General features: G+C 45.0%; 5 protein-coding genes across 9 annotated transcripts; 2 read left to right on the top strand and 3 right to left on the bottom strand.

The window, feature by feature from the left end:
* Positions 1-20,261: 20,261 nt before the first annotated feature.
* Positions 20,262-66,941, bottom strand: KIF9 (kinesin family member 9; the record flags this gene model as incomplete). Of its 3 annotated transcripts, XM_082847267.1 has the most annotated exons (21): positions 65,693-65,744; positions 62,222-62,319; positions 60,387-60,552; positions 58,195-58,301; positions 56,136-56,360; positions 49,675-49,758; positions 49,472-49,564; positions 48,557-48,704; positions 47,409-47,473; positions 45,305-45,382; positions 39,881-39,949; positions 38,938-39,042; positions 37,297-37,352; positions 36,426-36,516; positions 35,806-35,939; positions 34,052-34,243; positions 32,766-32,980; positions 29,630-29,806; positions 29,086-29,201; positions 28,569-28,673; positions 20,262-20,312 (listed from the first exon to the last, which is right to left on the bottom strand). In XM_082847267.1, exons 1-21 carry the CDS (start codon positions 65,727-65,729, stop codon positions 20,262-20,264), a joined length of 2,412 nt encoding a protein of 803 aa, XP_082703393.1. In that variant the 5' UTR covers positions 65,730-65,744. The 3 variants fall into 3 exon arrangements, with proteins under 3 accessions (XP_082703393.1, XP_082703394.1, XP_082703395.1); XM_082847268.1 differs by lacking the exon at positions 34,052-34,243 and having other exon boundaries at positions 65,711-65,744; XM_082847269.1 differs by lacking the exons at positions 20,262-20,312; positions 28,569-28,673; positions 29,086-29,201; ... (14 more) ...; positions 58,195-58,301; positions 65,693-65,744 and adding an exon at positions 66,899-66,941 and having other exon boundaries at positions 60,370-60,552.
* Positions 66,942-67,225: 284 nt separating this feature from the next.
* Positions 67,226-118,663, top strand: KLHL18 (kelch like family member 18). Its single transcript, XM_082847382.1, has 10 exons — positions 67,226-67,503; positions 98,137-98,267; positions 101,397-101,537; positions 106,011-106,209; positions 108,412-108,572; positions 110,032-110,168; positions 111,726-111,963; positions 115,549-115,653; positions 117,256-117,367; positions 118,103-118,663. Exons 1-10 carry the CDS (start codon positions 67,375-67,377, stop codon positions 118,487-118,489), a joined length of 1,740 nt encoding a protein of 579 aa, XP_082703508.1. The 5' UTR covers positions 67,226-67,374; the 3' UTR covers positions 118,490-118,663.
* Positions 118,664-139,800: 21,137 nt separating this feature from the next.
* On the bottom strand, positions 139,801-142,631 carry LOC309967602 (15 kDa protein B-like; the record flags this gene model as incomplete). Its single annotated transcript, XM_082848382.1, has 4 exons — positions 139,801-139,904; positions 140,577-140,682; positions 141,652-141,756; positions 142,452-142,631. The coding sequence occupies 4 exons, from the start codon at positions 142,629-142,631 to the stop codon at positions 139,801-139,803; spliced, it is 495 nt and encodes a 164-aa protein (XP_082704508.1).
* A 14,769-nt stretch (positions 142,632-157,400) lies between these two features.
* PTPN23 (protein tyrosine phosphatase non-receptor type 23) lies at positions 157,401-198,795 on the top strand. The gene is made up of 25 exons (XM_082847274.1): positions 157,401-157,535; positions 165,247-165,321; positions 190,032-190,159; positions 190,397-190,473; positions 191,091-191,140; positions 191,294-191,425; positions 191,668-191,748; positions 191,843-191,974; positions 192,059-192,106; positions 192,528-192,584; positions 192,712-192,770; positions 192,952-193,031; positions 193,146-193,260; positions 193,355-193,420; positions 193,792-193,937; positions 194,245-194,556; positions 194,637-194,791; positions 194,893-195,044; positions 195,132-195,311; positions 195,410-197,150; positions 197,227-197,411; positions 197,505-197,609; positions 197,685-197,823; positions 197,911-198,024; positions 198,105-198,795. The coding sequence occupies exons 1-25, from the start codon at positions 157,452-157,454 to the stop codon at positions 198,582-198,584; spliced, it is 4,893 nt and encodes a 1,630-aa protein (XP_082703400.1). The 5' UTR covers positions 157,401-157,451; the 3' UTR covers positions 198,585-198,795.
* A 337-nt stretch (positions 198,796-199,132) lies between these two features.
* On the bottom strand, positions 199,133-287,612 carry SCAP (SREBF chaperone). 3 transcript variants are annotated; one of them, XM_082847246.1, is made up of 23 exons: positions 287,552-287,612; positions 237,620-237,843; positions 223,918-224,047; positions 212,874-213,031; positions 211,834-212,054; positions 211,543-211,648; positions 210,549-210,721; positions 210,025-210,151; positions 208,478-208,590; positions 207,365-207,459; positions 205,657-205,755; positions 205,277-205,495; positions 204,175-204,551; positions 203,447-203,635; positions 203,159-203,360; positions 202,955-203,070; positions 202,347-202,872; positions 202,183-202,268; positions 200,542-200,624; positions 200,269-200,435; positions 200,007-200,087; positions 199,611-199,817; positions 199,133-199,528 (listed from the first exon to the last, which is right to left on the bottom strand). In XM_082847246.1, exons 2-23 carry the CDS (start codon positions 237,739-237,741, stop codon positions 199,283-199,285), a joined length of 3,843 nt encoding a protein of 1,280 aa, XP_082703372.1. In that variant the 5' UTR covers positions 237,742-237,843; positions 287,552-287,612; the 3' UTR covers positions 199,133-199,282. The 3 variants fall into 3 exon arrangements, with proteins under 3 accessions (XP_082703372.1, XP_082703373.1, XP_082703371.1); XM_082847247.1 differs by having other exon boundaries at positions 202,347-202,869; XM_082847245.1 differs by having other exon boundaries at positions 202,183-202,872.
* Between the last annotated feature and the right edge of the window lie 746 nt (positions 287,613-288,358).

Genomic DNA, 288,358 nt, shown 5'->3' with positions numbered 1-288,358 from the left:
TCTTTTCTTTTTTTTTTTTTTTCCGGTACGCGGGCCTCTCATTGTTGTGGCCTCTCCCGTTGCGGAGCACAGGCTCCGGACGCGCAGGCTCAGCGGCTGTGGCTCACGGGCCCAGCCACTCCGCGGCATGTGGGATCTTCCCAGACCGGGGCACGAACCCGTGTCCCCTGCATCGGCAGGCGGACTCTCAACCACTGGGCCACCAGGGAATCCCTGTATGTGTATATTTGTATATTATATATGTATATACCTATATTAACATTCATGAGTAGTTCACACTGAATCCGCTAGTTCTAATCCAATACCGCAGAGTTCTTCCAGTTTTCTTCATTTCCATATTTGTTACTCCCTTCTTTGCAATGAGAAACCTGGCTTACATATTCTGTGATATACATATATGTTTATATATTTTATATAAATAGATAGTTATAGCTGTGTCTGTATCTATACACTATATACTATATTAGTCTATATATATTTATGTATAGTAGGATTGGACTTTCCACCATCTCTGTGACTATCAGAGACAGACTGTCTTCTTTCCTCATGTTCTAACTGGGACCCCAAGCGGTCAAGGAACATTCCCAAGATCATTCTATTAGTGATGGACACAGGCCTTGCTGAACACAGGCCTCCCCACGCCCTGATGGGTTTGATTGTTTCCTGTGATTCCACAGCAAGCATAGACCTGACTCCGAGTAGGAGGATGTCTTAGGTTGGCTGCCCTTGAAACAGACTCTGAGCTGCAGAGAGTTTGTTCCACAAACTTGTACAGCAAGTCTGTTAGAGAACATGCTCAGTAGACACAACTGTAAGGGGCAAAGGAGACAGAACTGGGCAGAAGGAGAAGTCAACCAAGGTTGGAAATGAGACCTCAGATCACCCTACAAGCAGATCTGGAGCTGGGGTAGCCCCCGAAGTTGACTCAAGTTGTGAGATGAGGAGCTGGCTTTTTTATCTCCACATCAGCCCACCATTGGCTATGGACTGGCCCCTGGAACGGGGCATAGCCTGCATGGCCAGTTCCCTGTAGCTGAGGGCAGTTTCCAGTGAGAAGTGCAGCTATGAACTGTCAACAATTAATACAGCAGCTGAGGGATGGGTGCGTCAGCTCTGAAGAGGGGATGGGATAGAGCCCCACAGAATCTACTAGAGGGAAAGAAGTCTAGCCTGCAGGCAGTGATGTCAGACAAGTATTCAGCATCGCACAGGAGGTGGAGCTCAAGGAGCAGAATTAGAACAGGCAAGGACAGCTGGCATTTTGGCACTAGAAACGGGTCCTGGGAACAGCTTACTGGGCATGAAGAGAGCACGTGGTGTGAGAAGGTTCTGAGCTGGACCTTTTACGTCAGGCCTGTGTGTTTAGGGGCTGAATGGTCCAAGTAAAAAGAAATCGCAGGATCTCTCTGAGTTGCTTCCTTTCAGTTCATCAACTTCAAGTGGCAGTTGTGATTTAGTTATGTGTTGCTTTCCTCCTTGAGTATTGAACTTAAGACAGTTGATAAATTGACCTCATAAAAAAATATAAGCTCAAGGGGAATTCCCTGGCTGTCCAGTAGTTAAGACTTGGGCTTGGGACTTCCCTGGTGGTGCAGTGGTTAAGAATCCATCTGCCAATGCAGGGAACACAGGTTTGATCCCTGGTCCGGGAAGATCCCACATGCCACGGAGCAACTACGCCTGCATGCCACAATTACTGAGCCTGTGCTCCTAGAGTCCATGCTCCACAACAAGAGAAGCCCCCGCTCGCCGCAACAAGAGAAAGCCTGCACGCAGTAACCAAAACCCAACACAGCCAAAAAAAAAAAAAGACTCGGGCTTTAACTGCCGTGGACCCAAGTTCAATCCCTGGTTGGGGAACTAAGGTCCCACAAGCTGTGCAGTGTGGCAAAAAAATTCTGATTTTTACAATGGAGTCTTAGTCTGAGACTGGTTATGATCCTTGGATACTTCTACCAGCCACTTAAAGACAACATAAAATTGTGTTGATGCTACTCTGAGGTCAGCTCAGCCCACAGGTAAGTCCTAGAAGGAGGTACTTTTCTGTTCTAGTCAGGAGTCTTTGTCTTCTGTGGGATTTGTGCCTATTCTCCCCATATCACATGGGGTTCACTTCCTTCTTGTGCTGAATCCACTTGTGTCTAATCCATTGACTATTCTCTCAGCCCCTCTCTGCATTAACTCTGTTCCATGGGAGAGCCCAGAGAACACTCCTTTTATCAAAGCAGTCAAGAATGCACTAGTAGGGACTTCCCTGGTGGCTCAGTGGTTAAGACTCCGCACTCCCAATGCAGGGGGCCCGGATTCAATGCCTGGTCAGGGAACTAGATCCCACATACATGCTGCAGCTAAGAGTTCTCATGCCACAACTAAGGAACCGGTGGGCTGCAACTAAGGAGCCCACCTGCCGCAACTAAGACGCAGCACAACCAAATTAATCAATCAATCAATTAATTAATTTTTTTAAAAAAGAAAAGAATGCACTGGTGAGGGTCTTCCCTGGTGGTCCAGTGGTTAAGACTCTGTGCTTCCAATGCAGGGGGTGTGGGTATGATCCCTGGTCAGGGAACTAAAAATCCGATATGTCTCGCAGAGTGGCCAAAAAAAAAAAAAAAAAATGCACTGGTGAGAGAGACACCAGCATCAAGGAAAAACAGTGGTGACTGGTATATGGAGGCTGGGGCTAACAGTAGGAGATGCTCTTAGACTATCAGCTTCATCATAGGTTGCAAAGATAATAGAGGTCAAGTGGTATAGCACTTAACTCTAAGAAGAAAAGTGAGCACAATTATTTTAATTAAAGAAATGCAGAAAGCTCTACAACTGGTTAATAGAAATGGGGTATAGTCATCATCTTACTTCATCTTCCCAGCAGCCCAGTGAAGCCATTTTACAGAGAAGCAAATCAATGCTGGGAAGGACCAATACCTTTGCCCAAGATCCACTGAAAGAGGCAGACCTGGACTCAACTGCATGGCCACCTGTCACCCAAGTCCAAGCATTAGCATCACACCATGCTGCTTATGGAAGAAGTGTGAGACACAGTTCCAACCCCTCCAGTAGCTAACAGGTCTCTGGGAGACAGGATCAGTATGAACAGATTCAGAGGAGGAACAGAGATAATGTTTGTTTAAACTTGATTCTATGGGATTTTCATCAGCACTCGGAGGTTGGCACTTACCGCACGGACCTACTGTATGGAGCAGGTGGATTGGTCAGCACAAGGGGGTGCTGTGGTGCATCGCTCAAATTCCCCTTCTGGACCCAAGGTACTTATCTCACTAGCTGCCTGTGGGTTCTAATCACAGGACATAGAGCTTCTGAAATTCCATACCATGCTCAATGCTTGGCTTCATCATAGCACTAGTGCTCCTTTAAAATTGTGTGGTGGATCATCTTCTAACCTTGAACACTGACTGTAAACTCATTTTCTTCCTTTACTTTCTCAGAGAATTGCAGGTCAGCTACTTGCAAAAGTTCCTTTATCTTTGCCCTGGCATCTGCTTTGTTTCCCTTCAGGAAGCTCTCCTGCTCTGTGTCTGAACTGTAACCCAGAGTCATGATAAATACATTTATAGCATGTGCTATACTGAAAAAAACCCCAACAAATTAGCTTCCTCAAAAAATTAGACATAGAATTACCAAATAATTCAGCACTTTCACTTCTGGGTACATACCCACAAGAATTGAAAGCAGGAAATCAAACAGATATTTGTACACCAATGTTCATAGCAGCATTATTCACAATAGCCAAAAAGTGGAAACAACCCAAATATCTATGAATGGATGAATAAATAAACAAAATATGGTTGGGATATTAATCAGCTATAAAAAGGAATGAAGTTCTGATAATGCTACAAATGGATGAACCGTGAACATATTATGCTAAGTGAAATTAGACACAAAATGACAAATATTATATGATTGCACTTATATGAGGTACCTTTAATAGACAAATTCATAGAGAAAAAAGTAGAATAGTGGTTTTACAATAGCCAAGACATGGAAACAACCTAAATGTCCATTGACAGATAACTAGATAAAGAAGATGTGGTATATATACACAATGGAATATTAGTCATTAAAAAGAATGAAATAATGCCATTTGCAGCAACATGGATGACTTAGAGATTATCATACTAAGCGAAGTATGTCAGAAAGAGAAAGACAAATACCATATGATATCACTTATGCATGGAATCTAAAATACAACACAAATGAACACATCTACAAAACAAAAACAGACTCACAGATATAGAGAACAGACTTGTGGTTGCCAAGGTGGGTGGGAGGGAAGGGCTGGGAGTTTGGGATTAGTAGATGCAAACTATTGTATATAGGATGGGTAAACAACAAGGTCCTACTGTATAGCACAGGGAACTATATTCAATATCCTGTGAGAAACCATAGTAGAAAAGAGTATGAAAAAGAAAAAAAAAATATATATATATATATAACTGAGTCACTTTGCTGTACAGCAGAAATTAAACATAACATTGTAAATCAACTATACTTCAATAATTTTTTTTTTTTAAGTAGAATTGTGGTTACCAGGGCCTGGGGGAGAGGTGAGTGGAAGTTACTGTTTAATGGGTGCACAGTTTCAGTTTGAGATGATGAAAAAGTTCTGGAGATGGATAGTGGTGATGGTTGCATAACAATGTGAATGTATTTAATGCCACTGAACTATACACCTAAATACAGCACATGCTATAAATGTATTTTCTTCATAACCTTGGAACTGCAACTTTAGTTCATTTACAAGATAGAAAATGTCAGCTATATAATCCAGTTGCTAACACCAATCTTCTCTGTCATTAAATCAGATCAGATTTACCTATTGTCAGAAAACATCTGTTTATTTTTTACATCAAATAAATGTGTTAATACTTATTTCAAGGAACATGACAGTAACCACTAGGAAATAAATAAATCTTATAAATCAGATTATTAAAATCTATCTAGTTTAAAGTGATATAGTTCTTGGGCTTCCCTGGTGGCGCAGTGGGCTTCCCTGGTGGCACAGTGGGCTTCCCTGGTGGCGCAGTGGGCTTCCCTGGTGGCACAGTGGTTAAGAATGTGCCTGCCAATGCAGGGGACACGGGTTTCAGCCCTGGTCCAGGAAGATCCCCCATGCCACGGAGCAGCTAAGCCCGTGTGCCACAACTACTGAAGCCCACGCGCCTAGAGTCTGTGCTCCACAACAAGAGAAGCCACCGCAATGAGAAGGCCATGCACCACAACGAAGAGTAGCCCCCGCTCGCCGCAACTAGAGAAAGCCCCCGTGCAGCAACGAAGACCCAATGCAGCCAAAAATAAATAAATAAATAAATAAAATAAAGTGATATAGATCTAATATAATTAAGTTATCCATTTTATAATCTTACTAAAAATAAGATAATACATCAATATATTGTTTCTTACTAATTTCTAATAATGCAATGTAATGTGTAGCTAAAATTATACATTACTTGTAAAACAAGGAGTATGATAAATGCATGGTTTCCCTGGGTAAAGAGTACATATGTGTATGTGGATGTGATTCAAATTCTAGTGTTTAGCTTTTTAAAAAAATTAATAAAAATCAAGTATAAAAACAGTAAATAACTCCATTATAGGAAATCTTTTCCTATTTAATGAAAGAGAAAAGTATTTACTGCTAAACACTAATTAAACTAGCACGTAATTTCATTTTTTTTTTTTTTGGTCAATAGAAAGTAGACAATATTTAACAATTTTTAGGGAGTTCCCTTGCTGTCCAGTGGTAGCACTCGGTGCTTTCACTGCCGTGGCCAGGGTTCAATCCCTGGTCAGGGAAATAAGATCCCGCAAGCTACATGACGTGGCCGGAACAAAACCAATTTTTTTTTTTTTTTTTTTGCGGTACGCGGGCCTCTCACTGTTGTGGCCTCTCCCGTTGCGGAGCACAGGCTCCGGACGCGCAGGCTCAGTGGCCATGGCTCACGGGCCCAGCTGCTTCGCGGTATGTGGGATCTTCCCAGACCGGGGCACGAACCCGCATCCCCTGCATCGGCAGGCGGACTCTCAACCACTGCGCCACCAGGGAAGCCCCAAAACCAATTTTTAAAACAATAAGGATTTACCATTATAACAAATACTTCATGATATGATTTTTTTTTTTTTTTGGCTGCGTTTTGGGTCTTCATTGCTGCGCGGGGGCTTTCTCTAGTTGCGGCGAGCGGGGGCTACTTTCGCCACGGTGCTCGGGCTTCTCATTGAGGTGGCTTCTCTTGTTGCAGAGCACGGGATCTAGGCGAACGGGCTTCAGTAGTTGTGGCTCACGGGCTCAGTAGTTGTGGCTCGCGGGCTCCAGAGCGCAGGCTCAGTAGCTGTGGCACACGGGCTTAGTTGCTCCGTGGCATATGGGATCTTCCCAGACCAGAGCTCAAACCCGTGTGCCCTGCATTGGCAGGTGGATTCTCAACCACTGTGCCACCAGGGAAGCCAATCATGATATGATTTGATAAAAATGATTTTAACTACCTAATCAAGTAATGCACAACAAATCTAAAATAAATCAGATAAAAGTTTTATCCCAGATATCTGGAAAGATTTAGTAGTCCCATGAAAACATTCCAGGTATATTTAAAAGAATCACTGTCAATAGTCTGTACTTTTTTCTTTCCGAGAATGATCATTTAAAGACCTGCTTACATTGTATACATATAGAAAGACATTTTTGGCATTCAGGACAGAATTTCTTTCTTATTTCTTATATTTCTTTCTAGCTTTTTAAAAATTGAAGTATAGTTTATCTACAAAATCTTGTTAATTTCAGGTGTACAACACAGTGATTCTGTTTTACATATATATATTCCTTTTCAGATTCTTTTCCCTTACAGGTTATTACAAAATATTGAGTATAGTTCCCTGTGCTGTGCAGAAGGTCCTTGTTGGTTATTTTATATATAGTAGTGTGTATATGTCAATCCCAATCTCCCATTTTATCCCTCCGTCACCCTCCTTTCCCCTTTGGTAACCATAAGTTGGTTTTCTATGTCTGTGAGTCTCTTTCTGTTTTGTAAATAAGTTCACTTGTATCTTTTTTTTTTTTGGCCAAGCCACGTGGCATGTGTGATCCTAGTTCCCCGACCAGGGATTGAACCTGTGCCCCCTGCATTGGAAACTTGGAGTCTTAACCACTGGACCGCAAGGGAAGTCCCTGTATCATATTTTAGATTTCACATGTAAGTGATGTCATATGATATTTATCTTTCTCTTTCTGACTTACTTCACTTAGTATGATAATCTCTAGGTCCATCCAATGTTTCTGCAAATGGCTTTATTTCATTCTTTTTTATGGCTGATACTCTTGCCTTTTTTGTTCTGCTCTCAAGTGATTATCTAACAAGAGCTAGGCATTCTTGGGCAATAGTCAGGGGATAGAAGAGGCAAAATTATTGAATAAAAATTGTCAATACTCCCACTGCCTCTATCATTTATCTGAATTCAAAACTTGGGGCAGAATGCCCTGGTCTTAATTTAACTTTACCCTTAACAGAAATGAGCCCAAGACAGGGAGAGACAGCAAGCCCTCTCCAAGAGTAAAGAAGGGTAATGCCTTTTTCTTATAAAGGGACAGAGGGCTATTGGTGATCCAGGCCTAGACTTGGGCCAACCAATGTTAGAAAATTTATGGGCAATGAAGAACTGGAAACATGTATCAAAGCCCTAAGAAGGCCTTCTCATGCCCCAGTGGAATCAGATCCTGGTTTGAAGACCACACACACATCTTGGTCATAGTGGAGCTGGTGAAGTGATATTGCCTCTTCACTCTACCAGATTCAGAAGCACTTGGAGGTAAATCCCTCGGCCAGAAAAGGGAGGGACTATGACCTTTTAATGAGTAATTAATAATAATACCTTAACTTATTCATAGGTTTTCATGAATATACTGTTACTTTTTATTATTTATGCTTAGTGCTCACACACACTGGTTTTCATGTTTTCTTGACATTAAAATTGACAAGAGATATCTTTTAATTCTTTTAATAGTTAGCCAAAATTTGATTTTCTCTTCAGAACTTTTTTGTTTGAAGATCTGTAATCATTTTGTGACTTTGTTTAAGTTCCTATATTGAGATCACCCCAGAACACTTTTTAAAGGAGCAATCTACCTAAACTGTTACACTTGGGAAATGGCTCAAGAGAAGCTAATTTATCAACATAATGAAATACCATGCAGTCAACAGAAATGGCAATGTTGAAGGCAAATGATGTGGTTGTGTACAATAGCATTTTAAAAAATTTTATTGGAGCATAATAGATTTACAATGTTGTATTAGTTTTAGGTGTACCACATAGTGATTTAGTTATACATATACATATATTCATTCTTTTTCATATTTTTTCCCATATAAGTTATTACAGAATATTGAGTATAGTTCCCCATGCTATACAGTAAGTCCTTATTGGTTATCTATTTTATATATAGTAGAGTGTGTATGTTAATTCCAAGCTTACAAAGCATCTTAAATGCAGAAACTAGAACACTGATATCAGTGAGTCAGGTTATGTTGGTTCAGAGCTGAATTGGAGAAATTTAACATATTAAGTGGAAGATATATGAGAAATTTTTGCCCTTAAATCATTTTCTTAATGTGGTCAAAATATGTGTTGTACAATAAAAATATGCAGTGAATGTTGAGAGCAGTGATCACTGTTAATGAGTAAACAAAAGTGTTCCTTGCAAATTAATTAGTAAGTAAAAGAACTTTCAAAGGGCAACGAGCTTAAGTTACAAAAGGGAGAGTTGGTTATAGAAAAACCTATTTGGCAAAAGGCTGCCAAAGAGACCCTAAAACATCTCTCCAGGGGGTAAATTCAAGAAAGGCCAAAGTAATAGGCTTATGGGGTAATGAACAAATCTGCAGAATGAAGGTCCAAGGACCTGTTGCTATTGATAAGCTTGAATATTTTGACATCCCCTCTCAAAGCAAGAAAACTAGCCAAGGCAAAGGGAAATGTAGTGTGTATAAACTCAACAACCACATATCAAATATGTGTAAACCTCTGCCTCTGTGTTTCAGCATTTGCCCCCCTCTCAAGTTTCTCCTCTTTCCTCTTTCCCTCCTTCCTGGGATCCTGGGTAAGGAAGCTTGAATGGGGGAGTGGTTGGTCCTTGCTCATTAACCTATTTATCCCACTTGGATTTTGCCTCTGCTCTGTCAGCTCACTGGGATGTGCTGGCCAGTGAAGCTTACCTCAAGCTCCACTGCCTGGGAGTCTTCCTCAGCCACAGTTACTCTACAGCTCAGTTGCCTTGTTGGTTCTGATGTCATGTTGAATGTAGCACCATGTTGAATAGAGTACCACTGTGTGGTAGGGCCCTTTGGATGCAGCACTATGTTGGTGGTGGCAGCATGTTAGAGGAATTCCATGTTGGATAGAGTGCCACATTGGCAGCAGTGCCATGTTGGCTGTAGCACCATGTTGGCAGTGGCACCAAGTAGACGGGGGCATGTTGGTGGGCCATCTGTGATTACTGAGTGCTGCATGGGCTCTCTAAATGACTGCTCCAGGAAATCCAGAACAAGCTGTCTACTCTGGGATTTCTCATCCCACCCCAAAACTGTGGGTCCTTAATACACATACTGTCCTTGGAAGTTCAATCCTGAGAGAAGTGTGGAACTAGAGCCCCATCTCTGACTTCTTCCTGTCTTCCAAAAAATCGAAAGAAAGTAAAAATCACCCATCATTCCACCCTACATAGATAGCTGCTGATGATATTTGCATAATAATATTTTTATTTGTGTGTACATTTGAATGAAATGGTACACGTTATACATAATGTTTTATAATATTTTTATTTAGTAGTATATTTGTCAGTCTTCACTGTGTGTGTGTATGTGTGTGAGATCTTATTTATTTATTTTAATTTTTCTTGAAATGTAATTGATTTACAATGTTGTGTTAGTTTCACGTGTAAAGCAAAGTGATTCACATATATATATGTGTATATATATATATTCTTTTTTAGATTCTTTTTCATTATAGTTTATTACAAGATATTGAGTATAGTTCCCTGTGCCATACAGTCCTTGTTTTTTATCTATTTTACATACATATAGTGGTGTGTATACTTTATACTCTTTTTTTTTTTTTTTTTTTTTTTGTCGTACGCGGGCCTCTCACTGTTGGGGCCCCTCCCATTGCGGAGCACAGGCTCTGGACGCGTAGGCTCAGCGGCCATGGCTCACGGGCCCAGCCGCTCCGCGGCATGTGGGATCTTTCCAGACTGGGGCACGAACCCGTGTCCCCTGCATCGGCATGCGGACTCTCAACCACTGCAGAAGCCTCCTGGTGTGTATATTTTAATCCCAAACTCCAAATTTATCCCTCCCCTGCCTTTCCCCTTTGGTAACCATAAGTTTGTTTTCTATGTTTGTGAGTCTATTTCTGTTTTGTAATCTTTATTTTTAATGGTTGTATACGCTTCCATAGTATAAATGTACAACTCATTTAATCAATTCCCTATTCATTTTGGGTGCTAACAATTGTTCACTCTTATATAAACAGTGGTGTATATCCTTGCAGAGAAATCTCTGTTCATCACCACGATGTTTTCATTAGTAAATTTCGTAGAATTAGAATTTCTGGGTCAAGGGATAAACTAAAGTGATGCATGCTCACTGTAAAAATTCAAACAATACAGAAGTTTATATTGCTAATAGGTGTATACACGTTCAGCCTTTTTTCTCTGCAAGTCCACACACATATGTATGCACACACACAGACACACATTTATAAAAGGTAAAATGGTATCATACTATGCATATTGTTCCACAGCTTGCTCTTCTATAAGAACTAGAGTAGATCATGAACATCCTCCTAGTCTATAAGTTTACCTCATTTTAAGTTGCAGAGTATTCCAGAATAAAGGTATATTTTGTAAGCCATTCCCCAGTGGACAGACATTTAAGTTGCTTACAGTTTTTCTCTCTTATAAATTGTGTGGCAGTAAATATTCTTGTTTGTATAACTTCGCACATTGTGTGAGTAATTCTTTAGGATAAATTTCTAGAAGTGGATTTCTGGGTCAAAATGTGTTAGGAACATACTGAAGTTCAGTCTCAGCCTTGGTATTCTACCAAAATTTGATATTTGCGTTTGGTTTTAGCCAAATAGCAAAATGCCTATCTTGTGATCACTTCTGACTTTCCTGACCTCGTCATCAGTGATCACATGGTAGCCCCGGACATCAACAAGTCCATCTAGTCAACCAAGCTCCTGCTTCGGTTATTGACTGTGGTAGGTAGAATAATGCCCCTCCCCCAAAGATGTCCATTTCTCTCTTTTTTTTTAAATTTATTTTATTTATTTATTTATTTACTTATTTATTTTTGGCTGCATTGGGTCTTCATTGCTGTGCACTGGCTTTCTCTAGTTGTGGCGAGCGGGGGCTACTCTTCATTGCGGTGCGAGGACTTCTCATTGCGGTGGCTTCTCTTGTTGCAGAGCATGGGCTCTAGGTGCTCGGGCTTCAGTAGTTGTGGCTCGTGGGCTCTATAGCACAGGCTCATTAGTTGTGGCACACGAACTTAGTTGCTCCGCGGCATGTGGGATCTTCCCGGACCAGGGCTCGAACCCCTGTCCCCTGCATTGGCAGGCAGATTCTTAGCCACTGTGCCACCAGGGAAGTCCAAGATGTCCATTTCTAATACCTGAAACAGTGAATATGTTAGGTTACATGGCCAAGGGGGATCAAAGGTGCAGACAGAATCAAGTTTACTGATCAACTGATTTTAAAATAGATTATCCTGGATTATCCAGATGGGTACAAGATAACCACGAAGGTCCTTAAAAGTGAAAGAAGGAAGCTGAAAAGAAGGGTCAGAGGGAGACGAGACTATGGAAGAACAGTCAGAGAGATGGCTTTGTAGATGGAGGAAAGGGGCCATGAGCCAAGGAATGTAGGCAGCTTCTAGAAACTGGAAAAGACAAGGAAATGGATTCTTCCCTATTGTCACCTTGATTTTAGCCCAACATCAGACTTCAAACTATAAAATAATAAATTTGTATTGTTTCAAGCTACTAAATTCGTGGTAATTTGTTACAGCAGCAATAGAAAACTAATACCGTGATCAAGAGATTTCTGGTCTAACAGAGCTAATCTGGTTAAGTAAGTATTTATAGGATGGAAAATCAATGAAGAAAATGTTTCATGAGTGTCCTTGACAATGGAACACACATGGTAAAGCTTGTGAGTGGTTTTGGAATCAGAGGCATACAGTGCTTTGTCTATACCTTTCAGATGTTTCTTCAGACAGTCCCTTTAGTGCAGCAGGATGTGTTGGTCAAAGACAGAGAATGGGCTGCTTTCATCATTTTTCTTCAGGCAAAGACATTACCTGACTTAAGTGTCAGAGATTTGGGAACTGTCTTGTCATACATATACAAGTTGAAATGGCAGCCATTAGGTGTTTAAGTACAACTATAACAAGAAGACTTATCACTATTTTTCAATAATAATACCAACACAGTAGGACTTACTAACAACCAGTTTTTGCTTACAATAAAAATAGTTTGCAGGAACCTGATAAAGAGAACTGAAACCAATTTAATTTCCTCTCTCTGGATTAAAAAAAGTACTGGGTCCAGGCATACTTTCCTGTCATTACACACTGAGAACAAGCAAAAATAACTTAGCTATTTGTTCCAACAAATACTTGCTCCTAGAGGACTATGAACTAACAAAAAGAGCTTACTTATCAAAACTAGCATTTTACTCATCAACACTTGCTTAAAGACTGCTGCCTCACTGTGCCTGCCAATCCAAAATTATTGTTATAAATTCTGCCTAATCTCGATCAGTTTCCTGCTTTGCAAGACCCTCCTTTAAACTACCCAGTTTGGGCCCTAAAGCCCTGTAAACATCCTTCCCTGACTTTCCCCTTCTGAGAAATGTTTATGACTTTGTCAATTTGGCATTCTCTTTAATGCTGTAAGTTTATTAAATTTAACTTAACTTGAACAGGTTTTCAGGGGGTCTTTTGGAGAGTCTTTTCCCGATAGAAGTAACCTTGAGAGTGCTAGTATACTTTCCATGAACCCTACTCTAAAGATTCTCCTATATTCTCACTCCAGGGAAGATACTGAAGTTGGTGTGTATGCAGTGGAAGCTGAGTATCACATGGATATTCATAAACAGTTTTATTTCCTTAAACGCAAGTCACCTTGCTCCACAGCAACAGTTCTAGGTCCAAAGTCAAAGGAATCTATTTATTAGAAATAAAAATATGTAAGTGAAAGTAGCAATGTTACATCTACTACTTAGTAGGTGTTTTCTTCAAGTAAAGCAAAACTCTTCAGTATGTGTGTTTGCTTCAGTGAAATTGTATCATCAACTTAGCCTCAAGTCCAGGAATTGAAGAAGAAGGAGATAAATCTTTACCCAGTCAGCTCACTATTAGAGAGGAAGGAAGCTTTAATAACTTGATGACAACATCACTGTCAGTTGAACACTTTACTGCAGAACCTACGGAAATAAATCTGGCTCCTCCACTCACCTTTGCTGACTATACTGAAAACGAATGACTGTTTAGTATCACAGAAGTACACGTAACAATCGAGCAGCCCATGTTACTTGGAAATTATGGTGCCCATAAGTATTAAAATGTAAAACTTAAAAAATTTGGCTACTAAAATAAAATAATTATAATTATTTATAAAAATAAATAATAATTACTATAAATAATAATTTTGAAATAATTTTGAAATAATTCTAATTAAAATTTGTATTTGAACAAAATGTGTTTATGGTATACCTCTGTTATACACAATTAAAATTGTTAAAGGTATCACCAAATTTTTATCCAAGAAGTTTGTACTAATGTAAAAAGTATGTACCAATATACATTTTTAAGGCTCTGGAGATGGACTACCTAATTGTCCTCCAGAAAACATGAGCCAGTTGATTCTGCAACACTGAAGAAGAATGTCCATTTATCTGTTGTTCAAGGAGAATTTTTCAAAAAAGTTATAATCGTGAACAGGAATAAATAATGGGCATTTATGAATTGCAAAGTCTTCATAGACATTAACTTGCCTGGTCCTTTTAGCATCCACGTAGTAGGGCGGGCAGTAACAGCTGCTGCCTCCATTTTACAAAGGCAGAGATTGAGCCTCAGAGAAGTGGCACCTAAGGTCACAGACTCTGAGTGGTAGCATGTGGACTTGGCATGGGGTTCTCAGACCCTGTGTTCCATTTTCATGTACCTGGCCACATATGTGACCACATTCTCTATGCTCTCAGCGTCTTTGGGAGCCTTCCAGTTCCTCCTTCAGACCCTCTCACCTTCTGCAGGAGAAGGCCAGGCACAGCCCTATAGCAAAGACAGTTTCTTCCACCCTTGCCATCTCCGCCCTTGCCATCATTCCCAAATTTAAGAACAATTCTTGTCCACTTGGGACTACCCTGGTGGTCCAGTGGGTAAGACTCCATGCTCCCAATGCAGAGGGCCTGGGTTCAATCCCTGGTCATGGAACTAGATCCTGCATGCATGCCGCAACTAAGAAGTCCACATGCTGCAACTAAAAGATCCCTCATGCTGCAACGAAGATCCCGCGTGCCTCAACTAAGACCCGGTGCAACCAAAATAAATAAATAATAATAATAATAAAAGAACAATACTTGTCTACTCCACACACACTCAACTCTAGCATCCTAATGCTTTTTACAGCTTTTCTGGACAGAGCAGATTCTCCTTCAAGGGGTGTATAATAGGAAAATCCCACTTGTTTCTAAAAAGCCATTTAGTTATCAAATCACACAATCATGGCTGGCCTTTGAGGTAAGCCCCTTCCCTGCATGCAATACTCCCTCTTTTTTCTTCCAGCCGTTGCTGATACATTTCTGCAAATAGGGTGCCTCTCCCTTTATTGTTGGAAAGCTGAGCTGGTAAAAATGTCTTTCATCTGCTCATATAAAAATATCTTTCTAAATTAAATGTTATTTTTGTTAAGAAAAGCAAATTATATTTAACAGAAAAATTTAAAAATATTTTAAAATTTAAGGGAAAAAATCACTTCCAGTTTCATCCAGAAATAACCACTTTTGACATTTTAGTCTTTTTTTATTCATATATATGTGTGAATATCTCTGTATATGATATAATTTTCAACTGATATGTTAAGTAACTTTTCCACAACTGCTTTTATAGAATCACAGAATCTAGATTTAGAAGAAAACTCAAGGCCTTCAAGATCTTTCTTCCTGGTTTGAGGGCTTTGATTGGGTCTGCCTAGACACTGCTTGTATCCTCCAGGGACTGGAAGCCCAGTTTGTACTAAGAAAATCCATTTCTGGGTTGGAAAATTCTCATTCCGTTTTTGTCTCCTGAAATGACAGAATATGAATATGAATATGTCCTATTTGGATTTCTCTTCTCAGATTGAATATCCCTGGTTTCCATGATTATTCCTTGCTTGACAGAATTTTCAGAGCCACTCATGATGCTGGTCACCCTCCCCAGGGGAGTCTGTTCAGTTATAACACTGCCTCCAGTCCCTGACATGAAGTCCCAAGTGCAGCCTGGCAGATGTGGTGTGCAGTGGGGCTGCTGCTTCCCTAACCCCAGACACTTGACCTCCAGTAACACTGCTCAGGATGGCACTATATTTTTAGCAGCTACTTTTACTGTAAGCTTTTGGGTTGGTCTTAAAAAGCCATCAGTCAGGATTAATTGGAGAAAGATAATGCCAGTCAGAATGCTGCCTTTTCAAATCCAAAATCTATTTTGGGGAGTGGAAAGGGAGCCTAACATTGGTTGGTGTGTTGGGGGGTGTGTGTGTGTGTGTGCGCGCGCGCACGTGCACGTGTGTGTGTGCATGTGTGTTTGTTCACCATCTATCAGATGTAATGCTGAACACATTCATATCTTTATTATTATTATAGTTATTGTTACTGTCATGGCAGTTTCAGTTGGTTGAGGTCCTACTGTGCACTAGACATACATTAATTTCATTTCATAGAGCCCCAGGATAATTAATTGTTGTTTTACACATGAGGAAAGGAAGGCAGGGAAATTGGACAACTTGTTCCAAGGTCCCACACCAGTAAGATGTTTACGCCCATGTTCTACCCCTATATCGTATTGCCTCAGAAAAGTGCAACCACTGATCAACAGTCAAGTTCAGAGTGAGACTCCCTGGAATTCCCTGGCAGTGCAGTGGCTAAAGACTATGTGCTTTCACTGCAGAGATCCTGCAAGCTGATAAATGATCAGATTTTTAATATAGTTCAAAGGTTAAAGTCCACTGAATTTCTTGACAGATTCAATGTGGGGTGTAAGAGGAGTGAAAAACAAAACTAAGGATTTTAGCCTGAGCAATAGGGCTGAGATAAAGAAGGCTGTGGGTGGAGCATGTTTTGGGGTGGCATTTGAGCATTTAGGGTTTTGTTTTGTTTTTTTTAAATAAATAAATTTATTTATTAATTTTGGCTGTGTTGGGTTGTAGCTGCGTGTGGGCTTTTCTCCAGCTGGAGCGAACGGGGGCTACTCTTCGTTGTGGTGTGCGGGCTTCTCATTGCGGTGGCTTCTCTTGTTGCAGAGCATGGGCTCTAGGTGTGTGGGCTTCAGTAGTTGTGGCACATGGGCTCAGTAGTTGTGGCTTGTGGGCTCTAGAGCGCAGGCTCAGTAGTTGTGGCTCATGGGCTTAGTTGCTCCACAGCATGTGGAATCTTCCTGGACCAGGGCTCGAACCCGCGTCCCCTGCATTGGCAGGCGGATTCTTAACCACTGTGCCACCAGGGAAGTCCGAGCATTTAGTTTTAAACATGCTGATTTGTAAATATCTTAATAGACACTCAAGTGGAGATGCCAAGTTAGCAGTTAGCTATACAGGTATACCTTGTTTTATTACATTTTGCTTTTTGCACTTTGCAGATACTGAGCTTTTTACAAATTAAAGATTTATGGCAACGCTGCATTGAGCAAATCTATTGGTGTAATTTTTCTAACAGCATTTGCTCAACTTGCGTCTCTGTGTCACATTTTGGTAATTCTCACAATATTTAAAAATTTTTCGTTATTATTATACTTGTTATGGTGATCTGTGATCAGTGATCTTTGATGTTACTGTTGTGAAAGATTATAACTCACTGAAGGCTCAGATGATGGTTTGCATTTTTTAGTAATAAAATATTTTTAATTAAGGTATGTACATTTGATAGACATAATGCTATTATACACTTATCAGACTACAGTGTAAACATAACTTTTATATGCACTGTGAAACTAAAAAATTCATATGACTCGCTTTATTGAGATATTCACTTTATTGCAGTGGTCTGGAATCAAACCCACAGTATCTCCAAGGTATGCCTGTACAGTTTTGGAGATCAGGAGTGCAGCCTAAGCTAGACATATAAAATTGAGAGTTGGCACATGGATGATGTTTAAAGCCACAAGGCTGGATGAGATCACCAAGAGAGTGATCTCCCTATTATCTCCTCTGGATCTGTGATTAGATGCTTCCTAAATCTTCTCATTCTCTCCACCATGACTCATCGTGCTTTCAATTTTCTTTCTCTTCCTCCCTTTACGCTACAAGTCCCAGCAGTTTCTTCAGATCCAACATCCAGGTCATTAATTCTCTCTTTCACTGTTTCTAGTCTGTCATTTTAACTTTTAGAACTACATTTTCTTCATTCCTAGAAATTCTTTTTAAAAAAATATGCACTCTATTTTAATAGCCTTTATCATATGTTTGACACATACTTTGTCTTTATTTAAAACATAACATATATATTGTATAATCTTTATCCAGTAATTTGTTATCTGAAGTTCTAATGACTCTGAAACTGATTCTCTTTACACTGTGCCTCCATCATGATACATTGTTTCCATGTATGCCACATGTGCACACGTGCATGCATGTGCATGTGTGTGTCTGTGTGTGTGTTTAATCTTTGGTGCTCATGTTTACTAGGGCTTTGTGGGAATGCTGTGTAGCTGGATAAAGGGCCTGAACACTAGATTTTAATTCATTCTACTAGGTGTTTCAACCTTGGGAAAAAATTTTTTTTCTGTCTAAAAACAAACATTTAGATCTCCAGTTTTATTGAAGCCTTGGGCTACTTTTTATGCTAATTCTTCAGCCTGGTGGTTCCTGGACCACACAGTGTAAATTTGAATCCCAAACCTGTGCATCGTTGCAAATTCTCACAGGACCTGTTCTCCCTCATCCCTGGGGATAGTTTCCTTGTTATTTCTCCATGTCAGTGGGGAAATTTTTTTAGCTCACCTCTTCATCAGGTGCTACCTTTATGCAAGGGGTCCCATTTCCATCTTCCTATGAGGCATGGGCCATAGTCTTATGTCTCACACTTATGTGGGCATTAACACTCAAAACCAACCGTCCACTCACACACCTTCTACCAGCCATAGCCGGTTCACACACTGACCACTCCAGTTTTCAATTCTCCAGCTCCTGGCAGTTTCCTTTCTTTCCTGCAAATTTAGCTTTGCATTTAAAAGAATGTTATACTTTAGACAGTATCTCTTTTTGTAGCCAGAGTGTTTTCAGGTTACTTTATCTGTCACATTGATGGAACTGGAAGTCCCTTTAGGGGTGATTGTGATGGTCAGATTAGCTCAGCAGGAACTATTTTCTAGAACAACAGGCATATTTGAGTGGATATCATGCCCCCTAGCTCCCTGTCATGTTGGAAGCATCTGCTCCTGTGAGGAGTTTGCATGGAGGGTGATCTACAGAGCACCATTTGGCTTATTCCTGTGGCTCTGCCCACGCTGACGATTACTTGTTTCAGTTTGTGCCAGAACTGACCGAGGCGTATGTGGTGACGAATGAGCTAGAGACACATGGGACCAACTGCCATGACAGAGGCCCAGCCTGCCCTGGCCTGCAGGCCCCAGGACTGGCTGTCCAGGAATTCTGTGCAGGGATGACCAGCATGCCACATGCCATTCTAGCCAGTGACAGGGAATGAAGGGAAGGGGGACTGGTTATACCACAAATGGCTGCTTCCTGTGGCTCCAGCAGGATGATGTACTCCTGTTTACTATGTTCTATTTCCTGAGCTGCTCCAAAGATGCAGGAACCCCAAACAAGTGCTGGTAAGGGCAAGGGCAGCCAAGAAGGGAAAGAATCTGAACTCTCTAGGGCCTCCAACTCATCAGCTGGGATGATGAGCAGAGCCTGGCCATATCTGCCTGTTTGGCCACATTTAAAGGAAACATGAGGACTGACCAACAAGGCTGTGTGTACACCATAAGTGCTGATCAGTGACAGCCCCCCACGTGTCATGAAAGGGAATGAAGTCAGGGGACTTCAAAGCTGCTCCAGGAAGCCTTGGCATAGAAGGAGTCTCTGAAAGCTGTTTCAGGACCGTTGTGTATCTGCCAGTCAGTGAAGGAGAAAGGGGGTGGATAGGAGAGAGGGCAGAGACCTTAAGGAGAGCCTTCAGCTTTCTCTCTTCAACAAAACCCCCATCTGGCTGCTCACTGATGGGCTGAAGAACAGAACCATAGGGTCTTTGATTGAAAAGATGCCATTTAGTTCAACCTTCCAGCTAGTGCAGGTTCTGCAATCTCCTTGCCAGACAGCCTCCCACCAGGGGGTTCTCACTGCTAACTTCATGGTAGGAATGATCTCATTTTAAGCTTCTTCTTATTTTGAGGTAAAAATCTGCCTTTCAGTCATTTCCACCTACACCCCATCCTCTCCTGGTTGCTGAGGAAGAAGCACCTCCTGCCTTCACTGGCTCAGGAACACAGAGAGGATTCCCTGCGAGAACCTACAGTCTCACCGATGAGAACCAGGGCTCCTCGGACCCAGCTCATCCCCAGGATGGCCATCCAGGAAAGGAAAGAGGCTGACCGTGGGACAAAGGCCTGCCAGAGGGAGACTGGCTGAGCTACTTCTTCACTTTCTTACTGGAGACTCAGTTAGGACCCCACCTGTACATAGGGAAGACATCCTCCCAGATAGGAAATAAAATAAAGTTCTTGGATGAGCACTGAAAGCCGAACTAGAAAGTAATTTTATCCTGTCCCTGCATATAAGACAGTGAATCGAAACCAAAAGTGTTCTGTGAAGATATTCGAAGGTGTCCTTTGAAGGCTGTTCCTCCTGGCAGGTAGGCCATTGTGTGTTCTCTGGGCTGCGCCCAGCCTAGGAGCAGAGGGATTGGAGTCTGGGCAGGTGCTTTGGCAGTGCCTCTAGAATAGGCAGGAGTAGCTGGGGGTTTCGTCCTTCAACGCACTGTCAGTGAGTCCCTATTTTCTATGTGTCTGCTGGAGGCCCATCATGGTTTTCAAATAATTGTGCTAGACACAGAAAAGGGGAGAAAACAGAAGTTGATTAGGACATGCGGACCTAACAAGGACTCAGAAGCCACACCACTTATATCCACCCCATCATTCTTCCTGCAAATATCACTGTTTGAGGACAAGGATTCCCTTTGACTAGCCCCAGTTCTGTGAGAAATAATGTTCCATTCAATCCCTCTCATTCTTTCATCCTAAAGAAAGTGTGTAAAACTGTTTTTAAATGTTTAAAAGGAGACAGGCATGTTTCAAGGGCCCACTTGAAAGTTTCTGACAAGAAGTAGGTTCAAAAAAAGAAAAGAAAAGGGCTCTCTCTCCAGAGGGATGGGGGCCCATGTATTCCGAAGGGCCTTCCCTCTGCAAATCAACTAGATGTTCATGAATCCTACCCTTTTAATGAACTGCTAGCCTCTTGGAAAGCATGTGGAAAAAGTAAGCTGAAACAGAATCAGTGGGCAGGGCAGTGAGCAAGCAAATGCTAAAACCACCATGGAATTTGGAGGTGAATCCTAGATTCCCCACATGGTGAATCTGAACTGAAACTGAAGCTCCCACATGAAGCTGGAATTATTTTACCCCAATTTTTTATTGTGGTAAAATACACACAACATACAAATTTCCATATTAACTATGTTTAAGTGTACAATTTAGTGGTATTAAATACACTGATAATGTTGTGCAACCATCACTACCATCTATCTCCATAACTCTTTTCATCATCCCAAACTGAAATTCCATATGCTTTGAACAATAACTCCCCGTTCCCCTCTCCCTGCAGACCCTGAAAATCACCACTATACTTTCAATCTTTATGATTTTTTTAAGTCAGTCATTTAATTTTTAAATTATTTTAAGTTTTATTGGAGTGTAGTTGATTTACAATGTTGTGTTAGTTTCAGGTGTACAGCAAAGTGATTCAATTATACATATACATATATTCATTCTTTTTTAGATTCTTTTCACATATAGGTTATCCCAGAATATAGGTTGTCCCAGAATATTGAATAGACTTCCCTGTGCTATATAGTAGGTCTCTGTTGGTTATCTATCTTATATATTGTAGTGTTGTCTGTTAATCCCAAGCTCCTGATTTATCCCTCCCTGCCACATTTCCCCTTTGGCAACCATAAGTTTGTTTTCAATATCTGTAAGTCTGTTTCTATTTTGTAAATAAGTTCATTTGTATCATTTTAAAAAATTAGATTCCACATATGAGTGACATCATATGATATTTGTCTTTCTCTGTCTGACTTACTTCACTTAGTATGATAATCTCTAGGTCACACCATGTTGCTGCAAATGGCATTATTTCATTCTTTTTTATGGCTGAGTAGTATTCCATTGTATATATGTACCACATCTTTATCCATTCCTCTGCCGATGTACATTTAGGTTGCTTCCATATCTTGGCTATTGTAAATAGTGCTGCAATGAACATTGAGGTGCATGTATATTTTCGGATTTTGGTTTTCTCTGGGTATATGCCCAGGAGTGGGATTGCTGGGTCATATAGTAGTTCTATTTTTAGTTTTTTAAGGAACCGCCATACTGTTCTGTATAGTGGTTGTACCAATTTACATTCCCACCCACAGTGTAGGAGGGTTCCGACTTCTCCACACCCTCTCCAGCATTTATTTATTTATTCATTTTTATTTATTTATATTTTTTTGGTGTGTTAGTTTCTGCTTTATGACAAAGTGAATCAGCTATACATATACATATATCCCCATATCTCCTCCCTCTTGCGTTTCCCTCCCATTCCCTATCCCACCCCTCTAGGTGGTCACAAAGCACCGAGCTGATCTCCCTGTGCTACGCAGCTGCTTCCCACTAGCTATCTGTTTTACATTTGGTAGTATGTATATGTCCACCAGCATTTATTTATTTATTTATTTATTTTTAGCATTTATTTTTTGTGGACTTTTTTCCCCCCAGATTTATTGAGATGTAACTGCCATATAATATAATATTGCATAAGTTTAAGGTGTACAGTGTGTTGATTTGACACACTTATATATTGTAAAGTGACTGCAACCATAGCATTAGCTAACACCTCCATTATATCATATAAGTACTATTTCTTTTTTGTGGTAAGAACATTTAAGATCTACTCTCATAGCAACTTTCAAGTATATACTACAGCATTATTAACTATAATTACCATGCTATACATTAGATCCCCAGAACTTATTCATCTTATGACTGGAAGTTTGTGTCCTTTGACCAACATCTCCCCATTCCCCACCCCCACCCCCAGCCCCTGGTAACCACCATTCTAATCTCTGTTTCTATGAGTTCAGCATTTTGTTTGTGGACTTTCTGATCATCGCCATTCTCACCAGTGTGAGGGGATACCTCATTGTACTGATAGTTTTTGTTTGTTTGTTTTATTTAGTTAGTTATTTTGCCCAAGCAGTGCAGCATGTGGGATCTTAGTTCCCTAGCCAAGGATCGAACCTGCATCCCCTGTGTTGGAAGCAGGGAGTCTTAACCAGCGCCACGGGAGTCCCCTCATTGAGGTTTTGATTTGCATTTCTCTAATAATTAGTTATGTTGAGCATCTTTTCATGTGCTTTTTGGCCATCTGTATGTCTTCTTTGGAGAGACGTCTATTTAGATCTTCTGCCCATTTTTGTATTGGGTTGTCTGTTTTTTTGATATTGAGCTGCATGAGCTGGTTGTGTATTTTGGAGATTAATCCCTTGTTGGTTGCCTGACTTGCAAATATTTTCTCCCATTCTGAGGGTTGTCTTTTTGCTTTGTTTATGGTTTCCGTGCAAAAGCTTTTAAGTTTAATTAGATCCCATTTGTTTATTTTTGTGTTTATTTTCATTACTCTAGGAGGTGGATCAAAAAAGATCTTGCTTCAGTTTATGTCAAAGAGTGTTCTTCCTATGTTTTCCTCTGAGAGTTTTATAGTGTCCAGCCTTACATTTAGGTCTCCAATCCATTTTGAGTTTATTTTTGTGTATGGTGTTAGGGAATGTTCTAATTTCATTCTTTTACATGTAGCTGTACAGTTTTCCCAGCACCACTTATTCTCTAGTAGGTCTGTGTCTTTATTCCCGTCTTACCCCTAGCTTCTTCACGACCTTTTTTTTTTTTCTTAGATTCCATATATATGTGTTAGCATACGGTATTTGGTTTTCTTTCTGACTTACTTCACTCTGTATGACAGACTCTAGGTCCATCCACCTCACTACAAATAACAAAAATTTGTTTCTTTTTATGGCTGAGTAATATTCCATTGTATATATGTGCCACATCTTCTTTATCCATTCATCCGATGATGGACACATAGGTTGCTTCCATGTCCTGGCTATTGTAAATAGAGCTGCAATGAACATTTTGGTACATGACTCTTTTTGAATTATGGTTTTCTCAGGGTATATGCCCAGTAGTGGGATGGCTGGATCATATGGTAGTTTTATTTTTAGTTTTTTAAGGAACCTCCATACTGTTCTCCATAGTGGCTGTATCAATTTACATTCCCACCAACAGTGCAAGAGGGTTCCCTTTTCTCCACACCCTCTCTAGCAGTTATTGTTTCTAGATTTTTTGATGATGGCCATTCTGACTGGTGTGAGATGATATCTCATTGTAGTTTTGATTTGCATTTCTCTAATGATTAATGATGTTGAGCATTCTTTCATGTGTTTGTTGGCAATCTGTATATCTTCTTTGGAGAAATGTCTATTTAGGTCTTCTGCCCATTTTAGGATTGGGTTGTTTGTTTTTTTGTTATTGAGCTGCATGAGCTGCTTGTAAATCTTGGAGATTAATCCTTTGTCAGTTGCTTCATTTGCAAATATTTTCTCCCATTCTGAGGGTTGTCTTTTGGTCATGTTTGTGGTTTCCTTTGCTGTGCAAAAGGTTTTAAGTCTCGTTCGATTCCATTTGTTTATTTTTGTTTTTATTTCCATTTCTCTAGGAGGTGGGTCAAAAAGGATCTTGCTGTGATTTATGTCATAGAGTGTTCTGCCTATGTTTTCCTCTAAGAGTTTGATAGTGTCTGGCCTTACATTTAGGTTTTTAATCCATTTTGAGTTTATTTTTGTGTATGGTGTTAGGGAGTGTTCTAATTTCATACTTTTACACGTACCTGTCCAGTTTTCCCAGCACCACTTATTGAAGAGGCTGTTTATTCTCCACTCTATATTCCTGCCTCCTTTATCAAAGATAAGGTGACCATATGTGCCTGGGTTTATCTCTGGGCTTTCTATACTGTTCCATTGATCTATATTTCTGTTTTTGTGCCAGTACCATACTGTCTTGATTACTGTAGCTTTGTAGTATAGTCTGAAGTCAGGCAGCCTGATTTCTCCAGCTCCGTTTTTCTTTCTCAAGACTGCTTTGGCTATTCGGGGTCTTTTGTGTTTCCATACAAATTGTAAAATTTTTTGTTCTAATTCTGTGAAAAATGCCATTGGTAATTCGATAGGGATTGCACTGAATCTGTAGAATGCTTTGGGTAGTATAGTCATTTTCACAATATTGACTCTTCCAATCCAAGAACATGGTATATCACTCCATCTGTTTGTGTCATGTTTGATTTCTTTCATCAGTATCTTATCATTTTCTGAGTACAGGTCTTTTGCCTCCTTAGGTAGGTTTATTCCTAGGTATTTTATTCTTTTTGTTGTAATGGTAAACGGGATTGTTTCCTTAATTACTCTTTCTGATCTTTTGTTTTTACTGTATAGAAATGCAACAGATTTCTGTGTATTAATTTTGTATCCTGCAACTTTACCAGATTCATTGATGAACTCTAGTAGTTTTCTGGTAGCATCTTCAGAATTTTCTATGTATAGTCTATCTTTATGATTTCTGACTACTCTAAGTACCTCATGTAAGTGGAACCATACAGTTATTTGTCTTTCTGTGACTGGTTTATTTCACATAGTGGCTGTACCATTTTACATTCCCACCAACAGCACACAAGGGTTCCAATTACTCCACATCCTTGCCAACACTTGTTATTTTCTTTTTTTTTTTATTAGTAGCCATCCTAACGCGTGTAAGGTGGTATCTCATTGTAGTTTTGATTTGCATTTCTCTAATGATTAGTAATGTTGAACATCTTTTCATGTGTTTACTGTCCATCTGTATATCTTCTTTGGAGAAATGTCTATTCAAATCCTTTGCCCATTTTTGAATTGGATTTTGTTTTCTGGTTGTTGAGTTTTAGGAATTCTCTGTATATTCTGGATATTAATCCCTTATCAGGCTGGAATTCTTGAAGGAGTTTAAAAAGGTCCTGGGTTGGTAATGCCGCATGGCAAAAGCAGGTGCAAACTCTTTCAGGAGGAAAGTAATTTCAGCTTATACATTCAGGACTCTTAGAGCTTAAGTTCAATCACATTTATGGTCAATTGAATTTCAACAAGGGTGCCAGACAATTCAACGGAGAAAGAATCAATTTTTCAACAATTGGTACTGGGAAAACTGGATATCCACATGGAAAAGAATAAAGTTGGACCCCTGCCTCATATCATATGCCCCCTCCTCTGAGCCCAGAAGGGGTAGGCCTCTCTGTGGTCAGACAAGGAAGCTCCTGCATAGTAGTCACAGTCAAACAATGTCCGAGGCTGGGCTGCCTATGCCTACTTGACCCCACTCCATTCTCTCCCATAGAGCCCTGCTCTCCTACAGGTCTGGGCTTCCTTGATCCAGGGCTGATCTGGGCTTCCCTTCAGGGGCCAGAGTTAATAAAGCTTGATGGCCACAGCATAAGGCTAAATGGATGCCTGGATAAAGCCATCCTCTCTCCTGCTGAAGGAGTGGGCCCAGGCAACTGGGATGGGCAGGTGACCCTTCCCCAAGCCACAGCTGATTGAACCAAGAATGCACACTTAAACCAAGAAGAGTCAGTTAGGCTTCTCCCTCCAGAGAGACACAAAGTAAGTAGTCAGGTGATATTGGGCACTGGGGCTGTGAAGTCTTGGAAAATAAGGGCATGCCAGGGCCAAGGCTGGAGCTAGAAATTGAGAGGTGGGGAGGGGAGAACAGATAGATGAAGGATCAAACCTCAGGGAGAAGCTAAGGTCAGATCTGGAAGGAGAAAGGCCTGGAGGGAGAGGAGCCTGGGCCCTGCTTCCTACCGATGAGTTCTATGGCCTGCTAATCAAAGTGTGGTCTTGGACTAGCTGCATGGGCACCATCTGGGTACTTATTAAAAGTGCAGACTCTCAGATTCACCCTGGACCTGCTGCATCAGAATCTGCATTCTAACAAGACTCCTGGTGATGTATGTACACAGCGCAGGGTGAGAGGTGCTACTATGGAACCTTCAGAATCTGTGTTAACAAACCCCTTCACTCAAGCTTCTTTGAGTGGGCTTTAGCTCCTCACAGCCATCAAAGGTCAGTGAAGGTATCAGTTTAACTATAAATGTAAAGAATGAACTCAATCAGGAGAAGGGCTTTCTAACTATAACACAAAATCCAGAAGCCAAGAAAGAGAAGACTGATACACTTGATTTCATAAAAATCAGCAAAATAACTACAAAAAAGCCATAAGTAAAGCCAAAAGACAAATAGGGGGAAATATTTGCAACTCATATCATAAAGAGCTAATCTCCCCCAATGTATCAAGAGTTCCTATAAATTAATAAGAAAAAGACCAACAACCAATAGAAAAATGGGCAAAAATATCAACAGGCAGTTTATAGGAAAAGAAATTAAAATGGCCCTTAAACATATGAAAAGAAGCTTGACTTTACTGATAATAAGAGAAATACAAATCAAGGCTAGACTGAGAGACCATTTTTCACCTTTCAGATTGGAAAAACCCAAAAAGCAGGATACTGCATCTTGCGGGGAGGCTGTGGGGAACTAGCATCCTGTATATGCTGCTGGGGGCTGGGGGGTGGGGGGTGGGTGATGGATTCAGCTCTAGGCAGGCAATTCGGCACCATCTATCAAAAGTACAAATGTCGGGCTTCCCTGGTGGCGCAGTGGTTGAGAATCTGCCTGCCTATGCAGGGGACACGGGTTCGAGCCCTGGTCTGGGAGGATCCCACATGCCGCGTAGCAACTAGGCCCGTGAGCCACAACTACTGAGCCTGCGTGTCTGGAGCCTGTGCTCCGCAACAAGAGAGGCCGCGATGGTGAGAGGCCCGCACACCGCGATGAAGAGTGGCCCCCGCTTGCCACAACTAGAGAAAGCCCTCGCACAGAAACGAAAACCCAACACAGCCAAAAATAAATAAATTAATAATAATAAAAAAAAAAAGTACAAATGTCCTTTTGGCCAAGAAATTCACTCCTACAAACTTGCCTTTCACTCCTGCGTGAATTCACATTTGTACAAGGTTAATTATCACAGCAATGTTTGTCATAGTAAAGAAGTGGAACCTCCTAAAATCCCTCAATATGAGATGCATTAAATGCATTCTGATAGATCCTTGCAACGGAGTACTACTATGCAGCTGTGAAAAAGAACACAGCAGCACCAACAGGTTGAAAGGGGACGGTCTTCAGGATAGACTGTTAAGTGGAAAAAGCGAGATGCAGACAATGTGCAGGAGGAACACTAGAAATAAGTGACAGCGGTTCCTTAGTTCCCACAGAGGGGACTGGTGGGAGCTGGACTGATGGGGGACTGGGTATTAGTATTTTCATGCTTTTTAATGCTTCAATTGTATCATCCTATTGAAAATGTAAATGAGTACCACAAAAATATTTTTAAAACAATGAGCTCACTTGGGCAGTAACCCCATGTGCAGCTGCCACCTGCCGTATAAGAACTGCCTCTGGGCACAGAAAAGCGCACAGCATACAGGCCTCCTGTGTTCTGGCTCCAGGCTGAGCCTCAGCACAGCGGAGACCCTTTGTTCCAGCCCGCTCAGTGAGGAGAGTACCAGGCCATGTCTAGCTTTGCCTTGGCTGCCTGTGGTCCTCTGGTCCCCTGCCACCTGTGCACAGTGGCCTCCACGGGAGAGGTTCTCCCCAACAGGAAGTGGCCTCAGGGGAGCCCCAGGCCCTGTCCTGGCATGTTATTCACACATGGGCTGTCTTAGCACTCACCAGCCATGTCCAGGCCTGGCCAAAGTCTGTGGGACCCCTATTGGTTCCAGCCCAGCCCCAGGACTCTGGAGTTGGCAGAAGATACCCACTGACTCTGGGTGACTCTGGATTTCCCTGGGCTGGCGTATTCCTCCTCGGCCTCTCTACAGTGGGGAGTGTAATCCTGGGTGTCCTAGTAATGAGGTCCCTGAGGCCTTGCCTTCCTGGAGACATGAATCCCCCAAGTTACCTTCTGTTCTGTCTTGACTTTGGCATTGTAGAAGGATACAGAATCAGGGCCCTCTGGCAGCATCGTCTGCTGCAGCCGGCTGAACCTGTCCTGGTCATCTTCTCCCTACAAGAGTCCCAACACAGCACAGTCCCTTAGCCTGGCGTTGTCAGGATCCACTCTGACAGGGCCTGTGGTGGGCATTAGGGCAGCCTCTCGCTGGGTCTGCAGACCTCCACCCAGGATAGCTCACAATCCCCCAGCCTCATGTTTTCCAGTGTCATCACGGACACCCTGTAACCACCACCAGGGCAAGATGAGCCACTCAAGAAGGGGAGCAGCAGCATGTGGTGGTTTCTCTGTCCTCATCCTTGATAACAGGGGAGAGACCTGTACCTGCCCACCTGCCTGGGCCAGCTGTAGGAGAGGCTGGGAGCAGCCGGTACACTGCCAAGCTTGTGGAGAGAACAGAGGACAAGGGGCACTGCCCACTGCCCTGTGCTCGTCACCATCCCCACCCCTGCCCTGTGCCACTCACCAGAGACACAATCCTGCTGAGAGGCATCATGCCTGGCCGGATGCTGCCACCTGGCTTCAGTGCCGCCTGCAGGTCCTCAGGGACAAAGAAGGACTCATTGTACCAGATGTCAAATTCTGTAGGGAGACAGGGAGATGGCACTGTGAGGGTGGGGAGTCCCTGAGGAAGCAGGTCAAGGCTGTGTGTGTCTGTCTGTCTTGTGCTTGTCACAGCTCACCCTCTCTTCACTTCCTGCTCCAGGGCCTCACCCTTTCCCATCTCCATCTCCTGCCCTCAGAATCCTGGAAACACACATCTAAAGCCCCGTCCAGGGACTTCCCTGGCAGTCCAGTGGTTAAGACTCCACTGCAGGCTTTGATCCCTGCAGCGGGAACTAGGGGAACTACGATCCCGCATGGCCCAGGGCATAGCCAAAAAAAAGTCCTGTCCAGCCCCTGCCTCTGCCAGAGAAAAGTTCTGAAGCCACTTCTAGAACTCAGACGGTAGCCCTGCCCTGTGCCTCCTGGAACCCCAGGTGGCCAGCCAACCTTCCCAAACGGCACACCCATGAGCAGGCGATGTCGACACTGATCCACCAGGCGCTGGCAGTACTGGATCTCAGCCCTGAGGTCCTGTAGGTCCTGATACTCTGTCCGGTACTGCTTCTTGAGGTCTTTAAGCTTCAAGATCAGCAGGAATTCCTCCTCATCAATGATCATCAGCCCCTTGTTCTCATACTCACCTGCAGGGGGAAGGAAGAGGTTAGGGAATGAGGTGCCCACCTGAGGTGGTCAGAAAGAGGGGAGAGTGCTGGCAAAGCATGAAGACAGGACCTGGGAAGGGCTGGGGTGCAGCATGGAGGTGGACAAGGCATGAGAAGGCCAGGCTACTAGGATATGTCTCACAGGGAGAGGGGGCTCAGGTCAGAGGACCACACTGGCATTTTTAGGACAAACAGGAGGGGTAGGCAGAGGAAAGGGTAGAGATGGCCCACGTTCCACGATTATTTTGATCTTAAACCCCACTAGCCAAAGATATCCAGTAAATACCTCTATTATACAGGTGTTTACCTTTTTTTATAAATTATGTAAACAAGCTGCCGCCACTGGCTAGTACCACAAGGCAGTTGGGCAGGGTTCCTTATTAATAACAGTAGATGTAAACCCACATTTCAAATTGTCTTCTTGACGATTTCAGCATTCGCCAGCTACCTTCTTGTCAGAGAACATCAGACATCTTGTCGGATGGCTGTCAGAGGGCTCCAGGAGGAGAGGGGTCAGTCATGCTATTAGTCATCTCCTCTACTCACTGTCTCTTTGTATGGACCTTTTCAGGTCTGTCAGTTTGAAAGGTTGTTAGGTTAAGACAAAATAACGATATCTGTGGAGCCACTCACCTGGCTGTCTACTGCTCACAGCACCTTGAAAGTTCAGCAAAGGCATCGTGTCAACACCCAGCCCGAGGACCCTTGGAGAATGAGTCCTGTTTGTGACTGAGGTGTGTGGCCAGGGTGCACGAGGCAGTCCCCAGGCACCGGAGGAAAGCATTAGCACTTCCGCTGATGTTTACAGGGGAGAAGTGAGGCACATTAAGTGTCACTGACACCATTCATGGAGAGGCAAGGGTTCCAATTCAAGGTGTTTGCAGTGGGGTGGGGTGGGGGGGAGTGGTGTCCAGGGTAGCCCTCACCTTCAGTGCAGAGCAACCTGGTTTGCATGCTGTGGGCCTGATGTGGTCACTTTGATACAGACAAATCCGTCAGTCACAGAGTAGAGTCTTTACAGTACTCTGTTGACATGGGGAGTGACAACATCTTTTGTGCTACCCAGAGGTTCTCTGATTATCTCCACAGAAAACACTTATGAGAGCTGAACTTAAGATGATTTTTCTTTTTTTTCTTTTTTTTTCACAAAAGACTAATTAATGTCTCAAATTCAGTGACTGTTCTGGGCTGATAAGTGGCTGTCAGTCAAGGTACCTAGAAAATATTTTTAAAAATGAATTTACTCGATCTGTTCCCTTAAGATAAAGGTATTTTACTTGCTATTTTAACAACCAATGGGAAGAACAACTGCTTTCGGGGGGAAAGAGCAAAAATGTTTTTTGATACTGATGGAAGTTTAAATATTTTAACATATTGTTTATTTCTTCTTCAACCCATCCTTTAAAAATGTCCATTTTCAGGTATATTGAGGAGTAAGTGATATATCAGCATATATATTATTTAAAATATGTAAATATATAATAAGGGGTTGCATATTCAAAGGAGGTGTGGGGGGACTTCCCTGGTGGCACAGTGGTTAAGACTCCACGTTCCCAATGCAGGGGACCCGGGTTCCATCCCTGGTCAGGGAACTAGATCCCAAATGCGTGCTGCAACTAAGAGTTCGCATGCCACAACTAAGGAGCCCTGGAGCTGCAACTAAGGAGCCCACCTGCCACAGCTAAAAACTGGTGTGGCCAAATAAATAAATATTAAAAAAAAAAAAAAGTGTAGGTAGAAGGCACAAAGAAGTGCTTGTTCGTCCTGCAAGGCCTTCACTCTAGAGGTTCTGGGTGGGGGCATGTCTGGAGCCATCATCACCCACCTTCCCCTCTGGAACAGTGTGTTAACGCTTGGTCCATAGGGTATGAGCAAAGTAGCCCCAAGAATTTGGAAATAAAGTTGCCCTCTGAGAAATAAGCGAGTAAAATGCAACCTCTGTGAGTGAGATGATCCCCCTGACCTGCAGAAAACCAAGTGCCACCTGGAGATGCCCAGGTGATCAGTGAGATCATTCAAGAAGGCTGGCCTAGCATAGGGTTGTGATTTAGCAAGGGAAAGCCCAATAACCGGTGGTGTGCCCTGCCTGTGAACAAGAGTGTGGCCTCTGAACCACCAGCCTTAGTGTTGGGATGGTTACTCATTAAAATGCAGGTTCTGGGCCCTGCTCCAGATTTCCTGAGTCAGAGCCACTGATTGCAGCCTAGGAATCTGTACTTGACCAGCCCTTCCAAATGAGTCCTCTGCTTACTCAAGCTTGAGGGTTCTTGGTGCCCATTGAAGGTATGGGCAGTGTCTGCCACTGGGACAAGGGCACCAGGTCAGGGTAACCGGGTGAGCACTCTCCCCACTCCCCACACAGGGGTCCCTGCTCGTTGAGCCTGAGGGCTTCCCACACCACCTGCCTTAAGAGACAAGACTTTGCTAGGCCAGTTTGTTGCGGGGTTGGCATGAGGAATGGTCTTAGTGACAGTGAATCACTTGGCCCCTGGTATCCACATTCTCATTCCCTCCTCAGCTTCTCATGTCTTGACCAGCACCCCTACCCCAATCAGACCACTGTGGTCAGTGAGGAGACAACACCAGGACCCATGGACCTTGTGGCGGTCGCCAGCCACCCATCTCCCTGGGGAAGTGTCTACAAGACCAACATTCTGTCCCTCCATGGGCAGAAGCACATATCAGATGGAAGGTCCAGCACTTAGATCTGAGATAATGCAAGAAAGGGGACGTGCAGGCAGAAGCTAGCTGACAGGGAAGGACTCTGTGGTTCCCCAGGGCTGACTAGAGCCAAGTGATGACCCAGGGATGAAGCCTGCACCCCAACATCCCCTGCTGGCCCCCTTCCAACTCAGTCCTCCAGTGCCCAAGGCTGCCCCATCCCGAGCAGGATGACTCAGATCCCACTGTCCCCCAACTATCTTCCCATCACCTTTACCTTGCTTCTCTCGTAGTGACTTGTGGAAATTTAGTGCCTCCTTGGTCATGTCGATCTCCCGCTTGATGGCATTGATGCGCTGTGTGGTCTCGCTGGCCCTTTTCCTCCGCTCGTTCAAAATGGATTTGTTTTCTTTGAAGATGCGGTTGATCTCACTACCCCGTTCGTTCTTAAAGTCCTCAAAGGCCACAGGCTTGGCGGGTGGGGTGCTGGGCCTGAAGATGGAGGGGAAGGAGGAGGGAGAAATGGTGCAGCTGTCTTGGAGCCACCAGGCACTTCACCTTTCTTCCCTGGGGCTTCCGTAAGCAGGTCAGAATTCCTGGGCACCACCTACCCCAGATGGGAGCTAAACTGTGTAGGAATCATTCTCTCGTCTCTGTTTTACTGAGCACACAAGGGCACGTGACTATTGCAGAAAATGAGGAAAGTAAGGAAAAGTTACACCAAAAAACCCCCCAAATACCACTCATTACCTATTGGCAACCACACTTTGGTGTATCTCCTTCATTTCTTTGATAACTGTTTTAATATTTGGAGTCATGCAATATGTATAATTTTACATCTTACTTTTTTCACAGAAGCATTCTTTCATGCTATTAAAAACTCTTTGAGAACTCTAGTTAATAAGATATAAGATGAAGTGTTACTATGGTAACATTAATGGTAGAATCAAGAGGGTGTTCACTATACAATTCTTCCAACTTCTCTGAATGTTTGGAAGTGTTCACAGGCTGGGGAAAAATTCTTCATGTACATCTTTGTACATTTCAAGGGCAGAGAAAATGATTCACTTAGTGCCCTTTCCCTAATGTCAACTATTGAAGGTGTTACCAAAATTTTTTTCTTTTGCTTTTTAAATTAATGACACAATCTTTTTGTATAAATCTTTGTCTACATCTCTAATTACTTCCTCGGGATAGATTCCTAAAAACTCAATCACTGACTCACCACAGAGAGGAACTGGGTGGCTGGAGGAATGGTCTCATACCTGAGAATTTTGTATCTTTTGAATATATTACTTATTCAAAATATGCAAATTTAATTATTCAAATAATTGCTATTTGGAGGGTCTAAAATGATTCCGTGTATAATTGTGTATCTTGGATGACTCCTGAGGTTGAACCATTTTGCACGTGTATAAGCCATCATATTTCTTCTTTTTTGGACTGTGCTCCTAGTCTTTGCCTATTACCCCCATTTTATTTCTCTTCTATCTGCAGGTGCTCTTTCCTTGTCATATGCTGATTTTGTATGATCTGGTGCAGGAGTTACTGTTAGATGGTCACCTGGGTGGGCGTAATTCCTCCTTTGGGGATTCCGAGGCAAGGGGCTCAATACTGGAGGTCTCCCGGTCCTGCAGAAGCATGTCTTTGACATCTCCATCCTTGGAGGATGGGGTCAACTGGGTCTTGGAGGTGGAAGCATCCAACTCCTTGCCACTCACAGGGCTGCTGGCACCCTCCTTTCTTGCCAAGGAGCTGGAAGGAGAAGGCAGGGAGACCCAAGGCTCAGTGTCTCTGATGCTGAGGGGAGTAATCTTGCTCAGCACTCATACACCAGAAGCCCCAGCCCACTCAGCTCCTATCTTGAACATAAACCCAGGCCAAAGGGCAAAGAGTACAACCCTAAGCCATGCAGATGGGGAGGAAGAGGAGAGAATTTCTCTCCCTTTTGTCAGAACAAGAAGTCCTCCTTCCAGCAGTCTCAGCAGGAGACACCTGGGAAAAATGGGCAGTCTCCAGTTTGGAAGCATATGGACATTTGGGGTGGGCCACAGGCTCTAAGGAGCATCATGGCTGCTGAGGTATTAGTCACACAGGCATCCCTGGGAAGGAGTAGCAGAGCCCCCACCCAGGGTGCGTCTGTCTGCAGACCAACAGTAAAGAGAGACACGTCTGACCCGCTGCTCTGATCAGTCCCCGACTTGCTCTCCCACCTCTGTCAGTGCCCACACCAGCTCCCCGGAAAGTAGCCATCCTCCCTCTCCAACTGATGGCACCCGGGGTCCTCCCTCCCAGAGAGGTACATGTGAGCAGGACTGAACTAAAGAGAGGATATACATGGCTCCTTCCACTGTTTCCTTCTCTTTTCTTCTTCTTGCAACAGGTGTGGCTTGGGGGAACCAAGCCTCGATCCATTTGTTACTGCACTAATTACCCAACGGCAGAACAGAGAGGGTGGGGGTGTGACCTCCCTTCCTGAAGAGGCAGGAGGAGGCCAGGGCATCCTCCTACCCGACTCCAATACTGCATGTGACAGTTTTCTACAATCAGCTCTGGCCCGTGTCCTTTTACAAGTGATAATGGTAACAACATATTTGTATTGAGGTCTTCCAGGGACAGGAATTGCATTTACTCACTTATCCTCAAAACCACCCCGGTGACTGATGCTATTATTGTTATAATACCCATTTTAGGGATGAGGAAACAGAGGCAGAGAGGCTCTTACACCTCACTGGGGTGACCCCCGTGGGTGAAAGAACTACTGAGCAGGGAGGTGAGCCCAGGCATTACCTCCAGAACGTGTGCTTTGTCCACCACGACACAGCAGTTCCCAGGGAGGCTGGTTCATTAAGGGAACCTTGACACCCTGCATCTACAAATGAGTCTTGCCTGAAAGGTGAGCTGGAGTTTTTAGGTGATGTGCGTGCCAATTAGCCGGGTCACAGAAGGAACCTGGTGGTGGGAGCTGGGTTTCCACATGAAGTACCGGAGGGCGAGTGCCAGCCTGGCTTCTCACTTCCACTCTACCACACCTTAGCAATGTGACCTTGGAATGAATTCCCCTCTCTGAGCCTTGGTTTCCTCATTAGTTAAAATGGAGACATGAACTCCCACCTCGTGGAACTGCTGTGAGGATGACAGGTGACCAGCCCCAGCCTGGGCCCCACAGATGCTGCTAGTATTGGCAGGAGAGGTCTCCATTGTGACTACCCCATAACTAAGATACCGAGGGAAGGGAGGGACAGCTCATGTCCTCCCTTTCACCAGCCAAGGAGGGCCAGGTGCTGATCAGCTGGAGCAGCAGGAAGGTCACTCACCCGAGCTGCTCTTTGAACGTCTTCTTGGACTTGGATTTCTTCCCGGGTCTGGTAGAGAAAGGGGCGACTCCGAGTCCGAAGCCTTGTCCGTCAGGCTCGCCCACTAGGTGGCCGTCATCATCCACGAGCCCTGCCTGGACAGAGGCCAGTTGCAGGTCTATGGTTAGATTAAGGGTTCAGGCTCCCTGGGGAACCAGGTGTATATGGACCAAAGGTGGACATGTTCATCCCACACACCGAGATGTGGCTCCTGCTGATGTCACTTCAGGCTGTCCCCAGCAGAGCTGTCTTTGACCACCCCACCCAATGTCCACTTCCTACATCAACTCCTCTCATGGTCTGGTGTCTCATTCCATACGCTGAGGCTCTTGGGGCCCGTTTCCAACCTAACTCTGGGAATTGGTCTTGTTTACTACTAGCCACATCTCCATTTTATGGAGAACATTTTGAACTCATATGCGGTTTACTCCTGCCTGGGTCACCCCATGCTCATGCTGGTGTTACCTTTATCTGTCGCAACCCTAGATCTGCTTTAATGAAAGACACTCACTGTCTCTGGAAAGATCTGGGGATGGAAAAATCTGATGTGAGTCTTGTCGGCAAGAGGCAATTGTGCTTACCTTCTGGACAGCAGAGATGGCTTCGAAGTCATTCTTGTCTATGAGGGTGTACTTCCTGCGCAAAGTGGATTCCACTTCCTGTTCCTGTTGGCTTGGGAGAGAGAGTGAAAGAACCCATCACAGCTGGGGCCATGCTGAACCCACTGGGCAAGCACCAACTACTGGAGTTAGAAGTTGTTTGTGTGTGGCCCCTGCGGCAGAGCCACATCCTCATCATGAACCAGATCAGACCAAAAACGCTCATTCCCCTGCTCTCCACTCCCCAGTGTGTGTACCCACTGTCCAGCCCCCAAATCTGCAGGGGCCATCTTATGTGCCAAGCACAACTGCTCTAAGATGACCTTTAACAAGGACTGTAAGCCTACCTCGGCACCATGCTTCCCCACCTGTCTGTCTCTAACAGGCCCTTCAAAATCACATACCCAGCTTCTGTGATACCATCCAGCATCAGGCAGTCAGGCTACAGGTATGTCTGTACCCAAATAAACCACAAATCCCTCCTGAGGTGGGGAGGCGGGTGTGGGGAGTATCAAAGTGTCCTGCTCCGGCCATCTTCAGGGCTGGCACTCCACAAGGACCTCCTGTCCAATTAATAAACTCAGGAAACCAGGGACCGCCTCGTCTCTGAGTAGCCCTTGAATGGAGGGTTGTCCTCCCCACTTCCCCCAGGGGAAGGGCAGGGCAGGAGGATATAAGAGCTCAGGGGCAGAGGCTGTCGGGGACACCCAGGGCCTGCCATACCCAGAGACCTCAGATCTGGCTCCTCACACACCAGAGAGAAGGCAGTGCACTTGGAGACCGGCATCCATACCATGGGAAATGAAAATGGCAACCTGACGTAGCAGTGGGGTGGATGGGGTGGGCCCCTTACCTCAGAACCACCCGGAACTGGTTGAACACCTCCTGGATCTGTCTGAGGTTGATTATCTGGAGGGAAGAGAACAAGGCAGAGGTTAGACCAAGGGCACCACGGGACCAAGGCTTTGTCTGTGTTAGTAGAGAAACCAGGACCCCTTGGCTAACCCGTGGACCATCTGTCTCAAGAATGGGACATCTGGGACTTCCCTGGTAGCACAGCGGTTAAGAATCCGCCTGCCAATGCAGGGGACACGGGTTTGATCCCTGGTCTGGGAAGATCCCACAGGCCACAGAGCAACTAGGCCTGTGCGCCACAACTACTGAGCCTGCACTCTAGAGCCTGCGAGCCACAACTATTGAAGCCCATGTGCCACAACTACTGAGCCTGCACTCTAGAGCCTGCGAGCCACAACTGCTGAAGCCCACGCGCCTAGAGCCCGTGCTCCTCAACAAGAGAAGCCACCGCAATGAGAAGCCCGCACACCATGACGAAGAGTAGCCCCCGCTCACTGCAACTCGAGAGAGCCTGTGCGCAGTGACAAAGACCCAACGCAGTGAAAAGTTAAAAAAAAAAAAAAAAAGAATTGGACATCTGCCAGTACCCTCTCAGGAAAGTGGCAGGCCAGCCCTCCTCAAGAACAGAGAAACACCTGATTAGTAGTTTTAAAACTATTTACCGCGACTATAATAATCACCTTTTCTGAGTGAAGACCTCTATAAAATTAAAATGACTCTAGTTCTTGAGAATACTAAGAAAACATTTAAATACAATTTATTGTCCTCAGCTCTCTCCTGCTTCCAAAAGGTTCCATTACGAACCTTTCTGTGTGGGCACAGACACACTCACCTGTGGCTGGAGGAAGGCCATCAGCCTCCCTCTTGGGCCTATAGCCCACCAGCATTACCCGCGACGCCTTGGTCAGTCTGGGGCTGCCCTTACTAGGAAGACCAGAGCAGCCTGCCTCTCAGTTGTCCCAGGCTTGCCTCTGGCAGCTGCTCACAGTAACAGGTCGGGCGAGGTTCTGCCCATGAGCTCCCTGATGAGAGGTCTGCCAGCCTGTGTTATAAAAACAATGCATCTCTCCCTGTGTGGCTGCTGTCTCCTCCTCCTTGGCCCACTCCAGCATGGGCCCTGGGGGGTCTGCCTTGTAGACAACCAGCATGATCATCATCCCTTAATGCCCTCACTCTGCCTGGCACAGTGAAGCCCCTGAGGTGCTGCATCTCAGTTCATCCCAGCTCGGTTTCCCTCCCCACCACACCGTACAGGTGAGGCCACCAGAGTACACAAGCTTGAGCATTTTCCTGAGGCCACTCAGCAAGGAGATAGCTGAGCTGAGATTCGATCCAGGGTAGCCTAGCTCCAGGGTCCACACTTGTGCCCCCAGCGATGGACCACCTCCTGTGTATTCAAGGCTGTTTAAGGCTGTCAGCCACTCTGTGGGTCACCCACAGCCCTGCAACCCTAAACATGGATGCCAAGGCCCTGAGGTGGGCTAAAGGGCCCTGAGGCCAGGAGTCCAGCACCACCTACCCTACACCCCCTGTACCCTCTCAGTGTGAGGTTCCAAGGCTAGTACAGCACGCATCGGGGTGTGGCCAGGAGATGGAGGCCCGGGCCAGCTGGACACGGTGGTCCTGAGGGGCTCCTTACATCAATCTCGTCCAGCGTTCCCTCCAGGTACCTCCGCACCTGGGAGTTGATCTCGGCAATTTGAATTTCATCCATGGGGTCATAGTTAACAAGGGTACGGTTGGCCTTGGAGGAGGAAAAGGAACATGTTGTTAAGCTCCAAGCACCCAAGCCCAAGCGGGGTGGCAGGGACCATTCTGAGAACCATAGTGGGGAGGTTGGGCACAGACCCTGGCTGCCCAAGCCAGCTCCATTCCCTTCATCACCACGTCCTGGCAAGGAGGGCCTGACTCACAGGCCAGGTGTTCAGGTCATCAAGGGACAACCAGGTAGGGCGGGGAAGGAAAGGCTGCCCAACAGGGGGCCTGCTACTCCAAACAAGGGGATTCTGCTGACTGAGTCTCAGCAGACTCTGTTGGATGAGGGCCACAGGAGGGAGGGGGCAGCCTCTGCCTTGAGGCTCCTCTGGACCATGAGCATTAGCTCAGACAGGCTACTGGAGGACTCCTGCCCCCACCCCCTACCTTCATGGCTCCCTGCTGCTATCCCCACCCGACCATCCAGCCTTGGTCAGGGGCCACCTCTCCTGACCTTGACCCATCATGCTGTCTGCCCCTGTACCCCTGCCAGGCCTCTGGCCCCTGCCCCTCATCCCCCCACCTACTGCCTGACCATCTGACACCCCTGTCCACATCTTCTTGTTTGTCCAGTGTCCCTGCCTACCAGACATTTCTGGTCCCCCAGCACTTCTGCCCCACCCCGGAGTCTCTCTACTCGGCCCCTGACGCATCTGGCCCCCTGTCCACCCAGTCCCTCTGCCCACCGAACTGGCTCTGCTCATCCAGCATCCCTGCCCTGACCCTTTGCCCCCTCCCAACCTAGCCCTTCTGCCCACCTGGTACCCTGACCCTAGTCCCTCTAGCATTCTGGCAACCATGCCCCACCACCACCTCTAGCCCCTTACCAGGCTGTCATGGATAGCTAGTTCCTGCTTGAGCAGTGCCAGCTCCTTCTCCAGGTTCTTGACCATTCGCTGCCAGGGAAACATATTGTGGGGTGGGGGTGGGGTGAGGGGGAAAGCAGGGAGGACGGTCAGAGAAGCCACCCTGCCTCTTCCATATCAAGCCTATAATTCCCCACCCGTGCCTGGACATCCTGGCTCTTCCAGGTAATCCATGGGGCATGATCTCAGCATCCGGATGATTCCCTCCCCACTCCCCAACTGGGTAACTTTAGGGTTTGAGGGGGTCTCAGCAGTCCTCTGGCCTCTGCCTCTTACTGCAGAGGAGACTGAGAACAGAGTGAGCACAGGCACCCCTAGGGCCACCTCAAACCCTGACTCCCAGGAGCTCCAGTCCAACAGGGTAATGGCCCTCTCAGTGCAGCCCATGCCTCCAGGATGCATTGACCCTCATCCTTCCCAACCACTACACAAAGCATTACCATTCCCCACTGATAATCAGGTGTGCCACCTCCAATTTATTGCTGCTACAAAAAATGCTGCAAAACATCTTTGCACTTACATCTTTGTGTACGAGAACACAGTGATGTATGAGCTCTATGTGATCTGTCCCATTACTTCTTTCCTCCTCTTTCCCTCCTGCTCACTCCATTCCCACCAAATGGGCACATTCCTGCCTCTGCATTGTCTGTCCCCTCTGCCTGGGACACTCTTCTCGCAGGTATTTCCATGGCTCACCTCCCTCAAGTCTTTGTTCAAAAGCTTCTAAATTAGGCGCATCTATATCACCTCATGTAAAACTGCAATCCCCTCCCCACCCTCACACCACTCTTTTTTAAAATCTTGCTCTACTTTTCTTTCATAGAACATACCCTAGAGCAGTGTTGTCTAATAGAACTTGCTGTAATGATGAAAATGTTCTGTGTTTGTGCTGCAAGCCACATAAAGCTATTGAACACTTAAAATGTGACTGGTGGGACCAAGGAAGTGAAATTTTAATTTTATTTAATTTTACTGATTTCAGGGGACTTCCCTGGTGGTCCAGTGGTTAAGACTCCGCACTTCCACTGCAGTGGGCACGAGTTCGATCCCTGGTTGGGGAATTAGGATCCCGCATGCCGTGTAGCACAGCCAAAAAACAAATTTTTTTTTTACTGATTTCAGTAGCCACATGTGAGTAGTGGCTATTGTATTGGACAGTGAAGCTCTACAACTTACCTATTTTGGTTTTAAGAAAAATTATATATATTTAAGGTGTACAACATGATGTTTTTGGTTTTTTTTTGCGGTACGCGGGCCTCTCACTGTTGTGGCCTCTCCCGTTGCAGAGCACAGGCTCTGGATGTGCAGGCTCAGCGGCCATGGCTCACGGGCCCAGCCGCTTCACGGCATGTGGGATCTTCCCGGACCGGGGCCCGAACCCGTGTCCCCTGCATCGGCAGGTGGACTCTCAACCATTGCGCCACCAGGGAAGCCCCAACATGATGTTTTGATATACGTGTACACAGTGAAATGATTACTACAGTCAAGCTAATTAACATATCCACTAGTTACCATTTTTTGTGTGTGTGGTATGAGCATCTGAGATCTACTTTCATAGCAAATTTTCAGTACACAATACACTACTATTAATTATAGTCACCATGCTGTACATTAGGTCCCCAGAACTAATTCATCTTAGAACTAAAAATATGTACCCTTTGACCAACATCTCCCCATTTTTCAGCCTGCCCCTACCCCACTCCTGGTAATCACTGCTCTACTTTCTGCTTCTACGAATTTGACTTTGTTAGGTTCCACATATAAATGAGATCATGCAGTATTTTTCTTTCTGTGTCTGGCTTATTTCACTTAGCATAATGTCCTCTAGGTTCATCCATGTTGTCTTAAATAAGCAAATCTAGAAATGACTGATTTCTTATGTTTAGTATATCTATCTCTCCCACCCCCGGCAGACTGTCAGCTCTTCAAAGACAGAGATTTGTGTTTCTGTTGGTACACTGATACGTCCCAAGTGCTTCAAAAAGTGCCTGGCACATAGTAAGTACTCCAGAAATTTTAGCTGAGTGAATAAATGATACATTTCTAGAAGCAGAATTGCTTAGTCATTTTACATTTGATAGATACTGTCCTAGTGTTTTTCATATAAGAAGCAGAAGGGACTTCATGCTGAGAACCTTCACTGTGAACAACAGGGTTTCCTTTAGTTGTCAAAAAATGGCCACTGGAGGGAGCCCCTGATAGCTGGTTCTCAGCACTGGTGACCAAAGCTGTGATCAGTCTGTAGCAAGGGGTCCTGGTGTCCTGGTGGCTCAGTGGCAAATCAGGGCACAAAGCCTGAACTCAACACACATGACCAGCGTCCAGATTCTGACTCTGCCCCTCTGGGCATCCTCAAGATGGTCCTTCAGGTGGACTCCCTGTGAGGTGAACGGGAGAGGACTGGTGGCCGGCCCCTACTCATCTCCATCCCCTCCTCTCAGCTGAGGGATCTCAGCTCTAGAAAATGCACTATGCCCAGCTAGGAAAAGTCAGGCTGAGCTGCTGGGGACCTCCAGCTGGATGACTCTGTCCAGTGTGGCATGAGGAGCCAAGTTAGACCTCTGGGCCAATCCGGTGATGGTGGAAATGAGCCATCTGCTCCCATGGGTCACCAGCCTCTATGCTGCACCCTGAGAGTATGGAAGCCACTTCTCCTACTGCCTGTCAGGCTTAGTGGCCTCTAACTTGCCCTCTTCTACTGACTGGAAAGAAGCTGCTTGGAAATAGGGCTGAAGCAGAAGACTCCACAGAATAGGGTCTGACAGCACCTCCTGGCTGACCAACTCCCTTATAAGAAACAGGGGCATTTTCTGGATGGAAAAAAAAAATGCCTCAGAGACAGCACAAACCCATGTAAGTTCCTTGCTGGTTAGGTGTTTCCATCATAAATGTAATGAGGATCATTCAGAGAGTTCTGCTTAAGTCCACGCCAGGCTGTGAGCAGCTATCAGCCTAAGAAGTTTCCCTATTTTGACCCCACGGCAGCGTGCAGGTGTGCTTCCTCTTGGCAGAGTAGGGTACCCCAAGTCTCTCTGCTGTCTGTTTATGCCCATGGCTCACAACCCTTACACCACCTCACAGAATCACAGAATGACATAGTGGGAGGGTTGCTGGAAGTCATCAGTCCAACCTCCTAGTTCACAGATGAATATCCTGAGGCTCAGAGCCTGAGCAACTCACCACAGAGAGCTGGTAGCAGAGGTGGATCAGGAACTCAATCTCCCACCTTCCAGCCAGCCCCACCCACCAAGGAAACGTTACAGAAGCTATTCCACCCCCTTGAAAACAGGTATCAGTACTGAAGGTGGTGCTGGAAACAACCTGGGAATACTGGCTACAGTCTAGGAAAGGCAACAACCAAAATAATTTTCCAGGTCTCTCTCGAAAACTCATACATATAAAGGAAAATGTTTATCATAAAGATTATAAACACATTTGCATTTGGTGACATGGCAACTTGGCTGTCCAGGAACAACAGTGCAGATTTCAGAATAGGAATTACATTAAAATGAAAGTCCTCGCTGCCAGGTGCAACGCCCACTCAGCCAGGTTCACAGGTGGTAATGTGGTAGTCCTAAGCTAAGAGAGCACCAAATAAGAAAATAAGAAAAATAAATAAGAAAAGCATAAAAAATAATGCCATGAAACCTTGGGAAGACCACCCTAAAATCTGACTTTAACAGCATGCCACCATATTGGCTTCAGGTGTTTTTGTTTTTGTTTTTTTAAGAAATAAAACATTTCAGATAAATGTGAAGCCCCTGGCTACCCCACTCCAAATCCATTCCCCACCCTGACATCCAGAAGGAACCTCTGCTCAGTTTGGTCTTTTCACTCCCATACATTTTTTCTTTGTACACACATCTATCCACTAATGATTATCAGCATTGCTTTCTATGTTCTTATACTTGGTATAAACGAGAGATGCCACCATTCAATCCCCAAGTTGTTTTCTCACTAGAGATTATCCATGCTCACAGCTCACTCACTCCCTCCCTGTGCAACCTACTTAGCTACTCTTCTGTTAAAGGCTATTCATCATGTTCCTAACTTTTCACCATTACAACAAGCAGTGCAGCACCATCTTCTATAAGTCTCTTTATGTGCATATGTGAGAATGCTGCTAGACTATATACCTAGAAGTGATACTGCTGGTCTGCAGAAGTGACTATAGTGCTAGCTAACATTTCCTGAGCATTTACTCCATGACAGCACTGTGCTAAAAGATTCCTACCCATTATCTTGTTCTTCACATCTCTTTGAGAGTGAACTCTGTTACTCCTGCCTTAGAAAGAATAAGTATCTCGCTGAGGTTATACAGCTGACGAAGGAAAGAGCAGGCTGCTGAACCAGGATAGCCCAACGCAGGGGCCAGCGCTCTTAACTACTGTGCCCGTCATTCTCCAAGTGTGGTCCCAGAATAGCAGCAGCAGCAGCACCGGGGACACTCATGAGAAACTTGAATCCTCAGCCCCCACCGCAGACCGATGGAAGCAGGAACTCTGGGAACGGGTGCAGTGACCTGTGGTTCAATGAGACCGCAGGGTGATTCTGATACCCACTCAAGTTTTGAGAACCACTGCTCTAAGCTCTACTTCCTCCTCAACCTCCAAACCATGGGTTAGATCCACAGAGCCCCCGGACTGTTATTTTCCTTCAGGATTTAGAATCTAGAAAGTTTAGCTGGTTTGTCATGGGTTTAGGGCATGTATATGCTCCTGTCTCCAGTAACTACGATTGCATAAGCACCTTAAAGGAAAACCAAATTATTGGTAAATGTGTTTTTACTTTACTAGATGGTGCCAAAATGCTCTCCAAAGTGGCTGTCCATTACACTTAGACCAAAAGTAAATAAGCATTGCTGTTTCTGCACATATTCACCATTGTTTCTACATTGTCAGAAAATTTCTAATTTTTGCTAGTCTGAGGGTGGAATTCCACTAAGGTTTTAACTTGCATTTCCCTGGCTAATGGTGAGGCTGATCATTCTTCTGATTGGTCAGCTGTTTGCTGAGAGGGATCGCTCAGGCTGGGAAGAAAGAGGTTCTGTAGTGACCTAACCAGATGAGTCTGAGAGATGGTCTACACTGATTTAGCTCAGAAACAATTAGCTCTAAGGACTCTCATGCAGAAGCCCAGGGGCACTCAGAGGCCTTGAAGCCCCACATATGAATTGGGTGGGGGGCCTGACCTAGCCCTTTCACCTTTGCGGCAGCCCCCAAGGGACTCTAAACACTGGCCTATCCCAGAGCAGAAAGGGACTGACCCAGGATCACATGCGTATCTTTGGTCAAGGCAGGAAGGGAAGCCAGGCTCTTGTGACCCAGGCAGCAAACCCATACACCTTCCCCACAGCAAGATACCTGCCTACAAGCCCCTTAGTACCTCAGCGTCATACTTTTCGTTGATGGCAGGCTCAGTGGTGACCAGCTTCATCCTGCTGGCAAACCGCAGTGAAGACAGCTGAAAAACAGATCAGACAGACCTCTATGTTCTTGGTCAATTACTTGTGAGTAGAGATATGTGCAAAACAGGTTAAAGGATTCCACTAGAAAACAAGTCTCCCTGCAGAGAGGAATGCTCCATGGGCCCATGGAGTGACGTCTGGGGGTCCTGCCCGAGTCCCTCTGGGGGCACAGCCAGCCAGGGGTAATTATGGCTGGGGGCCCATGGGGTGGCCACAGAAGCGGGCACTTGGGAAACAGCCCCACTGTGCTGATGTTCCATGAGGAGTGGAGGGCTACGCCCTGGCAGTCAGGAGCAGCCAGTGGCACATGAGCTGCCAGTGAGCCCTGACATCCCAGCCTCATACTGTGCTGGGCTGACTCGGAGCCCTGAAACAGGGAAGCCAACTTGGAGGGGGGATGGGTAACCCAGAAGTAGCCTGAGGAAGGCCTGAAAGGGCTCTTCCATTGGACAGTCTTGCCTAGTAGTTAAGAGATCTGCCACCAAACAACTGACTGCACAACCTCAGACAGGTCTTGTAACTTCTCTGTAAAGTTGGGAAGACCTGCCTCATAGGGTCACTGGGAGACTTAGTGCTGAGGTATGTAATGTGCTCTGGACAGAACTGGCTCACAGAGAGCCCTCAGGAAGAGACCCCTGTCATTTTAGTTGGAGTTGCTTCTGTGTGAGGGTGAAATCAGACTCTCCTGCTGTAAGCACAGCAGCAAGTGTGGCCACGACTCCCTCATACACACATGCGTGGTCAATGCATTAAGCAACACGAATCATGATAGGAACAGTTTTAAAGTTTTAAAGCATTTGGAGAAGAGAATCATGAGCTTCTGCACCCCCAATATGCCTTTGTCCCAACCCCCGATACTCTTCCAGCAGCTCCTTAGGGCTCCTGTGGGCTCAGTCCTAATCAGAGATCCCAGGTGGTGTGGGCACAAGCCTCGGGGGACAGCAGGTACCAGGAGAGCTGCTTCCTGTGTGACCATCTCAGGGGTGGGGATAAGGGGAGAAAGGGTCTTCCACAGTCTTGGAGGACGTATTTCTTAACCAGGCAGCCAGGAGGCCCAGTATTCATGACTCCTCTTGGGGTTCACTCATGCTTTGTTATGCTGTGAGACCAGTAGGTGCCTGAAGCCTTCCTCTGGGGATGCTGTCTGCACATCAGCTGGAGGTCCCCTCCCTGGCCTCCCAAGTCCCAGGGCACTGGGTATGTGGCCGGAGAACTCCCCCTGGAAGCTGGGATGGTCCCTAATGCACCAAGCTGGGAGGCCCTGCAGAAGCATCTTGCCCTGCAATGTCCCTGGAAATGACCTGTTTCACCTAGTGGATTCTCCAGATGACTGAAGCTTGCCCCAAACATCCACATTTGACCAAAATGTCTAGGGAGAGATTTCCAAACCTATCTTATTTAGGATGGGTAGGGAGGAGAGGCGGGGAGCCCCAGCCTGGGTGCCTAGCTATGTGGACTCACCTGTGTCACTGGCTCACTTCGTATTCCTGCCTCTGGTTCTCATAAGCTTCTTACCTCCCCGGGCCACCTGTTTCCTGCTGCTGGATTAATCTCCCCGAGTCACAACTCTGGCCACAGCCCTCTCCTACTAAAACCCTGTGACAGTCCCTGCCACCTGGAGTAGAATAGCCAAGGCCTCAGCGTGGCCGCCAGGGCCCATCCAGCCGCTGCACCTTCTTCTTCTTCCTCTCCTTCCCGAGCTCCTCGCTGCAGCGGCAAAATACTCCTGGCATGGGCCAGAAAACACAGTCCTTGCCCCACAAAGCTGGCTCTCAGCCTTCTCTTCTCACATAGGCCCCCACACTGAGCTTGCCACCTGCCTTGCCTCTTCCTTGACATGGCTTCTGCCCCTTGGTACTTGGTATTTGGATCCTGGCTGGGCCCCCTTCAGCAATTTTGGCTCAGACTCATCCCTGGATCCCTCCACCCTTGACCATGTCTATAGCTACTGTGTCAGTTTACCCAGCCCTGGCATGCATGAGGAGGGATTCCATCCCGGTTGCACTGGCTGTCTTTACATACCGTCTCTTCTAACTGGGAGGCTTCTCCGTAGATGTTTGTCACAAGGATCATATTGCAATTTCCCCCTGCAGAAAGCAGGACACAGAAGGGCCATGAACCATGTGGGTTTTCTGCCAAGAGATTCCTTTGAGGGTGGGAGGTGGCGGGGGTGGGAGGGCTCTGAACATTTGTGTCCCTTCAAAATTCATATATTGAAGTCCTAACCCTCAATGTGATGGTATTTGGAGGTGGTGCCTGCAGGAAGTAATTAAGTACATGAGGTCATGAGGGTGGAGCCCCATGATGGGATTAGTGCCCTTGTAAGAAAGGAAAAAGAGACCAGAGCCCTGTCTCCCTTTCTGATCTCTTTCTTTTCTTTCTCTCTCTCTCTCTTTGCCATGTGAAGACACAACAAGAAAGTGGCCATCTACAGGCCAGGAAGAGAGTTTTCACCAGGAGCCATTCCTGCCAGACCTTGACCTGGGACTTCCAGGTTCCAGGACTGTGAGAAATAGGTGTCTGTTGTTTAAGGCACCCAGTCCGTGATAGCTGCCTGAGACAGGGTCAGAGAGGACACATTCAAGCATGCATGAGGCTGGGAGGCAAGGGGAAGAAGAAGAGAAGCAGGAGAGGCTGTCAAATGTACCTAAAAGAGAAGCTGGGGGAAAAGCAGAGGAGAGAAGACCTGGAGTAGGGCAGAGGCCTCTAGGCCAGGGCTTTGCTTATGGCGGGGTTGGGGGGGAGCACTCAGTTAATAATCACACACCAACCACTGTGCCATTGGGCCCAATGCAAAAGCCTGGGAACACAAGGATGACAAGACACAGCCCCAGCTCCTCAGTCAGGGAAGGGAAGACGTCACCGGAGAAGCCCTCCACCTTGGTCTTCAGGGTGATGAAGGATTCTGCCAGCTGGTTCAGGGATGAGGGGAAATGAGAAGGTACTTCCGGTAGAGGCAAAAGCTTAAGCAAAGGTTCTGAGGAGTGAAGAGAATGACATGGGGGACATGAGAGGTCACTGTGCTTGATTCTGCCTTTCCAGGTGTGCGTGAGGTCACTGTGAAAAGGCTGCAGGTAAGTCCATGCCACCAGGAGGGAGCAATTCCATTATCACCAGTAACAGATATGCCAGGCCTGTCCGTCCCCACTGTGCACCAACCATACCCTCACCTAAGGAATCCTTCAGGGCGTGGGTGAGCTTGCACTGCCGGAAGGGGATGTGGTCTCGCTTCTGGTCCCCGAGGGCAATGATGGCCTGCTCCAGGAATGACAGCGACTTGTTGATGTAGGTGGCTTCCTTCAGGACTCGGCCCTCAGACTACAAACCAAAGGTCAGTTCCTCATCAGACCAAGTGGAGAGGCTGCCCCACAAAGAACACTGCAGGTCTGTGGCCAGGCCAGAGCCTCCTTCCCAGAACCAGGTCTTCTCTCCCTGTCATGGGATTGTATTGTATCCGCCTTGGGCTAATGGGAACACTCACAGGAACACTCGTGCAAATATTCTTATGAATGAATGCTCATGTGAATATGAATACTTATGTGAATATTTATATGAATACTCTCTTAAGAGTCACACTATTATGAATACACATGGGAATATTTGTGCAGATACTTGAGCAAATAATCCTGGGAATATACATTCATTCAATACACAGATACAAACATTCATACGAACGCAGGTAGGAATGCTCATCTGAATGCTCTTGTGAATACTTACGTTAATACGCTCACATGAATATTTATGTGAGATGAAAAATTCATGCAAATATTCATTGTGTGAACACTCACACTGATACATAGAGAGACGCTAATATGAGCATGGAGCATTGACTGAGCACTGACTGAGTGCCAGGTACTTTGCTAAGAATTTAGGAGCCATCATCTCATTTAATGTTTACAAAAATCCTGCCAGGTAGAAACTGCCTCTCTGTTTCACCTCTGCTAGTTCTGTCCCTCCAGCTCCACTGCGCCTAGCTCGGGATGGTGCTCACGAATGCCCAATGAGGGACGGCCCAGGTGCACAGAAACTAAGCCGGAAACAGAGCTGTGGCTTCTTGAGGAAGAACTTCCTGCTCCCCCACTTACCCTAGACTTCCCCAGCCTCTCCGAGCCTGCTAGATCCACCAAGTTAATTTTGGAAGTGATGTACTTTGCGTCTGATAAGGTCCGCGAATGGGCCTATGAAACACCCAAAAAGAGGTTAAACTGTCACAGGGAGAAGGTTCTTACTGAGCAGGCCCCATGGGAATCGACCGCCCCTCTCGGCTCTTCAAAGAGCTTGCACTTACCTCCACGTAGATTGTGAAAATGCAGTGTGACCTAGATGAGTTCTTGTTCATTGTGTGGGAGGCTATAATCCTGTTGGTCTCTCCCTGAAGAAGACGGAAAACACAGACAACGTTTTGAAATATAAAATAACACGGCATTTGGATCATTTTTCAATTATGCAGAAATGATATTTATATCACTGCAATCAGCCAGGCCTCCCAGGGAAATCTCATTTATAAACTAGGAGAATAGAAGACAAATTGGAGTCCAGACCTATACTTTCACTCACTGCTAGAGATGTGTGAATTTGTATAATAGCTTTCTTTCCTTTTTTTTTGGCCACGCCATGCAGCTTGCGGGATCTTAGTTCCCCGACCAGGGACTGAACCCGCGCCCTTGTGAGTGAAAGCTCCAAGTCCTCACCACTGGACCACCAGGGAATTCCCTGTATAATAGCTTTCTGAAAAGCAAAGCAGCAATAAGAATTAAGAGCCTTAGGGGCTTCCCTGGTGGCGCAGTTGTTGAGAGTCCGCCTGCCGATGCAGGGGACACGGGTTCGGGCCCCGGTCCGGGAAGATCCTACGTGCCGCGGAGCAGCTGGGCCCGTGAGCCACGGCCGCTGAGCCTGCGCGTCTGGAGCCTGTGCTCCGCAGCAGGAGAGGCCACAACAGTGAGAGGCCCGCATACCGTAAAAGAATTAAAAGCCTTAAAAATGTTCATGAATATTGAATCATAACCAACCTACATATCCAACAATTAGGGAATGGTCTAGCTGTACAATGGAATGTTATGCAGCCAGGAGAATGCTGACAAATAGTTTGTTGTTGTTGTTGTTTTTAATAAATTTATTTATTTATTTATTTTCAGCTGTGTTGGGTTTTCGTTGCTGCACACAGGCTTTCTCTAGCTGTGGTGAGTGGGGGCTACTCTTCTTTGTGGTGTGCAGACTTCTCATTGCGGTGGCTTCTCTTGTTGCGGAACATGGGCCCTAGGGGAAGTGGGCTTCAGTAGTTGTGGCTCGCAGGCTCTAGAGCGCAGGCTCAGTAGTTGTGGTGCACGGGCTTAGTTGCTCCACGGCATGTGGGATCTTCCTGGACCAGGGATCAAACCCGTGTCCCCTGCCTTCGCAGGCAGATTCTTAAACACTGCGCCACCAGGGGAGCCCTCTTCAAAAATTTAAAAATAGAATTACCATATGATCCAGCAATCCCACTTCAGAGTATTTATAAAATAAATCACGGGGATGTAATGTACAGCATGGTGACTATTAATAATACTGTACTGCATATTTGAAAGGTTGAAAGTTGCAAAGAGAGTAGATCTTAGAAGTTCTCATCACACAGAAAAAATGTGTAACTATATACGGTGATGGATGTTAACTAGAGTTACTATGGTGATCATTTTGCAATATATACAAATATTGAATTATTATGTTGTACACCTGAAACTAATATAATGTTACAAGCCAATTATACCTCAATTTAAAAAAATGCCTGATCCCATCTGATTCTCATAACAATGTTTTGGGGTAGGTTTAAAAACAGTGTCTCCACTTTTATAGATTAGCAAACTGCAGCTTGAAGAGATTAATGATTTGCTCGACATTAAGGCTTCATAGATTGAAAGAAACCTGAATTTGAGCCCAAGTCCCCAATTCTAAGTTCTACACCTTTTGCACTGTATTACAGCCCAAAACATCAAGGGGGCCTTCCAGGAATACAATGGACTAAATATTCAGAAAACTTCCTACTGCAAAACACCTAAAGATGATAGAATATTTAAAAATTCCTTTTGAATGCATGGCTGAGACTGCAAGAAAGTAAGGCCAGTACCCAGGGCCAGACACAAAGCAGGAGCAGGAATCCAGGAACTGCAAGCTAGAACCAATGCTCTTATTGCCCTGAGGCACCTGCAGACGGATGTGCTGTAAGATAGCCCTTGCTGGATTTCTTGGTGATTCTGTGAGCAATGAAATTGACATGTTATAAAGATAGAGAATACCTCCTTTTGCTCCCAAAGCCATTTGCTCTTCACATTCTGAGGGTGGTAGACCCAGAGCCACTTGTATCTTCCCTCACCTCCCTACACTCCCATCCCCCCACCCAAGCCATCTGTTACATTCAAAGGGTGATAAGATCTTTCTCCTTCAGAACCAAAAGCTTAACTTCCAGGTAGAGACCTTGCCCTCCTTTCCTAAGAGAGGATTTACTTACATTTCAAAAAAAAAGCACATGCTCTCTCATCCTCCCTTTCTGTCTCTAGCTGCACGCCCCCCACCTCTGCCCCATCCCTCGCGCTTCAATCTCTATCCTAACAGAGGGGAAGAGGAGTAAATGTACCAGCTCCTATATAAGCTCTGAGATTCATAACTTTGGAATTCCTCTCCAATAGTACAGACACCCTCTCCCCTCTGTAGGGCTTCCCTGGTGGTGCAGGGGTTAGGAATCCGCCTGCCAATGCAGGGAACACGGGTTCGAGCCCTGGTCCAGGAAGATCCCACATGCTGCCAAGCAACTAAGCCCGTGCACCACAACTACTGACCCTGAGCTCTAGAGCCCGCGAGTCACAACTACTGAGCCCGCGTGCCACAACTACTGAAGCCTGCGTGCCTACAGCCCCTGCTCCACAACAAGAGAAGCCACTGCAATGAGAAGCCTGCACACCGCAACGAACAGTAGCCCCCGCTCGCTGCAACTAGAGAAATCCTGCGCACAGCAACGAAGACCCAACTCAGCCAAAAATAAATAAATAAAATAAATTAAAAAAAATCTTTTTAAATCTGATTTAAAGAGACCCTGTATTGGTAATGTTCCCTAGGCTCCTGAAAGAAAAAACTATTCTCTAAAGTAATATAGTCTCAACCCAAGCCTCAAAAAAGAACCACTGATAAAGGGCCAAGGGAGTAGAGCTTATAATCAAATTACAAAATATACTTGTTATGGTAAGGTAACATTTTATTTTGATTCATAGAACGTTTGGAAGAAATATACAGGGAGGTCCTCTCTACCTTCTACTCAGCCTCTCCCTATGATTAACATCTTGTAAAACAGTAGTACAATGTCAAAACCAAGAAATTGACACTGGTATAATCCACAGAGCTTATTCAGACTTCACCAGTTATACAACTTATTTGTGTAAGCTATACAACTTATACAACTTATTGGTATGTCTGTATGTGTGTGCATTAACTAACTATGCAAGTTGTTATTTCTAGGAAAAACGAGAGAGAAAATATAAATATGAACGAATATATAACTTCCAAACTAGTAAAGAGGGAAACAAATATAATAAAAAAATATCCAATGAAAAAGAAGGCAAAACAGTTAAGAAAAATAAATGGGAAAAAGAACACACAGTCAAACGACAGATTTAAACCCCAATATTTCAGAAACTACGTTAAGTGCAAATGGAATGAAATGCTTCAGTTAAAAGATAAAGACTGGGGCTTCCCTGGTGGCACAGTGGTTGAGAGTCCGCCTGCCGATACAGGGGACACAGGTTCGTGCCCCCGTCTGGGAAGATCCCACATGCCGCAGAGCGGCTGGGCCCGTGAGCCGTGGCTGCTGAGCCTGCGCGTCCGGAGCCTGTGCTCCGCAATGGGAGAGGCCACAACAGTGAGAGGCCCGCGTACCGCAAAAAAAAAAAAAAAAAAAAAAAAAAGATAAAGACTGTCAGAGTACATTTTTAAAAATCCTCTCATATGCTCTTTACACGAAAAGCCAAAACAAGAAATTTATACACATTCAACTAACCTAAACGTAAGAATTTTTGTTCATCAAATAACACATCAAGAGAAAAAAAAAGTCACAGGAAATAGAAAACATTGTAATACACACAACTGAAAAAAGAACTAGTTTTCAGAATATATGAAGAATTTATACAAACAAATAAGAGAGAAAAAAAGACATCTGTAAAGAAAATAAACAAAAGACATGAACAGGGAAATCCAAATGGTCAATAAACACAAAGTAAGGTCCTTAATCTCACTGGTAATCAGGTAAATGTAAACCAGTGAGTGGGACCACAGTGGGAAACACTATACACCAGCCAGATTGGTCAAGATTTTAGGGTCAGAATAATGGGAATTCTGATAACGTGTTGTGGGAGTATACCATTATGGAAAATAGTTGGTATCATTTAAGAAAGCTTAAGACACACTCTGTATGACTCAGCAATTACAGTTCTTGATTTTACCTAGAGAAATTCATGCTTATGTGCCCCAGATATACATACAAGAATGTTGCTAGTTCTTGTTCCTAGTGGCCATGTCTGAAATACACCCAATCTAGGAAAACCCAACTGTCCACCAGAAGTAGAATGGATAACTAAATTGCAGTATATTCACACAATGTAATATGATGAAAGTGAAAAATATACAGTAACATCAGATGAATTACACATAAAAAGTAGATAAAAGGTAAAAGAAATAAGACAGAATTCATCCTACATGATTCCTTGTATATAAATTTCCAAAATAGTAACTTATGCTGCTTGAGAATACATAGGTAGGATGCTCCAGGTGGTAAAGCTATAAACAAGACCAAGGAAATGATTACCATACAAGTCAGGAGAGTGCTTACTTCTAAGGGTATGAATAAATAATTATTCATGATTAAAAAAACTCTTGGGCTTCCCTGGTGGCGCAGTGGTTGAGAGTCCGCCTGCCGATGCAGGGGACACGGGTTCGTGCCCCGGTCTGGGAAGATCCCACATGCCGCGGAGCGGCTGGGCCCGTGAGCCATGGCCGCTGAGCCTGCACGTCCGGAGCCTGTGCTCCGCGGCGGGAGAGGCCACAGCAGTGAGAGGCCTGCGTACCGCAAAAAAAAAAAAACCTCTTCACAAACTTGGACGTTCTTTCAACTTAAGCCACCAAAAACCTACGGCAAACATCATTCTTCATGGTGAAATGTCAGGAGCAACAATAAGACGAGAATGCCTCATTGCTGCCACCTGGGAGGCTCTTTCTAATGTGTACATGCAAGGGATCCAGGTTTATATCACCCCTGAGGACACCTAAATGACGTTTTAAAAAGAAGTTTTATTTGACATAAATAAATAAATATAAATATATAAATAAATAAATAAATAAATATATATATATTTTAGGCTGTACCTCGTGGCATGTGGGATCTTAGTTCCCCAACCAGGGATTGAATCCATGCCCCCTGCATTGGGAGTGTGGAGGCTTAGCCACTGGACCACCAGGGAAGTCCCCGACATATATTTTAAATACCATAAGACTCACTGTTTAAAAAAAAAAAGACTCATTGTTTTAAGTATACAATTCAATGATTTTTTTTTTTTTTTTTCGGTACGCGGACTTCTCACTGTTGTGGCCTCTCCCGTTGCGGAGCACTGGCTCCGGACGCACAGGCTCAGCGGCCATGGCTCACGGGCCTAGCTGCTCCGCGGCATGTGGGATCTTCCCGGACCGGGGCACGAACCCGTGTTCCCTCCATCGGCAGGCGGACTCTCAACCACTGCGCCACCAGGGAAGCCCTCAATGATTTTTAAAATCAGTAAAATTACAGGGTTGTGCAACCATCACCACAATTCTATTTTTAAAATATATCACTCCAAAAAGTTCTCTCAGGCCCATTTGCAGTCACTTCCTGTCCCCTCCCCCAGGCAACTACTAATCTGCTTTCTGTCTCTATAGATGTGGTTATCTGGACATTTCAAATGAATGGAATCATACAACAGGTAACTTTTTTATTTCTTTTACTTAGCATTTTTTTTGAGATTCATCCAAGCTGTAGCATGTATCAGTGCTCCATTTCTTTTTATTGCTAAACAGTTTTCCATTGTATGGATGTACCACAGTTTGTTCAAGCATTCTCCATTGATGAATATATTGGTTATTTCCAGTCTTTGGCTATTATGAATAGTCTTAATATGAATATTTGTGTTCAAGTTTTTGTGTGCACATTTCATTTCTCTTGGGTAGATTTCTAGGAGTAGAAGTGCTAGGTCCTATGATAAAATTAATGTTTAACTTTTTAGGAAACTGCCAAAATGGTTGCACTATTTTACATTTCACTAGCAATGCATAGAGTTTTAATCTACATGATTTTTAAAAGAATAACATATCCCGGGGAATTTTTTCATTGATTTGTAAGAGCTTTTATATACCAAGGACATTAATTCTTATTTTTTCTATACCACAAATGCCTGTGATTTAATGTTAACTTAAAAAAAAGGACAATTTCAACTAAGTAAAGAAAAAACTTCACAAGAAAAAAGACTAGAAGGAAATAAGCCAAAATACACATTATTGTTGCCATATGTAGAAAACAGATGAGTGAATTCTTCTTTTGCTTCTGTATATTTCATTACTATCTGAACTTGCTAAACAAGCATATATTAATTTTCATTCTGGTTATCAAAGTAAGTAAAAAACTAAGGAAGGAGGAAAAGAAAAATAAAGGAAAGGAGGGAGGAAAGGTAAGGAGGAAGGAACCCGTAGACTTGATCATCTCACCTCAAAAAGGAGGCTGAACGCATCCTCCTCCTGACTTGTGAGGTGGACTGACAAGCCCTTAATGAAGACCCCCTGAGGACTTTCCACAATGGTCATAGGTGTGACCGAGGGTCCAACGTAAGGCAGAGTGGACAGGAGATCAAACAGGCTCTCATTATAGATTTCCAGGTAGGAAACACGCACAGTGATGGCCTGTGTGGGGCGTTCTTCGATCATCTTAAAAACCTAGATGGGAGATTGGACAGCAGTCACTGAGAGCAGAACTCCAACGGCCAGCCAGTGCTAGGGGAGTTCTTACCTTAGGAGGGAATCCTTGCCCTAGAAGAATTTACAGTCTAGTTGGTGTGATGGTCATCAGCAACAACAATTATTAGTAGTTGCAGTCTATTGGGCAGTATTTATTATCATCTTGTAGTTTTTTTGAGGCCTGACTTATAGATTGGCTAATACTTGTACAGTCTCAAGAAGTAGAGGCATGATGAACAGAAAGGACTCTGGAGTGAAGATCTCTTGTTTTGTGGGGTTTCACCACATATAAGCTTCTTTCACATCCATTTTTTAATTCTACCCTCATGATGCCACTGCGACTGAAGCAGGGCAGGGGCAATACCCATCTATGGTGGCTCAGCTATTAGGGGAAGAAGTCAAGCCAGAACTCAGCCTTCTGGACTCCTAATATCCTCCCCAGTGCTTATCAGCAGGTGACTTTGGGCTGGTCTTTTCCCCTCTCTAGACCTTAACTTTCTTATCTGTTAAATGGGGAGTTGGGCTGGATGATCCCTGAAGTCCCCATCTTGCTCTAACAGGCTAGATTTGTGCTGTCCAATATGCTAGACACTAGCCACAGGTGGCTGCTGAGCGCTTGAAATCTGGCTCGTGCAAATGAGGAACTGGATTTTAAATTTTATTTAATTTTAACTAAAAATTTAACACTGATACTAAATTCAGTTATTGGTAAACTTTTAAGTATGTTTGGAACAACTTGGGTTTATAAATCTACCTTTTCAACTGTAAATTTCATGAACTGTAAATACAGAGCAACTCTTTCTGATGAATATTTAGTGTCTTAAATAGAAATGGGTTGTAAATGTAAAATACATACCAGATTTCAAAGACTCAGTATAAAGAAAAATAATGTAAACTATCTCAATAATTTTCATATTGATTACATGTGGAAATGCTATTTTGGCTATATTGAGTTAAATAAAATATATTATTATATATTATTTAAAAATAATTTCCCTTGTTTTACTTTTTTAAATGTGGCTATTGGAAAACCTAAAATTGCATATGTGACTTACATTATATTTCTATTGGGCAGCGCTGGGCTAGACTATAAAGTCTAAGATGCTGAGATACTGAAGCGTTGACAGTGGGATGTTAAGGATATTGCTTCAAGAAATTATCGCATGGATGGTCATACACTAGAGGGACACCTACACTTCTTACAGCACAGGGCTATAAAACCTCAAGATGCTTTTTAGGGAAAAGTCCTTTGCCTCCCACCTTCAAAAAGAGGGTCCTCACAGAACGCAGGCTAGCAGACTCTGAAGGAAGGCCCATTTGTCCTGTCTTCAGTCACACTTCCCAGACCCCCAAGGCTGACTCGGTCCTGAAAGCTCATGTCATGCCCTGCTTCTTCCCTTTGCTCTTTCTGGGGCTGTGGTGGTGCAAGAAACCAGAGCAGGCCAGTAAGGAAGCTCTGCAAGGGTTCATATCTCCTTCATTAAAACCAGGAAGGAACAGGATTAGGACCTCCGAATCCTCAATTACAGGGTCATAGACCATCAGAGCAGCAAGAAGCCAGTCAGCACATCTGACTCCCTCTTTAACAAATGAGGAAACAGGCTCAGCATGGGCGTAGGTCAGAGCCTGGAACCTAAACTCTTGGTTTACACACACACACACACACACCCCCCCCACCTGTCTCCCCTACAGGCTGTCTCCCCTACAGGCTGCAACTCCTTTGAGGCTGGACCCCACTGTCTCCAGGAGCTCACCTGGGATGGGCAGCATGTATGGTAGAAAGAGGCATCCCACCCACAGGCCCACTCTCTACCTGTTGTAGGGCACGAGGGAGGATCCCCCGGTGCTTGTAATTCTCAGTTGCCCCCGTCATGGTGTATGTCTTGCCAGCTCCCGTCTGCCCATAACACATGATGGTGCCTGCAAACATTTCAAAACACGTCTTGGTGACAACCAGAAAAACAGCTCCAAGGATAGCTCTCCCATCCCCCAGCATGCCCAGTGCCAGGCAGAACCCTAGTGTGAAGGTGGCCATCAGGAACAGCCAAGGACAGCAGGAATTCCTGCCATGGAGGGTGGGTGAGCAGGGAAACAGGGATATAAATGGTCAAAACACAGACAGCTGCTCTGAATCTGTGGTCCATGTAGTGCTCTACTGCTTCCTCTCCCAAGAGGGGATCTGATCCTAGGGCTTCTGAGGAGAGCAGGGAATTCCAGGGAACAGAGGAACTGGGAATTTTCCTAGAAAGATGAGGGAGATAAGAGCATTGAACTCAGCCCTTCTTTAGCAAGATCATGAACAGCCAGGCTCTCAGGGCTTGGCCTCCCTGCAGGACAGCCCAGGCAGGAGGAAAGAAGGGCTTTCAAAATCCCCAGGAAGAGATGGGAGTCAGAAGGGCATTTTCTGTTAGCGGTGGGAATTCTTTGTAGACTGCAAGTTCCCACTGGACTAAAGGGCTGCTAGTTGGTCCCAGGCCACTTTCAGAAATGGAACACCATGACCAAGCCCTGATCTGTCACATTGCCCTTTCTGGGAAGACTTTCACTTGCACCTCTCTCGTGCTTTAGGTCTACCATCACCAGGCTCTGGAACACAAACCAGTCACCCTGGGCTCTGGTTCCCATCTGCTCTTCTTCCTGGCTTGAGCAGCCTGAGCCAGACCCAACCCAAAGGCTGCTTCTGGGCATTTACAAAGCAGATCTGCCCGGGCAATGCTGGGCCGTGGAAATCAGTGTTTGCCTTTGCCACGTGAATGCTCTAGTTCCTGGGATTGGTAGGTTTTACACAAGGGGTCTTAATTCAGCATCTGAGCTGGAGTCAGAAGCAGTGTCTATTAATCCTGCAGAAATGTGCAGGAAGGAGTCAGTTCAGCTGGGACTCAGAGCCCATTTGTGGCTCCACAGCACTCAGAGCCCACGACTCTTAGCCTCCCCGGGCCTTAGCTCCTTTGTCTCTACTTCCTCAGGGCCACATCCCCTCAGGACCGATGGGGACCATAGCTATATATCACACACAGGATACATTACAATGTTTAGGCATCTACACTCAACGGACTTTTAAGCAGAACGCCTAAAACTTGCAAACAGGGAACATTCTAGTCAGGAGCCACCAGACGGGCAAAGTCTACAGACTGTGATATATTTTTTTCTATGGATTTTTTTTCTTTTTTTGGTCACGCCGCGTGGCATACGGGATCTTAGTTCCCCGATCAAGGATCAAACCCGCCCTCCCTACAGTGGAAGCACAGAGTCTTAACCACTGGACCGCCAGGGAAGTCCCTCTATGGATATTTTAATCTTTTTAAGATTTTAAGGGACTTCCCTGGTGGTCCAGCGGCTAAGACTCTGTGCTCCCAATGCAGGGGGGGCAGGTTTGATGCCTGGTCAGGGAACTAGATCCCACATGCCGCAACTAAGACCTGGCGCAGCCAAATAAATAAATATTTTTTAAAAAAGATTTTGAAACAGTCTTAGAGTGAACTAGTTTGTAAAAATTTCCCAATAAATTTTAATTTGTTAAAAAAGCTTTTTAGTTAAGCTTTTAAGAAAGTCAAACTGTACTCGTCTTTAGTGATATATGTAAATAATACTATACTACAATAGAATAGATTGATTGTGCTGGTAGAATGAATGGAAATATCTCCTAGCAGGTAGCCAAGAGAAAAATGTTTTGACTCCATCAAATGTATCATAAAGACATGTTCAAAACTAATATTCAGGGGATTTGAAACAGGATAATAGTTGAATCCCCATGACCTATAGAGAGTCAGGGTCATTTAATCTTCCTATGAAGGTAGGATCCCAGGACCATGGATCAAGCCATGCCCACAGTATCACCAAGCAAATAAGTTTCCCACCATAAGAACATGGAGACAGACAAATAATCAAACAAAAGTTAGTAAGTGAAGTTGTATTTTATTCACCACAAAATACTTGTACCTCTTCCTGGGTGAGCGGAGGTTCCACAGGTTCTTATGTAAAACAACAGTTAATTAACTAAATTACCATTATAGCCATTGAGGGCTTGAGAAACCACATCCTTTGCGACTGTCTCATAAACCAAGTCCTGGGACGCATCATGGAGAACTCCATCCAGCTTGAATGACCAGTCTGTCTGCTGGTTATTGACAACTCCTCTCCGAGTATCTTTTTTTAAGTGAATATTAATGGTCTAGGAAGAGAGAGAGATACTTGTTAAGAAACTGGTATAAAAAAGTCACTGATAGCCAAGGCCTGACCTGGAGGAAACAGAGGAGGTGAACTTTAGGAAGAACAGGGACTTGCACATATTCTGGACGACCTTTGGGAGGTGGGAAGGAAGGCACTGCAGGGAGGCCACACATCCTCAAGGTGGAAGGATCAGGAGACTGGAGCACTTGCTGGTTTCAGCACATCTCACCCTAGTGTTCAGGGTGCTGTCTGTCTTGATTCCCCCATTTCTGATATGGGGTCAAGCATATTTATCACATATCAATATTTATCACATTAAACAAGCTTTAGATAAATTCAATAAGCACAGGGAGGCCTTGAATTAGGCCAGAGAGAAGAGCGGGCTTGGTGACGGAGGCCTGGGCTTGAGCCCCATCTCCCTGGTGACTGGCGGTGAGGCCTCCCTCAGCACTGTGGTGAGCACTTACTTCCACACACACGCTATGGGCTAATGTGAGCAATGATGAAATGATAGCCACAGAAAAGGCTCTGGACTCCTCAGACACAGTTACTCACTGGTATTAAATTGAGGGTGACTACCTACTTGTAATCAGCAGATTTTTAGATGCAAAGATTTCTAAAAAATTTTTTTAAAGTTTTAGATCCCTCCATAGCAAGCCACTGTGGCAGCAGCTAGTTTAGAAACATATTGGGTTAGGTCAATGGTAGATTCCAATCTTCGAAATGGGGACTTCTAATGTAAACAGATTCTCACTGGAATCTTATACTGGCTGCCCTAGTCCAGAAGCCAAGACACAGCCACATGCAGAAAAACTAAGATCAACAGAGAAAGGCTTGGTCTATTCATACATTAAATGCTCTGTGCTTCAGTCGTCACTGAATCCGTGTCCATCAGCGTGCACTTCACAGCGCTGCATGTGAGTTTCTTTCTGACTGCTAGGACTTTCGAACCTTGAGAAGTTGGCCTTTGAATTCCTCTCTTAATGTCTCCATGCTACCCATAGTAGATCCACAAATATTTGCTGAATGAAAACATCCCATAGTCTCGAGGTGTCCTAAGCCTGTCACAGCCTTCAGAAGAGTTGTCAGGACAGTGGTGGGGACAGGGGGATGGATAGATCTTTCCAGTTCTCTCCATAAGAGTTTCTCCCTCCCTTTGGTAAGTTTAATAATAATCATCTGAAGACATTCCTATTGTACTTCCTGGGAGATCTGATCACCAGAAAGTTTTATGAGTGTGGACAAATGTCAGCTTCCTGTGTCAGATATAAGGACAAAGGTAAACTTTTTTTTTAACTTTTTATTTTATATTGGAGTATAGTTGATTAACAATGTTGTGTTAGTTTCAGGTGTACAGCAAAGTGATTCAGTTATACATCTATCTATTCTTTTTCAAATTCTTTTCCCATTTTGAGATTGACATGTATACACTGCTGTATCTAAAATGGATAACCAACAAGGACCTACTCCCATTAAAAATGGGAGTTTCATGAGTTTCCTCATCAACAGCATTGTGGGGGAGTGCTTTGGCCTTGAATGACTCTAGATTCCATCTGAACTTTTACCAATTCTGTCTTGGTCCTTAAAAGGTTGCTTGGAAACCTTAGAGGTTGTAGTGAGGAGGGACAGAGAGATGCCCAGGCAGGTGAAGGCAAACACACTGTACTTACTTTGTTGTCATCTCCATATTTGATCATTTCATGAGCAAAGTCATCAGTAGGTTTGACACGGACAAACGCATGAACTTTTTTCCTAGTACCCATTCTAGCTAAAAAGAAGAAAATAGCAAAATTTTCAGTAGTCATCCTCCAACAACCATTAGAATGGAGGTGTCATTCATCAAGATCAGAAAACATGATGTGCAGTCCATGTTTTCCTCTCCCACTGAGAGCCAGTCTTCCTTTTGCCCCCCAGCATTTCAGTGATCCGTCCACAGGATGCTGTTCAACAAGTCCGTGTACTTCCTACTTTACAGGGTGCCTCACCACTCTCCACCAAAAACCCCCTAAGAGACTGAAATACAAAGCAAAAAGAATGCTCCCTTTAGTGGCCTAATTTTATTTTTATTTTTTATTTTTATTTATTTATTTGGTTGGTTGCATTGGGTCTTCATTGCTGTGCATGGGCTTTCTCTAGTTGCATCAAGCGGGGGCTAGTTTTCGTTGTGGGGTGCGGGCTTCTCATTGCGTTGGCTTCTCTTGTTGCAGAGCATGGGCTCTAGGTGCATGGGCTTCAGTAGTTGTGGCACATGGGCTCAGTAGTTATGGCTCACAGGCTCTAGAGCGCAGGCTCAGTAGTTGTGGCCCACAGGCCTAGTTGCTCTGCAGCATGTGGGATTTTCCTGGACAAGGGATTGAACCTGTGTCCTCTGCATTGGCAGGCAGGTTCTTAACCACTGCACCACCAGGGAAGTCCCTAGTGGCCTAATTTTAGATGTGGTTTCTACAAATGCTCCGTATCAGAGTTTACCTACACTTTGCCTTATTCATTATATTTTCCTCTAAAATACTGACTATGAAATGCATTAGAACTAATTTTCTTTTTTTCATTAATATACCTAACTTCAGATGTAGCACCTCCTTCTCTACCTCCATTAGACTAACTTAGATCAGAAAAAGATTCCCTGGAAGTACATTTAATGTAGCCCATAGTCTAATATTCTTTCTTCTCTGCCACTCCATTGAGAGAAAAATCTCAGTCCCTTACCTCCTCTGCCTCTCCTAAAACGTAATTATGTATATTCTCATCATTTTCTTTCAGGCAGGCACACATATATTTGTATTCCTTCATTTATACTATCACAAGTAATTACCATGTATAATAAAATGTTAAAATAAACATTGAATGTAGCTTCACCGAATAGGTTGAAAGCTTATAGTTATAAATGACAGAGAGGAAGATTTAGGTAAATTAACGTCTTATTATGTGGAGTTTTCTTATAGTGGGAAAGACTTTCTCAAAGTAAGGACCATAAACACTACAAACAGTCAAGCAAGATGCCAACTAGCAGAGATGCTACAAAAGGGATTGTTTGTATTACAGGGAGAGTTAATTGATCTCTAATATCCTGTCCAACTAAAGTATTTCATAAACATTTTTAAAAATTGAATTGTACAGGAATTCCCTGGTGGTGCAGTGGTTAAGAATCCACCTGCCAACGCAGGGGACATGGGTTCAATCCCTGGTCCGGGAAGATCCCACATGCCCCAGAGCAACTAAGCCATGCGCCACAACTACTGAGCCTGCAAGCCACAACTACTGAGCCTGTGTGCCACAACTACTGAAGTCCGTGCGCCTAGAGCCCGTGCTCCACAAGAGAAGACACTGCAATGAGAACCCCGCACACCGCAACAAAAGAGTAGCCCCTCTCGCCGCAACTAGAGAAAGCCCGCGCGCAGCAATGAAGACCCAACGCAGCCAAAAATAATAAATAAATAAATTTATTTTTTAAAAAACCAAAACTGGGCTTCCCTGGTGGCGCAGTGGTTGAGAGTCTGCCTGCCGATGCAGGGGACATGGGTTTGTGCCCAGGTCCGGGAAGATCCCACATGCCGCGGAGCGGCTAGGCCCATGAGCCATGGCCGCTGAGCCTGCGTGTCCAGAGCCTGTGCTCCGCAACAGGAGAGGCCACAACAGTGAGAGGGCTGCATACCACAAAAACAAAACAAAACAAAACAAAAAAACCCCAAAACTCATTTAGAGTTAATGCTCCACAAAGTAAAAAACAGACTTTGAATAGAGACAATGCCTGAGGGTCAGGATGTGTGCTGCATCGTGCACTTCTCTTTTGATGTCCCTGACAGGGTTGGGCCAGTTCCATAAGAAATGAGGCATTTGCCCCTAAAATAACCTGTACTTTCATGGGGTAGGACAGAGGACTTGAGGCTAAAGAAAACTCCTGGATACTTCTGAAAAAGACAACCAGCAAAGGAATTGCTGAATTTATGAAGAGGTAGGAAAACATGAGGGATAGGGAGCTGACTCAATTTCATCTTCAAATTGGTAAATAGCAATATCATCACCGTTGTTCAGGAAAAAATAGTTTGTTTGTGCTACTGCAAAGTGTTCTAACAAATAAACTGATCAGATGGTCAATATTTTTAAAAAGCTAATTTTCAAGACCTTGACTGTTAAAAAATTAATGTCCCTCCACATTTCTAGACACAACTTGTGGTGACCACTTGATTTCCTCATACAATTATCTTAGCTATCATCAAGTGGCATTAAGTATCTCTATAGAAGCAAATTAAATAGAGACAGGCCCTGCTCTTTCAGTTTACAGTTTCCATGAAGTGGGCAAAATAAAACTCTAACCCCTATTACAAACCCTTCAGATGTCACATTAAATAAGCAAACTACTTTCACACCTGCCTACTGTAGAGTGTGAGTCCACTTCCCACATTCCTCAAGTAATTATTTCATGGAAGTCTTTTCCTGGCCACTGTGGGTGGGATCACTCAGATCTTTTAATTTTTAGAAAGTGAATCTGTAAGGTATTCAGGTGAGTAAGGATAATGGCTTGTCCAATTTCAGGTCTAAGATTTTTGTTTGCAAAATTGAGCTCTAGAAATAAAAAGCCACAAATAGCTCTAACAGGACTCCCAAACTGAGGAAACTTAAGAGATGATCTCATCTCCAAGTTCACTTTGATCTAGGCTTTTGGGAAGTGGAGAGTGGAGAGAGGTGTGCTGACTCAAGCAAACACTTACACTCAATTTCTAAAGTTCTGGGAACCATTCCCCATACCAGTCCGATGGCCCATCCTCCTGCCCAGGAAAGTTAAGATGCTGCCCAGGGTGCCCTCTGAAAGGGACCATGAAGAAGTAGGGGGTTGCTCAAGCCTCCCTCCTGGCAGCCCCTACCCACAGACAGCCCAAGGGCAGCACAGGCCAGCTTCAAGCATTACCCTCCCCTCAGAGCCTGCCCCTTTTCTGCCCAGCAATTTGCCAACATGCACAAGTAGTCATTCTATCTGTGCTTCCCAATTCTCCCCATGCTCACGCCCATGGCTCCAGGCACGCCAGGAGCCATATCCACCTGACACAAGCCTTCTCTATTAACTACATCCCTCCTGCAAATCCACTACCCAGCAGCCCCTCAACACCCAGTCATTTGGAGACCCCATGCCAACTTGCACTTACTGAAATAATCCTTGTTACCGTTCTTACGCCACATCATTTGAGTGGGTTTCAGATCCCAAATTAAGTTACAAGCGGTTTGAGGGACAGGACTGTGCCTTTTATTTCTTTTGAGTCCCCCCTCAAAGTCCGGAACAGTGCCCAGCACAGAGTAGGTGCTTAAGAAATGGTGATTGGTGGTGATGGTCATGACTGGAAGTCAGAGGGTGGCGGAATCTCCATATGTGGGTCCATCTTCGGTCACAACTGAGAGAGTCCCAAAGGGCACATGATGTCACTCACCTCCCTCACCACCTCCAACCCTGAGCCCACAGCCCTTCCAGGAGGACACTGGGTTTCCAGGCCCACTTGCAATAAGCCAACTTCAGCCCCTCACCACGCTCTCCCTTTTAGTAGGGTCCTTCTCTCTCAGGACCTTGTGGGGAATGCCTCTCCCCTCGTGGACACCACCCTTAGATATTTCTGGTGTAAATAAGTGAACCTTTGAGTGGCCACCAAGAGCCCTCTCTGCTGAAAGGCTCACAGTTTCCTCATTTGTTTTAGGGGTGGGAATGAACAGGTTGCCACCAAGCACCCCTGAAAGCTCAACAAAAGGAGAGGACCAGGTGGGTCCCTATCTTCCAGTGTTCCTGTCCAGAACAGAGGCTCTCAAGAGAACACTCATAGCCACCAGCAAGGTAGCAGCATCTGAACCCCCCAAAAGAGGGTCCAAACGCACCTGGCCTTGGACTAAACAAAAGACTCGGACCCAGGCCAAACTGGTCTTTCTCCTTTTTCTAACCCAACATGCTGGACCCCTGTGTGGTGTCTGGGAGGCAGTGGGCCTTGGGACCATTCCTGTGCCTCTCTGGAGCGATTTCCGCATTTGTAAAGCGAAGGGCCGGGATGGCAATCCCGAAGCCCCCTCCAGTTAGAAAACTGAATACATAAGAGTCCAGAAGACCAGAGATCTCTGAACCTCAGGGGCGACGTAGGACCCTCGTGGGGCCAGGGAACGTTAGATCCGAAAACCCTAAGCCGCAGCAAGGCTTAAAGGGTCCCCTCGACGCCTCACCCTCCTCCGCCCGGGTTTCACAGATCAGCGAGCCAAAGCTGGGGTACTCCCGGGTGGAGCGGTGTTCAAATTCCAGCAGCTGCCCGCCGCCCGGGCGGACACCCCCTTTCCGGCCTTCCTTCTCTCCACCCGGACCGCGCGTGACCCCTGCTTACCGCTCCGGAGGCTGGAGCCCTTCCGCAGCCCGACCACTGCATTAGCAGCTACAGAAGAAACCCGGCAAGCTCGGCTGCCGGGCTGTGTACACAGTCGCCGTGGCAACAGGCTGCTTCCGGAGATTCCGGAAGTAGGGGGTGGTGGCGGAAATGAAGTCCGCGGTCCTCTGTTGAGATACAAGTAAGGCCAGGGCCGAATTAGGAGGACGGGAGATGGGACCGATTAATCTAAAAAGACTGCGGCAGCTGCAGGCGCGAAGCCAGGGTAGGGGTAGCGGGGGAACGAAGGATGCGCAAGAACCAGGAAACGGGGCAGCCGGGCTTCCGGCGCACAGCAGTTTGAGACTACGGCGGCCGCGCAGCTCCGTCTAACTCCAGCCTTGCGCTCCGAGCTGCCGTCCACAGGCGCCCTCGCCCCGCCCAGCTTAGGTTCGAGCCAGCCGGCCAGGCCTGCGCAGTCGCGGCGGCCGGGGAAGATGGTGGAGGACGGCGCGGAGGAGCTGGAGGATCTGGTGCACTTCTCCGTGTCCGAGTTGCCTAGTCGCGGCTACGGCGTCATGGAGGAGATCCGGCGGCAGGGCAAGCTGTGCGACGTGACGCTCAAGGTCCCGGGTGCTGGGCGGCGCGGGGCTGAGGGCCAGGGGACCGAATGGGGAGGGAAGAGAGGCGGGGGATAAGGGAAGAGAGGTCTACAGCTCAGCGGGGTGGGGAAAGGAGGTTGGAGGGAGAGCGAGTAGGGGAGAGAGGGGTGCTGACTGGGAGAGGGGGATTGGGGCTGAGTGGGGAGACGGACAAGGACAGCCTCTCAGCCCTTAGAAAGAAAGGCTGAGAGGTGCGCCGCTGAGGCCCTCAGAGTGGAGACATTGGGGTGCCCGCCTCCCTTTTCTGTCACTCAGACGAGAGAAAATGGACTTGCAGCTCCTCTATGGACGAAGGGGCTGTGGCTCTCCCTACATTTTGATGGGCACTACGGAAGCCCCTTTTCTTGCCACTACAGACGTTTCTTTGTGCCCCTCGAAGTTAGCTGCGCTGTGGTAGAGGCGTGGGCTTTTCCTGAGGAGTCATTGCTTGCCCTTGACTGATAGATTACTACCTTGTCTCTTAAGAGCTTTTAAAATCGCATCTGGAAATCTTTTGAGGTGGGCAACCACTCTGCCTCGCACTAGAAGGCACACTACCACCACCAGCAGCACCACAAAGGTCTCGGAGAATGGGCCGATGGGCTGCGTGGGGAGAGGGCTCTCTTAACCACCTGTTCCCTATTGGCATTCTGGGCGCAAGAGCCAGGCTTCCTCCCGTGCTTTGCATCCATTCCTGCTAGAGAGGCATGCTGTGCTGCTCCTTGGCCAAGCTGTTGAGCCAGGTGGGGCTCTCCAGGCGGGGAGATGCTGCTGCAAACCCTGTTCCCTGTTGGGCTTAGGCTAGAAGGCTGTCAGCATCTGTGAAGGACCCTGTTTAAAAAATAAAACTATGCAGAGATCTGTTTGCTCTTCTTATTTTCGACAGCGTTAAGGAAACGTCCTCTTCCACATATTTGAGTCAGACCTCTGGAGACAGTAAAGTAGAATGGTTAAGAGTGTGGCTTTGAGAATGGTATATAGTTCAACCAAAGACTAAAAAAAAAAAGTGTGGCTTTGGAGACAGAAGGATTTGGATTAAAATCCTTGGGAAAGTTACTTAATCAGTCTAAGCATCAGCTTTCCCAATGTAAAAATGGATGATTCCTAATTCTTAGTATTCATACGAGGATTAAATGAGAAAATTTGTGGTATTCTTTGCATAATGCCTGGCCTAAGGTTTTCATCACTCTAAACCCCTCCTGAAGGAGAATTAGTTTTCCAGTAGAGGAGTGAAGTGGACTGAGGGGGGAGAGCATCTTTAGTGGGGAACCAAAGGGTTTGAGAAAAATGAGCTGGAAGGAAGCAGAGAAAGTAAATATAAATGAGAGATTTTTGTCCACGGTGATTACATGGTAGTAGATGTCGAGGCTACTAGAGATTTGTAAACAAAAGAATGATCTGGTTGTGGCAGTAACACTTGGGGTGAGTAGAGACTAGTGAAAAGCAGTAATGGGGGCGAATTTTTGGATTAAGATTTAGGCTGTAAGGGTAAGCCAGGGAAAGCTTATAAGACACAGAGAAGCAAATAGGGAATGTTAGAGTGAGATGGTCACACTACGTAAGTTAAATCATTGCATTTTGCCTCTGCACTTAATGCACATCTCAAGTATAGCAACCCCGTAGCATAAAAATGCTTGTGTTTTTTTCCATTGAAATACTTTTTGTTCACTCAAAGGGACAAGTAAATTATCAGAAGTGATTCCAGCTGAGAATGTCTGTCTAAATTGCTATATTAGTTTCAAGGATCTGGGACATAAGGACCAGTATAAAGGCATAGGCTAGAGCTGGACAGGACTGTAGAAAGCTCTGCTTCATTGGTTTTCTGACTGTTCTGTGGAGCCTGAGGAGTAGTTCAATGCCCTGTGATGGTAGGGCCCAGAGAGAGGCCAAGCAAACCAAGCTCTGCCTCATTTCACTCCCCTTCCCTAGAGCTGCTCTGTGAAATCTGTTTCAGTCTTTTTTTTCTTTAGTTAATTAATTAATTAATTAATATTTGGCTGCGCCAGGTCTTAGTTGCGGCATGTGGGATCTAGTTCCCTGACCAGGGATGGAACCTGGGCCCTCTGCACTGGCAGCGCAGAGTCTCAACCACTGGACCATCAGGGAAGTCCCTCGGTTTCTATTTTTCAAGATAGAGTCTTTCCTGAAACTTCTGGTGATTCCAGACTTTCTTCCAAATAAATAGAAACTGAAAAGCTGGTTGGAAGCTTTTTGGCGTAGGATGGGTTTATTGATTAGTGGGCCTCCCAGTGGGGCAGTGGTTCTCAAACTTTAGCAGACATTAGAATCACCTGGCAGCCTTGTTAAAAAACAGTTGTTCAGGCATTGTTCACCCCAGAATTTCTTATTCAGTAGGTCTGGAATGGACCTGAGAATTCACATTTCTGATAACTTCTGCAGTGATACTATTCCTGGTCTCAGGCCACATTCTGAGAGCCACACCTGTAAGGTGGTGGACCTGTCCTTTTCTATGGGATATGTTCAGAGTCCATGGATCTTCCTTCAGGCTTCTGCCTACATGGAGTAAGCCTGGCTGTTATCATTCTAGGAGCTGATGGTGGGAGGGGACTGCGAGCTCTTGCTTCTGTATGCAGACTTTCCCTTAATCCCCCTGAATAGTACCACTTCATGTCTTCCTTGGTGCTCTGGTTACTCAAGTCTGGAGTCTCTGGTTCATCCTGTCCAGAGAATAAACCTCCAGACTTCTGCTGGGGCAGTGATGGGGCACTTGCCTGGGGCAGGGAACCAGTACTGCCTGTTTACAGCCTTCCTTATGTTCACACCTTCAGAGGAAACCTGTATCTTCAACAGTTGAGTTTTGGAGGGTGCTCTGGAGTGACTTGCCATCTAGAGCACTCAGTATTCTCCATATAAGTCAGTTACTATCCATTTGTCTGCTTTTCATCTTCCAAAATATGGTGACATTTCTAATCTGCTCTCTCAGCTTCTTTGTACTTGGGAGCTTTGCTATTCCTTGATTGTCAGTCTGAGAGGTAGCACAACACAGACTGGAGCTAGATCGCCTGGGTTTGAATACTGGCTCTGCCACTTATTAGCAGTGAAAACTTGGACAAGTTCCTTAAATGCTGGTGATTCAGTTCCTTCATCTATATAATGGGGATCATCACCTACCTAGTAAGAGTGTTGAGGATTCCACTAGTTAATGCACTTAAAACAATCATGTAGCAAATATTCAGTAAGTAGAAGATATTTATGAATAATAACTTAATGGGATTTCCTATTAAGGGGAAGTGAAGATAAATGCGTGTGTTCTCCCTGCCATTTTGAATTCGTTTTAGACTCGGTTTAATTCTAGATGGTTTTATCTAAACATTATGTTCATTGCCTTAAAAGCATTTGCAAAGCACTGATCTACTTCCATAGCTTGCATTTTGCAGATGAGGACCAAGCCTAGAGGAAGAGGGGACTCATCCAAGGTCACAGATTAAATTGGGCAGAGCTAGAACTAGAGACTAGACTCCTGGTGTCCAGACTCCAGGTCAGGTGTTCCTTCCTGCTCTCCTGTTGCCTCTTCTATCAGTGACAGTGACTGAACTGATTTCAGCTGCTACCATTTGAATTAATCTACCTCAGGTAAATTGTACTCATCCTTAACAACATGTCACCTTTTCTGTCTTTCCAAGTTTTAGGGAGAGTGTGACAGCATTAGCAAGCATGCCACTTTCTCAAAATTCACTGCCAACTCTTGAACCTTGCTTAATTTTCTTTTTGGAAATATTTGAAATTTAAATTCCTTAGGTGCCTGTTGGATAGTTAAGTAGAGGCATAACAGAAAAGAGTAATATTGATATATTGGATTTTTTAAAATCACATTTTATATCTATGGTGACTCGAACTTCTTTGAGAAACTGAAAGCACTGAACTCTCTCCCCAGAAAAATGCACATACTTACATATGTGCAAACTTTTGCATTCAGTCATAAGAGCAGTTCCCCTGGAGCCCATCTTTGGATCTTGGGTCATGAATAGAACTGAGTATTATTCTTTCATCAGGAAAAGCCCATGTCTTTCTCCTTGGCAAATCATTTTATGTTAAAGGTTAGAAGGATAGTAGTGCAAGACTTCTTGGCAGCCTGTAACATAAGACTTAGTCTGGGTAGAGAGGTTTGCAGTCACAGAGGCTCTTATCTCCTCTTCCCAACAGTTGGTTTCATCCCCTTTCCTCTGGGCTACCAGGAGCCCAGTGCTCAGGCCGCATCCGTCATGTTCATCTGGGTCCAGCAAATTGGGCAGACTCCCCAGATGCAATGCGTGTTCTCCACAATCTCTTATTGATGAGATTTAGACTCAGCAGATTCCTATATTTCTATTCTTTCCTCACATACTCCTTTCTTTTTCTTTATTTGTGAGAGCAGAATGGGATCATCGCATATACATACTATTCGCTGACCCATAAGCTTAGAAGAGACAGGAACCTCCTCTACACACACACACACACACACACACACGCACACGCGCACACACACACACACACACACACACTCTGTTTTGCAACCACTAATAAAGGGTTCCTCAAAGATCTGCTGGCATCAGTCTTGCCAGCATTTTCCCAAGGCCCTTGCTAAAGTTTTGAACCCAGATCTGAGAATTTAGCCTTCAGAAGGAAATATCTTTTCCATGGGTGAAAGGCACAGTATTAGAATATTTCCTTTTGCCCCACTGAATCCAGGTACACAATTTTCACTGAAACTGACTTCAAGAGCCTCACATTCGAGTGTGGAGTCTTGCTTAATTTGCTGTCATGCTGATTTTGTGATGAAAGAGTAGGTGGAGAAGGGTATCAGGAAGTGAGGCAAGGACTTGTTGATGCATGCCATTTTTATGTTATGTGTAGTGTGGTGAGTTACACGGGTGTAATTATAGAGCTAGAATAATCATATTAAAAGGAGCCATTGAGGTCTTCTATCAAAGCCATCCGTCTTACAGGTGAAAAAACACTGAGGCTTAGTGATATTAAGGGATTGCCCAAGGCCCAGAGCTACATTATCTGAGATCCAACACAGCTGTTTGGTGGAAGCGTTGCTTTTACATCCTCTGTCAGATTACTCACCTGCCCTGCTAATGGTGTAAAGCAGAGCAGGGAACAAACACCATCTGCAGTGTCATCTGCGAGCATGGAGGACAGTGATGTGTATGGCCAGATGCAACACCACTGTTCTATTTCAGGAGAGAAGACAGATGCAGGCTTTTTCTGCTAGTTTTCTGGACATATGAATTTTTGACTGTTTCGATTTGGAAATGACACTGTATTGGGAGATATTGTGCCTCTGAATATTGCTCATTCCCGGGGCTTTCTACTGTTCTACTGTCTCTTTTCAGGTAATTGTGTTTCATTTTCAGCCTTGCCTCTTTTTCTTTTTTTTTTTTTTTTTGCGGTATGCGGGCCTCTCACTGTGTGGTCTTTCCCATTGTGGAGCACTGGTTCCGGACGCGCAGGCTCAGCGGCCATGGCTCACGGGCCTAGCCGCTCCACGGCATGTGGGATCTTCCCGGACCGGGGCACGAACTTGCTTCCCCTGCATAGGCAGGCGGACTCTCAACCACTGCGCCACCAGGGAAGCCCTGGCCTTGCCTCTTTTTAATGAGTAATTAAAACTAAGGGCAAGAATGTGCTCCTTTAGAGCACGTGCGCACATATCACAATGTGCACTTGTGATATGAATTCATATTCATCAAAACATCAGTTTTTGCTCTTTTTTCTGTGAGTTATGTTGTAGGTGATGCTGTTAAATTTGGACACCAATTAGATGAATGAGAGAGTTTGATGTTTCCTGACACGTAGGTGGGGAAAGAGGGTTGGAGATTGTATGGTTAGGGCACTCAAGATGGCTGTTCTCTTGCTCTCTGTATATCCCCTGCCCGGCCAGTGCCTGCTTCACCTGTACCCTACTCGTATGACTGACCTTCCTACACTCTTTTCCCCACCCCAGCTGGTGATTGTTCTTATCAAAGGAGCCGGGAGGGGTGTGCCCCTCTGCTGGTTTCCGTAGTAACTAATGAGCCCACCAGACGTCAATTCCCCTATAACTAGTAATCTCCCCTTCCATGTGGGAGTGAAGACCGCCACCCTGTCCTGCCCGCTGTCTGCCGCACACGGTGGGGTGTCGCTCCAGGACCTTGCTTCAGACATGTAAGGTCCCCCATCCATTACACCATTGATGTCTCTCTTGCTGCAGACTCCGGGCTCGCTCTTTGGTCTTAAAGCTGGACAAGAGCAGGCCATGTTGCCTGCTGTGTGCAGCCCAACAGAGGTATCTTGGAAAATCAGTTACTAGCTGAGCAACATTCATGGCATTCATCCTGAGGCTTCTGGAGGCTTGGCCGGCCAGTTGGGTGAATTTAAGAAGCCTGTGTTTGGGGATGCTTCTTACTGCAGGTGGTTCCTCTATTGTTTTGTGCATGAGATTCCATTGTTTGCCCCTTGGCCATGCCTGGTTCAGCTTGTGGGCTGGTTGATGGAAAATGAGACCACATTGTTTTTCCGAAGATGTGTTCCTGTAGCCCCTCCTGAATTACAAGTATGGCATCTACCTTCCTACTTTTGGTTTGTTGACTGTTGGCACTCACATTGCCTCCTTGGCATAGAAACCAGCCAGCTTCCCCACCATCAGTTTAGGCCTTTTCTACCCAAACAGCTGATCACATCATTACTTGTTTCTAGGTGGGGAGAAGAGAGAATGAACCAAGATGTGTGAACCAGGAGTTGGCAAGCATTTTCTGTAAAGAGCCAGATAGTAAATATTTTAGGATTTGTGGGTCATACAGTTTCAGTTGCAGCTACTCAACTCTGGTGTTATAGCACTAGAGCAGCTGTACACAGTACATAAACGAATGGGTCTGGCTGTGTTCCAGTAAAATTTTATTTACAAAAACAGGTGTGGGCCAGACCCGTTGCCTTACCCATATTGTATACTGATATGGTCTTTGTAAAGTTTAAGGTTTTTGGAGTAGATTACACTTGCTTTATTGCCCCGGCGTATACTTCAGAAATCGGAAGCATCTCTTGTTAAAGAGTACAGGTGAACCAGAAGTGAAAAACTTTCTTTTTCCAGCTTACCGCAGGTGATCATGGGACTGTCCTGGTCGGTGACTGAATAACTGACATAGGAGAAGTCACTGTTATATTTTGCATCTCATCTTTAAAGTCTTGTAGCTCTGCTGAAGCTTGAAGCAGACTATTCCAAAGCATTAACTAAAGACACCGTGCTCCCTTTCTGTCTTAGTTGAAGCTGAGGATGCTTAGCTGCTTGCACAATGGCAGGCCAGAGGAGACCGTGATGGCTCCTGTGTTCCAGTGGACCTGAGCGGCTGTGTGCAGGGCCGTGAAGGTAAGGGCCAGAGTTTGGGCTTTTGCAGGCAAAGTAGATCAGTAGTTCAGGTATGGCCCAACATGTCTGGGCAGTGTGCTGCATATCTGATGAGAACACAAAAATGCTTTTTAGAAAATAAGCTCAAGAACAGATATTTGTGCAGGCATGTTCATAGCATTGCTGTTCACAATATGCAAAAGATGGAAGCAGCCCAATGGTAGGCTGTGTCAGTGGTTGAATGGATAAAATGTGGTACATTTTGTTCCATATATACAATGGAATAATGTTCCATATATACACTGGAATATTATTCAGCCTTAAAAAGGAAGGAAATTCTGACACATACTGCAACATGGATGAACCTTAAAGACATTGTTCTAAGTTTTGAAATAAGCCAGTCACAGAAGGACAAATATCATATGATTCTTCTTAAATGAGGTAACTAGAGAAGTCAAATTCATAAAAATAAAAAGTAGAATGGAGATTTCGCAGTGCTTGGGAGAAGGAGGGAATCGGGAGTTAGTGTTTAATGGGTACAGAATCTCAGTTTAGGAAGATGAAGAAGTTCTGGGGATGGATGGTGGTAATGGTTGTACAACAGCGTGAATGTACTTAATGCCACTGAACTGTACACTTAAAAATGGTTTAAATGGTAAATTTTATGTATATTTTACTACAATTAAAAAAGGAGAAGCTGAAGAAGACTTGTTAGCAAGTGGGCAAATGAGATTGCTCATAGTGCTTTGTAATTGGAGAGACACTAAAAACAGAATTTGTCTCTATCCAGATCCACTGATCAAAAACATTTCATACTAAACCTTTCTTCTTTAGCTTTTGCAGTAAGCTGCTTCAGCTGTTAAGAGCCACATTTTATTAGCTCAGCCCTGTGACTGCACTTCAAGTGGTCACTTAAAAGGAATTGACTTCTAAGAGATACACATTTAAGTGATGCACACATGTTATAAGCTTATTTTTCCTGTACTGATTTGTAAAATCTAAATGTCATATAACCTTTAACAGAGCTATCCTGAGGATCAGCGAAACATACTATGCCATCCTGTCTTCCACTGAAGGTTTGTTGGCATAGTTTACAAGTTAAAAATGACTTTCAGGTCTTTGCTCCAACCGCTGATTTTGGTCCTAAACACTAGACCTGCATTTCCATTTGTCCTATTGATCCTTATGCTCATTAAGTCTAAAATGAAGCCTCTTTCCCTTCTCAACAATCTCTTCTTTTGTTCCCTTTGTGTAAGGATGGCACACCATCCATCTAGTCATGTAGGATTGAAACTCTAGGATTGGCTTTGGCTTGTCCCCTCTCTTTTAGGTGTATTTGTGGCATTTATCATAATGACAGTTACATAATTATTTACAGTATTGTAACTCTGTGAGAGCAGGGGCTGTGACTGAATCATTTACTGAGGTGTCTGCATAACAGGTGCTCAGTAACCCACTGTCCTAATTCAGACCCTCTTCACCTTTTACCTAACCTGGGGTTTCTTTAGCTCTAGCAACTTGCTGAGAATTCTTATAAACCCTTTAGGGGATGATTCTGGTATAGCTAAGGGATTGTTTTTCAGCTCTGATCATGTCATTCTCCTGCTCTGAGTGACTTCCCTTTCATTCTCATTCAGCAGTGTATCAGCAGATATGTCAGCGCCTTCCATGAGCCAAGTACTGTCCTAAGTGCTGGGGCTGCAGCAGCGAGCAGAGTAGGCAGAACCTCTGTGAGTGTGAGCTTACCTTCCAGCCTGGGGGTGTCGGGGACAGGACGACACAATAAACAAATGAATAGATATAAAATGTCCAGTGGTGGTGCGTACTGTGGAGAAAAATAAAGGATAATAAGGGGACTGAGTGCTGTTTTCTCAGAGGGACCAGAGCCAGTCTCTCTAAGTAGAGACCTGAAGGAAGGGAAGGAGGGATCCATGAGTGTATCTGAGGGAAGAGTATTCTAGGCAGAGGGAATAATCAGCACAGCTGAAGCAGGAGCATAGTTGGCATTTTGGGGAAATAGCAGGCAGCTGGTGTGATAAGAATAGCATGACCCAGGAGAAAAGTGGAAGGACACAAGGTCGGAGAGGTAGCCCCCAGGCCCAGCATAATTCCTTGCACAGTACAGTACAGCTCAGTAGATACTTGTTGAATGAGTGAGTGAGTGAATGAATGAATGAAGCTAGACAGTATTTATTTATTTTTGAATGAGTAAATGAAGAATCAGGGCAGGGCAGGGTGAGTCTTAGAGGTGTATCTAAGAGAGGTAGGATGCATTTTCCATAGTTCATGAAGCAAGCACAGAATATCGTTTCCACTTTTCCCTTCTTGTCTGTTCAGGAGAGATAATGGTAATGGCCAGAGCAAGAGAGACCAATTCTGGCTTGTTGTTGAAGGAACGTCTGTTCTTCCACACCACAGAGAAAATCAGAGGTTAGAAACTTGTCAGGGGAGCAGGAAGTAGAACAGAGCTGCTCAGCTCTTGGTGGTTTTCAAAGGTGGTCCTACCCATGTTGGGTAAAGCTTGCCTTTTTTTTTTTTTTTTTTTTTGCGTTATGCGGGCCTCTCAGTGTTGTGGCCTCTCCCATTGCGGAGCACAGGCTCCGGACGCGCAGGCTCAGCAGCCATGGCTCACGGGCCCAGCCGATCCGCGGCATGTGGGATCTTCCTGGACCGGGGCACGAACCCGTATCCCCTGCATCGGCAGGCGGGCTCCCAACCACTGCGCCACCAGGGAAGCCCAAGCTTGCCTTTTTTTCCACATGTCCATAGGCTATCACTTTAAGTCAGCAAGACATCTGGGAAGAGCCATGGGGTAGTGGCAGTGCAGGAGCAGCAGCCGCTGGCTGGTTTTCTCTAGGATTAATGGAAGGACTGCTGATTTAACTGAATCTCTGATTATTCTAAGCTGCTCACAGAAATCTGTCACTGCCTTCTGTGAGGTATAAGATGGAGAAGCTTAAGGATGTTCTGTTGGTGTCGACTGCCACTCTGGATGAATTTTCTAGGATCTCCACCTGTGTTATTTTTTATAAATTAATTTATTTTTGGCTGTGTTAGGTCTTCGTTGCTGTGCGCGGGCTTTCTCTAGTTGTGATGAGCGGGGGTTACTCTTTGTTGCAGTGTGCGGGTTTCTCATTGTGGTGGCTTCTCTTGTTGTGGAGCACGGGCTTTAGGTGCGCGGGCTTCAGTAGCTGTGGCATGTGGGCTCAGTAGTTGTGGCTCACAGGCTCTAGAGCACAGGCTCAGTAGTTGTGGCACACGGGCTTAGTTGCTCCGCGGCATGTGGGATCTTCCCAGAACAGAGCTCGAACCCATGTCCCCTGGATTGGCAGGCAGATTCTTAACCACTGCGCCACCAGGGAAGCCCTCCACCTGTGTTCTTGATAGTCCAGTTCCTTCAGACTTGGCCCCTCTCTGCCTTTCTCCCCTAGTTGCCCACAGTCTCCGCCTGCTGGCTGTCTCTAAGGACCTAAGTTCTCCAACTTCTGGGGCTCTGCTCTAGTATTCCTTTGGCTTGGAGTACCCACTCACCTCGGCCAGCAGAGTCCTACCCATGCTTCAAAGCTCCTTTTGTAGCTTTCTTAAGGGGAGAGAAGCGGCCAAACACACTCCTTCCTCTATTCTCCTAAAGCACTTTGCATTTGTGTCTGTTCAGCATTGTCTTGTGGTTGAAAGTTTGCTTGCCTGACTCCCTGCCAACCTGTGTTTCTGTTGGGCAGAGACCCGTGCCATCTTCTTTCTTTTGCCCTATCACAGTGGAGAGTTGTTGTGTGAAATCCCGTCTCTCTGAAGACAGTTTGCTCATATTCCTCCAGGTGCAGTTAATCTCTCCCTCTCCCACTTTAACCCCTCGTTACTCAGAGTATTGTCATTGCACCAGCACTGCCTGAGAGCCTGTGAGAAATGTAGGATGTCGGACCTACTAAGCTAGAATCTGGTGATTCTTACGTCCTGTGCACCTGAAAGTTTGAGAAACATTGCCTTAACACTTTGCACCTACCCCCCTTAGCATACTGAGCAGAATGTAGGTGTGTTAGAGAGTCTTTCTCCACCTCTAGATGTTGAGCTTTGGAAGCATGTGAAGCATCCATTAGTTAACACAGTACTTGGCATGTTTCAGGTGTTGAAAAGTGTTTGCTGAATTACCCTCAAGGGCCCCTGGCATTATGTTCGAGACGCTCCTTCAGTCAACATATTGTTGAAGTGCATTTAGCTGTGCATGGTGCTTTGCTAGGTACGTGAGGCACCCTGCTATGAGTAGGAGTCAGCCCCTATCTTTGGCATTTAAAGATTGGTAAGAGAGAGAGCTACCCATCAGTTAACTATGAGACAAGGCAGAGTGTGATAAATTCCGTAACTGCCCCGGTATCACCAGAGGCCTGAGGGAACACCAGAGAGACGGCAGTTGTTTCCAGTTTAGAGGGTTTGTGATGGTTTCATGGAGAGGTTGGTGTCTGATTGGTACCTTGCAAGATGAATAGGACTTTGACAGACAGATATGGTAGGAAGAGGCATTCCATGCTGGGGAGAGCCTGTTCAAGGGCCCAGGCATGAAAGTGCATATGCAGGATGTTTCTTGAACAGGTAAGACATGGAGGAGCAAGGTGGAAGGTGTGATTGGGGAGGTGGGTTGAATGCAGACTGAACTCCTTGAATTCTCATGGTCAGGAGTCTGAACTGGTAAGAAACATTTGCAAATCACATGTGGTTGGTACAGTTAGATGTTGAGTGGTTTCTGATGACTCCTCCCTCCTGTCTCCTACTTACCTCCCATTCTACCTTGCTGGACGTGGGTGAGCCAGGGGAGGGTTTGGAAGATGTGCGGACAGGCCTGAGTGTTTAGCCAGCTCTTTACTGGCTCTTTCCGTGGGACCATAGCCCCAGGTCTTTTTTTAGTGCTAGCTGGTCAGCCACTTCCTCCCTCACCCCCTTCCTGAATCACTTACCCTATGGGGCCCCCTAAAGCAGAGACACACAAGCTCCATTACAGAGGGTTTCACACAGTGTGCTTTAAATGTCATCCAAACCCCAGACCAAACCAATTCCGTATGTGTCATTGTACTTGTCATCTGTTTCCCGGCCCCATGGGTTTGTGAGGACTAAACATTTCTGTGTAGAGTAGGATGGATGAGCATCCCTCTGACCGTGTTCTGGGCTGGCAGGCAAGCTATCCAGCATTCAAGATGAAGTGACACCCCCCCACACCCCATTTCATTACATGCCACCTTGTTAGACATGCACCTGAACTAGGCAACTGTGGAGTGGCTTATTTCTTCCAGGGTTGAGAATGCACTGTTAGTTTGGAAGGCAAGCCCTCCACCAGTTGGCCCCAAGCCTTATCATCTTTTTCTTGAGGCTTTTACTTCAACTAATAACTTTTCAGATAAGGTTAGAGAGTAACACTCTTTACGCTTTCTGTAGTTAAGGGCCAGTGCCTTCCTCCCACTAGTTCTACCAGCCCTGAGCCAGAAGACCAGGATTCAAAAGAAGAGGTGAAACTCATGGAAGTTTTGTTATTTTTATCTCATATGAAGGACTGAGAGCTACCTTTTAGATGAAATCGTTTTAGGATTCATTAAGAAGACTTGAGAATGAGGCGTTAAGTGCTAGGATACAATCCTTTCTTTCCATAGGAAGAATATTCAGCCTTGATGCGGAGACATTCATTAGGAACAACATAGTGTGGTATCTTGTGTGCTAGAGGCTTGTACCAGGTGCTACAGGAAGGGGAGAGCTGACTGCCTGGAAGTCAGGTTAGTCCCTCAGGAGGGAGCATTTGAGCTGGATCTTCAAGGATGAGGAATAATTCACCAGGCAGAAAAGTAAGGGATAAGGATCCAAGCAGAGGGAATAGAGCGATGTAAGGGAATTGGCAGAGGCTAGGAAGAGAGGCATGGTGGGGAATAAAACTGGTTAGGGTCAGTTGGCGCCAGTTTAGAATTTGGATCTGACTCAGGCAGTAGGGAGCTCAACAAAATGGAGACTGACACGACCAGACTCAATTATAAATCGAGTGGATTCATTCAGAAACTTCATTCATTCAACATATACTGAGTGTTAATTGCTAGACTATTCCAGGAAACATGAAAGATTGCTCCCTTGGTGGGACTCATGTTTTAGGAGGGTAGGTAAGTTCGTTTTGTCAGGCAACCGCCGTTTGCTCGTCAAGGTTACCAGTGACCTCCACTTCCACGATGTAGAGCTATTCCATGACCACAGAGATCTCCCTTGTGCTACCCCTTTATCATCAGGCCCATCTCCCTCCCACCCACCATCTCTAATCGCTAGCAACCACTAATTTGTTCTCCATCTCTGATTTCAAGAGTGTTATATAAATGGAAACAGAGTATTTGACCTTTGAGATTGGCTTTTTTCACTCAGCGTAATGCATTTGAGGGCCATCCAAGTTGTTGTGTCGATAGTTTTTTCCTTTATAGTTCTGAGTAGTGGTCCATGGTATGGATGCACCACGTTTTGTTTAACCACTCACCCACTGAAGAACATTTAGGTTCTTTCCAGTTTGGGCGTATTACGAATAAAGGTGCTGTGAACATTCATTTACAGGATTTTGTATGAATGTAGGTATTCATTTCTCTGGGATAAATGCCCAAGACTACAACTGCTGTGCCACATGGTAAATTCATTTTCAGTTTTAGAAGAAGTCACCAAACTGCTTTCCAGAGTAGCTGTACCATTTTACATTCCTATCAGCATATGTGAGTGCAATGGTTAGTTTTGTGTGTCAGCTTGACTGGGCTTTGGTGCCCAGTTCTTTGATCAAACACCAGTCTAGATGTTGCTGTGAACATATTTTTTAGATGTGACTAACATTTAAATAGTAGACTTAGAGTAAAGCAAGTGACCATCCTTAATGTGATGGGCCTCATCCAATCAGTCTAAGGTCTTAAGAGCAAAAACTGAGGTTTCCCAAAGAAGAAACAGTTCTTCCAGGTTGCAAGATAGAAACCCTGCCTTTATTTCCCACTTGCTGGCAGATTTCAGTGGATTTTTGTATAAACTGAGGTTTATGTCAAAGTTCCTTTTTTTGCTTAAAGACGTCCAATTGCTCCAGTCTTATTTGCTGAAAAGACTGTCTTTCCTCCATTCAAGGTACACAAATGGTTGTGTACCTTTGTCGAAAACCAGTTGGCTGTACCTGTGTGGGGCTACTTCTGGGTTCTCTGTTCTGTTTCATTGGTCAGTGTCCCTATTCCTGCACCAGTACAGCACAGTTTTGCTTATTCTAGCCATCTGTGTAATAAATCGTGAAATGGGTAGTTACTCCTCCCACTGTACTATTTTATTTTACCTTTTTCCCCCATTGTAACTGTTTTCAATTGTACAATTCAGTGGCATTAAATGTATTTACAATGTTGTATAGCCATCACTGCTATCTATTTATAAAAACTTTTTCATCACCCAAAGCAGAACTCTATAAACATTAAGCAATAATGCCTCAATGCCCCTTATCCCAGCCCCTGGTAGCCTTTGTTTTATATTTTGTCCCTATGATTTTCCCTATTCTAGACCCTTCATATAACTGGAATCATAAAATATTGTCCTTTTGTCCCTGGTTTATTTGGCTTAGTATAATGTTTTCAGGGTTCATCTATGTTGTAGTATGTATTAGAATATCATTCCTTTTTTAAAAAATAGTCTTTTGTTTTGTTAGAGCAGCTTTAGGTTCACAGCAATAATGAACAGAACACAGAGATTTCCCATACACTCCCCGTTCCCACTGCACACACAGCCTCCCCCACTATCAGTATCCTGCACCGGAGTGGTACATTTGTTACAATCGATAAACCTATATCGAGACATCATTATCACCCAAAGTCCATAATTTACATTAGGGCGCACTTTTGTGATAAATGTGTCATACATTTATCAAAAACCATATTCTGTGCCTAAAAATCTGCCCTAAATATCATCTGTGCTCCACCTATTAATCCCTCCCTAACCCCTGGCAACCAGTGATCCTTGTACTGTCGCCATACTTGTGCCTTTTCCAGAATGTCATGTAGTTGGAATCATACAGTATGTAACTTTTTAAGATTGGCTACCTTCACTTAAATATGCATTTAAGGTTCCTCCCTGTCTTTTCATGGCTTGATAGCTCATTTCCTTTTTTTTAAAATTTATTTATTTATTTATTTTTGGCTGCATTGGGTCTTTGTTGCTGCGCGCAGGCTTTCTCTAGTTGCAGCGAGCAGGGGCTACTCTTCATTGTGGTGCGTGGGCTTCTCATTGCAGTGGCTTCTTTTGTTTCAGAGCACGGGGTCTAGGCGCGTGGGCTCAGTAGTTGTGGCTCGCGGGCTCTAGAGCGCAGGCTCAGTAGTTGTGGCACATGGGCTTCGTTGCTCCGTGGCATGTGGGATCTTCCTGGACTAGGGCTCGAACCCGTGTCCCCTGCATTGGCAGGCGGATTCTCAACCACTGCACCACCAGGGAAGTCCCAGCTCATTTCTTTTTAATGCTGAAAAATATTCCATTGACCTGATGTGCCACAGTTTATTTATCCACTCACCTACTGAAGGATATCTTGTTTGATTCCAGGTTTTAGCAGTTATGAATAAAGTTGCTATAAACATTTATGTGCAGATTTTTATGTGGACATACATTTTTAACTCCTTTGGGAAAATCCCAGGGAGTGTGATTGCTGGATTATATGATAAGAATATGTTGAGTTTTGTCAGAAGGTGCCAAACTGTCTTCCAAAGTGGCTGTACCATTTTACATTCCCACCAGCGATGAATGAGAGTTTCTGTTGCTCCACATCCTTGTCAGCATTTGGTGTTGTCAGTGCTCTGGATTTTGGCCATTCTAGTAGATGTGTATTTTTACCTCTTTGTTTTAATTTGCGTTTCCCTGATGACGTGGTGTGGAGTATCTTAATATGCTTCTTTAATATGCTTATTTGTCAACTGTGTATCTTCTTTGGTGAGATTTCTGTTAGTCTTTTGCCCATTTTTAAATTCAGATGTTTTCTTATTGTTGGATTTTAAGAATTTTTTGCATATTTTGAATAATAGTCCTTTATCAGACATGTGTTTTACAAATATTTTCTTCCAATCTGTGGCTTCTTTCTTGATTTCATTCTTTTTAAGGCTGAATGATAATCTGTTGTATGTATATACCATGTTTTGTTTATCCGTTCATCTGTTGATGGGCACTTGGGTTGTTTCCATCTTTTGGCTACTGTGAATAATGGTGCTATGAACATGGGTGTACAAATACCTCTTTGAGACTCTGCTTTCAGTTCTTTTGGGTACATACCTAGGAGTGGAATTGCTGTGTCATATTGTTATTCTGTGTTTAACTTTTTGAGAAACCACCAAACTGTTTTGCACAGTGGCTACACCATTTTGCATCTCACCAGCAGTGCACAAGGGTTCCAATATCACCACATCTTCACCAGCACTTGTTATTTTCTGTTTGGTTTTTCTTTTTTTTTTTTCCCTTGATAATAGCTGTCCTCTCGAGTGTGGTGTGAAGTGGTGTCTCATTGTGGTTTTGATTTGTATTTCCCAGATGATTAATGATGTTAAACATCTTTTCATGTGCTTATTGGCCATTTGCACTTAATTTTTGTTAAAAATTGTTTTAGCTGTTTTAGTTCCTTTGCCTTTCCATATAAATTTGAGAATAATCTTTATATCTATAAAAATAATCTTGCTGGAATTTTGATAGGAATTGCATTAAATCTGTACACCAGTTTGCGGAGAATTGACATCTTTTTTGTGTTGAGTCTTGTAATCCTTGGACACCGTATGTCTCTCCATTTATTTAGATCTTTGATGTCTTTCATCAGTATTTTGTAGCATGTAAGTCCTCTAAATCAGCTTGTTGGATTTACACTGAAGTATTTAATTTTTTGAACAATTATATAATTATATTTCAAATTCTGGTTCACACGCGTTAATAGATAGTATGTGGAAATACAGTTGACTTTCTGTGTCAATATTGTGTCCTGTAGCCTTATGTACTGTGACCTTGCTGAACTCACTCATTAGTTCTAGGTTAGTTCTGTGTGGGGTTTGGTGTTTCTGTGTGGGGTGGGGGTTGGTAGATTGCTTTGGATTTTGGACATAAACTGTCGTGTCATTGGCAGATAGGGATAGTATTATTTCTTATTTTCTGATGTGTATTCCTTTTATTTCATTTTGTTACCTTACTGCACTGGCTGGAACTTGCAGGACTATGTTAAGTAGCAGTGGTAGGAGTAGACATTCTTGCCTTTTTCTTCATCTTAGGGGAGGGCATTCAGTCTTTTACCAGTAAGTATGAAGTTAGCTAAAGTTTTTTTGTAGACATTCTTTATCAAGTTGAGGAAATTACCCTCTACTACTCCTAGTGTTTATCATGAATAGGTGTTGAATTTTGTAATATGCTTTTTCTGCGTTGATTGAGAGGATCATGTGACTTCTTTTTCTTTTAACCTGTTATTATGGTGGGTTATATTGATTAATTTTTGAATATTGAACCTGCCTTGGATCCCTGAAATAAACCCTACTTGGTCACAGTATATAGTTCTTTTCATATATTGCTGAATTCTATTTGCTAATATTTTGTTAAGGGTTTCTGCATCTATATTCATGAGGGATATTGGTCTGTAGTTTTCTCTTTTTTTGTACGGTCTTTGTCTAGTTTGGGTATTAGGCTAATACTGGCTTCATAAAATAAATTTGAGTTGTCCCCTCCTCTTCTATTTTCTGGAAGAGATTGTTTAGAATTGGTATTAGTTCTTTTTTAAATGTTTGGTGGAATTCTCTAGTGAAACCACCTGAGCCTGGAGACCTTCTTTTCGGGGGTTTTAAAATTACAAAATCGATTTCTTTATTAGCTATAGGGCTATTAAAATGATCAGGGTCTCATTTTGGAGGGGGAAGGCGAGGGGGAGTATGAGCTACGAGTAACATTTCTTCAGAATCTACTGTTCACACTTACAGAGGAGGACACTAAGTAGCCCTAGCTCCTGTCCATCTGACCTCAGGCAGGTCACATACCCCAGTTATGATGGGGATTCGGATGCTGGGTTTGGCTATCCCTATCTAACGTTATGATATTTTTCTCAGAAGATAACTGCTAGGAATTCGAAAAATGAGTCATCCATGCAACAGGTATCTGTTGCCCATTTCTGCATCCCCCGCAGTGTTCCCAGTCAGTAAAACACTGTGTTTGCTTTATGCCTATGATGCCTGTAGCAGATGCTGTCACCCTGGTGTTTTCACACATGGGGTCCTTTAAGACCTAACTGTTGAGCAGAGTGGGGGCCTTGAGGCACCACCAGGGTGCAATCAGAGCCGAAACCACCTTTAGTTAGAGCCCATCTATTAAGATCAGGAAGGAAGGTCCCCCTTTCCTGCATTTCCCCAGGGCTTTCTCCAGACCACAGTGCTCAGAGCTCTGGCTCTTAATGGCAGAACTAGCCTCAGTAGTCTAGACCAATCATTTATTGGCTTATGTAATCAAACAGGAGAACAGATAGGGTTGATGGTGGGCCTGGGGGACTGAAATGCTGCTAAGACTCGTCCCCTCTGTGGTCAGCATCCTTCTCCCACTGCAGACTGCTTCATCACACATGGAAGGGGATGGAGTACCTGATAGCTCCTTGTTACCTGGAGGGATTGTCCCTCTTCCTTCTTCCTTATTTGAAAAATCTTGAGGAAGGGTCTAATTGGTAGGGCTTAGGTCATATTTTGTATAGTGTGGTGGGAATGAAGATAGAAGACATTCCCAGAAGAAGGTAAGGCACACTGAATAGAGCTGACATGAGATAGAGTCCATAGCTAGTCATGTTTGTTTGGAAGGTTTTTAGTGGCATGTATTGAAGCTACAGGTGTTTTCTGTTAACCTTCAGGTAACCTAAAACTGTTAATAGATCATCATCATCATACTATTATAGATCATTCATGGTTAATATATTATTATAGCAGTATTAATACATAATTAATAGCTATATTTATACTACATAGCTATATAGAGATCATATGATATCTAATTGATAGTAAATAATAATAATAGATTGTTGTACTAGCCCTCAAGTGTTGTGGTTATTTGAAGATTTACTGTGCCTACTTATATATGTAAGAAAATTTTGAAGGAAATGAGTAGAAAAAAAGTCACAGTGCCTCCTTCTCAGTCTTCCATATCCTTTTCTAAACTTAACTGAAAGAACCTGCAGTCCATTTTGACTATAACTTTTAGTGAAACTGCCTTTTTGTCTACAGGGTTAATTTATTTTCACAGGGAATTGTTGATTTTTCTGGGCAGCTATTAAGGATAGAGTTGGTATTTTAATTTCAATAAATATTTACTGAACTGTTAAGGGGATGTACAAGACCCTTATTACCTCAAAGAGTTTGAAGTCCACTGGAGTAGGTAAGAACAGAAAAGTACAGTTCTTGAGACTGAAGCTTCCCATCTCTGACATGGAGTAGCCTTACTTGTCTCACCTGTTAAGATTTTGGTTGCCGTGGAGAGGTGGGCTGAGCTGGCTTTGTGCTGGGTGGTCGCTGAATAACGTGGAGGATTGGTTGATACCTGAGGTTGGAAGGCAGATGCTTCAAGGCATCTCCATGCAGTCCACCTCCTATGTATCTGATGGACAAGGCTGCATTATTTGCTGAGGCTAATTAGCATTGAAACTCCATGGGGGTGGGGGGTTGGAGAAAGAATAATTGTATAACTATGATTAAGTTATATTGTATTATATAATTATGATTGGATTATACAATAAGTTATATTGATTTTATAACTATGTAACTATTGTATAACTATATAACTATACAATAAGTTATATTGATTGTATAACTATGATTTGGGCTTCCCTGGTGGCGCAGTGGTTGAGAGTCTGCCTGCCGATGCAGGGGACACGCGTTCGTGCCCCGGTCCAGGAAGATCCCACATGCTGCGGAGCAGCTGGGCCCGTGAGCCATGACCGCTGAGCCTGCGCGTCCAGAGCCTGTGCTCCGCAAGGGGAGAGGCCATAACAGTGAGAGGCCCACGTACCGAAAAAAAAAAAAAAAAAGAAACTCAAGTTTTAGGGACTTCCCTGGTGGTCCAGTGGTAAAGAATCCGCCTTCCAATGCAGGGGACCTCGGGTTCGATCCCTGGTCGGGGAACTAAGATCCCACATGCCCTGGGGCAACTCAGCCTGCACACCATTGCATGCCTCAACGAGAGAGAGAAAACCCACAGGCCACAACTAGAGAGAAGCCCACGTGCCGCAACGAAGAGACCACTTGCTGCAGCAAAAGATCCTGCATGCCTCAACAAAGATCCCGCATGTTGCAACTAAGACCCAATGCAGCCAAAAAAATAAAGAAAATAAATAATAATTTTTTTTAAAAAAGAAAGAAACCGAAGTTTTAAAAAAAAGGCATTTGGTGGTTACAGGCTATTCATGACTCCAGAGTGAATGCCTTAGCTCACTTCCTTTTGAAAAGGAGCAAGTGTTGTATAAGACACTTTATCTCAGTGTTGGATTCCACAAAGTGCAGACAGATCATACTGGTTTGGCAGGGGAGTCTGTGAATACCAGCAGAAAATCAGGTGTGATGGGGGTGGGGGGTCTTAGATAAGTGATCAGCATCTTCTTCTTTCTAGAGAATGTGTTCACATCCCTCTTCATAATATTTCTTCCCTGTGACTCTAGAGCGGAGGTCAGCAAACTTTTTGTATAAAGAAGCAGATAGTAAATATTTTTGGCTTTGCAGGCCGTTGGTCACTATCACAGCTGCTCAGTTTTGCCATTGTATGGGCATGTCTGTGTTCCAATTAAACTTTATATATGGACACTGAAATTTGGATTTTATACAATTTTCGCATGTCATGAAATATTAGGGTTGATTTTTTTCAATCATTTAAAAATGTAAAAACTACACTTAGCTCATGGGTCACACAAAAAACCAAGAGGCAGGAAGGCCAGATTTTGGCCCATAACCATGGTTTGCCGACCCTTTCTCTAAAGGTCTTAAAAATGAATTCTGTAGAGTTCTCAATTTAAGGACATTTTTTAAATTTAACAAGCACTTACTTAGCACTTAATATGTGCTACGCACTGTTTTAAATGCCCTGCATTAAATGCTAATTTAATCTTCACAGTAACCTCATGAGGGAGGTACTGTTTACCCCATTTTTGCAGATTTTGTGAATTGAGGCACAGTGAAGCTAAGTAGCCCAGAGTTACGCTGCTAGTAAATGGCAAAACCTAGATTTGAACCCAGGCAATTTAGTTCCAGAGTATGTTCTTATCTACCATGATATACTTACTGTCTCTCTTAATTATCGACTTTATAGCCCAAAGGAATTTTAGAGATTAACCCATCGCTACTCATTTTTACAGACTCATTCTTACACACAAGATTCATAGCCTTTATGATTCAAATGTGTGCCTTAGTAAAATTATGGATTACTATTTATGCACTTTCAGCATCTCGTGACTGCCTAAATGCTTAGTCTTAAACCCCACTGATCCCAAGGGTATTCTGTCTGCGCAGGCAGGGCACTTAACTGTTCACTTATTGTTTAATTTATGTTCATTGTGGGCTCCTTGAAGGTAGGAGCAATAGTATCAAAATGTTTTCCATCAAAGAGAAATCAATTCTGGGTATATCTTTTGCTTTCTTTGGGAACACCTGTCTCAGATTACTTCCAACTCAGATTTTGTCCTGCTGCTTTTCCTGCTTGAATAAGCAACCGGTTGAATCTTGCGCCTCGCCTGCCTGTGATAGGGAACAGAATTTGTGGTGTCATGCTACACTATCCCTGTTGATCCAAAGATACCACCAGGGCAGGGTCAGGAATGGAAGATTTCCCAGTCTTTCCAAGGAAGAAAATGGGAGGAGGAGGAGGGGTGTGTGTGTGTGTGTGTGTGTGTGTGTGTGTGTGTGTGTGTGTGTGTGTGTGTGTGTGTGTGTGTGTGTGTGTGTGTTTTAAACCAAGTCAGAACTTAGGTAGACATGAGGTGCTCAGGATTTCTGGTTCCTTTTGCTCAGTCAAGGTCTCAGACACTACTAACTAGAAGGGACCTCCAAGAACCTATGGTGCAGGGGTTTCTGTGCTACAGGGATTCTGCAGAGTTATTGCAGGGGACCCTCAAATCTATATGTGTACCAATCTGTGGGCCAGATAAATTATATCGTTTAGGTGTATGTACAGTTACTTTTCAAATGCATGTAGATTCCATCATGATTAAAAAGAAAGCTTTACTGAATTCGTGATAGGCTACTGTTAACACAACTACTACCTTTTGAGAACCCTGATCCAGTCAAAGCCCTTTATTTACAGATGAAGAAACTGAGGCTCAGGGGTAAAGGGAAGAGATTTGCCTGGGTCATACAGAAAAGGAACAGCTGGCCTTGACATCGGTGCAGTTTATATGTATCATATGGCTTGTGCTCTCTGTCTCCTCTGGCATGGGCACAGGTAGAGACTGGCAAGTATTTTGACCTTTGACGCCATGCTGAACTTTCTAATAATGCCTAACAGAGTGGTTGATTGTGATATTTTTTCCAGTATTTTTGGTGCTGCTTTTAAGAAGTTTTTTTAAACTAGTATATTCCTTGCTGTGCGCCATGTAAGTAATAATCCTATATTCCAACCTGGAAACCTGAGGTATGGTAAAATTAGGCAGCTTGCTTGTATCTGTAGTAGAGCTGGCCCTAAAACTCAGAGATTTAATCTCTCTACCAGGGTTCTATTAATCAGACTGAACTTGAGAGGAGTTCAGATATTTATATCTTGGTCTTTCATGGCTGTTGCTCTCAGCTGGGTGCAACAAAAAACTTTTAAATCTCTGTTAAGTGCCTGACGCTGTGCTGGGTGTTTTCACATGTATTGTATATAACTTAATTTAACGAGACCAAAGTTGCAATGCTGAGGCCCCTCTCAGAACAAGCTAAGTAGCACTCTGCTCCAAAGCCCATCCATCCAGGCATTTATTTATTTATCTGTTCACCATTATGGAGCACTTCTGTTGTTTGCAAAAGTGCCCTTGAATTATTCCCATTGGTGCCCAGGCTAGGACAAATCAGCACAGATCCATCCCTCCAAACAAGACCCAGGATTGACAGCAACATTAGCTTGGTCTGCACAGGACAATACTTTTTTCCCATTGGAGCTTCAGGAATTTGGAGTGTCCCTGGTCATTTGGTCAAATGATGTTCATATCAACCATTCTTAAATTAGATCTTCTCAGATACACTTGAGAAGTCAGATGAATAGGAATGGTCTCACTTTTTTAGTTGGGAAGCCAAACTTGGAGGGGACGCGTCTGAGGTAACATAACTGGTGAGGGCCTTCTAACTCCAATGTTGATGCCACACCACCTGTCTGGTGGACCACCACTGCTCAGGAAAAGGCTCTGTGTCCACTCTTTGTAGAAGCTAAGTGGCAAGAATGCTCAGTCTTTGCTGCAGTTTTAGTGGAAGTGGTTTGGGCGTTCCAGTTTGAATTGATTTTTTTTTTCTTAGAAGCAAATTTGGCAGTATTGTATATACCTAGGAAATCTTGTGATTGCCCCTAATTTGCTCCACAGATGCTGGTCATTGCAAATCATCCCACAGTGATTAAGTGGCTGGCGCTGATACACACGTAGTAAGTGGTCCTGTGAGCACGGGCAGTAGAGGTGTGTTGTGTACCTAATATCTTGATCCCACCTGGGTAACTTCCACATGTGTGTTCGTGAGTTTAGCTCTTTCAGTTCAGAGTGTTTCATGATACCATAGATTCGTTTCTTTCCTTCCCTCCTATCTCGTACTTTGCACCTGGGTCTTCCCAATACTTTACTATCTGATTCCATTTAATTCACTAACATTTAATTAAATTCATTTAATTTACTGTCTGATTCAATTCCATTGCTAATACTTTATGATTATAATATTGTTTTATTAATATTTGTAATATTGTTTGTTTAAAGGTAGGTATAGCAAAATGTGATTAAAGGTAGAGATACATGCCAAATAGCCTTAACTTTTCTGACCAATCAATTATATGTTGCTTATGATTATTTTTTCCTAAATTCTGTAGCAACAGTTCACATTTCTTTGCCACCTTAGGGATGGAAAAGGGAGGAGATTTGCAGTAACAGTGTGTAATTGAAGATCAGTGGAGAAAGTAGCCTTTGCATGGACCTGTGTAATTCAAGATGTTAAAATAGGGAACACACTGTACTCCTGTATAAGCTGTAGTTTACAATATTAGATTTATCATTTGGATTTCCCATTTGTCCCTTTTTTTTTTTTAGGGAACTTTTTATTTTGAGATAATTGTAGATTCACATGCAGTTAAGAAATATTAACAGTGAGATTCCCATGTACCCTTTGCCCAGTTTCCCTCAGTTGTAATATCTTGCAAAATTATAGTACAGCATCACAAGCAGAATATTGACATTGACACAATCAGCTACTCTTATTCAGATTTGCCCAGTTTTACTTTCATTCACCTGTGTGTATTTAATTCTGTATACTTTTATTATGTGTGTTAGTTTATTTTTTAATTCTAAAAATTTCCCAGTTGGCTGAGAACTTGAGCTGGGAGGGGTGTGTTATTTACTGGGTCCCTCTCAAACTCCACCAGTAAACAACTCAAATATAATTTTCTTTCACATAATAGCTACTTAACTGGGGCACGTTAATTCTAAATCTTGGTTTCCTCATCTATAAAATGGAATTCACAATAGCTACTTAATGCAGAGGGTTGCTGTGAGGACTAAAATGAGAAAATATGTGTAATGGGTATTTAGCAAAAGGAACTTCATAAATGATCATCTCATTTTCTTTTTTTTAACTAAGAGTACAGTGAGAGTATTTGGGTTTTTTTTTAAGCTTTTCACAAAAGTGTATTATCCTAGGATTGTAGAATTGGAAGGTCCCTTAATAGTTTTAGAATCAGTGAAGGACTTCCCTAAACGTTCTTAGGTAATAAGCTGTTATTCTTTGTGATAAACTAAAATGTGCCTCCTTGTACCTTGCAGATCTGCCCTCATCCACGTGATAGCCCTTCTAGTCTTTGAGGACAGCTATAGTCATCCCTAAATTACCTATCCTTTAGCCATTCCTCGTAAGATGTAGCTTCCAGACCCTTTCCCATCTTGGTCTCACTCTTCTAGATAAAGACAAATTAGTTGTTCCCCTTAACTGAACAGAGAATTCAGATGTAATCTGCCTAGCATATCCCAAGATAGGCCTGTCTTCTCTTTAGCTGAGCTTTTTTGGGAAATCAGGTCACCTAGTTCGTGCACATACAGCTTGTTCTTTTGTCTTCTGTTTACTTTGTAGATGGAAAATAAATGCATAGCAGTGTAACACAGCAAACTGAATGCATATTTTGCCCTCATTTCCTCCTGTAATCCCATTAAAATGATAGTAAGAGGGAAAAGAGAGATCGGCAAATGAGAGGTCAACAGAATGTTGAAGCCAGGAAGCAAGTGTGATTAACTTAGTGGGCCAGAGGAACTGAAGGTGCCTGCTTTGGCAGGGAGTGGTGGGGGGGAACTAACAAAGAGGATTTGTAATGCAGAGCCCTGGAATAGCTCCAGAATCGGAGAAACCAAATATTGAAAACAGGAAGATTAGTCGAAAGTCTATGTGAAAAGCATTTAGATGCCTACAACACCTCCTCTACTCTCTCAGGAGATAGATATTTTAGTCTTAGATATTGAACCAGAGACACACCAAGCACAGAAGATGAGATGGAATATGGAGCAGAACTGAAAATAGGGGCTTTAAGACAAAGTTCTATATAGTGATTAATAGGACCATTCCCCTTTCTCAGTTTTCAGAGTATCTGCAGGCAGGTGCTGTCATGCAAGAGACTGAAAGATCCTCCTCTGATAAATTTAATCCCAGAGAAAAAGTCTTAGCGATACTGTCTACTTTTGGGGATCCTCAATAAAATAACAGATTCTTCTTGCCTGATCACCGTAATGTGAAGCCCATAAGTTGGCAAGCTTAGCTCCCCTACACAGAGCTTTCAAACAGCTTCTAAAAGTATGAGCAGATAGCCAAGTGTCATGAGACATTTAAAGAACGTAAAAGACAGAGTCCAGGGGACCTCCCTGGCGGTCCAGTGATTAAGACTGCACTTCCAATGCAGAGGGCGCGGGTTCCATCCCTGTTTGGGGAACTGGGATCCCACATGCCGCATGGCCAAAAAATAAAATAAAATAAAAAGTACTGTTCTGAAACTCTAAACAGTTCCTTGGGGAAAAAAAGTCCAAATCAAATGGAGGTGAAAAAAAACTCAGGAAACAGTAAAATCAGGGAGGAGAAGAAGGAAAGATTTTAACTATAATATCTTGAGAGAGATTAGAGAAAATATTGCATGCATAAAAGATGAACTAGATTCTTTAAAAAAAAAAAAAAAGAACCTCCAGAAGACAAGACCTCTTAGAAATTAAAAATATGATGACTTCCCCGGCAGTCCAGTGGTGAGACTCTGTGCTCCCAATGTTGGGGGCACAGGTTCGACCCCTGGTCGAGGAACTAGGATCCCACATGCCACATGTCATGCCACCCCCCAAAAAAAAGGAATTAAAAATATGATAGCAAGTATGAAAAATACAACACAGAAATATTGAAAGGTAATGTTAAAGACAATTCCCAGAAGATAAACCAAATGAAAGAGATGGAAAATTGGGGAGAACAGATAAAATAAATTATAGAGGATCATTCCAAGAGGTCTAACACCTGACGAATGGAAATTCGAGAAGAAATAAACAGTAGAGAGGAGGAAATTATCAAAGAAATGGTATGAAAAGATGTTTTCAGAACTAAAATCGTATCTATAGATTGATACAGCACAGTGAATGAAAGAAAACCAACTCCAACTTACAGCCCTGTGAAATTGCAGATCTCTGAGGATAAAGAGAAAGTCCCAAAAGCCTCTAGAGAGAATAGTCATATAATGTTAGTATTCAAAATGGCATTAGCTTGCTCAAAAGCCACAAACTAGGGCTTCCCTGGTGGTGCAGTGGTTGAGAGTTCGCCTGCCGATGCAGGGAACACAGGTTCATGCCCCGTGAGCCATGGCTGCTGAGCCTGTGCGTCCGGAGCCTGTGCTCCGCCACGGGAGAGGCCACAACAGTGAGAGGCCCGCGTACAGCAAAAAAAAAAAAAAGCCACAAACTAGAAGACAATGGAACAATACCTTCAAAATTCTGACAGAGGTGAATTCCCTGGCGGTCCAGTGGTTAGGACTCCTTGCTTTCACTGCCGAGAGCGTGGGTTCAATTCAGGGTTGGGGAACTAAGATCCCGCAAGCCACATGGCATGGCAAAAAACCAAAAAATTCTGATAGAAAAAAAATATTCTCAACCTAGAATTTTATAGCCAGCTAAACTATCACCCAAGTTTAAGGATAATAAAGACATTTTCAGACATTTTGTGCACATGCCCTCTGATATTGTGATATAATAAGATATATGTTTTTGGTCTTTGTCCCTGGTTCCTGGCACAGAGCTCCTAAAATCATTATAACTTCCTGAGTAGTAGGGGTAATAAGACCATCTTTTGTTGTAATATTTGCCCTTTGTTCTCAGTTCCTGACACAAGAGCTTCTAAAAACCTTGGAATTTTCTGAGTGATAGGGGTAAGAGGAGAAGTCAGCTAAGTTTACACTAATGAGGTAACTCTTTGTGGGCCCCTAGATAGCTTCAGGTTGGAGTCTGGTTGCCAGAAGAACCAACCATGTAATCAGAGGGTTGGAACTTTCAGCACCACCTCTCTGCCTCTGGGGAGGGGAGAGGGGCTGGAGATTGAGTTGATCACCAATGAGTTAATCAGTCATGCCTACAGAAAAATCCCATTCTAGCAAATTATCAAACCTGAAGAGGAGGTTTTGGGGACACCTCCACCACCCTGACCTTCTAGCTGATGGATCAGAAGTATGAGTGGCCCAGCTAGCATCTGAAGCAGGGGCAGTCTGGTGGGATTGAGTCCTTAACCTGTGGGGTCTGCACTAGCTCTATGTAGTTAGTGTCAGATTTGAATTAAATTGTAGGATACCAATTAGTGTCTGGAAAGTTGGAGAATTGGTTGGTGTGAGAACAAAGCCCACACATATCGTGAAAGAAGTGCTGTGAGTTAAAAACAGTTTATAGTACACCCTTTCTTAGGAAGCTCTGCTAGAAGACACTTTTCACCAGAACAAGGGAATAACAAAGAAGAGGACTAAATGGGATCCAGGAAACAGGAGTTCCAGTATAGGCAAGGGGAAAGGAATTCCCAGAAAGACAGCGTTCCAGTATGGATGTCACAAGAACAAACTGATAGGGTACCTGATGGAACATATTAAAGGGAGTTTTACACTTTATTATTATCTTCAGGGAAAACAGAAATTATACCAACAAAGAAATGTAATCATAGTATACATCCTGGCTTGTCTACAAATAGTATTCACATAGATCTAATAATGCAATTCTTAATGTTAATTTGACCAAAATTTGGCATAATTCTATGGGAAAATGGAGATAGTATGTGAAGTAGTATGTGAAGAGAGCATGTCAGAGCAAAATCCTAATCTTCCATCATAAGAATTAAATATGTAACGTAATAGTTATATTTTGCCACATAACAAATTACCCCAAAACTTAGTGACTTAAAATAACAGATATTTATTATCTCACAGTTTCTGTGAGTCAGGAATTCAGAAGCAGGATTTGAGAAGCTCTCATGAGGTTACAGTCCAGGTGTCACCTTGGGCTGCAGTCAGCTGGGCCTCTCAGGATATGTTGTTATCTGGCTTCCCTGAGAGCATGTGATCCAGGAGAGACAATTAGAGGAATTTGCAGTGTGTTTTATGACCTAGCCTTAACGTGACATCCCATCATCACTTCTGCTACGTTCCATCAGTCACACAGACCAGCCCTGAGACATTGTGGGAGGGACCTGCACAACATGAATACCAGAAGGCAGGGATGAGTTGGGAGCTATTTGGAGGCTGACTACCACAAGTAATAACTAAAAGTGAAAATTCAAGAAATAATATTAGAGGCATATTACTTAGAAAGATAGAGATAAATACCAGAAGAAAGTGGCTGCCCCGGGAGCAGAAATCAGGGAACCAGAAACTTCTGGTTTTCATTATAAGCCTTGTAGAACAACTTTAAGAAATATTTGCATTTATTACTGTGATTTTTTTTTTTTAATTATGAAAAACCCTCAAAGCATGCAGCCATTTAATGTCCCCAACACTGGTAGTAGGACAACACATGGATTATATGAGGAACTCCTAGAATCTGAATCTAGTAAGGATCCTTTGGTATTTGGATGGTTGTGTGCTTGATCTTGAAGGACAGTTTACAGATAATAAACCTAAAGTTCAGTGAAAAAGAGGACATAGTGAGAGAACCTGAGCTAGAATCCTTGAATAAATACGACACAAAGAGATGAGCATCAGATAGTGAGATGGCTCTGGCATTTCACTAATGTGGAACTTAGGTGAAGGGGAGGAAAAAAAAGATTGTTTGCTCTTTCTGAAGAGTAGAAAATTCTGAAGTGGAAATGTTTATGTGTCTTGGAGCTATAAATGGCAAAGTTAAAGGGAGTATCCTTTTGGCAGATAGTTGGAAAGCACTTTACGGAACTCCCCAGGCTAAGGATGTGTTCCTGAGCATTTGGTACAAGTTAGAGAGAGAGTCTGCCTCTGTCCACATGAGCCCTACAGGCCATGCAGAGCACTGGCCAGTCCACAGCCCCAGTCCTTCCAGCTGCTGCTGCCAGGGTCATGTTCCTTAGAGGACTCTGGGCTCCTTGTGGTCTACCACAGCCTGGTTGGTGCCCAGGGACCCCCTAACATCTGTGCCCACAATGCCTCCTCTGTCCTTGATCCCCACATGCACCCCCTATTCAAGCTTGTTTCTCCTCATCTCTTCCTGTCACTGTTTACTCTTCTGGAGGAGCCTACTGTTAGGTGCTTCAGCGTTCCTGGCCACTTTGTCTCTTGCATCTGCCATCTAATAAAATTGGAATCAGGATAAAGTGTTCGAGAAATCAGGTCTTTGAGTTGGTGGGGGGAGTTTGGAGGGGTGCAGTGAAGATTGCCATATAAATAAAGACTTTTAACCATTTTAATGCCTTATGAAAATGTGTTGTCTACATTCTCCTACTATAACCGTGTATGTTGAGTTTAAAATACTTCAAGGTCTCCATGAAAAGCCTCAGCTATCACATCCTGGGATGCCTTCAGTACCACTCCAGTGGGCAGACAGTTGAGCTGTGGAAGGGGCATGGTGGGTTTTTGTACTTGCATTCCTCAATATCTGTCTTTGTATTTTACTTTGCCTGCAGATTGGGGACCACAAATTCAGTGCTCACCGGATCGTCTTAGCAGCCTCAATCCCGTATTTCCACGCTATGTTTACAAATGACATGATGGAGTGCAAGCAGGATGAGATTGTAATGCAAGGAATGGACCCAAGGTACTAAATTCCTCCATCAGGTTTCACAACCTGCTTTCTAGGTGCAGTTTCAGCCTTGTGTTTGGTGCCCTTTGAGGGCCTTCCAGCAGGACCCAGTATCAAGCACAGCTCCACACACACAGTAGGTGACCAGTAAACAAGCTAGAACCTCAGCCAGTGGCCTGAGACAGGGTTAAAATTAGGAGAGTTTTGATGTGTTTTAACTCAATGAGAGTAACACGTCTCATAGGAACTAGAGTCCAAGATACGTTTTTAAAACTAGGACTGGGTACAAAGTTGGTGGTATATTATTCTCTTCACTTTTCTGTGCTAACCTTTCTAGCTGGCAGACTAGTCTTTCAAATAAGTGTCTTCATTCATTACCCTTCCCATCAGTCCAGAACAGTGTTGTCCACTGTTGTCCAACTTCCTGCCTCGATGGAGATGTTCTGTTTGTCCTCTCCAAATTGGTAGCCACTAACACATGTAGCTGTTGAGCACTTGAAATGTGACTAGTGGGACTGAGGGACTGAATTTTAAATATTATTTAATTTTAATTCATTTCAATTTAATTTTAGGGGAATTCCCTGGCAGTCCAGTTGTTAGGACTCCATGCTTTCACTGCCGAGGGCCTGGGTTCAATCCCTGGTCAGAGAACTAAGATCCTGTAAGCCACGCAGTGTGGCCAATAAATAAATAAATAAATAAGTAAATAATACATAATAATAAATTTAGTTTTAATTAGCCACGTGTGTCTACTGGCTGTTAATGTGATGACGCAGGTCGAGAAGGTAGCAGAAATCATGGTTATTGGATGGGTGAGAAAACTGAAGCCCGGGACTTCCCTGGTGGAGCAGTGGTTAAGAATCCGCCTGCCAATGCAGGGGACACAAGTTTGAGCCCTGGTCTGGGAAGATCCCACATGCCGCAGAGCAACTAAGCCCATGCACCACATCTACTGAGCCCGCACTCTAGAGCCCACAAGCCACAACTGCTGAGCTCGCGTGCCACAGCTGCTGAAAGCCGTGCGCTCTAGGGCCCATGCTCCGCAACAAGAGAAACCACGGCAATGAGAAGCCTGCGCACCGCAACGAAGAGTAACCCCCACACGCTGCAACTAGAAAAAGCCTACGCGCAGCAATGAAGACCCAATGCAGCGAAAAAAATAAATAAGTAAAATTAAAAAAAGGAGAAAACTGAAGTCCAAGGAGGTCAAGCCCAGAGTTTATCCCTCTAAACGTCTTTCAGTGTTCCAGAAAGCCCTCCATAATGGAATCATTGGCTCCAAATGTCAGTAGTGCTGAGGTTGAGCAGTTCTGCCCTAGATGAGTTTTAGGGTCAGGAGGCAGTACTATAAACCCTGAAATTGCATCATTTACACACTTACTTAAAGTTATCCTTACATCTAGACCGTCTTTACAGAAATACTTTCCTGACTTCTGTATGAAGGCTTTATATAAACGTATTCCACAGTATGCCTTTTGGGGCCTTGAAAGGAAAAAGGCATATTTATATGACTTAAAAGATTTTACTGCAAGTCTGTGAACTGAGGCTGTGTGTTTATAACCTAGGCTACATCCAAGGGTCCACTGTGCACCTACTATGTACCTGGCATTGTTCTGGGGTCTGGGCATGCAGAGCAAACAGGACACGCAAGATGATTCTTGTTGGGAGAGAGACAATAAATAAACCGATGACTCCAAAATATTAGCCAGTAAGCTGTCATTTGTTGCCTAACGTCTTAATCTCCCCATGGTGAAAACTTGAAGGAAAGGAGCTAGGAAACTGTATGGTACCTTCCGGTTGATTGAAGGTGATTTGCTCCAGTACATGGAGAGGATCTGTATACCCACTGCAAGGGTGCAATCTCAGGCCAGCTACTTGTAATGAAAGACATAGAAGTGTGTCTATATCCAAGGGCAGTTGTACACTCTCATCTCTGAGGTCTGTGTCTGACAGAGCCATGCTAATCACCATGCACCGTCCAAGTGCTTCATTTAACAGATAGACTGAGAACCTGTGATCTGTGCTGCTGTAGGTACTGAGGTATAGCAGAGGAAATAGAAAGCACCTCTTATTATTCCAGCTTGCTAGTAGTGGCCATCTGGCAGTAAACAAATACATACATGATATGGCTGGGAAGTGAAAGTGATGTGAAAAAGGTAAAGCAGAATAAAGGCTAGCGAATGATGGTGAGGGTCTGTGCTATTTCAGGGTGATCAGGAAAGCCCTCTGTGATGAGGTGATATTTGAGCCAAGACCTTAGTTGGAGTGAGGGAGCAAGACATCTGGGGGAGGAGCCGTTCAAACAGAGGGAGTAGCCAGTGCAAAGGCCCTGAAGTGAGAGTGTGTTCAGCATATTGGAATGGAGTGAGGGGGAAAGAGTGGAAGGTGATGAGGTCAGAGAGATGGAAAGGGGCCAGACCACATACAGCCCTATAGACAGAATTTGGATTTCATTCTTGGTGTGAATTGGAAGGCAGAAAAAAATGTTGGAAACCTCAGGCTGGAAACTTATCCCAAAGAAATAATCCAAAAATGTTATTTATAAAAGCTATTATGCTTTACCAATAAAGGAAATAAATTATAGCACATTTACATGTTGGATTACTTTATAGCAGCCGTTGAAAATGTCAAACATGGGGAGTTCCCTGGCGATCTAGTGGTTAGGACTCAGTGTTCCCACTGCCATGGCCCACGTTCAATCCCCGGTCAGGGGGAACTGAGATCCCACAAACCGCGTGGCATGGCCAAAAAAAAAAAGAAAGTTGAACATGAAGTCAGTGTAGAAACATGGGTAAGGGCTTCATAAGTATTACATGATTATATCCATACAACTTAAGCATGCAGGCAAATAGGAAATGGAAATTAATCTAGAAAAATGACTACAGTTGACTCAGTAGTGAGATTCTGGGTCATTGCTTTGTCTTCTATAATAAAATCATTTGGGCAGTAAAGACAACCTAAGAAGTAGAATGATAGCTATGGTGAAGTAATTATTCCATTCAGGTAGATTCTCAAAGGGCATGGGCTAAATGTATTTGAGAGCAGGGCCCATCCGTTCCTCAGGTAACAATGTCAGCTTACTTAGGGCCTGAGTATCCTGTGGGCCGAACACCATCTCTGAAGAGCATCTTTCCTCTCCTCTAGCGCCCTGGAAGCTCTGATCAACTTTGCCTACAACGGTCATCTTGCCATTGACCAGCAAAACGTCCAGTCGTTGCTGATGGGGGCGAGTTTCCTGCAGTTGCAGAGCATCAAAGACGCCTGCTGCACATTCCTCCGAGAACGGTGAGGTGATGTGATGGGCCTGGCCTGTGTCGGGGAGCAGACCGTGTCATTTCTGGGATCCCCTGCCAGTTTGATGAGTCTTTGGGGGCATGGAGAGTCTCATGAAGGGAGTGAGATGGGAAGATAACTCTGAGGAAATGCCCTTTCTTGAAATCAGCATCAAGCAGTACCCAGTTCTTTGGGATGAACCTTTCAGGAACATGATTTATGGAGCCTTGCCTGTATTCTCCCTTGGTCTGACATGCATCTCTTCTTCTGGTCCTCTCTGTCCAATCTAACCAGCCACCACCATATTTATTCAGTGCTCCCTAATTGTTCCATAGCTGTCTCCCTCTTTGTTTAGATCCTTCTCCCTCCTTGAATTTCTTGGCCTTCCTTTTTCCTTCTGCTCTGTAAGAGCCCACCCAAATTTCACCTCCTGGAATTCTCTGTCCCCTTCAGTCCCCTGGGAGCAATCATTATATGCTCCTTTAGAGTAAGGACCATGGATTATACCCCTACCTATGTCTAGTACTTGGCCATGACCTTTTGAGGACTGAGCAAATAAGAAGGCTCTTCCTCCCCCTCAAGAGGCAGAGCTCGTAGTCACAAGGTAAAAGCTGCCTTTAACCACTAGAGGCTTGGGGGTGAGGGTTAGTGCTGGGCTACACACAGGCAGGGAGAAACCAGAACAGTGCCCCTCTGTGGTCTCTCCAAAGCCTGGCTCCGCCTGATCTCCTCTGATCACAAGGCCCCTGGCCTGAAGACCAGCATTCCTCTGCCTCAGACCTGGCCTCCTGAACCTCATCCCCTCTTAGAGCCAACCTCTCCCTCCCCCATTTCTGTTCCACCAGCTCAACTCACTTAGCAGCTCTGTGGACCCTGCCTGAGGTCCACATCCTGCCTATGTGGTGCTCACGGGCATCAGTGAGCACTGCTGTGTGTGCAGATGGCCTTAACGACCGTGGTAATGATGCTAACACGCAGGGGCACTCTGTGCTGGTTTCGTTGGGAGGTAGGTGGTCCTGTTCGGGTTTTGCAGCTGGAGACCACTTAGTGAGTGCAGCCCCAGAGCCCGGCTTGACCTGCCCTAGGATGCCTTCTGGGTCAGCCTAGAGAGCTGCGTGTGATGGGCTGTAGGGCACACACTGTCTGTCCTACTCATTTGCGAGCTTAAGGACACAGACTGGACTTGGTTCATCTCTGTATTCCCACAGAATTTGGAGAATGACTAAGTAAGGCCCTGTGGAAAGGGTGAAGTTGGCCATTCTCACAAGGGGACAACAGCTCCACCTAGGGGCTTTTGAGTTCCTCACTGTCAACACTGGATCCAGGCTCTATTATAAAGTAGTGTCATGTAAAAAGATGCTTAGAAAAGTGATTTTTAGACCAGTGCAGTTTTTACATGCACCAGTGACATATTAGGAAAAGGTACTTAAAGCACAAAGCCTGATGTTTTGAGTCTGTCCTTGACATTTTTCTGTTCAGCACTGGGAGCCCCCTTCTGAAGCCTAAACTCACACCTTATTCCTGTTTCTATTCTCTGCCACAGGCCCCAGAGGTTTGGCCTTTCTGTTTTCTTTTCAATAGCTACCATCACTGCCTGTGTTCCTGGGGGTGGTTCTCCCTGAGCCTGGCTGCAGAGTGTGATGGAGTCTCCCAGCTGCCCCCTTCCTGTGTGTTCTTGAAGACAAGCATGTGGGCCCTTCAGTTTCAAGGTTTGATTACTAAAGACTTGAGGGAAACCATCCTGAGCGGTTGTGAAAAGGACAGGGCATGACTGAGCACAGAAAAGCTGCAAAGCCGTCAGAATTCTTAGAGCAGTAGTTCCTGAAGCCATTTTGCCTGTTAGATATTCAGCCTGCTGATTTTTTTTTTTTCTTTTTTCCCATGAGGTTGGGGGTTGATTTTTTTTCTGTGGCTCCTTTTCCAGCCTTCAGATGAATGGACCTCCTTGTTTTTAGGTGAGGATTGGAGGTGTGTATTTTCCAAAATTCTTCTCTCAGAACTGGATCAGAACATCAGATGCATCAATGAACCAAGCCAATAACTTATTTAATTCAAGTCACTGCTTCCTACCTCCGATAAAGCATTACATCTTATCGTGGTCAAGCTGTGTCAGCAAGGAAGGAGGTTGTGAAGTGGCTATTGACAGATACGGGTCTCTATCTGCCCTTTGGGTTATTGTCCCTCTTGTCTTCCTCCTTCTCCTGAATGGTCCCCTCTCCTGCATGGCAGCTCTCCCTCCTTTTTCCCCACCAGCTGGCTTACAGACAGGCTCCCCACATCCTACCCTCTTAGATGTGAAAGCCCACTTCAGTGGAAAGTGTGTTTTGTGCTCAATTATTCCAAGCCAGTCAAAGACAACCAAAGGTGAGGCGCAGGAATCCTAACCTGGGAGGGAAAGGATGGAAATGTGTGCCAGTCAGCAAAGTGGATCATCCTTTCCCGCGTCTTTGGACTCTATCCAGTTCCTTGTCCGTGGTATTTGAACCCTCCTCTTGACTTGATGTCAGAGTAGTAGGAATGAGTGAAGCACATGCTGTAGAGGCCCAGGGAGGGTCTGTCCTCGTATCTGATCTGCCATACGTGCTTTTAACAAGTCTCAACCAGGAGAAAGGCTAACGTTACTTGACAGATGACTGAGCTGACATTCTGACCCTGAGTCCCGTATTTCTCCCTGGGCCATGCTGCTTGCCCAGGGGTGCTCAGTGCTTATGTTTCCTTGGCCTTTGGAAATGGCCTAGGTTTCCAAAACAATGGACAGAGACAGTTTAGGCTGGAATGAAACAACAGCTATGCAGAATTTAGACTAGTCATAAAGCCAGGCTCCTGAGATGCTCTGCCCTTTCAGTCCCTGACAGGTCTGCTACTGGCAGTGGGCAATGGTGAATATTGATTAGTAAGTATAGCTTACTATAACCCTTAAATCAATATGGGGGAGAGGGGGAAGAGAAAGCGTTCTCACAAAGAGTAAACCTGGGCAATTTTAATCTAATATGTACCATCTCCCATCACAAGATTGTCAGTCACAAAATCAAAATAAGAAAAGCCATATCCCCCATGGTCCACTGCTGGAAGGACATTGGGATTTTGGAACCACATTGGGCTCATTTGGAATTTTCTCAGGTGTACTAGTAGTAAGAAAAACAAACATAATATAAATTAAACCAGAAGCTAACTTCATACCAAGCACCATGTCGGATGCGTTTCCTACATTCCTACTTAGTCATGGCCACAGCCCTAGGAGGTGAGTAGCTGTTGTCATCACCTTTTTCTAGGCGAGGCTATTACTGACACTTGAGGAGCCTAAGGAATCCACCCAAGTTGCCCAGTGTGGCAGGGTCAGAATTTACCCTGGGTTTCCCTGGCCCTGATGAGTGCAGGTCTGTCTCGGGACTGTGGGAATGTGCACAAAAGGCCAGAGTTCAATCTCAGCACCACCGCTTGCTTGTAGAGGGACGATGAGCACATTTCTTAGTTTCTCCGAGCCTCAGTTTTCCACCTAAAAATGAGAGCAATTACTATTGTGGAGTGTTGTTTAAAAGATCCTGGAGAATGTGTCTAGAAACCCTGGCAAAGTACTTGACTCACTGATGGTGCCATATAAGTGATAGCTGCCGCTGTTGACTGAACAGTCAGGCCCATAGAGCCTCTTTTTGTTTAAAAAAAAAGGAAAGAAAAAAGTGTAAGGGTCCTGATATTAAAGAAGTCATTTCTCCATGTGGTTTAAACTCTGATTCTACATCTTCAGGGCCTTCCCGGTGACCAGAGGCGGACATTCAATCAAGAATGTCAACCACTGAAAGAAAGCAAAGTTTTCCAGTATGTGCTCTATTCTTCTCTCCTGAGAGCTGCTTCCCAGGACTTCCCAGAGAACTCACTTCACATAGACACACGGAGCACTAGGCCCAAGAGGCAGGCTCCTTTGAGGATAATCTGCCGTTTTTTTTGTTTTTTGGTTTTTTTTTTTTTGGCAGCGTTGGGTCTTTGTTGCTGCGTGCAGGCTTTCTCTAGTTGCGGCGAGCAGGGGCTACTCTTCGTTGTGGTGTGCAGACTTCTCATTGTGGTGGCTTCTCTTGTTGAGGAGCACAGGCTCTAGGCGTGCGGGCTTCAATAGTTGTGGTGCGTGGGCTTCAGTAGTTCTGGCTTGCAGGCTATAGAGTGCAGACTCAGTAGTTGTGGCGCACAGGCTTAGCTGCTCTGTGGCATGTGGGATCTTCCCGGACCAGGGCTTGAACCCGTGTCCCCTGCGTTGGCAGGCGGATTCTTAACCACCGCGCCACCAGGAAAGGCCCTGCCTTGTTTTTATACCTTTACAAGTTGAGTCCCAGAGAAGCTCACCTGATGTCACACAGGGGGTTTCCACTAAAGCTGAGGACAGAACTTGTTTTTTTTTCCATTCTGTAACTCTACCCAGAACCAACTTGAGAATGATCAAAGATAACATTCTTCCTCTAACTCTTTTCTTTTTATCTTCTCTTACGCCAAAAGGCTTCACCCCAAAAACTGCCTGGGTGTACGCCAGTTTGCTGAGACCATGATGTGTGCCGTGCTATACGACGCGGCCAACAGCTTCATCCACCAGCACTTTGTGGAGGTGTCCATGTCGGAAGAGTTCCTGGCCCTGCCCCTGGAAGACGTGCTTGAGCTGGTGTCTCGGGATGAGCTGAACGTGAAATCAGAGGAGCAGGTCTGTAGAGCAGTCCAGAGGTGACATGGGGGCTGCTGCTCTTTCTAACCTTTGTTTTCTATTTTACTTTTTTCAAAATGTAGATCATGGTGTGTGTGCAGCTGTTGTTTATTATGGGTTTGCTTTATCATACTGTATGCATTTTTCTTGAAAACTTTTTATACATTTTAGTGTCTAAATAATATTCAGCTGATTTTTATCAACCCTGTGACCCTCATTCTTCAATGTTCAGGTTATTTCCAAAATTTACTTTTAGAAATAATGTTTCTGTGAACCAGAAATGAGCATAGATAACTTTCTGAAAGAGTCTTACTTTAAAGGAGAGTAGAGCGTGGGGGCAGTTGCTGGGCGGGGGACATGAAGTCAAGAGGCTTTTGTTTTTTTTAAGATGAGAAAAATTACAGTACAGTTGGACTGCTGATGGAAATTTTCTGGAAGAGAGGGAAGAATTGGTAATGTAGGAGAAAAGGGAGAATGGTGTCCTGGGGTAAGTGAGAAGAGACAGAGTGTAGGGCACGGGGTGTGTGTTTGAGAGGAGCTTAGGCTGTTCACATCCACGGCCACAAGAGGGAGAAAGAGAGCACATGCCCAGCACAGAGGGAGGATGGGTGGGAAGGGAGATGCCAGGAGTTTTTATTCACACTCTCTTCTTGTTTGTTTCTGTGTTCTCAGCTGAGAGTGAGGATGAGGGAGGAATGTTAGACGTTTGAGGAGAGATGAAAAGGTATGAACCAGTCCTCTAGGAAAGGGGGAGAGTAAATGGACGAAGCTCGGGAAATGGAGAGGGCTGGATAGGAAGCAGGACCAGATGAGATTTTCAGTCACAAGTTCAGTATGAGCTGGTCAGCCCTGTTGTGTGTTTTCTATCAGCTGCATATACTGGTGCAGGGTAGGGGGTGAATTGGATATAAAGAGCTGGCCTTCACCAGGGTACAGATTTTTTTCCAGGTAAGTGTGATTAAGAGAGATAGGAGACTAGCATGGGAATAATGACCCTTGGAATCCGTGTCGGGTGAGAGAAAGGTGAGGAAATAGGCTGCAGGGGACCTGAGAGGGAGCCATGCCCAAGGCTAAGTGGAGTTGGTTGCATGGAAGAGGAGGTGAAGCTATTGGCAAGGTGAGGTGTGGGTGATCACAGGGTCCTCTGAGGACAAAGAAGACATCTTCTTGGAGCGGTCAAGAAAAGATTAAATGAGAGTGTAGGGTTTTAGTAGCCGGAGAGGAGTGAAGGACATCCTTTCTGTTCAACAAAAGTGTGGTGCAAGGTGTCTTAAGAGGACAGTGAGTCAATGTTTCTTTGAGCAGAGGGTGACGAGGGCTGGGTGGTGAAGGGCATCGGATGTGGGGGGAATTGGACCTGGCCCTGCAGGCACCCAGAGCACCACTGCGGCAAGGCCTCTGCTCATCTGGTCAGTTGGTCATGAGTCCTGGCCTATCATGAAGCTGCCTCGGCAGAAGGAGCCCCAGGCTCCAGGAGGCAAGCCGTTGGGATGTTAGTCCCAACTCAGCTCATTTCCTTGATGTCTGAAAAGTCCTCACCCCTCCGTATTAGTGACCGTTAGAAAAGTGAACTCTGAGCTCAGCAGTGTGGGCCCTGAGATTTGTAGGAAAGAACCCCGTCCCAAGAGCAAGGGGTTCTGTCCCTGGCTCTTCCACTAGGTAATATGACCCAGGGCAGCTCACATCTATTGCAGTGATGCATTCTACAAGGGCTGTGGGGCTTTAGAGGGAGATATCCTTGTGACCAGAGCCATTAGGGAAGCCTCCTTGGAGAACACGGATCTGGATCCAGGCCTTAAAAAAAATGAGAATGGGTTTAGATGGAAAGGAAGAGATGGGGGCATTCGAGGTAAAGGGGACAGCCGGCCTGGCTAGAGAAGAGGGTGCAGGAGCAGTGGGACGGAAGGTCAACAGCACTTTGTTACAGTACAGGAAGGAAGAAGGAAGCTTTGACAGGTTTTCGTTAGGAAGTCATAATGAAAGCCAGGAAGGTGTTGCAGTAACCTAGGCTTGCCTTTCAAGAGAGTGGGCTGAATGGGGTAGCTGGGGACGTGGAGAGAAAACAGTGGATTCAGGAGACAAGCAGGAGGAAAGATTGGTGGGCCCAGTGTAAGGAGCAGAGGGTTTGAGATTGGAGGGTACAGGGGTGTGGCCTCTGGGTGGAGGAGTTGCCTCCAGAGCTTCCCCTCTCTATTGTGGCAGGTCTTTGAGGCCGTGTTGGCATGGATCAGATACGACCGGGAGCAGAGGGGACCCTGCCTGCCTGAGCTGCTGTCCAATATCCGCCTGCCCCTCTGCCGGCCCCAGTTCCTGTCAGACCGAGTGCAGCAGGATGACCTGGTGCGTTGCTGCCACAAATGCAGGTGAGCAAAGGTGGGCCTGCATGAGGATGATGCCGAGGGTCTGGACGGAGAAGAGAACTTGGCCACTTAGCTCGGGGGAGGAAAGATTTGGAGTGGTCGTTCTTTTTTTTTTTTTTTTTTTTTTTTGCGGTACGCGGGCCTCTCACTGTTGTGGCCTCTCCCGTTGCGGAGTGCAGGCTCAGCGGCCATGGCTCATGGACCCAGCCACTCCGCGGCATGTGGGATCTTCCTGGACCGGGGCACGAATCCGTGTCCCCTGCATCCGCAGGCAGACTCTCAACCACTGTGCCACCAGGGAAGCCCTGGAGTGGTCGTTCTTAATTCACAGCACACAGATTGATCTGCCTTCTGTCTAGAACCTGGAAGAGCCTGAGTCTCTCACCTTTGGGCAAAGAAATGTGCCGCATGGGAGCATCAAGGCAAAAGGGGCTTCCTCCCCTAAGTTATTTGAGGATTTTCTGGCATCTCCTTCCATTGAGCTGTTTGTGGACCTACAGGCGTTTATACTGCCTGCCCGGACCCTGTCCACACCAGCAGCTGACTTATTGGTGACTTCCTGGGGCTCCTCATCCTCTTCAGTAAACATTAGTCAGTGTGCTGGCCTCAGGTGGGTCTGCCCTGCTACAGTGATGGGCAGGGGTGGGGCATGTTTAGCAGCATGCAAAACTGTTACCCGGAGTAAATCAAAAACAACAGGGTGCAGCAGAGCCACCAAAACAGCTCAGGAGACGGCAGCCCTGTAGAAGGATTGTTATAAAAGTAGAGCAGCAGAGGAAAATACGCATCTTCCTTCAAGCTGCTCCTCATATTCACAGCTGCTTCAGGAGGGAGTCAGTGGCGTGGTCCACGCAGCATGAACGTGTGTGTCAGGGAGGGGTGGAGGTGTGGCTGGAGGTAGCTGAGACCCTGTGAGGAGCAGTCTCAAGGGTGCTGTTGGGGGAGTTTGAGCTTTGTTCTGTAGGCAGTGGGCAGTTATCGAAGGGTCTTAGAAAACCAGCTTGGACCCCAGTGTGGAGGCTGGAATGGAGGAGTGGGGCTGGAGGCAGGGAGATCTCTCAGGAGCAGTTGGCTTCTGCTGCCACAGTCGGGGTGAGATGGTTAATTGCTGGGTGTGAGCCATAGGGATGGAAAGGAAGAGCTGGGTCTGAGTGGCAGCAGGATGCGAGCAGCTTGTTGAACCTCCCCAAGGCTAGCTATTTTAGGGAACACCCTGTTTTTCTTCTGTTAAACTAACAGAGATGGGCTCTGCTCATTTTGCCCCTCCAATGCTGAGCACGTCCCCATAGCTGTGTATAGTTTCCCCTGGACTCACCTGGGTTCTTTGAGACCAAACCTTCCAGAAGGCTTCTCCTCCCATGTTTCCCCTGCAGTTGTGGTTGGGGGAGCCAGGCTCAGACCTACAAATGTGGGCCAAGTGGAGAGAATACCTCCTGTCCTAGCATCTTGCACTTTATTCCAGGGACCTGGTGGATGAAGCAAAGGACTATCACCTCATGCCAGAGCGCCGGCCCCACCTGCCAGCTTTCAGAACTCGGCCTCGCTGCTGCACATCTATCGCTGGGCTCATCTATGCCGTGGGGGGCCTCAACTCAGCAGGTATCTTGCAGCTCCCCTTTGTAGAACCCTGTCTTGGATGCCGTGGTTGAAGAAGCACCAAACAACCTAGCCTGGCCCTCTGCTTCCTCCCCCTTGCATGTCACCACCTTTATCCCTCTTGATTTTATATCATTGTTGTGCAGTTAGCGCATGTCAGATATTAATACCATTGAAGCAGAATATCAACGCAAAAGGGCCCTTTAGAAACCCCAGAGGCCTGGCCCCCTTCCTTCACAATGGGGACGTTGAGGCAGGCCCAGAGAACTTTAGCTATGTTCACACAAGTCCTTTGGCTGAGCAAGGACTAGAACTCAGGTCCTGGTTCCTGAGCCTGCACTCTTCCCCTAATATCACGTCACCTATGGGATTTACTCAGCTTTGGATAGGATATAATCAGAGACCCAGTTCTGTTACCAGGCTAATCACATTCAGTCATGTGGATCTCTGGGCTTAGACTGTGAGAGTGTCACCATAAGAAGGAAGATTCTCCAAATATGCACGGTCTGCGCTATCAATACTTTTTACTCTTCACCTCTTACCTCTAGTGAAACCCACATGCCTTGTAGTCCGTGTATTATTGGCAGTTCTTGTATCATACAGTCAAGTTTTCAGGAAACCTCCATGGGGCACCCCTACTCCTGCCCACCCCAGGCACCACTGCAGGGCAGTAGCAATCTAGGAGAGGGCAGGGGAGACACCTGAATCCTTGCAGTGCAGTGGCACAGGGAGTCGTCACCCTGGATGTGAAGGCCAGGCCTTTTCAGAGTCAGCCCAAGCTTGTGGGAGGTGGGAAGCTTGTGGGAGGTGAGGAGCTGGTGGGAGGTGGGGAGCTGGTGGGCAGTCCTGGGCAGTTTCGTTTTTAATTGAAAGTTAATGGGAGGTGGGTACTGGCCTACGCTACTTGTTAACCATACGACCTGGAAAAGGTAAGTCCTCAACTAGCAAATGCTAGAGCGTGGCAGGTGCTGAGTGTCCCAAAGCAGAATAAAACAGGGAGGGGGTTATTTTATTTGATCTTAAAAAACTGATGAAAACGGTAGGGTTGGAGTTATTATTCCTTGCTTCTGTGACTACTGTTTATTGAGCACTTGGTATACTCTAGAACTGTGCTAGGTGTTTTACATATTATATCATTTAATCCTCATGGGAACTCTGCTATGGAGATTATTTCACATGTGAGAACAGAAGATGGGGATACAAAGCAGCTTGCCCAGGGTCACCGCTAGGAAGTGAGAGTCGCGTTGGAAGCCATCTCCTGCTCTGTGTCGGGGAAATAGTGGTTCCATTTGCCTTCACCTCTGCCTTTAAGCAGGTGAAGAACCTCCTTGCAACTTAAAACTGCCCTCTCTAGAAAGTAAATAAATGCCTCCTGTCTGATTCTGATTTTCCTTAAAGAATTAAGTTTGAGGTTATCATGGCTGCAGTTTCTTAGTGAGCCCTCCTGGCTTGAGTAATTTCTGCGGGAAGAGCTGATAGGACGAAGTTGAACATTCCGTATAATCATTGCGCAACAGCTGTGATCTAAACGAGCGGTCTCATTTGTTTTAATTTGAGTAGCAAATTTTTATGCAGGTGATTCCCTGAATGTGGTGGAAGTGTTCGACCCCATCGCCAATCGCTGGGAGAAGTGCCATCCCATGACCACAGCCCGCAGCCGTGTCGGTGTGGCCGTGGTGAACGGACTCCTCTATGCCATCGGGGGGTATGACGGCCAGCTGCGGCTGAGCACTGTGGAGGTCTACAACCCAGAGACGGACACGTGGACCCGAGTGGGGAGCATGAATAGCAAGAGAAGGTATTCTGGGAGCCGGTCTGTATGTCCTGAGCATACACACCAGGCATCTGGGGGACACCACGCTAGACAAGCAGGGCACATTATAAAGTAGACGCTAGCTGCAGCCAGACCAGCCACTGCCCGTACCTCCTGGAAGCCAGCCCCCATCTGCTTAAAAGTAAAACCCCTGCCTTGTCCTTTGAGGAACTTGGGGAGACAAGACAGGGAAGACAGGGACGTGTGGAAGTTGTATTATTATTTAAGTGCCAGGTAAGAACTAAAGGTTTGTGTTATGGAAGACGTGAGGCAGGAGAGAAGCTGGACTGGAACATCTGGAAGATTTCAGGGAAGAGGTGAGATTAAAGTTGAAACCTGAAGAATAAGGAGGATTTAACTTTATTAGTCATAAAAGGGAATCCGAGGTGTTCCTCTTTATACTTTCTTTCCCCCAGGATCCCTGCCCCACATGTGCTTTCACTACCAGGGAGTGTGTGAACCACAACAATGCTCTTTACTTCTGGATGCCACACGTCCCCCAGGCATGAGCACACAGCTAGTTGTGAGGTGGACCGAATTTATGTCTCTTTTTTTTAAATAAATTTTTAAATTAATTATTTATTTATTTATTTAGGGCTGCGTTGGGTCTTCATTGCTGTGCGCAGGCTTTCTCTAGTTGTGGCCAGCCTTACTCTTCCTTGCGGTGCGCGGGCTTCTCATTGCGGGTGGCTTCTCTTGTTGTGGAGCACGGGCTCTAGGCGCACGGGCTTCAGTAGTTGTGGCGCACGGGCTTAGTTGCTCCATGGCATGTGGAATCTTCCTGGACCAGGGCTCAAACCCGTGTCCCCTGCATTGGCAGGCAGATTCTTAACCACTACGCCACCAGGGAAGCCTCCAGATCATGGTTTCAGATCACGCTCTGATGTTTCTCTTCCAAAACTAACGGAAGATAGGACAGCCATCCAAGGCCCCCTACCCGTTTAACCAGAACAGCTCTGTGTTTATCCCTTTTATGTATTGAGCTTCCTTGACATATGCCCAACTTTAGGAGGAAAAAGTTAAATGAAACTTTTTTTTGAAAGGGGCAGTTCGAAAACCACTGGACCAGTTGCCCTTTAAAGGCCTTTCTGCTTTGTAATTCTCTCATCTGAGTATTTGCCTTACAGACCCCTTTGTCTGGCCATGATTTGGGTTTTCTACTTGTAAGATCATGTGACCGCCAAAAAAAAAGATCAAGTCACTGCATGTGGTCAGGAAGAAGAGTCATGTTGCAGTGTGGAAGTCCTTTGCCACATGAAACTGTCACACAAAACTGTCACACATGGTCCGTGATACACATGGTGTATCACGTTCAGTAGTGTTTGTTTGTGGCCTTGAGCAGGGGGGAATCTGCCTTTGTACCAGTAAGATTCACAAAAGGCCAAAGTAGCTTTGTTTTTGGAAGAAAAAATATGTGTATAAGATCTACTCCTCCCGAAGCCGTAAGCTACACTCTCATGGTTCCTTCCTCCCCCCACCCCCCACCTCTGCTTCCGTGCTTCCCCTTCTTGCTCCTTGGATACTTTGAAGCTTTCTGTGGCCTCGAATGACTCACTGCTCCATATATATCCCCAACCAGGAGGGCCTTTTTCACTTTGATGTCAATCAGTTGTTCATTGTGTGTCTGCTCTGGGCCACTTGCTAGCTGTGATGTCACAGGGTTTGGAGTGCTGTCTGGGAGGAGCCCTCCGGGTAGCCCTTTCCCTCACTGTGGTTAATGCCCTGTTATTAGTAGTGTGGGCCCAGCTCCATTTCGTCCCCTTTAAATTACAGGCTACCTTAAAATGTTCATAGTCACTTCTCCCCTGATGAACCACACACCCTCTGTCCTGCCAGTTGGTGACAGCCTCCTTTCTGCCGTCATTCCCTGTCCTTCTCCAGTCTTCCAGGCTGCTTGCGTGGAGCCTTCTCCCATGCCTTATCCAGTCCAAACTGGTCAGCATTTCTCCCCCTTGTCTCTTCACACTGTCTTTACCGTTTCGTTGATAGTTAATCTCACACAGTTTTGTGGCACCTCTCAATTCTTCCTTACATTTTTGTTGAACTCCTAAATTGTTACTTTTGTCCACTTCTAGAAGGATAGTGACATGTCTAGTGAGTTTGTGACCTTCCCACAGTCCTCTCCCAAGGCAGGTCCTTTTCCTCTTTCAGGCTGCTTCAGGGACATCGTGTGTGTGTATCACTTTGATTTGCTGTGTACATTTGGAAGGGGGCTATAAAGCCTGGTATAGTTTATCTTCCTATTTGTTAGGCACCCAGATTCATTTTTAATCTTCTCCAGCATCAGGTTTGAAAACAGTGCATCGGGCAGCTTGGCATTCATGTTTAATTTTTCATGAGGCTTTATGTAGAAGATTCTTAGGAGAACTTGGCATGATGAACAGTGTGGGAATCAGACTTGTGTCATTGAAATCTAAGGCATGCCTCTCTCTGGGCAGCCCTGAGAGGATAGCCCAGACTCCCCAAGCCACAGCTACTCATCTATACAGTGGTGATGGTGATGCTTCATGCAGGATGTGGTAAGAGTGGAAAATAGCAAGTGTGGAGCACCTGATGTGTGTAGTAAGTACGAAACAAACAGAAGCTGTTGCCTCACCCACTAAGACAAATTAGGGGACATGCAGGGCCATGTATGTAATGAAAAGATGTCTGTCAAACTTTATAGTGAATTGCGTGGGGAAATCAAGGTAACACAACAAACGTATGTTGAGGTCTTGTTACGTACACATTAAGTACATTGTTAATACAATGTACATTAAGTACATTAAGTACATTAAGTACATTGTTAATACAATGTACATTAAGTACATTGTTACGTACATTGTTACGTACACATTACGTACACATTAAGTACATTAAGTACTTAATGTGTAAGTAATTAAGTACGTACACATTAAGTACATTAAGTACATTGTTAATACAATGTACATTAAGTACATTGTTACGTACATTGTTATGTACACATTAAGTACATTGTTACGTACACATTAAGTACTGTCAGGGTCACACTGATAGAGACCCCAGTCTTCCAGGAGGTCCCCGCTTGTTAAGAGGTGGCGGGTCGATTCCTGGTACCCCGTGGGCAGGAGTCTGGCTTGCTCAGTTCTCTAAACCTGGTGCATGGGACGGTGTGCCTCATGAGGGCCTGATGAAAACGTGCTGAACGAATGGACGACTGACAGGAGCTGTGATAAAGGAGCTGTTCTGGGAGTGTGGGGTTGGGAGGGAGTAATTCTTGCTGGGCAATGCAGGATGGCTTTTGGAGGAGGAGAGAGAGGAATTAAACCTGGGCCTTAAAGGTAAATCAGACCCTGAGCACGGCAGGGCGGAAGATGAGCATATCAGGGACTGAGGAGGAGGGAGAGGAAGTAACCCCAGGCAGGGGGGCAGGAGGCAAGAGGAATCACAGGGCAACTCCTTTCCCCTCAGTGTTACACTTTGCTTAGTCACATTCCTGGGATTTAGGTCTGTTCTAGAAAGAGGCAGTTGGGGGCTAGGTTTACTTCTCAGTGAGCGTGAGAGGTTGCCCCAAGAAGTCTGAGGCCCATCGGGATGACACCTCTGTTTCAGTGCCATGGGGACGGTCGTGCTGGACGGGCAGATCTACGTCTGTGGTGGCTATGATGGCAACTCTTCTCTCAACTCTGTGGAGACCTACTCACCTGAGACGGACAAGTAAGGACTCCAGCTCCCCTGGGGCAACTGGAGCTTGCTAAACAGAGTATGAAAAATCAGAACTGCAATCTTTTAATCATTTTTCTAAGGATAGGGAATATCTCACCTATTTAGCCCCTGTAGTACCTTGCATATAATAGGCATTTAATAACTTTTGGTTAAATGAATGAATGATTAAATAAATTCTAAAAACAGTTGCTTAGATACTTGGAAACAGTTATTAATGCTCTGTACCTCTTAACTAAATCAGCGCATTTTAATAGAAATGCAGGTGAAAAGGGATGAGAAATAGATGAACAGCCCTTTCCAAAGTGGGTAAGATAGGATTTGGGGAAAAAAAGTTACATTTCAGATACTCAGAGAAGCTTGGGAAACATTGATGTCTGTACCACCAGAGGCCTCATCTTCCCATAATGCATATTACTATTTTAAAGACTGAAAAATTATGCGGCAGAGAAACCTCTTTAACTTCATTTTATCTAACACCTATCACCATCTGGTGGACTTATTTTGCGGAACGCTCTTTGGAAAACACTGGCAAGGTTAGCCCGAGTTCTTCATTTCAGTATTTGAATCTGCTTTTAGTATAACAATATAAGCACGTTAGTAGAATGGATTCATCACAGTGCTTTTAAGCCAATATTCCATTCACTTAACCAACTTACTATGTATCGGGCAGCGAGCAGGGTGTCTCAGATCCTTAAGTAACACCTAGTCTGTTGGGGCCACAGCACAAGGTGATCGTCCTCCCTTGGGTGCCTATGTCTAGAGCTCTTGGGCACAGAGTGAGGAGGGCTCTCATCTTCCCCACAGCTTGCGGGGAGAGTCAGGTTGCAGAGATGTCTTCTAAGGGGAGACCCATCGTGGATAGTGGGAGACGTGCATCCCAGGTGGGGGGACAGCAGGAAGAGAGCCTTGGAGATAAGAAAGAGCTGTGTGTGGTTGAGGAGCAGGTGTGGGTGGCGCATGGCAGGAAGCGAAGCTGGAAAGTGGATGAGGACCAAGTGGTAAAGAACCACATTAAGGAACTTGGACTCTGCCTTAGAGGAAACAGGAGTCCTCACTAGAGGACGTGCTGTGCAGGATCGGAATGGGGATGTTCTGAAAGCCAGGCCACCTGTAAGGGGACTGTTGCAGTGGTCCAGTGAGAGGCCAGAGCTAGGGCAGCAGTAGTGGGATGGGGACAAGCAGTGACTAGGACGCAAACCAGGGGGGTCATGGTGACCACAGAATGTTGAGGATGATGGAGAAGAGGTCATAAAAATGCTGAGATTATAAGTATAGCAATTAGGTAGCTAGTGGTCCCATTATCGAGACCAGAGAGTGTGATGGAGGAGCAGATCTGTCAGAGATGTCTTGCTTGGGCAATGTTAATTTTGAGTGCCGGCAGAGATGACCAGCTATGGGCCCGAAGCTTAAAGTGAGAGGCGGCAGCCAGAGTGAGCCCTTAGCAGAGGTGGTGTGGGAGGCGATAAGAAGTGGGGAGATTGTCCAGGGTGAGATGGAGCACAGCACAGTTCCCCTGAATCCTTCTAAGCTGTCTTGGGAGGACAGGAACACCAAATCTCATGGCTCCCCTTCTACTTTGCCTCTTTCCTGAAGGTGGACTGTGGTGACCCCGATGAGCTCCAATCGCAGTGCTGCAGGGGTTACAGTCTTTGAGGGCAGGATATACGTGTCGGGCGGCCATGACGGTTTGCAGATCTTCAATAGTGTGAGTCTGGGCTCCTCCTGGGCTAAGGGCACCCACTCTTGTTTTCTTTGAGAGTTATTTTGAAAGGATATTCTTTGGGAAAAGCCTCAGCTTTGCCATTGCTAGGTAAGGTGTCATCCAGAGGCCTCAGGCCATCTGCCACATGCTCCGAAATGCTTCCAAGAATGGGAACCAGTGTGCACAAAGGAGAGAGGTAGGGTGTGGCCATACCACCCACACCCCCACCCTGTTCAGTTCCCCAGAGGATGCTGCGTGAGACCCGGTGAAATTCCTGCCCAAAGTAAGCCCAGTCATATACAGAGGGTGAATTTTCAAATAGTTGCATTCTTCTGGATAATTTGTTTGAAATTGCATTTATTCTTTTAAAAAAATCTCGAGAGCCACTTGCTGGTCACTCCGAAGTCAGTCAGTGCTGTGAGGGAACACGCTGTGCACGGATCTCAGGAGACCCTACTCTCATCCCAGCTCTGTCACTACATAGCAGTGCATCCTGGGCAACTCCTTGATTTGTTTCCTCAGGTGTAAACAGAACTGGTCAGGTTAGGCCATCTCTCTCTCACCTGTCCCTATAAGCCCACGAGCAGGTGCGCAGCTGAGGAAACTGGGCATCCGGGGCAGAGCACACACTGGCAGAGCTCCTTGTCCCCAGGCCTCCCCCTGGGGCCTGATGCCAGGTGGGCCACCGGTGACCAAGCTTTGGCTTTGACTGAACCTGCACCTGTCTCCCCGCTGCAGGTGGAGCACTACAACCACCACACAGCCACCTGGCACCCGGCGGCCGGCATGCTCAACAAGCGCTGCCGGCACGGAGCTGCATCCCTGGGAAGCAAGATGTTTGTGTGCGGGGGCTACGACGGCTCGGGCTTCCTCAGCAGCGCCGAGGTGTACAGCTCTGTGGCGGACCAGTGGTGCCTGATAGTCCCCATGCACACACGCCGGAGCCGGGTCTCCCTGGTGGCCAGCTGTGGGCGGCTCTACGCCGTGGGGGGCTACGACGGACAGTCGAACCTGAGCTCGGTGGAGATGTACGACCCAGACACGGACCGCTGGACGTTTATGGCCCCCATGGCATGTCACGAGGGAGGGGTCGGTGTGGGCTGCATCCCTCTCCTCACCATCTAAGGCGAAGGGTGGGATGTGGTGGAGTAGGGATCTGGTACAAACACAGGCACTTCCTTCCAGGGTTAGTCCCCCTCGGAAGAGGTGGTGGACCAGAAGACAGGGTGAAATGTGAGCTCGCCAGAGGTACAGTTTTCCAGGTGCTTAAGTCCTCCCTCCCTGTGCAGCCCTTGTGACCTTCAGGCCTAGGTCATCAAGATGCACAGCGTGGGACAGAAGCCCCTCTGGGTCCCGCAGCTGGTGACACAGGACTGCTTTGCTGGTCCACATGTCCACAGGCTCCATCCAAGCCCAGCTCCCACCTGCCACAGCTCTGTGGGTCGCCCATCTGCAGAGTGTCTTCCATCTGACACTCCTTGCCTACTGCTTGCCAGGTGTGTTGTGGCCAGTTTGCGATGGGGTGGCTTCAGTGGCCAAGCGTGTTGGAAACTGTGGGGTGTGGGTGGGAGAGGAGGGACACAGGCCGGGTTGTCCTCACTGCGAGGCTGCAGCCATGGCAGTGCTGGTTGCACACACGCACCTCCTCCTTCCATCCGAGCACACCGAGAATTTTGTCTGCATTGCTGAGTAAGCACGAAGAACAGAAGCTTTTCCTGTGTCTAATTTTGGGATTTCAGCGAGGTCTTTTTCATCTTGTTCAGGAGAAACAGAGGGAGAGGATAAAGATACTTGAAAGGAACTGAAGGAAAGTTAAACACTTGAAAGAAACTGAAAAGAAAAATAATTTTTTAAAGTGAACATTTTTTTGCAAGAAGAAAACATAAAAGACACTAGAGGCAAATATGTGTTTAAATGGAAAACCACCCAACGTGAAAAGGGTGGTATCCGCTCCCACATTCGGATCCCAGGGTCCTAAGGCCTCGCATGGCACTCGGGGTTCCCTCTGAGCCCCTGTGTGTCCAGAATCAGTGCGCACTTGACCAGTCCTGCAGCAAGGTGCTCGTGGGGTTTGTCTTCACACCCACTATCAGAGGACTTTTTTAATCGTAGGCTTAGCGAGTTGGCTAAGTTATTGCCACTCTTCTAGGTGGGAGCTCCCAGCTTGTCGCTGGAGGCTCCAGATGCCCCTGTGGTTATGTCCCACTGCCACCATGGCACTCATGCAGATTCCCACCCCACTTTCATTCCTTCCTTATTTGACCAGCAGGAAACAGCAGGTCTGGCCAGATTCTCATTTGCCCATCTATCATTCTTGGATAGTTTTCTTCATCGTGATGCTTCTGAGGTACATTGACCATTTGTACCTCTAGAACCTAACCAGAGACTTGGTCCTTCCACCAGCCACGGCTGGCTTGGTCCAGTAACCATATCTACCCTGCCAGTCCGCTGCTCCTCCATCCACTCGCCAATTCCAGGGGTCTGGTCTCCCCTCCAGCCCTTGGCAGACTGACCAGCAAGGTGGACCTTTATATTCTAGCAAAGCTGGCTTTATGACGTAAAGAACTAAAAGCTGAAAGAATCTCTTGCTGCTGCAAAGAACAGATTTTATATTTCTTCCTATGATCTTAGCTAATGACCTCTTGAAGAGACTCCATGCTCCTCCTTCCTCCTCCCTGGATGGGACCTTGATGCTGCACAGTGGGACCCCAACAGGAGGACTCTTCTCTTACCAGTGCACTGGGCAGTGGAGCTGTCCTTCAACTGCTGCTGCCAAAATTTGGTTTTCCAAAATTCTTCCAGTAGAGACTAAAAGAGGATACATTTCCAATGCAAGATTGGGTCTCAGGGTCCCAATCTCTACTTGGTTGGTCTGCCCATCGCTGCCTGCCTGGGTGTCCTGGAAGCCTGTTCAGAAAGGCATCATGTGACACCTGAGACGTCTCTCCTACCCTGGGACTGTGAGGTTTACCAGTGTGTGCAATCGCCATGTTTCCAGAGGGAAGTACCTTTGTTACCTGCCACTTAGGAGCTGGGCCTCTGCTAAAAGCACTTGAAAATTATGTTTTTATTTTAAAAGACTTAACAATCTGATATAGTTGAGCCTGGGCTTGTGGTAGAGCTCTGGCATTTCTCGCTCCCTGTCGGTTTGCCTGTTAGAGGTAGACTTGGAAGGAGGGTGGGGTCTGTTATTCCTGTTAGAGAGGAGTTATCAGTGCTTGTCTTCTTATTATAAGCCCCTTTCTTTTGTGAATTTGCAACAGCACTGACAAACCTGGGTTGTGAATGTGTTAAGAATCAACCAGTGGACCTCACCAGGTCCTTAGGATGCTGACCCAGATTTTGCCATTGGGGTTGAGAGATAATTTTCCCATGATCTGCTGCTCTTGTGATAGCCTTCCTACATCTACTCCCACCTCCTGGTGTGGAAGTTACACTGCTCCACCTGGGGTCAGTGTTTCCAGTAAGGTGAAGCCAGTGCCTTGATCTGGGCTCTGAGCACAAGTGAGCAAACACTAACATTTTCACACTCTCCACAGTTGGTTCCTCAGTCTGACGGTGATGACTGTTTACAGGTGGCTGGTCTGACCCTTTGATGTTGGAGCCTTTCCAGTAAAACCATGAAAAGAAGAGATGCCACCCATAGGTATTGTGAAAAGGGTATAGGGCAGATACTGTGGACAGTGAACCTTGGGGTCCGGCCCAGCTCTGAGCAGAGGACTGTGGCATTCGCTGTCCTAGGGTATTTCCCCTTAGATAACACAAGGAACCTTCTCTTCTGGGTTTCATCCGAGAGCAAAGCCAGGATGGGAGCTGAAGTCCAGCCTTTTGACTTGGCCACAGAGATGTGAGTAGGTAGGAATTCCGATTCCCCCTCCCCCCAATTTATTGTTTCCCAGAAAAATCTTAATTCCTTTTATTTATAGAACGCATGTCTTTTGTGTTAAGAAACCAAAGAGAAATAAAGAGTACACTCCTAATATCTTCTTGCCCTTTCCTGATTTTATTTTTTTTTAATTAGAGGTAAATCATATTTTTATCGTAATTCAGTGAAAAAATATTGGACAAAGTGAAAATATTTCTGTGAAAATAAGGAAAAAGCCCAACAGCATGGCAAAAGTAGTCTTTGGAGAGACGTGTATATTTTATAAGAATGGGTTCTGATGAAAAATATGTGCAAAAGACTTCCTGAGCGTGTTGCATATTTGCTCCTGTCCGGATCACCACTTCTCTTGGATTTCCCCCTTTCTTCACTCCCTGCCATAAAACTCCTAGAGTTCCTAAGTGGAATGTGACTGCCTGTGACCACCTGGAGCCAAAACCCCCAGCTCCTTTTTTATACCTCCAAGCCAGAGGTGCTTAGCTTTGGTGCACATAAAAGTCACTGGAAATTTTTTAAACCGCAGATTGACTTGTAGAACCCTCCCCAGAGACCAATTCCCTAGGGCTGGGGTGCAGCTCAGGCCCTTGTGCAGGCAAGTTTCCACCATGGTTGGTATGCTCATCCCAGTGTGAGAACCAGACTCCAGTGTTTAGTTTCCTCTTCCAGATCTGCCTTCCTAAGATTGCATCCTGGTTACTGTGGTGGTGGATTTTAGGAAGCTCTTCATGCACACTTTTCCAAAAGTCAGTTTGTGGTCAGCCTCATCCAGTGGGTAATGGTTGTACTCTTGGATGACAACTTTTTTTGTGTGTGTGGCTGTGTTGGGTCTTCGTCACTGCACATGGCCTTTCTCTAGTTGCGGCGAGCGGGGGCTACTCTTCGTTGCAGTGCGCGGGCTTCGCGTTGCGGTGGCTTCTTTTGTTGCGGAGCATGGGCTGTAGGCACATGGGCTTCAGTTAGTTGTGGCACACGGGCTCTAGAGCGCAGACTCAGTAGTTGTGGCTCACAGGCTTAGTTGCTCCGCGGCATGTGGGATCTTCCCAGACCAGGGATCGAACCCGTGTCCACTGCATTGGCAGGCAGATTCTTATCCCCTGCGCCACCAGGGAAGCCCTGGATGATAACTTTTTAAAAACGTTTTTGGAAGGGTATGTCACTCCCACATACACCCCCTCAGCATGTTTCACATATAAACGCTGTTGATTCTCACTTGGTCCTCTTAGTAACCTCTGTGCAATAGGTGACATAGCTCATTTTAACATAAATTTTCTCAGAAGGGCTGAGTAACTGACCTGATTCATCAACTAATTGGTAGTATCGTCAAGAATTGAGACCAGATCTCCACATTCACAGTCCAGTTCACCTGAGGAAAGCAGTGTCTTCGTCCTCTGGAGCAGCTGATTCATCCAGCCTCCATGCCCCGAGTGTGGAGGTCTGCTGCCCAGTACTGTGATGGCCTTCGAGAAGCAGACTGAGCAGCGAGAGAAAGAGAAGAACCCTGTTTGGATTATGGAAACAGGTACCTTTGTGTTGAAAAAGAGGAAACCAGATTATCTGTGGGCTCTACTGTGGGAGAAAGGTCAAATGCCTCTAAAGTATTAACAGCCCTTTCCATGAACCTACACCCCTTTGCTCAGAACCAAAGAGCTCATGGGTAGAGCTCTTTGCTCAGAACCAAAGAGCTCATGGGTAGAGAGTGGACCAGTGAACTTTAGCTAGACTCATCTGCTTGACTTTCCATTTCGTTGTTGTTGTTGTTCTTTGAACTCTGCTTTCCCAACTAGCAGCAGAGCCCACTCCTCTTCACCCCAAAGATCAACAGTACTGGTTTTTACTGCTGCTCACAATAACATAACATTACCCAATGGAAAAATGGCAAGGGAATCTCACAGTTCTTACAGAAACTATCCCAGGCTTACTGTTTGCTATTTCATCTCTAGTGATACACAGATGTTTTCCTCTAACGGAGCTCAGTTCCCTATTTAATTCTCTTTTTCTAGGTTTGCAGTTCAGGATAAAAACCCAAACTACCTAGCATGGCATAGAAGGCTGCTGTGGTCTGGCATCTCTGGTCAGCCTAGTACTTCTCCTCCATGCTTGTCCCTGACTGTATCCCGGCAGGGCAGTGGCCTGTTTGCCTGTCTCACCCACTAGATGGTGAGCTCCTTAAGAGTCTCCACTGTTGTGTACCAACACCAGACACATGGAAGAGACACAACCATTATGTTTCTTGACGAACTTGAGGTCAGGTATAGCCAGATTCAAAGTTCACCTAATCATACTTCCTAGTTTCCCTTTGTTTTGCATCACTGTTGGTTTTTTTTTTTGACAATTTTATTGAGGTATAATTTACATACCTTAACATTCACTCATTTTAAGTGCAGTTCAGTAGTTTGTAGTAAATGTGCAGAGTTGTGCAACCATTACCACTACCCCATTTTATACTATTTTCATCAATCCATAAAGTTTCCTCGTGCCCATACACAGTCCCCATTCTCACCCCTGTCCTTGGGCAACCACCATTTTGCTTTCTGTCTCTATAGATTTCCCTGTCCTAGATGTTTCATATAAATGGAATCATACAATATGTGGTCTTCTGTGTCTGGCTTCTTTCCTTAGAATAATGTTTTTGAAATTCATTCATGTCATAGAATATATCAGTAGTTCTTTTAATTTTATTGTTCCTGAATAGTATTCCACTGTATGGATATACCACATTTTATTTATCCTTTTTTTTTATCAGTTGATGAATATTTAGATTGTTTCCAGTTTAGGGGTTTTATGAATAGTACTGCTATTATGTACAAGTTTTTCTGTGACATATATTTTCATTCCTCGAATATATTCCTAGGAGTGGAATTGCTGGGTCATACGTACGGTAAGTTTATGTTTAACCTTTTAAGAAACTGACAATTTGCATTTCTCTAACAACTAATGGTTTTTGAGCATCTTTTCATGTTCTTGTTAGCCATTTGTCTATCTGTAGTAAAATATCTACTGAAAACTTCCCCATTTTTAAATTGGGTCATATGTCTTATTGAGTTAAAGAATTCTTCACATATTCTGGATACAAATTCTTTATCAGATAAATGATTTGCAAATATTTTCTCCCAGTCTGTGGCTTGTCTTTTTATTTTCCTAATAGTGTCTTAATAATGTTGTAAGTTTTTAATTTTGATTAAGTTTAGTTTTATCAGTTATTTCTTTTATGGATTGTGCTTTTTGGTGTCGTATCTTAAGAGCTTTTGCCCAACCCAAGGTCATGAAGAAATTCTTCTAGAAGTTTTATAATTTTAGCTCTTGTGTAGGTGTATAATCCATTTGAGTTAATTTTAGAATTCATCTTTTTTTGTGCGTGGATATCCATTTGTCCCAGCACATTTGTTGTAAAGGCTATCTCTTCCTCCATTGAATTGCTTGGTACCTTTGTTGAAATCAGTTAACCATAAATATAAGTGTTTACTTCTACTTCTAGACTCTCAATTCTGTTTCATCGATCTCTATGCCTGTCCATGAGCCAATACCACACTGATTGTATGCTACTGAGTTTTCCAGCTTTAAAGTAAGTCTTAAAATTAGATAATGTAAGTTCTCCAACTTTGTTCTTTTTAAAAATTCTGTTGAATATTTTAGGTACTTTGCATTCCCATATAGCTTTTATAGGTCAGCTTGTCAATTTCTACAAAAAGTTTTCTGGGTTTTTAATAGATATTGTGTTGAATTTATAGTTCATTTGGGGAGAGTTACCATACTGACAATACAAAGTCTTCCAATCCATGAACATGGGATGTCATTTGTTTAGATCTTCCTCTGTTTCTCTTAGCAATATTTTGCCATTTTTGTTGTATGAGTGTTGTACTTCCTTCTGTTAAATTGATCCTAAGTATTTTTGTTTTTATGCTGTTGTGGATGGAAGTGCTTGCTTAATTTTAATTTGGGGTTTTTTTTGGTGCTAGTATATAGAAATACCATTGTTTTTTTGTATATTGATCTTATATCCTGTGACCTTGCTAAACTTATCTATTAGTTTTTCTTTTCTTTTTTTTTTTTGCCTGTGCCACGTGGCTTGAGGGATGTTCCCCAACCAGGGATTGAACCTGGGCCATAGCAGTGAAAGTGCCGAAACCTAACCACTAGACTCCCAGGGAACTCCCTATTAGATTTTATCTTTTAAAAACAAAAATTGTATATGTGTATTCCTTGGGATTTTCTACATGCATGATATGTCATCTGTGAATAAAGACAGTTTCACTTTTTTTCTTTCCAATCTGGAAGCCTTTAATTTTTTCCTGCTTTGTTGCACTGGCTAGAATCTCCAGTACAGGGAGTTCCTTGGTGACCTAGTGGTTAGGACTTGCTGTGGCCCAGGTTCAATCCCTGGTTGCAGAACTGAGATCCTGAAAGCTGCGTGGCCTGGCCAAAAAAAAGAAGAACCTCCAGTACAATGTTGTGTAGAAGTTGCACAAGTGGACATTCTTGCCTTGTTCTCAGTCTGAGGGAGGAAAACATTAAACATTTAGTCCTTCACCGTTAAATATGTTAAGCTGTGGATTTTTTATCAATGTCTTTTTTCAAGCTGAAGAAGTTTTGTTTGTTTGTTTGTTTGTTTGCGGTACGCGGGCCTCTCACTGTTGTGGCCTCTCCCGTTGCGGAGCACAGGCTCCAGATGCGCAGGCTCAGCAGCCATGGTTCATGGGCCCAGCCGCTCTGCGGCATGTGGGATCTTCCCGGACCAGGGCACGAACCCGTGTCCCCTGCATCGGCAGGCGGACTCTCAACCACCGCGCCACCAGGGAAGCCCTGAAGAAGTTTTTGTCATGAATGGGTGTTAGGTTTTATCAAATGCTTTTCCTGTACCTATTGAGATCGTCATGTGGTTTTTGTCCTTTAAGCTGTTAATATGTATATAATATTAATTGATTTTCAAGATGTTGACCCAACATTGAATTCCTGGGATAAATCTCACTTAGTAATGGTGTGTAATCCTTTTTATGTTGCTGGATGGTTTGCTGATTTTTTAGGAGTAGTTTCTGCATCTGTGTTCACTAGAGAGCTATTTTCTGTAGTTCTCTTTTCTTGTGATGTCTTTGGCCTTTGATACTGGCCTTATAGAATGAGTGAAGTGTTTCCTACTTATTTCTCTAAGAGTTTGTGAAGAATTAGTATTATTTTTTAAAATATTTGATACAATTCACCAGTGAAGCCATCTGGGCCTGTTATTTGAAGGATGATTTTAAATTTCTTATTCAGTTTTTTCACTTGCCTGGGGGCCTCCTGAGGGTGGGTACCCACTTCTCTTAGAAGGTTGGATTCTTGTGGTTAGGGATATTCTTGCACCATTAACAGAGATTGATATTACCAGAGTGGGCCTGGTCTGTGCCCTTACAAGCCCCTCACTTTCCCTCTCTCCCTTGTCTGGAGATGCTCACCTCTTCTTGTCTCAGAGATCATGATCATCTCTTCTCTCCACTCCGGTACTGCCCACTTCCACCTCTTTCTAACTTCCAAATATGAAGAGGCCTCAGAGCTCAGAGTGAGCTCTCCCTAGCTGATACTGCCCTTTCCATATGTGAGGAAGGCGTGTGGAGTCTTATCTCTGGGCCAGCACAGATTCACATATGCACTTGAATATGTCCCAGTATGACCATGTCCAAAGTGGAACCTCAAACCTGGTCAGCCCTTAGTTTTCCCCATCCTCATAGTGTATCTCTCATCTTCCCAGTGGTTTAGTCAGGAACCCAGTGCTGGGTTTTAGAGGGGGGAAGGGATGAAAGTTACTCATCATCATCATCTCCATCAGCTAAGCCATGACCTAGTTCTGTTGACTCTATTTCCAATCCAGTTCTATCCTCTACTTCCATCCTAGTCCACACCGTCAGCATATCCCTTAGAACCTGGATCACTACAGTGGCCTCCTAAGTCGTGTCCCTGCTTCCACCCTTGTGCCCCCGCTTCCACCCTTGTGCACTCTGCAGTCTATAGGCAGCAGAGCAGCCAGAGTGAAATTGTAAAGTTGTAAACCAAAATTGTGTCACTCTCCTGTTCATACCCCTCCAGTGGCTCTCCAGGGCTTCAGGGCCTGTTCTCTTCTTGGGATGGTTTGGGGAGAAGTTCAGACACAGTTGCCTTAGCAGATAAGAGGTGTGGCCCCCTCCATCCCAAACAGAGCTCTCCTTGGTTCTTTTTTTTTTTTAATGTATTTGTTTTTGACTGCATTGGGTCTTTGTTGCTGTGCACGGGCTTTCTCTAGTTGCGGCAAGTGGGGGCTTCTCTTGTTCTGGAGCACGGGCTCTAGGTGTGCAGACTTCAGTAGTTGTGGCTTGCAGGCTCTAGAGTGCAGGCTCAGTAGTTGTGGTGCACGGACTTAGTTGCTCCGTGGCACGTGGGATCCTCCCGGACCAGGGCTCGAACCCGTGTCCCCGGCCCTGGCAGGCGGATTCTCAACCACTGTGCCACCAGGGAAGTCTCTCCTTGGTTCTTTATAGAGCATTGCATATCAAGTCTTGTCAGATCCTCCCAACAGCCTGGTTGAAGAGCTAGCAGGGCTATCCCCATTTTATAGATGTGCAAATAAAGGCTGAGTGGGGAGGAGACCTACTCAAGGCCACTCAATAAGTGGTAGAGAAAATAGATAAAACAGATAACAAATTGTGATACAGCCATACTTGGCAATAAAAGGAATGACTGATATATTGATACAACATGAATGAATCTCAAAATAATGATGCTTAGTGAAAGAGCCAGACAAAAAAGGAGTATACGCTGTATGCTCTGTCTTGGTCTGTTCAGGCTGCTGTAACAAAATACCGAAGACTAGGTGGCTTATAAGCAACAGAAATTTATTTCTCACAGTTCTGGAGGATGGGAAGTCCAAGATCAAGGGACCAGCAGATTCACTGTCTAGTGAGGTCCTGCTTCCTGGCTCACAAACAGCTGTCTTTTTGCTGTGTGTCCTCACATGATGGGCATGGCAAGGGAGCTCTCCGTAGTCTCTTTTATAAGGACACTGATCCCATTCGTGAGGGCTGTGCCCTCATGACTTAATCACCTCCCAAACGCCCTCCCCTCCTTACTTTAGAGGTTAGGATTTCAACATGTGAATTTTGAGGGAACAAAAACCTCCATTCTATAGCAGATTCCATTTATATAAAACTCTGGAAAATGCAAACTAATCTGTAGCAACAGAAAGTAGATCACAGGTTGCCTGAGGACAGCAGGATTGGTGAGGAGGGTATTTGGGAGGAGTCAGGGGATATAAAGGAGTGTGAGGAAACTTTGGGGGATGGTGGATATGTGCACTGTCTGTGGTGATGGTTTCACAGATGTATACTATGTCAGACTTGCCAAAATGTATACTTTGAATATGTGCAAGTTATTATATGTCAATTATAGCTCAATAAAGCTGTTTTAAAAAAAAAAAAACAGTCAGACACTGATTTTCCACTGTGGCTTCTGAGTCCCCAAGGTCTGCTGTCTCCTCTGGGGCTCCCGATCCTGGGGTGCAGTTCAGGCCGAGATGGTAAGGCGACCTGTGGACTCCAAGGGCATTTTGGTCTCCATCACGTGGAGACAACCCCAGCTTAGCAGCTCCTTTGCTGGAGTCAGGTGTGTCCTCCATGTGGGTTAACTTCAGAATCCTGCTTTTGTCTTTTTATTTATTTATTTATTTTTTTTGTGGAACGCGGACCTCTCACCATTGTGGCCTCTCCCATTGTGGAGCACAGCCTCCGGATGCACAGGCTCAGCGGGCACGGCTCACGGGCCCAGCCGCTCCGCGGCATGTGGGATCTTCCCAGACCGGGGCACGAACCCATGTCCCCTGCATTAGCAGGCGGACTCTCAACCACTGCGCCACCAGGGAAGGCCCTGCTTTTGTCTTTTGACACAACCACTTTCCTCGATGTTACATGGGCTTCAAGATTATCACGGTTTTGAAATGTTTAATTCCTTTATGCATATGCTCCCCTCATACATACCCCTCCTATTTCATATAAATGCAGAAGTGTGCCTCATAGTCATCCTTGCTAAAGTGCAGCTCCCACTTTTTTCTTTTCCTTTTTTGCTGACTTCATTCTCCTACCTCTTGTATCAGTAACTCCCCCAGAATAACCCACGTTAATACCCTGGGGTATTTTCTTCTCTATTTTCGCTACACCAATATAAAGCATCTGTATGTATCTGCAGGTCCATATTTGGTAGTTTCTGTTTTACAGAAGATGGATTCCATTGTACATAATTTTTGGAGCCTTCTTTTCCCCACACCTTCTGCTGAAGCTCTAATCCATTTTTAAAGGCTGTGTCATGTCCCAGGGTGTATAGGTCCCATCATTTATTCAGTCATTTCTCAGCTGGTTGTTTCTTTGTTTCCATGTGTTGGCCATTGGGTTTTCTTGAAAGATGTTATTTTATTTTTTTACACATGTGTCTTTAATCCAGCTAGAATTTTTAGCAGATACTGTATTTTTTCCTCCAGATGGTGAACCAGTTAGGCCTGCCTCATTTATTAAAATATCCACCCTTTCCCCACTGAATTGAACTGCCAGTTTAGAACTTACTGCCTATGTTTTCTTCTAGGAGTTTTATGGTTTCAGGTCTTCCATTTAAGTATTTAATCCATTTTGAGTTTATTTTTTGTATATGGTGTGGAAAGTTGTCTAGTTCAATTGTTTTGCAGGTAGCTGTCCAGTTTTCCCAACACCGTTTATCGAAGAAGCTGTCTTTTCCCCATTGTATATTCTTGCCTCTTTTGTCATAGATTAATTGACCAAATAAGTGTAGGTTCATTTCTGGGATCTCTGTTCCATTGATCTATATGTCTGTTTTTATGCCAGTACCATACAGTTTTGATTACTGTAGCTCTGTAGTATAGTTTGAAATGTGTGATACCTTCAGCTTTATTCTTTCTTCTCAAGACTGTTTTGGCTATTTGGGGTCCTTCATGTTTCAATACAAATTTTAGAATCATTTGTTCTAGTTCTGTGAAAAACGCCTTTGGTATTTTGATAGGGATTGCATTGAATCTGTAGATTGCCTTGGGTATGTTCATTTTAACAATATTCTTCTAATCCATGAGCATGGTATAATATTATTTTTGATGCAATTGTAAATGGGATTGTTTTCTTAACTTCTCTTTCTGATAGTTCACTGTTAGTGTATAGAAATGCAACAGATTACTGTGTATTAATTCTGTACCCTGCACTTTACTGAAATCAGTTATTAGTTCTAATAGTTTCTTGGTGGCATCTTCAGGATTTTCTATATGAAGTACAGAAAATGTTGTCATCTGCATACAGTGACAGTTTCACTTCTTTCTTTCCAATTTGGATTCCTTTTCTTCCTCCCTCCCTCCGTCCCTCCCTTCCTTCCTTCCTTCCTCTTTCCTTTTTCTTTTCTTTTTCCTGCCTCCCTCCTTCCTTCCCTACCCCTCTCCATTCCTTCCTTCCCTACCCCTCTCCATTCCTTCCTTCCTTCCTTCCTTCCTTCCTTCCTTCCTTCCTTCCTTCCTTTCTTCCTTCCTTCCTTCCTTCCCTCCCTCCCTCCCTCCCTCCCTCTCTCACTCCCTCCCTCTCTCTTTTTCTCCCTCCTTCCCTCCAGCACTATATTGAACTATAGGACTTCCAGCACTATATTGAATAAAAGTGGCAAGAGTGGGCATCTTTGTCTTGTTCTTGATCTTGGAGGAAATGCTTCAGACTTTCAACATTGAATATGATGTTGCCTGTAGGTTTGTCATATACAGCCTTTATTATGTTGAGGTATAGTCCCTCTATACCCAGTTTGTTGAGAGGTTTTTTCTTTTTTTCTTTTTAATGTTATTGAAGTACAGTTGACTTACAGTGTTGTGTTAATTTATGCTGTACAGCAAAGCAATTCAGTTATACACATATATATTCTTTTCCATTATGGTTTATCACAGGATATTAATTACAGTTCCCTGTTCTATACAGTAGGATCTTGTTGTTTATCTACCCTATATATAATAGTTTGCATCTGCTAATCCCAAACCCCTGAGTTTTTTTAATCATAAATGGATGCTGAACTTGTCAAAAGCTTTTTCTGCATCTACTGAGATGATCATATGATTTTTTTCTTCAGTTCATTAATGTTGTGTATCATATTGATTGATTTGTTGATATTGAATCATCTTTGAATCCCTGGGATATGTCCCACTTGATCATGATGTATGATATTTTATTGTTGGATTCTGTTTGCTAATATTTTGTTGAGGATTTTTGCATCAGTGTTCATCAGTGATACTGGCCTGTAATTTTCTTTTTTTGTGATGTCTTTGGTTTTGGCATCAGGCTTTTTAGAATGAGTTCAGAAGCATTCTTTAAATTTTTGGAATAGTTTGAGAAGAATAGGTGTTAACTCTTCTTTAAATGTTTTGTAGGGAATTCCCTGGTGGTCCAGTGGTTAGGACTTGGTGCTTTCACTGCCGGGGCCCAGGTTTGACCCCTGGTTGGGGAACTAAGATCCTGCATGCTGCACGGTACAGGCAAATGTTTTTTTTTAATGTTTTGTAGAATTCACCTATGAAGCCATCTGGTCTTGGACTTTTGTTTGTTGGGAGGGTTTCTTTTATTCTTATTATTCAGTTTCACTACTGATAATTAATTGGTCTATTCATATTTCTATTTCTTTTTTTAAAAGATTTATTTTATTTATTTATTTTATTTGGCTGTGTCAGGTCTTAGTTGCGGCACACGGGATCTTCACAGAGGCATGCAGGATCTTTTTTGTGGTGCACGGGCTTCTCGTTGTGACGTGTGGGTTTTCTCTCTCTAGTTGTGGCGCGCGGGTTCCAGAATGCGTGGGCTCTGTAGTTTGCAGCACGCAGGCTCTAGTTGGGGCGCAAGTAGTTGTGGTGTGCGTGCTTAGTTGCTCTGCAGCATGTGGGATCTTAGTTCCCTGACCAGGGATCAAACCCGCGTGCCCTGTGTTGTAAGGCAGATTCTTTACCACTGGACCACCAGGGCCAGGGAAGTCCCTATATTTCTATTTCTTCCTCAGTCTTAGGAGAGTGTACATTTCTAAGAATTTATCCATTTCTTCTATGTTATCCATTTTATTGGCATATAATTGTTCATAGTAATCTCTTAAAATCCTTTGTATTTCTGTGGTGTCAGTTGTAACTTTGCCTCTTTCATTTCTGATTTTATTTATCTAGGCCTTCTCTTGATGAGTCTGGCTAAAGGTTTATCAATTTTGCTTATCTTTTCAAAGAACCAGCTCTTAGTTTCATTGATCTTTTCTATTGTTTTTTTCAGCCTCTATTTCATTTATTTCTGGTCTGATATTTATTATTTCTTTCCTTCTACTAACTTTGGGTTTTGTTTGTTCTTCTTTTTATAGTTCCTTTAGGTGTAAGGTTAGATTGTTTATTTGAGGTTTTTCTTGTTTCCTGAAGTAAGCTTGTATTGCTATTAAACTTCCCTCTTAGAACCTCTTTTGCTGCATCCCATAGATTGTAGATCATGTGTTTCCATTTTCATTTGTCTCCAGGTACTTTTTTTAATTTCCTCTTTGAGTTCTTCAGTGACGCATTGGTTGTTTAATAGCGTATTCGTTAGCCTCCACATTTTTGTGTTTTTTTTGCAGTTTTTTTCTTGTAGTTATTTCTAGTCTCATACTGTTGTGATCGGGAAAGATGCTTGATATGATTTCAGTCTTCTTAAATTTATTTAGACTTGTTTTGTTGCCTTGCATGTGATCTGTCCTGGAGAGTGTTCCATGTGCACTTGAAAAGAATGTGTATTCTGCTGCTTTTGGTGGAATATTCTATATATGTCTATCAATTTCACCTGATCTATTGTGTCATTTAAGGCCAGTATTTCCTTATTGATTTCCCATCTGGATGATCTGTCCATTGATGTAAATGGGGTATTAAGTTCCCTAGTATTATTGTATTAATGTCAATTTCACCCTTTATGTTAATATTTGCTTTATGTATTTAGGTGCTCCTTGATTGGGTGCATATATATTTATAATTGTTATATCTTCTTGTTGGATCAATTTCTTTATCATTATATAATATCCTTTATCTCTTGTTACAGTCTTTGTTTTAAAGTCTATTTTGTCTGATATAAGTATTGCTACCCAGGCTTTCTTTTGATTTCCATTTGCATAAAATACCTTTTTCTGTCCTCTAAATTTCAGTTTATGTGTGTCTTTAAATCTGAAATGAGTCTCTTGTAGGCAGCAAGAGACTTGTTTTTGTATCCATTCAGCCACTCTTTGTCTTTTGATTGGAGCACTTAGTCCATTCACATTTATAGTAATTTTTTTTCAATTACATCATTTGCATTTATTTATTGAAGGCCATATATGCCATATAAAGTAATTATCGATAGGCATGTACTTACTGCAATTTGTTCATTGTTTTCTGGTTGTTTTTGTAGTTCTTTTTGTTTCCTTTCTTTTTCTTTTGCTCTTTTCCCTTGTGATTAGATGACTGTCTTTAGTGTTATGTTTGGATTCCTTTCTCTTTTTGTATGTGCGTATTTATTACAAATTTTGGTTTGTGGTTACCATGAGGTTCATATGTAATGACATATATATGGTTATTTTATATATGTGGTTATTTTATATGTGGTTATTTTATATATATATAGGTGTTTTAAGTTGATGATCTCTTAAGTTCAAATGCATTCTAACAACCTAAAAATGCAATTTTTACTACCCACCCCACACATCAATGTTTTTGACATCATATTTTACATATTTTTGTGTATCCCTTAACTGTTCATTGCACATATGGATGATTTTACTACTTTTGTCTTTCAAGCTTCCTACTAGCTTTATGAGTGGTTGATCTACTACCTTTACTGTATGTTTGCCTTTACCAATAAGATTTTTCCTTTCCTAATTTTCATATTTCTAGCTGTGGTCTTTTCCATTTAGCAAAGTCCTTTTAACATTTCTTGTAAAGCCTGTTTAGTGGTGCTGAATTCTTTTGGCTTTTGCTTCTCTGTAAAACTCTGTATCTCTCAAATGTGAATGATAGCCTTGTTGAGTAGAGTGGTTGTAGGTTTTTTTCCTTTCATTGCTTTGAATATATCATGCCACTACCTCTGGCCTGCAAAGTTTCTGCTGAAATGTCAGCTCATAGTCATACGGGAGTTCCCTTGTAGGTAACTAGTTGCTTTTCCCTTGCTGCTTTTAAGATTCTCTATCTTCTCTATCTTCAATTTTTGCAATTTTAATTATAATGTGCTTGGTGTGGACCTCTTTGGGTTCATCTTGTTTGGGACTCTCTTTGACTTGGATGTCTTTTTTTTCCCCCAGGTTAGGAAAGTTCTCAGCTATTATTTCTTCAAATAAGTTCTCTGCCCCTTTCTCTTTTCTCTTTCCAGGACCCCTGTAATGCAAATGTTAGTATGCTTGATGTTGTCCCAGAAGTCTCTTAAACTATCCTCATTTTTTAAAATCTTTTTCTTTTTTCTGTTTGGCTTGGGTGATTTCCACTACTCTGTCTTCCAGTTAACTGATTCATTCCTCTGTAACATCTAATTTACTGTTGATTCCTTCTAGTGTATTTTTTATTTCACTTATTATATTCTTCAGCTCTGTTCGGTTCTTCTCTATATTTTCTAATTCTTTACTAAACTTCTCACTGTGTTCATCCATTCTTCTCCCGAGTACATTCTGCATCTTTATGATCATTACCTTGAACTCTTCTTCACTGTGTTTTTCTTCTAGTGTTTTGTCTTGTTCCTTCATTTGGAATATATTCCTCTGTCTCCTAATTTTGCCTAATTCTTTGTATTTATTTCTGTGTATTAGGTAGGTTGGTTTTGTTTTTGATCTTGAAGAAGTGGCCTTGTGTAGGAGACATCCTAAGGGGCCCAGCAACACACTTCCCTTTGGTCACCAGATCTGTATACTCTAGGGATGCCCCCTATGTGGGCTGTTCTGTTGTGGTTGACCTGACTACTGTGGGTGTGCTGGTAGGTCAGGCTGGCCCCTACCCCCACTGGCTGCCAGACCTTGCCTTGTGTGGTGGCTGCCAATCTTTGGTGGACAAGGCCAGGTCCCGGTGTGGCTGGCTGCAAACCCCGGCGGAACCTGGGGCTGGTCCCAGCCTACTGGTGGGCAGGTTAGCCCTGGCACTAGTAAACTAGAGGGAGGACTCCAAAATGGTACTTGCCAGCACCAGTGTTCTCATGGTAGAATGAGCTCCCAAAAATGGGTCCAGCCAGCATCTGTGTCCCCAGGGGGGGTCCCAGTTGCCTCCTGCCTCTCCAGGAGACTTTCTAAGATAAGCAAGTGGGAATTCCCTGGTGGTCCAGTGGTTAGGACTTCATGCTTTCACTGCCGAGGGCCTGGGTTCGATCCCTGGTTGGGGAACTAAGATCCCCACAAGCTGCGTGGCATGGCCAAAAAAAAAAAAAGATGAGCAAGTAGCAAGTAGGTCTGACTCAGGCTCCTTTCAAATTACTGCCTCTGCACTGGATCATGTGAGATTTTGCACGTGCCCTTTAAGAACAGTCTGTTTCCTACAGCCCCCCAGCTCTTCTGAATGCAAGCCCTGCTGGCCTTCAAAGCCAGATGTTTTGGGGGCTCACCTTTCTGGTGCAAGACCCATAGGCTCAGGAGCCTGATGTGGGGCTTGGACCCCTTGCTTCTTGGGGAGAAACTTTGCAGTGGTGATTATCCTCCTGTTTGTTTGTTGCCTATCCGAGGGTGTGGGTCTTGACTTATATCACGTCTCCACCCCTCCTCCCCATCTCATTGTGGTTCCTTCTTTATATCTTTAGTTGCGGAAAATATTTTCTGCTGGTCTTCAGGACATTCTCATAGATAGCTGTTCTATAAATGGTTGTAGTTTTGGTGCACCTGTGGGAGGATGTGAGCTCAGGGTCTTCCTAAGCTACCATCTTGGCCACACCCCCTATACTATCTTTAGGTTCTACTATTAAGTGTATTCTGAGACAAAGAAAATGAATTGAGGAGCTTTCCATCTTTTTCCTTGATTTTGAATTAAATAATTTATACATAGATATATAATTTTATGTGTATTTTATATAAACTATTAACAGAGTTTAAATAACTTTGGAATTATATGTCCTTTAAAGCCTCCCTGTTTCAAGTGTGGTTCATGGATCAGCAGTGTCAGCATCACCTGGAAGGTAGTTACAAAAACAGATTCCTGGGGCCCACCCCAGGCCTACTGGGCTGGAGTCTATAGTTTAATGAGACTCCTCAGATGACTGTTATATACATTGAGAAGCCCCACTCTAAAGACTAGATAAATCTCAGCTGTGGACCATCTGGTCCTGGAACTCTAATCACCTCTCCAGACTCTTCTGAGAAAATGGGCCTTTTCACATATTCCCCTTCAGGTCCTGAGTCAATGTTGATAAATCATGTTTAGCTAAGAAAGCATTCATTTCCTCCAGGTTTTCGTATTCTCTGTGATTGTGAGTAGTCATAAGCTCTTAAATTCTGTCACTCCTGTTTCCATGGCTATCCCCTTTCATGTAACTTGAGCTCTTTTTGCCTTCTGTCCCTGTTTTCTTTAATCAGGCTTTCTGCAGTCTAACACAAGCATTTTCTTTGATATAACATTGTCTTCAAATTATCTTAAAGCCTGTACAGTATTCAGTGAATATAATACAAATTACTTAACCATTCCCCTATTCAGTTCTCAGGCAATTCCCTATTTCCCAGCAGCATAAATAAAACTGCCAGAAGAGCAATATTGCTAAACTACTGTCTATAATTCTAGATAGTAATTTAGCAATACGATAAATTCTTTTTTTTTTAATTAATTTATTTATTTTTGGCTGACTTGGGTCTTCATTGCTGCACACGGGCTTTCTCTAGTTGTGGTGAGTGGGGACTACTCTTCGTTGCACTGCGTGGGCTTCTCATTGCGGTGGCTTCTCTTGTTGCGGAGCATGGGCTCTAGGCTCACGGGCTTCAGTAGTTGTGGCACACGGGCTCAGTAGTTGTGGCACACGGGCTCTATGGCGCAGGCTCAGTAGTTGTGGCGCACGGGCTTAGTTGCTCTGCGGCATGTGGGATCTTCCCGGACCAGGGCTTGAACCTGTGTCCCCTGCATTGGCAGGCGGATTCTTAACCACTGTGCCACCAGGGAAGCCCCTAAATTCTTAATATGGTCATACACTTTGACGTCATTTCCATTCTAGGAACTTATTTTCATCTCAGCATTGTTTACAGCAATTTCAAAGCAAAACAAAATGGAAACAACTTCGACAGCAGGAGTGACTTAAATAAATGGAGGTCTAACCACCCAATGGAGAATTACACAGAAAAAAACATGGGGTGAGTCAATAGTCACTGAAGTGTGTTAGCTGACAGGTTAAATGAGAATAAGCTGGTTGTAAAATGGGCCGTAAAATGACTGTGAAGTCATTTTTTCTCTTAAAAATAAAACTCACATTGTACCTGTATGTATGAGGAATGAAATTTGATTCCTGCAGCCATTTAGATGTTGCCCTAGAGGTCTGTTCACCCATTGTGTTCCCACCCCCAACCCCCAGTGAGTTTTTCCTTCTCGGTCTTGCTTCTGTGGGCCTGAAGACGTTCAGAAGCTGCCAAGGCCAAGAGGCTGAGCTGTATTTGGAGCCTTGATACCATCTCAGGGCCTGATAGTGTCTGGGCTATGAGAATACAGCAGAGTGGCCCCAGCAGAGCCTCGTGGCTGATCCTACAGGCCTGCCCTCTTGCGGGGTACAGCATGATGGGCCTTGTGTAATGTGGCATTGACCACCATAGATGAGCCTTGAGCTTCCTGGGAGAAGTTGCTCAGCCCATTAGTGTCTAGAACCCCCTAGAAGACCTGGATGAGACCTGGAAGTACTCTTTCGGGGTGGGGGTCAGGCAAGGGAGTGATATGTGGTGGTGTGCCTGCGGTGCTGGTGCCTTCTGCTCTCTGCAGGAGCTAGAAGTGACCTTCTCCAGCTGAACATCATTGTCCCACCATGGGGAGAGGGTCTGGGGTCTAGTTTATCCTGCTCAGCCCAAACCTGCCCATTTCCCACCCCAGGGTTGCTCCCTGCAGCATCCCCCACCCCCTCTTGCCCACCAGTGGGGCTACCTGAGATTTAGGTGGCAAGGGAGTTGGAGTGTGGACTATGGGCAAGTTAACCAATTTCCTTGAGGCTTAGTTTCTCACTAAAAGTTGCATGCAGCTTGCAGCACATTTCTGAGACCTGAGAAGTGTATTCCCATTCACTGTATGGGAAGTGGCATTCATAAATCGTGGCTATTATTATCATTAATGGAGAGGAGTCCTTGGCTTTCCTGGGATAATTACTAAAAAAACCCATTTCCCCAAGGGGCTCTACACCATGGCCCCTCAAATGAGAGTTTCCCACAGATATTTCTGTAGCAAAGACTTGAAAAAGGAGCCTACTAGTGAGAAGACAAGGGCATTCATCCATTCAACAAGTATTTACTGAGCAACTACAGTGTGTCAGGCCCTGTTCTCAGGGCTGGATGTATAAGGAACCAAGGCCAAGGTTTGCTGGTGGACCAGATGTGGCTGTGAAAGACAGCAGAGAGCCAGATGCTCAGGTGCTTGGATGGAGGCTGCCATCAGCTGGGCTGGGGTGGGCTGTAAGAAGGGTGGTTTGGAGGGAAGATACTGTGTGGCACACCTTGGACATCCATGGGGAGGCGTCCAGGAGGCAATCTGAAATACGAGTCTGGGGTTCAGGGAGAGGTTCTGGCTGGAGCTTAGATAAAGAAGGAAGCATAAAGGAATGAAAGGTGGTTGAGGAGGCTGGGGGCAGATTACTCTGCCTTCTTGAGCTTCCAGGGAAGCCCTTGGATGCCCCCCCAACCCATGTTTCTCTTCATTGTCCCTGCCCTGACCTCAGGGAGTCTGTGTTCCCATGATGCACAGTGGAATCACCCCCAGGACCTGTCTCATTTGTCTCCTCACCCCAAGTCCAGCTGGCCCAGCTCTAACACCTTATTCATTCACATTCATGTAATCATTTATTTTAGAAACGTTTTATTGAGTTTCTCTCCTGTGGCTCTCACCAGAGAGTGGCCTGACCCCCTCTTGGAGGTACCTGGATATATGAAGGGACATTTAGTTGTCACAGTGACTGGGCAGGGAACAGGGGCGCTCAGGGTCCTGCATAGAAGGAACTGCCCTCCCAGGATTCAGGAGCACTTTGCTGAGATAGTCATTCCCCAGCCACCTGCAGCTGGCTGAGGAGGGCTCAGCTGTGAGTAAATACAGTGCTACGGAGCCTGGGGCACAGCAGGTAATGCCAGGTAATGGTTTGGGGATCATGAATGCACAGATGAGGGAAGGACACTTCTGCTGCCCAGGGAAGAGCAGAGAGGCTTCCTGGAGGAGGTGACTTTGGAGCTGTGCCTTAAAAAATGAGCAGAATTTACAGACACAGGATGGGCAGGAATTCCAGACAGAGGGAAGCAGGTATGCGAATGCAGAGGAATATGGGTGGGCTCAGACTGCAGGAAAGGAAGTGCTGAGGGCAGCAGAAGAAGAGAATGGGTGGGAATAAGAGGTTGTGGTGGGGTTGCAGGGCATCCCTTACCTTCCGCAGCCCTAGAAATTCCTCAGTATGTTGGTGATGATGTCGTGCTTGGCTTTCTCGTACAGGTCCCTGACTGCATGTGGCAGTTGGGAGCTCTCAGTTCCTGGAGTGTCCACTCCAGGGGACCCAGCAGAACGCCTCACCCGGTGGACCTATAGAAGTGATGCAGACGTGATCACCCTCATTGATTGGCCCCCTTTTCTGTCCTGCCTGTGGCCCCTCTCTCCAGGTGGGGATGAGTGTGAGGCACCGGCAGTGATGTTGGTGATGGGGCTGGAGGTGGTCCCCAGTGAGGCCCTTCCACTTGGAGCCCAGAGGGCCTGGGAAGGCCTGAACTCTGCCGCTCACTTCCTCTCTGGCTATTCCACTAACTTGCTAGGAGGTTGCACCTCCGGCTTCAGTTTTTCCAAATGTGGGATGTGGAGGAGGGTTCCCAGAGCTCAGGGCCCAGAGCAGAGCCAGTGTCCTGCGAAGTCTGAGCTCCCTCTCACCCCCAGGACGCCCCTTAGCCTCGGCCACCAGTCTCTCCTCCCCACCCCTCCTGCCAAACGACTAGCAGTCATCAAGGTCCAACCGCGCCTCACACTCCACAAGCCTTTCCCCTCCCGACGACTTGCGTTTAGAAGGGCTCGATCGGCCCGGTTTCCAGAGGAGGAAACTGAGGCCCCACGCGCCGAAGTCAGTGGCCCGGGTGAGGGCCCCTCGGTCATCGGCGGTCACCGGGCAGAGCGCCGCCCACGACGGAAACAGACTGGGGCCAGCGCGGGCGCAGGGGCTCATCTCCGGCTTGAGCTCGTGCTCGTGGTCCGGGTCCCCAGGGCAGTTGAGGGACGGTTGAGGGACGGAAGGATGTGCTGCAGCATGAAGAAGATGCCCGTGCAGTTCCGCTCTTCCTGCGGGTCAGTGAGCACAGGAGTGCGGTGGCCGACGTTCTTGCCCAGGTACCCAGGCTCCCGAAGCCGGCGCCCTCCCTAATCCTCCCCCCAGAGCCAGGCGGGAGCGGCGAACGCTGGGGGGACCCGGGCAGGCTCCGTGAACGCCCAGTAAAATTAAGGACTTTCATGCAAGTTATATTAAATGGGAAAAGGCCTCCAAAATTAGCCTCAGAGGAAGCTATATTTGTTTAAAACACTCGTGTGTACATAAAAAAGATACAGAAGATGATTCACCAACGGTTAATGTTGTCTCCTTCTGGGTAGTGGGGTTGCAGGGGGTTTTTGTTTGTTTGTTTTTAGTTTGCTTCTCCACATTTTGTTAATTTGCTATAATAAAATATTATTTTCCTAATTTTAGAAAAACAGTTATCACTAGGTGCATTACGGTCCCCTTCCTCTTTCTCTTAATATTTAGTCATTTCTTTAGCATGTATTGTTTTTCTAATAAGAATTGATAATTTACATGTAGTAAGAAAAATCAGTAAGGAAAAACCCAATTTTAAAAATGGCTACTGGGCTTCCCTGGTGGCGCAGTGGTTAAGAATCCACCTGCCAATGCAGGGGACAAAGGTTCGAGCCCTGGTCCAGGAAGATCCACATGCCGCGGAGCAACTAAGCCCATGTGCCACAACTACTGAAGCCCGCACGCCTAGAGCCCATGCTCCGCCACAAGAGAAGCCACTGCAATGAGAAGCCCGCGCACTGCGGCGAAGAGTAGCCCCCGCAAGCCAGCACACACCGACGAAGACCCATCGCAGCCAAAAATAAATAAGTAAATTTATTATTATTTTTTAAATGCTTTCCGTAATCAAACCTCACCTGGCGAGGTGAGAAGGGTGGAAGCAAATACAGCCTCCAGGAGAAGGGAGAGAGGGGATGTCCTTCTCTTGCTCATGGGGGCAGGGAGCCAGGGGATGGGAGACTCGCCCCGCCCGGCCTGAAGGGACATTCTCGGGGCTGTCGGCGGTGCCAGAGCAAAAAGCACACCGTCTCTTTAATCCTGAAGTTGAGCGGGATCATGGTGTTGGAGTTCTAAAAAATCAAGAGAAGACTCATGATCATCTATCTCCCTTTTACAGAGGAGGGAACAAAGGCAAGGAGGAGAGAGTTCACAGTTCCAAGTTGGAAGGGGCTTAGCCGAGGTCTGCACTTTCCACCTAAAGGAGGCAGCCTCTTCAAGTGGCCTGAGCAGAGATTTAAGGTGTGCAGGGCTTCTGGAAACTAGCCGAGGCTAACACCTCATGGCTGTACCACCTTGAGGGGTCACTTCCCATCTTTGCCCCTCAGTTTCCTCTTCTGTGACAAAGGAACTAGAATACTTGCCTCGCATGCTCAGCTGCCAGGAGAGAGCTCATGGGGTGGGAAGGGGACACTGGAAGGCCCTGATGAGTCGCTGGTGAGACCAGTCCAGCTCCTGTCTGTCCTTTGAAACAGCCCTGCTTGCTCCTACAAACCCAGGGCCTGCGTGCAGGCTGGACTCCCAGAACCCACATTTCATCCTTGGGCAAAGCCCGGAATTGACCAGCTAGCCAGCTGTCAGGCCCGAGAGAAATTACGGTCTTTGTCTTATCTTCTGAGGGGAGAAGCATTATAATAAGAAGAATAGCAGCTAATGTCAACCAAGCACTTTGTGCCTGTGCGAGGCATTCTCTCCTGCCTGCTGTCCTCACAGGCTGCTATAAGGCAGAGTGTTACCCGCTTCCTGGGCCTGAGCCCCCAACACTCACCAAGCTAGGCAGTGGTGGGATGGCTTCCAGCAGGCCAAAGAGTCGCTGTCCTTGTCGCCCCTGGTTGAAGAACCACAGGGCCTGGGTGACTATCTCTTCATAGCTCAGACTGCGCTGGGCCACACAGGCCATTGCTGCCAAGCCTGCCACCAGCACCAGTGCCCTCCAAGCCCCTGCCATTGTCCCTTCTTTGATCCACTGCCACTTGCAGCCTCTTTTAGGTGCTACTCGGGCAGCCTTGCCCAAGGACTGCTGACGACATGCAGGGCTGGGGCCTTCCTGAAAGGGGCCTCTCCTTTCCTTCGCTAGGCACCCAGTATTAGCCAATGTTCCAAAATACCCGTGACTAAGAGGCAAGTAGGATTGGGTTATAGTCCAGGGCCTAGGAGTGAGGCAGCCCTGAGCTGGGGGCAGGAGACATGTGTGATGCTGGGCAAGTCCCTTCACTCTGGCCTCAGTGTCCCTACCTGTGCCACGAGGAGGCCACCTCTGATAGTCCAGGACTCTGTGCCGTCTCTGCCTGGCTGTTCTGGTTTGATTCTGAAACAACTGTCTGGGATCCATGAACTCTCTATGTGACAGTTCCTCAGCTGAGAGCACAAGGAGACAGTCCAATCTGAGGCTGTACTCAAGCTGACACCTACCATGTTACATACGTTTTAAAATACTGATTGTCAACCCTTAAAACTCTGGATGCCTGACTTTGAAAAAATCATGAGATCTGACAATGCATGGCTCACAGCCCCTCATGGATGTGACGTCAGCAACTTCTCCAGGGAAAGCCTCGCTGTCCACTTCCCCCAGGCCATTCCCTGCTGGCAAAGCAGGGAGGCTGTCCCCAACAGGATCAGGGCAGGGATTCCTGGCTGCTGACACGGCCAACCCCAGGCAGCAGCTCACAAGAGGAAGAGCAAGGGCCTCCCCTTCCTCTGAGGGCTCCCATTTTCCTTGACTCCCTCAGTTACTGGGGTCTGCATGTTAACTTCCCAGCCCTTCCTTGGCTGCGGGGCTCCTGTTTTGCAGGAGACTCAGAAACTGGGGAGGAGGAGAGCAACTACCGGGTGTTTCCACTGAAGTCCACCAGTGGGGAAACCAAGGCACAGAGCAGATCATGACTTCCCCCAAAAGCTAAGGGTAGAGCTGAGAAGGTCAGAGCCAGAAGTGAGGAGAGAAGGCAGAGCACAGAACAGTCCTCCGCAGGCCCAACAGGTCTTCAAAGGCCCAAGTCTCATCATAAAATCCATGCAGCCATGGCATATAATGGTGAAGACTTAGAAAAAATCTAAACGTGCTTCAAGGGATTTCCTGGTGGCACAGTGGTTAAGAATCTGCCTGCCAGTGCAGGGGACACGGGTTTGAGCCGTGGTCCGGGAAGATTCCACGTGCTGCGGAGCAACTAAGCCTATGCGCCACAACTACTGAACCTGCGCTCTAGAGCCCACGAGCCACAACTACTGAAGCCCGCACGCCTAGAGCCCGTGCTTCGCAACAAGAGAAGCCACCGCAGTGAGAAGCCTGCGCACCGCAACAGAGTAGCCCCTGCTCTCTGCAACTAGAGAAAGCCCGCACGCAGCAACAAAGACCCAACCCAGGAAAAAATATAAATAAATAAATGTGCTTCAAGAGCAGATTATTAGAGCAGTTGTGATATGTCCACCTACGGAATACTGCTACTACTTATTGGAATACAGGTCCAGTTATTGGTGGGTCATTATGTTCATCACAGGTTCTTAGCTGAAGAATGAGGGTTCTGCTGCAGCAGGTCTTGTGTCCATCACAGGAAGTGTGAATAAGGAAGGATGGTGGGTGCTCACTGTAGAATTCTATGCAGCAGTTAAGCAGTGGTTCTCCACTGGGGTGACTTTGCCCCTTGACCCCCCCCCCCCAGGACAATTGTCAATGTCTGGAGACAGTTTTGATTGTCACAACTGGGGAGAGGGCACAACTGACATCTAGTGGATAAAGGCCACTGGATGCTGATAATCACCCTACAATGCACAGGACAGCCCCAGCAAGGAAGAATGGTCCAGCCCCAAATGTCACTAGTGCTGAGGTTGAGAAGTCCTGTGACAGAGCAACCAGATGGATCAATCTTAAACACATGGTGCTTGGTTACAAAGGAAAGGAACAGAATGAGATGTGTAACAACTCTCCCTCCCTCTCTCTCTCTCTCTCCATTTATATGTATGGAGAATACATCAGAATACATCCTTCAAACTGATAAACATCTTACAACACCCACAAGGCACAGGTAAGAATGAATGATGGTTGAGAGGGCAGGAAATGAGATTGGGGAAAAAAAAAAAAAAGCAGAGAGAGGGCTTGCACAGACCAAAGAAAACTCACCAATGCAGCCTGCAGTGTAAGGTTGGATTCCTTGTACAGAAAATTGTACACTGATCAATATCCATAACAGTATCACTAGCAAGGTGCCTGAAAAGATGTTCACTAAAATATTAATAATGAATATAATGAATAAATATCCATACAGTTTTTCTCTGTATGGAGCTGGCAAAGGATTTTGATTCCTTCTTTCAACTTTTCTTTATTATTTGAAAAAAATTACAATAAACAACTTTGTTTTACAAAAACAGCAAAAATATTTTTTAAATACCCACATGGAATCTACATTTTATTCCACATCTGCAACTACTTTTTTAAGTTCAATGGAACTCTTTTTATTGAGATAAAATTCACATATCATAAAATTTACCCTTTCAAAGTGTACAATTCGCAACATTTTCATCATCCCAAAAATAAACCTTGTGCCAATTAGCAGTCACTCCCCATTTTCCCCTCCCCTTTGCCCCTGGCAACCAATAATCTACTTTCTGTCTTTATGGGTCTGCTATTCTGGATATTCATATAAATGGAATCATACAATATGTGGTCTTTGGTGTCTGGCTTTGTTCACTTAGCATGATGTTTTCATGTTCATCCATGTTATGGATTAATTCCTTTTTATGACTGAATAAGATTTCATCATATGGATATATCACATTTGTTTATCCATTCATCAGTTGATAGACATTTGGGTTGTTTTCACGTTTTTGCTATTATGAATCATACCACTATGACTATTCACATACAGGCTTTTATGTGGACATATATTTTCAGTTACCTTGGGCTTATACCTAGGAATGGAATTTCTGGGTCATATGGTAACTCTGTTTTAAATTTTGTGAGGAATTGCCGAAGTATTTTCCAAAGAGCCTGTACCATTTTACATTCCCACCAGCAATCTGTGGTATTCCACATCTTAATGATTTTTATTGTCTCTCTTTTTTATTATAGCCATCCTAGTGGGTATGAAGTGATATTTCATTGTGGTTTTGATTTGTATTTCCCTAAGAGCTAGTGATGTTGTGTTTATTGTCCATTTGTATATCTTCTTTGGAGAAATGTCTATTCAAGTCCTTTGTACAATTTTTAATTGGGTTATTTGTCCTTATATTGTTGAGTTGTACACACTGTTTTAACATTAAAATGTTTTAGATTTCCATTGGAGGAAAAAAAGCCTCCAGTAAAATCAAGGCTTTAGATGTGTAAAGTAGTTTTTCAGGGACTTTGTAGACCCCCACCACATGGCTCCCCATCAGTTTGAGAAGCTCAGCTTGTCCCCAGCATTGATAGATGAGGAAAATGAGGCCTGGAAAAGTTAGGAAGTGTGTCCAAGTTACACAGCTGAGTCCTGTGTAGAATGATGGGAAACTGGGAAGCTTTCCCTGGAGGAGAGGACTGACAAGGAGACCTTGATTCCCTGCTCTGTCTCCGAAAGGCTGCCACGAACAAGAGGACCAGATTGTTCTTCCCAGGGGGAGGCATGTCAACAAGAAAGTTCTCAAAACAAAACAAACAAACAAAACCAAGAAAGGTCTCTTGATAATAGCTGGAGTCCAGCATGGCAGAGGTGGCCTGGGAGTCTAGAAGATCACTTGGCAGGGAAATTGTAGGAGACTATAGGGGCCATTTGATGCCTGGCTTCTCCAGCATCCATTTGCCCTACCCCTTCTCCCTTCCAATGAGGCCCCAGTTCCCCTTTGAGGATCTGCATGGCTCTGGGAGAGGAAAACTCGACTTGGTCTAAGTCAAGCAATGCCTTCCATCTCTCCATCACCATTGGTGATTGATTAAGCTGGTCCACTTAGAATACATCACAGAACTTTTGGTGGGAATACTAGGCACTTTCTTTCCTCCTGGAAGTAAACAAGGAAGCATGGCTAGATGTGACAAAGAAAACATCTTAGGATGTGAGGTGGGCCCCTTAGGATGAGATCAGCACCACAGAAGGCAGAGAGGAAAGAGAGAAAAACAGATCCTTATGACATCACTGAGCTTCTGGGTCACACCTTGCCTGAAGGTGGAGGGCCTCCGGATGTTACTATTTAAGCTAGTTTGAATGGGCTTTTCTGTTACTTGCAACATGATGTCGCAACAAATGTAGGGTTCAGGCATCCAATAGAGAGGTGTGGGGACAGACTATGTAGCCTTTATAATCTCATCAAACCATAAGACTCTATGACATGTCCAAAGGTTTGAGGTTGGATGGCAGTAATCAGGCCCGGGAACTTGGGTTGGGGGCTCTGGTGGGATTTTTTTTTTTTTTTTTTGACTGGTGGACCTTACAGAGTATGAGTTCCAAAGGTCAAACTCTGTTATAGCCACATAAAAATCCTTCAATAACTTGTGCTTGATAATTGACCCAGAGCATCTTCAGAATACAGCTCTGTGAGCCCTGCCTCAGCTTCAGGGCTCCACAGACCTGGGTTCAAATCCCACCACTGCCACTTCCCCACTGGTTCTTGGCCAGTCTCTCTGGGATTCTGTGTGCCTCATCTGTAAATCGGAGATAACAATTCTTACCTTGTAAGAGTGGTGAGAGGATTAAAGCTAATGTGGGTGGAGGAAGCTCAGGTGTGGTGGCTTTTATCTAGGGCAGTGATGGCTCAGAGATGCAGCTGAGACCATTAGGAAGCACAGAGCTCTTACCCCTCCAGGCTCTGACCGGGAGACCTGATTTTGCAGATGAGGAGACTCAGGCACTGGGATGTTACGAACTGGGCCCCGACCCAGAGCTGGTAAGTGGAGGTTCTGGGATTCCAGCCCAAGGTAGCGTCATCCACCGTGCTGCTCTGCCTTCAGCGTGGGGGCTGTGTCTGGTCCCCCAGCTGCTGGGAGCTGAGCTGCAGAGGGTGAGGGCAGGATTCCAGGTGTCCAGCAGGAGGTTTCTCCACCCAGCCTGTGACTTGACCCTGGGGCCTGAGGTTGGAGCAGGGTGTGGGTAAAGCTCCGGAGGGTGGCTGGGGGGTAGAGGAGCAGGAATTGGACACTCCAGGGAAATGTCTTGCAGGAGGCAAGAGATCCCATTCAGGTGAGCATTTCCACTCTGCAATTACCTGCTCAGCCAGCACCCCAGGTAGCTGGGGCCCTTGACTTCTCCTGAATGACCCCACGGCTCCCACACCTCCTTGAAAAGGTGGTTGGAACAAAAAGTTTTCACAAGGCCTGGAGAATGATGAAGAAAGAAGCCTGGTGGGCCCTTGGGCAAGCTCTGCCCTTCTCGGGCCTTGGCTTCCTCCTTGCTGTAATGGGGTGGTCAGGAGGGGGCGCACAGATTTCAGAAACCCTTAGCCCCTTGCCCAAGTGGCCTGTGCAAGTCAAGGAAGGTGTGGAGAAAGCGTCTGTGGCCACATTGGTCCCCTGGGGACACACACCTGATGTTCTAGAACGAGCAGTGTGGACACAAGTTGCCCACACTACCCATAGACACAGAGACCTCAGCTGGGAAGACCCTGGCCTCGGAAATTCCCACAAGCTGACCTCAGCCCTGACCCATCAGGTTTGTCACCACCCCACCCCCAACTAGGGGTGCTACCCAGCCTCCAGGCTTTCACTGCAAAGGCCAGAACGTCTCAAAGTTCTGCCACATATGGCTGTGCTACTGCTCACTTCCTGGCACCATGCAATCAGGAGGGTGTATTTGGGAAATCTTGAAGGCACCATTTACTCTGGAGGCCCTCCCTATCAAGGCCTGAATGAGGGTGTCTGTCCTAGGCAGGGGAGGAATAAATCCCCCGTTGCTCTCTTTCTGCTCACAGACACTGGGAGGAGGGCCCCCTTCCCCCAAGAATTAAACCTGGTTCTGAGCAAAAACAAACAAAAAACACCCATAATTTCAAATCTGCTGGGCTTTTGTGCAGCCAGTGACCCGCAGGATCGCAGCCGTGCTGTGACAACCGTGTGGCCTTGGTGCCATCTGCTGGCCAAGTGACTTGGGAGCTAGGGAGGGGTGCTGGTTTTGTGAATGGGCCTCAGAGATCCCCAACCTTCTTCATATTTGCGAACCTGTCTTGTTGGAGCCTTTTCTAGGGAGAAAGTAAGCAATGCTCCAAGGGTTCCTGGAGGGCCCAGGACCCTCTGGAGGGAGGAGAAGCTGCTTCTTTGCTGCTCCCATAGAAGCCTCTTTCTGAACCAAGGGAGGGGTGGCCACCCCAGAGTTCCCTCCCCAAGCTCCAGGAACATGGATGTTGGCTGAGATGGAAGGGATACAGTGGAATTCTTCCGGCTCTGGCCTCCAGCTGACCAGGTCTGAGACCAAGTGAGTTCCCCTCTTCCCCTTTACTCTTCTCCCCAACTCCCTTCCCCGGCCACACCAGACCTCTCCTCTGACCTTCCCTCAGAGGCTACATGGTGTTTGGGGCAGCCTCTTTCCCCTCTCCATGCCTCAGATTCCCCACCTGTAATGCAGTGATTCTGGATTCGCATCCCAGAAAGGTGGCAGCGGGAGAGAGCTCCATGTTTCCTGTTTGGGTGGCTATGACCCTTCTTTCTGGACATGCCTCCTGGTGTTTGTGGGCAGGAGTCTTTCCAGGCTATACAGACACCCAGCAATGGAATTGCTGGGGCACAAAGGACGTATAGAGTTGCCGACTGAAAGAAAAAAAAAAGCACAGCCTATAAGTTGAGAATTATGCTTTATTCAGCAGACTTACTGAGGACTTACGCCTGGGATACAGCCTCTCAGTTCTGAGTGACTGTTCCAAAGAGAAGCCAGAATACATAGGAGTTTTTGCTGAGGAAAAAACATGCAGTAGGACATCCAAGGATTACTGCTAGTCACAAAAACACATCTCAAGTTAATGATTTCAGGGCTTCTCTACGTATGGGAAGATGCAAAAGTCTGGGCTTATTGAAATCATTCCTTTGATAGGCACCTTAATCATCCAGGGCCAGTATCCTGTTTTTCTCCATCCTGAATCCCCTCAGGGCACACAGTTGGGGGCTGCAGTGGCTGATGGCTTTATGGCCACAACATCCTTTGTTTACTGAATTGGCAGGTGACATTCTTTGTTCACATTGTCAACACGACTAAATAATGCCAGTTTTCCAAAGTGGTGGCACCAATTTACATCCCATCTGCAGAGGATGAGAGTTCCTGTTGCTCCATGTCCTCACCAACACTTATTTTTGACTAATGTATACTCATTCATCCCATGAGTACAAAGTGAACTTTCATTGTGGTTTGGGTTTGCGTTTTTTCTGGTTACTGATGAGGTTTGACATCTTTCCATACATTTTTGGCTGTTTCTGTAAGTTGCCATACAAGTTGCCATTTTTCTATTGAGTTGTTTGTCTTTCTTGAGAACTCTTGAGAGTTTTTACATATTCTAGATGGTAAACTTTTCTTGCTTATGTCTCACAAATATCTTCTCCCAATTTGGTCTTATCTTTCTACTTTCTTTATGTGTTTTTCTTTTAACTTTTTTCTTTTGCCATGATTTTGGACTTACACAGAAAAGTTGCAAAAGTAGTGCAAAGAATTCCTTCATATCCTTTACTCAAATTCCCCAAATGTTAACATTTTACCACATTTCCATCCTCCTGTTTTCCTTTTCTCTCTCCCTCCCTCCTTTCTTCTCTCTCTCTTTTTCATATATATGTTATATTATATTATATGTAAAATACACACACACATATTCTCCCTTCTCCCCTCCCCTCCCCAACAAGACACTTGAGAGTAAAGGGTGGGGGCAGAATGATGCCTTTTTATGCCTAAATACTTCAGTGTATATTTCCTAAAAACAAGAACATTCTCTTACATGTAATCATAACCACTGAACAAATCTCAAAATCAGGTAATTAACACTGATACAGTACCATTATCTGATGTACAGACCTTATTCAGATTTCATCATTTGTGTTAGTAATGCCCTTTAGAGCAAAAGAAAATCCCATATCGTGTTATTTTCAGTTGTTAGGTCTCTTTAGTGTCCTTTAGAACAGTATATCATTGTGTTTCATAACATTTTTGGACCATTCCTCAGCTTATGTTTGTCTAGTGTTTATTCACTGTTATATTAAGGTAATTTTTGATGCTGTGTCCTCCTCAGTGCATCATACCAGGAGGTACATGATGTATGTTTATCCCATTGCTGGTGACAGTAAATTTCATCCCTTAGGTTAGGGTGAGGTCTTTCAAGGTTCTCCATATAAAGTTACTATTTTTCCCTTTGTAATAATAAGTATATGTGGGGAGGTACTATGGGACTTTGTAATTATCCTGTTACTTTACTTCTCAAGTCCATTAGTTTTACATCCATTGATGGTTTTCCCTGAATTATTAATATCGTGGTTGCTGAACAGTGGTTTTCTAATCTCATCCTTCCTTGTACATCAAGTAGTTGGCTTTCTACTGTAGAGAAGAGCTTTTGTCCTCTCCCACAATTATTTATTTAAACCTGTGTAAATTCATGTGTTATTTTATTTGATGGGTTATAATCTCTTACTATCCTTATTTTATTTTGATGCTCAAATTGTCTCAAATTTGGCAGGTGAAGCCTCTTAAGTTGGTTCCTGTGTTTTATGATGTCTTTTGCTCAACGGAAGTTCTTAACTCAAGTGAAATTTAATTTATTGATCTTCCTTCACGGCTAGTGCTTTTTATTGCTTGTTTAAGAAATTCTTCCCTAGCCAACTTTGTAAAGATATTCTCCTGTATCTACTTTTTAAAAGTTACAGATATTTGTCTTTCTCATTTTGGTCCTTAATATACCTGGAATTATCTTCTTATGTTAACATTTTTTTTTTATTAAACTGTAACATATATACAAAAAATGCGCAAAAGAGAAGTGTACAGCTTGGTTTATTTACCTCTTACAGGAGTAAGTAAACAAACTCCTATAACTAGCATCCTGATTGATCAACAGACAGAATATTCATAAGATCCCACAAGCTCTTCTTGTGTCCCCCACTTCCAGTCACTTCTCTCCCCCAACCCACAAGGATGACCGCTCTTCTGACTTCAAATACTACTGGAAATATGGTGTGGAGTAGGCTCTCTATCAGTCAGGGTTTTCCAGAAAAACAGAACCAATAGGAGACAGATAGTTGATAGATAGACACATAGATAGACAGACAGAGTTATTTTTAAGGAATTGGCTCAGGTGATTGTGGGGTTTGGCAAGTCCAAAATTTGTAGGACAGGCCAGCAGGTCAGAGACTCAGGCATGAGTTGATATGGCCATCTTGGGGCAGAATTTCTTCTGTTAAGGACACAAGTCATTGGATTAGGGCCCACCCTAATCCAGTATTATCTCATCTTAATTTGATTATATCTGCAAAGACCCTATTTCCAAATAAGGTCACATTCACAGCTCCCTAGGGGTTAGGACTTCGACATAGCTTTTGCAGGGGGTGATACAATTCAACCCATAACAGACTCCAATTTAATTTTTTTCCTCTGGATGACCAACTGACGTGCATCATGTATTCACCAGTACCTCCTTTCCTCACTGGCTTGCAATACCACCTCTAGAGTCCATTAAGTGGACGTGGGTTCTGTTTCTGGGTTCTCTGATGGTCTAATGTTGTGTTCTTGAGCAAATACCCACATTGTTCCAATTACTCAGCTTTCTTCTTTTTTTAAATTTATTTATTTATTTATTTTTGGCAGCATTGGGTCTTCATTGCTGGGTGCGGGCTTTCTTTAGTTGTGGCGAGTGGGGGCTACTCTTCGTGCAGTGCACAGGCTTCTCATTGTGGTGGCTTCTCTTTGTTGCAGAGCATGGGCTCTAGGCGCACAGGCTTCAGTAGTTGTGGTGTGCAGGCTCAGTAGTTGTGGCTTGTGGGCTCTAGAGTGCAGGCTCAGTAGTTGTGGTGCACGGGCTTAGTTGCTCCGCGGCATGTGGGATCTTCCCAGACCGGGGCTCAGACCCGTGTCCCCTGCACTGGCAGGCAGATTCTCAACCAGTGTGCCACCAGGGAAGCCCTACTCAGCTCTCTAACAGGACTACACATCTGGTGGAACAGGGCTTCTCATTTTATTTCTCCTCTCTAAGACTTCTTAGGCCTTTGCTTTTCCATATAAATTTGAGAAACAGCTTGTCAACTTCCACACACCAAAACATTGGGAACTTGACAGGAATTGCACAGAGCCTATGGATCACCTCTCTTCTCCCAGGAAGCCTTCACTCCTTACCAACACCATGAGGCTCTCTGCCCCCTCTGGGTTCACACTCGCCCCACCCTATTCTATAGAGGTGATTTGGCCTCTTTGGCTGGCCTAAACCCAACAAACCCCATCCCAATGCTGCCCCTGTGGTATATTTCTTTTTCAAGCCGCCCTCACATGTTTCCTGTGTGTGTCCGTATTCCAGACCCCCTAAAAAGACCCTGAAGGAGGATCTGAGTGGTGCAGTTTTCCTGTCTCCGCCCTCCCCTCTCTAGGGCCTAGAATAGTGTCCTGGGAATCCACAACCCCAGTTAAGGGCCCTTCCTCCTAGTCACCACTCCCTTCCACAGTCGATCAATACAGCAGCCAGTAGAACCCTTAAACTTACATCGGATTTATCCCTCCTCCGTTCCAAATCCTCCCATGTTTCCCCAGGTCATCCAAGGAAAAGCCCAAATCCTCATTACAGTTTTTGAGAGACCCTACGCCATGGGCAAGCCCTACCCATTACCTCTCTGACCCCATTTACTGCTCTTTTCCACACTCACTCTACCTCAGCCACTCTGGCCTCCTTGCTGTCCTTCAGGCATGGCAGGGACAGTCTCGGCTCAGGGACTTTGCATTTGCTATTCTGTCTTTCTAGAACACTCTTACCCTAGCTATGGCCCTGGCTTGCTCCTTCATGTCCTTCAGATCTTCACTCAAATAGTATCTTTTCAGTGAAGGCTTCTGTGACCACCCCATATAAAACATATAAAATTGTAAAAGTCCTCCTTCTCATATTCCCACCCTCCTTTCTCTGCATTTTGTTTTTACCATAGCAGTTTCTGCCATCTCATACACTGTATATTTTTTATTGTGTTAATACCTATCTCGCCTCGTTAGATTGTAACCTCATGAGGGCAGAGATCTTTGCCTGTTTTATTCAACAGTGCCTAGAACAGCACATAGGGTGCAATGGGTGTTGAATAAATATTAATTGAATAAATGAACTAGAAGGGAGGAGACCCAGGCCCAGCCTGACTCTTTATCCACTTGCTGGGAGAGTTGAGTGGTCCACTCCCCAATCCAGGCCTAAGTTTCCACATCAGTAAAATGGATCCACACCGATTAAATGAGGGAGGATGTCTATGTGTCTTTGAGGTCATTCCAATTCTGATAGGAGGGTTGTCTTGAGAAAGGGGTGAACTGACCTGGCTGAATGGGGTGTTTGCTGCCCCCTTGTGACAGGGCCTACCCTTCCCCAGTCCTAGTGAGTCTTAGATTTCCCCAAACTCCCAACTCTGCCTGTCTCTGTGAGGAAATATGTGCATAAGGAGGGCACCCCTTAACCCAGAGACATCCTTTCTGCTGTCTCACCTCCACTGACCCATCTTCATTCCATTGCCTCAGCATTCAAGTCTCCCTCACAGGACCTCTTGGTCTTTGATGCCTCTCATGCCAATTGCCCTCATGTCACTGAGACCATATGTTACAGGCTGAATTGTGTCCCCCAAAATTCATATGTTGAAGTAATAACCCCCAGTACCTCAGAGTGTGACTATTTGGAGATGGAATCTATAAAGAAGTAATTAAGTTAACATGAGGTCATGAGGGTGGGCCCTAATCCAATATGACTGGTGTCCTTATAAGAAGAGATTAGGACAGAGACATTCACAGAAGGAAGACGATGTGAAGACGTGGGCAGAAAACATCCACCTACAAACCAAGAAGCAAGGCCTCAGAATAAACTAACCCTGCTGACACCTTGACCTCAGACTTGTGGTCTTATCCTCAATTCTTCCACCTCTGAGCAGGTGACCCCAAGAAGGTCCTCCAGATACGAGCTCTGATAAGATGCTGGTAAATTTTTCTTTTTACTTAAAAAAATTATCTGTAAGGTCTTGCGTTTTTTAAAAGTATTTATTTATTTTTGGCTGTGCCAGGTCTTCGTTGAGGCATGCAGGATCTTTGTTGTGGCATGTGAGATCTTTAGTTGCGGCTTGTGGACTTCTTAGTTGTGGAATGCGAACTCTTAGTTGCAGCATGTGGGATCTAGTTCCCTGACCAGGCATCGAACCCGGACCCCCTGCATTGGGAGCGTGGAGTCTTACCCATTGGACCACCAGAGAAGTCCCAGGTCTTGGATTTTTTTTTTTTTTTTTTTTTTTTTTTTGCGGTACGCGGGCCTCTCACCGCTGCGGCCCCTCCCGCTGCGGAGCACAGGCTCCTGACGCACAGGCTCAGCGGCCATGGCTCACGGGCCAAGCTGCTCCACGGCACGTGGGATCCTTCCGGACCGGGGCACGAACCCGCGTCCCCTGCACTGGCAGGCAGACTCTCAACCACTGCGCCACCAGGGAAGCCCTTGGATTTTTTTTTTTAAGTTTTTATTGTGGTAAAATATACCTAACATAAAGTTTACCATTTTAGCCATTTTTAAGTGTACAGTTCAGTGGCACTAAGTACATTCACATTGTTGTGCAACCATCACCACCATCCATCTCCAGAACTTTTTCATCATCCCATACTGAAACCCTGTACCCACTGAATACTAATTCCCCATTCCCTCCTCCTCCCAGTCCCTGAGCAATCACCATTCTACTTTTTATTTTTACAAATTTGACTACTTTTAGTTAACTGATTTAAGTGGAATCACACAATATTTGCCATTTTGTATCTGGCTTATTTCACTTAGCATCATGTCTTCAAGGTTTATTTATGTTGTGGCATGTACTGGGTTAGCCAAAAAGTTTGTCCAGGTTTTTTCCTAAGATGTTACAGAAAAACCTGAACAAACTTTTTGGCCAATCCAATATCCAAATTTCCTTCCTTTCTAAGGCTGAGTAAAATAGTTCAGTGTATGTTATACTACACTTTGTTTATCCATTCATCTGTTGATGGACATTTGATTTATGTCCACCTTCTGGCTGTTGTAAATAATGCTGCTGTGAACACTGGTGTAGTACTTGCATTTTCTTTTGCTCTAACTCCAATTGGCATGAAGGTCCTTGATTGCAAAGGGGACCTGGGCCCTTGATTATGGATGAGCACCCTCTTCTGAGCCCAGATCACACATCCCGTGGTCTCCTCCACATCTTCTCTTGAACAACATAAGGGCATCTATATCCAGCTTAACAGAAACAGCCCTGAACCTTTGCTCTTCCCTTCCAAACCTGTTCCTCTCCGCATTTTCCCATGTCGGTAAACAGTCGTGGAGCCACCCAGCTATACCAACTAGAAACTTGGTAATAATCTTTTATACTCAACCCCCTACATCCATTCACCCCAAGTTCTCATACGTTTTTCCAAAACATTTCTCAAATCTGCCCACGTTTCATCTCCCTTTGCCCCAACCTGACATCACTTGTCTCCTGCAAGACTACAAAAGGCTCCTCACAGATTTCCTTGCTTCCACTTTTGCCCTATCTAGCAAACCATTCTCCATCTTATTTGTTTTTAAAGCTAGGTAATATATACATGAGTTTAAAAATCCCTTCTCTACAGGTTACCTCTTCAGAGGCAATAGCTGTTCTCTTCTCCCTGGTCCGCTTCCAGACAGTCGGAAAGGTACTCCCGTGGCTGTATATATTCATCCCCACCCCCATCTACCCACATTGCTCTAGGCCTCTTTTTTTTTTTTTCCGCTTTACACACCATCTACGCCTTTTTTCTCATCATCACAAACGGACGTGCCCGTCTCTTAGGCAGTGCCCGGCCTTACAGGCTGGACCGAGTGTGCCAGTCTCCAACCAGTCACTCCTCTGTTCCAAAGCTCGACACCTGGAATGAAACCTCTTGCTCTCTTCTTAGCCCTGTCTCCCTCTTGGCCTGGAGGCCCCTACCCCAAGGCTCAGTTTTTTGTTTTTGGTTTTTTTGCGGTACGCGGGCCTCTCACTGTTGTGGCCTCCCCAGCCCCGTACGGACGCGCAGGCCCAGCGGCCATGGCCCACGGGCCCAGCCGCTCCGCGGCATATGGGATCCTCCCGGAGCGGGGCACGAACCAGTGTCCCCTGCATCGGCAGGCGGACTCTCAACCACTGCACCACCAGGGAAGCCCAAGGCTCAGTTTTTAAGTCACCTCTTCTGAGTGGCCTGCCGCCACGTTATCTCTACCACCGCACCTAACCCCATCTACCAAGGCCCTCGACACTACTTAAGTCTACAAGTTCACGGTTACGTTCTTTTACGCCCTTCCCCTGAGTGGGGAGCACCTCGCGCCAGAGCCAATCCAGCAGGTCTACTTCCTCCAGGAGGAAGAAACCAGTTACTACCCTGTCTGGCATTTAAGTGCAGGTAGACTACTACTCCCAGAAACCCTTTCGCCTCGGGCTGGAGATTTGCCCTCTACACACGCCCCGTGGAGGAGGCTGAGCATGCGCAATGGAAGATGAGCCTGCGCGAAAGGCTGTGCGGGCGGGGACCGCATCTCCCAGCAGGCCGTGGGGGCATTCTTTTATCCCAGCGTGACCAGTAACTTCCGGCGTGGAGGGGCGGCGCGGTGCCTACAGCTGAGCTAGTACCTGGAAAAGCTAGCGGAGCGGCCGAGTGGCCGGCGGGCGGCAGCCGCCATGGAGGCTGTGCCCCGCATGCCTATGATTTGGCTGGACCTGAAAGAGGCCGGTGACTTCCACTTTCAGCCGGCCGTGAAGAAGGTGAGTGCGCCTCCTCCCCGCCCCCGCTTCTCCCGCGTATCTCTGTCGTCTGCCGGCGCGGGACGCCCCCTGCGCGTCCATCATCTCCCCAGACCCTGTCGCGACGTCGGGTGAGGCCAGGAGGGGCCTCCGCTGGCTTTCCTTAGCTTGGCCCACCCCCATCTCACCCCAACCCACCCCTGCGCGCCCGCAGGCCCCTGGTAGCACCCGCTGTCTCCTCGGCCATCCAAGATTCCCATCCAGGCACCTCACTTCCTCGGTGTGACGCTCTGGACCTCGTTCTGCTCCGCCCCTAATCCACGCCAGGACCGCCCTGCGGGGAGCAGTGGGCGGCCCTCCCTGAAAGGCTGGGTGGAAAGGCTGTGCCCGGCCCTCGGTGCGCTGTCTGTCCACGACCGGACTGGGACAGACGCTGAGGATGGCTCAGGATGTGTTTTAAGATGAGAGCTCCGTGAGCCACAGGAATGCCTGACCTTTGCGACTGGAGTCTCTCTGACACTTGGTGCCATTCTGTCTGGTCTTCTCAGAAGAAGAACCCTAATCTGGAGACCCTTTGGACCAGAAAATACAGTTCCGTGTCATTTGGGGAAGGGTTACTGCCTTTCACGACTGCCCAGAGGGGATAAACAGTGTTGTAGCTTCCGGAGAGACTTTAGGAGTCAGTTGTTGAACCTTCAGTTGGACGGAAGAGGCTGGCAGGTTTGGCGCTGACGGAGGCGAGGGATCGCTGTGGCGAGATCAGGTGTGGCTGGTACAAAGCGGGGCCAGGTGTGTCGACTGGGCATCAGAAGCCCTCTGAGACATCTGCTGCCTTGGGAATGACCACCTGGTAGCATTGGGGGTCAGAGCAGAAGTAAAAAGGAACAACCAGGAGGCTCTTGCAGGTTGATATCCTTGTGGTTTTTTTCAGTAAGGTGCTTGAGGAAAAAAATAGGACAAAGAAAATAGATTGAGAAGTAGTTTCCGAGGAAGGTCTCCCATTCTCTCTTGACACTGCCACTGCCTCAGTTCAGACACTAACAGTTTGTATCCCTTTGAGTCCATCATTTAATCTCTTTGGGCATCTTTTCCCTCATTTGTAAAACCAGGAAATTAGATTAATTGATCTAAAATTCCAAAAATTTGTTACCTCTTTCCCAGAGTTTGGTAACTCCTCTCATGGAGGCCCAGGGGCTCCCAGGGAGAACATTGCTCACATAATACCTTGTGGGCTAGGTGTAGGTGACAAGAGCATCAGAGGCTAAGTTTAAACAAAAAGATCTCCAAGGAGTTCCTGGGCTAAAATTTTATCCACTGGATTTATCTTCTATCTGCTCTTTTAATTCAATTAGGTGAATTTTTCTAAAACACAGCAAAACTTTGTTTTCTAGTTCAACCGTAACCTATTCAGAATACTCTCTGACCTACCCCAGTTCTTTCATCATTTTTTCAGGGCTCAGTATGTGTTTGATCTACGTGCTTCTGATACAAGTATCCCAGATTCTGTTCACAGCTACTTGCTGTTCCCTTAACATTCTCTGTATGTTTGCTCTTCTGTGCCTTTGGTTGTGGAATTCCTCCCACCCAGAAGAGCTCACGTCTTTGCCCTCTGGAGTGGGGATGGGGTTCTTCTTTTTTAAAAAAAAAAATTTTTTTGTTGTTTTTTTTTTGATGTGAACCACTTCTAAAGTCTTTATTGAATTTGTCACAGTATTGCCTATGCTTCACGTCTTGTCCCCCTGGCCCCGAGGCATGCAGGATCTCAGTTCCCCGACCAGGAATCGAACCCACCCCCCTGCATTGGAAGATGAAGTCTCAACCACTGGACCACCAGGGAAGTCCCGATGGGGCTCTTCTTTAATCTCTATTTATTGATTCTGTCAGTCTTTCAAGGTCCAGTTTAAGCTCTGTCTCATCCACAAGCCTTCTTTCATCTGGATTAATCTTTCCCTTCTCTGAATTCCTCACTCTTTTTATCCTTTTCCTAGTGACAGTTACGTGCGCTATGTTTTAACCCCACTGTTCTATTGTAAGTAACCTGAGAGGCATCTCCCTGCTCCTCAGAACCTAGCAGGGTCCCTTTTTCATAGTTGGCATGCAGGAAAATGTTTCTCAGATGATTGACAGTTGAGAGGGAATTAAGAGATGGTGACCATAAATTTATGGAAATCCAGTGGATAAAATCTTAGTCCAGGAACTCCTTGGAGATCTTTTTGTTTGAACTTAGCCTCTGATGCTCTTGTCACTTAACACCTAGCCCACAAGGTATTATGTGAGCAGTGATCTCCTGGGAGCCCCTGGGCCTCCATGGGAGGAGTTACTCATTAGCCATTTACTAAGGTGGTATCAGATGCTGAGGAAAAATTCATTTCCTAGACATCTGCTCTTTTTCTTTGTTTCCTTATTTTGGGGTTGGGGAAAGATACACCATTTATTTGATAGGTTAAAATTGTTGCATGTTTTACATGAACCCACTGAAAAGGAATAGCAATCTTGTGGGTGGCCAGCTCCTTTAGGTACTCTGGAACTGTCTTCCTGCAGAGGAGACTACAGTAGCCACTGCAGCTGGGAACTCTCCCTGACCAGGACTCCTGTCCCCAACCCTAGAACCCACGCTTAACCTTCTGCCACTGGTACCCTTGTCCTTTCCTACCCTTGCTCCGACCTGCAGGAACCTTCACCAATGACTTAGAGCTTAGGAGTAGAATTTAATTTAGGATAGTAGAATGAAAATGGTTCTGTTGAGGTCAATCTGTTGAGCACCATGCGGAGTCCTGAAATACAGATGAATAAGAGTCCTTTTTTCATGGAATACATAGTTTGGTAGAGGAGATTTAAAAATTAGATTGTGACATCAGTGGAAGAGTAGAGATATGTGCAGTGTGTACAGAAGTACCAGCCTAAGGAGGGGCCATCAGGGGAGGCTTGCCAAGGAGGTGGGTTTTGAAGAATAAATAGGAGTTTTTCAAGAAGGTAAAGGGTTTCTTTATTTGTGAGAGCTGGGCCTTTGAAAAAAACCTTTCATAATGGTTAGTACTGGTTTTCATTCCTGATGGATATGCCTTCAATTATGGAATAATGTGAAATAAGAGCCAGGAGAACAGCAAGCTGGTTTTGAACAGCAGTGCCAAGTTTTAGGTTGGGATACCTGGACTCACATAATTTTTTAGTGGGGAAATGCTGCTAGCCCTGTACCTTACCTGTGTTTTGGAGCCCAGAGTGCTCACTGGAAACTGATGAAGGATGACTCTGTGCTCTTCATCAGTGAGTGATTTGGCCACACATGTTCATGTTAGAAGTGCTTTCCTCCTGTGGTCCCAAACACCTGCCCTTAACCAACTGCACTTGAGCTCAGGTCAAGCTCACTTGGACTCAGGTGCTACATCCATCCCTGATTCATTCATTGAACAAATAGTTATTGAGTGACATTCTCAGGGCTGTATGTGATGACAAAAATGTCTGCCCTCATGGAGCTTACCTTCTAGTGACCCACATAGTAAACCATCCTCAAGGACAGATGTACCATAGGTAGCCACCCTACCAACCAAGTGGCTTCTTGGCCTCTCCCCTCTTCCCTCTCTGGCTGGGTTGCTCTCTCTAAGTCTCCACTTTCGCACCAGGTTACTCCAGAGAAACTGTCCGCTGTTCAAGGCCTGCCACCACTTCGCTTCAGCCTGCCTTTCACACTTCAGTCTTACCAGGCCTCTCACATAGGAACTTTCAGCCTCTTTCGCTGGTCATTGTCCTTGTTCCGGTCCTGACTGGAATTCCTTTCCTCCTGTTCATCACCCAGGTTGAACCGTACTTTCTTGGGGTCCCTTTAGCTGCCGGCAGTTGTACCACCCTCCTTCAAATTCAGACAGATCTTACCGCTCCCCTCACTCAGTTGACCTGTGCCACAGAGTGTACACTCTTGTTGCCTCTTCTTACTGTTCATCTTATTCTCATGTAGGTAGAGTCTGGTTTTCAGGTTTGTGGAGTTTTTATCCCCTTCCATATTTCTCATGGGACAGCTCACTCTTGAAAAACTTGTCCCACACATAGATGGGGAAATGAGATGACCAGAGGCCTAAAAGTGCCTGGCTCCTCAGCAGTGAGGAGCACAGGATGTTGCCAGTTGCCTTTGGTGGTGACCTGTCTTATCTCTTATCACAGATTTGGAGTCACTGAGCCGTTCTGCTTGAGCCTATCTGCCCACTGGAGTTTACTGCAGAATGGCTTCAGGTGCAGGTGACCTGGATTGTTCAGTTCATTCTTCTCTGACTTTAATCTCATACATAAAAGCCGTATATCCCTTTCACACCAGATTCTTTACTTGGGAAGTAATAAATACTTGTGTGTAGAGAGTGCTTAGGTTGAATGACCTAGTCTAGTTCTAGCACCCTCCAGGGGAGGTAACTTGAGTCGACCTCACTAGTGTTATCCAGGCAGTTGGAGGGGCTGTTCAGAAGAGATGCGGGAGAGAAGCCTTGAGTCTTATGTAGGGGTTAGACTAGGTGAGGATGAATGCCTGTTCTCATCCCTGATGCTCTTGGCCTGTAATTTGGTCTTAGGCTTGCTGATACCAAGGGGCTGAAGATTCCCCTTGGCAATAATACTTCCTTCTCTGAATAAAATTAATCTCACTTGAAATTCAGTAGCAGAACATATATTGTATTCATTAACAACACTGTAAGTGGGACTTAATTTTATGTGGAATAGCCCAAGGCATTCCCCATATTTGAGTCAATCCTGCAAGTGAAGAAAAAAAGAAATATAATGTGCATGGTGAATGAATACAGTGCCAACAGCTGTGATGCCTTTTATTGCCTTTTCTTCTTGGGTTATTGCTTTAATTAGCACCATGAAATTCCAAGGTGTTATATCAAATTAAGAGCAGAAGCTAAACATCCCCATTATCCAGGAAAAAAAAAAGAGCATACACAGAAGAATGAGACCATGATAGTACCAGAGAAGGTGACACAAAAGGAATATCCCTGGGTCAAGAATCAGGAAGTTTGGCCCAGAGTGCTAGCACTGCGATTGCTCATCTCTGCAAAAGAATGGCAGGACCCAGGATGGATGTTTCCAGTGATCTCAATTTACCTGCAGAATTCTGGGCTATTTGTTGCTCGGTAAAAGAGCAGAGTACCATCATGGAAATAGTATAGACGTTGGAATCAGACAGACCTTGCCTTAGGTCCCACCTTTTCGACTTAATAGTTGGTGACTTTCAGCTGCTACAAATGATTACATCATTAACCTGGGCCTCATTTTTCTCACCTGTAACATGGACTAATATACCTTATAAGCTTGTGGGAATCAAGAGTTAATGCATGTGAGTCCCTAGTACAGGTCTTGGCATATTGTAAACAATATTTTCAACTTAGCATCCTCTTCCTCTGTTTAGTGAATAGCTCAAGACCTATGACAGCTCTGTGAGTTAGACATAGCAGGTAATTTTTTAAAATAATTAAAAAAAAATTTATTTATTTTATTTATTTATTTTTGACTGCATTGGGCCTTCGTTGCTATGCACGGTCTTTCTCTAGTTGCGGCGAGTGGGGGCTACTCTTCGTTGCGGTGCGCGGGCTTCTCATTGCGGTGGCTTCTCTTGTTGCGGAGCACGGGCGCTAGGTGTGTGGCCCTCAGTAGTTTTGGTGCGTGGGCTCAGTAGTTGTGGCTCTAGAGCACAGGCTCAGTAGTTGTGGCGCACGGGCTTAGTTGCTCCATGGCATGTGGCATCTTCCCGGACCAGAGATCGAACCCGTGTCCCCTGCATTGGCAGGTGGATTCTTAACCACTGAGCCACCAGGGAAGCCCCATAGCAGATAATATTAACTCCATTTTACAGGTGAAAAACCAAGCCCAGACAGATCTCAAAGCAACCCAGGGGCATAGCCAGGACTTACTCAGTCTTGGTATTTCTCTCTGGAAGTGGTCTTTTCATTCTGTTTTATTGTTTTCACTTATAACTCCTTCCTCGCCGTTTTGCCCCCTGCCGTGACTCTGAACCCTGGACATGCTTTCAGCATAAAACTGTTCATAGGTCTCATTGTTCCCTCAGAAAAGGATTCCCAGCTACTCCAAAGCCTGGCTGGGCTCTGGAGGTTCCCTGATCCTCCTAACCCCCACCAGCTGTTAGTTGTGTAGCTGTGCTGGGGTCCTGTCAGTGCCTTCTAGTATCTTACTCTTGATCTGGGGTGCCAAGGCCCAGGCTCTACCTGCTGCTGGGCCTTCCTTCTCAGACTCTGCTGTGACCTTCAAATCCTGACCAGACCTTGTTCTGAGCTGTGCAGAGGTGTGAGCTATAGAGAGAATGACTGAGAGATGGTCTCTGTCCTTTACTCTAGAACCTTCAGCCGCCTCTTTCCTCTGTTCAGTAGGGGGAGTGATCAAGCCATGGAGGATTTTATCAGAATTTAAACAATAGCCTGTCTGCTCCACTGACTCATTGTGTGGCTGGCGATTCATTTTTGCTTCCCATTTTTTGTTTTATGAGAACCATGTTTAAAAAATAGAAATGGATTGGTCTAATGTGTGGTTAAGAATATGGGCTCTGGAGCCCAAATGCCTGGATTTCAGTCACTGCCCCATCAGTTATTGGTGCTGTGTGACCTCGGCAAATGCCTTAACTTCTGTGCCTCAGTTTCCTCATTTCCTCATCTGTAAAATGGTGACGATGATGATGTCTGCTTCTTTGGGTTGTTGTTAGGATTGAGTGACTTATTAGGCACTTGGCACAGTGTTTGGCCTGTGGGTAGGAGCTCAGTAAGTGTTTGCTGCTGATCTTGGAGGAGGAATGAGACAGGTAGAAGGTTTCCTCTAGGGACAGTTTGCTGGCAGTGGAGGCAGCATCTCTCTCCCCTTTACCATTGTGTGACTACAGGGACAGATGTTCTCAGCGATGTCAGGTGAAGCCTTGTTTCTAGGACTCTCAGATATCCCTCCAATCCCTTCGGCCTCTGTCCCACAGGACCTCCTGCAACAGGAGTAGTTCCAGCTGCCTTAGTCTGTTGATCTTAGGTGAACAAGGGGCCCTTTGGTCCAGGCCGTGCCTCCAGGCTGGTGAGTGTGCTCACTGTCCAAGAGGTGGTGAGTGCTGTTGTGGGCAGGCATGCCAGTCCCTTCTCTGATATGGGCCCCCTCCTCTCCCCTCCCCCTGTCTGGGTCATTCCCATCACACATCCACAGGCCTTTCCTCACCAATGAGATCACTTACTTTTGTGGTGCCCTTTCCGCAGGAAGGCGGACTGGTGAAGAAGGCTTTGCGCTCCCACTCTTCTTTGGTTCTTCTTCCTACTACATTTGCTGTTGGGTCAGGATTATGACTGTGACCCCAGGACACACCAGGGACCAGTACTTGAGGGAGGCTTGAATTTGTGGCCCATTTTGGGATGCTCAGTAGGATCCCATTTCAGACAGCTGAGTTCCCCAGCTTCCTGAGCTGGCAGAGTCCTGGGCTTCATAGAGAGAGGGCTGCAGCATGATGAGGGCCAGCCAGGGTGTTCCATTCAGGTTGTCCAGTCTTCTTTTCCATTTTGTTCAATGGAGGAGGCTCCCGCAGTCAGCATCTTGGTGCTGTCCCATTACTGAGGTCAAGTTTCTTGTGGCCCAGGAGATGAGCTCGTGGTTGTGGGTCTGGACTCCATCCTGAGCCCTGACTGGTGATTGCCGAGGACTCGGAGGGCAGGAGCGGGAGCAGGGCAGTATGCTCTATCCCTGGTTTACAATCTTCTCTCTCTCTCCCTAGTTTGTCCAGAAGAATTATGGAGAGAATCCAGAAGCCTACAATGAGGAACTGAAGAAGCTGGAGTTGCTCAGACAGGTAGGAGGATAGTGTTTTTATGCAGGTGTGGACAGAATTGGCTTGATAGGGAAGTAAAGAAACCACCTAGAACTGTCTTCTTATTTTAATTCAGTATTTTTTCCTCTGTAAAAGCAGCAAAATTAATGATAGAAAAATTTGAAAATACTAAAATCAAAAAGCAAAAGAAAAAACCCTTTTCACAATTTTTTTGTATATATATATATATATATATATATATTTTAATGTTATTTATATATACTATATAAAACCACAGTAGGACCACGTACCACCTATACTGCCTATGTAGCCTGCCTTTTTCACTTAACATACTGTGGATATGTTTCTGTATCAGTGAGCATACAACAGTGGTATTTTTTTCTTGGTTTATCTAATAATTTTTCTTTAAGTTTTATTTTATATTGGAGTATAGTTGATTTACAATATTGTGTTAGTTTCAGGTGTACAGTAAAGTAATTCAGTTATACAGATATCTGTTCTTTTTCAAATTCTCTTCCCATTTAGGTTATTACACAATATTGAGTAGAGTTCCCTGTGCTATACAGTAGGTCCTTGTTGATTATCTGTTTTAAATATAGTAGTGTGTATATGTCAGTCCCAAACTCCCAGTTTATCCTTCCCCCACCACCTTTCCCTTTTGGTAACCATAAGTTTGTTTTATAAGTCTGTGAGTTTTTTTCTGTTTTGTAGATAAGTTCATTTGTATCTTTTTTTTAAGATTCCACATAGAAGTGATATCATATGATATTTGTCTCTGTCTGACTTACTTCACTTAGTGTGGTAATCTCCTGGTTCATCATGTTGCTGCACATGACATTATTTTATTCTTTTTAATGGCTGAGTAATATTCCATTGTATATATGTAGCAAATTTTTTTAAAAAATTAGTTATTTTTGGCTGTATTGGGTCTTTGTTGCTGTGCGTGGGCTTTCTCTAGTTGCAGCGTACAGGAACTACTCTTTGTTGCGGCGCACGGGCCTCTCATTGTGGTGGCTTCTCTTGTTGTGGAGTGTGGGCTGTAGGCGTGCGGGCTTCAGTAGTTGTGGCACACAGGCTCAGTAGTTGCGGTACACAGGCCCTAGAGTGCACAGACTTCAGTAGTTGCAGTGCGTGGGCTCAGTAGTTGTGGCTCGTGGGCTCTAGAGCGCAGTCTCAGAAGTTGTGACGCATGGGCCTAGTTGCTCCACAGCATGTGGGATCTTCCTGGACGAGGGATTGAACTTGTGTCCCCTGCATTGGCAGGCGGATTTTTAACCACTGTGCCATCAGGGAAAGTCCTGTCCCACATCTTCTTTATCCATTCATCTGTCGGTGGACATTTAGGTTTCTTCTATGTCTTGGCTATTGTAAACAGCACTGCAGTGAATATTGGGGTGCATGTATCCTTTCGAACCTTTCAGGCTTCTGTTCCATTACTTCTTCCCCCTTACCTTTCACCCCCAAGACAAATCCCAACCCCTGCCAAACCGCTGTGGTGTTGTATGTAGGTGGGGTGGTGTACGTAGGTGGGGTAACTCTAAGGAAGGAGGCTGGAGGTGGGAATCCCCCCACCAGGAGACTTGGAGGCCAGCTGACTTTTCAAAGCTGTTTCAGCCCAGAGGGTCCAACATTCTTTGGGTACACTAGACTTGGTTTAACTGTAGGAGGGCCCACCTGGATCTGGAGATTGTGGTTTCGTGCAGAGGGACCAGGCACTATATGTCTGCGGGGGTGGAGGGGGGGCTCATTTGCTGGCACATCCTCCCCAGCTCCCTCAGCCCCATAACAGTCCAGCCTCGGGACCCAAGCCTGCTCAGGCTTTAGGAATGTGACACCAGCCAAGGTCACCGAGGCCTGAGGGGAATAGAGTAGGCATTTCTTTTTTTCTTTTCTTTTTTTTTTAAATTTTTATTTTATGTTGGAGTATAGTTGATTTACCACGTTGTGTTTGTTTTAGGTGTACAGCAACCTGATCCAGTAATACATATACATATATCTATTCTTTTTCGGATTCTTTTCCCATGTAGGTTATTACAGAGTGTTGAGTAGAGCTCCCTGTGCTATACAGTAGGTCCTTGCTGATTATCTATTTTATATATATTAGTGTATACAGGTTAATCCCAACCTCCTAATATATTCCTCCTCCCCCACCTTTCCTCTTCGGTAATCCTAAGTTTGTTTTCTAAGTCTGTGAGTCTGTTTCTGTTTTGTAAATTAGTTCATTTGTATCAGTTTTTCATATCTACCTATAAGTGATAACATGATATTTGTCTTCCTCTGTCTGATTTCAGTTGGTATGATCATCTCTAGGTCCATCCATGTTGCTGCAAATAGCATAATTTTATATGGCTGAGTAATATTCCATTATATATGTGTGTGTGTGTGTTTATTTATACACACACACACACACACCCCACATCTTCTTTAGCCATTCATTTGTCGATGGACATTTTGGTTGCTTCCATGTCTTGGCTATTTTAAATAGTGCTGCAGGGAGCATTGGGGTGCATGTATCCTTTCAAACAATTGCTCTCTCTGGATATATGCCCAGGAGTGGGATTGCTGGATCATATGGTAGCTCTATTTTTAGTTTTTTAAGGAACCTCCATACTGTTCTCAATAGTGGCTGTACCAATTTACATTCCCACCAACAGTGTAGAAGGGTTCCCTTTTCTCCATACCCTCTCCAGCATTTATTGTTTGTAGATTTTTTGATGATGGCCATTCTCACCAGTGTGAGGTGATAACCTCATTGTAGTTCTGATTTGCATTTCTTTGATAGTGATGTTGAGCATCTTTTCATGTGCTTTTTGGCCATCTCTATGTCGTCTTTGGAGAAATGTCTATTTAGATATTCTGCCCATTTTTGATTAGGTTATTTGTTTTTTTGATATTGAGCTGCATGAGCTGTTTGTATATTTTGGAGATTAATTCCTTGTCAGTTGCTTCATTTGCAAATATTTTCTCCCATTCTGAGGGTTGTCTTTTTGTTTTATTTATGGTTTCCTTTGCTGTGCAAAAGTTTTTAAGTTTAATCAGGTTGCATTTGTTTATGTTTGTTTTTATTTCCATTACTCCAGGAGATGGATAGAAAAAGATCTTGCTGTGGTTTATGTCAAAAAGTGTTCTGCCTATGTTTTCCTCTAAAAATTTTATAGTGTCTGGCCTTACATTCGGGTCTTTAATACATTTTTAAAAATTAATTAATTAAAAAAAATTAATTAATTAATTTTTGGCTGCATCAGGTCTTTGTTGCTGCGCGCGGGCTTTCTCTAGTTGCGGCGAGCAGGGGCTACTCTTTATTGTGGTGCGCGGGCTTCTCATTGTGGTGGCTTCTCTTGTGGCGGAGCACAGGCTGTAGGCACGTGGGCTTCAGTAGTTGTGGCTCGCGAGCTCTAGAGCGCAGCCTCAGTAGTTGTGGTGCACGGGCTTAGTTGCTCCATGGCATGTGGGATCTTCCCAGACCAGGGCTTGAACCCATGTCCCCTGCATTGGCAGGCGGATTCTTAACCACTGCAGCACCAGGGAAGCCCCTTTAATACATTTTGAGTTTATTTTTGTGTATGGTGTTAGGGAGCGTTCTAATTTTATTCTTTTGCATGTAGCTGTCCAGTTTTCCCAGCAGTTCCCACACATTTATTGAAGAGACTGTCTTTTCTCCATTGTATATTTTTGCCTCCCTTGTCATAGATTAGGTGACCATAGGTGTGTGGGTTTATCACTGGGCTTTCTATCCTGTTCCATTGATCTGTATTTCTGTTTTTGTGTCAGTACCATACTGTTTTGATTACTGTAGCTTTGTAGTATAGTCTGAAGTCAGGGAGCCTGATTCCTCCAGCTCTGTTTTTCTTTCTCAAGATTGCTTTGGGTATTTGGGGTCTTTTGTGTTTCCATACAAATTGTAAAATTTTTTGTTCTAGGGACTTCCCTCGCGGTCCAGTGGTTAAGACGTCGCCTTCCAATGCAGGGGGTATGGGTTTGATCCCCAGTTGGGGAGCTAGGATCCCACATGCCTCATGGCCAAAAAAACCAAAGACATAAAACAGAAGCAATATTGTAACAAATTCAATAAAGAGTTTAAAAATGGTCCACATCAAAAAAAAAAATTAAAAAAATTTTTTTTTTCCTAATTCTGTGAAAAATGCCATTGGTAATTTGATAGGGATTGCATTAAATCTGTAGATTGTTTTGGGTAGTATAGTCATTTTCACAGTATTGATTTTTCCAATCCAAGAACATGGTATATCTCTCCATCTGTTTGTGTCATATTTAATTTCTTTCATCAATATCTTATTGTTTTCTGAGTACAGGTCTTTTGCCTCCTTAGGTAGGTTTATTCCTAGGTATTTTGTTCTTTTTGTTGTGATGGTAAATGGGATCGTTTCCTTGATTAATCTTTCTGATCTTTTGTTGTTAGTATATAGAAATGCAACAGATTTCTGTGTATTAGTTTTGTATCCTGCAATTTTACGAATTCATTGATGACCTCTAGTAGTTTTCTGGTGACATCTTTAGGATTTTCTGTGTATAGTATCATGTTATCTACAAACAGTTGACAGTTTTACTTCTTCTTTTCCAATTTGGATTCCTTTTATTTCTTCTTCTTCTCTGATCACCACGGCTAGGACTTCCATAACTATGTTGAATAAAAATGGCAAGAGTGGGCATCCATGTCTTGTTCCTGATCTTAGAGGAAATGTTTTCAGCTTTTCACCATTGAGTTTGATGTTAGGTATAGATTTGTCATATATGGCCTTTATTATGTTGAGGTGTGTTCCCTGTATGTCTACTTTCTGGACACTTTCTGGATGGTGGCCTTATAGAATGAGTTTGGGAGTGTTCCTTCCTCTGCAATTTTTTGGAATAGTTTTAGAAGGACAGGTATTAACTCTTTTCTCTAGATGTTTGATAGAATTTGCCTGTGAAGCCATCTGGTCCTGGACTTTGTTTGTTGGGAGTTTTTAAATCACAGTTTCAATTTCAGTACTTGTGATTGGTCTGTTCATATTTTCTCATTCTTCCTGGTTCAGTCTTAGAAGATTATACCTTTCTAAGAATTTGTCCATTTCTTCTATGTTTCCATTTTATTGGCATATAGCTGCATGTAGTAGTCGCTTGTGATTCTTTGTATTGGGTTGGCCAAAAAGTTCGTTTGGTTACCGAATACATTGTTGAATACAGTTCTTGGTGAAAATGAAAAGTGTGTCTTTTATTTTTACTTAAAACCGACCAAATTTTTTGGCCAACCCAATATTTCTGTGCTGTCAGTTGTAACTTAGTTTTCATTTCTAATTTTACTGATTTGAGCCCTGTCCCTGTTTTCCTTGATGAAACTGGCTAAAGGTTTATCAATTTTGTTTATCTTTTCAAAGAACCAGCTTTTAGTTTCTTTGATCTTTTCTATTGTTCTCTCCATCTCTATTTCATTTATTTCTGCTGTGGTCTTTATGATTTCGTTCCTTCTACTAACTTCTCGTTTTGTTTGTTCTTCTTTCTCTAGTTGCTTTAGGTGTAAGGATAGGTTGTTTGAGATTTTTCTTGTTTCCTGAGGTAAGATTGTATTGCTCTAAACTTCCCTTTTAGAATTGCTTTTGCTGTGTCCCATAGGTTTTGGATCATTGTGCTTTCATTTTCATTTTTCTCTAGGTATTTTTTGATTTCCTCTTTGATTTATTCAGTGATCCATTGATGGTTTAGTACCATATTATTTGCCTCCATGTGTTAGTGTTTTTTATCATTTTCCCCTTGTAGTTGATTTCTAATCTCAGTCTTGTGGCCAGAGAAGACGCTTGATATGATTTAATTTTCTTAACTTTACTAAGGCTTGCTTTGTGGCCCAGCGTGTGATCAGTCTTGGAGAATGTTCCATGTGCACTTGAAAAGAATCTGTATTCTGCTGCTTTTGGATGGAATGCACTATAAATATCAATTAAGTTCATCTGGTCTGATGTGTCTTAAGGACTGTGTTTCCTTATTGACTTTCTGTCTGGATGATCTGTCCCTTGATGAAAGTGGGGTGTTAAAGTCCCCCACCATTACTGTGTTACTGTTGCTTTCTCCTTTTATGGCTGTTAGTATTTGCCTTATATATTGATGTGCTCCTGTGTTGGGTGCATATATATTTACAATTGTTATATCTTCTTTTTGGATTGATCCCTTGATCATTATGTAGTGTCCTTCTTTGTCTCTTATAACACTCTTTATTTTAAAGTTTGTTTTATCTGGTATGAGTATAGTAAGTCCCCTACATACGAACGAGTTCTGTTCCAAGAGTGTGTTCGTAAGTCCCGTTTTGTTTGTAAGTCTAACAGAGTTAGCCTAGGTACCCAGCTAACACAGTCAGCTGTATAGTACTGTACTGTGTTAGGTTTATAATACTTTTCACACAAATAATACATTAAAAAAACCCACAAAAAATAAAGAAAACATTTTTAATCTTACAATATAGTACCTTGAAAAGTACAGTAATACAGTACAACAACTGCATATAGGGGCTGGTATCGAGTGAACAGGCAAGAAGAGTTACTGACTGGAGGAGGGAGAGGAGGTGGGAGATGGTAGGGCTGATGGATTATCAGCAATAGGAGATGGAGGGCAAGCTGCAGTTTCACTCACGCCTGAAGTTGACGGTGCAGGTTCTGATTCCTTCAATTCCATCTACCGTCTTGAAAAAAATGTTCCAGTGATGTTTGGGTAGTACCGTACCAGCTACACCACCGCTGCATTTATGCTTGCTTCCGGACATCCTGGGCTGGAAATAAAGATACTGTACTACTGTACTCTATACAGTACTGTACAGTAAAGTACACAAAAACACAGCCACCAGTAGAAGATGCACGCATGTGACAATGTACGCCAGACACATGAACTGACTTACATGATTAGACATGAGAATGCACGTTCACGTCTTTGAAAGTTTGCAACTTGAAGGTTTGTAGGGGACTTACTGTATTGCTACTCCAGCTTTCTTTTGATTTCCATTTGCATGGAATACCTTTTTCCGTATCATCATTTTCAGCCTGTATGTGTCCCTAGATCTGAAGTGGGTCTCTTGTAGACAGCATATAAATGGGTCTTGTTTTTGTATCCATTCAAGCAGTCTGTGTCTTTTGGTTGGAGCATTTAATCTGTTTATGTTTAAGGTAATTATCGATATTATGTTCTTATTGCCATTTTGTTAATTGTTTTGGATTTGTTGTTGTTTTTTAATTAATTAATTTTTGGCTGTGTTGGGTTTTCGTTGTTGTGCGTGGGTTTTATCTAGTTGTGGTGAGCGGGGGCTACTCTTCACTGCTGTGCATGGGCTTCTCATTGTCGTGGCTTCTCTCGTTGCGGAGCACGGGCTCTAAGCGCGCAGGCTTCAGTAGTTGTGGCACATGGGCTCAGTAGTTGTGGCTTGCAGGCTCTAGAGCTCAGGCCCAGTAGTTGTGGCGCACGGGCTTAGTTACTCCATGGCATGTGGGATCTTCCCAGGCCAGGGCTCGAACCCGTGTCCCCTGCATTGGCAGGTGGATTCTTAACCACTGTGCCACCAGGGAAGCCCCTTTTATTTGTTTTTGTAAGTCTTTTTTCTACCCTTTTGTTCTCTTGTGATTTGATGACTGACTGTAGTGTTTTATTTGGATTCCTTCTTCTTTTTTTGTGTGTGTGTATCTATTATAGATTTTCAGTTTGCAGTTACCATGAGGTGTTTTTTTTTTAAAAACTTATTTTTTTAAAATTTTGGCTGCGTTGGGTCTTCATTGCTGCACGCTGGCTTTCTCTAGTTGCGGCAAGCAGGCTTCTCATTGTGGTGGCTTCTCTTGTTGCGGAGCACGGGCTCTGGGCCCTCAGGCTTCAGTAGTTGTGGCACATGGTCTCAGTAGTTGTGGCTTGCAGGCTCTAGAGCAAGGCTCAGTAGTTGTGGCGCACGGGCTTAGTTGCTCTGTGGCATGTGGGATCTTCCAGGACCAGGGTTCAAACCCATGTTCCCTGCTTTGGCAGGCGGATTCTTAATCACTGCACCACCAGGGAAGTTCATAAATAGCTTTTATTATGTCGAGTTATATTCCCTCTATACCCACTTTTGTAAGGGTTTTTATCATGAATGGATGTTGAATTTTATAAAATTCTTTTTCTGTATCTTTTGAGATGATCATGTAGCTTCTGTCATTTCTGCCCCTCACCCCCCCGTTTTGTTTTTTTTGGCCATGCCATGTGGCACATGGGATCTTAGTTCCCTGACCAGGGATTGTACCCATGCCCCCTGCAGTGGAAGCATGGAGTCTTAACCACTGGGCCACCAAGAAAGTCCTGGTTTCTGTCCTTTCTTTTGTTAATGTGGTGTATCACATTGATTGACTTGTGTATGTTGAACCATCTTTGTGACCCTGGGATGAATCCAACTTGATTGTGGTGTATGACCTGTTTTATGTATTCTTGGATTTGGTTTGAGAATTTTTGTGTCTATATTCATCAAAGATATTGACCTGTAATTTTCTTTTTTGGTAGTGTCTTTGGTTTTGGTATCAGGGTGTGTGTTGGGTCTTCGTTTCTGTGCATGGGCTTTCTCTAGTTGCAGCGAGCGGGGGCCACTCTTCATTGCAGTGCACGGGCCTCTCACTGTTGCGGCCTCTCGTGTTGTGGAGCACAGGCTCCAGACGCACAGGATCAGTAGATGTGGCTCACGGGCCTAGTTGTTCCGCGGCATGTGGGATCTTCCCAGACCAGGGCTCGAACCCATGTCCCCTGCATTGGCAGGCAAATTGTCAACCACTGCGCCACCAGGGAAGCCCATTCATTCAGTTTTGATGGGCTGTATGTTTCTAGAAAGTTGTCCATTTCTTTGAGGTTGTCAAATTCGTTGGCCTATAATTATTCATAGTATTCTCTTACGGCTTTTTGTATTTCTGCAGTATCTGTTGTGATTTCTCCTCTTTCATTTCTTATTTTGTTTGTGTCTTCTCTCTTTTCTTCTTGGTGAGCCTGGCTAGAGGTTTGTCAATCTTGTTTACCCTTTCAAAAAACCAGCTCTTGGTTTTATTGATTTTTTTGTCTTGTTCTTTTATCTCTGTTTTATTTATTTCCTCTCTGATCTTTATTATCTCCTTCCTTCTGCTGACTTTCAGTTTTGTTTGTACTTCTTTTCCTAATTCTTTTAGATGGTGGGCTAGGTTGTTTATTTGAGATTTTTCCTGTTTCTTAAGGAAGGCCTGTATTGCTATGAACTTCCCTCTAAGAACTGCATCTAAGAACTGCATCCCAGAGATATTTATGGTTGTGTTTTCATTGTCATTTGCCTCAAGGTTTTTGGTTTTTTTTTGTTTGTGGTACGCAGGCCTCTCACTGTTGTGGCCTCTCGCATTGCGGAGCACAGGCTCCGGACGCGCAGGGTCAGCGGCCATGGCTCACGGGCCCAGCCGCACTGCGGCATGTGGGATCTTCCCGGACCGGGGCACGAACCTGTGTCCCCTGCATTGGCAGGCAGACTCTCAACCACTGAGCCACCAGGGAAGCCCTGCCTCAAGGTATTTTTTAATTTCTTTGATTTTTCTTGTTGACCCTTTGGTTTTTTTAGTAGTATGTTGTTTAGTCTCCATGTAATTGGTTTTTTCTTGTTTCTTTCTCTGTGGTTGATTTCTAGTTTCATGCTGTTGTGGTCAGAAAAGAGGCTTGAAATAATTTCTATACTATTAAATTTGTTGAGGCTTGTTTTGTGCCCTAGTATATGGTCAGTCCTACAGAATGTTCCATGTGCACTTGAAAAGAATGTGTATTCTGGGTTTTTTTGGATGTAATGTCCTGAAGATATCAATTAAGTTTAACTTTTCTATTGTATTATTTAGGATCTTTGTTGCCTTATTGATTTTCTGTCTCAAAGATCTGTCCATTGATGTGAGTGGGGTATTAAAGTCTCCTACTGTTAATGTATTCTTGTTAGTTTCTCCCTTTATGTCTGTTAGTATTTGTTTTATTTATTTGGGTGTTCCTGTGTTGGGTGCATATATGTTGACAAGTGTAATATCCTCTCCTTGTGTTGATCTTTTTATCATTGTACAGTGTCCTTCTTTATCTGTCTTTATAGCCTTTGTTTTAAAGTCTATTTTGTCTGATATGTGTATTGTGACCCCTGCTTTCTTGTCATTTCCGTTTGCATGAAATGTCTTTTTCCATCCCCTCACTTTTAATCTATGTGTGTCCTTTGCCCCAAAGTGGGTCTCTTGTAGGCAGCATATTGTAGGCTCTTATTTTTTTAATCCAGTCTGCCACTCTGTTTCTTTTGATTGGAGCCTTTAGTCCATTGACATTTAAGGTAATTATTGATAAGTATGTATTTATTGCCATTTTAAACCTTGTTTTCCCATTGATTTTTTTTTATTTCTATTATATATTTTTTTACATCTTTATTGGAGTGTAATTGCTTTACAATGGTGTGTTAGTTTCTGCTTTATAACAAAGTGAATCAGCTATACATATACATATATCCTCATATCTCCTCCCCCTTTGCTCTCCCTCCCACCCTCCTTATCCCACCCCTCTAGGTGGTCACAGAGCACCAAGCTGATCTCCCTGTGCTATGCGGCTGCTTCCCACTAGCTATCTATTTTACATTTGGTGGTATATATAAGTCCATGCCACTCTCTGACTTTGTCCCAACTTACCCTTCCTCCTCCCCGTGCCCTCAAGTCCATTCTCTATGTCTGCGTCTTTATTCCTGTCCTGCCCCTAGGTTCTTCATAACTTTTTTTTTAAATTCCACATATATATGTTAGCATGTGGTATTTGTTTTTCTCTTTCTGATTTACTTCACTCTGTATGACAGACTCTAGGTCCATCCACCTCACTACAAATAACTCAATTTCGTTTCTTTTTACGGCTGAGTAATATTCCATTGTATATATGTGCCACATCTTCTTCATCCATTCATCTGTTGATGGACACTTAGGTTGCTTCCATGTCCTGGCTATTGTAAATAAAGCTGCAGTGAACATTGTGGTACATGACTCTTTGAATTATGGTTTTCTCAGGATATATGCCCAGTAGTGGGATTGCTGGGTCGTATGGTAGTTCTAGTTTTCGTTTTTTAAGGAACCTCCATACTGTTCTCCATAGTGGCTGTATCAAAAAAATATATAGAACGCTTCATGAATTTGCGTGTCATCCTTGTGCAGGGGCCATGCTAATCTTCTCTGTATTGTTCCAATTTTAGTATATGGCTGCCGAAGTGAGCACTCCCGTTGATTTTATATTTCTTCTTTGTCCCTTTCTTTTTTCTTTTGTGGTTTGATGATTTTCTTTTGTATTACGCTTATCTTCTCTTCTTTTTGTTTTTTTGTGAATCTGTTGTATGTGGTTGCCCTGTTTTTCAAGTATGTTAACTCCTTCCTATATCTACTTGCTTTAGACTGGTAGTCAGATAGGCTCAAACACCTTATAGAAAAAAAAATCTACATTTTCTTACTCTCCTCTCCCACATTTAATGATTTTGATGTCCTCTTTTGCATCTTCATGTTTATCCTTTTGCCATTCATTGTGGTTATCATTGCTTTCACAAAAATTTTTTTACTATTTTAAAAATCTGTGTGTGTACTTTCTTGTTTAAATGATTTACTTGCCAATTATGATTTTCTCTTTCCTGTAGATTCTTACTGCTTTTCGTATTTATTTATTTTTTGGCTGTGCCATGCGGCCTGTGGGATCTTACTTTCCTGACCCTGGATCAAACACAGGCCCCTTGTAGTGGCAGCACAGAGTCCTAACCACTGGACTGCCAGGGAATTCCCTCTACTTTTCTACTTAGAGAAGACCTTTCAATATTTCCTTTAGGATAGGTTTAGTATTGCTGTATTCTTTTACTTTTTGCTATCTGAGAAATTCTTTATCTCTCTTTCTGTTCTAAATGATAATCTTGCTGGGTAGAGTATCCTAGGTTGCAGATTTTTCCATTTTGGGACTTTGAATATATCTTGCCACTCCCTTCTGGCCTGCAGCATTTCTGTAGAGAAATCAGCTGATAACCTTATGGTTGTTCCCTTGTAATTAATTCTTTGTTTTTCTCTTGTTGCCTTTAGAACCTTCTCTTTATTTTTAACTTTTTTAAATATGTCTTGGTGTAGGTCTGTTTAGGTTTATCTTGTTCAGAGCCCTCTGTGCTTCCTGTATCTGGATATGTTTCCTTCTTTAGGTTTGGGAAGTTTCCAGCCATAATTTTTTCAAAAACAGTTTCATTACCTTTTTCTCTTTCTTCTCCTTCTGGGATCCCTATTATGCATAGATTGGCCCACTTTATGTTATCCCATAGGTCTCATATTGCTTTCATTTTTTGTCATTTGGGTTTCTGTCTGCTGTTCTAATTGGGTGATTTCCATTATTCTGTCTTCTAGATCACTTATTTGTTCTGCATTATTCATTCCTCTGTTCATAGCCTTTGGTCCAGCTTTCATCTCTTCAAATGAATTCACTAATTTTTCTTGGCTCCTCCTTATAATTTCTAGTTCCTTTTTACAGTAGTCTGCATTTCTGTCGATAGCTTTTCTCAATTCCTTCAGTATTTTCATTATCTCCTTTTTTATTTTTTTGCGGTACGCGGGCCTCTCACTGTTGTGGCCTCTCCCGTTGCGGAGCACAGGCTCCGGATGCGCAGGCTTAATGGCCATGGCTCACAGGTCCAGCCGCTCCACGGCATGTGGGATCTTCCTGGACCAGGGCACGAACCCATGTCCTCTGCATCGGCAAGCAGACTCTCAACCACTGCACCACCAGGGAAGCCCTCCTTTTTTATTTTTGTTTAGTTCTGGCTGCATTGGGTCTTCGTTGCTGTGCGGGCTTTCTCTAGTTGTGGCGAGTGGGGGCTACTCTTTGTTGTGGTGTGCGGGCTTCTCATTGTAGTGGCTTCTCTTGTTGCGGAGCATGGGCTCTAGCTGCATGAGCTTCAGGAGTTGTGGTGCATGGGCTCAGTAGTTGTGGCTCACGGGCTCTAGAGTGCAGGCTCAGTAGTTATGGTGCACGGGCTTAGCTGCTCTGCAGCATGTGGAATTTTCCCTGTGTCCCCTGCATTGGCAGGCAGATTCTTAAGCACTGCGCCACCAGAGAAGTCCCTCATTATCTCCTTTTTGAACTTGGTGTCTATTAGACTGAAGAGGTCTGCTTCATTGTTTGTTTTTCAGGGGTATTCTCTTGATCTTTTAATTGGGAGTGGTTCCTCTGCTTCTTCATTTTACTTATATTTCTCTTGCTGAACGAGTTGAGGAGAAACAATTATCTACTGTGGTCTTGGAGGGCTATTTTTATGTGAAAACATCCCTGTGTAGCCTGTGTGGGCTTAATATTTTTGGATGTGAGGGCTGTTTTTAGTATGGATGCCTGCCACCTCTTTCCTCACTGTATGCTGGCTATCATCCCCTTGATAGGAGGTGTGACTGATGTGCTGACCAGAGCCAGCACTGGATATTGAGCAGGGCCTCCTCTTTGCTCTATGGTTTTCACTGCCTTGTCTGGGGCAGGGTGTGCTCCCCAGTTGTTGGAGTAGCAGCCCCCAGATCGGTTTCTGAGTTGCATTTCTGGTATGTGGTGCAAGGTAGGTTGGATTGGGGTGCTCCCACTGGGAGAGGAGCCATTGAGTACTCCTCCTCCTCCTGAGCTGTTCACCTGTGAGTGTGTTCCATTGTGTCACCTTTCACCTATTGTGCAGACTCTCAGAGTACACTGTTATTGGCACTGCCCTCGGCCCCACCTCAACCGTAGGTATGCTGGCAGTCCTCCCTGGTACCTCTCAGGTTTTGTTTTCACAATGCCACCAGCGCAGATCCACAGAAGTCAGGTCCCAAGACTGCAGTACTCGTGCACCTGGACCTTCTGTGGGTGCTATGGAGGCAGCTCAGACCCTGGCTCAGCCCAGCCGCCTGGTGTACATGCCCACAATGCCCACAGCTGCTAAGGCCAGACCTGTCCCAGCCATGGGAGCACCAGTTTTCTGTTCAGATGTTCTGCAGGCACTGAATATACAAAGCTGGCAGCGGAGGTGTAAATCTGCGGTTCGTTCAGCCACAGGGAGAGATTTCATCTCTGCTTCCTAAGTCACACGGCCCCTGGGGCTCAGCTGTGATTTCAGCCCCACCTCTGTGTGTGGGCAACCCACTGGTGTCTGCGCCCAGGGCTGCTGAAGCAGTGGCTGGAACTTGTGAGCCTGCCCAGGTGGGAGGGAACTGAGGTGGCAGCTGGAGTGCATTGGCCTGCCCAGGCAGAAGGGAGCTGGGGCAGCGGCCAGAGCCTATGGAGGTAGGAGCTGGTGGGTGGGGAAAGAGGCTGCAATGGTGGCCCCATCTCTCCCTTCCTGCGCCACTTAACAATGGCACTTCGCTTCTGTGGCAGCCTGGGCTTCTTCCATGAACACTCCTGGTCGCTGTGCCCCACACTCCAGCCCCTTTAGGCTGTCTCCATGCAGCCAACAGCAGTCCTCTCCCCGGGTCTGTCCTCTAAACCCCACGTTCCAGCACCCAGCCCCTGCCCATACCAGCAAAGGTGCTTCTAAGGCTGGGATGCACAGGGCAGTGGCACGGCCCATTTGTGTAATCTCTGGCTGTCCTGCCTGCCACTAACTGGTTGTTGCTGTCTCTGAGCCTTGGAAGCTTCTTTTCTGTCCCTGCTGATCTGTCCTCTGGTGAGGGGACTTCCCAGAGTGTGGGAACCTCTCTCCTTCAGCTCCCTCCTAGGGGTGCAGGACCCATCTGCTTCCTCTTTATTTTTTTTTCCTTTTGCCGTACCCAGTTACGTGGCCATCTTTCTTGTCCTTTCAGGTGTTTGAGGTCTTCTGCTAGTGTTCAGTAGGTGTTGTGTGAGAATTGTTCCATCTGTAAACGTATTCTTGATGTATTTGTGGGAAGAGATACATTCCATGTTCTTCTACTCCACCATCTTGATTCTGATCCCCTTTATCCATTTTTGTTTTGGCTGTGTTGGGTTTTCGTTGCTGTGCGTGGACTTTCTCTAGTTGTGGTGCGTGGGCTTCTCATTGCAGTGGCTTCTCTTGTTGCAGAACATGGGCTCCAGGCGCGTGGGCTTCAGTAGTTGTGGAACGTGGGCTCAGTAGTTGTGGCTTTCGGGCTCTAGAGCACAGGCTCTGTAGTTGTGGTGCATGGGCTTGGTTGCTCCGCGGCATGTGGGATCTTCCCAGACCAGGGATCGAACCCGTGTCCCCTGCATTGGCAGGCGGATTCCTAACCACTGCGCTACCAGGGAAGTCCCTTTTTATCCATTTTTGAATCGAGTTTCTGTTGTTAAGTTGTAGGAGTTCTTCATATATTCTGGATATTAACCACTTATCAGATATATGATTTGCAAATATTTTCTTCCATTCCATGGGTTGCCTTTTTACTTTGTTGGTTGTGTCCTTTTGATGCTCAGAAGTTTTAAATTTTGATGTAGTCCAGTTTACAATTTTTTTGTTGTTGCTTGTGCTCTTCAAGTCACATCCAAGAAATCATTGCCAAATTCAATGCCACGAAGATTTTCCCTTTTATTTCTTCTAAGAGTTTTATAGTTTCAGCTCTTATATTTAGGTCTTTGCTCCATTTTGAGTTTATTTTTGTAAATGGTGTAAAGAAAGTTTCCAGCTTCACTCTTCCGCATGTAGATATTTAGTTTTCCCAGCACCATAAATTGAAAAGACTGTCCCCCATTGAATGGTCTTGGCACCCCTGTCAAAAATCATTTCAAAAAAAAAAAATCATTTCACTATGTGTATTAGTTTGCTCTGGCTGCCATAACCAAGTACCCCAGACTGCTGACTTAAACAACAGAAATTTATTTTCTCACAGTTGTAGAGGCTAGTAGTCTGAGATCAAGGTGTTGGCAAAGCTGACTTCTTCTAAGGATTCTTTCTTTGACTTGTGGATGACCATCTTCTCCCTGTATCTTCACATGGTTGTCCCTCTATGTATATCTGTAGAAGGCCAACAGTCATATTGGATTAGGGCCCACCTCTAGGACCTCATTTCACTGTAATTACCTCTTTAAGGCTCTATCTCCTAAAATACAGTCACATTCGGAGATACTGGGAGTTAGGACTTTAGTATGAATTGGTGAGGGGGGGCATTATTCAGTCCATAACACCACATATTTGAGGGTTTATTTCTGGGCACTCTCTTTTACTCCATTGGTCCATATGTCTTTATTGCCAGTACCAAACTGTTTTGATTATTATAGCTTTGTAATAGGTTTTGAAATGAGGAATTGTGGGATCTCCAGTTTTGTTCTTCTTTTTCAAGATTGTTTTGGCTATTTGGTGTGGGGGGTGGTCCCTTGAGATTCCATATGAATTTTTAGGATGGATTTTTCTATTTCTGCAAAAAATGCCATTGGGATTTTGATGTGGATTGCACTGAATCTGTAAAAAAGTAAAATCCAAAAACTATCACTTTAGGGAGGCTTGCCACCTTAATATTAAGTCTTTTGATACATGAGTATCAGATATCTTTCCATTTATTTATGTCTTTAATTTCTTTCAGCAAAGTTTTGTAGTTTTCTCTATGCAAGTCTTTGGCCTTCTTGCTTAATTTTACTTCTAAGTAATTTATTCTTTTTGATGCTATTGGACTTGAAATTCAAAAAAAACTTTTCTTTAATTGTGATTTTTGTGTATTGATTCTGTATCCTGAAACTTCACTGAATTCATTGATTAATTCTAACAGATTTTTTTGGTGCAATCTCTAAGGGTATTTTTACATATGAGTTCATGTCTGTGAAAAGAGATAATTTTGCTTTTTCCTTTCTAATTTGGATACCTTTTTTTTTTTTTTTAAACATCTTTATTGGGGTATAATTGCTTTACAATGGTGTGTTAGTTTCTGCTTTATAACAAAGTGAATCAGTTATACATATACATATGTTCCCATATCTCTTCCCTCTTGCGTCTCCCTCCCTCCCACCCTCCCTATCCCACCCCTCCAGGCTGTCACAAAGCACCAAGCCAATATCCCTGTGCCATGCGGCTGCTTCCAACTAGCTATCTACCTTACTACGTTTGTTAGTGTGTATATGTCCATGACTCTCTCTCGCCCTGTCACAGCTCACCCTTCCCCCTCCCCATAACCTCAAGTCCGTTCTCTAGGAGGTCTGCGTCTTTATTCCTGCCTTACCCCTAGGTTCTTCATGACATTTTTTTTTCCTTAAATTCCATATATATGTGTTAGCATACACTATTTGTCTTTTTCTTTCTGACTTACTTCACTCTGTATGACAGACTCTAGTTCTATCCACCTCATTACAAATAGCTCAATTTCGTTTCTTTTTATGGCTGAGTAATATTCCATTGTATATATGTGCCACATCTTCTTTATCCATTCATCCGATGATGGGCACTTAGGTTGTTTCCATCTCTGGGCTATTGTAAATAGAGCTGCAATGAACATTTTGGTACATGACTCTTTTTGAATTTCGGTTTTCTCAGGGTATATGCCCAGTAGTGGGATTGCTGGGTCATATGGTAGTTCTATTTGTAGCTTTTTAAGGAACCTCCATACTGTTCTCCATAGTGGCTGAACCAATTCACATTCCCACCAGCAGTGCAAGAGTGTTCCCTTTTCTCCACACCCTCTCCAGCATTTATTGTTTCTAGATTTTTTGATGATGGCCATTCTGACTGGTGTGAGATGATATCTCATTGTAGTTTTGATTTGCATTTCTCTAATGATTAATGATGTTGAGCATTCTTTCATGTGTTTGTTGGCAGTCTGTATATCTTCTTTGGAGAAATGTCTGTTTAGGTCTTCTGCCCATTTTTGGATTGGGTTGTTTGTTTTTTTGTTATTGAGCTGCTTGTAAATTTTGGAGATTAATCCTTTGTCGGTTACTTCATTTGCAAATATTTTCTCCCATTCTGAGGGTTGTCTTTTGGTCTTGTTTATGGTTTCCTTTGCTGTGCAAAAGCTTTGAAGTTTCATTAGGTCCCATTTGTTTTTTTTTTTTGTTTTTATTTCCATTACTCTAGGAGGTGGGTCAGAAAGGATCTTGCTGTGATTTATGTCATAGAGTGTTCTGCCTATGTTTTCCTCTAATAGTTTGATAGTTTCTGGCCTTATATTTAGGTCTTTAATCCATTTTGAGCTTATTTTTGTGTATGGTGTTAGGGAGTGATCTAATCTCATACTTTTACATGTACCTGTCCAGTTTTCCCAGCACCACTTATTGAAGAGGCTGTCCTTTCTCCACTGTACATTCCTGCCACCTTTATCAAAGATAAGGTGTCCATATGTGCATGGGTTTATCTCTGGGCTTTCTATCCTGTTCCATTGATCTATCTTTCTGTTTTTGTGCCAGTACCATACCATCTTGATAACTGTAGCTTTGTAGTATAGTCTGAAGTCAGGGAGCCTGATTCCTCCAGTTCCTTTTTTCGTTCTCAAGATTGCTTTGGCTATTCGGGGTCTTTTGTGTTTCCATACAAATTGCAAAATTTTTTGTTCTAGTTCTGTGAAAAATGCCAGTGGTAGTTTGATAGGGATTGCATTGAATCTATAGATTGCTTTGGGTAGTAGAGTCATTTTCACAATGTTGATTCTTCCAATCCAAGAACATGGTATATCTCTCCATCTATTTGTATCATCTTTAATTTCTTTCATCAGTGTCTTATAATTTTCTGCATACAGGTCTTTTGTCTCCTTAGGTAGGTTTATTCCTAGATATTTTATTCTTTTTGTTGCACTGGTAAATGGGAGTGTTTTCTTGATTTCACTTTCAGATTTTTCATCATTAGTATATAGGAATGCCAGAGATTTCTGTGCATTAATTTTGTATCCTGCCACTTTACCAAATTCATTGATTAGCTCTAGTAGTTTTCTGGTAGCATCTTTAGGATTCTCTATGTATAGGATCATGTCATCTGCAAACAGTGACAGCTTTACTTCTTCTTTTCCGATTTGGATTCCTTTTATTTCCTTTTCTTCTCTGATTGCTGTGGCTAAAACTTCCAAAACTATGTTGAATAAGAGTGGTGAGAGTGGGCAACCTTGTCTTGTTCCTGATCTTAGTGGAAATGCTTTCAGTTTTTCACCATTGAGGATGATGTTTGTTGTGGGCTTGTCATATATGGCCTTTATTATGTTGAGGAAAGTTCCCTCTATGCCTACTTTCTGCAGGGTTTTTATCATAAATGGGTGTTGAATTTTGTCAAAAGCTTTCTCTGCATCTATTGAGATGATCTGGATACCTTTTATTTCTTTTTCTTGCCTGATTGCTCTGGCTGGAACTTCCAGTACTGTGATAATACAAGTGGTTGATGTGGGCATCCTTGCCGTCTTGTTTCTTGTGTGAGAGGAAAAGTTTTCAGTCTTTTACTAACTTGGTATGATGTTAGCCAAGGGCTTTTCATATATAGCCTTTATTATGTTTAAGTAGAGGAACTTACCTGCCTTTTAAAGAAGGTGACACTGTTCTTAAGAGGAAGAAAAAATTGTCAGAAAGGTGAATTATCTCATTTGCTACTCTGTTTGAAAGTAGTTAAAAACAACTGTTTCTCTTTGAATAACAAAAGAGGATTTAAATAAAAATTTTATTTATAATTTCAAAGTGTAGGAGATTGTATCTTCCCCCCAAAGCAGGGATAATTAATTGGTATGTTTATATATGCTAGAGATATATTCTTTAAAGACTACTGTGTGTAAATTGAATTTTTAAAAACTGTTAGCCTCTTATGTAGAAAACAAAAGGTGGAGTCACACACCAGTGTTATTATAATATTAGCTTATATAATTGCCCATGTACAGCGTACCTTTACTGGGATCTTGACTTCTTCATATGGCTTCAAGTTACTATCAGGTGTCCTTTTATTCAGTCTATAGGACTCCTTTTAGCATTTCTTGTAGGGCAGATCTAGTGGTGGTGAATTCCCTCAGTTTTTGTTTAGCTGGGAATGTCTTTTGATTTCTCCTCAGTTTTGAAGGATTTCTCCTCAGTTTTGCCAGATATAGGATTTTTGGTTGACAGTGTTTTTCTTTTAGCACTTGGAATATATCAACCTACTGCCTTCAGTTCTCCAAAGTTTCTGATGAGAAATCTGCTGATAATCCCATTGAGGATTCCTTGTATTTGATGAGTCACTTCTCTTGTGCTGCTTCCCAGGTTCTCTTTGTCTTTCAACAGTTTGATTATAATTTTTTCTTGGTGTGGGTCTCTGAGTTCATTTTACTTAAAGTTCATTAAGCTTCTTGGATGTTTATATTTCATGTCTTTAGTCAAATTTGGAAAATTTTTTGCCATTATTTCTTCACATATTCTTTCTGCCCCTTTCTCTCTCTCTTCTTCTGGGACTTCCACAATGTGTATGTTGATCTGTTTGATGGTGTCTCACAGGTCCCTTAGGCTCTGTTCACTTCAATAATTTTTCTTTCTGTTCCTTAGACTTGATAATTTCAGTTGTCCTAGACTTTTTTAAAAAAAAATATTTAGGCTGTGCCAGGTCTTAGTTGCGGCATGCGGACTCTTAGTTGCGGCATGTGGGCTTCTTAGTTGTGGCATGTGAACTCTTAGTTGTGGCTTGCATGCAGAATCTAGTTCCCCGACCAGGGATCAAACCCAGGCCCCCCGGCATTGAGAGCGCAGAGTCTTACCCACTGGACCACCAGGGAAGTTCCCTCAATTGTCCTAGCTTTGATTTCACTGATGGTTTCATCTACCTACTCAAATCTGCCTTTGAATCACTCTAGTGAATTTTTCAACTCAGTTATTGTACTTTTCAGCTTCAGAATTTCTTTTTGGTTTCTTTTTAAGTTTTCTGTCTCGTTGATATTCCCATTTTGTTCTCTATGTCGTTTTCTTGACTTTTTTCCGCATCTTCCTTTAGTTCTTTGAGTATCTTTAAGACAGTTATTTATCTAGTAGAGCTGTCATCACATCTTTTTCAGGAACAGTTTGTTTGTTTTTGTCCCTTTAAATGAGTCACATTTTCCTATTTCTTTATATGTCTTGTATTTTTGTTGTTGAAAACCGGACATTTGAATCTAATGCTGTGGTGACTCTGGAAATCAGAATCTCCCCTTCTCCCAGGGTTTGCTGTTTGTTTGTTTGTTTGGAGTGTTGTAGGCTGTCTCTGTGCCAAGAATCAGTCTGAGGTGTGGACTTAAAGTCTTCTCAGGTCTTTTTTAAGCCTTTGCCTTCCCCTGGGTATGCATGATGACTGTCTAACTTCCTCTGAATATGTGGTTGCTTTTGAATCCAATAGTCCTCAATATCTGGCTCCCAAAAGGAGAAAAAGAGAAAAATGAAGGGATGAGGGGGGAGAAGCACTGGTGCTTTAAATCCCCTTGAAGTCACTTCAGCCAGAGGGGGAGTGCAACAGCAGGGGGAGGTGTAACAACAGTGTCCACCGCCTCTTTGCACCTCTGAGATCAGAAGCAGCGCGATCAGCCCTGATCAGAGCAGATCCCTGATATTTGGAGGACAGCGTCCTCATTGCCCACCCTGGCTCCCACAGGCTGTGTGCGCAAGCCGCTCCAGGAACACATGCAAGGCTGCCTGCACAGGGATGGGCACTGGGTAGCTGCGATTGTGCTAAGGGCTGAAATTCACCAAAATTTATCCAAACATTCCTCTGCACATTTGCAAGTCCTCAGTAGACTCCAGGAGTTCTAGAACAGTTACATCAGACAGATGCTGCCAGTGCATTTGTTGTCTGTGTGGGGAGACAGATTTCTGGTGCTTCCTACTCTGCTACCTTCCCAGAATACTCCGCATAAATTAAATTAAAAAAAAAAGATTTTGTTTGAAGAGTTTGAAAACTAATGAGATAATCTTAACCCCTCAGACTACCATTGTTTTGTGCACACAGGTGCACATGCACACAAAACACCCTCGAGGGAGCATTGTCACCCAGCTCCAAAGCCTCTTCTGAGGCAGATCCTTCATGGTGTAGGGCAGGCAGCCTGCACAGAGCAGTGGGCTGGAGAGAGCCAACCCCAAGAATGCTCCAGATCTGAGGCTATTCCCAGCACAGACAGCTCACAGAAGGACATCAGGATAGTCGCTTTCCCCTTCCTGGGGCTTGAGTTACTCATTGAAAGAGTGTGGGAGTTGGACTAGGTCACTGTTTCTTCAGTGAAACCACAGAACAAACTTTCTTACATAGAATGCTGATAATAATTATTTCAGTGAAAAAAAAATTATCAGATCAAGAAAACTCCCAGATTCAGCAATGTATAAAGTGAAAATAAAATAGAGTAACTAAATGAACTATTACAGAAGTTTTAGAACACTGGTCCAGTTTTTAGTGAATTACAGGAAATTTATGAAAGCACAGAGATGTAGAAAGCAGAGACAGCATAAGTCAAGTTAACCTTTTACCATAACTCATTGATTTGCAGTGGAAATGGAAGGTGGCTATAATCTGGAAATTTGTAGGCAATTCTCTTTTTCTGATCTGGGCCTCAGTTTCCTCATCTGTAAAACTGGGCCTGAAGTAATTCTTTTTTTAAAATTTTATTTATTTATCTATTTTTATATTGAATTTTTGGCTGAGTTGGGTCTTCGTTGCTGTGCGCAGGCTTTCTCTAGTTACGGTGAGCGGGGGCTACTCTTTGTTGCAGTGCGCGGGCTTCTCATTGCGGTGGCTTCTCTTGTTGCGGAGCATGGGCTCTAGGCACGTGGGCTTCAGTAGTTGTGGCACGTGGGCTCAGTAGTTGTGGCTTTCGGGCTCTAGAGCGCACGCTCAGTAGATGTGGCACATGGGCTCCGCGGCATGTGGGATCTTCCCGGGCCAGGGCTCGAAACCGTGTCCCCTGCATTGGCAGGCGGATTCTTAACCACTGCGCCACCAGGGAAGCCCTGAAGTAATTCTTTAAGAAGACTTTTCAGTTACTCTGGAATAAATTTTTCGTTCTGTGATCACAGGGAATTAAACTGACGGAGGTGGTGAGGGGGTTGTTGGAGGGTGGGGGAGTGGGTGTGGTGTGGCGGCCGGGCTTGTTTTCAGACTCCCCTGTTCTGTTCTACTCCTACCACATGCAGTTCCTCAGAGTGTGACAGGCCAGGGTGGGACAAGAAGCAGCTGCATTCCTGGTTGGATTAAAGGGTGCAGGTGAATCTCCATGACCTGGAGGGAGGGTTGCTTCCATTGTTTCCCAAAGATGGTTTTAGGAAGTACAAAGACAAACATTTTTAAATTTTTTTGTATATTCTTTAGTATTTTAAAAATGTGTAGCTAGCACATCGTACCTATTATTTTAGAGATGTTAACTGCTTAGGATGTGGCTCCACTTTAAAAAATGGAAAACGTTAAGTGCCATTTCATTATGGTGGAAGTATGATGGGGAGGGGAGTGATAAGAATGACTATATGAGAAGCCTTGGCCTGTGGGATAGGCCCTTCGAGGTGGCACCTCAGCAGTATGGCTGTGACACGCCTTATCCTTGCAGTGGGCATTGTAGAGGGCAGAGAGGGAGCTTAGCATTCCTGTTGAAAGAGAAGACTGAGGCCCAGAGGGGAGATGGTCCCCCAAGACACTGCTGGGAAGTGGTGTTGAGTGGACCAGTGCTAGACTCTTCCTCCTCTGATGTCCCACAGGGTATCCGCATCCCTTCTGAGCATCCCAGACAGAAGGCTCAGAGCCCAGCTCTGGAGTGTCCTGTCCTAGAGGTTTTTTTTTTCTTTTTTTGGTGGGGGGGACGGTGTGCTGAGCAGCATGCAGGATCTTAGTTCCCCCACCAGGGATCGAACCTGTGCCCCCAACCCCTGCATTGGGAGCGCGGAGTCTGAACCACTGCACCACCAGGGAAGTCCCCTAGAGGATTTCTTCTAGCTGGTGCCCAGCAGCTCTCTACTGGGCCCCTCGGCTGCTGGAACCCTGGTGTGGGGCTCTCTGGTCGCTCCAGCAGGTGGGGTTAGGGTATGCACAGCGATTCTAGCCCCTCTACTCTTTGTGCGCCTGTTTCTTGGAGGGCATACTGTCTCTTCTTCCGTTTGTTTGAGCAGAGGGTTCACTTTGTTTTGTTTTTTCCCCAAATGGGACTAGCTTTATTGCTTACTATAAAAATTGAAAATTGTTCATATAAAAGAATACATAAGCAAAATAATATAAAGAATCAAATACGTCTCTGTATGCATGTATAGGATAAGATAAATTACTTAAACCCTACTATCCAGGGATAATCACTTAACTGTCTAGATTTTTTTCTCTCTGTTTATATACCTAGTTGATATCAATTTCCATATGATTTTATAAAAATGAAATTGTGTTGCTCATCTGTTACATGCTTTTTTCCCCCCAACAATAAATGTGTTATGAACGTCTTAACATATCAGTAGAGATCCTTGTCTTCAGTTTTCATGGCTGCAGAGTATTCTCTTTTGTGGGTAGCCTTGACGTGATTTATTTAATCCTCTTTAATGGAAGTTTTGGTGGCATCCAGCATTTGGCCCTGTTAATGTTGTGATAAACATCCTTGCATGCTCATCCAAGCATTTGCTGTTCTGGATTTCTTACTGTATATTTTTAGATACAGAACTGTGGGTCAAACATTAAGTACATTTAAATTTTTAATGCATGTTTTAAACTGCCTCCTGGAAAAGTGGGAATGATTCAGTCCAACAGTCCTGGCTGGTAGGATGGTTGTTGAATGACTACAGGTAGCTGCGGGCTTTCTTTGGGTCCCTTAGACTGTGCAGTCCCCCAGCCCCGATTATTTCCTGGGCATTTGTGGGTGGACAGCCCTGCCTGTCTTCTACTCCAAATGACAGGAGGCCTGCTTCTCCCATCCATCCCCCAGAATGCTGTTCGTGTTCCACGGGACTTTGAGGGCTGCAGTGTCCTCCGCAAGTACCTGGGCCAGCTCCACTACCTGCAGAGTCGGGTCCCCATGGGCTCAGGCCAGGAGGCCGCTGTTTCTGTCACCTGGTGAGAGCTGGCAGGGCTGGGGGGAGCCTGGAGGTTGCCTGGGACAGCCCAGGGGTGTCTGGTCGGTGGGGATGCCCCTCTTCCCCCACCCCCCCGCTTTCTTTTCCTTGCTCCACAGCATGGGGAGTGGCTTGGTGTGGTCTCCCCAGGCCTCCCTCCCATCCGACACCGCACTGGGGGTGGCGGGTCACTTCACCAGCTCCTTCACTTGAAATGACTGGGGTGGCCTGTCCACAGGACTGAGATCTTCTCAGGCAAGTCTGTGGCCCATGAAGACATCAAGTATGAGCAGGCCTGCATTCTCTACAACCTTGGTGAGCTACCTAACTCCTTCCCCATGGCCCTACCTCCCAGCCCTGCCCATCCCATCTCAGCTCAGCAGGAGGCCACAAGGGCAGTGGGCTGATGGAAGGAAGACACGTGGATTCTGACCCTCCCCCTGCCTTCCCACAGCTCTGCTGGTGCCTCTCTTCTGGCCCACAGGGAGCCAGCCTGCTGGGGAGAGGCTCTACTAGGCTGGCTGCCACATGGTGTTGTTAGTGTGCTCCGGCCCAGAGGGGTGGCCTCTCTTTTCTGACTGGACAGATCCCAGCCCCCCTTGTGGCTTGGGCTGCTTCCAGCGGGAGAACAAGGCTGGCCTAGACTGGCCTTGCCGTCAACCCTGATGGCTCAGCCTCAGTCTGGGGAGCCCCGAGTCCTGTGTAGGCAATCCCTGAGGCTCTGAGACTGGACTCGTAGGCTGAGGGCTGTGGATGGCAGGAGCCCCTTCCCTTCCACCCCATCCCTGCCTGGTGCAGAGCCAGAGACCGAGACCCCATTTACTCCAGCTTTGGTGTCCTTGGACCAACTGCCCCAGACCCCTGTTGTCCTGATCATGGGTGACACCAGCAGCCCCAGGCTAGCCCTGACCCCGTGTTCTGTGCCTCCCTAGGGGCGCTGCACTCCATGCTGGGGGCCATGGACAAGCGCATGTCTGAGGAGGTGAGGAGGGTAGGGGCAGTGGGTGGGTCGTAGGACAGAACCAGGGAGGGGTGCTGAGTGTTGTCAGCCTCCAGGGTGTGAATCCTGCCCCGTGGAGTGGACACAGGCAGCTCTGTGGCTCTGCTTCTGGCATCCTCCCCTGTTCTCTCCCAGGGCATGAAGGTCTCCTGCACTCACTTCCAGTGCGCAGCAGGTGCCTTTGCCTACCTGCGTGAGCACTTCCCTCATGCCTACAGCGTTGACATGAGCCGGCAGATCCTCACTCTCAATGTCAACCTCATGCTGGTGAGGAGATGCCCTTGTTGGGGCTGAGTTGAATTCAGGGCCGGGCACGGTTAGGGCTGGATCCTAGCGGTCCTGTGCACATGGCAGTGAGGGACAAGCAGAGGCCTGGGCTTTGATCTTTTGAGCCCCAGGTGGATCAGGAGCAGGGCTGTGCTGCTTGGAGTGCGGGAGGCTGGGCGGAGAGGGCATCCGTATGGTCTGTGCCGGTGAGGAATGGAGTGCATCTCCATCTGCTCTTCCAGGGCCAGGCTCAGGAGTGCCTTCTGGAGAAGTCCATGTTGGACAACAGGAAGAGCTTTCTGGTGGCTCGCATCAGTGCACAGGTAGGGACAGGGATCGACGGTGGCCCACAAGGGACTGATGCCAGGCTTTTGGTTTACTCCCGGTCCCCAACTATAGCCCTGTCCTGGCTTCTAGGTGGTGGATTACTACAAGGAGGCGTGCCGGGCCTTGGAGAACCCCGATACCGCCTCACTGCTGGGCCGGATCCAGAAGGACTGGAAGAAGCTGGTACAGATGAAGATCTACTACTTTGCGGCTGTGGCTCATGTGAGGGCACCGTGGCCACCAGGGCTGGGCTGGGCTGAGTTGCCGTAGCTCAGGAAGTAAGTAGTGACATCTCTTCTTTCCCAGTTGCACATGGGGAAGCAGGCTGAGGAGCAGCAGAAGTTCGGAGAGCGGGTGAGTGAGCCGTGGCGAGGAGGGGACTCTGGACTGGTCCCAGCCTTGTTAGTCAGATCCCCGTGGGGACCCTTCTTCTGTCTCTCACCCCCACATCCCTGGCTGCCCCCCTCCCCCCCACCGCTGTAGACCTGGTGTTCGTCATGCGTTGTCCCATCTGTGCAGCCTTCATCCCCAGGGGACGGAGGAGGCGCAGCAGGCTCCCCTCAGGGGATGGTTGGTGGGAGATGTAGGCTGTGGGGTGGAGCTGGAAGGTAGACGCTAAGCGTGGTGCTGTTGGCTGGGCTGGCGCGTGTCTACCTCCTCAGCTCCTTGTCTTCTGATGGGTCACCTGATGGCCAGACAGGCTTGGTAGGGGTTGGGGTGGCAGAAGGAGTAGGGTCCAAGCAGGGAAGGACGGACTGGTCTCTGTCCTCCGCAGGTTGCGTACTTCCAGAGTGCCCTGGACAAGCTCAATGAAGCCATCAAGCTGGCCAAGGTAAAGATGAGGAAGAGCCTGGCTGCCCCTCGGAGCCTGGGAAGACAAGGAGCAAGCCTGCTGGGGCTGAGGGGTGTCCTGGCACTGGCTGTGGTTGGCACTGAGCACCCCCATCCCTACCCTACAGGGCCAGCCTGACACTGTGCAAGATGCACTTCGCTTCACTATGGACGTCATTGGGGGAAAGTGAGTTTCTGGGGTTCGGGGTGGCCCTGGTTCCTTCTTGTTAGGAAGGGTCTTGGCCTTTCGCCTGCATCGTTGGGAGGAAGCCACCAGGGCCAGAGAGTAGTGGCCCATGTGGGAGGCTAGGTCCTGGATCCCTGGTGATCACTCAAGACTCCCCATTCCTCCTTCTCCTGACCCCCAGATACAATTCTGCCAAGAAGGACAATGATTTCATCTACCACGAGGCTGTCCCAGCACTGGACACCCTTCAGCCTGTAAAAGGTCTGAAGCTGAGGGGAAGCCGAGGATCGGGGTAGGGGATGAAGATGGGACAGAAGAGAGGCAGTCGAGGTTCGAGTGGGCCTGGTCTCCACGATTCTTCCTCACCCCTCCCAGGTGCCCCCTTGGTGAAGCCCTTACCAGTGAACCCCACAGACCCAGCTGTTACGGGCCCTGACATCTTCACCAAACTGGTACCCATGGCTGCCCATGAAGCCTCGTCGCTGTACAGGTGGGCAGGATAGGCAGGCCCTATTAGCCCAGGGCGGGTTGGAATATCTCAACAGACATGGGCTTCCAGCAAATTGCTGTCACTTCTCCTGCAGTGAGGAGAAGGCCAAGCTGCTTCGGGAGATGATGGCCAAGATTGAGGACAAGAATGAGGTCCTGGAGTGAGTGCAGGGCTTGGGTGGGAGGCATGGAGGGTACACACCAGACCTCTGTGGGGTCCCCAGTGCTGCCTGCGACAGGGAGAGGAGTAAATGAAAGGTCTGTTGGCACCAGCAGGCCTCCTGGCTGCGCCCTCCCTGCCCAGGGTCTTGTATGCTAGATTTGTAAGTTGAGAGTCATGCATCTTGAGAGGAGGATGTCCCACTGTTTTCAGCAGTGCCCTGGGCATGTTCTGTGGTGGGAGTTGGGATGCTGATTTGTTGTCTGCTAGGACCTCAGACCTTGCTTCAGTGGTGGGAGCTTGCCCTAGTGGGCTTCTTGTGTAGCTGAGGGGTTGAGCCAGCACCCACCTGGTCCCGTTGCCCCTCAACAGCCAGTTCATGGATTCAATGCAGCTGGATCCTGAGACAGTGGACAACCTTGATGCCTACAGCCACATCCCACCCCAGCTCATGGAGAAGTGTGCGGCTCTCAGCGTCCGGCCCGACACTGTCAGGAACCTCGTCCAGTCCATGCAAGGTGAGTGAGGAGGAAAAGCAAGCAGGTGGAGGGCGGGAACGTGGGAGTCATCTGCTGCGGCCTTCTCTGTGTCCCTTGTTGACCGAAGATAGAGGTTTTCACCTCTCCCAGCACCTGTCAGAGCACCCGCTGCACACTTCAGTGAACTACCGCACCGTGTGCCCTCTGTCTGCCCTGCTCAGCCAGCACTGGGCTGCACACAAGCCTGACTGAGGGGGCGGTTCTGTCTCCTGGGGGATGGGCCAGATTGGATGCCTGGTCTGCCCGCCACAGGAGCTGACCCCGCCTCCTCTAAACATGCCCCCAGTGCTGTCAGGTGTGTTCACGGATGTGGAGGCCTCCCTGAAGGACATCAGGGACCTGCTGGAGGAGGATGAGCTGCTAGAGCAGAAGATGCAGGAGGCAGTGAGTCAGGCTGGGGCCAGCACGGCTGTCTCCAAGGCCGAGCTGGCAGAGGTGAGGCGAGAATGGGCCAAGTACATGGAGGTCCATGAGAAGGCCTCCTTCACCAACAGCGAGCTGCACCGTGCCATGAATCTGCATGTTGGCAACCTGCGCCTGCTCAGTGGGCCTCTGGACCAGGTCCGGGCTGCCCTGCCCACGCCAGCCCTCACCCCAGGTGAGCCCCCTTCCTGTCCCCATGGAGAGAGGCTTGGCGCTGGGGTTTTCTCCAGCCTCACTGACCACTGCCGCTCCCAGAGGACAAGGCAGTGCTGCAGAACCTGAAGCGCATCCTGGCCAAGGTGCAGGAGATGCGGGACCAGCGTGTGTCCCTGGAGCAGCAGCTGCGTGAGCTTATCCAGAAGGATGACATCACAGCGTCACTGGTTACCACAGACCACTCAGAGATAAAGGTGGGGCTGGGTGAGCAGTATGCAGGGGCTGACTCTAGGCTCCACCCTTAGGTGGTGAGGCCCTGAGTGTCTGTCCTCCACCCCCCAACACACTCCCTTAGAAGCTGTTTGAGGAGCAGCTGAAGAAGTATGATCAGCTGAGGGTGTACCTGGAGCAGAACCTGGCCGCCCAGGACAACATTCTCCGGGCACTGACAGAGGCCAACGTGCAGTACGCATCTGTGCGGCGGGTGCTCAGTGAACTGGACCAAAAGTCAGTGTCTGGCCCTGTGCCTCTACCCAGTCCTGCCCAGAGCTGGGCTCCAGTTACTCACCTCCTGCCGGCCCTTCTGCCCGCCAGGTGGAACTCCACGCTGCAGACCCTGGTGGCCTCCTATGAAGCCTATGAGGACCTGATGAAGAAGTCCCAGGAGGGCAAGGACTTCTATGCAGACCTGGAGAGCAAGGTGGCTGCTCTCCTCGAACGGGCACAGTCCACCTGCCAGGCCCGCGAGGCAGCCCGGCAGCAGCTCCTGGACAGGTGAGTGTGGCCCCGGGGCCGGGGTGCGGCTGCAGCCGAGACCGAGGTCGGGCTGAGGGGATGGTGTGGCTCCGCTTCTTCCCTACCTCATCCTACAGGGAGCTGAAGAAGAAGCCGCCACCACGGCCCACGGCCCCAAAGCCGCTGCTGCCCCGCAGGGAGGAGGGCGAGCCAGTGGAGGCCGGGGACCTGCCTGAGGAGCTGCGCAGCCTGCCCCCCGACACCTTCCTGGGGGCTGCTGTCCCACTCCACTTCCCGCCCGGCCCCTTCCCCAGCTCTGCAGGCCCAGGACCCCACTATCTTTCAGGCGCCTTACCGCCGGGTACCTACTCGGGTCCCGCCCAGATGTTGCAGCCCAGGGGCCCCCAGGCCCTAGGGCACCCTGTGGTGGCCATGGCACCTGGACCTGCTCTCTACACAGCCGGGGCCTACACACCAGAGCTGGGCCTCGTGCCGCGATCCTCGCCACAGCATGGCATGGTGAGCAGTCCCTATGGTGGGGTGGGGCCCGGGCCCACCCCACCAGTTGCAGGCCTGCCCTCAGCCCCACCTCCCCAGTTCTCGGGCCCTGAGTTGGCCGTGGGGATTCGGCCAGCCACCACCACAGTAGATAGCGTCCAGGCCCCCATCTCCAGCCACACGGCACCACGGCCAAACCCTGCCCCTGCTCCTCCCCGGCCCCGCTTTCCGGGGCCGCCCCCCCAGCCACTGCCCGTGCCCTACACCTACCCGATGGGGGCCAAGCCACCCCTCGCAGCTCCCCCAGCCCAGCACCACTTTTCTCCTGGGATGCCCACAGGTTTTTCAGCCCCGAGGACTGGGCCCCAGCCTCATCCCACACGAGCAGTGTTTGGGCCCCAGCCTCCCCAGCAGCCCCTTCCACTCCAGCATCCGCACCTCTTCCCACCCCAGCCTTCAGGACTGGTACCCCCACAGACCCCCTATCCCTTTGCTCCTCAGCCTGGTGTCCTGGGGCAGCCACCGCCCACCCTGCATACCCAGCTCTACCCAGGCCCCTCTCAGGATCCTCTGCCCCCCCACTCAGGGGTGCTGCCTTTCCCCAGCCCTGGGCCCCCTCAGCCTCCCCATCCCACCCTGGCATATGGTCCTGCCCCTTCCCCCAGACCCCTGGGCCCCCAGGCCCCCGCACTCTCCCTTCGAGGCCCTCCGCCTGCCAGCCAGCCCGCCCCCACTCCCCACCTGGTGCCTTCGCCTGCCCCATCACCGGGGCCCGGCCCCGTCCCTCCTCGGCCCCCTGCAGCAGAGCCAGCCGTGTGTCTGCGCCGAGGCGCTGCGAGTGCAGATCTGCTCTCCTCCAGCCCTGAGAGTCAGCATGGAGGCGCTCAGCCTCCTGGGGGTGGGCAGCCCCTGCTGCAGCCTACTAAGGTGGATGCGGCTGAGGGCCGGCGGCCACAGGCCCTGCGGCTGATCGAGCAGGACCCCTATGAGCACCCGGAGAGGCTGCAGCAGTTGCAGCAGGAGCTGGAGGCCTTTCGGGGCCAGCTGGGCGATGCAGGGGCTCTGGACGCTATCTGGCGGGAGCTACAAGACGCACAGGAGCACGATGCCCGTGGCCGTTCCATTGCCATCGCCCGCTGCTACTCACTGAAGAACCGGCACCAGGATGTCATGCCCTACGACAGCAACCGTGTGGTGCTGCGCTCAGGCAAGGACGACTACATCAACGCCAGCCGCGTGGAGGGGCTCTCACCGTACTGCCCACCTTTGGTGGCCACCCAGGCCCCCCTGCCTGGCACAGCTGCCGACTTCTGGCTCATGGTGCATGAGCAGAAAGTGTCAGTCATTGTCATGCTCGTGTCTGAGGCCGAGATGGAAAAGGTGAGAGGGAGAGGTTGGGTGGGTGCCCAGAAGGGAAACTGGAAAACCAGCCCTAACTGCCCTGTTTGTCCTTCAGCAAAAGGTGGCTCGCTACTTCCCTACCGAGAGGGGCCAGCCCGTGGTGCACGGTGCCCTGAGCTTGGCCCTGAGCAGTGTTCGCACCACCGAGACCCATGTGGAGCGGGTGCTGAGCCTGCAGTTCCGGGACCAGAGCCTCAAGCGCTCGCTCGTGCACCTCCACTTCCCCACATGGCCAGAGTTGTGCGTCTGCTGCCCTGGGCGGTGGTTGGGGGGCTGGGAGGGTGGTGCGGCCTTGGAGCAGGTCTGACTCAGAGACGCCACCCCACCCTGCAGAGGCCTGCCGGACAGCCCCAGCAATCTGCTGCACTTCATCCAGGAGGTACACGCTCATTACCTGCATCAGCGCCCCCTGCACACGCCTGTCGTCGTCCACTGCAGGTAGGTGTGGGTAGCTCCCGAGCGGCCCTTCTCTGGGGGCTCCTGGGCTGGCCTCACAGCCCCTTCCTGCCGCAGCTCCGGGGTGGGCCGCACCGGAGCCTTCGCGCTGCTCTACGCGGCTGTGCAGGAGGTGGAGGCTGGAAGTGGGATCCCTGAGCTGCCTCAGCTGGTGCGGCGCATGCGGCAGCAGAGGAAACACATGCTGCAGGAGAAGGTGAGGGCCCAGGCGGGAGCTGGGATGGGCCCTCCATCCTGGGTGACGGGCCCTGCCCGGCTGACCAGGCCCAATGCGCCCCTGCAGCTGCATCTCAGGTTCTGCCATGAGGCGGTGGTGAAACACGTGGAGCAGGTCCTGCAGCGCCACGGCATGCCCCTTCCGTGCAAGCCCTCGGCTGGCACCAGTGTCACACAGAAGGTGAGGGAGGGAGCCCCTGGGGGCTGCTGGGACTGACACTGCCTCGTGGACTCCATCTTCACCCACTCTTGTCTCCTCAGAATCACCTTCCTCAGGACTCCCAGGACCTGGTTCTCGGTGGGGATGTGCCCATCAGCTCCATCCAGGCCACTATCGCCAAGCTCAGCATCCGGCCTCCCGGGGGCTTGGATTTCCCGGCTGCCGGCCTGCCAGGCCCTGTAGAGCCCCCAGGCCTGCCGCCACCCAGCCTCCCAGAGTCCACCCAGCTCCCATCCTCCTCCCCACCCCCTCTCTCTTCACCCCTGCCTGAGGCCCCTCCGCCTGAGGAGGAGCAGCCGGTACCTGAGGTCCCCAGCCTGGGGCCCCCCCCCTCCTCCCTGGAGCTGCTGGCCTCCCTAACTCCTGAGGCCTTCTCTCTGGACAGCTCCTTGAGGGGAAAGCAGCGGATGAGCAAGCAGAACTTTCTGCAGGCCCATAACGGGCAGGGTCTGCGGGCTGCCCGGCCCACTGATGACCCCCTCAGCCTTCTGGATCCACTCTGGACACTCAACAAGACCTGAACAGGGTTTGCCTGCCTTGCACTACTACGTTGTCTCCCATGCCAGTCTGCCCCTCTTGAGGTGGGGCCTAGTCTTACTCCCATTCCTGCTGCCTTCAGCCCTGCCTGGCCCAGCCCACAGCTCTACAGGGTAGAGATGAATCACGGGTCTTGGGTCAGGTTCTGCTCCTTTGTGGGACCTGACATTTTCAGCTCTTTGCTGTTGAATAAACAAACCTGTTCTGTGGCCAGTGTCTCTGCTGAACGCTGCTCCCCGGGAGGTGGGGGGCTGGGCCCCAGCAGCACCACCTTTAGCGAGTGTGGAGGTGGAGGGGGTCACCTTGGTTTCCACACCTCTGAAGTGGTTAGGCAAGATGGCCTCTAGAGCTGGCTTGCTAAACTTCCCCAGCCTGTAAACTCTTCCTCTGACCTGTATGGCTTCTGGCAGGAGCTGCTCTGAGCTGAGAAAGGTCTAACCAAGTGCTGCACTTTAGGCACCGGGAGGGTGTAAATGATGCCAGAGCTCATCCAGGGGAAGACGCAAGTGGCTCACAAAGCCCCTGGCTGATGTGATTTTTAAAAAAAAGTTTAATATTACAGTCATGAGGCAGGACAGGACAGTTCAGAGGCAGCTTCCCAAAGATTCAGCTCTTCCCCCAGTCCAGGTCCAGCACATTGCCCCACAGAGCACCCCAGCCAGACGGGCAGGGAGGCCCACCCTCAGTCCAGCTTCTCCAGCACAGAGGGCACGTATACTAGGCTGAGCTCGCTGCCAAAGTTGCAGACAATGGCAGCATTGTCCAGCACCAGGATCTGGCGGGCCGGCTGGGCCTCACTGTTCTTCCCCAGGTAGACTGTCTGTAACAGGTCCCCGTAGTTTAGGTCCCAAAAGGAAACACAGCCCTGGCCGCCGGTCACCAGCAGGTTGTCTGAGATGACACCCAAGCTTGCACCACAGCCCAGGTCCTGGAGGCAAGGACAGGACAGGCTCGGTGTCTTGAATCCTTCCCTAAAATACCGAGAATCCCGTGGCCCCCAACATGCCTACCTGCTGAATGGAGTAGAGCCTGATGGCTGTGCTGCGGTCCCAGATGCTGATGAGGTCATCTAGGCCACTGCTGATGACACAGGAGGTGGTACAGGTGAGGGAGGTGACATCCCCACGGTGAGCGAACATGTGGCTGACCCGGCTGCCCGTCAGCACATCCCACAGGCAGATGGCCCCATCTTGTCCTCCACTGGCCAGCACCATGGTCTAAGGGAACAGGCACAGGAGAGCTGGTCACTGTGGTGAAACACCTCTGTCCACAAGGGTGGCTTAGTGCCCTGGTGGGTGGGAGCCCTCACTCTGCTTCACAGAGGCCCTTGGGGACCAGCTCCCAGGAGTTAGAAACAAGGGCTATGGGCCTGGCTTGGTACCCCGCACCCCGCCCACGGCCCTCACCTGGTCAATGTACACAGTCGTGATGGCCCCTGAGTGGCCTTGCAGGGTAAAGAGGCAGCATGAGTCCTCCAGACGATACACCTGGGGCAGGAACAGGTATCAGATTCTGGTCTCTCTGGGATTTTCCAAATCACACTTTGGCCAGGAATTCCCTTCCACAGTTCATCCAGGACACCTCCAGCCACTCCCTGACTGACCCCATGTGCTCCCCACCCCCTGTGTTGGGCCACCCCAGTGCCCAAGAGATGGTGCCAACACTTACTCTCAGTGTGTGGTCCTGGCTCCCAGTCACGAGGCGCCCGGCAGCTGCCTTCAGGGCTGTGATGGGCTTCTGGTGTGCACAGGGCACCGTGTGGGTCAGGTGACAGGCCACTGCATCACTGCTGCTGTACATAGGGGATGTGGGGGAACTGCCCCGCCCCGGGGCCCCTGGGGATAACAGGCCAAGTGAGGGATCTCCGAGAAGACACCCTGCAGGCAGCCCCTCTGCTCCACCCACCAGGTGCAGGCACCAGCCCAGCCCAGGTCCCCTGACCTCGGAACTGCAGGGGGCTGAGGGCAGTGTGAGTCTCCAAGGAGAAGAAATCAAGGGAACCGTTGAGCCGGGCAGCCACAATCCTGGAAGAGAAGAGCGGCTGTCAGGTGGCTCTCCCTCAGAGCCCCCAGCTTTGGGGCTGAGCACCGCGGGCCCTTGACAGGCCCGTCCCACTGGTTCTGGGAACAGTGGAGCCATGAGGGACCGTGGCCAAGAGGGAAGCACAGGTGCTGGGGACCAGGTTGCAACTCCAATTATTAACCTCTGTGCCTCAGAGTCTTCATCTGTGAAATGGGAACAACTGTACCCACCTCACAGCGTGGTCATGAGGAGTAAATGAGCTAGTATGTGTAAAGCGGTACCTGGGGAACATCATGTAAGACTGGAAATTAAAAACAAACAAGGGGTATAGGCAGTCCCCCTCCACAGCCTGGAGCTAAAGGAAAGGCTTCAGGGGAAGAGAAGTAGGACGTAAGGTGGGGCCTATGTTTTACAGCCACAGAAGGTGTTGCTGTCTCCATCACAGAAAAGCAGCTTCGACCCCAGCACCACCTGCTCCATTTCTTTTTTCCACAAAGATTATTCTCCACTGCCCCTGATTCCTAGGCACAGGATGATGGGCAGAGATGGAGACATTTGCCCTGTGGCCCCAAAGCTTTGAAGTGAGTGGGGTTCAAAATCTTACTCCAGCAAAGGGCAATGCACATCTTCACCTCTGCCCATAATCTGAAGGATCTATGGCAGAGATGGGGAAGGCACAGCACAGGGGTGGAGGGAGAGACCATGGAACTTTGGGGGTTGAGCTGAGACATGTGGGCTTTCCCTAAAATTCAAAAAAAAAAAAAAAAAAAAAAAAAACACAGCAGGGGACAATTTCCAAGCGTGGAGAACCCAGTGAACTTGGCCAGACTGCAGGGTAGGATGTTAGCTAAGTAAGGCCTGAGCAAGAAGCCTGGCAATGGCAGGAATGACAGCAGCAGCCAACAGAAACTGAGAGGTAAGAGCAAGGGGTATCCCCACCCCGAGAAAATGAGGCTCCAGCTTTAGCTTAGACGGTGGGGCCACAAGCGGTCAGGGACCCTGCAAGGAAGAGCCAGCATGGGTCAGGCAGGTGAAGCGTTCAGCAAAGGCACCTAGTCATGGGTGAGGCCCAGGTTTCTCAGCCCAGAGGTGGGAGCTCAAGCCTGAGAAGCCGGGAATCCTCCTCTCCCAGGGAGTGTGTGATCGAGCCCTGGGAACACCCAGCCAACAGCCGTGCTGAGGAGGGAGGCGAGGACAGTGTCCAGCATCAAAGGGGAAGAAAAGACGGTTCTTCTGAAAATGCATTTTTCTGGAACTGAAAACCCAGGATACCTAGAAAGGTCAGTATTGACAGGCTACCTAGAGCAACTTTGACTTCAGAAGGGTGAGGAGAACTGCTCACTCTCCGTGTGCCAGGCCCTATTCTAAGTGCTTCCTACCTGTTAACTCTTGGAGCTGTCACCCTCCCACTGAGGTGGACTACCTGCTGTTCACAGGTGTGGGGCTTGGCACCGAGTAGGGAAGTCAAGTCACACACCAGTGAAGGGGAAGCAGGGCTCAAACCTCACAGTGTGCTGGGCTGTCTAGGGTTGAGGCAGGCATCCTAGCTAGCACTCGCACCTTTTGTCCAGGAAGACGAGGGCCGTGATGCCCGAGGAGACCTCCTCGCTGCTGCAGCGCAGAGTGCCCTCGATGGCGTCCCACACCTGCAGGCCCAGAGGCTGTGAGCACCTGCGAGCTAGGAGGGCCCACAAACCCCCTGCACAGACGTCCCCTCTGCCCACCTCCAGCCGGCCACTGCTCCGCCCCACCACGATGAGGCTGCCCTGAAGCTCCAGGCTCCAGATGGAGCCATCTGCGCTGGGGGCCCAGGCGAGGGAAGGGGAGCCCTTCTCAGGAGGAAAGCCCCCCTCGTCCTCAGGGGCCTGGGGCAGCGTGGGCCCGGGCGAGGGTGGGCGCAGGGCTGGTGTGTGGACGGGAGCCATTCCCTCCTCCTGGTACAGTCGCTGCACCAGGTGGCTGAAGTCATAGCCTGGGGAGGCCTGAGCACGGCGGCAGCCCGCCCGGTACCGGGGCTCGGGCTGAGCGGGCTCTAGGAGCTGTGGCTGCGCTGAGAAGTTGGTGTCGATCAAGCAGGTGAGGTCCGGCTGGTCCCCAAAGAGGGAAGTTGGCGGAGGGCCCCGGGGACGATGCCGTAGTGGAGGACTGTCCCCAGGCTCCTCTGGGCCACCCTTCCCACCGTCCGACAGCCGTTCCCAGCTCTCCTGAGCCTCCAACACGCTGCCAACACCACTGTCCTGGCGCTGCCTGCTGGGGGGTGGGGAGGGTGGGGTGAGGACAGTGGGGCACAGATGCAGGGCAGGGCATGGGTGGGAGGTGGGGGGGTACCTACCCCGGGTGTGGGATGCGAGTGAGGCAGTCTCCAGTCTGCGCGTCCCACACACACACGTGGCCTGCCAGGCAACAGCTCACCAGCAGCATCCCGTCACTGGCCAGACACTCGATGTCCTGCGGGAGCACAGCATGGACATGGGCACGGGCGCTGGTGTCTGCGCGGCCCAGGCCTCAGGCGCCCCCAGCTCCCGCCCGTGCTCACCATGAGGTGCCCGCGCAGCACCAGGGGCACAATCTCTGTCTCGGGTGGCGCGTAGCCGTAGTCATCACAGGGCAGCTCCCCACGCCGCCGCCGCCCGGGCCCCGAGCCGGGTTGCCCGTAGTTGCGAGGGCAGAGCACGCGGTATAGGCAGAGCAGCAGCAGCACGAGGACGATGCCCGAGGCCAAGCCGAGTGCTGCCACCCTGCGCCGGGCGGAGCCTGGTGAGGCGTGCCCCATCCCCCCCCCACCCCATCCCTGCCAGCTGCCCCCCTCCCTTGTGGGCCTTACTTGTACAGGGTGATGTCTCTGTGCGCCTGCGCCGTGCCTGGCCCCTTGGGGCCGGCCTCCCAGAGCCCACCCTGCCCAGGCCGCGGCGGGGGCCAGGCACTGCGGCCGTCCTGAGGGTGCCGCCCCTCCAGGGCCTCCCTCGGGTTCAGGCGGAGCGTGACTGGGATGACAGGCAGCAGGCTGATGTACCTGGGGCCGGGCAGCGGGCAGCCTCAGCAGAGATGCCCTCGGAAGGGACCCCCCCTCCTGCTGCTGCCCCAGTCCCCCTCTCTGCTCTTCACACGGGACTCAGCTCAACCTGCCAGGCTCCAAGAACACCCTCTCAGGACAGTCTTCCCAGCATGGGCTGGGGCAGCAGAGGTAACGTCCCTCCCCAGCTCAGCTCTGGCACCCCAACCTTGCTCTGTCACAGAAACCGGCAGCCAAGCCATCACTGCCATGTCTGTCACCCATTGTGGCTCAGAGTGGGTGGAAGTGAGTGAGGTGCATCTCATTCTGGCCAAGTGGCTGACAGCAACCTATGACTCCCCAGAGCAGGGCCCCGGGCTACTCTTAGGTTGTGGATGCTTGGAGCCTTGGCTCCTACTTCACAACCTTAGGGGTGTTTATTTGAAAGGAAATGCAGAATTCAAACCAGAGGGTCTCCCTCCTAAAGGGAAGGGATGCTCTGGGGACAGTGAGCTGACATCACCAGGTGGGGAGGTGGAACCTGGCACAGCCCAACTCACCTCTTGGCCAGTGTGATGTTGTAGTAGCTGAAGAGCGTTGGCCAGTGGCGGAAGGACAACTTCCTCCAAAGTTCCTCATCCTCAGTCCCCCAGGTTACCTCTGGGGCTGGGCTATCATGGATGCCCTCAGCTGGAGCCCCAGGCTCGGGCAGCTCCCCTGGCAATGTCTGGTTCTCGGGTAACTTAGAGGCACCAGGTGGGAAGATGGAGAAGGCGGGGTCCGGGTGGCTGGCAGGCAGCACACCACTAGGCACAGGCATGGAAGCCAGGGCGCCCTCGCCCAGAGGGCTCTGCTCTGTCACCTGGGCAGTGAGGTATGTGCGCAGCCCTGCTGGGTCTGTGTACACCAGGATGCCAATCCAGACAACGGTGCCAGCCTGCAGTGGGGCATCGGGTGCTCAGCAGGACCTCTGGGAGGAACGGACAGCCCCAACCTGTCCTACCCTCCTGCCTTCCCAAGTCCTCCCACTATGACTGGGGGCCAACTGCCCCCCAGAGGGACCTAGTTCCCTTTCCATGGTCGGGGTTTGGGACTCCTGGCCTGGAAACAGAGGTGCACCCTTAGGTTTGTTACAGAACTTTCCCATCTCCAAACCCCATCTCAGCTTGGGCCAGAAAGCTGCTACCTTTCCCATGGTCAGCATGGCCAGAGGGACCAGCTGCATGACCTGCTCCACGGACACCACGGGTCCTAGTCCTCAGAGGGCCTCAGCCTCGCTGCCGTCTCACTTCAACTCCTTAGGAGAGGCCCACTGACCAGAGGCCAGCCCTGCTCCTTCTCCCCTCTGCCCAGCCCAGCATTTTCTGATGCCTGCACAGTGAACCCTGACTCAGGCAACGATGGTGGCTCCATCCCAGAGCACCCCGTCCTGGGTCACCCTGGGGAGACGACTCCTCTCCCTGCCAACCTCGGCTACCTCTCCAAAGATAGGCTTATCACCCCAGAAACCACCAGGGTCTGGGCAGGAGGGCAGAGTGGGTGGCTTCCCAAAGCCAGGCTTCAAGAGGCCATGAAGGCCTGAGGGGCACCCCCCACCTCCAAGGCAAATGCAAAATGCAAGAGGGACTTGAGCGCTGGCCCTCGGGCAGGGGTGGCAGGTACCATGATGAGGCGCTGTGCCAGGCGGGTTCGGGCCAGGAAGTAGACGACACGCAGCCTCTTGGGGAGCCGCAGGTTTCGGAAGGAGGACGGTTGCAGTGTGATGGTGTGGGGTGTGGACGGCCGCACAGCCAGCTGCCGCTCGAAGCGTGCTGGCCGCCCCGCTGGCTTAGCTGGGGGCAGGCAGGCCTCAGGAGGCAGCCGCTTGTTCAGGTCCGCTAGCTGTTGGGGGTGCAGTGGTCAGGGCCCAAAGCTGCTGTCCAGAGGCTGTCCGCAGGGGGCTGCTGCCCTGCCCGAGGCCTGCCCCTCTCTCACCCAGAGATCCCCTGAGCACAGCCAGGGATGCGGAGGAGGTGGGTGGGCAGGGCTCAGCCCAGTCCTACCTCCATCCGGCGAATGTCAATGGACAGGACAGTGGTGAAAAACAACATCTGAAGGAAGAAGTCAGACACCAGGCCCACGACGGCAAAAAGACAGAACTCCTGGAATTAAGCAGATGAGGGGACACCATGACCTCACGGCCCAGCACCCAGAGAACCAGTTCCGTGCCTGCAGGCACCTCGGAATCTGTAGGGCAGTTTCAGGCAAGGCACAGCAGAGAGAAAGAAAAGAGATGTTGGTAGTTCTGAAATCTGGGAGCGGCCAAGGAAGATAATGCAGCCGCTACCTCCCTCCCCACAAGGGGGCAGCAGAGACCTCTCCCCAACCCCCACACCTTTACCCAGAGAAGGCTGATGCCCGAACTTGGAGGTGAGGTGCCTTGACCCAACTTGGAAAGTTCTTTTTTTTTGGCTGTACGCGGGCCTCTCACTGCTGTGGCCCCTCCCGCTGCAGAGCACAGCCTCCGGACGCGCAGGGTCTGTTTACGGCCCAGCCGCTCCGTGGCATGTGGGATCCTCCCGGACCGGGGCACGAACCCGTGTCCCCTGCATCGGCAGGCGGACTCTCAACCACTGCGCCACCAGGGGAGCCCCAACTTGGAAAGTTCTGAGCCCCACCAGCCTGCTACCCAAAAAGCCCTCCCTGACTGAGCCCCTGGCCCTGCTCACGTGCCATGGACCGACACCTACCTAGAGCCCAGGCCTGGCCTGGTTTGGGGGCTCTCAGAAATATTCCTGGCCAGTGACCACACTGGACCAATGAAAGGAAGGGAAGAGCTCAGGGGGGAATTAATTCTGCCCTGAAACTGAAAAGGGGTGGTCTCTCTGCTCCCCAAGCCCTGTGGATAGATGGAATTTTCTCAGATTTAAGTTTTTCTCCCCTGCCCTTGTTGCGACCTCTGGCACATCACCATGGCTTCTACTCAAATGTGGGGTAAGACGAAGGATGGAGCACATGGTGGCACCGTGGTCATGTCAGTTCTAATGTCCCAAGAGTGCCCGTATCCTGCAGACGCCCTCTGGCAGGGGTGGGAGCCTGAGGCCCCTGTGGTCTCAGCTCATCCCCAAACCTCAGCAGGCCTGCATGCTGTGGGGGAAGGACAGGGAGGGGATGGCTCTTCACTCCCTTCGCACAACTTGTCCTCGAACCGGCAGCAACAGTCTGGGCTTCTGACTCAGTGTGGGTTCACCCCCACCTCTGCTCACAGCCCCACAGCTGGGCCAGGGCTCTGGGCGATGGCCGGTGGCCCTCCCAGGGTGCGGGCCATGTGTTCAGAGGCTGCAGGGGTGGGTCGGGGCTCGGGTCAGGAAAGGCAGGAAGGGCCCGGTTCAGGGGCCCCAGCGTGTTCTGAGAACTGGGAAACGAGGTCTGACTGGACTGCACAGCGGGCAGCCAGCCTCTGCTGCACCCACCAAGCCCCCTCCTGCCACTTGGGTGAATGAGAGACAGGCAGCGAGGGGCAAGGACAGGGTCAAAGGCAGAGGCTGCCAGGCTGGGAGCTCAATCCCGTGGCCCATCCTCGGCTCACTGAGTCCTCCTCCTGAACCAGCTATGCCAGGACCACCCTGTGCACGGTGACAGCCATCTTGCCAGCAGAGGGCCCACCTCATGGGTGAGGGTGGCAGTGTAGAGGGGGTGTGCCCCGCTCAGCTGGGGAGACAGCAGCTGGCTCCATGCTCACCTAAGCTACAGCCCTGGAGGGGGCCTTACCTGGATGGCAGGCACAAGGGTAAAGTAGCCAATGAGAATGATGCCCAGCTCTGTGGCCATGTTCTTCATGATGGACCAGCTCTCATTGCTTAGGCCTGCAGAGGACGACAACAGGACCATGGGGCCAGCACGTGACCGCTGTCCACTACGTGTCTGCACACAACCACATGGGGAGCCTTCTGAGGCAGCCATTCCACCAAAGCACCCCAACCCTCAGGACCCTGCCAGTGCCCGGGCTCCAAGGTGCTGCTGTCACAGCTGCTGCAGGGAAGGAGAGTTTGGAGGGTCCAGGGGAGAGCTACAACCATCAGAGGAAGGGAGAAGCAGGGTGTGAGTTGAGCAAACCCAAGAGGAGAGCCAAGTGACCCCAAAGCTGGCACATCCAGCCTCACATGCTGTCCTCGTCGGGTGTGCATGGTCTGTCTGCACGTGGGAGAATGGCTCGAGAGACAGAGGAGGTCGCTGTGTGCTACCTCAGCCCCTCCCTGGGCCCCAGACTATCACACAGTCTCCTGTTTAAAGCTGAGCGCCTAGTGGACAGCGGCCATTTCCCCTAGTCTCCTCAGAACCCTACATCTAGGGCAGAGCCTGGCCTCTCACAGAAGCTCACAGAGGTTTGCTGATTGAACAGCCTGCCCCCAGCCCTGCTCCCACAGATAGGGGGTGAGGAGGACGAGGAGGTGCACGAGCTCAGACCTCCAGGCTCTTTTCTTGCTTTCGCCAGAACCCCAGATCCCCAGCTCCTGCCACGGAGGCCACAGGGGGCTTTCCTGGCAGCTGTGGAGGCAGCGTCTCTGAGGTGACCAGCTTCAGGGGCCTGGGCCTCATGTGATGGAGTGAGGCAGGACGAGAAAAGACCAGGTGCCAGCCTGACGAAGGGTCGAACATATGAGCCCCGCAGCAGAGTCTGGTTTGCTTTCTGACTGACACATGAACCAGGACGAAGCACGGCCTGGTGACTCCACGGTTCCTCAGGGCTCATGCTAACAAGCTGCCATGTGACGCTGGAGGCCACAGCAAGGGAGGCTCCTGGGCTCCCTGTTTCCTCAGCCGGAAGAGGTAGCACAGCCCCCCTCCCCTGCCCTAGTGCACCCCGCACGCCCCACCTGTTACCTTGGGCGATGCGCAGCTTCACCTCGAGGTCCACTGGGGTGGAGACCACTGACTTGGTGAGCACCAACACGTTCTCGAGCCCAATGACCACCACGAGGTAGGGGAAAATCTCACTGGGGACAGAGAGGGGGAGGGTGAGCAGAACGCTGAGGAGGGCCCCCGACACACAGCTGGTTCTCAACGGATTTGGGTCCCAGGGGGCTATGGGGTTGGCACCCTACAGTGGGGGCTGCTGAGCGACTCGCACAGCACAAGACTGACCCCCCGTCCCAGGAGGGCCTCTGTCTGCACGGCTCTCAGCTTTCAGGCAGGCTTCGAAGCCGTGCGGGGAGAGAGTGACCACCCCCATCTCCATCCATCCAGCACGGCGGAGAGAGGCCCCTGGGCTGCCCAGCTGCCAGAGCACAGCTCTCGGGGCCTCCCCACACCAGACTTCCACAGTGGCCAGAGACCACCCAGCCAAGCCCTCAGGACTAAGTGGAAGGGGGATGAGGCCAGCCTAAAGCCCCACTCGCCTCTGTGGGGAAGCTGTGTTTGGAGACGAGCAAGAGTTTCTAAAGAAACCCCCAGCTCTCTGAGACCAGAGGCCCCACTACCAGTAACGGCCCAGGAGGGGAGTCTAGGCGCAAAGAACACCAGCCGAGGCAAGCCTCCCTGGGGTCTCCACCGCAGAGCAGTGGAAGTGGGGGCTCTGAGGGCAGGGCAGACAGCTCTGGCGGGAGGGGTGCTTGGCACCATCACCTTTAAGAAAGGAAGCAGTTCTGTGATCAAGGAAGGTAACAGAAAACACAAAATCGCTGTTCCTGAGACCAGTCTGACAAGCCAAGGCAGGGCACAGGCCAACTGGCAGTACTAACGGACAGGCAGGTGGGGCCCAGCAGAGCTGAGGAGACCGAAGCCTGAGGACACACCCAGGGAAGGGTTTTCAGACCACGTTTCAGAGAGAAATGGCAGGGAAAGCAAACCGTGGAAAGGTGACAAATTAGAATGTGTTTATGTCCTATGTCTTTTAAAAAGCTCACTCTAACGTTACCTATTTTATTAGGCATTTAAATGTTTTAATAGTAAGAAAGGAAGAAATGTACCTTCTCTGTCACACCCATCTATGGCTTAAGCCATCAAGAAGCAATTTGCACGTGTATACACAATATACAAATACACACATACAAATCCATATACCCTATACACACACACAATACATACCCATATATATATATATATATGCATAAACACACACATATGCATATATAAATACCTACCCCATATACACACACAGAAATATACACATGAACATACATACACACACACACATAACTATATATGTATTATATGTAAATATAGATATACTTTGTATATACATATGTATGAACACAAATCAGATAACTTAAAAGAGGAAAAAAATGTACCTCTTAAATGCCAAAATAACCATGTGAGAATACGGGGTAACAGCAAGTGTCCAGTGCAGGGCAGGCCAAGTGCCCAGAGGTGCAAGGTCCTCCGGCCTGCGGTCCCACCCTGCCACCCAGTGGAGCCTGCTCGGGACCTACCCGCCGTTGAGGGTGGGCGTCAGGCCGAAGAGTGTGCAGAGCCCCACCGACATGAGCAGCGAGCTAAGCACTGTGACCACGGCGGCCAGAGCCAGCCCCCACTTGGACTTGACCATGTCGATCTTGCCTGGAGGGCAGAGAGGGAACATCAGGATAGCATCTCCCCAGAGCCTGGCACACACAGGCCCTTCTAAACTGAGCTCCTAGGAGGGGAGCATGCCCTGACAGTTGAGGAAGGGAAGGCCCCGGTTTGACCAAAGAAGGTATACACTTCCCAGTCTCAGGGGCATGGTGTGTCCTTTGGGAACCCTTACCCAAGATGGGACTTTTCTTAAGAAGTAAGAGGAGCCCTGGACCCACCCGAGCCCCTGAGACTCTGTGGGGGTGGTGAAGCCCCAGTTTTTGTAACCACCAAGCACGTTCTACATCTCTGCCTGGGCCACCTGCACAGGCAGGGAAGGGGGTGATCTGGAAATGCCCGTATTAGCTCAGACAAAGCCCCAGCCTCCTTGCCGTGGACCTACGCGTGGAGAAGTAGATGTAGGCAAACAAGATGATGTAGGTGGTCACAAGGGGGATGAGCTCAGCGATGCCAATCTCCTCCTTGAAGTGCACGTGGACCAGGCTCTCTGCCCGAAGGCTGCAGTTGGGGCTGGGGTGCAGGAGCATCAGGCGGGCCCGCAGGCTGCCCAGAAACCTGGTCATGGAGTGGGGTCGGGTAGATGGACTGTACCTCTTGGTCCAGGGGACAAAGACAATCCCTGAAAGGAAGGTCTGTCGGGGCTTCCCTCCTCCCCCTGTGTTGGAGGGAGCTTCTCTGTAGTGTCTAACCTTCCCTCCAGTCTCCAGGGTGGGGTGGGGGGGGGGTTGGAAGAATTAAAACGTTGGCAAAGGTGTCTCAGGACCTCCCCCTCAGCACCCCATTCCCAACCGATCACCCTACTCCGACTACCAAAGGCCCAGAACAGCCAGTCAGCAGCATCCTACAGGACCTTGCTGGGAGCTATCTGCAGCAGTCTGCTGGGAAGGTTCTGAGGTCACATGGGGCTCAGTAGTAACCAGCTGGGGACCCCTACCCTAGGCTCAAGAGAGACCACTGGAGGCACCAGGACACTGAATGTGCCAGCCCTGCCTTCGTCCCTATTCTTTATTTTTTGGCCATGCAGTGCAGAATGCAGGATCTTGGTTCCCCGACCAGGGATCAAACCCATGCCCCCCCGCCCCTGGAATTGGGAGTGCGGAGTCTTAACCACTGGACCACCAGGGAAGTCCCGGCATCCCTTATTCTTTTTCTTTTTTTTTCTATCACCCCTTATTCTTAACCAGCTGTCAGGTCATCCCACTCAAGTGTCAGCAGACAGCACCCTTCAGCCTAAGGGATATCAACATTTCTACAGGAGGCCTGAGAACTCCAAGTTCCCAGGGGGCATTCTGGACACTCTAACCAGAACAAGTACTAGTCAAAGCCTCCTGTCATTCCACAGCCCCGTCAGGAGCCCTGAGCGTTGATGGCCTTACCTGGCATCATAGTGCTGGAAGACCAGGGTGATGGTATACGAGACCAGCCTCTTCCTGGTGTAAAGGCTCACTCCGCTGTACTTTCCAGGGACACCGAACAGCAAGTCTGCAGACAGAACGCAGCAGGTGCTGACAAAGGAACGGCAGCTACTGTAGAGACACCAGGACCCCTCTCCACCCCCATCTTTGGAAACTAGGGGTAACCCCTGATCTGCCAGAGCAGCCATCAAAGAGGACGTGGTGACCAACAGGCCCTCTGGCGGGTTCTCAAGGAACCTGCCCTGGGGGTACCTTTGAGCGTGGCCGAGGTCTGCAGGGTTTTAGGTTCGTGTTGATGGATGGTTCCGATGATGTCAGGATCAGCATGGAAGTGTTCCCGGTCATTCTGCCAGAAGTTCCCAGGGGACAGCAGCAGGCATCCGTGCTCGGGTAGGAGGTTCCGGAGCTTCCTGAGGCCTGGCAGCAGGTCGGTCACCTGCAGGCATACCTCCTCCAGGCTCCTGGTCCCGGAGCTGTGTGGGAGACAGGACGAGGCACCTGCTGTGTCTGCTAGCACAGGATAGGCCCACTGCACTTACGAGGTCTCCTCCGTCATCAGGCTCCCCCCAGATGCCTGGTATATCAAAGAGCCTGAGAACCAGGGCAGCAGGGGAAGTTCTTCCAGGTGGTCAACAACCAAACCATGTGGCTGTCTGACCTTCAAAGTGCATGTGGACCCCAAAAGCCCATCGCCTCTGAGGAGAGGCAAGATCTGGGAGTGTGCACAGCCCCACTCACTAGAATACCTTGGCCAGTTCAGCAGGCAGAGGGGATAGGGTGAAAATCAAGGGCTTTGTCTTGTTCACCAAAACGCCTGTCAAAGCCCTCAGCTAACTAAAACCCAGCAGTGAGGCAGCTTACAAAGACAGCACACTCCAGAGAATCACTGGTGGGCGCGGATTTCAGAAGTGTACCCCCAGGGACAGCTTGCTTCTTGTCAGCATGGCCACCACCATGAGATTCACATCTCACAACCCCTAGGCAGTGGCCCTCTGGGTCACGAGTCAAACAGACCTCAGCTTGTCACAGGGTTGGCCCGGTGGATACCTAGTCTGTCTGAGACCTGGCAACGAAGCTCAGGGCTCTACCTGTGCCATCTGCACAGGTCCAAGGGGAACACAGCCACAGTGGACCCACAAGCATGCTGAGAAAAGCAAAGCGAGCCCACCCACCTCTTTCTCACTTGTTCACCTTCCACAGAGCTGGCTGGCTCAATGGACTTACACTGAGGGCTGCTCCCTCCCTTCAATACAGAGCTGGATCAGGGAGGCTGCGGTCCCAGGGAGGGATACCTGTCTCTCAGCACATGGTTCCGGATCTCTTCCACCAGCTGGAATGCCCGGGAAAGAGGTGAGCGGAACACATCTACTGCCAGGAGGTTCTTGTGCCAGGGAGATACTGAAGACTTCACAAATATCTGCTGGATATAAGCCACCGGGGCACCCACGTACTGCAGAAGAAATGGGGGAGGGTTAGAAAGGTCAGCTCAGCACAAGAGGGAGAAACATGGCCCGTACTCAGGAAGGATTTACTGAGCACCTACTACGGGCAAAGCAATGCGGGGCCAACAGGACAGGCCTTCAAAAATGAAGATGTCCAAAGGGACTTCTTACCACTTAATGGACCACTTTCCTACACATTTTCCAATAGAATAGGGGTTGCCAAACTATGGCCACAGGCCATAAATTGAGCCTGGCACCTGTTTTTCTAAATAAAGTTTTCCTGGAACGCAGCCATACCCACCCCATTCTGCACTGTTCCGCTTTCATGCAACAATGAGAGGTGAGTGTTCACGACAGATGGCATGACCCACAAAACCTAAACAAAACCTGTACTCTCTAGCCCTTGATGCAAAATGCCTGCTGACCCTGCAATAGGCCATAAGCTCCCCAAAGGGTGTAGCCTATCTTGCCGATCCTGGTTTGGCCACTTGCAGGTCACTGGTTTTTGAAGCTCAACAGACCCAGTTCTAAATCTCTACTCTCCAACTGTATGGCCTTGGAAATGTTTTTGACTTCTCTGGATTTTAATTTCCTCAGTGAAAGGGAGATAATGACATTCACCCTGCAGCATCACTACAATTTGCGCACAAGCACACACATGCGCGCGCACACACACACACACATAAACAGCGCATGCAGAGACTTAAGTGCTGATGGAAACACTAACAATAACAGATGTGGCACATCGTCTCACTGACCCCCAAAACAGTCCTATGAGAAGCAAAGTGACTCTCTAGGATTTCAGGACTCAAGAAGGATGGTGTGAGGATGCAAACCCAGGTCTCCTCGTTGAACACCGCACTTTTCTCACTAGAACCTGCCATCTATCCTTAAAGAGCTAATATGCACTTAAGTGACAAAAGTGACACACATGTAATAGGCGAGGAATGACTTCCAGCGACGGATGTGTCAAGGAGCACCCCCAAAACAAGGTACTGGACTAGCTGCAGCAGAGTTATGGCCAGAGAGGAGCTGACTGGAGGCACGAGGTGGGGAAGGGTTGGTGGAAGAGGGGCAGTGAGGGCCTCTGAGGAGCAGCCTGGACAGCATAGAGGAGTCCTGGCAGGTAACAATGGAACTCACAGCAAAAATGAGAGGTGGCCAGGATGACACCTGACTGAGCTGTCTGGATTTTAACCAGTTGACAAACAAAAGCCCCTGACTATCTCTGAGAGGGAGGGGCAACCTGACAAAGCAGTGCTCTGGAGACCCCCCTAAAGTTAGGCTGTCATCCACCCAGAGACAGGGATGGTGTGCCCACAGGCGTGAGGCACTGTGAAGAGCAGGCTGGAGAAGCCGGGCCTGGCCGAGGGACGAGGGGACTGTCCTGAAGCCCGTGCTGCAATCAGGAACTCTGAAGGGCAGGTGTGTAGATGAAAGGAAGGCCATCTAGCCACTCAGTGATGCCATACTCCAGGCTCTGGCACGAGCAAGGGTTAAGATGCTGATCACACACAGCAAGTTAACATCTCCTGGGCCCCTGAGCGCACAGGAACAACCCCAGGTATCCATCTGAGCCTTTGTGAAGTGTGTATTTATGAAAGGCTCTGGGGACAGAAGTCCTCACCCACTTAAGTCTTCTGCAGCAGACTCAGCCCACTAGAAGCTGCCAGGAGGTAGAGAGGTACCTAGACAGAACTGACTGCCACAGGTCCTGACCCAAACATCAGCTCATCGACTCAACACACTACACAGGCCTGAGTGTGGACGGAGCTGCCCAGAGACCCACAGCTCTACAAGGAGAGCGATAATACCCAGGGGATCATCCTCAAACTCTGTGAAGGACACAGCACATCACCCAGGTAGAGCTGGCACCGCGGAGCCTCCAGATCCAGGTCTGTTCCCACTGGGCACAAGGCTGTGACTCCGCACGTACCATCTCCTCTGCCCATGGCCCTCGTCATATACTCCACCCCCACCCTTAGGCCCACTGAGCCTGTGCAACTGAACCTCTGGTTTCCAGGCAGGACAGCATCTTGGCCCTCCAGTCCAAATCCAGCCCCCTTCCCACCCAGGACCATCCAGGCCACCATTTCAACAAAGTAACAATGAACATACTTCAGAACCAGAGCTCTCGTTCTGGGCTCTCGGGATGGCTCCAGGAGTTCTATGAGCACCCTGCTTAACTCATATTTCTTCTCAAAAGTGTATCTGTTATTATCACTGTCATCATTTTTAGGGGAGAGGATCCATGGTTTTCATCAGATTTTCATAAGAATATGTAACCCCTATGCCCCAGACACCTCTTTTTCCTTTGACCTTCCACCAGCCCTGGGTAAAATCCACTGCTCATTTGTTTTCATTCATCAGCTGGTAAGCCTTACCAGACAAAAACCACGTAGAAGAGAGCCTACGGCACAGCCACGCTCTCCGGCCTTGGCTGGACCTCCCTCTGCGGGCCGGCTCTTATTCACCTCCCCGATTTCCAACTGAACTTTCCAAGCAGCTATTCCACATCTGTCCAGCTCTTTTCAAGATCTTGGGTCAGTCATTTAATATGACTGTGTCAAACTCTTCGTCCAATATATGTACCCTCAAACTCCCTCTTCCGGGCATCAAAATTTTCTTATGGTGGTTTATTTACAGGCATGAGCCTAACTCTTGTCATTCACTATCTTAGTTTGGGTTCCCCCAGCAGCAGGCCCTTAGACAAGTAGTTTCCTTGGGAGGTGGAGGAAACACAGGGAGGGGAGTAGGTACAGGAGCAGCGAAGGGAAGGCAGCCCACAAAGGGTGTGCTACTGAGCAAGCATCCTCTGCGGATAACTGGATTTGGCTGAGTTATCCCACATAAAGGAAGACAGCTGAGGTTACATACCAACTCCTACAGTTACTGGCTGAGGGCTGCTCCTAGGGGGTACGAATTCTCCAGCACCTCAGGCCTTCTGTACCAGAGATCCTTTGACAAATGAGATGTGGACACTGGTGGCTGGAAAGCAGGCAGGCACGAAAATGGTAGCAGGAGATGTGGGCAGGGCCTACCACTCACTGTGCTGGGCCCTATCATAATCCCTACTTGATACTCAAGTAAGAAACAGACATGGAAACAGAGACAACATGAGGTATCCTAAGTGGGTGATGGAGAAAGCGTAAGGGCCAGTGGAGTACAGATGCCCCTGAGTACAGAGGGAGGAGTGCTCTCTAGATGGAGGCTTCTAACATGGCCCCAGTAATCTCCACCTCCTGGCGCTCATGCCCAAGTATAATCCCCCTTGAGAGTGGGCTGGACCTAGTGACGTGCTTCTGACAACAGAATAGAGCGAAAGTGATGAGCTCTTATTTCTGAGATTAGGTTACAAAAGACTATGACCCTTAAGGCCATTATGCTAAGTGAAATAAACCAGGCACGAAAAGACAAATACCATATGATTCCACTTATATGAGGTACCTAAAGTTGTCAAATTCATAGTGTCAGAAAGCAGAATGGTGGTTATCAGGGTCTGGGAAAGGGGGAATGCGGAGCTACTGTTTAATGGTGCAGAGTTTCTGTTTTACAAGATGAAGAGTTATGAAGATGGATGGTGGTAATGGCTGTACAATAATGTGAATGTATTTAATACCACTGAACAGCACACTTAAAAATGGTTAAGAGAGGGAATGCCCTGGTGGTCCTGTGGTTAGGACTCAGCGCTTTCACTGCTGGGGCCTGGGTTCAATCTCTGGTCTGGGAACAAAGATCCCACAAGCCACATGGCACAGCCAAAACAAAAACAAAAACAAACAAAAAACAGTTAAGAGAGTAAATTTTATGTTGTGTGTATTTTGCCACAATTTTTTTTTTTAATGGAAGGAAAAATCAGACTACAAGTCCTCCTCTGCCCCCCTCCTTTAGAGCCACCACTCTGATGAAGTCAGCCATATCCATGTGGCAAGGAACTGAGGGGCTTTCAGCCAACACCCAGTGAGGGACAAGAGTCCCTCAGTTCAACAGCCTGCAAGAAACCTGCTTCCAGCTCACTGTCTGAGTGAGCTTGGAAGCAGATTCTCTCCAGTCAGGCTTTGAGATAACTGTAGCCTTGGCTGACACCTGGATTGCAGTTTGTAAGAGACCCTGAGCTAGAGGACCCAGATAAGAAAACCAAGTCTCAGAGAGATAAATAGGATATGCCCAAGGACACACAGCTGATAGGCAGCAGACCAGGATTAAAGCCCAGGGCCGCCTAATTCCCAAGCTGGTATATTCTACCTGCCTGGGTAGTTCTGAACTATGTGAGTTCCCATGGAGAACAGGACATAGATGGAAAGGCCCAGCACAAGGAGTGCAGGAGGGGAGCTGAGGTCCTGAGGACCTGTGGGGTCCCTGACCAGGGCTCCCTGGAAACCTTGCGTTCAGGCTCAGGCTACCAACCAAGCCCTGCAGTGCTGGGCCGGAAGCCCAGCCACCTCTGTGGACACGGCAGGTAGGTCTTGGTGTGAGGTTCAGGTTTCCATGGTGACCTGGTCCAGGGGAGCCAGGCCAGTGCAGGACACCTCAAGTTTGCTATTTTAAACACAATCCTTCCTTCACATTTAGAGAAAGCAAGCTAGAGCTCCAGGTATTTCACCTTTACACTGACACACCCAGGGGCTCCCTTTACAACACCATACGGAGGACTCCCATTACTCAGCTTTTCTGGAAAACAGGGCTCTGGCTCCTTGTTCTCCAGCCCTGGATAGGTGAGGGGGTGGGGTGTGGTGGGAAGGGCAGGCTCAGGGGACACGTCAGGGTTAAATTCTAGCTCCACCCCTGGCTGTGTGCCTTGGACAAGGGTCTCTACACTCTCCAAGCCTCAGTCCCTTACTTAACTGAGGGAAATGGGAATAAACTCTCAGACCTCAGCAGATCACTGTGAGGACCAAACAAAAGAACACACGAAACCATTTAGTAAGGTGTCTGGCCAAATACATGTTAGTTATATCTAGTTGTATCATTATGTCTTAAAACTCTTAAAATTGGTTTGGCATCCCTTTAAAAATCAATCTCTCCTCCACTTTCTTGTCCCCTCACCCTCCCTCCTAGGCACGGTCAACTCAGTCTCCAAGTTTCTCTTAAGTTCAGTTAGATTGACCTTCTTACCACCACTTTCATCATGTCATTGCCTCTAAGGGAATGGCTTTCTACTGCCCAGAGAATTCATTTAAACTCCAGAGCCCAAGATTTAACTTGGTCCCACCTAACTTATCCCCTATCAAGCTCCAAGAAAAATGCCTCACTTCAGACTTTGTCTCCTAAATAAGCCGGGCTTATTCAACAAGTCATTCAAAAGAAAAAAACCCTTTCTTAAGCATATACTATGTGCAAAAGGTTGGACAAATTTGAATGAAACATGACTGCAACTAGGTCACACTACAGTTCACAAGGAGAAACAGAGCACACATCCTGCAAGACACCTGGGGAAGGCTTCCTGGAGAGCGTGATGTGAACTAAGGAGCAAAGGATAAGGAGTGCATGCCCAGTGCACTCAGAGGGCAGTCCAAGCATGTGAACCTCTGTTCTTCTGCCCTCTGCTCCGACCAGATCTAATCAATGGCAATGACAGCCAGAAACATTTATCGAATGCAAATGATAGGCCAGGCACTGACCTAACTTTTGCATTCTTTCACTTAATCCTATGGCAATGTATAATGCAGGTATAATTATTATCCCCACTTTATGAATGTGGAAACTAAGGTACACAGGTGTTACATAACCTGCCCAAGGTCACATGCCTGTGAAATAGAAAGTCACCTTTCTGCTTTGCTCTGGTCTTCCTCTGGTAAAAACATCCCTCCTTCCAGAGGGAACTGTCCTCCCCTACCCCACAAGACGACTTATCAGTGACTCCAACACAGGGCAGACCTAACTCAGAGCACAAGGACCCAGTAGAGTTGATTAGAGTCCTTTCTGGAGGACACAGAAAGGCCCAACTGCAGGGTGCAGACACCACCCCACTCGGGGGAACACTTCAGCAAAAGGGGAGAAAGAGGACTATATACTATATAGAGACACCTCCAGCATACAGAAAGAATTACAATTCAATAAAACGAAATCCAAACAGCTCAATTCAAAACGGGTAGAACACTGAAACACTTCACAAAGGAAGGTATGCAAATACAATAAGCACTTGACAGTAGTCATCTGGAAAATGCAAATTAAAAACACATCTAGATTGTTCCATGCTTCTATTAGAAAGGCTTAAAGAAAACCCAAACAAACCTGACAGTACCAAGAACTTTACAGCACAAAGACTGAACTTTAATGCATGGAAATTTAAAAAATAATTTAGGAGGCTGACAGATGTGAAAAGAATGACACTTTACCTCTGTAGTGTTCCTTCCAAAAACCCATAACCCCAGTCTAATCTAGAGAAAAATAAGCAAATCCCACTTGAGGAACACTCCTCAAAACTGTCCAGATCGGGACTTCCCTGGTGGTCCAGTGGCTGAGAATCTGCCTTCCAATGTAGGGGACACGGGCTCGAGCCCTGGTTGGGGAACTAAGATCCCACATGCTGCAGGGCTACTGAGCTCGTGCGCCTCAACTAAAGGGCCTGCAGGACTTCCCTGGTAGCACAGTGGTTAAGAATCTGCCTGCCAATGCAGGGGACACGGGTTCGAGCCCTGGTCTGGGAAGATCCCACATGCCGTGGAGCAACTAAGCCCGTGCGCCACAACTACTGAGCTTGCATTCTAGAGCCCGCGAGCCACAACTACTGAGCCGGCACCACAACTACTGAGCCCACGTGCCACAACTACTGAAGCCCGCGTGCTCTAGGGCCCACGTGTTGCAACTACTGTAGCCTGTGCACCTACAGCCCATGCTCCGCGACAAGAGAAGACACCTCAATGAGAAGCCCATGCACCGCAATGAAGAGTAGCCCCCAACTCACCACAATGAGAGAAAGCCCGTGCACAGCAACGAAGACCCAACACAGCCAAAAATTAATAAAATTTTAAAATAAGTAAATAAATAAAGAGCCTGCGTGCCATGAACTACAGAGCCCACATACTCTGGAGCCCAAGCGCCACAACTAGAGAGAGAAAACCCACACACCACTACTAGAGAGAAGCCCACACAACACAACAACAAAAAAGATCCTGCATGCCACAATGAAGACCTGACGCAGCCAAAAATGAAAACTAATTAATTAATTAAATAAATATAATATAAAATAAAATACTTATTTACCAAAAAAACCTGTCCAGGTCATTAAGAACAAGGGAAGTCTGAGAAACTATCACTAAGGAAAAGTAAGGAAACCAGATTTCCTTAGCTTGTACCTATGTCCTTTTTCTCTCCCAAGATCCCATCCAAGATACCATGTTATATTTAGTTGTCCTGTCTCTTGAGGCTTCTCTTGGCTGTGACAGTTTCTCAGACTTTTTTTTTTTTGGCTGCATTGGGTGTTTGTTGTTGCACACGGGCTTCCTCTAGTTGCAGCGAGTGGGGGTTACTCTTCGTTGTACACAGGCATCTCACTGCAGTGGCTTCTCTTGTTGTGGAGCATGGGCTCTAGGTGCACAGGCTTCAGTAGTTGCAGCATGTGGGCTCAGTAGTTGTGGTTCTTGGGCTTTACAGCACAGGCTCAGTAGTTGTGGTGCATGGACTTATTTGCTCCGCTGCATGTGGGATCTTCCTGGACCAGGGCTAGAACCCGTGTCCCCTGCATTGGCAGGTGGATTCTTAACCACTGCACCACCAGAGAAGTGCTCAGACTCTTTTTTTCATGACTTTGACAGTCTTGAGGAGCGCTAGTCAGGAACTGTGTAGACCATCCCTCAACTGGGACTCGTCTGATGTTCTTCTCATGATTAGACTGGGGTTATGGGTTTTTGGGAGGAAGACCACAGAGGTAAAGCACCCTTCTTGTCACACATCAAGGGTACATACCATCAACCTGATTTATCACTGTTGATGTTGACCCTCATCACCTTGCTCAGGTTCTCCACTGTAAAGAGACTCTTTTCTCCCCTCTCCACATGGTACTCTTTGGAAGAAAGTCACTATGCACAGTCCACAATTAAGGAAGAGGGATTATATTACACCTCCCTGAGGGCAGAGTAGCTACCTATATATATTTTTTAATACAATGATTACTTTTTACTGCATTTTTTAAAATTAATTTATTCTATTTTATTTACTTTTGGCTGCATTGGGTCTTTGTTGGTGCACACGGGCTTTCTCTAGTTGCGGCGAGCGGGGGCTACTCTTCGTTGTGGTGTGCAGACTTCTCATTATGGTGGCTTCTCTTGCTGCGGAGCACAGGCTCTAGGCGCACGGGCTCAGTAGTTGTGGCTCATGGGCTCTAGAGCGCAGGTTCAATAGTTGTGGCACACGGGCTTAGCTGCTCTGCGGCATGTGGGATCTTCCTGGACCAGGGCTCGAACCTGTGTCCCCTGCACTGGCAGGTAGATTCTTAACCACTGCGCCACCGGGGAAGCCCAGCTACATAAATTTAGAATTTTTGCCCAGATTTGTCTATTTTCATTCGCTGATTTATTCAATCATATGGACTCAGACATTTATTTTACACTGTGGGTTATAATCCAATACTACTTTACTTATTTTTTTGCAAAATGTATTTTATTTTCCAGCATTGGCCATTTGGAGCTCTTTCAGTTGGCTCCTGTTTGCCTTTGACATATGCTGAATTTATTTTAAACTGATATCTTTGTCTTCTCCTCCCAAGCACACTAGATCTCCTCCGGAGCAGTGAGGCTCAAGATCATTCTGCCAGGCACATTGCAGACGTGCAATAAACATGTGCTGAATAAAGGAATGAAGAGGAAGGAAGGACATTTTGGTTCCTTGGTGTGAGCAGTAGACGCCCAGTGCCTGAGCGTCCTAATTTTCCTTGGGAAACCATCCTCTCTCATCCTCAGCCTGGTGATGAAGACAATCAGGTGATGAAGTCAGTCAACAAAGCACCTCCCTCGGCCACAGGGTTTGGGGTGGGGACAGGCAGGGAACCCCATTCAGAGCCAAGTGGGCACCCTCTCATCCTCCACTGGATTGGATATTGCAAGAACATGGGACTGAATCTGCTGCAGCCACTGTTAGGGAGACAACAGTGAGCTGATCCAGACAGGGCAGAGCTGAGAGGTGGACTCCTTCTGAGGCCTAAACCATGCTGCCCTTGAGTAAGCCCTGCCTGTGGCTGTGAGTTGTATGACCCAAAAAACGCCCTTTTCACTTACTCTGGTTTGGGTTGTGTTTCCTGTTCCTTATAATTAAAGCAACCCTTAGAATTCCTATATTGTTGACCTTTATTTTTATGACGAACAGTCAATGGAGGTGAGATAACTGAGCACTGAGCTGCATGACACCAGGTGACTGCACCAGGGCCTGGGTCTCCTTCTCAACCTTTCAGGGGCTGGGGACCCCAATCAGAAAGAGAAAAAAGGGACAATCTTGTAATTCCTGAACCCTCAAGTTATTTTGTACACCTGCTTACTATCACCATCCCAGGCCAAAGACGGAACACTAAGGAAGTTTAAAGGGCTCACAAACAAGTAAACCCTAACAGCTGTACCATGAAACATCTATTCTGTACCATCCGGTCCACTGAACTCTACTAGTCACAAAACATTCACAAACACAGACGACCCTGTTGTGACCAGGAACCATCAGCTCCATTATGTGGTAAAACTGCATGAAGAGGTTAATGGAGTAAGGTCCCATAGTGAGCCAAGGGTCAAGCTGAGACATGAAGCAACAGAACTGGTTTCTGCCACATCTGACCTTCATGGGCAGAGTACCATTGAGCCTGGATTGTGTACTTCCTCTTGATACCATGCGTAGTTGTAACACATACCTATCTTACCAGATATGTCTCTATTTCAGCAACATTAGAGCACAGTTTATAACAAGTTACCTGGCTGCTATACTACCCAAAAAGGAAATGGGAAGGAATGTGCAATCACTGTCAGAGAGAAGGTGGGAGAGGAAAAGCTCTGTGCCCTGAGCTTGGTTTTGTTCCTCAACAACAGACTCAGCAAGCCCAGCACCAATCCATGGGACCAGAGCACAACACATGAGGGAAGAACACTTCATCCATACCTGGCAGGTAAAAGTCTTAGAGACGAACTAATCACTCTTAGAAGATTTCCAAATAATGAGTCCAGAGTTCTGGTGGGTTAAGTCCTGCACCTCAGACGCTCAACTGGAAAGATTGTTTCTTCCTCGTTTACGTTAGTGCTCAGCTCAGAGACAGTCAGCTGAGAACAGTATGATTCAGAAGAAGCAGTGGGCTTCAGGTCAGGAGATCTGGAGTTCTAATCCAGTGCTGACCCCATGAAAACTAAATTTAAACTGAGGCACATCATCACTCTGGGCCCCAGCTTCCTTAACTGCAAAAGGGATAAACAAAACCTGCACGTTTTACCTGACTGGATTGTGAGGATAAAACAGGACCTACCAGATTTGAAAAAATTAGGTGCACTGCAAATATTAAATGGTGTTGGGACTCTGATGATAAAACATTCTCTAGGGATGCTCAGTGGTTCCCCTAACTACCTTGCACAAGAAGGAGACGGCCTGTTTGCCAGGGCACTGCCTGGCACCTGTGCATGGTGTGTGAGCAGCCTACATATGAACCCAGACCCAGCTGTCCACAGCTACGGCAACCACAATCCCCAGCTTTTCTAGGACAGACACACTTCTTTCTATGTAGTTTGGTGTGTCCTTTCAAAACAGGAATGTATAACTAGATGTATTAAATGTATAACTGAATATTTTCTGTGCCTTTATAAAACTATTCCAGTATATGTATTCACACATCAGAAGCTGACTACCCTCACTCGCTCACAGAACCCCTGCCTCGGCCAGTCTGCACCCAACGCCCAGGGCTCTCCTCAGCGATACACTGAGCACCTACCCACTCTGGCTGCTCATTAGGCTCTTCTGGCTTGTGGTCAGAGGCCACAGGCGGGGGCGAGTAATCCTTCACAGGAGTGGTGAATTCCACGGGTCCTGTTCCTGGCAACGGGAGTTTCAGCAGTGGGTAGCTGGGATGAACAAAAAGGAGAGAAGAGTTAGGACACGATGGCAGGTAGAAGCTGTGCTGAGGTAACAGTGACGCAGGAACCACTGCAGTTGCACTAAATTCTCCATGCTAGGAGAACTGTACAAAGTACAAAATATTAGTCATAAAACTTCAGAGCTAGGAGAAAACTCAGAAGCCTCTAGATCAGAATTTTTCAAACTCCCTTTTAGTCACAGGAAGCCCAATGCATAAACTACTTTATGAAGTAGTTTACTGGTTGAATATTTTTGGAGATGTAATAAAGGCAAGATGCTACACAAACTTCTGGCCAAATTAGACATAAGTAAGACAACAAGAAAAAACTGGGGAGGGACTTCCCTGCTGGTCCAGTGGTTAAGACTCTGTGCTTCCACTGCAGGGGGTACGGGTTCGATCCCTGGTTGGGAAGTTCTACATGCCGTGCGGTGCAGCCAAAAAAAAAAAAAAAAAAACTGGGGAAACAAAAGAATCCTGATTCAGACTGCTGAGCAAATTGCTCGAATTTAAAGGGACAGACCATGGAAACTGTGCATAACACATTGAGGGTGTGGTTTACACTAGATCAGGCTGAACAGAAGTCAATGGACCCACCACATGCAAAGGAAAAAGCTTGACCTAACATCAAAAAGTTGGCAAATGGATGTGCTTTTGTTTCAGGTTTCACTTCTTTTAAAACTTTTTCTTCAGGACTTCCCTGGTGGTCCAGTGGTTAAGACTCCACGCTTCCACTGAAGTGGGGGAAGTTTGATTCCTGGTCGGGCAAGTTCTGCATGTGGCATGGTGCGGGGGAAAAAAAAAATTGTACTACATAAAAGTTAATTCTCAGTTTTATTTAAAACTGAGAATTAACTTTTATGTAGTACAATGCACAAATCTTAAGTATAGGGACTTCCCTGGTGGCGCAGTGGTTAAGAATCACGCCTGCCAATGCAGGGGACATGGGTTCGAGCCCTGGTCCGGGAAGATCCCACATGCCACGTAGCAACTAAGCCCGTGCGCCACAACTACTGAGCCTGTGCTCTAGAGCCTGCGAACCACAACTACTGAGCCCACATGCCACAACTACTGAAGCCTGCATGCTTAGAACCCGTGCTCTGCAACAAGAGAAGCCACCACAATGGGAAGCCTGCACACTGCAACGAAGAGTAGCCCCCACTCTCTGCAACTAGAGAAAGCCCGTGCGCAGCAACAAAGACCCAACACAGACAAAAATAAAATATAAATTAATTTTTTAAAAATCTTAAGTATATAGTGCAATGAATTTTTACATATGCCTACACCTGTGTAACCCCTACCTAGATCAAGCTATAAAATATCTCCAGAACCTCAGAAGGTGGCCTTGTGCCCTGGCCCAGTGAAGAGTATCCACTACCATAAACCGCTATTAGAATTCCTATCACCATAAATTAGTTTTGCCTGTTTCTGATGGCATATAACTGAAATCATCCATTCCATTGTGTATTCTTTTGTGACTGGCTGTTTTCACTTAAATTACATCTACTAGAGTCATCCACAGTGACACATGTAGCAGATCATTCTTTTCCATATGTACTATTCTGCTGAATGAACATATTACAGTGCATCTATCTCTTCCAGTGTTGAGGAACATTTGGCTGTTCCCAGCTGAAGCTATTAAGAATAGAGCTATTGTGGTAATTTTTATGTATACACTCATTTTTACGTAAGCACTCATTTCTGTTGGGTATATTCATAGAATGAAATTTCTGGGTTGTGGAGTATACATATATTTAGCTTTGTAGATAACACCGGTTTTCCAAAGTAGTTATTTAAATTTATGTTCCCACCAGCAGTGTGATAGGAGTTTCAACTGCTTCAAATCCTCATCACCTCTTGATATTGTCAGTCCAGTTAATTTTAACCATTTAGAGGAGGAGGTGGTGGTATCTCTCTGTGGTTTTAATATACAGCAAATAGTGTCGAAAAACTCTTTCATATGCTTATTAGCCATTTGGATAAATCCTCTTTTGTGAAGGACCTCTTCAACTCTTTAACTGTTTTTAATTGAGTCGTCTTTATATATTCTAGATATGAGTCCGCAGTCCTTTATACAGCTATAAATTTCCCTCTTAGTTCTACTTTCGCTGCATCCCATAAGTTTTGGTATATTGTGTTTTTGTTTTCATCATCTCAAGCTATTTTCTATTTTCCTTTCTGATTTCTTCGACCCACTGGTTGTTTTAGAATATACTGTTTAATTTCCATGTATTTGTGAATTTTCCTTCTATTATTTTTTTAATTAAATTTATTTATTTTACTTATTTATTTTTGGCTGTGTTGGGTCTTCGTTGCTATGCGCAGGCTTTCTCTAGTTGCAGCGAGTGGGGGCTACTCTTCAGTGCAGTGCACAGGCTTCTCATCACAGTGGCTTCTCTTGTTGCAGAGCACGGGCTCTAGGCACGCAGGCTTCAATAGTTGTGGCATGTGGGCTCTAGAGCGCAGGCTCAGTAGCTGTGGCGAACAGGCTTAGTTGCTCCGCGGCACGTAGGATCTTCCTGGACCAGGGCTCGAATCCGTGTCCCCTGCCTTGGCTGGCAGATTCTTAACCACTGCACTGCCGGGGAAGCCTTCCTTCTATTATTGATTTTTAGTTTCATTCTGCTGTTATTGGAAAAAATCCTCTGTATGATTTAGATCTTTTTAAATTTACTGAGACTTGTTTGTGGCCTAACATATGGTCTATCCTGGAGGATGTTTATGTTCACTTGAGAAGAATGTGTATTGGTCTAGCTGGTTTCAGTGTTGCTCAAGTCCTCCATTTCCTTATTGATCTTGTCTGCTTGTAGCCATCATTGAAAGTGGAATATTGAAGACTTTAACTATTATTGGAGAACTGTGTATTTCTCCTTTCAATTCTGTCAATTTTTGCTTCATATATTTTAGGGATATGTTGTTAGGTGTTATATGTTTATAATGGTTATATCCTCTTGTTGTACTGAAGCATTTATCAATATATAATGTCCTTCTTTGTCTCTAATAAATTTTTTAATGTTGTCTGATAATAATATAGCCACTTCAGCTCTCTTTTGGGTACTGTTTAGCATGGAATATCATTTTCCATCCTTTTACTTTAAACCTCTTTGTGTTCTTATATCTAAAGTGTAGTGTATATCTAAGGACCTCCCTGGTGGTCCAGATGGTTAAGACTCCGTGCTTCCAGTGTAGGGGGTATGGGTTCAATCCCTGGTCAGGGGACTGAGACTCCACATGCTGCGGGGTGCAGCCAAAAAAAAAAGTAAAAAAAAAAAAGCGTAGTGTGTATCTAAAGTGTCTTGTAGACAGCATGCAGATAAAGTCTTTGTAAAATCAAATTGGCCATTCTTTTAATAGGAGAGTTTGATCCACTTACATTTAATGTGATTACTGACAAGGAAGGATTTATTTATGCCATTTAGCTATTTGTTTTGTTTGTCTTACATGATTTTTGTTCCTCAGTTCCTCCATTGCTGCCCTTTTTTTAAGGGAGGGGTATTGATTTTTTGTAATGTGCCACTTTGATTCCCTTCTACTTTCCTGTTCTACATATTTTAAAAGTTATTTTCTGGGCTTCCCTGGTGGCACAGTGGTTGAGAGTCCGCCTGCCGATGCGGACGTGGATTCGTGCCCCGGTCCGGAAAGATCCCACATGCCGCGGAGCGGCTGGGCCCGTGAGCCATGGCTGCTGAGCCTCCATGTCCGGAGCCTGTGCTCCGCAATGGGAGAGGCCACAGCAGTGAGAGGCCTGCGTACCACAAAAAAAAAAAAAAAAAAGTTATTTTCTTAGTGGCCACCTTGGGAATTCTATTATTAACAACTTATAACAAGCTAGGTTGAATAGAGGGGTTCAACAGCAAATCTGAGCAGAGAAGCAAGGAGCGGCAATCATGAAAATAAGACACCTGAAATCATGCAGTCTGAGCAGCTTAGCTTCAACAGGATACACACACTCTGTCTATACATCCTTGTCGCTCCCCTTTTATATTGTTGTCACAGATTACACTTTACATTTAATCTCTTTAATGTAGATTTTAAATTACTGTTTAATACACTTGTCCTTTAAATCACAGAAGACAAAGAAAGAAATTACAAACCAAACCAACAATACTGATTATCTTTACTAGTGTTTATTTTTTCTTATGGCTTCAAATTGCAGGGTAGGTGCACTGGTAACAATTTCCCTCAGCTTTTGTTTATCTGGAAATGTCTTAACTTCTCCTTCATTACTGTAGTTTTTTTTTTTTTCAATTTGAAAGCAGTCACTTTAATTTTTTTTTTTTTTCCCCACACCCTGCCACATACAGTATCTTAGTTCCCTGACCAGAGATCAAACCTGTGCCCCCGGGCTTCCCTGGTGGCGCAGTGGTTAAGAACCTGCCTGCCAACGCAGGGGACATGGGTTTGAGCCCTGGTCCGGGAAGATCCCACATGCTGCAGAGCAACTAAGCCCATGCGCCACAACTACCGAGCCTGTGCTCTAGAGCTCACGAGCCACAACTAATGAGCCCACGCGCCACAACTACTGAAGCCCGCGCGCCTAGAGCCCGTGCTCCGCAACAAGAGAAGCCACTGCAATGAGAAGCCCATGTACCGCAATGAAGAGTGGCCCCCGCTCGCTGCAACTAGAGAAAGCCCACGCGCAGCAACGAAGACCCAACACAGTCAAAAATAAATAAATAAAATTTAAAAATATTAAAAAAAAAAACAAAACAAAAACCTGTGCCCCCTGTGTTGGAAGCACAGTCTTAACCACTGGATCGCCAGGGAAGTCCCTGAAGTATAGTTTTATAGAATTTAGAACTCTTGATTTTTTTTTCCTTTCAGGACTTTAAATATGTGATCCCACTACCTTCTGGCCTCCATGGTTTCTGAGAAGAAATCAGCTATTAATCCATCGAGAATCCCTCTTATGTAAAGAGTTGCTTCTCTTTTGCTTCTTCCAAAAGCTAAGGTTCAACTGTTTGGAGGTAGGTGTCAGGGGCTGTCTCTGGACTTAGCTCAGGTTTTGCTGGGGAAAGCTCTGCACAATGCCTGGGCTGACCCCTGAGCTCTGGGTGCAGAGAGGAGTCCTGGGGCCCAGAGCTAAGACTGCTGAAGCTCTAGCTCTACTACAAGATGAAGGCAGGCAGTACATTTTATTTATCTACATTCACTTTCCGTACAGTAGCTGCTCCAAACACACTGACTAAAGGCAGCCTGTTTCTCAAGATTTGAAATATGTAAAACATCTGTGAATTCCAGGAGTCTAAACATTCCAGCAGGGAGAGAAAGAAGGGCAGCACACTCCAGAGCATCCACCTTCTTAGGATAAAGTCTCTTAGGAAATGCCCACAGGCCTTGAAATGCTTAAAGTGGCTCACAGTCATTCTCCAATCTTGCCCTGGAGCCACACAACTCCCCTCTTGCTTCTGAGGTCTGTACTTGCTGGAACACTCTTGCTCATTCTTCTCCTAGATAACTCAGCTTCAAGGCCTCAAGTACAGTATCATTTGCCTAGGAAGTCTTTCCCCTTTCCCCAAAGTCTGAGTTAAGGCCCCTCCTCCTATTTGCTGCCAAAATGCCCCGTACTCACCCCAACACAGTTCTTATCACTGATGGTGAACCTGTCCATTTCTGTCTCTGTAACAATGATGATGGTTTCTAACTCTCACTGAGTACCTACTGTGTGCCAGGTGCCTTCCATCTTTTTTCTCATTTAAGCCTCACCACAGGGACTTCCCTGGTTGCCCAGTGGGTAAGACTCTGCGCTCCCAATGCAGGGGGCCTGGGTTTGTTCCTTGGTTGGGGAACTAGATCCCACGTGCGTGCCACAACTAAGAAGACAACATGCTGCAACTAAGAAGCCCGCATGCCACAATGACGATCCCATGTGCTGCAACTAAGACCCGGTACAGCCAAAATAAATAAATAAATAAATATTTTTTTTAAAAAAGCCTCACCACAACCCAACAAGGTATGCAGAAGCTATATCCCCTCTAGCCCCCAAGAAAGGGACAGAACCAGTATGTGAACACAGGCAGTCTGGCCCCAGAGTCCACCCTCTTAACATCACACTATACTCTTGTATTACATTTCCGTTTTGTTTAAAAATTTAAACAATCATAAATTCCTTTTGATAGAAGTACAAGAAAAACACCAAGGAAAAGATTCTACAAAAATGCAAAATGCAAGGTTTCTTTTTTTTAAAGTTTTTATTGGAGTATAACTGCTTTACAATGTTGTGTTAGTTTCTACTGTACTACAAAGTGAAATCAGCTATATGTATGCATATATCCCCTGTTTTGGATTTCCTTCCCATTTAGGTCACCACAGTGCATTAAGTAGAGTTCCCTGTGCTATACAGTAGGTTCTCATTAGTTATCTATTTTATACATAGTATCAACAGTGTATATGTGTCAATCCCAATCTCCCAATTCCTCCCACCCCATCCCTTTCCCCCTTGGTATCCATACATTTGTTCTCTACATCTGTATCTCTATTTCTGCTTTGCAAGTAAGACCATCTATACCATTTTTCTAGATTCTACATATATGTGTTAATATACGATATTTGTTTTTCTTTTTCTGACTTACTTCACTCTGTATGACACTCTCTAGGTCCATCCATGTCTCTACAAATGACCCAATTTTGTTCCTTTTTATGGCTGAGTAATATTCCATTGTATATATGTACCACATCTTCTTTATCCGTTCCTCTTTTTTTTTTTTTTTTTTTTGGCGGTACGCGGGCCTCTCACCGTTGTGGCCTCTCCCGTTGCAGAGTACAGGCTCCGGACGCGCAGCCTCAGCGGCCACGGCCCACGGGCCCAGCCGCTCCATGGCATGTGGGACCTTCCCGGACCGGGGCACGAACCCGTGTCCCCTGCATCGGCAGGCAGACTCCCAACCACTGTGCCACCAGGGAAGCCCTATCCATTCCTCTTTTGATGGATATTTAGGTTGCTTCCATGACCTGGCTATTGTAAATAGTGCTGCTATGAACATTGGGGGTGCATGTGTCTTTCTGAATTATGGTTTTCTCTGGGTATATGCCCAGTAGTGGGATTGCTGGGTCGTATGGTAGTTCTATTTTTAGTTTTTTAAGGAAACTCCATACTGTTTTCCATAGTAGCTGTATCAATTTACATTCTCACCATATGTGGAAATTCTTAATAAATCTATGTTTCAACTTGTGTTTTGTAAATGAAGTCCATCGCAATGGAGCATGTGCTGAGGATTTGGAGTGTAGGTTCACAGGTGGTCCCTCCTCCCTGGGACAGGTGCTTGACCACCAGCTCCCCTGCTACCTTGCATCCTAGGATCTGGCCTTCCCCTCCCTGTCCAGGTATCCATTTGCTGCTGCCCCCTGCAGGCGCCTGACCAAAACATGGAGGGCTGTTCAGAAGTGCATACCCTGCTGTGTCCTGGAGCAGGGTGAGGCACTGGCCATCGCCTATCCCAGGCTGGCTGCACCACAGCAATCTGATGGGCATTTTGGCAGGAGGAAGCCTTTCATCCACTCCCATCCGAGCATATTTTAGTACCTTTAACAGTATTTTTCCCCTGCTTTCTGAAGCAGCGGCTCTGCATTTTCATGTTGCACTGGGTCCCACAAATGATGATGTTGGCTCTACATCTCCTCCCATTCTCACTCCCAGTCATCTGTGATGGGAGCTCAGGAGACACTGAAGACATACAGGAAGAGCAACCAGAAAAATGACACTCAAGAGATGGGGCACAGGACACCTCTCTGGAGACATCAGGAGTGGGACATGTTTTCTCTCTTCCCTTCTCAGGGGAGAACAATACAGGACTAGGGGTGGGGTAGTAAAAGACCATAAAGGGAAATTTCTGAGATCTCCTGATCTCTCTTCTGTTGGAGGAAATTTGGGGTTGGAGGAAATTTGGGGTGATAAAGCAGTATTTGATCTCCTACAAGCCTTTCAGAGCTTTTCCAGAGCTCGTGTGTGAGGTCAGGGGTAACTTCTGCTTGGAGGGAGGCTCTGGCTTTGGAATGCTGAACAGGACCCAGGAGCAGCTGCTGCAGCTGGGCTCCTGGGCTCCTGAGTCTAGGCTTTGGGGCAGAGGTCAGTGGTTCCCTGGGACTTGGTTATCAGCTATCCAGCCCAGCTCTCCAAAGCACAGGTGCAGACAGGGCTTCAGTTACTCAGATTTCTTTCTTGTTCATGAAAGGAATATAAATGTGTCCAGAGAGTGGCCACATAGGTACAAAAAGAGGGAGCCTGTTCTATAGTCTCCTGTGTGCCCACCCACAAAGGGGTCACGATGATTGTGGGGAAACCTGAGCTGTAGGCAGACAAGGGAGAGAGGTTGAGAGCGGAGGTCACCACAACTGCGATGTCCACCCTCAGCCTGAAGGTGCTGCTTTCCTCCAGAGAAAATGAAGGAGGAAGGGGTCAAGTCTGCTCTCAGATACCCACACAGGCTGTAGGATTATCCTCTTTCAGGAGGTCTGGAATGGTCTCATCATGATTCCAACTTGCTCTCCAAGTTAAAATCCACCCTCTCTAACCATGACCAGCAGGTTATGGAATCACAGGTGACCTAATGACCCCTCACATTAACCTCTGACCCACACATAGGGCAATTAAGCTGGCCTGGCACCCAGACACTCTTCCTTCATTCCACGGCATACCTACCACTTCCCAGGACAGGTCCCAAGAAACAGCACCCTCTGCCTTGCTGGACTGCTGCTGAGCCACACCTCTGGTCCTGGTGGCCTAACCTCTAGGGAATGTAAACAGATACCTCTTGCCACAGTGCCTACTTGCTGCAAGTTTCATCAGATTTTCCCAGAGGAAAGAGCATTTATGGCTCCCAGGGTGATCCAGTGGGATGAACAGGTCCACAGCCCAGGCAGCTGCTAGATCCAGACAGAGGTAGCAAGAGCAGCAGTCCTTTCGGTTCAAGCTGAACAACTCTCTCATTCCAGGTACAATAAAGGTAAGCAGTTAAATGGAATCTGAGTATCTAATAAAACTACTAAAAGCTGTCTATTCCATTTCTCCAAAGAAGACATACAGATGGCCAAGAAGCACATGGAAAGCTGCTCAACATCACTAATTATTAGAGAAATGCAAATCAAAACTACAATGAGGTACCATCTCAAACCAATCAGAAATGGCCATCATCAAAAAATCCACCAACAATAAATGCCAGAGAGGGTATGGAGAGAAGGGAACCCTCCTACACTCTTGGTGGGAATGTAAATGGTACAGCCACTACAGAAAACAGTACGGAGGTTCCTTAAAAAAACAAAAATAGAGTTGCCATGTGATCCAGCAATCCCACTCCTGGGCATATACCTGGAGAAAACCAAAATTCAAAAAGATATATGCACCCCTATGTTCACAGCAGCACTATTTACAATAGCCAAGACATGGAAACAACCTAAATGTCTTGACAGATGAATGGATAAAGAAGATGTGGTAAATATATACAATGGAATACTACTCATAAAAAAAGAATAAAATAATGCCATTTGCAGCAACATGGATGGACCTAGAGATGATCATACAAAGTGAAGTCAGCAAGAGAAAGACAAATATTTATGATATCACTTATATGTGGAATCTAAAATATGACACAAATGTGACCTTATTTATGAAACAGAGACAGACTCAGACATAGAAGACAAACTTATGGTTACAAAAGGGGAAAGGGGGTCGGGGAGGGATAAATAAGGAGTTTGGGATTAGAAAATACAAACTACTATATATAAAATAGACAAAACAAGGTCCTACTCCTACTGTATAGCACAGGGAACTATATTCAATATCCTGTAATAAACCATAATGGAAAATAATATGAAAAAGAATTTGTGTATATGTATGTATAACTGAATCACTTTGCTGTACACCAGAAACTAACACAACATTGTAAAACAACTATCCTTCAATTTAAAAAAAAATTACAGAATATGAAAAAAAAATAACCTATTAACCACACTTTATTTTCTGCAGGCAACCTGAAGCTCTGGCAGAAGGGGAGATGCTCTGGATAGAAAAGCTTCCCATACAGAAGAGGATAGCGAGGCTTGTGCCCTGGGTCCACAATATCTGTTCTCCTGTCCATAAAGGCGCAGAATCTCTGGATTTTCTGATACAACCTTTATCATCTTTGGAGGCTGAGGGACTTCATCTAGCCTTAGAAATTTTCTCCTAAGCCAATCAGATTTTAAAAATTCCTTTACAATCACATAACAAAGATGCTGGTTTGAAAAAATAAGTACACAGCATTAAGAATGTGTGTACAGGGTGACTGTAAAGATAAGAGGAAACCATAGTGCCCTTAGAGAGTGGGACCAAAAGAGGCAGCAGGTTCAGAGGGGCGCGCCAGGGTAGTAGCCTCCCTGTGCTTTTGTTGGGAGAGCGGCGAGCTGAATGAACACAACCATAAACAGGAAAGGAGGCAAGGAAGATGCCACCTATTCTTCCTGTAGGGCTCGGCTCAGGTGTTCTCCTCCCTGGAAGCCTCCGTAACGCCGTCTCCCTTTGCACTAAGGTTAGGTCAAATCTGCTATGCACAATACCCAATGGCACTGAAGTTCTCTCTCTCAGGCCGAGACTGTGGGAGGGACTGTGTTCTGCGTCACTGGTCTGGCACAGTTCTTGGCATATATTATAGCAATCTTTATTGAGGTGGCTGTAAAACCCAATTTTATGCTCTCTCCTCAACTTCTGTTATGTAGGGCCACTGCCTCAAAAAGCTTCTCTATCCTCTGTCTAGGCAGATCCTGCCAGGCCCTGTCCCTGGCCCAGTGCAACTGAGATTCTCTTTCTGAGGCTTCTCGTTCAAGGAGCAGACTCCCTGCAATGAAAGGTATCAGCCCCAAACAGTGTTCTTCATAAAGTGCATGTCACCACAGCGAAGTGGAGAAAGTACAGATTTGGATATGCCACACAGACCGGCCAGTTGCAGCACATACCACTTACTATCTCTCCACATTAGTTTCATCATCAGCATTCTAAAGAACTACGGAATAACCACCTCCTCCAAGGATGTTAGGCAACCAAACGAAATACTGTGTGTGGAAGCACCTGACCACAAAGCCAGGGCTCAGTGAAGATTAGTTTTCCTTTCCCTCTTATCAGCCCAATCCTACCCTGAGGCTCACCCACTCCCTTCTCAGGACTGATGTTCGGCCAAGACACCTGTGGGATATAAGACAGGTGTCTGCCCAGCTTGGCTGCATTTGGGCTGTACTGGTTGTTAAATATTGTTATTATCACATTCGCCTCTTCCCCCATCCTCCATCCCATCCTAATTCACCCAGAGTCAATAAGGAGTCTTCCACGCTTGAGACCTTAGCCATCTCATAAAGTTTTCATACCAGAGGCCCCCAAGTCATAAATCCAAGGACAATCTGTTTTGAAACACTTGTGTGATATAAAATTATTCATTCAAAGATAAAGGCCAATTGCACCCAGCTACAACTGCAGCTGCTACACATAGCCTACTTTCCCTGTCCAGGAAGCTGCCTGACCCCAGCTGGCCAAATCCAATCCTCAGAAGATGAATGGCAAAGAAGAAACATCCTTCCCTTTTCCAGTAGCTAGAGCCATCTTCGTGGAAGGGGAATCACAACCACCTCCTCAACTTACACTGCCCATAGAGCAGAGGTCCCCAACCATTTTGGCACCAGGGACCAGTTTCGTGGAAGACAATTTTTCCATGGACCGGTGTGGGGGTAGGTAGAGGTGGTTCAGGCGGTAATGCGAGCGATGGCAAGCGCAGAGGAAGCTTTGCCCGCTCACCCGCCGCTCACCTCCTGCTGTGCGGCCCGGCTCCTAACAGGCCGTACTGGTCCGTGGCCCAGGGGTTGGGAACCCCTGCCACAGAGAACACAAGTTTAATTCAGTGTATTCATCCATTATGTATTTACTTACCATACACATACACATATAAAGATGGTATCAACTGAGAACTTATGAAGGGGGAGCAGGACCCCACCTACCTCTAACAGAAGGTAATATGCATAATAATAACCGTAAGTGTCACCACAAACTGCTGCTCTAGAAGTTAGAATAAAAGAGAAAATACTTTCAGCTGAGACATGGTAGAACTTCAGAGAAATTTTTAAGAAGGACACACAGCCTAGTGGTTCTCAGCATGTAGTCCCCAGGCCTGGGAGCTTGTTTAGAGATGCACATTCTTGGGTTTCTCCAGATCTGATGAATGAGAAACTGGGGTAGGGCCCAGCAATCTTGTTTTACATGCCCTCCAGGTAACTCTGATGTTAGCTCAGGTTTAAGAACCACTGCCCTAGCATATAGGCCAGGCCTAGAAAAGTATGATTTTGAAAGAGACAGATGGGTCAATTAACCTACAGGAAAAAAAAACAGGCAAATCCAAGAGCTGGGTTCTCAGAACACTCCTAATTCATCAGTTACAGGACATAGCCACAAGTGTCTATAATCTTGTACAACACAAATTAACAAAGTTTAAACATCAGTACAAATACACTGAGCCAGAGTGAGAAGAGTCAGGGGGAACGGAGTGCCACAGGTGCAGGCACCAGAATCCCTTTAAAGCTGGATTTGAACCCCCGTTTCCCTACTTATTAGTTGTGTAGACCAGGCAAGCCTCTAATCCTCCATCCCCCACTGGTTAAATGGAAATATAACTGGATCACTTCCCAAGGTTTTTATGAGGCTTAACGAGACATTTAATTATATACCTGAAGCACCAACACAGCACCCAGCAGGAAATTCTCAATGAATATGCTCATCTTTCCTTGTCCTAATTAGGGAAGAACTTGGGATCATTAACAACTGAATATCGAGTTCAGTCCTGAACCATCCTTCTTCCAGCACAGCACTGAAAACATCTATAAACGTTAGATGTATAATGAATCTGGAAACCATAATTCTTTCCAGAGACAAAGATAATCAGGTAGGCTCTTTTCATGACTGTCAGTGTTTGAGAGCCAAGGGGACCATTGGATATCATCTTACATCAAGCCTCTCCTTTCACAGTGTCCTCATCAGCCACACTCTTCAGGGCTCTATGGGGCCCTATGACAGAAGGACAGTCACAACAGTCCTTGGTGAGCACAACAGGCCCCAAGTATCAACCAGAGGTCAGAAGGAGGGTCCACATGAACACAAGAAAATGACTAGAGAGTAGAAAACCAAGTCTCTGGGGTTAGCCTACAAGACAGTGTCCAAGGAATTGTTCAAATGGACTTTGCCTTGCAACATTCCAAGGCTCCTGCTCTTAACCAGGTACCAAAAGGAAGCTGCCACTATTGAGAAGGAAAATTAAAATACCATGCTTTCAATTATCCTGCAGTTTCTTAGAAACATCTAAACATTATTTTGAGACAGATTACCACCAATGTGAACAAATCTGGTGAGTCACCAAGTCAGGGCCAGCCTGGACTGTTTTACTGTCGTGGCTAAACACCCCAGGACTAGAGTTTTCCACTCAACAGATCCAATGAGCCTCAAGTTCCACTGTGTAAAAAGCACACAGTCCAAGGGCTACTGAACAGTCAGGGTTAGGAAATCTATTGTGCCAAGGCACTGGCCCACCATATCCAGGGCAACTTGGAAACATACCAGCAGGCTAAGATGCAGAGCCCCGTGAAGAGAATGATGGGGATGGGGTAGGACGCACAGAACAGCCCATGGTTGTAGAAGGCCTGAGATATCTTCTCACGCAGCCTTTCAGTCAGGGTCATCCTCAGCTGAAGTCACCTTGCTGCCATCCCGGAAAGTGACCATGGATCAGCCTGGCACACGTTGGGCAGCACTGACAATGGACACCATCTGCAGGCAGGCACCTGGCAAGAAGGGAGAAAAGCCAATTAACAAAGAGTACTTGGCTCTCAACACGGGCTGCTGGGGGAGGTGGCAGGGACGTGGACAGGGAATCAGGAGGCCTACATGCAAGATCTGGAGACATCAATCCCAAAATACACACACACACACACACACACACACACACAGTCTTGGTCAGCTCCTACTGACTGTGGGTAGTGTCTAAGTAAGTCTAACCAAAGAAACAAAAAAACTGCCTCTCTAGCTCTGGTAATAAACTCTCAATCCTCTTCCATATTAGGCACTTCTAAAAGGCCACTTCCTAGAGAGGGCATTTTTCTCACACGTGGCACAGGAAAGTACTCCTGTGTAACAGACAGCACCTTCAGTTGCTCTTGGCCAAATGGACATTCTGGAAACCCTCCCCCCCCCATTCTCTGTGCACAGGCCAGACCGAGAGAAATCCTTGGGAAACCTTTATACAAGGTCTGATCCCTCAAAAAACACATTCTTACACAAACAGTGATTCACTGATAAATAAAGTCCAGTGGGGTCAGCCCTCAACACAAAAACACCAAAAAGCCTAGGCCCCTGACATAAAACAAAATTCACTGTGACAGTGGTATTGGGTAGATGTCTCTGCTCCTGGTCCCCCAGTTGTTCCTGGGAGGGTGAGGGCAAAGGGCCCCTCCTATTTCTGCCTGCCCAGCAGCTGTTTCCTCCTTGGAGTAACAGCAGTCCAGTGTGGCTCTGAGAACAACCTTTCTCCACAGGATTTGGCCTGGACATAACGGCCAGTTAAGGTGCCCCTCCCTGACCCCCGTCAGGCTGGTTAGGCCTCTCTCCCTGGCCTTTGACTTCTGAGCAGAAAAAATCAAAACTGGATTCGAGGGCTTCCCTGGTGGCGCAGTGGTTGAGAGTCCACCTGCCGATGCAGGGGACACGGGTTCGTGCCCCGGTCTGGGAAGATCCCACATGCCGTGGAGTGGCTGGGCCCGTGAGCCATGGCCGCTGAGCCTGCGCGTCCGGAGCCTGTGCTCTGCAACGGGAGAGGCCACAGCAGTGAGAGGCCCATGTACCGCAAAAAAAAAAAAAAAAAACTGGATTCGGTGGTGTTTATTCTTCCCCAAGAGGTTCCTGCTCCCCAGATCACGGGCTGCTCTGGCTCCAGCCCTTTCTGAAGACGAGCTCATCAGCTCTTCTTTCCAGTCTGTGAGCCACCCCATATCCTTCCAATAAATACTCTTTTTGCTTGTGTAAGCCAGTTAATTTCTGTTGCTTCCAAGTAGAGAAACTTAAACCAATAAAATCAGAATAGAAAACGCTAGCAGAAGGGCCCAGGAATCTAGAATTCCTTTCCTTACTGAGCTCGCTGATGAAATTCAAGTTTAAATCCACTTCTCCTGTTCCATGTTGCTGTTTTCTTTCGTCTGTGCTACAGGGAACCTGCCCAGACATGTATCTTGGCTTGATTCAGCTCACGGATGAAAACCCAGGCCAAGGAGATGATTCCTCAGAAGTGTGAGACCAGAAGGGAGAAGCAAAAGGAGTCACACCACAGCCAATTCACAAGAAGGAATGGCTACCACTCCATCCACCTTCCTGGAAGCACAAGTCTCAGGCGCACATGCAATTTTCCAGTCCAAGAACCCTCTAAGGAAATAGTACAAAGAACCCGCTGTGGGTCAATTCAGAAGGCAACAAAACAGACAGAGGAATTGGCAGGTGACAGCGGCTGACCCAAGGAGCAGAGGTGCTGACAACAGCTCAACCATTCACAAGACTCACCTGGAACATAACAGCTCAAAAAGGTCTCAAGCAGTAGACCTGCAGCAGGGCACCAGCAACAGTGCTCACCACCCAGCATAAACAAGGACTCCAGGGAATCAACGTTTCTGCTCCTGTGTCCCCAACCCTCCGTTCTACTTCAAGGGGGAAAACAAACACTAATGAGATATATGCCTGTGGAAAGACGCTGTCAAGAGGATCCCTGAAGACTGATGGCCATGAACAAGTTGTAGCTTTTCCAACCTCAGTCCTCTGCCAAGCCCCACATCTCTTCCCTTAAGTATCCCCAAACCAAGCCCTCCAGGAAATTGCGATCCTACTAATCTTAATCTCCTTCTCAGGCCTCTTCCGCATACAAATCGGTAACACAAGAAGCAGGGGGCAGGGGCGTGGGTGGGTTCTCTTATACATGGAACTACTAATATGAGAAAAAAACCCATCTCACTTCAATTCTGCAGCAAATACAAATCTTTCTGACATGACCTTAGTCGTTTTCAGTTTCCATTAACCCTTATTAGTTATATTAATTGCTAATTTTCACAGCACCAGGAAAACAAAATTAAAAAAAAAAAGAAATCCAAATTCTAGTTCATTACACAGCCCACCTACCTGAACCAAGCAAGAGGGGAATTATTCATCTTTACTTCACTGTATTCATTTTAACACAAAGCTTTTCCAAAGCAAAACTTATCCTAAGAAACCGCCAAAATATTTTCCAGAGTGCCCATACCATTTTACATTTTCACCAGCAGCATGAGACCTCGTTTCTTAGCATCCTCACCAGCGTTTGGTATTGTCACTACTCTTTATTTTACCTGTACTAATAAGAGTGTATTAGTATCTTATTGGATCTTAATTTGCATTTCCCTAATGGCTAGTGACACTGAACCTGTGCATGTGTGCATGTGTCTGTGTGTGTATTCCTTAAGACATTATATATATGAGATCATGTAATTTGCAAATAGAGATAGTTTAACTTCTTTTCCAATCTGGATGCCTTTTGTTTTTCTTGTATAATTGTTGTGGCTAGAACTTCTGGTACAATGTTGAATTGCAGTGGTGAGAATGCATTTTATTCCTGATCTTAGGAAAGGAGCATTCAGTCTTTCAAACCTTAAGTATGGTATTACATGGGAGTTTTTCATATAAGCCCTTTATCAAGTTGATGGAGTCCCCATCTATTCCTAGTCAGTTGAGTGTTTTTTTTTTTAATCATGAAAGTATATTACGCTTTGTGTCTTTTGAGATGATCATGTGGGTTGTTTTGTTTTGTTTTGTTTGTTTTGTTTTGGTACACGGGCCTCTCACTGTTGGGGCCTCTCCCGTTGCAGAGCACAGGCTCCGGACGCACAGGCTCAGCGGCCATGGCTCACAGGCCCAGCCACTCTGCGGCATGTGGGATCTTCCCGGAGCGGAGCACGAACCCGTGTCCCCTGCATCGGCAGGCGGACTCTCAACCACTGCGCCACCAGGGAAGCCTGATCATGTGGTTTTTAATTTATCCTACTAATAAGGTGTATTACACTGACTGATTTTTTTCTCGTATTGAACCAACTTTGCATTCCTGGGTATAATCCCTTTAAATGTTGCTAGACTCCGTTTAATAATATTGAGAACTTCTGCGTCTATATTCATAAGGGATATTGGTGTGTACCTTTTTCATGTCTTTGTCTGGCTTTGGTATTAGGGTAATGCTGACCTTGTAGAATAACTTGGAAAGTGCTCCTTTGTACTTTTATAGAACAGTTCATGATAAATCTTTAAACATCTGGTAGAATTTACTAGTGAAGCCATCTGATCTTGGGATTTTTTTGTTTAATTAATTAATTTATTTATTTCTGGCTGCATTGGGTCTTCGTTGCTACGCGCTGGCTTTCTCTAGTTGCAGAGAGCGGGGAGCTACTCTTCGTTGTGGTGTGCATGCTTTTCACTGTGGTGTTTTCTCTTGTTACAGAGCACGGGCTCTAGACGTGCGGGCTTCAGCAGCTGTGGCAGGTGAGCTCTGTAGTTGTGGCTTGCAGGCTCTAGAGCACAGGCTCAGTAGTTATGGCACACGGGCTTAGTTGCTCCGCAGCATGTGGGATCTTCCCAGACCAGGGCTCGAACCCATGTCCCCTGCATTGGCAGGTGGATTCTTAACCACTGCGCCAGCAGGGAAGTCCTTGGGTTTTTTTCTGTGTGGGAAGTTTATAAACTATTAACCTCTTTACTTGTTACATTTATTCAGATTTTCTATTTCTTCTTGAGTAAATTTTGTTAGTTTGTGTGTTTCTAGGAATTTGCCCATTTTCACCTAGGCTATCTAATTTATTGGCGTAATATTTGCTGTTCAAAGTATTATAAATCATTTTTATTTCTGAAAGCTTGGTGTTAACGTCCCCACTTTCATTAATGACTCTAGCTGTCTGAGTCTCTTTTTTCTCAGTTGTTGATCTTTTAAAAGAGCAAACTCTTGCTTTTATTTACTCTATTATTTTAGTCTCTATTCATTTGTTCCCACTCTAGCCTTTATTATTTTCTTCCTTCTGTTTGCTTTGGGTTTATTTTGCTCTTCTTTTTCGTCTTGCTCTAGTTTCTTAAAGTTACTGATTTGAGCTCTTATTTTTTAAATTAATTTTATCTTTTTTATACAGCAGGTTATTAGTTACCTGTTTTATACATATTAGTGTATATATGTCAATCCCAATCTTCCAATTCATCCCACCACCACGACCACCACCCCCTGCTTTCCCCCTTGGTGTCCCTATGTTTGTTCTCTACATCTGTGTCTCTATTTCTGCCGTGCAAAACAGTTCATCTGTACCATTTTTCTAGATTCCACATATATGCGTTAATATGCGATATTTGTTTTTCTCTTTACTTCCACGTCTCTACAAATAACCCAATTTCGTTCCTTTTTATGGCCAAGTAATATTCCATTGTATATATGTACCACATCTTTATCCATTCGTCTGTCGATGGGCATTTAGGTTGCTTCCATGTCCTGCCTATTGTAAATAGTGCTGCAATGAACACTGGAGTGCATGTGTCTTTTTGAATTATGGTTTTCTCTGCGCATACACCCAGTAGTGGGATTGCTGGGTCATATGGTAATTCTATTTTTAGTCTTTTAAGGAACCTCCATACTGTTCTCCATAGTGGCTGTATCAATTTACATTCCCACCAACAGTGCAAAAGGGTTCCCTTTTCTCCACACCCTCTCCAGCATTTGTTGTTTGTAGATTTTCTGATGATGCCCATTCTAACTGGTGTGAGGTGATATCTCATCATAGTTTTGATTTGCATTTCTCTAATAATTAGTGACGTTGAGCAGCTTTTCATGTGCTTCTTCGCCATCTGTATGTCTTCTTTGGAGAAATGCCTATTTAGGTCTTCTGCCCATTTTTGGATTGGGTTTTTTTTTAATACTGAGCTGCATGAGCTGTTTGTATATTCTGGAGATTAATCCTTTGTCCGTTGATTCATTTGCAAATATTCTCTCCCATTCTGAGGGCTGTCTTTTCGTCTTGTTTGTAGTTTCCTTTGCTGTGCAAAAGCTTTTAAGTTTCATTAGTTCCCATTTGTTTATTTTTGTTTTTATTTCCATTACTCTAGGAGATGGATCAAAAAAGATCTTGTTGTGGTTTATGTCAGCGTGTTCTTCCTATGCTCTCCTCTAAGAGTTTTATAGTGTCTGGTCTTTCATTTAGCTCTTTAATCCATTTTGAGTTTATTTTTGTGCATGGTGTTAGGGAGTGTTCTAATTTCATTCTTTTAAATGCAGCTGTCCAGTTTTCCCAGCACCACTTATTGAACAGACTGTCTTTTCTCCATTGTATATCCTTGACTCCTTTGTCATGGATTAGCTGACCACTGGTGCATGGGTTTATCTCTGGGTTTTCTATCCTGTTCCATTGATCTATATTTCTGTTTTTTTGCCAGTACCATATTGTGTTGATTACTGTAGTTTTGTAGTATAGTCTGAAGTCAGGGAGTCTCATTTCTCCAGCTCTGTTTTTTTCCCTCAAGATTGCTTTGGCTGTTCTGGATCTTTTATGTCTACATACAAATTTTAAGATTTTTTATTCTAGTTCTGTAAAAAATGCCATTGGTAATTTGATGGGGATTGCATTGAATCTGTAGATTGCTTTGAGTAGTACAGTCATTTTCATAATATTGATTCTTCCAATCTAAGAACATGGTATATCTCTCCATCTGTATCTGTCATCTTTGATTTCTTTCATCAGTGACTTATATTTCCTGAGTACAGGTCTTTTACCTCCTTAGGTAGATTTATTCCTAGGTTTTATTCTTTATGTTGCAATGGTGAATGAGATTGTTTCCTTAATTTCTCTTTCTGATCTTTCGTTGTTATAGGAATGCAAGAGATTTTTGCGCATTAATTTTGTATCCTGCACCTTTACCAAATTCATTGATTAGCTCTAGAGTTTTCTAGTAGCATCTTTAGGATTATCTATGTATAGTATCATGTCATCTGCAAACAGTGACAGTTTTACTTTTTCTTTTCCAATTTGGATTCCTTTTATTTCTTTTTCTTCTCTGATTACTGTGGCTAAGACTTCCAAAACTATGTTGAATAAGAGTGGCAAGTGTGGACATCCTTGTCTTGTTCCTGATCTTAGAGGAAATGCTTTCAGTTTTTCACCACTGACAACGATGTTTGCTGTGGGTTTGTCATATATGGCCTTTATTATCTTGACGTAGGTTCCCTCTGTGCCCACTTTCTGGAGAGTATTTATCATAAATGGGTGTTGAATTTTGTCAAAAGCCTTCTCTGCATCTATTGAGATGATCATATGGTTTTTATTCTTCAGTTTTTTAATATGGTGTACCACATTAATTTGTGTATACTGAAGAATCCCTGCACCCCTGGGATAAATCCCACTTGATCATGGTGTATGATCCTTTTAATGTGTTGCTGGATTCTGTTTGATAGTATTTTGTTGAGGATTTTTGCATCTATATTCATCAGTGATATTGGTCTGTAATTTTCTTTTTTTGTAGTATCTTTGTTTGGTTTTGATATCAGGATGATGGTGGCCTCGTAGAATGAGTTTGGGAGTGTTCCTTCCTCTGAAATTTTCTGGAAGAGTTTGAGAAGAATGGGTGTTAGCTCTTCTCTAAACGTTTGATAGAATTCACCTGTGAAGCCATCTGGTCCTGGACTTTTGTTTGTTGGAAGACTTTTAATCACAGTTTCAATTTCATTACTTGTGATTGGTCTATTCATATTTTCTATTTCTTCCTGGTTCAGTCTTGGAAGGCTATATCTTTCTAAGAATTTGTCCATTTCTTCCAGGTTGTCCATTTTATTGGCATAGAGTTGCCTGTAGTAGTCTCTTAGGATGCTTTGTATTTCTGAGGTGTCCACTGTAACTTCTCTTTTTTCACTTCCTATTTTATTGATTTGAGTCCTCTCTCTCATTTTCTTGATGAGTCTGGCTAAAGGTTTATCAACTTTATCTTCTCAAACAACCAGCTTTTAGTTTTATTGATCTTTGCTATTGTTTTCTTTGTTTCTACTTCATTTATTTCTGCTCTGATCTTTATGATTTCTTTCCTTCTACTAACTTTGGGTTTTTTCTTTTTTCTCAAGTTCCTTTAAGTGTAAGGTTAGATTGTTTATTTGAGATTTTTTTGTTTCTTGAAGTAGGACTGTATTGCTATAAACTTCCTCTTAGAACTGCTTTTGCTGCATCCCATAGGTTTTGGATCGTCATGTTTTCATTGTCATTTGTCTCTAGGTATTTTTTGATTTCCTCAGTGATCTCTTGGTTATTTAGTAATGTATTGTTTAACCTCTATGTGTTTGTGTTTTTTACATTTTTTTCCCTGTAATTGATTTCTAATCTCATAGCATTGTGGTTGGAAAAGATGCTTAATATGATTTCAATTTTCTTAAATTTACCAAGGCTTGATTTGTGACCCAAGATGTGATCTATCCTGGAGAATGTTCCGTGTGCACTTGAGAAGAAAGTGTAATCAGTTGTTTTTGGATGAAATGTCCTATAAATATCAATTAAACCTATCTAGTCTACTGTGTCATTTAAAGCTTGTGTTATTAATTTTCTGTCTGGATGATCTGTCCATTGGTGTAAGTGAGGTGTTAAAGTCCCCACTATTATTGTGTTACTGTCGATTTCCTCTTTTATAGCTCTTAGCATTTGCCTTATGTATTGAGGTGCTCCTATGTTGGGTGCATATATATTTATAATTGTCATATCTTCTTCTTGGATTGATTCCTTGATCATTATGTAGTGTCCTTCCTTGTCTCTTGTAACATTCTTTATTTGAAAGTCTATTTTATCTGATCTGAGTATAGCTATTCCAGCTTTCTTTTGATTTCCATTTGCATGGAATATCTTTTTCCAGCCCCTCACTTTCCGTCTGTATGTGTCCCTAGGTCTGAAGTGGGTCTCTTGTGGACAGCATATATATGGGTCTTGTTTTTGTATCCGTTCAGCAAGCCTGTGTCTTTTGGTTGGAGCATTTAATCCATTCACATTTAAGGTAATTATCGATATGTGAAGTTCTTATGAGTTTTCTTAATTGTTTTGGGTTTGTTTTTGTAGGTCCTTTTCTTCTCTTGTGTTTCCCACTTACAGAAGTTCCTTTAGCATTTGTTGTAGAGCTGGTTTGGTGGTGCTGATTCTCTTAGCTTTTGCTTGTCTGTAAAGCTTTTGATTTCTCCGGTGAATCTGAATGAGATCCTTGCCACATAGAGTAATCTTCATTGTAGGTGCTTCTCTTTCATCTCTTTAAATATATCAATGCCACTCCCTTTTGGCTTGTAGAGTTCTGCTGAGAAATCCGCTGCTAACCTTATGGGAGTTCCCTTGTATGTTATTTGTCATTTTCCCCTTGTTGCTTTTAATAATTTTTCTTTGTTTTTAATTTTTGTCATTTTGATTACTATGTGTCTCGGCGTGTTTCTCCTTGGGTTTATCCTGCCTGGAACTCTCTGTGCTTCCTGGACCTGGATGGCTATTTCCTTTCCCGTGTTAAGGAAGTTTTCGACTATAATCCCTTCAAATGTTTTCTTGGGTCCTTTCTCTCTCTTCTCCTTCTGGGACCTCTATAACATGAGTGTTGGTGCATATAATGTTGTCCCAGAGGTCTCTTAGGCTGTCTTCATTTCTTTTCATTCTTTTTTATTCTGTTCCATAGCAGTGAATTCCACCATTCTGTCTTCCAGGTCACTTACCCGTTCTTCTGCCTCAGTTATTCTGTTATTTATTCCTTCTAGTGCATTTTTCATTTTAGTTATTGTATTGTTCATCTCTGTTTGTTTTTTAATTCTTCTAGGTCTTTGTTAAACATTTCTTGCATCTTCTCCATCTTTGTCTCCATTCTTTTTTGGAGGTCCTGGATCATTTTCATTATCATTATTCTGAATTCTTTTTCTGGAAGACTGCCTATCTCCACTTCATTTAGTTCTTTTTCTGGGGTTTTATCTTGTTCCTTCATCTGTACATAGTCCTCTGCCTTTTCATTTTGTCTATTGTTCTGTAAATGTAGTTTTCGTACCGCAGGCTGCAGGACTGTAGTTCTTCTAGCTTCTGCTGTCCCCACTCTCTTTCTTCTTTCTTAATACAGGCATTTACAGCTGTAAATTTCCCTCCAAACACTACTTTAGCTGCATCCCATAGTTTCTGTATTTGTGATTTCTGTTTTCATTCACCTCAAAGCATTTTCTAACTTCTCTTGTACTTTCTTCTTTGATCCCCTTGGTATTTAGGAGTTATTGAGATTTCCTTATATATTCTGGATGTAAGTCTCTACCAGACATGTTGTTCACAAATATTTTCTTCAAGTCTATAACCTCTTTTTAAAATTCTTTTCACAGACTCTGTGATAGAGCCGAAGCTTTTAATTTTGATGAAGTCTAATTTATCTTTTTTTTTTTCCTTTAGGTGGAATGGATCATGCTTTAGGTGTCATGTAAAAGAATTCTAAATTTTTTCTCTGAGATTTTCTCCTAAAATTTTTTATAGTTTTACATTTAAACCTATGATACATTTGAGTAACTTCTTCTGTAAGATGTGAGATTAGATCCAGGATTTCTGCGTTTTGTTTTTCCCTATGGATAACCAATTGTTCTAGCACCAATTGTTGAGAAGACTACCTTTCCTCCAATGAATTGCTTTGGCACCTGTCTTAGTCCTTTGTGCTGCTATAATAAAAATAGCATACACTGGGTGGCTTAAACAACAAATATTTACTTCTCACTGTTCTAAAGGCTAGGAAGTCCAAGATCAAGGCACTGGCAGATTCAGTTTCTGGTGAGGGCCCACTTCCTGGTTCATAATTGGCCATCTTCTCACTGTGTCCTCACATGGCAGAAAAGGAAGTGAGAGTTCTCTGGGGTTTCTTTTATAAGGGCAGTAATCCCATTCACGAGGACTCCACCCTCATGATTTAATTACCTCCCAAAGGCCCCAACTCCCTAATACAATCACACCAAGGATTAAGATTTCAACATACGAACTTGGGGCGGGGGGGACACAAACATTCAGTCAAAGAGCAGGTGTCTGGGGACTTCCCTGGTGGCACAGTGGATAAGACTCCATGCTCCCAATGTAAAGGGCCTGCGTTCTAGCCCTGGTCAGGGAACTAGATCCCACACGCATGCCGCAACTAAGAGTTTGCACGTCACAACTAAGGAGCCCACGTGCTGCAACTAAGACCTGGTGCAACCAAATAAAAAAACCAGTTGGCTGTACTTTATGAGTCTATTTCTGGGTTTTCTATAATGTTCCAGTGATCTACGTGCCTAGCCCTCCACCAATACTACACAGTCTTGATTACAATAGCTAAAAAGTCTTGAAATGAGTAAAATGATTCCTTCCATTTTATTCTTCTTCAAAATTGTTTTACCCATTCTAGTTTATTTGCTTTCCATATACATTTTAGAGTAATCTAGTCTATGTCTACAAAAATCTTGCTAGAATTTTGATAGGAATTACAGTAAACATACGTATCAATTTGAGAATTGACATCACTACTATGTTTAGTGTTCCAATCTAGTGTTCCAATTTAGTGTTCCAATGAACGTGATATCTTTTTTCATTTATTTAGAGCTTTGATTTCTTTAACCATTTTTCTTTTTTTTTTTTGGCCAAGCCATGGCTTGTGGGAATCTCAGTTTCCTGACCAGGTATCGAACCCACAGCCCCTGCAATGGAAGCGTGGAGTCCTAACCACTGGACCGCCAGGGAATTCCCTCTTTAATCATTATTGTATAGTTTTCAGCATATAAGCACTGTACATGTTTTGTTAGATTTACACCTAATAGTTTTTTGAGTGGTTGTGTTTTCAATTTCAGTTTCCCCATGTTAATTGCTGGTACAAAGAAATATAACTGATTTTAATATGTTGATCTTGTATCCTACAATTGTGCTGAACTCACTAATTAGTTCCACAGTCTTTTTTGTACATTCCTTGGGATTTTCTAAGCAGACTATCATGTCAACTGCAAACAGAAACATATTTCTTTCTTTCTTTCTATAATTTCCACAAACACTTTTTCTGCACCACTCCATCTCCACTCCTTTTGGGACTTCAATAACATGAAAGATAAACTTTCTGTTATTGTCCCATGGGTCCCTGAAGCTCTCCTCATCTTTCTTCAGTTTATTTTAAATCCCTGTTGTTCAGACTAGATAGTTTTTATTCTTCTACCTTCAAGTTAACTGACTTAATATATCCCTATTCTGTCACTGACATCACTCAACGAATTTTAAATTTAGTTTTAGTTATAAAACTTCCAACTTTATTTTTTTATGTTTTATAAAAATATACATTTATTTATTTGGTTGCACCAGGTCTTAGTTGCGGCAGGCAGGCTCCTTAGTTGTGGCTCGCAGGCTCAGTTGAAGCTCCAAGCCTCCTTAGTTGCAGCTCTCCAGATCCTTAGCTGTGGCATGTGGGCTCCTTAGTTGCAGCACATAGGCTCCTTAGTTGCAGCAGGCGGGCTCCTTAGCTGCAGCAGGCGAGCTCCTTAGTTGTGACAGTCAAACTCTTAGTTGTGGCACACATATGAGATCTAGTTCCCTGACCAGGGATCAAACTTGGGCCCCTTGCTTTGGGAGCGCAAAGTCTTATCCACTGCACCACCAGGGAAGTCCCCAAACTTCCAATTTTAAATTTAAATGTATAACTTTCCATTTGCTTCAAGGAGGTTTACCCTCAATTATTAGAGCAAGGTTTTAATTATTACACTGTAAACTCTTTGATGATTCCAACATCTATGTCATGTCATGGTTGCCATCTGCTGACTATATTTTCTTCTTAAGAGATGGTGAGATTTTCCTGATTCTTTATATGTGGAGTAAGTTTGAATGTTTAGATACTACGCTATGTTACTCTGAACCTTGTTTAAATCCAACGGAAAATGTTGGATTTTTGTTTTAGCAGCAATCTACCTGATTAAGTCCAATCCACAAATTCCTATCCAATTTCCCTGGGCTGTGGTTCCAATGTCAGTTTGGTTTTCAAAGCCCTTGCAGTACCATTTTGATTTGTCTCATGCATATTGTGCAACAGCCAACATAGGACTTGGGCAGTAGTGTAGCCTTTGGCATACTGTTTAGAGTCAGATGCATATATGCTATTTTGGAAAAGAACCCAGGAGTTCATACACAATATTATGGGTTCACTTTGTTGAGTTCCTTCCTCTCTACAATCCTCCCAAGACATTCCAGCTCCTAGAAGACCTTTTCTGGGTCTTCTTGCTAGAAGGGAAGGGCTTTTGTTTTCCTGCTCTGCTGAGCACCTCCCACAACTGTGATTGCTTCCCGGGTAAAGTGGTGAGAATTGAGAGGACAAAATCAGCAAATATCTCCATGGTCTTAGGACCATAATCCCTATAAATAAAAGGATTCTGCTCCCACCTGGCTGCCAATGTCATTGCTGCCTTCACCACCACAGAATTTCATGGGAAACAAGAGCAGGACAAAATGGAAAAAAAAAAAAGCAAACAAAACACAAAAGATTCTCTTCCTCCATCCCTTCCTTCCAACCTCTTTATAAGAATCTCCTTTCTCACTCCTGAGACTATAAAGACAGAGCTTCTCTCAGACTTCTTTCTGTCTGCACCTAGTGTCCAGTTCCAGGTTTTGGGTTACCTTTGAGTCCAGGCTGTAAGGTATTCTATGGAGAGAAAAAACTAAAACAATTTCATTTCCCATTTTATCTGCTACCATTTATCTTTCATGGTACTCAGACAGCTGGTCCATGTACTCTGCCCTAGGATTTTAATTGTATTTAGTCAGAGAGAAAGGGTAGAGTGTGCTTACTACATGCTGACCAGAATCAGAACCCTTATATTTTTAATGTAAAAACCTTAATAAATTTCTGGATTATTTGCCATTAAAGAAACGTCCCATACTATGTTTCTTAGCATCTTTCTGTCAATCATATCATCAATCCACTGTGCTCTGTGAAAGTACAGAGCATGTACTTTCACAAAATGAAAAAATATTAAATAAAGATTATAGGCAAAAAATGCACAAAAGAATGGAAGAAAATGTTAATAGTGGTTGTTGGTCTTCATGTGATATGTTTACATGCAGAGACAGTTTAAGTGAAGAGTACTGAGTTTTTAACTTTAAATAAACTTTTAAAGCTGTGCATTAAATATTACAGAAAAGTATACAAATTAACAGCAAGCAGCTCCATGAAAGTAAACATAGCCATTTAATCTAAATACCACTCAATCAAGAAATAAGAGTATCACCCCAAAGTTCCTCTTTACGAGCTGCAACAGTCATTACTTTTCATTTATAAAAGTGGTATACATGCATTTCTATCAAAGAGTACTGGAATGTATTTCTAATTTTAGTTATTTTAATGCTTATGTCTTCATACATTGTTCAAGGTTTTTCACATTCACTTTTTCAACTCTTATAAAAATTTCCACAAAGGATAGAGGTCTTAGAAGAAATGAACCCAGTGGACACCTTGCTCTCAGACTTCTGGCCTCCACAATTGTGAGAAAATAAATGTTGTTGTTTAAGTCAACCCAAAAAATAAAATAAAATCTTCCATGTGTTTTCTACAGGTTAATTCTAAAACTTGATAACCATTTAAAAAGCAATTGGAATATCTGCTAATGCAATTTTCATTTACTGAGAAAGCCTCGGAATCCCTAGCAGGACCGAAAAAAGGTGTATCTCTCCTGAAGCCAGTCAGTAAAGACTGGAAGAGATGATTGCTTCAGATGCAAAGACAGCAACACAAGATTTCAAGGAATGTGAAAACTCAATGAAACACAGCACCACCAAAGGAACACAGTAATTTTCCAGTTACTGACCCCCCAAAAATGGAGATCTGCAATCTGCCCAATAAAAAATTCAAAACAGTTGTTTTAAAGAAGGCCTCAGTGAGCTGCAAGAAAACACACAAAGGCAATTCAGTGAAGTCAGAAAAACAATACATGAAGAAACCAAAAAATTTAACAGACACAGAAATCATTAAAAGGAACCAAACAGAAATCCTAGAGCTGAAAAAAATAAAATAGATGAAATGAAAATGCACTAGAAAGTATTAACAGCAGACTTGATCACGCAGAAGAATAAAATCCGTGATGTCAATGACAGGTCATTTGAAATTATCCAGTTCAAGGTGAACAAAGAGAAAATAATGAAAAAGAGTGAAGAAAGCCTTCATGTATCATGAGGTATCATCAAGAGAAACAACATAAGCACTGCTGGAGTCCCCAAAGGAAAGGAGAGGGAGAAAGGGGCAGAAAGCTTATTTAAAGAAATAACAGCTGAGATCTTCCCAATCTGGGCAGAGATTTGGGCGTCCAAGTTTATTTTAAAAATTTATTTAAAAAAAAAAAAAAAGCTTACAGGTCCCCCAAAAGATCTCCTCCAAGAGACACTATAATGAAATCATCTAAAGTCAAAGACAAAAATTTTAGAAGCAACAAGAGAAAAAATTCCTCACATACAAGGGAATTCCTATAAGGCTATCAGTGGATTTCTCGGCAAACACCTTATAAGCCAGGAGAGAGTGGAATGATTTATTCAAAGTGATGCAAGAAAAAACTGCCAACCTATACCCAGAAAAGAGGAAAACTCTAATTTGAAAAGATACATGCACCCCATAGCAGCACTATGTACAATACACAAGACATGGAAGCAACCTAAGTGTCCATCAAAAGATGAATGGATAAAGAGAATGTGGTGTATATATATATATACACAATGGAATATTTCTCAGCCATTAAAAAAAGAATGAAATATGGCCATGTTTGCAGCAACGTGGATGGACCTAGAGATTATCACACTAAGTGAAGTAAGTCAGACAGAATGACAAGTATTACATGATATCACTTAAATGTGAAAACTAAAAAATAATACAAATGAACTTATTTACAAAACAAAAACAGGACCACAAAGCAAGTCTCAGTAAATTTAAGAAAACTGAAATCACATCAAGCATTTTTTCTGACCAAAATGCTATGAGATTAGAAATAAAATACAAGAAAAAAACTGTGAAGAACACAAACATGTGCAAACACATGGAGGCTAAACAATATACTACTAAACAACCAATGGATCACTGAAGAAATCAAAGAGGAAATAAAAAAATACCTAGAGACAAATGAAAACGAAAGCACAACAATACAAAACCTATGGGATGCAGTAAAAGCAGTTCTAAGATGGAAGAATATAGCAATACAATCTTACCTCAGGAGACAAGAAAAATCTCAAATAAACAACCTAACCTTATACCTAAAGCAACTACAGAAAGAACAAACAAAACCTAAAGTTAGTAGAAGGAAACAAATCATAAAGAACAGAGCAGAAATAAATGATATAGAGTAACGCAACTATACTCCAATAAAAATTAATAAAAATAAATGATATAAAGATGAAGAAAACAATAACAAAGATCAATGAAACTAAAAGCTGGTTCTCTGAAAAGATAAAATTGATAAACCTTAGCCAGACTCATCAAGAAAAAAAGGAAAAGGACTCAATTCAATAAAATTAGAAATGAAAATGGAGGAGTTACAACTGACACCACAGAAATACAAAGGATCATAAGAAACTACTACAAGCAACTGTATGCCAATAAAATGAACAACCTGGAAGAAATGAACAAATTCTTAGAAACGTACAATCTCCCAAGACTGAACCAGGAAGAAACAGAAAATATGAACAGACCAATCACAAGTACTGAAATTGAAACTATGATTAAAAAACTTCCAACAAACAAAAGTAGAGGACCAGATGGCTTCACAGGCAAATTCTATCAAACATTTAGAGAAGAGCTAACACCTACCCTTCCAATACTGTTCCAAAGAACTTCAGAGGAAGGAAATCTCCCAAACTCATTCTATGATGTCATCATCACTCTGATACCAAAACCAGACAAAGATACCACACACAAAAAAGAAAATTACAGGCCAGTATCACTGATAAACACAGACGCAAAAATCCTCAACAAAATACTAGGAATCTGAATCCAACAATACATTAAAAGGATCACACACCATGATCAAGTGGGATTTATCCCAGGATGCAAGGATTTTTCAATATCCACAAATCAATCACTGTGATATACCACATCAACAAACTGAAGAATAAAAACCATATGATCATCTCAATACATGCAGAAAAAGCTTTTGACAAAATTCAACACCAATTTATGATTAAAAACTCTCCAGAAAATGGGCATAGAGGGGACATACCTCTACATAATAAAGGCCACATACCACAAACCTACAGCTAATATCATACTCAATGGGGAAATGCTGAAAGCATCTCCTCTAAGATTAGGAACAAGACAAGGATGCCCACTCTCGCCGCTTTTATTCAACATGGTTTTGGAAGTCCTAGCTACAGCAATCAGAGAAGAAAAAGAAATAAAAGGAATCCAAATTGGAAAAGTTAAACTGTCACTGTTTGCAGATGACATGATACTATACACAGAAAATCCTAAAGACAATACCAGAAAACTACTAGAACTCAATGAATTTGATAAATTTGCAGGTTACAAAATTAATACACAGAAATCTGTTTAATTTCTGTACACTAACAACGAAAGATCAGAAAGAGAAATTCAAGAAACAATCCCATTTACCACTGCATCAAAAAGAATAAAATACTGTACCTAGGAATAAAGCTACCTAAGGACAAAAGACCTGTACTCTGAAAACTGTAAGACACTGATGAAAGAAATCGAAAATGAAACAGATGGAAAGATATACCATGTTCTTGGATTGGAGAAATCAATATTGTCAAAATGACTATACTACCCAAGGCAATCTACAGATTCAATGCAATCCCTATCAAATTACCAATGGCAATTTTCACAGAACTAGAACAAAAATCTTAAAATTTGTGTAGAGACACCAAAGACCCCAAATAGCCAAAGCAAGCTTGAGAAAGAAAAACACAGGTGGAGGAATCAGGCTCCTAGAATTCAAACTATACTACAAAGCTACAGTCATCAAAACAGTATGGTACTGGCACAAAAACAGAAATATAGATCAATGGAACAGGACAGAAAGCCCAGAAATAAACCCATGTACCTATGGTTAATTCATCTATGACAAAGGAGGCAAGACTATACAATGGAGGAAAAGCAGTCTCTTCGATAAGTGGTGCTGGAAAAACTGGACAGCTACATGTAAAAGAATGAAATTAGAACACTCCCTAACACCATGCACAAAAACAAACTCAAAGTGGATTAAAAACCTGAATGTGAGATGGGACACTATAAAACTCCTAGAGGCAACCATAGGCAGAACACTCCCTGACATAAATTAAAGCAATATCTTTTTCAATCCATCTCCCAGAGTAATGGAAATAAAAACAAAAATAAACAAATGGGACCTAATTAAACTCAAAGCTTTTGTGCAGCAAAGGAAACCAAAAACAAAATGAAAAGACAACCCACAGAACAGGAGAAAATACTTGCAAATATGTGACCAACAAGGGATAAGTCTCCAAAATTTACAAACGGCTCATGCAGCTTAATATCATCAAAACAAACAACCAAATCAAAAAATGGGCAGAAGACCTAAAGAGACATTTCTCCAAAGAAGACATACAGATGGCCAAGAGTCACATGAAAAGATGTTCAGTATCACTAATTACTAGAGAAATGCAAATCAAAACAACAATGAGCTATCACATCACACCAATCAGAATGGCTATCATCCAAAAATCCACAAACAATAAATGCTGGAGAGGATGTGGAGAAAACTCTCCACAGTGTAGGTGTGGAACTCTCCTACACTGTGGGTGGGAATGTAAATTGGTGCAGCCACTATGGAAAACAGTATGGAGGTTCCTTAAGAAACTAAAAACAAGGACTTCCTGGTGGTCCAGTGGTTTAAGACTCCGTGCTCCCAATGCAGGGGGCCTGGGTATGATCCCTGGTCAGGGAACTAGATTCCACATGCCATAATTAAGAGCCCACATGCTGCAACTAAAAGATCCCTCAAGGCACAATGAAGACCTCACGCAGCCAAATAAATAAATAAATATTAAAATAAACTAAAAACAGAGCTTCCATATGATCCTGCAATCCCACTCCTGGGCATGTATCCAGAGAAAACTATGGTCCGAAAGGATACATGCACCCCAATGTTCATTGCAGCGCCTTTTACAATAGCCAAGACGTGGATCAACCTAAATGTCCATCAACAGAAGAATGGATAAAGAAAATGGGGTACATATATACAATGGAATATTACTCAGCCAGTAAAAAGAATAAAATAATGCCATTTACAGCAACATGAATGGACCTAGAGCTTGTCATACTGACTGAAGTCAGAGAAACAGAAATATCATATGGCATCACTTACATGCAGAATCTTAAAAAAATTATACAAATGAACTTATTTACAAAACAGAAACTAGGGCTTCCCTGGTGGCACAGTGGTTATGAATCCACCTGCCAATGCAGGGAACACAGGTTTGAGCCCTGGTCCAGGAATATCCCACATGCCGCAGAGCAACTAAGCCCGTGCACCACAACTACTGAGCCTGGGCTCTACAGCCCGTGAGCCACAACTACTGAGCCCATGCGCCACAACTACTAAAGCCTGCACGCCTAGAGACTGTGCTCTGCAACAAGTGAAGCCACCACAATGAGAAGCCTGCGCACCAAAACGAAGAGTAGCCCCCGCTTGCCGCAACTAAAAGAAAGCCCACACGCAGCCTGAAGACCCAATGCAGCCAAAAATAAATTTAAAAATAAATAAATTTTACTTTGAAAAAAAACAGAAACAGACTCAGACTTAGAGAAGGAACTTATGGTTACCAGGGGGGATGGGTGAGGGGGAGGGATAGTTAAGGAGTTTGGAACTGACAGGTACACTGCTATATTTAAAATGGATAACGAACAAGGACCTACTGTACAGCACAGGGAACTCTGATCAATATTATGTAACAACCTAAATGGGAAAAGAATTTCAGAAAGAATAGATACATGTATATGTATAACTGAATCACTCTGCTGTACACCTGAAACTAACACAACATTGTTAATCAACTATACTCCAATATGAAATGAAAAGTTAAAAAACAAAAACAAAAAAAACTCAGACATAGAAAACAAACTTAACGGTTTACTAAAGGGAAAGTGGGAGATGGAAGCAAGGATAAATTAGGAGTTTGGGATTAACAGATACACATTACTATATATAAAATAGATAAATAACAAAGACCTACTGTATAGGCACAGTGTGTGTGTGTATACAAATCACTTTGTTGTACACCTGAAACTAACACCACATTGTAAATTGACTATACTTCAATTAAAAAAAACCCTTCCAACCAAGAAAACTTTACCCGGCAAAGCTGTCCTTCAGAAATAAAGGAGATAAACACTTTGCCAGACAAACAAATGTGTAGAGCATTCATCATCACTAGACCTGCCTTACAAGAAATGCTAAAATGCTAATGCTTTAGCATTAGTGTACATGAATGTACACTAACTAATAACATAGAAACATAGAAATATAAAACACACTGCTAAAGGTAAGTATATATATAGTCACATTCAAAATACAGTTGGCCTTCCCTATTCAAGAATCCCACATCCACAGATGGAACCAACTAATTGAAAATATTTGAGAAAAAAAAAACTCAGGAAGTTCCAAAAAGCAAACCTTGAATTTGCCCCACTCTGGTAACAATTTACATAACATTTACAACTATCTACATGATATTTACATGATATTAGGTATCATAAGTGATCTAGAGAGGATTTAAAGGCTATATATAAATACTACTCCATTTTATCCAAGGGCCTTGAGCATCCACGGTTTCTGGTATACATGGGGGGCAGGGGTGTCATGGAACCAATCTCCCGCAGATACTGAGAATGACTTTAATACTGTAATATGCTAGAATGTTAATCTCTTAACTCTAGTATAAAGACTAAAGCACAGAAGTATTAAAAATCACTACAGTGACAATAATTTCCTTATGAATACACAATATAAAAATATGTAAACTGTGATATCAAAAACATAAAATGGGAGAGGAAAGCACAGAATTTCTGTATGCTATGGAAGTTAAGTTGTTATCAGCTTAAAATAGATTGTTATAACTATAAGATGTTTTATGTAACCCTCATGGTAATCACAAAGCAAAACACTACAGCAGACAAAAGATCAAGATCAAAACATACCACTAAGGGAAATTATCAATTCAAAAAGGAAGACAGCAAGAGAGGAAGAAAGGAAGAAAGGAATTACATAACAGCCAGAACATAATTAATAAGATAGCTTTAGTAAGTCCTTACCTATCAATAACTACTTTAAATTTAAATTCATTAAATCATCTATTCAAAAGGCATACAGTAGCTGAATGTATTTTTAAAAATAAAGACCTAACTATATGCTTCCCACAAGAGACTCACTTCAACTTTAAGGACACAAAAAGACACAAAGGGAAGGGATGGAAAAAGGTATTTCATGAAAATGAAAACCAAAAGAGAGCAGGAGTGGCTATACTTACACCAGACAAAATAGACTTTAGGTCAAAAACTTAACAAGAGACAAAAAAGGTCATTATATAATGATAAAGCAGTTCATCAAGAGGATTTAACACTGGTAAATATATATGTACCCATTATCAGAGCACCTAAATATATTAAGCAAATACTAAAAGATCTGAAGGGAGAAATAGACAACAATACAGTAATAGTAGGAGACTTCAATATCCTACTTTCAACAAAAGATTGTCCAGACAGAAAATCAATAAGGAAACATTTGAACTTGAACTATACTCTAGACCAAATGGACCCAACAGACATACAGAATATTTCATCCAAACAGCACCAGAATACACATTCTTCTCAAGCACACATGGAACATTCTCCAGGATAGATCCTATGTTAGGTCACAAAACAAGTATTAGCAAATTTCATAAGAATGAAGTATTTTTTCTGACCACAATGGTATGAAACTAGGAATCAGTAACAGGAGGAAAACTGGAAAATTCACAGATATGTGTAAATTAAACAATACACTCTTGAAGAACCAATAGACCAAAGAAAAAATCAAAAGAGAAATTTTAAAAATTACAAAACAAACTAAAATGGAAACACAACATACCAAAAATTATGGAATGCAGCAAAAGCAGTTTTAAGAGGAAAGTTTTTAATGATAAAGGTCTATGTTTAGAAAAAAGAATGTTTAGAAAAAAGAATAATCTCAAATAGACAAGCTAACTTTATGCCTCAAGGAACTAGGAAAAGAACAACAAACTAAGCCTTCTACTTACACGGAAGGAAATAAAGAGCAAAGTGGAAATAAAGAGCGTCTAAAAACACAATAGAAAAGATGGATGAAACCAAGAGCTGGTTTTTTGAACAAACAAAACTGACACACCGTTAGCTAGGCTCACCAAGAAAAAAGAGAGGACTCAAATAAGATCAGAAATGAAAGAGGAGATGATATCACAGAAATATAAAGGATCACAGAGACTACTATGAAAAATGAGATGTCAACAAATTTGATGAGAAGAAATGAATAGATTCCTAGAAACATGTGACCAACAAGACTAAATTATGAAGAAATAGAAAATTTGAACAGGCTGATTACCAGTAAGGAGACTGAATCAGTAATCAAAAACCTCCCAACAAATGTAAGTCCAGGATTAGATGGCTTTACTGGTGAATTCTACCAAACATTTCAAGAGGAATTAATATCAATCCTTCTCAAACTCTTCAAAAAACACTGAAGAGGAGGAAACACTTCCAAACTCATTTTATGAGGCCAGCATTACCCTGATAGCAAAGCCAGACAAGCACACAACAAGAAAAGAAAATTATAAGCCAATATCCCTGATGAAAAAAGATTCAAAAATCCTCAACAAAATGTACTAAATTGAACTCAACAGCACATTAAAAAGATCACACACTATGATCAAGTGGATTTATTCCTGGGATGTGAATGAAGATGGTTCGACACATGTGAATTAATAAGTGGGATATGCCACATTAACAGAATGAAAGATAAAAATCCTATGATCATCTCAATAGATGCAAAATAAGCATGACAAAATTCAACATCCTTTCATGATTAAAAAACTAATTGGGTATAGAAGGAATGTACCGCAACATAATAAAGGCTACATATGACAAGCCCACAGCTAACATCATAAGCAATGGTGAAAAGCTAAGAGCTTTTCCTCTAAGAGCCAGAACAAGACAAGGGTGCCACTCCATTTTTTTTGGGGGGGGGGGTGCTGCTCGGCTTGTGGGCTTTTAGTTCCCCTACCTGGGATCAAACCCAAGCTCTCAGCAGTGAGAGCATGGAGTCCTAACCACTGGACCGCCAGGGAATTCCCATGCATGCCCACTATTACCACTTCTATTCAGCATAGGACTGGAAATCCTAGCCAAAGCAATTAGACAGGAAAAATTTGTTTAATATTCAAATTGGAAAGGAAGAAATAAAATTGTCTCTGCTTGCAGATGACATGATCATATGTCCAAAACTCCGCCAAAAAAACTATTCAAACTGATAAATTCAGTAAAGCTGCAGTATATCAAATCAATATACAAAAGTCAGTTGCATTTTTATGTAATAACAACAAACTATCAGAAAAGGATATAAGAGAACAAACCCATTTACAAGAGCATCAAAAAGAATAAAATACTTAGGGATAAATTTAACCAAGGAGGTGAAGACCTGTACCCTGAAAACTATAAGATATTGATGGGGACTTCCCTGGTGGCACAGTGGTTAAGAATCCACCTGCCAATGCAGGAGACATGAGTTTGAGTCCTGGTCTGGGAAGATCCCACATGTCATGGAGCAACTAGGCCCCTGGGCCACAACTACTGAGCCTGTGCTCTAGAGCCCATGAGCCACAACTACTGAAGCCCGCACACCCTGGAGCCCGTGTGCCACAACTACTGAGCCCACATGCAGCAACTACTGAAGCCCACATGCCTGGTGCTCCACAAGAGAAGCCACCGCGATGAGATTCCCGCGCACCGCAACAAAGAGTACCCTCTGCTCACCGCAACTAGAGAAAGCCCACATGCAGTAATGAAGATCCAACACAGCCAAAAATAAAAAATAAAAATTTTTAAAACAAATTAGTAAGTTAAAAAAAAAAAGACACTGATGAAAGGAATTAAGACACAGATAAATGGAAAAATATTCCCAAGTTCGTAGGTTGGAAGAATTAATATTGTTAAAATGTCCATACTACCCAAAGCAATCTACAGATTCAATGCAACCTCTATCAAAATTCCATTGGCATTTTTCACAGAAACAAGAAAAATAATCCTATAATTCGTATGGAACCACAAAAAGATCCCCAATAGCCAAAGCAATCTTGAGAAAGAACAAAGCTATAGGCATCATGTGTCCCAATTTCAAACTATATTAAAAAGCTATAGAGCATCACAACTAACTGCTGAACAATCATCTACAGGAGGACACTGGAACTCACCAAAAAGGATACCCCACATCCAAAGACAAAGGAGAAACCACAATGAGACAGTAGGAGGGGCGCAATCACAATAAAATCAAATCCCATAAATGCTTGGTGGGTGACTCTCAAACTGGAGAACACTTATACCATAGAAGTCCACCCACTGGATTGAAGGTTCTGAGCCCCACGTCAGGTTTCCCAACCTGGGGGTCCGGCAACGGGAGAAGGAATTCCTAGAGAATCAGACTTTGGAGGCTAGCGGGATTTGATTGCAGGACTTCAACAGGACTGGGGGAAACAGAGACTCCACTCTTGGAGGACACAAACAAAGTGGTGTGTGCATCGGGTCCCAGGGGAAGGAGCAATGACCCCATAGGAGACTGAACCAGACCTACCTGCTAGTGTTGGAGGGTCTCCTGCAGAGGCAGGGGGTGGCTCTGTCTCACCGTGAGGACAAGGACACTGCCAGCAGAAGTTCTGGAAAGTACTCCTTGGTGTGAGCTCTCACAGAGTCCACCATTAGCTCCACCAAAGAGTCCGGGTAGGCTCCAGTGTTGGGCCGCCTCAGGCCAAACAACCAGCAGGGAGGGAACACAGCCCCACCCATTAGCAGACAAGTGGATTAAAGTTTTAGTGAGCTCTGCCAACCAGAGCAACAGCCAGCTCTACCCACCACCAGTCCCTCCCATCAGGAGACTTGCTCAAGGCTCTTAGATAGCTTCATCCACCAGAAGGCAGACAGCAGAAGCAAGAAGAACTACAATCCTGCAGACTGTGGAACAAAAAAACCTATTCATAGAATGACAGACAAGATGAAAAGGCAGAGGGCTAGATACCAAATGAAGGAACAAGATAAAACCCCAGAAAAAAAACTAAATGAAATGGAGATAGGCAACCTTCCAGAAAAAGAATTCAGAAAAATGATAGTGAAGATGGTCCAGGACTTCAGAAAAAGAATGAAGACAAAGATCAAGAAGATGCGAGAGATGTTTAACAAAGACCTAGAAGAATAAAAGAACAAACAGAAATGGACAATACAATAACTGAAATGAAAAATACACTAAAAGGAATCAAGAGCAGAATAACTGAGGCAGAAGAACGGATAAGTGACCTGGAAGACAGAATGGTGGAATTCACTGCTGCAGAACAGAATAAAGAAAAAAGAATGAAGAGAAATGAAGACAGCCTAAGAGACCTCTGGGACAACATTAAATGCAACAACATTCGAATTATAGGGGTCCCAGAAGGAGAAGAGAGAGAGAAAGGACCCAAGAAAACATTTGAAGAGATTATAGTCAAAAACTTCCCTAATATGGGAAAGAAAATAGCCACCCAAGTCCAGAAAGCACAGAGTCCCACACAGGATAAACCCCAGGAGAAACATGCCGAGACATATAGCAATCAAATTGGCAAAAACTAAAGACAAAAAAAATTATTGAAAGCAACAAGGGAAAAACAACAAATAACATACAAGGGAACTCCCATAAGGTTAACAGCTCATTTCTCAGCAGAAACTCTACAAGCCAGAAGGGAGTGGCATGATATATTTAAAGTGATGCAAGGGAATAAATTACAACCAAGATTACTCTACCCGACAAGGATCTCATTCAGATTCAACAGAGAAATCAAAAGTTTTCCAGACAAGCAAAAGCTAAGAGAATTCAGCACCACCAAACCAGCTCTACAACAAATGCTAAAGGAACTTCTCTAAGTGGGAAACACAAGAGAAGAAAAGGACCTACAAAAACAAACCTAAAACAATTAAGAAAATGGTAATAGGAACATACATATCAATAATTACCTTAAATGTGAATGGATTAAATGCTCCAACCAAAAGACACAGGCTCACTGAATGGATACAAAAACAAGACCCATATATATGCTGTCTACAAGACACCCACTTCAGACCTGGGGACACATACAGACTGAAAGTGAGGGGATGGAAAAAGATATTCCATGCAAATGGAAATCAAAAGGAAGCTGGAGTAGCAATACTCATATCAGATAAAATAGACTTTCAAATAAAGAATGTTACAAGAGACAAGGAAGGACACTACATAGTGATCAAGGAATCAATCCAAGAAGAAGGTATGACAATTATAAATATATATGCACCCAACATAGGAGCACCTCAATACATAAGGCAAATGCTAAGAGCTATAAAAGAGGAAATCGACAGTAACACAATAATAGTGGGGACTTTAACACCTCACTTACACCAATGGACAGATCATCCAAACAGAAAATTAATAAGGAAACACAAGCTTTAAATTACACAATAGACCAGATAGATTTAATTGATATTTATAGGATGTTGCATCCAAAAACAACAGGTCACACTTTCTTCTCCAGTGCACACGGAACATTCTCTAGGATAGATCACATCTTGGGTTGCATATCAAGCCTCAGCAAAATTAAGAAAATTGAAATCATATCAAGCATCTTTTCTGACAAAGGTATAAGATTAGAAGTCAATTACAGGAAAAAACCGTAAAAAAACACAAACACGTCGAGGCTAAACAATACGTTACTAAATAACCAAGAGATCAATGAGGAAATCAAAAAGGAAATCAAAAAATACCTAGAGGCAAATGACAAAGAAAACACGACGATCTAAAACTGATGGGATGCAGCAAAAGCAGTTCAAAGAGAGAAATTTACAGCAATACAATCCTACCTCAAAAACAAGAAAAATCTCCAACAATCTAACCTTACAACTAAAGGAACTTGAGAAAGAAGAACAAACAAAACCCAAAGTTAGTAGAAGGAAAGAAATCATAAAGATCAGAGCAGAAATAAATGAAATAGAAACAAAGACAACAATAGCAAAGATCAATAAAACTAAAAGCTGGTTGTTTGAGAAGATAAACAAAATTGATAAACCTTTAGCCAGACTCATCAAGAGGGAGAGGACTCAAATCAATAAAATTAGAACTGAAAAAGGAGAAGTTACAACAGACACCACAGAAATTCAAAGCATCCTAAGAGACGACTACAAGCAACTCTATGCCAATAAAATGGACAACCTGGAAGAAATGAACAAATTCTTAGAAAGGCATAACCTTCCAAGACTGAACCAGGAAGAAATAGAAAATATGAACAGAACAATCACAAGTAATGAAATTGAAACTGTGATTAAAAATCTTCCGAAAAGCAGAAGTCCAGGACCAGATGGCTTCAGAGGTGAATTCTATCAAACGTTTAGAGAAGAGCTAACACCCATCCTTCTCAAACTCTTCCAAAAAATTGCAGAGGAAGGAACACTCCCAAACTCATTTTACGAGGCCACCATCACCCTGATACCAAAACCAGAGAAAAACACTGCAAAAAAAGAAAATTACAGACCAATATCACTGATGAATATAGATGCAAAAATCCTCAACAAAATACTAGCAAACAGAATCCAACAACACATTAAAAGGATCATACACCATGATCAAGTGGGATTTATCCCAGGGATGCAAGGATTCTTAAATATACGTAAATCAATGTGATATACCATATTAACAAATTGAAGGAGAAAAACCATATGATCATCTTAATAGATGCAGAGAAAGCTTTTGACAAAATTCAACACCCATTAATGATAAAAACTCTCCAGAAAGTGGGCACAGAGGGAACCTACCTCAACATAATAAAGGCCATATACGACAAACCCACAGCAAACATCATTCTCAATGGTGAAAAACTGAAAGCATTTCCTCTAACATCAGGAACAAGACAAGGATGTCACTCTCGCCACTATTATTCAACATAGTTTTGGAAGTCCTAGCCATGGCAATCAGAGAAGAAAAAGAAATATAAGGAATACAAATTGGAAAAGAAAAAGTAAAACTGTCACTCTTTGCAGATGACATGATACTGCATGACACGAGAATCCTAAAGATGCCACCAGAAAACTACTAGAACTTATCAATGGATTCTGTAAAGTTGCAGGATACAAAATTAATGCACAGAAATCTCTTTCATTCTTATACACTAATGATGAAAAACCTGAAAGAGAAATTAAGGAAACACTCCCATTTACCACTGCAACAAAAAGAATAAAATACCTAGAAATAAACCTACCTAGGGAGACAAAAGATCTGTATGCAGAAAACTATAAGACACTGATGAAAGAAATTAAAGATGATACAAACAGATGGAGAGATATACCATGTTTTTGGATTGGAAGAATCAATATTGTGAAAATGACTATAGTACCCAAAGCAATCTACAGATTCAACGCAATCCCTATCAAATTACCAGTGACATGTTTTACAGAACTGGAACAAAAAATCTTAAAATTTGTAGGGAGAGTCAAAAGACCCCAAATAGCCAAAGCAGTCTTGAGGGAAAAAAACGGAGCTGGAGGAATCAGACCCCCTGACTTCACACTATACTACAAAGCTACAGTAATCAACACAATATGGTACTGGGACAAAAACAGAAATACAGATCAATGGAAAAGGACAGAAAGCGCAGACATAAACCCACACACCTATGGTCAACTAATCTATGACAAAGGAGGCAAGGATACACAATGGAGAAAAGACAGTCTCTTCAAAAAGTGGTGCTGGAAAAACTGGAGAGTTACATGTAAAAGAATGAAATTAGAAAACTCTGTAACATCATACACAAAAATAAACTCAAAATAGATTAGAGACTTAAATATAAGACTGGACACTATAAAACTCTTATTAGAGGAAAACATAGGAAGAACACTCTTTGACATAAATCACAGCAAGATCTTTTTTGATCCACGTCCTAGAGTAATGGAAATAAAAACAAAAATAAACAAATGGGACCTAACGGAACAAAAGCTTTTGCACAGCAAAAGAAACTACAACAAGACGAAAAGACAACCCTCAGAATGGGAGAAAATATTTGTAAACGAATCAACGGACAAAGGATTAATCTCCAAAATATATTAACAGCTCATGCAGCTCAGTATTAAAAAAACAAACAACCCAATCCAAAATTGGGCAGAAGACCTAACAGACATTTCTCCAAAGAAGACATACAGATGGCCAAGAAGCACATGAAAAGCTGCTCAACATCACTAATTATTAGAGAAATGCAAATCAAAAACTACGATGAGATATCATCTCACACCAGTCAGAATGAGCATCATCAGAAAATCTACAAACAACAAATGCTGGAGAGGGTGTGGAGAAAAGGGAGCCCTCTTGCACTGTTGGTGGGAATGTAAAGTGATACAGTCACTACAGAGAACAGTATGGAGGTTCCTTAAAAAGCTAAAAACAGAATTACCATATGACTCAGCAATCCCACTGCTGGGCATATACCCAGAGAGAACCATAATTCAAAAAGACACATGCACCCCAATGTTCATTGCAGCACTATTTACAATAGCCAGGACATGGAAGCAACCTAAATGTCTATCAACAGACGAATGGATAAAGAGGATGTGGTACATATATACAATGGAATATTACTTGGCCATAAAAAGGAACGAAATTGGGTCATTTGTAGAGACGTGGATGAATCTAGATACTGTCATACAGAGTGAAGTAAGTCAGAAAGAGAAAAACAAATATCATATATTAATGCACATATGTGGAACCTAGAGAAATGGTACAGATGAACCAGTTTGCAGGGCAGAAATTGAGACACAGATGTAGAGAACAAATGTATGGACTCCAAAGGGGGAAAAGGGCGGGGGTGGTGGTGGTGTGATGAATTGGGAGATTGGATTGACATATATACACTAATATGTATAAAATGGATAACTAATAAGAACCTGCTGTATAAAAATATTAATAAAATAAAATTCAACAACAACAAAATCTATAGTAACAAAACAGTGTGGTACTGGCATAAAAACAGACACACAGACCAATGGAACATGACAGTGAACCCAGATATAAACCCACACATGTAGGGTCAACTAAACTTTGACAAGGAACCAAGAATATGCAATGGAAAATGGACAATCTCTTCAATAAATGGCATTAGGAAAACAGGATATCCACACACGAAAGAATAAAACTGGATCCATATGTTGCACCACTCACAAAAGTTAACTTAAAAAGGATTAAAGACTTAAGTGTAAAATCTAAAACCATAAAAATCCTAGAATAAAACATAGAGAATAAGCTCCTTGACACTGGTCTTGGCAATGCTATTTGGATATGACACCAAAAGCACAGGCATAAAAAGCACACACACACACACAAAGTACTACATTGAATTGAAAGGCTCTGCACAGAAAAGGAAACAATCAACAAAATGAAAAGACAATGTATGGAAAGGGAGAAAATATTTGCAAACCATATATCTGATAAGGGGTTAATATCCAAACATATACCACTCAACAGCAAAACAACACAAAACAAACAAAACAACAAATAACTTAATTAAAAACTGGGCAAAGGACCAGAATAGACATTTTCCCAAAGAAGACATACAAGTGGTCAACAGGTACATGAAAAGATGCTCAATATCATTAGTGATCAGGGAAATGCAAATCAAAACCACAATAAGATATCATCACACACCTGTTAGGATGGCTTCTATAAAAAGCACATATGTTGGCAAGGATGTGGAGAAAATGGAATCCTTGTACACTGTTGGTGGGAATGTAAATTGGTACAGCAATTATGGAAAACAGTACGGAGGTTCCCCCCAATTTAAAAACCAAACTACCATCTCTTCAATAAGTGGTGCTGGGAAAACTGGACAGCTACATGTAAACAAATGAAATTAGGACATTTCCTAACACCATACACAAAAATAAACTCAAAATGAATTAAAGACCTAAATGTAAGGTCAGATACTATAAAACCCTTAGAGGAAAACATAGGCAGAACACTCTGACATAAATCGCAGCAAGATCTTCGATCCACTTCCTAGAGTAATGAAAATAAAAACAAAAATAAACAAATGGGACCTAATGAAACTCAAAAGCTTTTGCACAGCACAGAAAACCATAAACAAAATGAAAAGACAACCCTCAGAATATGAGAAAATATTTGCAAACGAAGCAACTGACAAGGGATTAATCTCTAAAGTATACAAACAGCTCATGCAGCTCAATGTCACAACAAACAATCTAATCAAAAAATGGGCAGAAGATCTAAATAGACATTTCTCCAAAGAAGACATACAGATGGCCAAAAAGCACACAAAAAGATGCTCAACATCACCAATTATCAGAGAAATGCAAACGAGAACCACAGTGAGGTTATCACCTCACACCGGTCAGAAAAGCCATCTTCAAAAAATCTACAAACAATAAATGCTAGAGAGGGTGTGGAGAAAAGGGAACCCTCCTACACTGTGGGTGGGAATGTAAATTGGTACAGCCACTATGGAGAAGAGTATGGAGGTTCCTTGAAAAACTAAAAGTAGAGCTACCATATGATCCAGCAATCCCACTCCTGGGCATATATCCAAAGAAACCCATCATTTGAAAAGATACATGTACCCCAATGTTCACTGAAGCACTACTTACAATAGCCAAGACATGGAAGCAACAGACGAATGGATAAAGAAGATGTGGTGCATATATACACTGGAATATTACTCAGCCATAAAAAAGAATGAAATAATGCAATCTGCAGGAACATGGATGCACCTAGAAATTGTCATACTGAATGAGGTAAGTGAGGCAGAGAAAGACAAATATCATATGATATCGTTTATATGTAGAACCTAAAAAAAGGGTACAAATGGGGCTTCCCTGGTGGCGCAGTGGTTGGGAGTCCGCCTGCTGATGCAGGGGATGAGGGTTCGTGCTCCGGTCTGCGAGGATCCCACATGCCGCGGAGCAGCTGGGCCCGTGAGCCATGGCCACTGAGCCTGCGCTCTGCAACGGGAGAGGCCACAATGGTGGGAGGCCCGCGTACAGAGGAAAAAGAAAGTACAAAATGAACTTATCAACAAAACAGAAATAGAGTTACAGATGTAGAAAACAAATTTATGGTTACTGGGGGTAAGGGTGGAGGGATAAATTGGGAGATTGGGACTGACATATACACACCTCTATACATAAAACAGATCATTAATATGGATCTACTGTATAGCACAGGGACCTTTACTCAATACTCTGTGATGGCCTATATGGGAAAAGAATCTAAAAAAGAGTGGATATATATATGTGTATAACTGTGCAGTACACCTGAAACTAACACAACATTGTAAATCAACTATACTCCAATAAAAATTTTAAAAATAAAAAAAAAACTACCATATAATCCAGCAACTCCACTTCTGGGTATACATCCAAAGAAAGTGAAATCACTTCTTGAAGAGATATCTGCTTGTCTATGTTCACTGCAGCATTATTCACAATAGCCAAGATATGTAAACAACCTAACTGTCCATTAACAGATAAATGGATAAGGAAGATGTGTGTGGGGGTGTGTGTATTGGAATATTATTCAGCAGTGAGAAAGAAGGAATCCTGCCATTTGCAACAACATGGAAGAACCTAGAGAACATGACAGTAAGTGAAATTAGCCAGAAAGACAAATACTGCATGTTCTCCCTTCTATGTGGAATCTTAAAAAGAAAAAAAAAAGTGTCAAACTCATAGAGTAGAATGGCGGTTACCAGGCCTCGGAGAGATGGAGATATGCTGGTCAAAGGGTAGAAGCCTTCATTTATAAGATGAATAAGCTCTGAGGAACCTAACACAGAGCAGAGTGACTATAGTTAACAATACTGTTTGTACTTGAAATTTGCTGAGAGAACAGACTACAAGTATTCTCACTACCAAAAAAAAAAGGTAACTTAGGTGATGGATGTATTAATTAACCTGACTGTGGTAATTATTTCACAAAATATACATATGTCAAATCACTATGTTGTATACTTTAAATATACACAATTTTGTCAATTATACTTCAGTAAAACTGAAAAAATTAAATAAGAATAGACAAATGCTTGGCAAATATTTATATACCTATTTATATTTTATAATATACAGTAAGATACAGACATCAACTATATATTTACAACCTTCTCCACCTAAAGCTAAAACCAAGCCCAATAGGAACACATTAGAAGAACTCCCACTAAAGTCAGAGGCCAAACACAGCTATCTATGCACTCCACCACCACTATTTACTACTGTTGTGGAGGTACTACCTATCACAATTAGGCAACAGAAAGAAAACGTAGGTATACAACTGGGGGAAAAAAGATTAAAGTATCATTATTTGCAGATAATATTATTATATACCTGAAAAATCCAAGCTAATCAACTGAAAACCTTTTATAGTTGATAAAAGAATCAGGTAACGTGATGAAAATTAATATAGAGAAATCAGTGTCTTCACATACATCATCAAGTAGGTAGAAGATAAAATGCTTCAGCAGTAAAAACAAAAAAAGAACTGAGAATAAACTTGACAAGAAATGTCAAGAAATCTCTCAAAAATAAAAGAAGACTCAAAGAGAAAGGCATGCAGTCTTCTTAGTGGGGAAGACTCATCAACAAAATGTCACTCTTCCTACACTAACCTAAAAATGTAAATAACTTAGTCCCAATAAAAACAAACAGGACTTTTAACTAGCAAAGTTTCTTTAAAGTTCATATAGAAAAACAAAAATAGCCAGGAAAGTTCTGAAAAATAAAGATAATAAATGAGAATTAACTTTACCAAATATCAAAACACGCTATAAAACTTGGGTAATTAAAACAATGTGATTAACAACACACTAAAACATGGATTAATGTATACAACAGAAAGTCCAGAAACAGACCCAAACGTACATGATATGTGGCAAAGTATATCATATGTAGTAAATGAAAGGGGATATTTAAACAAGTAGGAAAAAGATGAATTGTTCAATAAAAGGTACTGCAACAAATGGGTGGCCAATTGGGAAAAAATTAAGTTGGACCCACACTTCACACCAAAATAAATTCCAAATGGATAAAAGACTAAAAGCTAAAAAATGAAATAGAAAAAGTACTTTAAGAAACCACAGGATAGGGACTTCCCTGGTGGCACAGTGATTAAGAATCCACCTGTCAATGCAGGGGACACAGGTTAAAGCCCTGGCCTGGGAAGATCTCACGTGCCGCAGAGCAACTAAGCCCGTGTGCCACAACTACTGAGGCTGCTCTCTAGAGCCCGTGAGCCACAACTACTGAGAGTATGAGCCACAACTACTGAAGCCTGAGCGCCTAGAGCCCGTGCTCTGCAACAAGAGAAGCCACCACAGTGAGAAGCCCGCGCACCGCAACAAAGAGTAGCCCCTGCTCTCGCAACTAGAGAACACTTACGTGCAGCAACAAAGACCCAACACAGCCAAAAATAAATAGATAAATTAAAAAAAAAAAAAAGAAACCACAGGATAATTTTTCATAGTCTTCTACTAGGGAAAATCTTTCTAGGTATGACAGAGAACCCAGAAGCCTTAAAAAATCAATACAACCCAATTAAAAACTAATTTTTTTCCATGACAAAACCATCCTAAGTAAAAAAATAAATAACCACCTACAAAAATACAACTGTAATTCATACCACTGACAAAGTACCAAGTTCCTTCATATATAAATAATTTTTACAAAATTAATTTTAAAAAAAACAAAGCCCAGTAGAAAAACAAGCCAAGGATACAAACAGCTTTTTCACAGAAAACAGAAATGGTCCTTCAACCTTAAACTAAAACTACCCCTGAGTGTTCATTCTATTACTCTTTTAACTTTTCTACAGGTTGAACTAAGAAGTTTAGGTGGGAAAAAAATCTAGAGAGAAACCATTTTTTCGCCTATCAAATTGGCAAAAACCAAACTATGAGGTACCACAGTGTTGGTGAGGGTATAGATAAACAGGCACTGCCACACACGGCTGGGAGCATACGTAGACAAAACCTCTACGGAGGTTTATCTGGTAAGAGCGATCAAAATCACAAAAGTACATACTCACCAACCCAGCCTTCCTGCCTTAGGTAAGTGAATGGATAGGTGCACTTGGCCATGCATGGATTGATGCATATAGAACATTAGTCAGTGGTGTCTGTGTTAGCAAAGTTTAAAACACCTTACATGTCCATCAATAAAGCTCAGGCTAAATAAATTAAGGTACATCCTGACAATGGAATATTATCCAGTTGTAAAAGACAATGAAAAAGTTCTTATGTATTGATAATGAACTATCACAGAGGAAAAAGCAAGGGATATAGTGTGCTACTTTCATGTAAAAGAAAAGAGCTCTCAGGACTTCCCTGGTGACACAGTGGTTAAGAATCCGCCTGCCAATGCAGGGGACACGGGTTCGATTCCTGGTCTGGGAAAATCCCACATACTGCAGAGCAACTAAGCCCGTGAGCCACAACTACTGAAGCTTGTGCGCCTAGAGCCCATGCACTGCAACGAAGAGTAGTCCCCACTTGCCTCAACTAGAGAAAGCCCGTGCGCAGCAATGAAGACCCAACGCAGCCAAAAATAATAAATTTTTAAAAAGAAAGAAAAGAGCTCTCTGTGTATTTGTCTGTATTATGCACAGAACAGCCCTGAACTGACACTCGAGAACTTGTAACACTGGCTGCCTCTGGGGAAAGGATCTGGTGGCCAGGGGCAAGGTGCAAGGGAAACGTTCCCGTGTATACCCTGTCGTACCCTTTAAATTTTGTGCTATGTGAATGTAGTACTGCACTGAAAAGCTAAAATTAAAAAATAATGAAAGCCTCCCTGTAGGAGCAGCAGCCTTCTACTCTAAGCTTCTGTAACTGTATTTCCACACTGCCCCGTGTCCATTCTGACTTTCTCAGCCTCCCCTGATTGAGCGTGGTCCCTCTTGGGAGGTCACAGCTGAATCACCTTTGTTTCCCTAGAGCAGCCAGCACCTCATTTGGTGCCGAAAAGAAAGTCACTGTAGGTCTGTTCACTGTGCTAAACTAGTCCACTGGTGCAAACAATTCACCTTTGGGGGAAAGTTGCTTTGCAAAGTGGACCAATGATCAGGACAGGAAATTCTGCTTCTCTAAGCATCAAAATTACCCAAATAAGCTGGAAGAATTTTCAGCAGACTAAATTAACAGTCCTGAAAAAAGAAAAGAGTTTGAGTTAATGACTGAAAGCTGATTTCAGAGAATTTGAAGTCTGAAAACACATATATTCAAGAGGATGACTACTGTCACATTTAGAATAATTGTGATGGCACAGCAATACCCATATTGATGGAAGACTAAATTACATTGTTTGTGATGGTCGTCACAAATAACCATGTACAAGATGCCAACCCTCTTCACAATTCAGCATCAACAAACATTAAAGATTTTCGTCCACAACGTCAGCTACCTACATTTTCATTCCCTCTTGACCTGGTCAGCAATGACTAACAAAGGGATTGAACTGACCACTGATAAGAACATGGGCAAAGAATCTGTTTTAAAGCTAGAAACAACCCAGGAGCTCAATGGGGCAGCCTTGTCATTCCACAAGATAGGACCTTTGGCTCAGAGGTAGGATGCCCTCAGCCTTGGTCCCAGCTGGCAGGAGCATGGCCAGGACTAGTCTCCTGCTCTCAGCCACACATGGGCACATCCAAGCCACACAGAATGGTGGCCTCTTGCCTGGTTTCCTGACAGAAGTATGGTCTGCTGGAAAGCAGCACGGTTCTTGATAGTTTACCCAAAAGTGAAGTTGTGACGAGTCTCTATTTTATTACTATCTCAAGAGCTTTTAATATAAATGCCACATGGAAGATGGTTCCATTCCAAACACAAAATATGCAAAAGACCTATTTGTGAGGGGGAGAGTGCCAAAGAGAGCCAAGAGATGAGGGTCACCTGGGGCCCTTCTCCTTGTAACAGTTTTTCAACAAACGGTGCTGCGAAAACTGGATAGTCACATGCAAAAAAAGTTAAACTGGACCCTTACCTTACATCATATACAAAAATTAACTCAAAATGAATCAAAGACCTAAACAAAGCTAAAACTATAAAACTCGTAAAAGAAAACATAGGGCTTCCCTGGTGGCGCAGTGGTTAAGAATCCGCCTGCCAATACAGGGGACACGGGTTCAAGCCCTGGTCTGGGAATATACCACATGCCATGGAGCAAATAAGCCCATGTGCCATTAACTACTGAGCCTGCGCTCTAGAGCCAACGAGCCACAACTACTGAGCCTGCATGCAACAACTACTGAAGCCCACGTGCCTAGAGCCTGTGCTCTGCAACAAGAGAAGCCACCGCAACGAGAAGCACGCGCACCGCAACGAAGAGTAGCCCCCGCTCATCGCAACTAGAGAAAGCCGCGCACAGCAATGAAGAACCAAAGTAGCCAAAAATAAATAAAATAAATTTATTTTAAAAAATTAAAAAAAAAAGAAAACATAGGGTTAAAAGCTTCATGATACTCGACTTTGAAAGGATTTCTTAGATATGACACTAAAAGCACAGGCAACAAAAGAAAAAACAGACAAATGAGAGTTCATAAAAACTAATCATTTTTGTACATCAAAGGAAATTATCAACAGAGTGAAAAGACAACCCACATAATGGGAGAAAATATTTGCAAATCATATATCTAAGAAGGAATTAATATCCAGAATATAGGAAGAACTCCTACAACTTGGCAAACAAACAAACAAAACAACCTGATTCAAAAATGGGTAAAGGGGACTTGAGGACATGGGGCGAGGGAAGGGTAAGCTGGGAAGAAGTGAGAGTGTGGCATGGACATACATACACTACCAAACGTAAAATAGATAGCTAGTGGGAAGCAGCTGCATAGCACAGGGAGATCAGCTCGGTGCTTTGTGACCATCTAGAGGGGTGGGATAGGGAGGATGGGAGGGAGATGCAAGAGGGAAGGGATATGGGAACATATGTGTATGTATAGCTGATTCACTTTGTTATAAAGTAGAAACTAACACAACAATGTAAAGCAATTATACTCCAATAAAGATGTTAAAAAAAATGGGCAAAGGACTTGAATAGGCATTTCTCTAAAGAAGATACACAAATGGCCAAAAAGCACATAAAAAGATGCTTGACATCACTAATCATTATGAAAATACAAATCAAAACCACAATGAGATACCATTTCACACCCACTAGGATGGCTCTTATTAAAAAAAACAAAAACAAACAAAAAAATAACAAGTGTTGGAAAAGAAAAAAAAGGGACTTCCCTGGCAGTCTAGTGGGTAAGACTCCGCGCTTCCAATGCAGGGTGCGCGGGTATGATCTCACATGCTGCGTGGTGCAGGCAAAAGAAAAAAAAAAAAAGTGTTGGTAAGGATGTGAAGAAATTGGAACTTTTGTGTACTGCTGGTAGGAATGAAAAATGGTACAGCTCCTGTGGAAGACAGTTTGGCAGTTCTCCAAAAAGTTAAACATAAAATTACCATATGATCCAGCAATTCCTCTCCTGGGTATATATCCGAAGAACTGAAAGTAGGGACTCAAACAGATATCTGTACAGATATCTTTACAGATATTGATAAACAGCATTATTCACAACAGGCAAAAGGCAGAAATTGCTCGAATATTCATTGACAGATGAAGAGATAAACAAAATGTGGATGTACGTACAACAGAATATTATTTGCCCTGAAAAAGGAATGAAATTCTACAACAAGGATGAATACTGAAAACATGTAAAGTGAAATAAGCCAGACACAAAAAAACAAATAGAGTATGATCCCACTTATATGTAGGACCTAGAACGGGCAAATTCATAGAGGCAGAAAGTAGAATGGTGATTGCCAAGACCTGGCAGGGAGGGGAGAATGGGTACAGAGTTTCTGTTTGGAATGATGAAAATGTTCTGGAAATGGAAAGTGGTGACGGCTGCACAACACTGTGAATATATTTGATGACACTGAACGCTACACTTACAAATGGTTAAAATGGAGACTTCCCTGGCAGTCCAGTGGTTAAGACTCTGCGCCTCCAATGTGCAGGTTAAGACATTAAATTTTATGTTATGTATATTTTGCCTCAATAAAAAAATCACCAAATAATTAAAAAATACAATAATGAGAAGAGTGGATGATATAGATGAAACGAGTGCCCTCAAGTTAATGAGTAAATGACAGACATAACTAAGTGATACATACACAATGGAATACTGCTCTCTGCTTTTGTGTATATTTCAATTTTATGATAATAAACATTAATAAATAGAGAAGTGCTTTGTAACGTGCAAGGCCTTTTCAGAATTTATCCCTTTACAAAATTTAGCAACAATGAATACACAAGGCTCAAAGACGTAAACTTAAGACTTAAAAGTATAAAAACTCTTAGAATAGAACATAAGGCAAAAGCTTTACGACATTGGATTTGGCAATTCCTTGGTGTACAACCAAAGGCAACGGCAACAAAAGAAAAAATAAACAAACTGGACTTCATAAAAATTTTTAAACTGTGTGCATCAAAAGATACTATCGAGGACTTCCCTGGTGGTCCAGTGGGTAAGACTCTGCGCTCCCAATGCAGGGGGCCCAGGTTTGATCCTTGGTCGGGGAACTAGATCCCGAATGCATGCCGCCACTAGGAGTACGCATGCCGCAACTAAGAAGTCCACACGTGGCAATGAACATCCCACATGTTGCAGCTAAGACACAGTGCAGTCAAAATAAATACATATTTTTTAAAAGTAAATACACAAATATTTTTTTTAAAAAAAGATACTATCAACAGGGAATTTCCTGGTGGTCCAGTGGTTAGGGCTCCACACTCTCAGTTCTGAGGGCCCGGGTTCCATCCCTGGTTGGGGAACTAAGATACCATAAGCCATGCAGCATGGCCAAAAAAAAAAAAAAACTATCAAAAGAGTAAAAAGGCAACCCACAGAATGGGAGAAAATATTTACAAATCATACAGCTGGTAAGGGATTAATATATAGAATATACAGAAAAGTCCTAAAACTCAACAACAAAAAAACAAACAATCTGATTAAAAATAGGCAAAGGACTTGAATAGACATTTCCCCAAAGATATACAGATGGCTAATAAAGACATGAAAAGATGCTCAACATCACTAATCACTAGGGAAATGCAAATCGAAATTACAATGACTCAGTAGCAACCACTGAAAATACCTCAGAAATATTAATAGAATAGAGCTTGCTCTGCACCCAGGACAGTGCTAGTGCTAGAGCTGCTGGTATAAAAAAGCCACTGAACTATATCTAACCGGACTCCTGCCCATCTATAAACATTCAAGAAGGCAGGATTTAGCAATCTAAAGTGAGCAGGGGGCCAGTAATTTGAAACAATGTACAATCAATACTAGGTTATGTGGTTCAGAATATAAACTCATAACTTCTTTCTTTAGGTGAATTAAAGCAGATCCTTAAATACACACTGCTGCTACCTTAAATAAATTTATTAGAAATCTCTTCTGTAGTTTCTTTCATCCATTTTATAAACCATACAAGCACAAATATAAGGCAGTATTTACCATTTAAATTATGAGAAGAATTTAAAAAGGTTTAAGGCCAGGGCTTCCCTGGTGGCGCAGTGGTTGAGAGTCTGCCTGCCGATGCAGGGGACGAGGGTTTGTGCCCCGGTCCGGGAGGATCCCGCGTGCCGCGGAGCGGCTGAGCCCGCGCGTACGGAGCCTGTGCTCCGCAGCAGGAGAGGCCGCAGCGGTGAGAGGCCCGCGTACCGCAAAAAAAAAAAAAAAAGGTTTTAAGGCCAAATTGAGTATATGAACTTCAGGAATATTAATAAAATGGTCAACTCTGTAATTATGATATTTAATTGTTAAATTGCTTATGCTATAAATTTTATTATTTTTTAAAAATATATTTATTTATTTTTGGCTGCCTCACATCTTAGTTGCAGCATGTGGGCTTAGTTGCCCTGCGGCATGTGGGATCTTAGTTCCCTGACCAGGGATCGAACCCACATCACTGGAAGGCGGATTCTTACCCACTGGACCACCAGGGAAGTCCCTATAAATTTTAAAATACACATATAAAATGAGATTTAGAAATGCTGCTCTTTTCTAGGCTCATATTTTTCTAGAGTACACTTTCACTCCTGCCTTAGTTATTGAAGATATCTTTCTGAATCAATGTATGATGCTGTGAATAGACACTTTATCTCAAGTCATAACTACTCATTTGTATAACATTAAGAAAGTTATTGTTTTTTATGTTTGTTTTTTTTTTGCGGTACGCGGGCCTCTCACTGTTGTGGCCTCTCCCATTGCGGAGCACAGACTCCGGACGCGCAGGCTCAGCGGCCATGGCTCACGGGCCCAGCCGCTCTGCGGCATGCGGGAAGGCATGCGGGATCTTCCCGGACCGGGGCACGCACAAACCCGTGTCCCCTGCATCGGCAGGCGGACTCTCAACCACTGCGCCACCAGGGAAGCCCAAGAAAGTTATTCTTAATTTGAATACTAATCAGAGGATAAAATTTTAATGTTCTGGAGACTTTATTTTCACATATTATTTGTTAAATGCTGGACTATATGATGAAAATGTTTTCAAGAAGTCATTTTAAGTATACAGATCAGTGTTTCTTACAGGTAAAATGCTAAAATAAGCTTCCTATAATAGGTACAGGTGTTATTTTTGAGTTTTGTACAATATTACAAATTAACAACACAAAAAATGTTTAATTTATTCAACAAATACGTTCACACAAATTTGGTAGGACTTTAGAAAGACTATTTGAGAAAAGATCTGGTTCACTTACACTACATATACTGTATTATCCTTTCATAGCATTAGGTGCCTGGTACTTTAAATCTGTGACAAACCATGACAAATTTTTAAAGAGGAAGTATTATTGTAAAATGAAGAATTATGTATTTCTTAACTTTTTTTTTTTTTTTTTTTTTGCGGTACGCGGGCCTCTCACTGTTGTGGCCTCTCCCGTTGCGGAGCACAGGCTCCGGACGCGCAGGCTCAGCGCCCATGGCTCACGGTCCCAGCCGCTCTGCGGCATGTGGGATCTTCCCGGACCGGGGCACGAACCCGTGTCCCCTGCATTGGCAGGCGGACTCTCAACCACTGTGCCACCAGGGAAGCCCTAAAATGAAGAATTATGTATTTCTAAATGCTGTATTGCTGTAAATTTAACTGAAAAAGCTCTGCTTATTTAGTGTTTTGAGGAAATATCCTGTCTTCAGTTAAACATTTTCATAATAGAATGATGTAAACTGCAGTGATAAATAGTATTATTAAAATAAAATGTTTATATATAAAAAAAACAACAAAAAAGAAGAAAGTTATTCTCAGCGAATAGTTGAGATCTGTACTATGTAACCACTTTCTGTGTTGATTTTAAGTGATCTTTAAAAAACTTCTTAGCAAAAAAACTACAAGGAGAGGGCTTCCCTGGTGGTGCAGTGGTTGAGAGTCCGTCTGCCGATGCAGGGGACACGGGTTCGTGCTCCGGTCGAGGAAGATCCCACATGCCGCGGAGCGGCTGGGCCCGTGAGCCATGGCTGCTGAGCCTGCGCGTCCGGAGCCTGTGCTCCTCAACGGGAGAGGCCACAACAGTGAGAGGCCCACGTACCACCAAAAACAAAACAAAAAAAACAGAAAACGGGACTTCCCTGGTGGTACAGTGGTTAAGAATCTGCCTGCCAATGCAGAGGACACGGCTTCGATCCCTGGTCCAGGAAGATCCCATATGCCACGGAATAACTAAGCCCGTGCACCACAACTACTGAGCCTGCGTTCTAGAGCCCGCAAGCCACAACTACTGAGCCCGCATGCCACAACTACTGAATCCCATGTGCCCTAGAGCCCGTGCTGTGCAACAAGAAGCCACCACAATGAGAAGCACATGCACCGCAACGAAGAATAGCTCCTGCTCGCCACAACTAGAGAAATCCCACATACAGGAATGAACACCCAATGGAGCCAAAAATAAAATAAATAAAATAAATTTAAAATAATAATAATAAAGCTTAAAAAAAGACAGAAAACAACAAGTGTTAAGCAAGGATGTGGAGAAACTGGAACCCTTGTACATTGCTGGTAAGAATATAAAATGGTACAGCTTCCATGGAAAACAGTATGGTGGTTCCAAAAAAATTAATCATAGAATTGCCATCCAGCAATTCCACTTCCATACTGGCCCAAGAGAACTGAAAACAAGGACTTGAACAAATATGTGTACACCCATGTTTACAGCAGCATCATTCACAACAGCCAGAAGGTGGAAACAATTCAAATGTCTGTCAACGGATAAATGGATAAACAAAACGTGGTATATACACGGAATATTATTCAACCTTAAAAAGGAAAGAAATTTTGATACATGCTATGACATGTTTGAACCATGAGGATATTATGCTAAATGAAATAAGCCAGCCATAAAAAGACTAATACTGTATAAGTCCACTTATATGATATACTTAGAGTAGTCAAAATCATAGAAAGTAGGATGGTGACTGCCAGGGACTTGGGAGAGGAGAAATGAGGAGTTATTGTTTAATGGGTACAGAGTTTCAGTTTTGCAAGATGAAAAGAGATATGGAGAGAATGGTGTTGATGGTGCAAAAAAAATTATGAATGTACTTTTAATACCACTGAACTGTATGCTTAAAAATGGTTAATACGCTAAGTTGTGTATTTACCACAATTTAAAAAAATGGAATAACAAAAAAGAATTAGTACATAGGAGGGGACAGGGGAAAGCAGGGCTCAGAGGGATTCAAGTGTACAAAAAAAATGAGAGGAAATAGATGAGAACATAAATTTGGCTACAAAAATATAATCACAGTAATGTTTAGAATAGAGATGAAATGTGTTATATATTTTATGGTAAAATTTGAGAGAAAGAGCAAAACATCTAGCTGTAAAAAAAAAAAAAAAAATGGTATATGCCAGAAGTAAGGTTAATACAGAAAGCACAAGCCAGAGGACTCTGAATATAAAAGAGACTCTGAGCTCCCTAGGGGCCAAGGCAAAGAGGGAACCATTTTGACACAGTTCACAGTCTGGTTTAATCAAACCAATGGCCCAATGGTTCAGAAGAGGCATGAGCATTCCAGGCACTGGACCTGAAGGAAATTTCTAATTGCCTCCAGATTTTCTTGGGGACTTCTAATATAGATCTCAACGCAAGCTGATGGGGCCATGCAAAGTGAGTTTAGTTAAAACAAAAACAAAACAACTGGAAGGAGGCCAGAAATATGCTGCTTCCTAATGATCCAGTTTCATCCAAAGACAAAACACTGCCTAGAACAGGTACACTGAAGCATGTTCCAGCACAATTCCATGGATGTCCTTTACCACAGTTGAGCCCAGGACAGCTTTTGGGAGGTGAAGAATTCAAGATTATCCTCCCTGACAAAAATATGAGATGCAGGGGCTTCCCTGGTGGCACAGTGGTTGAGAGTCCGCCTGCTGATGCAGGGGACACGGGTTCGTGCCCCAGTCTGGGAAGATCCCACATGCCGTAGAGCGGCTGGGCCTGTGAGCCATGGCTGCTGAGCCTGCATGTCCAGAGCCTGTGCTCCACAGCAGTAGAGGCCACAACAGTGAGAGGCCCGTGTACCGCAAAAAAAAAAAAAAAAAAAAAAAAAGAATATGAGATGCAATGTTCTCTGTTGCCTGCTGAAGGCAGGCAGGTCTTGATGTTTCTAACAGTCACTGTCACTGGGGTGACAACCAAGAATGAATGTCAAACCAAACCATGGCTCATACCTGAAAGAAGGTAACTAATTACCCCATGGAGATGAGGTGGCATAAATACAGGCTGGTAGGGGGAAGGAGTGGGTAGGCCAGCTTGGGGCAGATCACGAGAGTGGGGAACTACTGAAGATTGTTAAAGAGGAGAGAAACCATGGTTGAAGACTTCCTGAGTGACAATGCAGTCTTCTGAAAGGTGCAAACGAAGGCCACAGCCAAACTGTGAGCAAGGCTGCTCAAAGAGAAAGTCATTGGAAAACATAAAAATAAATGAGAGAGGACTTCCCTGGTGGTCCAGCGGTTAAGACTCTGCGCTCCCAATGCAGGGGACCCAGATTCAATCCTTGGTCAGGGAACTAGATACCGTGTGCCTCAACTAAAGATCCCACATGCCGCAACTAAGACCAGGAGCAGCCAAATAAATAAATAAATATATTTTTAAAAAAAAATAAATGAGAGCTCATGTTTTTAAAAATCCAAAAATGTTCCAGAATAGTTTTATACATGAAAAAATGTTCACACAATAACAGAAAATGGATACAAAACAGTATGATCTCATTATACAAAGAGAGAACAAGAGAATGAGCAGGAAAGAAGCCTGAGAAGGAGCCTGCTAGTGGTTACCACTGGGATTACAGACAATTGAAATGTGTGCGTGTGCATGTGTGTGTATGTGTGCGCTTGAGTGCGCGCCTATTAATTTTTATTCAACCTGGGTGACTCGAATTAAAAAAAAAACTCTAATTCCTCAAGAACCTTAAAACTTCAGGGAAAACAGAAATAGCACTATAACTGAGAATACAATCTTAATTATGACATCATCTAAAAATAAAAAGGAAATTGACTAAAAACAAGAACCAGTTATGTACAGATCTTCCTCAATTTACCATGGAGTTACATACTAATAAACCCATCCTAAGTTGAAAATATTGTAAGTCAAAAATGTATTTAATACACCCAGGCTGCTGAACATCATAGCTTAGCCTAGCCTACCTTAGATGTGCTCAGATTACTTACGTTAGTCTACAGTTGGACAAAAGCATCTAACACAAAGCCCATTTTATAATAAAGTGTTGAATATCTCATGTAACTTATTGAATAACGTACTGAAAATGAAAAACAGAATGATTTGAGTACAGAATGGCTGTAAGTGTATCAGTTGTTTACCCATGATTGCAGATCTGACTGGGAGCTGCGGCTCGATGCTGCTGTCCAGCATCACGAGAAAGAGCATGTACTGCGTATCACTACCCCAGAAAAGATCAAAATTCAAAATTTGAAGTATGGTTTCTACCGAATGCATGATTGCTCTGGCACCATCACATCGTGGAAAAACTGTAAGTTGAATCATCATTAATTCAGGGACCAACTGTACTTGGCAAAACTATACTATAAGACTAACTGATGCTGGGGACTTCCCTGGTGGTCCAGTGGCTAAGATTCTGCACTCCCAATGCAGGGGGCCCGAGTTCGATCCCTGGTCAGGGAACTAGATCCCACACGCTGCAACTAAATATCCTGCATGCCACAACTGAAAAGAAAAGATTCCGCATGCCGCAACTAAAAAGATCCTGTATGCCACAATGAAGATCCCGCGTGCTGCAACTAAGACCTGAAGCAGCCAAATAAATAAATAAATTGTTTTAAAAAAAAGACTGATGCTGATGAGATTCAGAGTGAAACATGAAAGCACTGACATTGTGCTCCGGTTTTAGAGCCATGGCTCTCAAAGGGGGTTCCCTAGGCCAAACAGTAGCAGCACCTGGTAACTTGTTTCAAATTCAAATTCAAACTCTCACCTACGGATTCTGGAGGTGGGGTTAAAACAATCCCTCCAGGTAATTTTAATTCACACTAATGTTTGAGAACCTAGTTACGAAGTAATGATAACTCATCTGGATAAAAACAGCTTATATAATTAGGAAAATATATTTCTTGCTCAAAACCCATTCTGTTATTTTAACCTAAACTCCTGAACAAACACTAATCTATTCAATTGTGAAATGATAAGCTGGAAGATGACAAAGATATTTTTTAATTAGGTATAATTCTGGAACTGCTCATTTTGAAATAATGTACTAACCATTGCAGTGGAATGAACTGAAGAATCCAGTTTGTAAAAAGGGATAAGGAATCAATGTATTTGGAATTTCAATATTTAGATGATTTGAAAATACTCTAAGGTTGGGAAATAGTGCAAATACGACTATGACAACTGCCATATTTGCGTCAACTGAATAGTTTAGTCTCTCTGGCTTCAGACTGAATTAACATGTTTAAAATAGAAAAGGTTCAACAACAAAATTTTAACAACTTCTTTTTTTTTTTCTTTTTTGCGGTACACGGGCCTCTCACTGTCGTGGCCTCTCCCGTCGCGGAGCACAGGCTCCGGACGCGCAGGCTCAGCGGCCACGGCTCACGGGCCCAGCCGCTCTGCGGCATGTGGGATCCTCCCGGACCGGGGCACGAACCCGCATCCCCTGCATCCGCAGGCAGACTCTCAACCACTACGCCGCCAGGGAAGCCCTTCCTCTTCTTTTTTTTTTGGCCAGACTGCATGGCTTGTGGGACCTTAGTTTCCTGACCAGGGATTAAACCGAGGCCCTCAGCAGTGAAAGTGCAGAGTCCTAACCACTGGAACGCCAGAGAATTCCCCCAAATTTTAACTTCTGAAGGGCTTTATCAGTCACTATAGTGTCAAACTTAAGAGCGGTACTATATTTGAGACATAAAGACTATTGAAATACCAGATCCTCTTTCACACTTGGACTGCAATTTCTAAAATAATTTATAATTGGTTATTAATATGAAATACCCTTTCTATGATTATATGGAATTACACTGAACTTCACTAGACTTCCAACTTAGGAACAAATGGGACAAATAACACTTCACATATTTTATGAATTCAGAAAATGCTAAATATCAAATAAACCAGTGGTTTCTTAACATTTTTGATTATGAATTCCCAACAACAAAAATTCAAGTACATATCCCCAATATACGTATACATAAATTATATATATGTACTACTGTGATAATACAGAGTATACATTATAAAATACAAAATAAAAATTAAATAAGGCTGAAATAAATACAAAGATTCGTTTTAATTTTTTTTCCTGAGACCAACGTGCACCCTTGGTGCTTACACACACACACACACCCCTCTTTGGACTCTACTGCAAAGCTGTATGGCCCAGCAACCCTGCAAACATTCTCAGGCAGTGCCCCTGACCACTCAAGAGGAAGCTGTCAAACACAGTGATCAAATGAATGTCTCCTTCCTGCGGAGTTCCACCATCTCTGACTCAAGTCTGTGATACTGGGTTCCTTCCTTCACCCCTAACACCCTCCTCTGCTACCTTTCACTTGGTAGGCAGTGGAGAAGACTGTGAGGCCAGCAGGTCCAAGAACAGCATAAAAGCATGGACTCTGTTTTCAGACAAACCTGGGTTTCCACCTGGCCTCAGCTTCTAACTCACTAGGTGACCCAGAGCCAGACAGATAACATCTCAAAAACTAATCAGTTAAGGGGGTGATAACAGTGTCATCGCCCCTGATTATGAAGATTAAGTGAGATAAGATGTTATAAGAGCACCTAGCACAAAATCTAGACAGCCCAAGTGCTGGATAAATATTTTACCCAGAATTATTATTTCAGGCGGCAAAAGAAGTCACCTGGACTTTGCTTCAGTGGCCAACTCAGGAAAGGAGCAAATTACAGTGGAAGTAGGTAGGTGGTGCAGTTCGGCAGACCTGGTTTGAAGGCCTGATCCCCAATGCCAAGCTGGGTGACACTAGCAACCCAGTTTCTCTATGAGGGGGAGTCTTCTCATCTGTTTAATGGGAGCGATGACACAAACTGTGCATGAAGTACCTATCAGAGCCAGTAAAACTAACACTGGTGGCCACCAAAGGTGAGGGTAAGCAAATAACACATAAATCTAAGTGTCATTCCAGGGTCCTTAGGACACATTCATGTATACACTAAGACAGTAAGCATCCCCTAAAGTCTACCACCAAATGTTAATAAATGCATGTGTACTGAATCCCACAGGTATGGTTCATTTCCCAACTGGACAGTTTACTTGTTCATATATGACCTCAAGCGATTCACAATCTTCAGGCCTCCATTTTCTATGCATAAACTAGGAGTAGTAGACTTTTTATACCCGCCTCCTGACAGTAAACTAATCTAGATGATGGGAGAGGGGGACCTAAACCTGTGATTATAAAGCACATGGAGACCTCTGGAGAGGTGCTGTTTTTGCCACAATAGCAAAAGAAAAGAGAGCTCTCAAACACCAGACGCGTTCATAATAAATGACAAGTAATTCTTTCAATTTCAATAAATCACCAAAAGAATGAGTATGGAGATATATTTATACATATTTTGTGTTTTTTACATCGTGTGCCCCGGGGAATGCTGCAAATGTGTCAAACACCTAAAACCTAAATTCTATCAACATACATTAAAAAGATATAGGTCATCAATTAGAGGAACACCTGAAATACTCTCAGACACCCTTGACCCTGACTCCCTTATAAAAGCTTCAGTCTTTAGCACAATACCCTGAGATGGCAGCACAGCAATAAGGACACTGCATAACCAAACTTCACAAACGTTTGGTCAGAAACACACTCAAAGCTAATATCATTAAAGAAACCTTTACTATGCCCTCGTCACAAAAATTATTACAAAATCCCCAGAAGGAGTTTAGTCACCCAGCTCTGTCACCACAGAAGGTGGGGCAGAAAGTGACACGAAACAGGGCAAACTCCTGCCAGGAGGGGACTCACTGCTCCCCTAGGCCACGAGCATTTCCACCTGTATAACTACCTATGGCTCAAACAGTCTGGATCCCTGGCTCCCTGCAGCTAATGCTATTCTGACGTTAGGATCCTGCATGATGAACGGAGGTAATAAACCACCCAGAATAAACAGAGGCAACATCAGTGAGCAACGTTTAGGTCTGAGCGGAAGAGAAAACTAGAAACCAAGCAAAACCCAGCAAAGAAGCTACGTGTTGCCTCTCAATCAGATCTTGCCGAAGAGGCAGGTGCGGACAGCGTGCTCTCCTCCGCACTCCGGAAAACCCTGACAGCCCCAAAGCAGGTTCTAGAACCGGCAGCTTCCCAGGGGACGGCAGGGCCAGTGGGCGCAACAGCGCGACCCACTCTCAGGCCAGTGGTCCCCGGGGCCAGTGGGAGGGCTGCGGGCGCGCGGTTGGCCCGGACGGGGGCGCGGCCAAGGTGGGATTGGGGACGCGGCAACCCGGCCCCCTCTCTGGCTGCAGCCTCTCAGCCCGGCCCGCACGGCTGCTGGACAGCGCCCACGCCGGCGCGCCAGTGCCCCCGGCGGCCCCCATCCCGGAACTCCCCGGGCCGCGCAGCGGGAGGCCCGAGCCGGGCCCGCGGGCGGACGCTGTGGGGACGCGCGCAGCGGTACCTGTGGCGGCAACAGCTCCCGGGCGGCGACGGCGGCGGCGACGGCGGCGGCGGCGGCGGGGACGGGGGCGGGGCGCGGCGTGCGCGCTCCCGGCCCGCGCGGTCCGGGCGTGGCGCCCGCCCTCTCTCTCCCGGCCGCCAGGCGCCCGCGCAGCTCTCCGCCCCTTCACCTCTCACCTCCTACCTTTCCCCTCCCGCTCCCGCCCCCGCCGTCCTTCGCCTGTGTTCCCTGTGGCGTGCGCATGCGTGATCGAGCGCCCAACCGCGGCTCCCGCTCGCCGCCTGGTGGACACCGGTCACACGACACCTGGGGAGAGGTCTGGGGTGGGGCGGGGCCGGGCGAGGCGGACCGCGAAGCTGGGACAGAAGCTTGAGTAGAGCACCAGAGCTTTTAACAACACGTTCCGCAGAATTAGCAAGAGCACGCACAGGCTGCCCATGTTCCCTGTTTCATAACAGCGAAAAATTAAAAGCGGCCGAGATATACAACAAATGCAGATGGGTCGAATAAATTATGTCCATAAACTGGATTTCCTTAAGGCCTTTTAAAAGGGTAAGTTTTATGAATACTTAACGAATGTGGAAAGATGTTCTTGAAAAAATGTTCAAAATGAGCTGTAGGGTATGAGCTCATTTTTGTTAAAAACAATCCAAGAAAGGTCTGGGGCGATGCTGATGTGTGGTCGGTGGATATCTCTGGGTGGAGGATTAGGGTGTTAGGATTTTTCCATTTGCTCATGGGCATGTAACCATCTTCTACATGGAACACATATTTGTTGTAATAACAATAGCTATGTCCGTCGAGTGT

The sequence above is a fragment of the Leucopleurus acutus genome (genome assembly GCF_964270905.1).
Source record: "Leucopleurus acutus genome assembly, chromosome: 10".
NCBI lineage: Eukaryota > Metazoa > Chordata > Mammalia > Artiodactyla > Delphinidae > Leucopleurus > Leucopleurus acutus.
Note: the sequence above shows the minus strand (reverse complement) of the source record. Positions and strands in the feature narration are given on the sequence as shown.

What these genes read in the sequence shown, in the direction of transcription:
- KLHL18 (XM_082847382.1), top strand. Translation starts at nt 67,375, where the DNA reads ATGGTGGAGGACGGCGCGGAGGAGCTGGAGGATCTGGTGCACTTCTCC. An exon ending in ATGCAAGGAATGGACCCAAG is followed by an intron (nt 98,268 to 101,396) that starts GTACTAAATTCC and finishes CCTCTCCTCTAG; the next exon opens with CGCCCTGGAAGCTCTGATCA. An exon ending in TGCACATTCCTCCGAGAACG is followed by an intron (nt 101,538 to 106,010) that starts GTGAGGTGATGT and finishes TTACGCCAAAAG; the next exon opens with GCTTCACCCCAAAAACTGCC.
- PTPN23 (XM_082847274.1), top strand. Translation starts at nt 157,452, where the DNA reads ATGGAGGCTGTGCCCCGCATGCCTATGATTTGGCTGGACCTGAAAGAG. An exon ending in TTCAGCCGGCCGTGAAGAAG is followed by an intron (nt 157,536 to 165,246) that starts GTGAGTGCGCCT and finishes CTCTCTCCCTAG; the next exon opens with TTTGTCCAGAAGAATTATGG. An exon ending in CACGCCAGCCCTCACCCCAG is followed by an intron (nt 194,557 to 194,636) that starts GTGAGCCCCCTT and finishes TGCCGCTCCCAG; the next exon opens with AGGACAAGGCAGTGCTGCAG.
- SCAP (XM_082847245.1), bottom strand. Translation starts at nt 237,741, where the DNA reads ATGACCCTGACTGAAAGGCTGCGTGAGAAGATATCTCAGGCCTTCTAC. An exon ending in CTACATCTACTTCTCCACGC is followed by an intron (nt 210,152 to 210,548) that starts GTAGGTCCACGG and finishes TCTGCCCTCCAG; the next exon opens with GCAAGATCGACATGGTCAAG. An exon ending in TTGACATTCGCCGGATGGAG is followed by an intron (nt 205,496 to 205,656) that starts GTAGGACTGGGC and finishes CACCCCCAACAG; the next exon opens with CTAGCGGACCTGAACAAGCG.